Below are 283,632 nucleotides of genomic sequence, written 5' to 3'. Positions count from 1 at the left end.
GTCACCAGTGTCTATAGGGATCTTCAAAGGAGTCCACCCTAATTTGTAGCTGATGGGTAGTTAGTCACAGTGATACAGCCATGTTTATGTCTTTGCTCTCTATGTATTTTTTTAGTTTTATTTATTTGAGAGAGAGCTTGAGTAGGAGTGAGGGGGGAAGAGGCAGAGGGAGAAGCAGGCTCCCCACTGAGTGAGGAGCCCGACGTGGGGCTTGATCCCAGGCCCCTGAGATCATGACCTGAGCTGAAGACAGGCGCCCCTATGTCTTTGCTTCAAAACCATTAAAAAAAATAGACAAGCACCTGAAGTGGACTGATTTGAGTAATTCTCCCAGCCTTCTTGGAGAGAATCCGTTGCAAGACTGAACTCCAGCCTCTGAGAAAAGAGGAAGTAGGATTTAAATCTTAGGTTGAAGTCAGTAGTCAGATGGTCAAGTTTAACTATACAGAGATCTCATTTGATAACTTATAGATACTTTCCAAAAACTGAGTTGAGAAATAACTTCGAACAGGTGGCATTTCAGTGACATTTTCGCTGCAAACTTCTTAAGCTAATATAAAAAATAAGGATGCCTATTGGGAAGGCAGAATTATGGTATGAGAAATTATTATACAATCTTAAGCTATTTTCAGCTATTTCAGAAAACCTAGCTATTCAGAAAACCTAGCTAACTGGAAGTTCTTAGAAGGGGTCGGCTGGCAATACTGTCTTCTGATTGCTCTTTCCTACCTGTTTCAATTCTTGGAACAGTCATCTTGAAAAGTTGGGATTCAGGGCCATTGCCCCCCATGAGTATCCTCTCCTATTTGCTCATGGTGGAAACTTCTAGCTAGATAAGGAAGTGGTCATTTTACAATTGGAACCTTTAACATAGAAATTTGTGGGTAGGGCCTTTGATTCAGGAAAGGGTGCTGTGAATGGAGGCTGGCTTAAGGGAAGCCTGCCCAAGGATGGGGCAGTTTGACTCAGAGTTCCCAGTAGTTCACTGGGCAGGGACAAACCCAAGACTGAGTGACAGCTGCTGGGAGGTGTCATGCACCTTCCCTTGTCCTCAAGAGAAGCAATGAAGAGGGGAGGATAGGGGCGTTGAGCCTCACTGCCTGCTTTAGGATCCCCTACTTTACCACTTACTTACCCTGTGTGGCCTTCAGCCATATACTTAGCTTCTCTGATTCTCATCCTTTTCCTCTGTAAAATGTGGGTGGAATAGTGTCTACCTCATGGGATTTTTGTGGGGAATAAACAAGAAAAACGCATGTCAAGTGCTTAGAAAAGTGGCTGGCACCCAGTAAGTGCTGAGAAATGTTTCTGATGTAATAAGGGGCAAACTCAGATACCTTCTTTAGATCCCAACTTTAGATCAAGATGCTTATTTTTTAAATGTCATAGTAACCATTTCCATTTTAACATGAAACCAGAAAGTCCTGTTGAATATGTAATGCCACCACCCTGAAAATGATTTTCTTAAGTTTCCTTCTAGTGTTTACCTACTTTACACGTTATATTTTTTTCAGTTGTATAAACACATTTAAAAGCCAAGGTTTATTTTTATTGTGTTGGCCAGATGAACAGAGAAAACAGACTTTTCTGTTTTTTTACCCCATTCCCATCTCCTTAGTTTCAAATCTTTCAATAGAAGAAAGTCTTTGCATCAGATAGCCACCATTAGATGCTTGGATGAATCCAAGTGCAGAGTCCTGCTTAACAGCTCTGCAGGATCCTTCGAATCCTGACCTGCCTGTAAGAACTGTTCTAAATGGTGCCTGCAGCAACAAACTTCATAAGTGGGGGATGGTAGAATGTATCCCATGTACCCCCTATGTTGTTAGCTCACCGTTGTGTTGGCTATCATCTGTGGGTACCATTACCCCGTTGTGATCTATTTTTAACAGCTGTCTAATCCTTTCAGAAAAGTCATCTGACTTGGCAGAATGAATATCTGGTCAGTCAGCAACCATCTAAGAGCTTGATGACCAACCCCAATGCTAGTGGGTGTGTGGAGGGTGGGGACTGGGACAGGAGGTCAAAGGCGGATGACTCGACCCAAATGCTGCTCTGGGGACATTTGCCTTCTTTAGGAAGAGCCAGGCGCACGCACGCACACACACACACACACACACACACACACACACACAGGTAAGGTACTGGGTAACTTCTAGAGTCTTTTCACCACTAACAATGAAGTGGAATTCTGGGTTTTTTTTGTTTTTTTGTTTTTGTTTTTTTTTTTGTTTTTTTTACAAAATACCTGTTAATTTTTAAAAGTTGAGCTTTTTACTCTTATGAATTAAATTCAGCTTACAAAAGTAAAGAATATTTCTTTTTCATCTTATGTAAGTGACTTGTGTGAAATTCTTTTATAACGTCAGAATGTCCATTAAGCGTCTGCCTTCGGCTCAGGTCATGATCCCAGGGTCCTGGGATAGAGCCCCACATCTGGCTCCCTGCTCACCGGGAAGCCTGCTTCTCCCTCTGCCACTCCCCCCTGCTTGTGTTCCCTCTCTGGGTGTCTCTTTGTCAAATAAATAAAATCTTAAAATATATATATATATATAACGTCAGAATGTCATCAGGATGCATAGCTGCTTCTGCATGGAATTTCTGCAACAAGAAACTGGATGTGGATTTTAACCACTGTTGTTTTGCGCTTATATTCACATTCATTTGCTTTCTACATCAGTACTGATCACCGAAAGTGGGTATCCATATTAGTAATTCCCAAATAGATTGTTTTGGGAGGCGTGACAAATTTTCTTTAAGGAAGGCTGCTAAAACAAAATGTGTTTATACTTTTTTGGCTGTGTGGCTCTTGGGCAATTAGCGGCTTATTTCTTGCTTAATCAGGTTTTATTTATTTATTTTTTTTTTTAAAGATTTTATTTATTTATTTGAGAGAGAGAGAATGAGAGAGAGCGAGTACATGAGAGGGGGGAGGGTCAGAGGGAGAAGCAGACTCCCTGCCGAGCAGGGAGCCCGATGCGGGACTCGATCCAGGGACTCCAGGATCATGACCTGAGCCGAAGGCAGTCGCTTAACCAACTGAGCCACCCAGGCGCCCCTTAATCAGGTTTTAAAACCTGTGCAAAAAATAGGGTTTCAGATATTAACTCTTCTTGTCCAGATGGTGATTGTAGTGAATTTGTTTATAATTAGTAAGTTCCTGTGGATTCTTAGGAATCTGCAAAAGGGTAATCTCCCATTTCCTCCTGTAATACTCATACGGAGAGAGCATTCCCAGCTCAGAGTGGGCACTTTCCAAGTATTCTGCCTTTAGCCAAAGTTGAAGATTTTCTTTGAAAATATCCCAAAGGGGTGCCTTTTCAGGAATATTGCTCTTAAGGGCTATTGGTGAGATGGCAAGTTCAAGAACACTTCTCTTGAGAGACTGGAGAACCACAGGGCCAGGGCCAAGAGTCATCTGCGTATGCTAGATACTAAGGCTGGCACACAGGAAATGTTCCGTGGACAGCTATGAAAGGAGCAATTTTTGTATTGACTTAGCTCGTGGTTTCTCCCCGCCCCACTTACGTGGGGGGCGTTCTAGGCTGGAATACCATCTTATGCAACTTAAGACATTGGTGGAAGGTACAGATTTAACTCTCTAAACCCCATGAAGAGGGCCTCTCAGTGTCCCTAAATGTCCAAGTAGACTTTGGGCCATATTTTCAGAAACATCCATTTAAAGCACTGGTTAACTTCTTTGGAGTCCATTGGAGATCTTTTGAAGGTATGAATACTCACTGCAGGAATTGCAGAAATGCACAGTTTTGCATATGGTTCCTTAGGGCCATGAAATTGGTTTAAGAAGCCCTGCTTTCAAGAACAGTAAGTCTAATTTTACCTAGATGTTTAAAGTTATTCTCAGCAGCTTTTACTATCCAAGAACTATTGTTTTGTTTTCCCAGTTAACAGCCTGTTACCAAAGAAAGTGGCTCTTCATCCTCTCGAGACAGGTGGGCTACGTCTTAGCCATTGCTCTTGGTCAGTAGCACCGTTTGTGCTGCTGACATAGTTAACGCCGGTGTGTGTACCTGGCTGCCTGCTCTACCTGTGCTCTTAGAGGCCGTCAAGTTGAATAGTCGGTTGCCAGAGTGTTTATTCACACCTAGTATACGCGTATATATAGTATAAAGTCAACTGGAATAATATGGGAGGGAAAGTTAAAACATTTTTACCAACCTGAGCAACTCTCGTATGGTTGGCATTTATAAGTCTGTGATTAGGACAGTAAGTCTGTAAGGAAAGAAATTAAAATATTAACCTCTGGTAACAACACCTTAATTTGATTTACTTACAAATATTTTTTATTGAGGGCGGAGGGGGGATTGGTTAGCCCGGTGGTGGGTATTAAGGAGGGCACGTACTGCATGGAGCACTGGGTGTTATACGAAATCAATGGATCGTGGATCACCACATCAAAACCCAATGATGTATGGTGACTAACATAACAAAATAAAATTTAAAATATATATATTTTTTTATTGAGATATAATTCACATAAAATTCATCCCTTTAAAAGTGTACCATTCAGTGGTTTTCAGTAAATTCACTAAGTCGTACAACCATCACTATTATCTAATTCTAGAATATTTTCATCACCCCATACAGAAACTCTGTACCCATTAGCAGCTTCTCCCATTATCCCCTTTCCCCAGCCCTGGCAAGCATTAATCTACTTTTTGACTCCACGGATTTACCTGTCCTAAACGTTGCACATAAACAGAATCATACTGTATGTGGCCTTTTTTTGTCTGGCTTCTTTCACTTAACGTTTTCAAGGTTTGTGTTATAGCATGTATCAGTATTTTATTCCTTTTTATTGCCAAATAATCCATTGTATGGGTTTACCACATTTTGTATGTTCATCAGTTGATGGGCATACAGGGTGGTTTCCTTTTTTTTTTTTTTTTGCTATTGTGAATAATGCTGCTCTGAGCATTGTGTATAAGTTTTTGTGTGGACATAATTTTTTCAGTTCCTTTTGGTATATATCTAGGCATGGAATTGCTGGGTCGTTGAGTAACCATGCTTAACTTTTTGAGAAACTGCCACTGTTTTTCCATAGCAGCTGCACCATTTTACATTCCCATCAGCAATGCACAAGGGTTCCAGTTCCTCCACGTCCTTGCCAATACTGGTTATTTTCCCTTTTTTCTTTTCTAATAGCCATCCTAGTACACGTGAAGTGGCATCTCACTGTGGTTTTGACTTGCATTTCCTTAATGACTAATATTTTGAACATCCTTCATGTGCTTTTTGGCCATTTGTGGATCTTCTTTGGAGAAAAATGTATTGAAATCTTTTACCTGTTTGTAAATTGGGTTGTTTGTTGTCTTTTTGTTGTTGAATTGTACACGTTCTCTCCCTATTCTGGACAGTAGACCCTTACCAGATACATGATTTTGTAAATATTTTTTCCTGTTCTATAGGTTACCTTTTCACTTTCTTGATAGTCATTTGAAGCACAGAAGTTCCTAAACTTAAAGTCCAACATATCTTTCTTTTGGTTGCTTCTGCTTTTTTAGTGTCCCAGCTGAGAAATATTGCTTAATCTGAGGTCTTGAACTTTTTACACCTGCATTGTCTTCTAAGAGTTTTATAGTTACAACTCTTAAGTTTAGGTCTTTGATACATTTTGAGTTCATTTTTGTATATGGTATGAAGTAAAAGTAAACTTTATTTTTTATTTTTTTAAAGATTTTATTTATTTATTTGAGAGAGAGAGACTGAGAGAGAGCATGAGAGGGGGGAGGGTCGGGAGGGTCAGAGGGAGAAGCAGACTCCCTGCTGAGCAGGGAGCCCGATGCGGGACTCAATCCAGGGACTCCAGGATCATGACCTGAGCCTAAGGCAGTCACTTAACCAACTGAGCCACCCAGGCGCCCGTAAACTTTATTTTTTTAGAACAGTGCGCCTGGGTGGCTCAGATGGTTAAGCGTCTGCCTTCGGCTCAGGTCATGATCCCAGGGTCCTGGGATCGAGTCCCGCATCGGGCTCCCTGCTAGGCGGGGAGCCTGCTTCTCCCTCTGCCTCTGCCTCTCTCTCTCTCTCTGACTTTCATGAATAAATAAATAATTAAACATTAAAAAAAAAAAAAGAACAGTGTGAGATTTGTAGAAAAACTGGGAACATAGAGTTTTCCGTTAATATGTTAGTATGGTGTATTTGTTACAATTAGCAATGTTGATACATTGTTATTAACTAAAATCCATACTTTATTCACCTGTCATTCATTTTTATCTAATGTCCTTCTGTTGAGGATCCCATCTGGGATTCCACATTAAATAGAGTCTTCATTTCCCTTTTTGTAAGATTGTTACCTTTGTGAGAATATTTTTTTGGGGGGGGTCCCCATAAATAGAACATTTGGTCCTCCTGCATGTTTTGTGGGTATGTTAAAATGTTAATCTTTTCCAGTTGACTCCTAAATAAATAAAATCATTAGATTCAGCAAACAGGTGTAGTAGTAATAGAAGACACCTAACACCTGGGCTTCCTATTATCTTTGGCAGTTAAAAGTTTCAAACAAAGCCTTATTACATAGAAATTTGAGTGTATTGAGAGTATACAGATTTAAGTACAAAATATATTGCTTTTGGTTTAATAGTATACTAGGGTTCTTAGTTTAATATTTAGATGAGGGTGGTAGAGTAAGGAAATATGAAATAATCTTTGGGTTGCTTCTAATTGCAGAAAATTGTTTTTGCAATATTTTTTCCTGTAGTATATGTATAAGTATTTCCTATATCATAAGGGCCTTCCTGTTTCTACTGGAATATGTTTTAAGCCTTCCTGTCCTCAAGATTTCTGTATTGTAATGTTCATAACTACTGTTGGTCCATCCACCTTCACCCACCACCTAATTTTGGTACCACCCTGCCGCACTGACACTGTGTTTGCCCTGCAGATGTCACTGGACTCCAGTCTTTACTGGTGATTTCTGGGTTGTAGGTCATTACTTGGACAGTTTTTTGTTTTTTGGTGTTTTTGTTGTTGTTTTTCAGAATTTTGGGCAGTCTCTAGATACTATATTTGGAATTCTGTTTATCTCAGACTTCTGGATTTTTCTAGGTATTTCTTCCCAATTAAAAAGACGTAATTCATAAATCCTAAAAAAAAAATGCAAATGATAGGGGCACCTGGGTGGCTCAGTCAGTTAAGTGTCTGCCTTTGGCTCAGGTCATGATCCCAGCGTCCTGGGGCCCTGCTTCTCCATCTCCCTTCCGCTCCACCTGCTTGTGCTCTTGCACTCGCTTGCTCGCTCTGTCAAATAAAATTTTCTTAAAAATGCACATGATTGATATGCTGGTTATAAAACTAATGTCATCTTAGGGCATTTTGCTCTTGTGAAGAAAATATTTAGATGCTTCAGGTGTCTGAAGACACTGCGTTGTGTGCAATGATTCCTATAGGCTGAGAGAGTAAATCTATTCCTCCATGTTTACCCCAAGATATGGGAAGCAGTGATCAGAGAAGCAGCAAGCATTCTCTTGTGAGGCCTGTGGTGGGGGTATTGCTGAGGTCACGGCATAGTGGTATGTATATACTTCTATGCAAGGCAGTTGTAGCATTTTATGCAGTGAAAGGTTGGGAATTGCCTTTTTTTTACTTTATTATGAAAATGTTGAAATGTAAATAACAAGGAGGCCGTGGTTTTTCGTGTCTGTACACATGTACGAGCAGGTGTGTGTGTGTGTGTTAACGCATATGTACTGAGAGAATTCTAGACCATTGGAAAAACTAGGAATCTGTGAGTCCGTGCCAGTAATAGGTAAATACACGGGGGAAGAGAGAGGGTTTGGGTTTTCCTGGTGAAATGCCAACTGCTGACTTGTAAATTTGGAGAGGCCTAGAGTTGGGAAGTCAGTATTGGTTTGGGCAAGATTCATCAGTAGGTGCTAAGTTCAGGGGGAAATTTTGATAAAGACCAGGATATTTGCAGCCTCCCCACAGATTGCATGCTAATTGCAAGTGGGAAAGTAGTAACTGAAACAGTAGAGAAACTGGAGAATACCTTGACCATGTGGTCAAAATCAGGATCACTACTGAGGGGCAGATGGACATCACGGAGCCCAGAGGTGATGCTCTGAGATGGACACAACATTTCTAAGGTTAGTATTCTCTTCCGTGGATGCTTAGCCTCAGTGTAATCATGAGGAAACATTAGATAAACCTCAAATGAATAATGTTCTCTTGGAGGGGGGAGGGGGAAGTAGGCTGTATTCTTTAGAAATGTCAATGTCCTAAAAGGAGAAATGAAGAGATGTTCCAGTTGTAGAAATGTCTCAAAGAAATATGACAGCCAATATCTGATGCTAGACTGTATCCTGCATTGGAGGCTACAATAATATAAAGGATGTTACTGGGTCAGTTAACAAATTGGAATCTGGGAGGGGTAGGTTAGATAAAAGTATTATTGATAACTGTATAAAACTGGCAGCCATTCTCAACCAGGTTCTGCAGAAGGTAAGCCCTTATGCCCTAAAGCAGCTGTTACATGTAATGGATTTGCTTCTCTTTTATGCATCTACAGTGATACTGGCCATATATAATCCTTGGAAGAATGGAACACTAGTCACTCAAATTATTTTCTGTAGGGTTTAATTCTCTCAAGGAACTGGATAAGAGACTATGAAAGAATATCCTTATTCTTAGGAAATAAGCACTGAAGTATTTGAGGGCAAAGGATCATGACTATGCAATTTACTCTTCTATGGTTTAAAAAAAAAAAAAAAAAAAGGTATAGGGAGCCCAAATGCTAAAGTAAATGGGAGAAAATATCAACAGGCAAATCAGAGAAATGGTAAATAGATGTTTTTGGTGCTTTGTTTTCTTGCAACTTTACATTAAAAAATCTGCTTGTAAATTGGCATCTAATGCATTTAAGAATATTAATTAACTGGAGGTTTTATTTAAGCCTGAAGCTTCCATACCTCGAGCATTCAGTGTTGTGGACTATAACTATATTATTGGATGGCAATTTGTGAGAGAATTGTGTTTTAGCAAGAAACTGATGACTATGAAGTTATTTGTCAATTCTGCTTGAGCTGCTTCTTGTAAGAATCTTGAGCTAACTGCAGTCCTTTTTGGAATAAGTCAAGGTATAAATAAATAAGAACTGTGTGACATCCTTCAGATAGACACTCCAGTCATTACCGAGAACAAATATAAGTTGAAAATACATGGCATGGGAAATATTACTCAAAATCACCATTTGGTTTCTCTTTCTAGGAGGAGCTCTTGGATATAAAAGAACGCCCTCATTCCAAACAAAGGCCATCATGCCTCTCTGAAAAATATGACAGGTATGGGGGCAGGGGGAGGAGCGTGCTCCTTCTAGTCAACTTCTTGTTACACCAAACTTGGTAATTTAAGAATTGTTTTGGAGTTTTTGGGTAGAATGATGAGTGGGGAGATTTCAGGGATAATGACATTGGGCTTCTGCACAAATACATCACAGATAAACTGTGGACTGAGTAGCACCTTACTGCATTGTCTTCATCAGTTTTATTATTAATTAGCTTTAAACTGTTCAAAAAGTTGAGCTTCACGGGACTAAGGACAACTAAACCAGTTCCCTTTCAGTGAACTGACGATGAAACTGAAGTTAGAAAATGCCTTGGTCCGAGGCACATAGTCAGAAAGCAGGATTCAGATTTGAACACAGGCGTCCTCTCGGGGGGGTGTAGTGTCAGCGGTGGCTTTTGCACTGTGCTTTGGGGGTCCTTCAAGGGCCTGCCCTGAGGAGGCTGGTCGGGGGGACTCTGAGCTTGTAGCACTGCTCCACCCCACTCCCTGTCCCCAGCCAGAAAAACCATTCAGCTCTTCAGCTTAGCCCTTTGGCATCTTGGGCTCCTTCATAAGAGGTAGGCTTTGGTCTGAGAAGACTACAGCTACATTATGGTCGGAAAATCTTTACAAATACCCTGCATTGCATTCATTATGGCCACCTTAAGGCTTTAAGGTCACTTCTTAAAATCAAGGTCGGGGGTTCATATGGCCCACATTTTTAACATATAAAGTGTATTATGTTTAATTTCTTGGTTGAATAGGACATACTATTTTTATTTGTATATCTACTCTTTAGAAGGTTGCTAAGTCTCAATTCCTCACCACTTTCCGCTGATGAAGCTGATATTTGAATAATGACTATTCCAGATGATTAGGACTTTTTGATATGTCTCAGATAAGCTGTTTTGTTTTTCATTAAAGCTGTCAATCTTTTTTATGTCTCAAGTTGAATTTTCTTGTTACAACTGTTTCTTGGCATAAAATTGTCAGGGTACACATACTCTTATTCTGAAGTGGAAATGGAGAGAGGAAAAAGCTTCCCATCCTGGTATTTCTCTGCTCAATTAAAATTTGTTTGATTCTTAAACTCTCAAGTAATCATCACAACGACACCAGAAGTTAGGTAATATCTCCTTTATTGTGAGGGGTTTGAGATTGAGAGGTTGACTCACTTATTCGAGAAATGTTTAGTTGGTACCTGCTGCTGTGTGGCAAGTAACTGTCAGGTGCTATCAGATACTGCCTTAATGGAGCATTGGTCTGTGGAAGGATACGGTCAAGTACTCAGGAGTTTATCAGTGCCACCATTACAGGCAGTGAAGGACAAGTGCAGAGTACCCTGCTACTAGTCTTTAGCACAGCCTGGTCTGATCTCAGGGTTGGGAAGTCCTTCAAAAGAATAGTGAAAGGCATAGCTTATTAGCTTGTCCAAGATGTCCCTGATGGTGATGGCAAAACTAGAATTCTGTCCCAGATCATTGGACTCTAGATTCTGCTCTGCACACTCTGCCACCTGCTACCTTATCCTTAGGGAGTAACAAAATAGAGCGAAATCACACATTTTATGTTTTTAAGGGTTTTCTTTCCTGCCAGTAGGGAAAAAATGAGACACACTATGCATAAGAAATTCTGGAAAAGTACATACCGAGCATTCCAGGAACAACTACAAGTGAGAGCTTTTTCTCCATCCCTTATACTAGTTTTCAGTCAACTGGGTTTCTTCCTCCAATAAACTAAACAATGTTTATGGAGCATCTTCTTTGTGTAGGACAAGGATGGTTACTGTCATCCCCACGGTTTGTGTCTGATGTTTCATTTATACACAGACCACTGGTTTTCAAGTGACTGTTGGTGTTCTGTGAAAAAAAAGAAAAAAAAAAATACTACTGAATTAATATAGATCTTCCTCAGCATACAATGGGGTATGTCCCAATAAACCCATCCTAAGTTGAAAATGCATTTAATACACCTGGCCTGCTGAACATCCTAGCTTAGCCTAGCTATCTTAAAAGTGCTCAGAACACTTAGCCTAGCCTACAGTTGGGCAAAATCATCTAACACAAAGCCTATTTTATAATACAGTGTTGAATATCTCGTACCCTGCTGAATGCTGTATTGAAAGTAAAACACAGAATGGTGTGGTTTACCCTTGTGTCCCCGCTGGGCGGCCAGGAGCCGCTGCTCGCTGCCGCTGTGAGGCATCGCAGGAGGGTATCGTGTCACACATCGCTACCCTGGGAAATGCTCCGACTTCCACAGTTCGAGGCAGTTTCTACTGAAGGTGTACTGCTGCGAAGTAGAACCCTCTTGAGTTGAACCTAGTAAGTCAGGGACCATCTGTTGCTGTTTGTTATCATCTTAAAGAGCTAACCATTCTGATGGCAACCATGAAGTTTTATATTGGAAAGGGGTTTTCATAACTTATTACCTGAAAACATTTAGAAATTAGACCATGTGGTCCATGGGTGCAAGTGCTAACTGTCGGTCCCCTTTGACTTGTAGTGATGGCGTCTGGGACCCTGAAAAGTGGCATGCCTCTCTCTACCCAGCTTCAGGGCGGAACTCACCAGTGGAAAGTCTGAAGAAAGAGTTGGATCCAGACCGGCCTTCCCTTGTGCGCAGGATAGTAGGTGAGCGGTAGGAGTCAGGGCGCCCATTTTGGAGCAGCAAATTTGTTTGCCACTGGTTTAATTCTTAGCTGAGAATTTTATGCATTCAGGGAAAATGTCATTATCAGGTAACTGATTTATTAACTGGGTTTTTCCTGATTAGCAGAGAAAAATCAGCTTTCCTATATAGCATTGGCAAGAAGACTGCATTAGACTGTGTGCTTTTGGAATTAAAAGTACTGCGGTCTTTAATTGATAGGGATGATTGAGTAAGATGTGATGGGGAGCATGGTAGTGAGCATAAAGCTGTGCTGGAAATCCAGTTATGCTTTGTCTCATATATGAAACAAGTCCTCGGGTATAAATCAGTTCTGGCAATTCTTAATAGTGGATTATGGTCTGAATACAGGATTTGGATATGGTTTGAGACTGGACTAAAGTTTGGTTTTCCATATCTTTGGTCTTTAAACCCGAAAAGAGATTGAAGAGTGAAGTGAAGGGTTGGCAGTGGAGAAGCTAGTCAAGAAACTTGTTGCAAGAGGGACTTCTTTTGAGAGAAGAGGAAAACCCATCATAAAACAAATTTGGAACTGGGCGAAGAAGATAGGGGTGACTGGTTTGAGATATAAGATCCCTCTACACAATCTTACAGTACACTTAGTGCAGTAATGTCCCTTGAACAGAGAATTTATTTTAGGAGAATTATTAAAGATGTGCACAGAAACCTTATTTAAATGATGAAAACTAGTAAGCAACCTAAATGTTCAGGGGTCAAGCAACCTAAATGTCCAGGGGTAGAAAATGGGTTACATAAACTTTGGTACATCCATATGTAGGACCATTAAATTGTTCAGCTGTAAATTGGAAAACTTGTCCATACTGTGTCTCGTTTTTGGAAAACATGGAGACACCCCCTGGAAATTCTGGAAAAGTACATACATTTTAGGTACTGTTTCTGGTGAGAAGATGAGAGGAACTTTTTCTCACTTGGTCTTCAGTTTTCTGGCTTTTCTAGGAAGAATTTTTGTGTGGTGACATGTTTCACTTTCTCATATCTTTATTGAGATATTATTGACAAAGGATAGACTGCACGTAAAGTGTGCCATTTGATGTTTGGCAGGTGTATATACCTGTGAAACCATTACCATGATCAAATTAATAAACATTTCCATCACCCCCAAAGTCCCCTGGTACCTCTGAGTCCCTCCTCATACTTGCCATCCCCTCCCACTCATCCTGCCCCCAAGCACTGATTTGCTTTCTGTCACTACAGATTAGTTTACATTTTCTAGAATTCAATATAAATGGAATCCTACAGTGTGCACTCTTTGGGTAGCTTTTTCACTCAAAATAGTTGTTCTAAGATTCAGTCGTGATGTTGGGTACATAAATAGCTCCTTTTTATTGCCTAGTAGTATTCTATTGTATGAATTCACAGTTTATCCACTTATCTATTGATGGACATTTGGGTCGTTTCTAGTTTGACTATTAACCAAAAGTATTATGAACATTCATGTACAAGTCTTTATATAGGCATACACTTTCTTTTCTCTTGAGTAAATACCTAAGAGAATGGCTGGGTCCTATAGTAAATGTATGTCTCATGTTTTGAGAAACTGCCAAGCTGTTTTGCAACATGGTTTTACCACTTTACATTTCCACCAGCAATGTATGAGAGTTCCACTTGTTCTGCATCCTTGTCACCGCTTGGAATGGTCAGTCTTTGCGATTTTAGCCAATCTAATAAGTGTGCAGTGGTATCACGTTATGGTTTAATTTGCATTTCCCTAATGACTAATAATGTTGAGTATCTTTTCATATGCCTATTTACCATCCATATATCCTCTTTAGTATCTATTCAAAGCATTTGTCCATTTTTTTTTTTTTTAAAGATTGATTTATTTGAGAGAGAGAGAGACAGAGCATAAGCAGGGGGAGAGGCAGAAGGAGAGGGAGAAGCAGACTCCCCGCTGAGCTGGAGATCATGACCTGAGCCAAAGGCAGATGCTTAACCATCTGAGCCACCCAGGGCGCCCCAGCATTTGTCCATTTTTTAATCAGATTGTGTTTCAATTTTGAAGAGTTTTTATATGTACCTGATACAGGTCCTTCCTTTATCAGATACATACTTTGAAATATTTTCTTCTGGTCTGTGGCTTGTTGTTGCATTCTTAGAACAGTATCTTTCAAAGAGCAGAAGTTTTAAATTGCGATCAAGCCCAATCTGTCCCTTTACCTTTTTTTTTTTTTTAATGGATTGTGCTCATGGTGTCATGCCTAAGAAAACTGCTTAACCCAGTGTCATAAAGATTTCCTCCTGTATTTTCTTCTAGAAGTTTTATATCATTTAGATCTGTGATCCATTTTGCGTTTTGTATGTGGTACGAGGTATCAATTCAAATTCTTTTTTTTGCGTATGGATATTCACCTGTTAAATACTATTTGTTTTTGTTTTAAAGATTTTATTTATTTCACAGACAGCGAGGGAGGGAACACAAGCAGGGGGAGTGGGAGAGGGAGAGGCAGGCTTCCTGTGGAGCAGGGAGCCCGATGCGGGGCTCGATCCCAGGACCCTGGGATCATGACCTGAGCCGAAGGGAGACGCTTAACGACTGAGCCACCCAGGGGCCCCTAAATACTATTTGTTGAAGAAACGCTTCAACTTTTTAAATAGTTACTTTTTCAAATACTAACACCTACTCTAGTTTATTAATGACAAAATATTTTCTAATACATAGATAAGGCCTTTGTCAAAAATAAAGGGATTATGGAGCCTAATTATGGAAAATCATTGATTATGAAGTACATTTATTGCTCCAAGGAGAAAAAGCAAAAGACTCAGTCTTATTTAAATGTGTAATGTACATGTCACGCTGTAGCTGTTTCAGTGTTGACTCTTCCGGTACCCTCACCACCACTAGTCATGGACATAGGGCTGAGAAAGGAAAAATACCCTGCTGGTGTGCTTACCTTTCTCTTTCTGGTGTTTTTCTAGATCCACGAGAGCGTGTGAAAGAAGATGACTTAGATGTTGTTCTCAGCCCACAGAGGCGAAGCTTTGGAGGGGGCTGCCATGTGACGGCTGCTGTTAGTTCCCGGCACTCAGGAAGCCCATTGGAAAAAGACAGCGATGGGCTTCGCCTGCTTGGCGGACGAAGGATTGGCAGTGGGAGGATAATCTCTGCTCGGACCTTTGAGAAGGATCATCGTCTTAGTGATAAGGACCTGCGGGACTTGAGAGACCGAGATCGAGAGAGGGACTATAAGGACAAGCGATTCAGGGTTTGTGTTTTAGATCCTTTGGCCCCTCATGTGCTTAGGGACTTGATATGCACTTCATTTATACCAGGTTATTTTGAGATGCTGGATGAACACAGCCCATTCTTCAGCCAGATACGAACGGAGAGTGTGCTGGGGGCGGGGAGGGCCTTCAAGTTTGCAGCATCGTATCTTCATTGCACTGTTGAGCACTACCTAATTCATCAAGACCTTGACTGAGGTAGAAATGCCTTAACTAGAACCTTATTTTTTATCTTGCATTGTGTACTTTTCCAGAGGGAGTTTGGCGAAAGTAAGCGCGTCTTTGGTGAGCGAAGAAGAAATGATTCCTACACAGAAGAAGAACCAGAATGGTTCTCCGCTGGACCCACAAGTCAGTCTGAGACCATTGAGCTGACTGGCTTTGATGATAAGATACTGGAAGAAGATCACAAGGGGAGAAAAAGAACAAGGCGACGGACAGCCTCTGTGAAGGAAGGTAAGCAAAAACGTGGAGAGGGGGGCGCCTGGGTGGCTCAGTCGTTAAGCGTCTGCCTTCGGCTCAGGTCATGATCCCAGGGTCCTGGGATCGAGCCCCGCATCGGGCTCCCCGCTCCACAGGAAGCCTGCTTCTCCTTCTCCCACTCCCCGTGCTTGTGTTCCCTCTCTCTCTGTGTCTCTCTCTGTCAAATAAATAAATAAAATCTTTAAAAAAAAAAAAAAAAAAGTGGAGAGGGAAGCTACTGTTCTAATATGAGATGTGCTTATAACTGGCTTAATTGTGCATTTAAGAACAACTGCACCTGTTGCTAGTAAGTGGCAAGTTTCTAACATTGCAGCCTGATGTAGAAGCTGCTTCCTAAGTGTGAATTACTGGGTGTATATTCTACTCTCTCCTCAACTTGTTCTGCATGAGGTGCTAAACAGAGAAGTCTCACATTGCCCTGTAAGAGCACTGTGTACACAAAAGGGTTCCCTAGAGATAAGAAACATGGTAGAAATAGTGAAGGAGTCTCATTGAGCAGTAGACACAGCGGTGTTTTGTCTGTATAATCCTTCTAACAACCCTGTGAGGTCGGTATTTTTATGGATGAGCATATGGAGACTCAGGAGGCTTGAGGGACTTGTCTGTGGACACTGAGGAAGTAAGTAGTCAAATTGAGAGTTGAACAAGTCCTTTAGTGCTTCAGAACCCACCTTTGTCACCATGGTGTTAGACCTTCCTAACAGCTGTGAGATGAGGTGAGGTATCTACTTTGCTAAACTGAAGAAGCCAGAGCTAATGTGGGAGAAGTGCCTGGTGCAGAGTTGGGGACCCATTAGTTGTTTTAAGGGTAGTAGCCTGGCTCCAACATGGCCAGTCCTGGGCTGATGATCCTGAGAATTGGTAGTGAAGAGCCAGGCTGGCTAGCCTGGGTTTGAGTATTGGGGCTGCTGCTTACAAAAAGGATAATCTTTGATAAAACTCTTGAGGTGGGCCTGTTTCTTTGTAAGGCGAAGACAGTGCCTACTCCATAACTCTGAGGGTTGCTTTTAGCATTAAAGATCGAGTGTGAACATCAGAGCTCAGCGTCTTGTGGGCACTTTTTTTTTTTTTTCTCCTTCTTGTGGGCACTTCTTCAGTAAGTTCTAGTTCTCTTCAGCTTTCAGGTTTAATTGGAAAACACCTTTTGGCACACAATAGTTAACAAAAGTAGAAAGCTGTTTTAATACATAAGTGTTTAATCAGTGGCACCTTAATATTTGAGGCTAAGATTTATTATTTTTTTTAAAAGATTTTATTTATTTATTTGACAGAGACAGGGAACACAAGCAGGGGGAGTGGGAGAGGGAGAAGCAGGCCACCCGCTGAGCATGGAGCCCCATGCGGGGCTCGATCCCAGGACCCTGGGACCATGACCTGAGCCAAAGGCAGACACTTAACGACTGAGCCACCCAGGCGCCCTGAGGCTAAGATATATTTAAACAGAAAATGAGCTAGTAGAATTTATTTAGGGGAAAGAAAAGGGAGAAATCACTTGCCCTTTTTTTGTAATATCTTTAAAATACAATAGACGTTATCATTATCTTTATAGTGTTACACATTGTTCCCTGCGGTGATACAGGAAATCGATGGGTAACTTGGGAGATATTGCTCTCAAACAGCCTTTGAGACATGCCCTTGTGTTATTCTCCGGCTAAATCAGCACCAGCCAAGTGTGGTCTTTTCACATAATGATAAAAAAAGGCTTCTGGTGGAAAAAAAGCACATGTTTTTCTTAACTGAGGTGTGATCTGAATTTTACCCATTCTTGTATCAACAAGTGGATGAGCCAGATGGAGTGAGTGTCACCTCCTTACCTTATAGATACAAAGAGAGGCCTGGAAAGAAGGGACAACCCAAGACCCTGTCACATAGATTTCATGGCAGAGCCTCGAGTGGAATCCAGGGCTCCTAGCTCACTCACCCCAATAGTTAATTGCAGGGGCACCTGGGTGGCTCAGTCGTTAGGCGTCTGCCTTCAGCTCAGGTCATGATCTTGGGGTTGTGAGATTGAGCCCCGCATCAGGCTCCATGCTCAGCGGGTGGCCTGCTTCTCCCTCTCCCTCTCCCCCTGCTTGTGATCCCTCTCTCGCTGTGTCTCTCTCTGTCAAATAAATAAATAAAACCTTAAAAAAAAAAAAAAGTTAATTGCAGAAGGTCCTCAGGCTGTCCTAGCTACTGTATTTAGGATAAACAGGTACCCTGTAATTTCATCTTGGCTGCAAGAATGAAAGGAGGGGAGGGATGGTGAGTGCCTTTTAATCCATTTTTGTATTTGTATTCTAGCTTTCTACAAAAATTTTTTTTTTTTTTTTAAAGAGAGTGGGGGAAGGGTGGTGAGGGGCAGAGTGAGAGACAGAAACTCGAGCAGACTCCCTGCTGAGCACGGAGCCCAACTCAGGGCTCAGTCTCACAACCCCAAGATCATGACCTGAGCCAAAATCAAAGAGTCGGACACTTAACCTGCTGAGCCACCCAGGCGCCCCTCCACAGAATTTTTTTATATAGCTGTTCTCTTCAAGCCTCCTAGTGCTGGGAACGTGGCAGTTAGCAAGACAAACCTATTCCTTGCCTGTTTGATTTTTAAGATCGATGTATAATGAGCACTCACTCTACACAGGGCCCAGTGCTAGGTGATGTATAAATGGTAATAATTGAAACAATTTGAATATGCATTACACCTGTAACCAGAAAAAAAATGTAGAAGTTAGAAATGGCTAAAACCCTCCATTGATAGAAAAGAACATTTTAGGGGTGCCTGGGTGGCTCAGTCAGTTAAGCGTCCGACTCTTGATTTCGACTTAGGTCACAGTCTCAGGGTTGTGAGATCAAGCTCTGTTTTGGGCTCCATGCTGGGGCATGGAGCCTGCTTAAGATTCTCCCTCTGCCCCTCCGCGCATAGCTCACATGCTCTCTCTCTAAAAAAAAAAAAAAGAACATTTTAATTTGCATCTTCTCTAATGAAGGTATATGGTCCTTCTGAATGTGATGAAACTTCCCCCTAGTTCTCTTTCCTAGGTCTCTGCCTTTTGAGTCTATCATAATAAATTGCCAGTTGTGTCTGTCTGCCAGTGCACATCCCTACCCACTCATACCCACTCTCAGTTGACAGACCCCATCTGCTTCCCAGAGAGCTTGACAATGGCACAGAATTGCATATGGGACACTCCTGCTGCCTGCAAAAGCTATTTATCTGTTAAGAGATGTTCCTGATACAAAATAAAAGGGATAGGAGAAGTATTAAAGCTTCTTTTGTAAATGTATGAGCCAAGTACACACTCTTGTTTCCACCTTTCATCCTTAAGTTGGGACCCAAAACTGCAGCAGAATGTCACTGGTCAGTCCTGAGGGGGCCAGGCAGGTTCTGCTGGGTAAAATGTCAGGGAGAAGCACTGCTCTAGTGGACAAGGATACAGACTTGGCATTGATTAGGCTATTGAGTTGTTCATTTTTCTAGGGCTCCCTTTCTTTGTAAAGTGAGGGCAATACGTCCATCAAAGCAGTCATCTTAATTTAAATGTCAGTCTGTAAGGAACAGTATTGCTTCTGTTGGCAGTAAGCATGTGCCAACCCACTGGAGAGACTGCTGACTGCCTCGTCTGTGGCTCATAAACCTCGTCTTACTGGTTGCCTTAGGCCCTCAGAGGACTCGGTAGTCAGATGGCAGCCACCCTTACGGAGGAGCAGTGCTGCCTCGATAGGGCTTGGTGTGGAACAGTATTGGTGGCCGTCTTAGGGTTGAAGTTTCTGCCACTTGGCTGGTATTGAGACCTTGGGTCAGCAAGCCACTTAACCCTTCAGTTATAGTCCCCTGCTTTGCTATCTAGCATTCCATTACTGGAATGAAAGCAGCTGATAGCGTTTAGAGTCTCTTGGTCTGATTAATAACAAGACTTTTAAGAAGGGATGGGTCCAGGAGACGGCCTTTCCCCCCCCCCCCCCCAGGAGGACTTATGTCTGCTACAGATCTTGAAACTACAGGCAGCTCTTACATAGGTGCTTTTGCAGGGTGGAGCTTTGGGAGTCCTGTTCTTCACATCAAAAAGTTGAATGTCTAGTATCTCTCAGTGCACTTATTTAAAAGAAAAAAAAATTTTTATCCTAAGTATTTTGCCTTTTGCCCGTATTCCAACTAAACCGAAGGTATTAGTTGCTTTAAATGTTAACAGTTGGTAGCTTCACTTAGACCTTACCTTCACATCCTAACAATAGCTGAACAATACTTAGTTTTAAATTTACCAGGCACCACCGAGTACGACAAAACTGAGTAGAGCAGATTACCTGTCTTCAGAGGGCTCAGTCTCACTAGACAACTATTATAATACAGTGTGATAAGTACTCTGAAAGACAACACAAGGGTTATAGAGAAGGCAGTGATTAATTTTTCTGGGCATGGTAAAAATGGGTAGGCAGATCAGGCTTCCCAGAAGAGGTAACATTTGAGCTTCGCCTTGAAGGATGCGCTACCACCAACCTGTAGGCACGTGAAAATTGCCCTCCTGCTAGGTTTCACATGAATACCTTAGATTGCCAAACCCTGGCTTAAAGTGGTGGTGCAGATACGTGGATGAAGGCAGGGCCAAATTAATTTGGTTCCATTTTTAAGCAGTAAGAGACTTGCAAAAACTATCTTTAAAAAAAAAAAAATACCCACTAGAAAAAGAATGTGCTGCATTACAGAAAACTTGAAGAATGGGTGGCAGAGGGACCGCCATCCTTCCTGCACTGGGTTGGTGTTCCGGCTTGGTTATTAAGGCTTTTCTCTCCCCTGGCTCCCATAGGAAAGGAGCGGTTTCACTGTTGCAAATGCTGCATCGGCCCACGAGGTGTGCCCTTACAGTTGTCTGTAGTTCTTCTGCACGTGTGAACGTGGCTGGGGCCACAGAACAAGTCTAGAGCGGTTCAGCTGATCAGACCATTTTTTGTCCTGATTTTGTTTTCAGGCACAGTCGAATGCAATGGAGGAGTGGCCGAGGAGGATGAGGTGGAGGTCATCCTGGCACAGGAGCCCGCTGCTGATCAGGAGGTGCCGAGGGACGCCGTCTTGCCTGAGCAGTCCCCGGGAGAATTTGACTTTAATGAGTTCTTTAACCTTGATAAGGTGCCAGGCTTGGCTTCGGTGAGTGTAGCCGCACGCTGACAAACGAGGTGGAGCAACTGTGTGGTTAAATCTCTCCTGAGGATTTAAGATACTCTTTTTAAAGTATTGTTTTGCTCGATGTGTTTGGGGGCTTGGGACTTTTATTCCTTAATATTATTTGAGTTTTCGTGGCTTTGGTTTTAGAGGCCTCGTGGAAATGACCAAGTGAGAATTCTGTACCGGTTACCTCTTTTTCTAGGCTGGTACGTTGGACTAAGAATTCTTCAGATGTTAAGAACATTGTCTGCTTTTATTTTTAAATAGTTAAGTGTTTGTTATAAAGATTTGCTGGGGAGGTGGATTTTTATAACTGGTGATTAGCATCATGCTGATGTGTATTCCTTGCATAAGGTTGACTTAGTTAGGTGGTAACTTTGTGGTGTGATGGTTCTGAAAACCTTTAGTGAAAAGCACCTTGAAATACTAGCAGTGTTACTGTTAAACTATTGAGGTCCAGTCTTTCTCGACTTTCAAAATAGAAGCAGTAAGACATCCCAAATCTTCACTTGCTGCCTGCCCTTGCTCCTATGCCCTTTGGTCCTTTAGGGATGACTACAGCCTCAACAAGTTGGAGAAAAGATAGAACCCTGACGAGATTGTTCTGTGGTTATTGAAACAGTGCATAGAATCATGAGGAAACAATTTTTTTAAGATTTATTTGAGAGATCGAGAGTGAGCACGAGCAGGGGTGGGGCAGAGGGAGAGAGAAAGGGAGAAGCAGACTTTCCACTGAGCAGGGAGCCCAATACGGGGCTCAGTCCCAGGACCCTGGGATCATGACCTGAGCTGAAGGCAGATGCTTAACCGACTGAGCCACCCAGGTGGCCCATGATGAAACAGAATTTTAAAAAACATTTGGGGCATCTGGGTGGCTCAGTTGATTAAGCGTCTGACTCTTGATTTTGGCTCAGGTCATGATTTCAGGGTAGTGAGATTGAGCCCCACATCGGGCTCCACACTGGGCATGGAGCCTGCTTAAGATTCTCTCTCTCTCCCCCTGCTCCTGTCCCACCTCTCTCCCTTCCCACCTCTCTCCCTTCCCACCTCTCTCCCTTCCCACCTCTCTCCCTTCCCCCCTCCCTCCCTCTCTCTCTCCCTCCCTCCCTCCCTCTCTCCCTCTCTCAAAACAAAAACAAAACCCACATTTGCCCAAAAGCATCTGTGTGTTCTAGATGTCCCATTTACAACACCAAATACAGCAAATACATTTGACCAGTCCTTTAAAATTGGTGGTTCATGGAATTTAAGTGAAATTACTGCTTAACCACAGTGTCTCCTTGTTTGGTTATTGTGTGAGCAGAGAGAACTGGGCATGACAGAAAGACAACATTGGCTTGGCTTCTTTGTCATTTGCGGCCTCGGTCCCCAAAAGATGGCCCCCCGAATAAGTGAGCAGACATTGCATAGGTACAGGGTCGCAGGTGAGTTCTAGGGCAGCACTTCTGAAATTCTCTGTGATGAGGGGCCAAGTTATATTTCCAGTCCATGAGGACCAATGGTTTAGTATAAAGTACAAAGTCATAGCAGTGCCAAATTGGTATAAAAGTGTCTAAGCATTTACTTTGATTCTCTGAACTTCTCGCACGTGGTCCAAGAGCACACTTGTCTAGAGCGCCCTTCAGGAGCTTGTGGAGCGTGGCTCTAAATCATCTGGCAACTGTGTGGTTGGTTCTGTTCCTTAAGTTCTAGCAGCAATTTTAACTGTAAGTCTCCTAGTCAGATACCTCAGTTATAGTCAGCTGGTCAGTAACAGTCCTTTGGCTCACCGTGAGCAGACAGGAGCTTAATTTCCTTGGTGGAAAAGTCTAAGCTTTTGAGGGGGACATTAGTTGCTTTTTCTTCCCCCCCTTCACTCTTAGGCAGAAATCTTACTGTAAAAAGTTTTCATAGCAAAAGGTCAAAATGTATAGGCCTATTCTTGGCTCCAAAAGTGAGCACCTGTGAAACTTAACCCGTGTGCTTACACAGAAGAATTCAAAACTAAACTTTTAATAATAGGTAACATTCATTAGAGTGCTGATTGTTTTAGGCTTTACATACAATAACTCATTTAATGCTCACAAACCCTTTTAAATTAGATTACTATTTCCATTTTACAGATGAGGAAACAGGCACAGAGGCTTAAATAACTTGCCCAAAGTCACATCCAGTGAATGGTAGGCACTGAATTTTGATTCATGGCAGTTTCAGTTAAGGGTCTTTTTTTTAATTCCCCATAACTATACTGCCTTTAAAGCATAAAAGGAGGTATAGCAGCTTCACAGTATTTTATTTTTTGGCCCTCACCCTCAACCAAAATTTGGCTAACGCTGAGCAGTAGATGGTGCTAGGCTAGGAGGTGTCCATGTTTTTCATGAAGGTCCTGCTCATTAAGGTGTATATTCTATAGTAGGTTCACTTAAAAGCAAAACTGGGATCCATTAAAAACAAATGCCCAGATTGTGCCATGTAATTCTAATTTTATGCTCAATAAATGACCATTTAGGAAAAATAAGAACTATATAGGATTTGAGTATCGACTGACAAATGTTATATAAAGTGCTTGAAATAGTATATGGCACTCAGTAAGCCCCACCAGTGTTAGGTATTAATAGATAAAAACAGAATTATGGCTCTGTCTACTAGCATTGCAATACATTAGAAGTTGAAAGTCATAAAAACCTACTCAGACCGACAATTTGGATCACATATGCAAATAATTTCAGTTTAATAATTAAAAATAAGTTTATTTGGGATATGACACAAGTCTTATTACAACACCTGACATAACAGGTGCTTACGTATGTTGAATGAAGAAAAAGAAATCAGGGTGGAAATCATAAACTATTTAGAGTGGATGAAACAAGGACCATGACATAGAAAATCCTTGGTGGCATAATCAAAAGTGTACTCAGAAGAAAATGTGTATCTTTTTTTTTTTTCTTAAGATTTTATTTATTTATTTGACAGAGACACAACAAGAAAGGGAACACAAGCAGGGGGAGTGGGAGAGGGAGAAGCAGGCTTCCCACGGAGCAGGGAGCCCGATGCAGGGCTCGATCCCAGGACCCTGGGATCATGACCTGAGCTGAAGGCAGACGCTTAACGACTGAGCCACCCAGGCGCCCCGAAAATGTGTATCTTTAAGTACATTTGTTACAAATCCCCAAAATCAAACTGGAGTGAAACAAATACAGAACTAAAGAAATTTCCATAAAAGTGGAAAGTACTAGAAGAGCATTGATCAGTAAAACCTAGTAATTGTCAGAGAAAATATTTTACAGTATATTTTTGACAGAATACTATGAATCTTAAGATATGATTTGTCTAAATGACCTTGTTTGAAGGACCAGACTAACAGTCATAAGTTACCTTAAAATGTTATTAAAAATGCAAAAGGAACAGTTTAAACATACCAGATTACAGTTCATAGGCTCCTCATCTTGACCAGCTGATGGCTAACAAGAACGTAGCAGAGGATGTCTTGACCGAGAAGTCAGAGCAGCGGGCCCACCTCTCCATTTCCTGTACCAAGGTTCAGGAAATCTCACTGCTGTTAGATCGTCCTTGCTTGCTGTGTGGTAAAAATGACTGACTAGATAAATCATCTTAGGATTCCTTTGGGGCTTAAAATGGCTTTAGTTTCTTGAAATTGGCATTTCCACTAAATGTGTATAAGAGAAATTTTATTTCTACTTTTTATGTTGTAGCTATAATAAAACAGCTCTAACAGAAACAAAGTTGGTCACTGATCAAAATATGGAAATGACTGTCTTACTGTCCCATCTTTAGAAAATGTCCATATACTTTATATTCATGTCCTTTACTTTTTCATGTTCCTCTTGTGTATCTTCTTTCTTTTTTCGGATACACTATGATCAGAGGAAATAAAAGGATTAAAATGCAAAGAGATTTTTGGCTATTTGTACAATTTCACATTCTTTTCAACTTTAAAACCTTTTTAATGACTATAGCTTTTAGTTTTAAAATAATTCCTATTTATCCCTAAGGTGGTTATATTTTAGATACGATTCTCAATTTTTCACAGTGAAGCGTTTACTGATAAAACTTCTTATATTTTAAATTTGGCAAAATTAGTACAGTTGAAAGTCCGCAAGTCTACAAGTGAGTGATTGAAACTGAATAGGAGTACCACAAGTAATAAATTAGTGTCATGAATTAAAATCTCTCATTCTTGTGTTCAAGAGAAGCAAATATTTGTGGCTTAGTTTGGGTACATTATGAGAAAATTCTTCCAGATGAGAATAAAATAATAAATCTAACCTGTTGTTGCTGAATTTTGACTGGAAATTGTAGGTTCTAGTCTGTAGATAAAACTGTCACTACTTTGCCATCCATGTACCAGTTTGGGGGAAAACCTGTTTTCTCTTTATCATTGGTATAGAAATGAAAGTTTATGCCTTTCAAGGTGTGCCTCATTTTTTGGATTGACATTTGCTTTACCTTGTCTTTTCTAAATATTGATAAGAACACTGCATAAAGATCAGTTTGGATATTTAACTGGATTTATGACAGAATAGAATTGAAATATTCTTTTTAATGCGTCAATCTAGTTTTTAAGGACTGATAATGGAAATTACTATTATGAAATAGTGTTGAGAAATTGTTTCTGATCGTAGCACATTAATTATTCTTACTAAACTGAAAACTATTGAGGTTGGATTTAAAAGAAAACAAACACCTGCAAACTCCCTATTAAGTTCAAACAGATATTAGAGATCAGTTAAAAGTTCATCTTTCACATTCTGACACTTCTAAACTTGGACTGGAAGTATGATTTCTATGAACTCCACTTCTTAGCTTCTGAAATTGTCACCATTGAATTTTATGATGTTCATCACAACCTTGAGAAAGTTGAAGTTTGAAGCGAGGGCTTTCTTTCATCATCTCTCCATACTTGATATTTAGTTGAAGGCCACTCATCAGCTTGGCAATGGAATGCTTTACTGTGGTGCTGATTTTGATTTTGAAACTATGTCCTCTGAGAACATTAACATTAAATAGTTCGTGGATTTTCTAATGAGGCAAAGGATAGAAAACCAAAACATATTCTGTGACACGGAGGTTTTTCATTATATGCTAAGAAAGTACATGGTCAGTAACACCCACCTTTGGGTTACTCAGAAATGACCCTGGAGGGGAAGAAAAATTAAAGATGTTGAAAATCGTAAATTCTGAGGGTGTTTACCTTCAGGTCAGCAGCAGCAAAGGAAGTTTCAAAGTAAGTGACCTTTTTTAAAAATTTGAACCTTGTTATTCTTTTCACCTAGAAACCATTATCTTAGCTCCTTTTGTCTTTCCCTTTAGATGATAGAAGATGTTTTGGGAGAAGGGTCAGTCTCTGCCAGTCGGTTCAGTAGGTGGTTCTCTAACCCCAGCCGATCAGGAAGCCGATCCAGCAGTCTTGGGTCAACACCACATGAAGAACTGGAGAGACTAGCAGGTAAAATGGCTTCAGATTCTGACTTTGAAGGTGGTTTTGAGCCTTCTCTGACATGGTTCGTTCTATCTGTGTTAGGGTCCATTAGGGTTAAAAGGTCTCTGGATACTAAAAAAACAAAAAACCTTCAATTTGTGCCCTTTTAATACTGTTGAAGATCTATTTCTGTGCTTTATTGGGACCAGTTAATTAATGAATATATTTACTTGCAATATTAGGTCTGGAACAAGCAATCCTCTCTCCTGGGCAGAACTCGGGGAATTATTTTGCTCCTATCCCACTGGAAGACCATGCTGAAAATAAAGTGGATATTTTAGAAATGCTACAGAAAGCCAAAGTGGATTTAAAACCTCTCCTTTCCAGTCTTTCTGCAAATAAAGAAAAGCTTAAGGAAAGCTGTAAGTGTTCATTAAGAGTCTGCTTTAAGCATTTGAAAAAGTGTGGATCTCAGTCTTAAGGCAGTTGGTTCTAACATACTGCTGTTTCATCAAAAGTCAAATAGAGAGTGGGTTTTATTTAATGTATTTCAAAATTTTTATCAAACAGTACCACCTCCTTGAGAATCTAGTAGTTAATGGGTCATGGGCTTTTCCTCCAAGTCCTTCTCCTTACCTGGAGCCTGATCATTATACTCCAGTTAATGCTGTAGTCCTCCTGGACATAACTTGGCAGCTTCTCACACCTTTGCCCCAATCTGCCACGTTCTTGCTTAGGTTATGCGCCCTCAACATAAACCTTAGTAATAAAATAACCATAGTGCAGGTAGCAGTCTTGCTGATGTTAGGCTATCTGGGATTCTTGTCCCTGGTAACAAGTCTCCAAAAGACTCATTATGAGAGGTCGTCCTGCAGGATGCACATTAGGATCTTACTAAGTCTTAAAGCATAACATCCCATGGTTGTGGTCCCCCAGCTTCTAGCATCTAAACATTTTAGGTTTATTTTATGCCCTCTCTTCCTAAGTACATAATGACGGCCTTGTTTCCACTGAGCAACCATGATTTTAAGAGTCTTCAGTTTGTCTGTTTTTGGTATCAGCCTTTTCTGACAACCTCAGTTCAACTGTGAAATTATTTTCACTTTAACCATCATGGTAGCCGAAGAGTATTCCTACCACATATTCCCTTGCTTGGCTTGATCTGGATTTTCTCAATCTTTCAGCGCATTCAGGAGTTGTGCTGTCAGTGGAAGAGGTAGAAGCGGGGCTCAAGGGCTTGAAGGTGGACCAGCAGGTGAAGAATTCGACTCCCTTCATGGCAGAACACTTAGAGGAGACCCTGAGTGCTGTAACAAGCAATCGACAGCTCAAGAAAGATGGAGATATGACCGCATTCAACAAACTAGTGAGCACCATGAAGGCAAGTGGGACTTTGCCTTCTCAGCCCAAAGTCAGCGTAAGTATTTGGCACAAACCCCAGCCTTTTCTCCTTTTCCTTTTCTATTCTACTTCCCACTATAATAAATGGACTTAAAAAATGGTATTCTGAGTAAGTTGGAAGTTCTTTAATAGTCATTTGATCCTTGATGCTTTTGTGTGTTCTTTATCACTGTGCTATTTGTTACTAGAAAAAGCAGGCGTGTGGTTAATCTATATGTTTTATGGGTGACAGTGTAACGATTTGAAAGATTTGGATATAACTTTAAGTCATTGCTTAAAAAAAAAAAAAAGGTGTAAAAATATCTTTTTGGATGCGCTCCAGAGAAAGTTTTCAGTTTGTTCAGCTACTTAAGCCAAAATAACTCACCATGTTTTTATAGTAAAGTCTTTCTTTTCACATGTTTTAAGCATCCCTATATACCTGGAATTACCTACTTTCTTGATTAGGCAGTTGGCAGTTGTACGTATCATTTATAAAATATCTAAGATGGATTTTTCAAGACCATTGCATTCTGTCAATTTACTAAATAGAAAAAGCTGTGACTCGTAAAAACATTTTGGGGCACAAATTTGGGTTATGCATGCGGTGACTGCATGTCAGTAAATGCAGGTGCATAGCACATACTGGTCTTTCTCATAACACATTAGCGGTGGCTCCCAGCCACGGCCTATGTGTCAATATTGCTATCCCTTGATGATAAAGGTGATAGAGGATGCCGGGCAAACCTGAATAATAAAAACATAAACATAGGTTTCTTCTTGTTGCTAACTTACAGCAAATTTATTGAATTGAATTTTGCCTCTTGTTTTCTTCTGTCATCATCTTTTCTGGGAGCTACGAGTTGGTCATGATATCAGTAGTTGGTCATGATTCATTTTGCCTCGTACCAAGGGAAGGAAACCGGTGTTTTTTATCTGACCAGCAGTTGGCAATAGATTCCAGCAGAGGTGCCGTTGTTCCTGGCCTTACTGCCAGGACTGACTCTACCTCTGAAAGGAGGCACCTCGGGTAGACTTACGTCTTTGCATCTGACCGCACCATGCCAGTTATAGGGGAAGGTTTCTCTTAAACCGCTGTCGTAATGAATTACTTAAAAGTTATTTCCATACAATGAATTATTAGATACAGATCTTTTCAAATGAGGACCAGATTAAAAGATCGCAAACTGTCCTTTTTTCTCGTTCATCTGGGTCTTGGTGATTAGGTGCTTATAAGTAGCTTGGGTCAAATCCTGGAAGTAGCTTCTTTTAGTGCGAATGAGTAAAGAAGTGGGAGCAGGGGGATTCAGTAGTTTACTTGATGTTTTGAACATTTTGTTTCAGATCGATGCTAGGGTTTGATACTGATACGGTTGACCCTGCGTTGAGAGGGTGACTGGTTTGATGTTGAGGTTTCAGTGCTCTGAAATCTATCTGGCCAAGGGAGTGAGCCTCAAACACCTGTGTAAAGGGATGGAGGATATAATTCAAGTTGCGACACAAAAAGTTAACACAAACCTAACCTAGAAAAGCAACAAGGAAAGTAATGTAATAAGCACACCAGATATTATCCCAAAATTGCTTAATTTGCATGTTGTCGTTAAGTCATGGTCTATTCTAAAATCAAGTCTTCAATTACTATGGCTATATGTGTCATGTATACTACTTCTAATCTGCCTCCATCTTGTAGGTTCAATCCTGTTGTTTTGTCACCAAAATAGGACATACTGGTTCAATCTAAACTCCATTTCAAACTGAATTGTAGAGGCTCTAGCATCCAAATATAGTCAGCCATGTAGTGTAAAGTAGCCCATTTGTGTTAGATGGAATTTAAATGACTCTTGAGGAGATCTCTTATTAAAAGCATCTGCAGTTAGGGGCGCCTGGATGGCTCAGTTGGTTGATCATCCAACTCTTGATTTCAGCTCAGGTATTGATCTCAGAGTCTTGAGTTCAAGCCCCGAGTTGGGCTCCACGCTAGGTGTAGAGCCTACTTAAAAAAAAAAGTCCCAATTCTAAAACCAACAATAAAACACTGGGTTATCTTTGGGCTCTTTGTCATGCCTGAGGACATTGCTGTGGACCTCTGCAGCTTCATCTAGTAGAGGGGAAACTGTAACAGAGAAAGCATTTCAGGCAAAGCTAAACGGGCACAAGGATGTCCTGCAGTGCAGGAGGTGATGTCATTTGGATAACTGCTGCTGCATTAAAAGAACAAAGAGTGGAGGATCTGAATTTTGCCCCATATGTGAGAGCCGTTTTGGAACAGCTTGCTTAAAAATAATAAAATTTCCTAAAACGTGAAACTCTGAAATATAACAATTCTGGCCAAACTTTCATGTTGTTTACTAGGTTTTTAACTACTATCTGTGGTCTATAAATCTTGTTTCAAAGATAATGGGTAGCAAAGGTTGCCTTGAAAATTAAAATCTGTAAATTATCACAATTTCCTACTTGTGGCTTCTTAAGAAGTGCTCCTGTATTTCACCATTTTCTTTCTCCCTTCTTTTGGTCACAGTGTTAGAAACAGTGACATGCACTAGGGTTGCCACAGGGAGGAAAAGACCATCTGAGAGTCTCTGAGTGGACTTTGCATATACATGTGAAGATTCTTTCCCTTTCCAGATCTTTGGGACCTGTGTGATGAGCAAGTGGAACAAGTGGATCTAAGTTAGTTTTCTGTGCCTTGGATATCATTCTGCTTAAGTGCTAACTCCCTGGGGAGTTTTTAATGCTTTCTTGTGGTCCCCAATGAACCTGTAAGTTAAGTATGTAAGAAGGTTAAAACCAGTTTTCCTTTGACTTTTTTAGCGAAACCTTGAAAGCCATTTGATGTCCCCTGCTGAGATTCCAGGCCAGCCAGTCCCTAAGAACATCCTGCAGGTACTTCACCATCTTATACCAAGGCCTCGGAGTCCTGAACACTAGTCCTTTGAACCAGTTTTGTGTACTGGCCCAGCTTTGGGCCTTAGAGAATGATCCATGTGGCCTGGCAATCGAGAATACAGTGTTACTACCTGACATAGTTCTGTGTTGCTGTTAATCTCATTGTGGGGTGGGGAGGTGGCTGAAGATGACAAAGTAAGCCCTTGATTTCCAGCTTACAGGTTTGCAATTTCTATAGAAATTGAAAGTATCTAACCTATATTTGTAGCACTAACTTAAAGCAGATGTTGCTAGCTGAACAATGACAGAAATGTGTTGCATGTACATGTGCCAAAGTCCTTCAGTGGAGCATGAGGGACATTCATCGTTGGCTTCCAAAAGTTAATCCATAATTCACAGCCTCTGACTAGGAGGAAGAAGTAGGTTTGTTCACAAGGATGACTCTTTCTGCCCTTAGGAACTTCTGGGTCCGCCAGTTCAGAGACCTGCTTCTTCCAATCTTCTCAGTGGCCTTATGGGGAGTTTGGAGCCTACAACATCTTTACTGGGCCAAAGAGCACCCTCTCCTCCCTTGTCACAGGTGTTTCAGACACGAGCAGCCTCAGCAGACTACCTTCGTCCTAGAATACCATCACCAATTGGTAAATACTGTTGTGCATAGATGTATGTCCATTCTCCCCCAACCCCACCACAAAGGTTATACTTGTCCCCTGGAACTTGCACAGTCTTTTTCATGGGCATCCCTAAAGAGCTTAAAAAGAAATGTGATTTTATTATGCCTTTTTGGGGGGATGGTGAGGCCCAAAATTAGAAGACAGTTTATCTGGCTGCCCTTCTAGATAAATATACTCATAGTTCTTTCTCCTAAGATTGATCAAAATTGTATAAATTGGATCTAGCTCTTTAGTCTTGTTCCTTATTTTGGGAATTCAGAGAAGTTGATTCGGCTTCCTAGGTTTTTCCTTGATAGAGTAGAAGTCAGGGTGGTGGCTCTCTACCAACTTGATGAAGTTGGTACATAATCCACTCTAAGGTCTTGTGGCTAAAAGCTGTCTTAGCATAAGTGTTATGTAAAATCTCAGTGTTCCTGTCACCCTGGATCACTTTAGGCTGCTGGCCACTCTGGCCCCTGCCAGTCATCATACCTTCAGAGTAAGTTTTTGTACTATCCTTTCCCCAGTTAGCGAGATAGGATGGGAAGAGTGTAATACACCTCAAAGCCCTGTACTCTACTTTGGTTATCAGCTGGCTCGGTGATAATGAGCCATATCATTGACTAGAAAAGCACTTCTCTCTCAGATAGAGGTCTCAGCTCTGAAAGGGACAAAGCTGACGGCTTAGTGGGGTAGATGAATACACCAGTAATTTGGGTCATTAAGTGCTCTGATGAAGGTCCACATAGCCCAGTGTGGGGGTACAGAAGAAGAGGGACATGATCAGCCCAGAAGTCAGTACTTGCCTCAAGGAGATGCTGTTCAACAGGAGGCAGCATGCAGTAGTGCTGATAGCTCTCTCACAGATGTGTGCTCTCTTCACACTCACTGATATGCAACTTTCCCATCAGGTTTCACACCAGGACCACAGCAGCTACTCGGAGATCCATTCCAAGGCATGCGCAAACCCATGAGCCCTGTCACGGCCCAGGTCTGTCTGAGCTTTTTCTCTAAGTTTTTTGCTTACTTTTCATCCTTATTGTTGACTGTGGGATGGAGAATCGTTGCAATGCTTGGAAGTGGTTTTGAACTACAATTTGAGCTCAGTAAAAGCTAGAAGATGGGTGAATAAAGTCATACTTCATTAAAATCCTGTTGAGTGGATGGCAGCTCAATTTAGTCAGGTTTGCAGTGCCTCATTTCTCTCAGTTGCTGCTTGAAACATACCTTTCTAAGGGTGAAGAGAGACCTCTGTAAAAAGTGCATGGACTATCCCCATTTTTCTGCTGACCTTCCTCTGCCGCCTCTGTTCAGCAGATGAGCCAGCTAGAATTGCAACAGGCAGCTTTGGAGGGGCTGGCCCTGCCACATGACCTTGCAGTGCAGGCAGCAAACTTCTACCAGCCTGGTTTTGGCAAACCACAGGTGGACAGAACCAGAGATGGATTCAGAAACAGGTAAGTTACTAACTAATCCTACCCTTGTGGGGATTTGCAAATTAGTTTTCCACAGATAAGCAATTAGTTATCCACAGTAAAACTCTGTGGTACACACTGATAGGTTTGTACAATCTATGGGGAGAAGTCCGTCTCCAGATGTGCTGTAGAGGAAGTGATACGTTTGAATTCTGCAGGAGTGTAGGCTTTTCATTCTACATAATTTTATTTATATTCTTGATTTAAAGCATTCATTTATACAAATGTAGCTAGCTGGCAGAGCTCCGTATTTGTTGTTATGAGATGATGAAAAGTAAAACTCCGCCGAGCTTCCTCCCCTACATATTCCTTGTTGAGTTACCAAACTGTCCTTTAATGCAGGTTTGCTGATCCATTATTTGTTGGTCAGAGCTAATGGGTTTGTTGATCAAAGCTATAAACATATGATTACCGACTTCAGTTTCCTCCTGTTCCTTCCAATAGTTGCAACAAGTAGTAATATGAACTGTAAAGTAGGGGAAAGAGGCAGCAATACCGTTCTTTTTTATTATAAAATAAAACAGAAAACTGCATTAAACAAATGTGTAGCTTATTACAAGACAGACTCCTCTGTTAGCTACTCAGAAGCTCCCTCTGTGCCCTGTCCTGGTAATACCTCTTCCCTCTCTCAGATCCCGTCCAGCCTTTAAAAGTAAAAAGCGGGGCGGGGGGGGGGGGGGGGCCTGGGTGGCTCAGTCGTTAAGTATCTGCCTTTGGCTCAGGTCATGGTCCCGGGGTCCTGGGATCGAGCCCCACATTGGGTTCCCTGCTCAGCAGGGAGCCTGCTTCTCCCTCTCCCACTCCCCCTGCTTGTGTTCCCTCTCGCTGTGTTTCTCTCTGTCAAATAAATAAATAAAAATCTTTAAATAATAAAACTTAAAAAAATAAGTATATAAAAGTAAATACTGGGGTGCCTGGCTGGCTCAGTCAGAAAAGCTTGCAAACTCTTGATCTCAGGGTTATAAGTTTGAGCCCCACGTTGGGTGTACTTTGCTAAACTAAAAATTACTAAAAAAAAAAAAAAAAAAAAAAACTTAAAAAAATAAAAGTAAATACCACTTTCATTTTTTTCAGTTTTATCACCAAAATGTTTATCCCTGAACATTAAGTCCTGCCTAAGCAGTATACTTGGTAATTAAGAAGTACTTATATATTTATATGATTCTTAAAATTGTCATATCAGTGTCTCATTGTCTTCAGCTGGTTTTGTTGACACTTTCAGAAAACACTGAAACCAGTAAGTACCCTATATTCGTGCATAAATGTATTCTATCTATACACAGTAGCCCTCAGCCTAAACAGAGAGCTCAGGACTGGTCTGCTGAGACTCTCACTGGATTTCTCTCTGTAACGTAGTTTCTTAATAATTCATTGACTTGATTTATTGACTTTCAAAGCACTTTTGCTATCCAGAATTTTATTTGCTTTTGGCAACAACCCTGTGAGGTAGATGGTATAAATAACTGCATTTTACAGATATAGAAACTTAGATTTTTTTTAAAATACAAGTTCCTCAAAAACTAAGTAGACCTGAGTCAGTGTCAGCAGAGCCTTCATGCCGTTTGAATCAAATGTCAACCTCTCAGGCCCTCCCTGAACACCCTGTATACACTTGTGTCCTCCGACAGACATGTCTTTTTTTTTTTTTTTTTTAATTGTACTTACCACCTTCTGGGTTACTATTTTTTGTCTTTTTGCCCATAGTAACCCCTCTACCCTGCAACCAAAAGAATGTGATGAGGCCAGAGATTTTTTTGTCTGTTTTGTTTGTTGCTGTATCCCCCGCACTTTAGCCAGTGTCCAGCACATAGAGCATGCTCAAGTATGTTCATCAGAAGGAATAAATGATAGGTGTGCAGAACCACCAGCCTTGGGGTTTTCCTCCTGATCACTCAGAGTACTACTGATCTGTTTCTCCCTCATTGTCATGCTCAGATTTGCAGAATGGCAGTGGTGGGGCTTACCTGGTGTAGATTGGAAAGAAGCCATGGGTTTAGGAGTCTCATCTGCTTATGATTTAGGGACTCCCAGAATCACTAAAGCTTTGGCCCTCGTGGTATAAGGTCTGATAGCTGAAATGCAGTGAAACTCTCATTAACCAGTGAGCTCATATAATTCATTCTTCTCTGAGCCTTTTTACATCTTCAACTGTTTCCTGTTTTCTCCAAGTGAAGGGAAAATAAGTAGAATGGGGAGAAAAGGGAAGTCTATTCTTTTAATCTTCGGGAGTTTGAGAGTTTGGGAGGCCTGGGATCAACCTTGTGTGTGGACCAGGAGTGATGGGGAATGCTGCATGTTACTAGGTCTTGAAATAGCTGAAACTCTTGGTACTCTGATTTGAAACAGTGTCTTACCTAGCAGCAGTTCTTTGCCAGGCCCTGTGCTAGTTAGTATTGCTCCCTACTCTCTGGAGCACAGCCTGGCCCACAGAATGAAGACTCGTAGCCTGACCCCCCGACATAATCTACAAATAAACTATACACCAGCCCTGGATAACCCTACATTCCCAAGGCCTTGAACCTGATCCTTCTACTTGAATCGTTGTTCTCCATCTTACAGCTTTCTCATTGATCACACTCAATTTAATGCAGCTTCTTCCCAGAGAAGCTTTCCTGGAGTCTCTTCAGTTAAGAGTATCGTGTCACTCCTTCTATATATACTTCATTTTCCCTTTCACCTTATTGTTATCTAATATCTACATGCCTTTTTTCTTTTTTTTAAGATTTTATTTATTTGACAGAGACACAGGAAGAGAGGGAACACAAGCAGGGGGAGTGGGAGAGGGAGAAGCAGGCTTCCAGCAGAGCAGGGAGCCTGATGCGGGGCTCCATCCCGGGACCCTGGGATCATGACCTGAGCCGAAGGCAGACGCTTTAACGACTGAGCCACCCAGGCGCCCCTAATATCTACATGCCTTAGTTTGCCCTGGTTAGTGTCCCTCCTCTAGACAAGAGTTCCTGCAAGGCCCAGAACCATGTTTAATCTTTTGTCTTCCCTCAGAACGTAGCATGTGGTTTTGCATACGTTAGGCACTTAATAAATGCTTGGAAAATTGAAATGGATGAGGGAATGGGATATTAAAGTCCTAGGCTGGTCTTGAGTATTCTTTGGTTTTAGGATTTGGAGTTTGAGCAGCTTGGAGCCCATACTGATACTTGGTTTGTTCACAGGCAACAGCGAGTGACCAAGTCACCAGCACCCGTGCACCGAGGGAATTCCTCTTCTCCTGCCCCCGCTGCCTCCATCACAAGCATGGTCAGTGACCTTTGCTTTTGTGAGTGACTTTAAGGCTTCTCCGTTTGGTTGTGCTTATATTGTATCACTGTGTACCCCAAAATGTCCTTAAGTGCCTTCATAGGAATAACTGACTTAATAGTCTTTCATACCTGCTTATTTATTAGATCTTCCCTTTTCAGGATACAGTCTAACTCTTAGGATTCTAGTGAAGCCCCTACATTGGGAAAAGTATGCTCCAGCAGATAGATGAGTAGAGTATGGGCTAAAACATACAAGGTGATATAATATGTTCAAACAAATGAACAATTGGAGTGGGGAGTAGAGGATGATAGGGGTGAAAGGTGAGATGGATGGGGTGAACGGGTTGGATCATGGGGAATCCAGTGAAACATGGTGGGGACTTCATAGATTCAGGTCTGCGATGTGAATTAAAGCTAGGACAAAGGAGTTTGCTTATTTGTGTTGTTAAATCTAGTTTTACAACGGACTCATTCATATTAGCTTTTTTTTAAGTTTTATCCCCCAGAAACCTCTATCGCCTCGTCAAAGCTGATAGACAAGGGGAAAAACTGTTACTCTGCTTCAGGAGCCCAAGTGGGTCTTTGCACCAAGCACTTTGAAGACAGGGTCTAGAAGGGGCTTCTCTGTTCCTAATTCATGCCCTGTCTCCTGCCATCAAGGAGTTAGGATTAATGAGAAAAGTCACATGCACAATAAAATCATCAAAGTAAAAATGGGCAGTGAAGAGATGGGAACAAATGACCCCAAAAGGTGAATTCTAGGGGCTGAGGAGACTGTTAAGATAATTGTGCATTTTCTGGTAGCGAAGTTAAGATGGGATTCATTAAGAATATAGAGAAATTTAGGTTCTGAGGTTGTCTCTGAACTGTCCTTTCCCAGCTGGAAGGGCTCTTGCTCTAGGGTGTACTTCTGGCCATGTTCTTCTGTGTTCTCAGCCTAATCCCAGGCTAGGGAAATGGCTGAAGCAGGGGCTGCATAGGTAGGCCCCTATCACCACAGACACAGATGAGTGGGTAGGTTGAAGCTCTGTGCTTTAACTACCTTTGTGCTAGAGCTAAATCTAGGTTTTGATGAAAATTTGATGTGAGCAAGAGATGATACACTTAGGGCACCACCTGTCTGGCCCATCCTGTTTCTTTTCCTCCAGCAGCCAGACACCAGAACATTGGAGTTGGTCTCTGCCACATGTAGCCAGTAAGGGGACTCGTCAGCTTATTGAGTAGTTTGACCAGTTAAGCCTGGCTTGATTAGGAAAGGCATTTAGAGAACATGCTAATACTGTTTTTCTCTACAGCTTTCTCCTTCCTTCACCCCTACCTCAGTGATTCGTAAGATGTATGAGAGCAAAGAAAAAAGCAAGGAGGAGCCGACATCTGGAAAAGCAGCTCTTGGTGACAGTAAAGAAGACACTCAGAAGGCCAGTGAAGGTAATGCAGAGCTGTTGAGGGTGTACTGCCCAAAAAGTATGTGACAGAGCATGGGCGTGAGTGCTCACCAGCTAACCTTATTCTCTGCAAATCCCTATGGAAAACCCCTGCCTGCTTTGGACCACAGTTCAGTGTCTGACAGTGAGAAAGGCATTGTACCAGTTCACAGCTGCTTGGCCACTTGACATTCTGACCAATCTAATAGTGGTATGAGTGCTAGTATGAAGAAGAGTTTTAGTTTAGAATCCTTTTTTTTTTTTTTAAGATTTTTTTTTTTTATTTGAGTGAGAGAGAGAGAACATGAGCTGGTGGGAGGAGCAGAGGGGGAAGCTGACTCCCCGTTGAGCAGGGAGCTGGATGCAGGGCTCTGTCCTGGGACTCTAGGATCATGACCTGAGCCGAAGGCAGACGCTTAACCAACTGAGCCACCCAGGCGCCCCTAGTTTAGAATCCTTATTGAGGCTTCAAAGTTGAATTATTAGTACATTTATTTGGCAAATTAATGTGGTACAACCAGCTTTACTTCTGAAACGTTCTCTCTAGCCTATGGAGACTAAGTGTCCAACAAAATCCAGCAGTGGGTGAAGCATAAGGTGTGGAGAGCCTTTTAGAAGTATATAGAAGGGGCTCCTGAGTGGCTCAGTCGGTTAAGCATCCAACTCTTGATTTCGGCTCAAGTCATGAGCCCCGGCTGTGTGCTCGGCTCACTATGTGCTCAGCTCGAAGTCTGCTGGAGATTCTCCCTCTCCCTCTGCCCCTCCCCTGATAAATAGATAAAATCTTTTTTAAAAAGTATATAGAAAATGTGAGCAAGGCTTTTAGGAATTGCAGTTGGGACTGTCAAGGATGTGGTGAAATAGATTCTAGTAAGTTAGGTTTACAAAAGTCTACAGTATTGGTCTGAGAGCTTTTTGCCTGTGAGAAAGCTTCTGGCAAAAGAAATCCTATTGGTCCTACTAAAAGGCAGTTCAGATTCCTTCACTAGACTGTAATTTCTGTTGTGATGGACTTGCATAATTTTACTTTCATTTGATTTTCCCCTTAGGCTAAAAAATGCATGTTAATCCCAAACAGTTGACTAGGACAGTACTAGCTCCCACACAGATCTGACCCACAACCATACGGGCAGGCAGAGCAAGGTGCCTAAGTTAGACCACCAGACCTTAAGCCAGGTTCACTTGCCCATAGCTATTCCTGGGTTGGGAGGATTGTAAGAAAAATAAACGTTGTTCCAGCGAGGCATTTGGAGACTAGAAATCTTGGGGTCTAGTTCCAGCTCTGTCCCTAACTACCCCTGTGACCTTGACTAGGCCTGTTCATAAGGCAAATGATGGTTCCTATGATACAAGCCTCTAAATCTGCTGAGGGGATCAAATAAGGACTGTAAACTTTTTTTTTTTTTTTTTTAAGATTTTTTATTTATTTATTTGAGACAGAATGAGAGAGAGAGAGCACATGAGAGGGGGGAGGGTCAGAGGGAGAAGCAGGCTCCCTGCTGAGCAGGGAGCCCGATGCGGGACTCGATCCAGGGACTCCAGGATCATGACCTGAGCCAAAGGCAGTCGCTTAACCAACTGAGCCACCCAGGCGCCCAGGACTGTAAACTTTCTAAGAAATGAGATTTGCTGGATCATTGGGAAGACCATGTTTGGGAGAAGTTTGCCAATACCAAAATATTCTTTGTCTGGTTGCCTTACAGAGAACCTGCTGTCATCCAACTCTGTGCCCAATGCTGATCGAGACTCTTCTCCCACTACAAATCCCAAACTTTCAACATTGCAGCGGTCTTCATGTTCTACCCCACTGTCTCAGACTAACCGTTACACCAAAGAGCAAGATTATCGACCTAAAGCAACTGGGAGAAAAACACCCACTTTGGCATCCCCAGTTCCAGGAACACCTTTTCTCCGCCCTGTCCACCAAGTTCCCCTTGTCCCCCATGTCCCAATCGTTCGGCCTGCTCACCAGCTTCACCCAGGGTTGGTCCAAAGGATGCTGACCCAGGGAGTACATCCACAGCATCTTCCAAGTTTGCTCCAAGCTGGTGAGTTTCTGACCTGGCATGACAATAGTTGCCAGAATTGAAGAAGTACTATACTGTGAGAAGTTATTTATCCCTAGAAAAATGTTGCTAGATTTTCCATCTAACTCGTGGAATAATCCAAACTATCCCTTAGTCCATTAAAAGATGAAGCAGCTAGCTTAAGAGCATTGCTCATTGTTAAAAAACTTGTAGATCAGCAAAGCTTGAAAGTTTCCAGGCAGATTGATTACTTCTCACGTTTTTTTTTTCCTGCCCAACAGGTGTGCTTCCTCCTGGAATGGACCTGACTCATTTACAGGGAATATCTGGCCCAATCCTGGGTCAGCCGTTTTACCCTTTACCTGCAGCTAGTCACCCTCTCCTAAACCCTCGCCCTGGGACACCTCTGCATCTGGCAATGATGCAGCAGCAGCTACAGCGCTCAGGTAGGCTCAGGAATGGGCCAGGGGAGCTGGGGATGGCCTGAATAGGCTTCAGGCTTTTGGACCAGTTTCCAGTAGAGGGGATGAATTACATGATTCATTCTCTAACTTACCCTAGCAAGATCGGGACAAGGGGATAACCAGAGAATAGGATGAAGTAAACCAACCTCTGTGGGATTTTGAATTCCTATCCCTACAAAGACCGTGGGAGAGCTGACTATGCTTTGGCATTTTTTTGTCCTCTGCCTCTTAAGGTGGAGAATCCTGACAGGTTTAGCATAGACACTATCCAGAGTAGGTGCCCTCTCACCATCTAATGTTAGTACTTCTGTGATGTGGCTGCTTGTCGTGGGGAAGTAGTGGTCATGTCATATAGGATGCTTCTGAATAGCTCTGCTTTCCAGGGTACTGTCTTTTGGCATTTTGTGAAGGAGTTAAGGAAGCCCTAGAATAAATCCTCCAGTACAGAATTCTCTTCGGAGTTTCATGGATAGGATTTGAGGGAGGCAAGGCCTGATACAGAACTACTTTTCTGCATGTGCTCTGATCACCTTCTTTCTTATCCCCATAGTTCTTCATCCTCCAGGCTCTGGTTCCCAGGCAGCAGCTGTCAGCGTTCAGACGACCCCTCAGAATGTGCCCACCAGGTCAGGCCTGCCCCATGTACACTCCCAGCTGGAGCATCGCCCCAGCCAGAGGAGCAGCTCCCCAGTGGGCCTCGCCAAATGGTTTGGTTCAGATGTGCTACAGCAGCCCCTGCCCTCCATGCCTGCCAAAGTCATCAGTGTAGATGAACTGGAGTACCGTCAATGAACAGGGCAGGCAGGCTCACCTATGCCTGGACCTGTGGTAGCACCATGATTAGGACTCTGCTTCCTCATCTCGGGTTGGTTTATGGACTTTTACTTTGGAGCACTCACTCTGCAAAGCTATTTAGGGAAGCCCAGGCACCTGGTGTGGTCTGCATTGACGGAAGGATCGTAACCAATTGAATGGAGCCTACATGGCCTGAATACAGGATGCACAGTGTTGTCAATCCTGGAAAGTCTTTTTTTGTAAGATATGTGAATGAAGTGTTGGTGTCTTCACCAAGAGGTGGCACCTAAGGGTTCTGAGGAAATAAATGTATAGACCCTATGTACAGACTTGTGTATAAACAACTTTTGTATATACATATAGGATAGCTTTTTTGAACTTATACAGCTGTACATAAAAGTAGCTGATATTAGTTAAGCCTGTGTCAACAGTTTTTTTTTTTTTTCCACTTGTACATTTGGGACTTTTTCTTTTCGTTGATTAAAGTTGCATATGCTAAGTGTGTGAATGAAGTGAATGGCATTGTTGTGTTTATTTCTTCCTGAATTCATTCCTTCTCATTTACAATCAGCTGACGTGTGAGGTTCAGTAGGTTCCCTGAGGGAAATGATCTGAAGTTTTGTCTTTAAAAATCAGAATTGAGGGGCGCCTGGGTGGCTCAGATGGTTAAGCGTCTGCCTTCAGCTCAGGTCATGATCTCCAGATCCTGGGATCGAGCCCCACGTCGGGCTCCCTGCTCAGCAGGGAGTCTGCTTCTCCCGCTTCCTGTGCCTCTCACCACTGCTCCTGCTCTCTCCCTCTCTGTCTCAAATGAGTAAATAATTCTTAAAAGAAAAAAAAAAAAAAAAAAACCTCAGAATCGCACTCCTTATCTCATTTAGAAGGAAGAAGCACTGGCTGCCTTTTTTGAGTCTTAACAGGCCAGCTTAAGCTGGAATGACCCTATAGGAAGACTTGCAGGTTAACACCAGATTATATAATGTGTACTGTTGAAAACAATTTATTGGGTAATCATGTATATGGTAGCTTCTCCCAAACCATGTTTACTGGGGCAAAAGTCAATAGTCTGTTGGCATCCTGTTCTCCAGCTCAAAGTCCCCTATAAAGAAAAATAGGCCCGGCTCGGCGGGGAGCCTGCTTCTCCCTCTGACCCTATCCCCTCTCATGCTGTTTCTCTCTTTCTCTCTCTCTCAAATAAATAAATAAATAAAATCTTTAAAAAAAAAAAAAAAAATAGGACCTGAGAGTTCTCATTCAATCCATTAATAAGTCCTTTTTCATATGAAACTGCCCTCAAGACTGCATTAGCAGACTCCTTGTGTTTTGTGTCTCATTCCTCGGCTCACAATGATTTCCATTATTCACCTTAACTATATGCACAGCATTCATCAGAGAACAGTATTCTACCAGAATACTATAGCTATGGTCTTGAGTCTCCTTTCCTGACTGAAGGTTTTTCAGTCCTACTCTCTGAGGTGATAACTGATTTCTCAAACTCAATTGGCCCTAGTTCTCAATACTTGTCTATGTAGGGCCATCAAAGCTACTCTGACTTCATGCTAGAGGGTCAAATAATGAGGTTGTTCTTCACCTGTAGGTGAAGGCCAAGGTGGCTGGATTTTGACTGCAAGGGTAAAAAACAGCCTGAGTCTTCAGTGTTAGGAGTGTTGCCTATAAACCTGGAGCTGCCCCCACCGTGACTTATTACTTCAGGAACACAAGAAACCAGGTTGCCTTTCAGCAAAACCTAGCTTTGTGGACTGAGCATGAGGTCCGTGTCTTCCTGGTACTTCTACTTCATTAGTCCTCCCACTCCCCAGGCCCCCATGGGATTTGCTCTTAGGATTCCTTAGCTTTAGACATAAAGCCTGTTTAGAATTCTCGCAAATGCTTTGTTTCCACAGGTGGAAGCTGGAAAGCAGTCTCAAGTAACAATAGAACACAGATGCCTGAATCCACTTCCACCTTTCCTAGGTTTTCTTTCACTTCGTCCCCTTCGTGTTGAACCAAGAGTTGTAGGTGTTCAGTGGGAAGAACTGGGCTGGAGCTGCCAATTTTCAGGCTAGAAGCGGATAGGACCGAAATGAACGATATAGGCACCAAGCAATGGGCAGAACCATTTGCCAGTGGCTGGTCAGACAGAGCCAGAAGGAAGCAAGGCGAAGTTGCTAATACTAGCACAGCCAAAGGTAGAGAGATTTTAAAACTATTTTGGTGTAGGGGAGGGAGAGGAAGCTAATGCAGTCTTCCAGGAGCTAAGAGCCTAGTAAAAGGGTCAGGGCAGGAGGAGTGAGGTCTCTGCTACAGGAGGGGTCACACATGGAACAAACTCTGGGAAGTCTAGCAGGCATGAGAGGAGTTTAGAAGCAATCAGGACTAGAAGGATGTGCAACACAAAGGTCAAGAGAATCATGGGAATAAAAGATGCAGCACAGGGAATACAGGCAATGGTACTGTATGGTGAGAGCTACACTTGTGAGCATAACATGTAGACTTGTTAGATCACTGTTGTATACCTGAAACTAATGTAACATTGTGTGTCAAAAAAAAAAAAAAAGGATGTGGAAGGCAGCCTCAAAGTAAAAGAGGAATGCCACAAAGAACCTCATGGAAGACCTACCTTTAAGGAGGATGGCCAGGTAGGAGGAAAGAATAGTGCCTCCCAAAGGAAGCAGCTGAGCAGCCAGTACTTGGGAAGTCAGTGTAACCAATGAGAAGTGGGGGAAAAATTGGCTAGTACAGCCAACCCTTCTTTCAGGAGATAGCCACTGAGTATCTTTAAACCAGGCTCTACTAAGAAGAGTAGCCAGGTCCACTGGCCCTTCTTTGTAAATGAATGAGATGAACACAAACAAAATCCAGGAATGAAAATAATTTACAGAAGTAAACTCTTCTTCAATAATTCTATTCTCTTTACCAACAGCTGGTTCAAGAATAGGCTTGTGACCCATTTAGGCCATAAGACACAAGGACAAATTGGGCAGTTTCTGGCAAATAGCTTCCCAAAAAGATAAGAATCAGTCCTCATTATTATCCTCTGGATGCTGGATGTGAGGCCTGGGACTACAGCAGACATTCTGTGAGGGGAGCCAGCTGCTCAGCAAAGCCAACAAACTGCAGTGGACAGAGTTGCCTGATGAAAAAATTTGGATCTTCAATGGCATTACAGCTGCCATGAGCCCATCTGAGCTCTGTTACAACTTACAGGAGAGATCAAGTTTCCTTCCACTTCAGCAGGTTGTTAAAATGTTTGCTGTTAAACACAGTTAAAAGCATTCTAACTAACTAATGGCACAGAACAGTGAGTCTGTTAAGCTGTGCTAAAAAAATCAGGAAAGGGGCACATGGCTGGCTCAGTTGGTAGAACATGCAGCTCTCAATCTCAGGGTCATGAGTTGGAGGCCCACACTGGGTGTAGAGATTGCTTAAATAAACAAACTTAAAAAAGGTCAGGAAAGAAATGGAATATGTAACCATACAGGAAATTTGAGTCATGCTGTGACAGCCAAACCACGGTAGTCTTGGAGTCCATGAAGAGAAAGCCTTTACTATAGGAGAATGCCCCTCCTTAGCAGCCCTACCCCAGACAGTATTCCTCTCCCAGAACTCTCAAGTCTGAGCCCAAAAGGGAAAGAAAGGAAAATGGTAGAGTAATGCTCTCCTCAACATCAGGGGGCCACTGATAGGGGAAGAGGATGCTGAATGATGGAAGCTAAGGCCTGTTCAAAGCACATCCTGAGGTTTTTGATGAACTGGATTTCAGCAACCTCTTCTACCCAACATCCTGGCAGTGCTAAATTCTTGCTCAATGATGTGAATTTAAGCATGAGGATTTCCCTGAAACACCCAATATTTGCTCTGGTTGGAAAGCAAACCGTGCTGGAAATCCCATAGCTCAGAAAGCCAATGTTTCTCTAAAGAGCTGGGGTAGGCTCTAGATTTTGGCCTATCATGAATGCACCAGTGATATCAAGGCCTACAGCCTACAAAGCAACTGGGATACCAGGCTTTCTCCTGGGCTGGAGACAGTGCTAAGCCCAAGCTCCAGGAAGACGTTCAGAAAAACGACTATTACTAAGGTAGCATGAATAACAAATACTGGAAAAGGCTGAGTCCTATGTGGATAATCCCACATCCCCATCCCTGACAACCTGCTAGAAGCTCTAGCTCACTTCAGCTAAAATCAAACTCTGTCTTCCTGCAAATCTGTTTCCACTCCTGATTTTCTCAGGGACTACCCTTCTCTATCATCCCTGTAATCCATACTGAAATAATCTTTTACTTCTTTTTCACCAAAGAGGAAGTTAATCAATTACCAAGTTTAGACTTCTGTGTACCTACCTGACCACAGCCTCCCTCTGCCATTATTCCCACTAAACCAGTCTACCGCACAAAGATTATTGCCAATCAATTTCCCAGTATCAGGGTGATTCCCTTTATATTCCTGTATTCCCAGCCCAAGACCTCTAATTATGTCCTCAGTACCCTCTTAAGTAGTCTTGACCCCACCTTTCCTTCTAACATCCCACCTCCATACATATACATGTGTACACACAAACCTGCTCTGCTCAGGTAAATGAAAGGGCCCAGTGATAACAGCCAACATTCACTAAGTACTTCTACGCCAGATACTGTGCTAAGTATTTTACAACTACCACCCCCCCAATACTAACAGTCTCCACTCCAGAAGGTAAGTGCTATTACCATCTCCATGTTACATGAGAAAACAGTTATAGAGGTTGTGTAATTTATGCAGGGTTTCACAGCTCATTAGAAGTGGCCATGCAATTAAAACTCTTGATGTGTCTGGTTAGAGTACTTTACTCAACTGCCACACGACACTATCTCCCATATGGACCAGCCTTGCAGGAAATAATCAGTTAACTTAGATCACGTCCTTCCTCATTCCAGTATCATCTGCGAAAGACCACTTGAGAGGAGTGAGGGCCACATCCAGTTGGAAGTGTTTCCCATGACTAAACATCAAATAAGATGTTGCAGTCACATTTTTATCCATTTCACACTTAAGACCAAGCTCCCAAGTACCCCTTCTGCAGATGTCTCACTGTACATATACCCATCCTCATTCAGTCCAACCCAAAACAAATTCTGACAATGACACATGAACTGCACATAGCTGGATGGCCTACCAGGTCCTTTATGCAGTTGAATTTACAAGATGACACCAAGTTAAGACAAAGTTCTAGCTTGGATGCCTTCATCTCCCTCCCCTGAATCCTGATCCACTGGCTGCCAAAGCTCGAAGGGGTTTGGGGTAGGGTGCTTGGTCATGGGAAAAGCTGCTATGGTTGGCCCAGCACATGGGTAGAGGGGAAGGTTTCATTTCTTCACAATCTGAATGACATCCTCGTCCTCCAATGTATGATCTTTACCCACTTTTTGAGGATTGTGTTTCACAGACAGACCCCAGACCAGAGCGCTGTATGGAAGGGAAAAAAAAATAGTCAGTGTAAATAATCATCTCACTTCTACCTTAGCTACCAGGGTGCCATCTTTCTGCTTAGATTTAGCATTCCAGCTCTTAAGAACCATAGGCTTGCAACATCGCCCCTCCCCAGTCAAGGACCACATTCAAAGCCCACAGGCATTAGCTTCCCCAGCAGTATGGCACAATGGAGCCTTCACATACAAAGTGGCAAAGACTTCTAAAGTTGTGTGGTTCCTCTTGTTCCAGAGCCAATTTAGGAAGGTCAAAGAGAAAAAACAAACGAGAAATGTGACAAGACTAGTTTAAAATTAAAAGGAGAAAGCATGGGTTTGATATAGAAAAATACTCTGAAATAATTCAGATTAGAAATTGGTTCTTACAATGTCAGTTATAGATTGTTACAGAATACCAGTTTTTATTGGGTCTACTAAAACCACCAGTGCGTACTAATAAATATAGGGCCTCCCTCCTTAGCCATGCAAGGAAAATTCTCTCTCCCTCCCAAGACACCATAACTGGTATGTTCTCCTGATTTTTTTGGAATTTACGAAGGTAATTTTTTTTTTTTTTTTAGGATTTTATTTGAGAGGGAGAAAGTGAGCGAGTGCACAAGAGCAGGGGGAGGGAGAAGCAGACTGAGCCAGCTATTTTTTTTATCTATAGGCCTCCAATACTAAAAATATGTTGTGCTAGTGATGGAAATTGGTGAACAAGACACTGAGACCTGCCTCACAAAGGCTAAGAACTATGTACCAAGGGATAGAAAATGACAGCCACATTGTTATTAATATTGCCTTTGCAACAAAACATCTTTAAAAACCTATGTTCCAGGTGCCTGGGTGGCTCAGTTGATTAAGCGACTGCCTACAGCTCAGGTCATGATCCCAGGGCCCTGGGATTGAGTTCTACATCAGGCTCCCCCTGCTCTGCAGGGAGCCTGCTTCTCCCTCTGCCTCTGCCTGCCATTCCCCCTGCTTGTGCACTCTATCAAATAGATAAATAAAATCTTTTAAAAAAAAATAAAAATAAAAACCTATGTTCCAGGGCACCTGGGTGGCACAGTCAGTTAAGTGCCGACTCTTGGTTTCAGCTCAGGTCGTGATCTCAGGGTCGTGGGACAGAGCCCCACATAGGGCTCCCCACCATTTTGGTACTGTTTGCATTTTTTTCTTACACTTAAGTGCTGCTTTTTATTTTCTTAAAGATTTTATTTATTTGACAGAGACAGACACAGCGAGAGAGGGAACACAAGCATGAGGAGGAGAGGGAGAAGCAGGCTTTCCGCGGAGCAGGAAACCCAGATGCGGGGCTTGATCCCAGGACCCTGGGATCATGACCTGAGCTGAAGGCAGACACTTAACGACTGAGCCACCCAGGCGCCCCCTTTTTTTTTTTTTTTATTATTACAAAGATTATTTATTTATTTGAGAGAAAGCAAGCGAGAGAGAGAACATGAGCAGGGGGAGGGGAGAGAGAGAGCAGACTCCCCACTGAGCAGGGAGCCCGACGCGGGACTTAATCCCAGGACCCTGGGATCATGACCCAAGCCAAAGACACAACTAGAAAACTAGTTTTTAGCAATCCTATTCAATGCTTGCAGTAACATCAGTGCCTCCCATTTTGTTGATGGCAATGTAAACAGGTCCAGCCCTTGTGGAGAGCAATGCAGCAAAACATATCAAAGGCCATATTATCATTAATCCTAGATTAAAGAAATTAAAAGGGAAAGGTCTGTGTGTGAAGACAAGAAAACTACGTAAAATAACAATAAATAGGAAAAATGTGGTTAATAAAAATGATGTGAGTCTTGTAACAGAAAACACATAGTGTATGTGCTGCCGAAGCGAGCACTAACAGAAAACACATAGTAAATGATTAAAGGACATGTGCATGTATTCAAGGACACAAACAGAATGCAACAAGGACAAATGTTACAATTAGTAGGTCTAAAGCTGAATTTTTTTCTATTAAGATGGTTAAAATGCTATTTGTTCCATAATTAAAAAAAAAAGGAAAATAGTGACCAAATAAAATTCTATTTGTTTGATGTCTTTTCTCCAAAATATTTTTCTCCCTTCTCATTTAATTCCCTCATTAACTTACAGTTCTAGAGGCTGAGAACAGTGTTCTGCCACCATGTAAGGCAAGACCTATATAGAAATCTATGAAGTTTGAAAAAGGAAAATAATCTAACTTCACAAGATTCTCCTTCACTGATTCAAGTATATGCCAAAATGTAAAGGTCTGAGGATAGTGGAAATTAGCACCTGCACGTGGAATACAGTTATTTTGGATAAAAGGAATGCGAAGTTTAATAAAGGTCTTTACTCTTTCAGTATTCTTAGGATCAGAAACTTTTTAAGTTTTTATCTTAATTCCAGTTAACAGTGTTATATTAGTTTCAGGTGTACAATATAATGATTCAACATATATCATCCAGTGCTCATCACAAGTGCACTATACTCCTTCATCCCCATCACCTATTTCACCCATCCCCCCAACTATCTCCCCTCTGGTAACCATCAGTTTGTTCTCTATAGTTAAGAATCTGTTTCTTATTTTCTTTTTCCCCCCTTTGCTCGTTTGTTTCTTAAATTCCACATATGAATGAGATCATATGGTATTTGTCTTTCTCTGACTTATTTCACTTAACATTATACTCTCTAGCTCCACCCATGTCATTGCAAATGACAAGATTTCATTCTTTTTTATGGCTGAGTAATATCCTATTGTATGTATATACACCACATATTCTCTATCCATCAACCGATGGACAAAAAATTGTTCTTGATAACTATACTACAGTTATGTGAGCTGATAATGTTAGAATAATGGTAAGGGATATAAGGAAACTCTTTGCACTATTTTTTCAACTTTTCTGTAAGTCTAAAATTAGCTCAGGGGTGCCTGGGTGGCTCAGTTGGTTGAGCATCCGACTCTTGGTTTCGGCTCAGGTCATGGTCTCAGGGTCGTGGGATCAAGCCCTGTGTCAGGCTCCGCACTCAGTAAGGAGTCTGCTTGAGATTCTCTCTCTGCCCCTGACCCCACTCATGTGTGCATGCACGCTCTCGCTCACAAATAAATAAATCTTTAGAAAAATAAAATAAGATAAATAAAATTAGCTCAATTAGCTCAAAATAAGATGTCAGAAATTTTCAGCCTGTACCAGCAATGAAAGTATATGAAGGAGATTTAGGGGCATTTACCCATGCTTAAGGTTTAGAGGGGGTCTCAGTACCCACTGGAGGCCAGTATGATGCTGGCAAGAAGAATTAACATTCGTGTTTGCCAAGAGGAAGACCAATTAACAAGAGAAAATCAGAGCCCTGTGTACTGTCAGCCCACCGACCTGACAAGGCTTTTAGAGCACTTCCTGCTCCAACTTGGCATGGTTTTAGGAAGATACTGCAGAGTTCTAACCAAGCGAACTTTTTAGCAGCCCCCCTGATGCCATTTTCTTTAATGGTAGCCTAAGAATTGCTAGTTAGTGGAATCAGGAGCTCACAGGGAAAAGAAGGCACTACATGCCCATGATACTTACTATTTAAATTCTTTGATAAGATTTTTGTGAATCTTCATGCAGAAATCCTCCACCGTAGTCCTAGAGTAAGGCAGCACCACTGGGGATGTATAATCTGGCAACTGGCCTTTGGGTTTGGTGTAACTAGAACAGAGAGGGAGCAGAGGTTGCCTACTTCTTGGAATGTTTCATGGACTGAATGCAAATCAACCCTCCATCACTCCTGAAAAGATCAGACACAGATAACCTCCAATTAAGGAAGAAAGTGTCCTCAATATGGCCTAGCAGATGACAGAAATTAATTTATTTATATCTCCAAAAAGAGATAAATTATGCACTAAGCTCCAGACGGTATCATTTTAGGATAGTCTGGTTTAATTCCTACAGCAATATGACCCTTTCCACTAAGACTTACATCCTCACTAGTTTCAGATAGTCCCAGATCTTTTCCAAGAGGTCATCAAAATTCCAGCGGTGATGGGCAGAGATGGGTACACAGTGAGGCACCTTATAGATGATATCCAATTCCTCAATGGAGATCTGATCAATCTTATTCAACACATAGATACAAGGGATATAAACTCTATAGAAGTAAAAGAAAAACAGGACATTAGTCTGGAGCTGTTGACAAGAATGTCAGTGTGATTATCAGCATCCCCTGGCCCAGGACCCCAAATCAGAGACTGCAAAACATAAGAGGCAGATCAACCCCTCAACCCCGCCTCCAAAAGGCTTCCTACCAAAATAAGGCAGAATATCCAAAAACTGAACTATGAGTTGAGAAGTAACAAAACTCAGGCCCTAGTCTCAGCCATGCAGCTAATTGAGAGGCATCATAAGGAACAAAAGCTTTGGAATCACACAGACTCAATCTACTCCCAGCTCTGTCACTTCCTAAATCTAAATACCTTGGGCAAGTCTCAGAGTCAATTTTCCCACAAAGTTGTTTTACAAACTGTAAATGTAAATATATTTTTAATAATGTATTTCATGATAATTTTTAAAATAAAAAACATAACATCTAACAATATCACAATCCTAATGTCCATATCAATATGGCAGCTAAGGTTACTATTTATAGCAAGCCACAACTTTTCAGGCTTTAACTGCTCACTTATACAGTGTCTAACTCAAAGAAATGGCCTTTGTTTTCAAATGAGAATCAAATAAATCCATCCAATAAAATAGGAACAAATGAACAGGAAAGCAACTAAACAACATTATGCTCAAATGCCAGGAAAAATTTTAACAGTGGCTTAAATTATTATTTTTTTATTATTATTTTTTAAATTTATTTTTATTTTACTTTTATTATTTAATTTAAAATACTAATATATATATAATTTAAAATACTAATAATATAAATTTTCATGGAATAGGGCTTCAGCTACAAACCTTCAGGTTACACTTGGAGAGAACAGATACAGCCCAGCTATATGATATATGATATATGATATGATAGCCTATAGGATTTCTCAGATGGATTAATTCTGAGAGAGCAGATTGGGAACTACTTTCTTCCACCATCATATGACACAGCTTAGGAAATGGCCTAGTTGAATTTGACTAACATAATCAAATTTCAGAGCAAAGAAGAATGTTAGAAATCAAAACCAACCCTTCAATTTACCGCTAACAAAACCAAGGCCCACTACTATTTGAGATAGTAGCACAGCCAGTTAGAATCTATGTCTTCCAGATTCATAATCCAATACTGTTTCCACTATAAGGCTTCAAATTCAAACTCGGGCACCAGACTGTACACTTAGTCATACCTGTTTCCTTCTACCACGTCGATGAGGTCATCCGCTGTGGCATCACTACGCAGTGTCACATCAGCATTGTGAATTTTGTATTCAGCCAGAATGCTCTTCACAGTTTCAGCATCCAGCTCACTCTGAGGGCACTGAATGTGCACAGAAGACAATAATTGGTCACAGAGCAAAAAAAATCTCCCAAAAGTATCTATCGTTATACCTGGATAATCCTAAGGTACAAATTCATTTCTAAAATCTGTTATTCTGGATGAGAAGAATTGACTTTTATTAGAAAATACTTAAAAACTAATAATTTGGGTGCCTGGGTGGCTCAGTTGGTTAAGTGACTGCCCTCGGCTCAGGTCATGTTCCCGGAGTCTCGGGATCGAGTCCCGCATCGGGCTCCCTGCTCAGTGGGGAGTCTGCTTCTCCCTCTCACCCCCCCCCCCCCCCCATGCTCTCTCTCTCAAATAAATAAATAAATCCTAAATAATAATAATAATAATAATAATCTTTCCAAACTCAGATGAAGGTGCTGTGGACTGAATCACTCCCACCCAAATTCATATGTTTATACTCCTAACCCCAGTATCTCAGAATGTGACTGTTATGGTTAAAGATAGGGTCTTGAAAGAGGTAAGTAACTACGTTAAAATGAGGTCATATGGATGAACCCTAATTCAATGTGACTGACATCATTAGAAGAAAGGGAGACTAGGAAACAGACACACAGAGGGAAGACCATGTGAAGACACAGGGAGAAGACAGCCATCTACAAACCCAAGTAGAGGCCTCAGAAGAAACCAACCCTGATCTCAGATATCTAGTGCCTCCAGAATTAAGACAAAATAAACTTCTGTTGTTTAAGCGACCCAATCTATGATACTTTATTATGGCAGCCTTAGCAAACAAATACTAAATGTTCAAATTCAAACATTATGACAGGATAATGAGAAAGATCTTCTGGGCAGGACAGCTTAACTCTGTGTTAGTCATATCATCTGGACCTCTAGAATGTTAAATGTTGTAGGAAATTCTCAGTCCTCAATTCTATTACTTAGAAGCAAGCAGAACTGGACAGAGTTGATCACTCCTCCAACCTGAAAGTTTCTTTACTTGGCTTCCAAGATTCCAAACTCTCCCAGTTTTCCTCCTTCTTCTGTCTAAAAAAGTCTTATTTGCTGATTCTTCCCATCTCCCAACCTATAATCACTGGAGGGGGGCTATAAGGCTCAATCCTTGAACCTCTTTTCTATTTATACTCATTTCCTAGTTATCTCAGCTAAGTTCATGGCTCTAGAGTTGCTATCCACCAAATTTACATCTCCAGCCTAGATAATTCCTCATGTCTATTTGATGGTAATACTTGGGTGTCTAGCATCTCAAACTGAATATCCTAATCTTCCCCTCCCCTCCAATCCTATTCTATTCAAAGTCTTAACATTTTAGTATTGAGAGTCTATTGTTCTAGCTCAGGAAAAAACCTTATAGTCATCTCTCTCACAAACCACATCCAATCTAGGTGTAATTCCTACCAGCTACTTTCAAAATCTTTTGATAATCAACCACTTCTCATCTCCACCACTGTTACAACTCTGGCCTGAGAAACATCACTTTGTGACTGGATTATTGCAATAACCTCTTAAATGGCTTCTTTGCTTCCATTTCTTATATTGTTTTTTTTTTTAAGATTTTATTTATTTATTCATGAGAGACAGAGACAGAGAGAGAGAGGCAGAGGGAGAAGCAGGCTCCCAAGGAGCAGGGAGCCCAATGCGGGACTCGATCCCAGGACCCTGAGATCATGACCTGAGCCGAAGGCAGACACTTAACCATCTGAGCCACCCAGGCGCCCCCATTTCTTATATTCTTAACCCAATCCAATCTATTCTCAACAAATAGCTAGACTGATTCCACCAAAACCTAAATCAAATCATGTTCACTCCATAGACGGGAACCCAACCAATAGTTATCCAACTCCTGCAAAGTAAAAGTACATATGCTATGACTTCATCTCTTACCACCCTCCTACTTGCTCACTCTGCTGTTCCTCAAATATGCAAAGGCATGCTCTACCTCAGGGCTTTGCACTTGGATATTCCCTCTATATGGAATGCTCTTCCCCAGGATATCCCTTTTGTTCACTCCTTCACGTCACCTCAGTGAAGACTTCTCTAATCAACTCTCCCACCAACACTTCCCATCCCTTTTCTCAGTTTATTTTTGTCCTTAGATTTATCATCGTCTAATATACTGTATTAACTCATTAATTTTGTTTACTACGTTTACACATAGAATGTAAGGAAAGAGATTTTTGCCTATTTTGCTCTCTCTTCCAACTTACCCCCCTGCCCAATAAGAGCCTAAAACAATGCCTTGCTCATGGTAAGCGCTCTATATATCTGTGCTGAATGAATGAAAACACAAGATATTAGCAGCCATCTACTTCATGTAAGCATTAAAACTGGTCTATACTCGGGGCGCCTGGGTGGCTCAGTCGTTAAGCATCTGCCTTCGGCTCAGGTCATGATCCTGGGATCGAGCCCCGTGTCAGGCTCCCTGCTCTGTAGGAGGCCTGCTTCTCCTTCTCCCACTCCCCCTGCTTGTGTTCCTTCTCTCGCTGTGTCTCTGTCAAATAAATAAAAATCTTAAAAAAAAAAAAAAAAAACTGGTCTATACTCCCATACCACATCAAATAAATAACCCAAAAGAAGAAATGAAGTTAAGTCTGAGATTGATTCTTGTCCTACTCTGAAAGTCATTACAAGGTCATTGTGTTACCTCTGTAATGCTGGCAGAAGCCAGGTAATTTCCAAAGGTCAACATCCCTGTGCCTCAATCCACTCTCGACCCCAGTCCCTTCAGCAGCCTGCCTCATATCACCTTCACTTACAGTGGCCGTGAGATTAATGCCTCCTTTATCCTTCTTCTTAAAGCCAATGTTGGGGGGTTTGCTGTTCAAGCGAATGCCAAAGCCTTCCAGCTCATTTTCAATTATCTTTTTGTGTCCCAAGGGTTTCAGGACATCCAGAACAATCAGGATCAAGTTACATGTTCGGGCCACTGAAGAATGGAAAAAAATAATTTATATCCAAGCAAAACTCACTAAAGACTTAACTAAGCCAAATACTCAAAAGCTGGGGTGGGGGGCAATGGAGTTCCATTAAGACAAAGGATTTTTTTTATAAATACACAGACACACATGAAGTTCTTAAGGTTACCAAATTCTATGCCAGAAGTCAATTTGCAATGTGTGCCTGGTTTTCCACTGGTACATCTAGATGTGTTAACTTCTAGATACACTAGCAGAAAAACAAGTCAGAATAAAGATAAGAACCAAGGAATAACCTAAATCCCAGAAAAAGTTTAGAAAGATTTAAAACAGTAAGATTCTAAAACCGTAAGACTAGTCTTATGTCTACTTGGCATATTTTTAGTCAACTTTATTATCAGCGTAATTATACATATACACACGTATATATTACATATGTATTACATATATATTATCAGTGTAATTTACAAAAAACAAATTCTGTCCATGTTAAGCATATGGTTTAATGACAAATGTATATACCTGTGTAACCACCACAGGCAAGCAAGAGAGAGAACATTTCCATCACCTCTGAAATCAATCTTCCCCTTGATTCCCATCCAACCACTGATCTGCTTTCTGTCACCATAGGTTTGCATTTTTAAAAATTTCATATAAATGGAGTTATATGGTCTTGTGTGCCTGGCTCTCTTAATTTAGCATAATGTTTCTGATATTCATCCATGAGTAACTCCTAATACATAATTCTATAAATAGCTAAATTAATAATTCAATATAAGAGTAGACTAAAAATACTTTCAGACATGAAAAAACAATTTACCTATCATTCATCCTTTTTCGGGAAGTTTACTAAAGACTGTGCTTCAGCAAAACATGAAAGTGACCCCAAAAAAGACACTGACTCCAGGAAACAGGGGATCCCACACAAAAACACAGAAGAAAGTCTCAGGCTGATAGCCATGCAAAAAGTCTATAGCTGCACTGTCCAATACAGACTCCACTAGCCACCTGGGGCTATTTAAACTAATTAAAATGAAATAAAATTTGAAATTCAGTTCCTCAATTACACTAGGCTCATTTAAAGCACTCAATAACCACACACGCCTAGGGGCTACAATACTGGAGAGCACAAATTCAGACCACTTCCTCTACTGGACAGTGCTGATCTAGAAAGCAACCAATCCAGATTAAAGCAAGAAGACAGGGTACACGAGGGTACTGTCAGGGTTGTGGGGAAAGAACGAAATCACTAAGACTGTATTTGGAGCTATATTTAACTATACAGAAGAATACTGACTGATAGGCATTTGATCTGTTAGAACATCTGAAAATTAGCAAACACAGAAAAGTAAATAAAACAAAACAAAAAAAGAAACATTAACTCCATGAAAAACAAATTTCAAAAAGACTTCAAGAGAAAAGAATTAGCATTGAACAAAAGTTACATATTCGTTACATAATAATGTAAACTATGACTGATAAGTTAACTAAAAACTGTGATATAATTTATTTTAAAGAAAGGAGAGGGCAGCACCTAGCTGGCTCAGTCAGTGGAGCATGTGACTCTTGATCTAGGGGTTATAAGTTGGAGCCCCATGTTGGGTGTAGAGATTACTTAAAAATAAAATAAAGGGCGCCTGGGTGGCTCAGTCGTTAAGTGTCTGCCTTCGGCTCAGGTCATGATCCCAGGGTCCTGGGATCGAGTCCCACGTCGGGCTCCCTGCTCGGCAAGAAGCCTGCTTCTCCCTCTCCCATTCCCCCTGCTTGTGTTCCTGCTCTCGCTCTCTCTCTGTCAAATAAATAAATAAAAATCTTTAAAAATAAAATAAAATAAAATAAAATAAAATAAAATAAAAAAAAAAAAGAATGAAGGTGTAGAGTGTAAGAGAGCTAATTCTCCACCATAACATGAAATCAATAGATGATATCTAAAATTAATTAATCGTGAAATAGCAATATAAGCATAATATTTGAAAATATGAAGGTAAGTAACAGAAGAAACAGTTGAAGAGTTGATAACAGTTGCCAATGGGGAATGACAGTGGAGGTGAGGAAAGGTGGGGAAGCAGATTGTTGCAATTTATGATGAGCCTTTTATAATATTTTACTTCAAGTAAAAGAAGAAAAGAAGGAAAGGCATGGGTGGGAGTCAGGAAACCCAAGTTCTAGTTCTGAATCGGCCACAACCAGTGCAACAATGGACTGAAGCACTTCACTTCTCCCGTCCTTAGTGTTTCTCCTCAAATGGAGATCTGGACTGTTACTCTCTGAGGTCCCTTCAAGTTCTGACATTCTACTCCAGTAAGAAGTCAGATAAGGGCTGCCTGGGTGGCTCAGATGGTTAAGCGTCTGCCTTCAGCTCAGGTCATGATCCCAGGGTCCTGGGATCGAGCCCCACATCGGGCTCCTGGCTCAGCAAGGAGCCTGCTTCTCCCTCTCCCTCTGCCTCTCTCCCTGCTCATGCTTTCTCTCTCTCTCTGTATCTCTGTGTCTCAAATGAATAAATAAAATCTTTAAAAAAAAAAAAAAAAAAAAAGTCAGATAAAACTACGCCCTTCACTGTGTTAAAATCTCTTAAGTCCAACAGTCCCCAACTAAAGGAATAGTGCCCAATAAAGGGATGATATCCCAGGATGGTGGCCCTGGACCACTCACCTGCAATGACTTGACGGCCTCTACCTTTCCCATCCTTGGCACCCTCAATGATACCTGGAAGATCCAGGAGCTGCAAGATTAAGGATAGGGTAAAGGCGAGAAGGGAAAAAGAAGTCATAAATCTGAACCGATCAAACAGAATGATTTATTTTTCAAGTATCCAAAGTATAAAAGATCCAAATCCAACCTTCCTTATAAGTTGAGTGTACATAACTTTTACTATGTTTTTTTTTAAGATTTTATTTATTTGACAGACAGAGACACAGGGAGAAAAGGAACACAAGCAGGGGGGAGTGGGAGAGGGAGAAGCAGGCTTCCCGCTGAGCAGGGAGCCCAATGCAGGGCTCAATCTCAGGACCCTGGGATCATGACCCAAGCTGAAGGCAGACGCTTAACAACTGAGCCACCCAGGCGCCCCTTACTATGCATTTAAATGTCAGTTTTTTATATACTTTTTAAAATGCAAGTTTTTTTTTTTAATATACTTTACCTAGTTTAAAATGCCTAACAGCCCTGAGATAAGGATATTAGCTGAGGTTCACAGAGGTTAAGTGATTTGCCCAAAATCACAATCCTAATAAATCAAATAAGATTATGGCTCACATTTTGAGGGCCAAATCCATTATTCTACATTAATATCTTCTAGGGGCGCCTGGGTGGCTCAGTCGGTTAAGTGTCTGATGCTTGATTTTGGCTCAGGTCATGATCTCAGGGTTGTGAGATCAAACCCCACGCATGGAGCCTACTTAAGATTGTTTCTCTCCCTCTGCTCCCCACCACCTCTCTAAAGTAAATAAGTAAATAATGTATATATAATACATATATATTTTTATATATAATATTAGAACATACATATTATCTTCTAATATTCCTTCTTTTCAGAAGGTTGAGCCTCCACATCAATTCCTTACTGTAGATAATAGTTGAATCTTGATATTCACGTGATACATACTGAGAGCTTTGCAAATCCTCCAAATACCCCAATTCACAAAAATTTCTCCAGTCATTCTTAATTAGGCGAGCACATAATAATCACCTGTAAAACCATCAAAAATGCAGATATCCAAGCCCCATCCTTACAAATTCTAATTTAGAAGGGCAAAGGAGGGTTCAGATATTGATCTATATACTTCAAAAGATTCCACGGGTGACTCTGATGTGTGTCCCTAATTGAAAATGACTGCTTAATTGCCCAGAAAATGCAGTAAAGGGAAAAACTTCACAGAATTCATAGTGTATGTACATAACAATGAGAACATAAAAACCAACTTTTGCACACAAATCAAATGCACATCTCAGCAAAATTACAAACTATTAGTTATACCTTAAAGAGTCCACTGAAAACAGTTAAGAGCATATATAAAATCTGAAAATATCAAGGGTCCTCTGTATGGCCAATATTGAATTATCCACATGAACGGACCAGAACCAGAGTGGCAGCTTATCAAAACATCATTTAAAACCAGTCTTTGCTATAAGCCTATCTGACATTATAAAAATATACTTTACATTAAATAAACCACAATGGGGGCACCTGGCTAGCTCAGTTGGAAGACTCTTGATCTCTGAGTCTTGATGAGCCCCACAATGGATGTAGATTACTTACAATGAATAAATTTTAAAAATAACTAAATAAACCAAAATGAAGAAACTAATTCAGGAGGTGCTTAGACAGTTCAACTTTTCCTTTCAAGAGCCTACTCAAAGTTCCTCCCTATTCTTCACTAAATAAATGTTACATCCTCTAAGACTAATACAACACACCCAACTGAGCTACCCTTTTATAATTTATGTTGAATACATCAGACCTGACTTGGAAACACTAGTTATACTGATTTACAAGGCTACATGGGAAATAATGAGCACACCAGATCTTGATTTCTAAACACCATTTTCCAATAAAAGAAACTAGAGCTCCTTCAGAAGTGGTTGATTTCAGGCCTGGAGCAGGGAAAAATCTAAGATTAGCATGGAACATCATGTCATGCCAAAAAAGAAAGTATTCATAAAAAGATGGGGGCTTATGGAAAGTACACAGGAGCCAACCTGAAGGAGTTCCTAATTATCAAAGCTGGAACAAAACGAGTAACAAAATAATGGTAGTACTGGATTATAACCCATAAAATAAAATAAATATCCACAAGCCCACATTGATACATATTACTGAGTAAATGAGAGAAGGAACAGCTCTTCCAATTAGCAGAATTCTAATTAATAACATGTAGTAAGAAAGAGAAAAATAAAGATTCGGCATTAGGCAAGAAGCAGAGTAATAACTGCTGCAGAGAGGATCCAGATGGATGCTAAAATGAGTGGGCAAGTTTGAGAGAGAGGATTTGTATCTTCTCAAAATACCTCTTCCAAGATATTTAACTACAAAAAAAAGATAATAATTTTTTTAAAAAGAAAGATAATAGCTTTACAGTAGAGAAATCCTGCAGATACCACCAAACTGATGGGACGTCAACATCACCAATTAAGACATATAACATCATGAATCCTGTAAGATGCACTGAGAAGGACACACCATCATTTCATTGTATTCTAGACAAAATACTTAATACCTCAGTCTAATTATGAGAAAACACCTGACAAACCCAAACTAAGGGACATTCTACAAAATAACTAATCAATACTCATTAAGTGTCAAGGTCTTAAAGGACAGGACTGAGAAACTATTACAGATGGCAGGAGAATAAGGAAGAATAACTAAACGCAACACAGGATGATCTCCAATAAATTCTTGGAAAAGGATGCTGGTGGGAAAATTGGTAATATTTGAATAAGATCTGTAGTCTAGGGACTACTGCATCAATGTTAATCTATTCCTGATAATTCTGTGATTATGTAGGATGTTCACATAAGGGGCAGCAACATGAATGATACAAGAGAACCTCAAAATAATTATGTTGAATGAAAGAAGCCACCCAAAAGAAAGTACATTTATATTTACACATGGTCTTATTTATATAAAACTCAAAATATAAACTAATCTGTACTGATAAAATGTAGATAAGTAATTGCTTGGAGATGAAGGGGACCAGGAGGGAAGGGGCATGCAGAAACTTTTGGGGATGCTGCGTTCATGATCTTGATTGTGGTAATGTTTTCACCAGCATATAACTATGTCAAAACTTAGCAAACTGTATACTTTTCTGCAGTTTATTGTATGTGAATTATACCTCAATAAACACGTTTGAAAAAACAAAAAGTTCATCCATCAGTTGTGCCTAGAAATTAAGTCTAGAGTCTACTTCTTCAACTCTCCCGAAGATTCTACAATCTATTTCTAACACTTAGTAAATCCAAGTCTGCTAAAAAATATATTACTTATGCTAAAAATATATATATATATACACACACACATATATTACATCAGCAAAAGGCTTTAATGTATATTGAGCCTAGCTAATGTTCTCAAGAACTCAAAAAGGAAAATCCATCTGGATAATCTAAAACTCTTAAACCTAGAATATGGCTTTAAAAGACTGTCTGAAAGAGAGAATATTACACTAAGAGAAAAGAGCACAGGCTTTCTAACTATCTCAACTGAAAACAAGGAAATTTATTGAAGCCCCTACAAAAGTAAAAAAACCTAAATTTAACTTTTCTTGACAGGGAAATATTTTTAAGGTTACATCAAACTATTTAAATGTGGCAACTAAATTTCAGACAATATCAAGGTGTTATGGCTGTAGACATAGCAACTAAATTTCATTCAATAAAATAACCTATGCTTTACATATCTGAATTTCATATTACAACCAAGAGATAAGAAAAGAACATATATATTTTTTTAAATCATGAAACTGTAGGATTTTAAGAATTCAACGTTAAACTAACACAAACCCAAATGCCTTTAGAGGTTAAAGCAGTTAAATGTGCAAGTCAATTATTTATATAGGACAAGAGGAATCCCAGGGACCCTAGAAAGTTAAAATAAGCCCCATAATTTTTAAAACTGAACATCCATTCTGCAGGCTAATCTCTGCCTATGTGATAAGTGGTGGTTCTAGTCACTACTTAAAACACCTCCAGGGCGCCTGGGTGGCTCAGTTGGTTAAGCGACTGCCTTCGGCTCAGGTCATGATCCTGGAGTCCCGGGATCGAGTCCCGCATCGGGCTCCCTGCTCAGCAGGGAGTCTGCTTCTCCCTCTCCCGCTCCCCCCTCTTGTGCTCTCTCTCTCTCTCTCACTCTCTCTCTCAAATAAATAAATAAAATCTTTAAAAAAAAAAAAAAAAAAAAAAACACCTCCAGACACAGTTATTACCTCAAGAGGTACCATTCCATTTTCAGGCACCTTTACTGTTAAAACCATCATCCTTCCTAACAAAAAACCAGAAATCTCCCTCCTTATAATTCTTTTTTTTTTTTTTTTTTAAAGATTTTTTATTTATTTATTTGAGAGAGAGAGAATGAGAGAGAGCAAGCACATGAGAGGGGGGAGGGTCAGAGGGAGAAGCAGACTCCCTGCCGAGCAGGGAGCCCGATGCGGGACTCGATCCTGGGACTCCAGGATCATGACCTGAGCCGAAGGCAGTCGCTTAACCAACTGAGCCACCCAGGCGCCCCCCTCCTTATAATTCTTATTAAATGGTTCTAATTCTGTATACCTCTCCCTCCATGTCACAGATAATGAGTACTCTGCCACAAAACAGCAATTTAAAAAACATTCAAGGGGGGGCGCCTAGCTCAGTCATTAAGCGTCTGCCTTCAGCTCAGGTCATGGTCCCGGGGTCCTGGGATAGAGCCCCACATCGAGCCCCACATCGAGCCCCACATCGGGCTCTCTGCTCAGCGGGAAGCCTGCTTCTCCCTCTCCCACTCCCCCTGCTTGTGTTCCCTCTCTCGCTGTGTCTCTGTCAAATAAATAAATAAAATCTTTAAAAAATAATAATAAAATAAAAATAAATAAAAAACATTCAAGGTTAGTCATTTTCATCCTGTTATGTACATCTTAACTTGGTTTCTAGAGAAAGTCAGGGGGCGGGGGGGAAGGAGAGTGCACAGGCAGAAAAGAAAACATCATGCAAGAAAGGGGGGAAAAAAACCTAACAGGTCAGGAGACACAAATGAATGCTTTGTAGGAAAGACAAGGAAAGAGAGGGTTAAATAGTTCTTTATTCTGATATACTCAAAAGCTCTGAAAGAGGTGTCAAGAACATCTCATCAGGGAAGAAGTTATTCTCTGAGCTGCCAAAACTGTGATTATCACCAAGACTCTAAAACCAGATGGCATCAAGCAGTGGTCCAGATATGCTCAAGCACCCTCATTCTTGTTACATACATTTGGACATGGAATCCCTGAAAGGTCCATGTCCCAACACAGTCTCTGCATGGGCAGGGAAAAAAGCCATTGAAAATACCACCAGGACACTGGTCCCTTCCTACTTCAGATTAATAAAGAAGCACAAATGCACATCACAACTCACTGTGTAGCTCAGGAGGGAAAACAAATGCTTTTACCAACAATTTCCAAAAAACGAGCCAAGGTACTCTGGGGCACCACACAGAACTTAAGGGTACCATGGGCTATTCTAAGTTTTCAAGAGAAACAACAATTCTTGATATATGTCAGACAATAAAGGAACTACTAGCTCCACAGAGCTCTCAATTTCAACATTACATCCTACTACATTGCTTTCAATTACGTCATATCCAAAACTTTGAGAAGTTAGACTTTTTCATCAGTTGCTATAATAAAAAAGCACCACACAAAAATCAATGTAGAAAAGGAAACAAATGTGGTTGTATCCAATCTGATTCCAAAGTTTGAGAAGTTATGTGGTACCCAACAGTGCACACATCCCACTGGTAAATAAATAACTGTGGCGGTAAGGACATAAATACTTAAGTTGTTTGGACCTAACAAACGGAACCATTACGTATTTCTTTTGGCCTGGGGCGCGATAAAAAAAAATTCCTGGGACAAGAAAAGGTGTCAGGAAATAACTACTGAGACACTAAGGGTGCTGTGAGCCAAGAAAGCCTGGGAACCTCCAGCCTAGATTCAAATGTCATAGAATTCAGAATCTTGCCTTCTTAGCTGTGCAGCCAATAAGAATATGACCCATTAAAGCTTACATTTACATACACTTTCTTTCATACCCAAAGGGACTCTTCATTTGGTAGCCCTAAATCCATCACCTATCTAAGAAAAACTTCTCAGGACACCAACTTCATTAGGCCTCACAGACAAGAATTATCTTCTAAAAAGGATCTCACCAAAGAATACAAAAATAAAAAAGGATCTTACGTTATTTCTTTATTAGAAAGTTTCTGATGGTTCCTAGCTACATATAAGATAAAAATCAACTTCCTTAGCAGGCACACAAGGCCATTCATAATTCAGCCCCAACCTACTTTTCCAGATTCAGTTTCTACCACTCCTGCCCCACGCCTCAGCTTGCACCACAGCAAGCTATTTACCATTATGGCTGCCTGAAATTGCCCTTCACCTTCTCTGGCTGATGAAATTCTACCTGAATTTCAAGACCCACCTGCACTGTCATTTTCTACATGAAGCTTTTTTAGTCTTACCAGACCTTCCCCCAATATCCTCAGGTGAAAAAGTAGTCCCTTCTTTCTCTGTGTTTTCACAAACACTATCCCACTGTGTTATGTACCGTTCTATCTTCCTTGCTAAACAGGAAGGGCCTAGTAGATCAAAGATCAGGTCTAACATACAGAGAGCTTCTTAAATGAATGAAAGAATGGATTTCTTCCCATCTGTGGCCTACCGGCCTGACTCACCTGGATCTTGGCACCTTTGTATCTGATGACACCAGGCACAGTGGTCAGAGTAGTGAACTCATAGGCTGCCACCTCAGAATATACCCCTGCCAGGTTACTAAGCAGTGTTGACTTCCCCACTGATGGAAAACCCACAAACCCAATTCGAGCATCACCTGTCTTGGCCACATCAAAACCTAAAACATCAATAAATATCAAAAAGAAGAGGAAAGTTATCTCTTAAAGTGTTGAGATTCATGAAATTCCTTTCACATTCTGGTAGCCTATCTATCTAGGACATATTTCTCCAACTTCTCCAACTTTCTCTCCAGAACTTAAGCAAACAAAATAGCAATTAACATTGTTTATTTATTTTTAGATTTTATCTATTTATTTGAGACAGAGAGAGAGCACAACCAGGGGGGAGGAGGAGAGGGAGAAGCAGACTCCACGCCAAGCAGGGAGCCGAAGGCAGATGCTTAACTGACTAAACCACCCAGGTGCCCCTAACATTGTTTAATGGAATATTTATTTAGAAACTTTATTCCTCTACCACTTACACTATTATACACCTTTCTGGTACCCATAGTATTCAACACTCAAAGATTATATAATAATTGATCTAAAAATGGGTGGGGCGCCTGGGTGGCTCAGTTAAGCTGCCAGCCAACTCTTGATTTTGGTTCAGGTCATGATCTCAGGGTTAAGAGATCAAGCCCAACGCTGAGCTCTGCGCTCAGGACAGTCTGCTTATCCTTGCCCCCTCCCCCCGCCCCCATTTGTGTGTTTGTGTCTGTGTGTGTGTGCTCTCTTTCTCTCAAATAAATAAAATCTTTTAAAAATGGGTTTCTTCATATGTGGAATATAAGAAACAAAAGCAAAAAGAGAGAAACAAAAAATGAGACTCTTAAACATAGAGAACAGATGGCCACTAGAAGGAAGGTGGGGGGATGGGTGAAAAAGGTGAAGGGGATTAAGAGCCCATGTATTGTGATGAGCACTGAGTAAGTATTGTTGAATCACTATATCGTACACCTGAAACTAATATAAGTTTGTTAATGTTACTAGAATTAAAAACAAATTTAAAGTAAAAAAATAAGTTTTTAAAAAATAAAATAAAGTAAAAATGGGTTTCTTTTTTGTCTTACAAACTTTAGAAACTATGTGACTGACTGGATTTCTTTCTTTCTTTTTTTTTTTATGGCTGCAAACAACTTCAAAGCCAAATTCGTGGCCCTCCTCTAGGAAGTATAGACTTTATGACATTATTTTTGGTCCTAACCTTATCTCTCTTGGGTTCAAATTATCCTTCATACCTTCACTCCCCTTTGCATCAATTTCCTTACTTATTTTTTACCTTGTTGATGTATGTATTTACATATTCCTGTAAGCCAATGAAAACCTATTTTGAATCAATATTAGGATATACACAGGGGTGCCTGGCTGGCTCAGTTGGAAGAGGATGCAACTCTTGATCTCAAGATCTTGAGTTCGGGACACACGTTGGGTGTAGAGATTATTTTAAAAAATAAACTTAAAAAAATACAGGATATACATAAAACTCTAGTTTATCACTTAGACAACATTCATTTGCCTTTGAAACCAGCAGAATAAACACAACTCATGAATTAAGGATTAGAAAATACAAACCTACTATCATAGAAATTTTAAAATTACTTTTAAACCATATACCTATATTATTTCGACAGAAATTACACCAAAAAAAAAAAAAAACCCAATATTGAAGAAAAACACAAACCTTCTCCTGGCCCACCACCACCACCACCTTTTGGGGTAATGAGCTCTCTACGAAGCTTAGCAAGGCGAGCCTTAAGCAGCCCTAAGTGGTGTGCTGTGGCCTTGTTCTTTTGAGTCCGAGCCATCTGTAAGAGAGGAATCACAGCCATAAATGAGAAGCAGTTCCTACAAGGTAAAATATCCAGAATGAACGCTCCCCCATCTGGGAATGATTTTCTTCTAGATCCTACCTGATGTCAATATGTCCATTTTAGTCAGACTTAAAAAAGAGTGAAAAGTCATTCTCTTTATTACCCAGCCCATTCCCCTCATTACAGAGCAAACAACTGAGGCCCAAAGAGAAGAGACATGACCAAGGTCACTGCAATTGGCACCCACAGATCAGACTAAAACTCAACTGCGGAGTCCTTTTCTACTGCTTGAACCTGGTATGCACCATCTGAAATAAGGTCACCACTTTCCGGATTTTAAAGAGCTCTGAGCACTTCAGACAATAGAATCACACAGTAATTCAGGTGGAATCAATAGCTACTGCAGATGTTATCCCACATCCATTCCTGGGAGCAATACTCTGGGAAACGCGGTCTTCAAAGTAGAGATTGGGGAGAGGAGGATGGGTTTTGGGAGATGATGAAAGATACTGAAGTGCGTGAGCGGATCAGGGCTGGAGCAGCCGGGCGGAGAGGACTGTGTTGCTCACAGAAAAGGAAGACTGAGAGGATCGATGTTCGGACAGGAGCCGGACACGGAACGGGATACCGACCAAGGAGCAGGGGTGTGGAACGCGGGCCCCGGCTGAGGGGAGTCGAGGGGCTCCAGCAGAGGCTGAGGGGAGTCGGGGAACGCAGGACCGGGAAGAGGGGAGTCGGGGGACCCGGGCCGGAACTAAGCGGAGTCGGGGGACTCGGGGCCCGGATGAGGGGAGTCGGAGAACGCTGGGCCGGTCCTGACGCGGCTAAAGGGAGTATAGGCAAGAGCAACGCTACCTAAAAAGGAACACTCCGAGGGAGAGTGAAGCGCCAGCTGTGCCTATTACCTCGGCTTCGATCTCCGCAATCTTGGCTAAGGTGCTGCTCATGGTGGCGAGTCACGGGGCGTTGGGGGGAGAGCGTAGCAGCCTCCGCACAGACTACTTCCCCTCACACAACCGCGGGGGTACCTGCCAAGGCCACCAGGCGCTACTGCAACGCGCAAGCGCGGTACTTCCTACTTCTCGCGAGAGAGTTCCGCTCGAGGCTCTCCGCGAGATGTACAGTTTGGAGTGGTCTCCTCCCCCTCAACCAACCCCGCCCCGTCCCGCGAGCCAGCGCGGTGTCATAGAGCCCGCGGGAGTGGGGGCCAGAGAGGCCGCCCGGGTCTGTGCCTCCCCGAGCGCGCGGAGGGTCGCGCGCCGCTCGGCCCCGCCTCGCCGGACCTGCGCCCACGCACTGTTCCGCGCCCGACGTCGGGCGCGTGGTGCGTGAGGAGTATTTTCTCGTTACTGCCGCCTAGGCCCGCAACCCTCCGACCCATGGCGTGAGCGAAAAGCGCACTCAAGCCATCTACTCCTCTTCCTCGCCAGCAGCGACGGGCCCTGAGGTCCCCTTTTCACAGCCAGGGAGAGACCCCGGCGGACTCCTCGGCCTCGTGGATTGAATAGAGACTAATCTTCGGAAGGCCTATCTGGCCCACTTGAAAAAAAAAAAAAAATGCCCCCTTTCAATCACTCAAAACTATATTTAGGTGTCTGTTTTGTTTATCCCCAACCCCGAGTACAGTGCGTAGCACGTGGTGAGCCTGCAGTAAATGGGTGATTGATTGAATAATTGCCAGAGAATCAGTGCTTGCAACATAGCTTGTAATACTGAAAAATTTGAAGCTATGTTAAGGCCCATCAGTAGGGGAATGGATAAATAATGGTACCTCTATGCTGTGAAATACTATTGCAACCATTAAAACGTCGATCTGTGTGGTCTGACTGGAATAATGTCCAGGACATACTGTTTAAAAAAGAATAAACTGCACCTATGTTGTGATCCCATTTATTTTACTTTTAAATGAGTTGTTTATATAGGTGTACTTGTATGAAAGTGCATTGTTTAAAGGTCTGAATAAAAGCATACAGCCTCAAGCTCTTAGTGGGATGCAAGGAAAGAGGGAGAAAGACTTTTCACTTGTTACTCTACGTATCTGTGTCTTTTGAATTTTTTAAAAAGATGAATGTTATCCATGTATTACGTGTGTAATAATAAAATTAAAAATTTCAAAAGACTCCTCTTCCCCCAAGTGTCTTGTGAAGAGGAAGCCAGGACATCCAGGAGCTATGTGCTGGTTTTGAAAGCTGCTTCCTGTGGGATCAATGAATTCTTGTTGATAGATTAATTGATCCACCGGGAGTCCGCAGGCTAGGCTTAACCCACACGGCTGGCCTCCACTCAGCCCTGGGAGGGAAGATTATTTATTTAAATTTGTAAGTAAGAGCAATTCCAACTTGCCAGAAACAGAAAAGGAGGTTGTATCAGGCATAAGGGAGGGAATGGGGAAAAGAAAGCTTTTACAGAAGGTCCCCAAAGGACCCAGGAGTTTCGTTCTTTTCTTTAACCTCAGCCTTTTCATAAATAAATTAAGGGGTGATGAGGTAATTAGATGCTGTAGCATCAGTAATGGAAGAGGAAGAAGAGGAGAGGAAGTCTAGCTGGAATGGGATATGATGATAGATCAATCTTAAAAGACAGATAAAATCAAATCAGCAGGCCCTTCCTAACTCGAAGTACTTAAGGAATTAATTGGCTGACAGTATCCAGGGCATCACTGCTCCATGAGTAGATTCTCCTTAGCAAATCTGTTACAGGAGGCCTGCAGTTAAAAACTTCATTGCTCAAGGACACCCCAGGACCCACCCCGGGGGCCCTGAGCTGTGCCAAAGGGTAATATCTCCCCCAGGGTTCTCTGGGTGACCGTTTTATTCATCCCCAGTCAGAATATTTACTGCGCTCTGACTGCTACCTGGCACTGTACCAGGGCTGGGTACACAGCAGAGTGAATCAGACACTGTCTCTGCACTTAAGTATCTAGGTTAGGAGGCCAAGGCCAGGCCTTGAAGCTCAGCTCCTAAGAGCCATAGCTAGCCCAGGTCTGCTTTGTACTAACTGCAACAGAGAACCTGTTTTGCCATACGGCACTGTACTTCTTTTAAAAAAAAAAAATTTTTTTTTTTTTTAATGAAACGGAAGACAGACAAAAAAGCTTCATCTCTTGCCAGGACACTCCAACCATTCTGAAATAATTGCACTTCTTTGACTGTGCAGGTGTTCTCTGGCACTTGTTTTTTCTGCTCAGTATCCTATTCGCCCACCCTTTTCTTCTTCCACCACCCATGCCTGGCTAACTCACCCTCAAACTTACAGTCTTCTGAGAACTTTAGTCCTTGAGAAACATCCTTGGTCCTTCTCTAGGTTCTCACAGGTTCTCACTCCATCAGAGCGCAATCACTCTGCTGCTTTTTTTGTCTGATTCCCCACTAACCCATGACCTCATGAGAGAGAAGCAGTATATATCTCCAGCACCAGCATGGAGGCAGCTATACAATGCTCTTGAAACATATTTATTAAACTAATGGGAATAAAAACAAAGAGGGGAAAAAATGTTAAGAAGCAGAAGAGGTATTTAAATGGCTTTTTTCCTCCTAAATGAGCACTTACACCTTATTACAGACACCACAGTAATTAAGAGCTAAACACCTCGTTCTCATTCACGGAATGAGAAGTAACAGGGTGACACATGAAAAATCCATGTTACCACGTTTTAAGCCAAGCTTCTAAACAGATCAAAATTCCCAGGATACTGTAGCAGTTGAGAGTAGGAAGCCCTCGATGAAGGACAGTTATTCATATCATTAGTAAGTGATAAATGTTTTGCTTTTAGAAGGGGGTTTCTGGAGAATGTGCTTATTTAGGGCATGATGAAAATAATTCTTATCTACAAACATTTTGTTTCTTAGATGCAAACAATAAAAGTACAAAAAAGTCTTCACTAAATCAAAGTCTGCTTTTTTTTTTTTTCCCAAGTGGGTGATTCCTTGACCCATATAATACATTCTGGGTCATTTAAGTTCATTCAGTATGTATTATGTGCCAGGGACTGTGCTAGGCAGTGGGGATACAAAGGCAGGATACAGTTTTTTTTCCTCCTAGGAAGAGTAGAGAGGAGAGGTGAAGGTTTGTGAATACCCAAACCTCAGTAATACAAGGCCCAGTGAAGGAGGTGTCAGAAGAGATATAAACAAGAAATCTTGTTGGGGGCATCTGGGTGGCTCAATCGGTTAAGCATCTGCCTTCGGCTCAGGTCATGATCCCAGGGTCCTGGGACTGAGTACCGCATCGGGCTCCCTGCTCAGCAAGGAGTCTGCTTCTCCCTCTACCCCTCCCCCCTGCTTGTGATCTCTCTCTCTCTCGGATAAATAAAATCTTAAAAAAAAAAAAAACCCACAGAAAGAAACCTTGTGGGGTTCAGAGGAAGAAGCACCCACATCTGGTTTGGGTCAGAAAAGGGCTCTGAAAGAGAGGAGCCTGGGAAGATAGAAATGGAGGTGGTAGAAAGGAAACATTTCAGGTAGATGAACAAGGGCAGGGCCAAGGGAGGAACGGCACACATCTGTGTTCTCTGTAAATGCCACTGGGCTGGGTCAGAGTGTATATGCTGACTTCCCAAAACAGAAAATTATTATTATTTTTTTTTTTTTTGAGAGAGAGAGAGTGGCATGTGGGGCAGGGAGAGGGAGAGAGAGAATCTTAAGCAGGCTCCTCACTCAGCGTGAAGCCTGATGTGGGGCTCGATCTCACAACCCTGAGGTTGTGACCTGATCTGAAATCAAGAGCCAGTTGCTTAACTGACTGAGCCACCCAGGCACCCCAGAAAATTATTCTTGAACATCAGCACACAACTGGCTCACCTGAGATTGTCAATATGGTCATATAGGCAGTCATTTTTTTTTAAGTATAAAGCAAAATACTACTTTGCCAAAAAAATAATTCACTTTCCTTCCATAGCCACCTTCTGAGAAAGTTGTAAAAATGTCAAAAAACTTGTTTGTTCTTAAGTATGCTCAAAACAGAAGAAATGAACTAAAGATAAAAAACCTGGACTATAAAAAACAAACAAAAAAACTGGACTAGAAATTTTTTTTTAAAGATTTTATTTATTTATTTGACAGAGAGAGACACAGCGAGAGAGGGAACACAAGCAGGGGAAGTGGGAGAGGGAGAAGCAGGCCTTCCGTGGAGCTGGGAGCCTGATGCAGGGCTCGATCCCAGGACCCTGGGACCATGACCTGAGCCGAAGGCAGACGCTTAATGACTGAGCCACCCAGGAGCCCCTGGACTAGAAATGTTAATCTAGTGTAGCAAAATGGAGAGTGGGAAAGGATAGACAAATAAACGTACCCTAAAGTCTTAGTCATTATTTAATTGTGATATGTTATTAAAGAAATACACATTGATTAGCAATGGGAAGGTAACCATGGTAGAATTGAAAAGCATAATAGAGCTTCTAAAATAACAGGGAGGGGGAGCCTGGCCACCCAGGCACCCCTTAAGATTTTATTTTTAAGTAATCTCTACACCCAACATGGGGCTTGAACTTACAACCCTGAGATCAAGAGTCACATGCTCTACCAACTGAGCCACTCAGCCACCCCTAGCTGGATTTTAAATATAGATATATAGATATATAGATATATAGATATATAGATATATAGATATATAGATATATATATAGAGAGAGAACCCACGTAAACAATGTGACAAGGAAAGGTTAAAAATAAATGGGAATGCCTGGCTGGCTCAGTCAGTAGACCATGTGATTCTTGATCTCAAGGTTGTAAGTTCTAGCCCCACGTTGGGTGTAGAAATTACTTTAAAAAAATGAACGAACGAAAATATATATGTGGTCAAATATATGCCAGATAAATGCAAACAAAAAGCAAACAGCATTATTCATAATAGGTAAAAAGTGGAAATAAGTCAAATGTGTATCAACTGATGAATGGATAAACTGTAGTGTATCCATGAATGGATTATTCAGCAATGAAAAAGGAATGAAGTTCTGATACATGCTATAATATGTATTAACCTTAGGGGTGCCTGGGTGGCTCAATTGGTTAAGCGACTGCCTTCGGCTCAGGTCACGATCCCGGAGTCCTGGGATCGAGTTCCACATCGGGCTCCCGGCTCAGCGGGGAGCCTGCTTCTCCCTCTGAACCTCTCCCCTCTCATGCTGTTTCTCTTTCTCTCTCTCTTTCTCTCAAATAAATAAATAAAATCTTTTAAAAAATTTAAAAATATATGATTAACCTTAAAAACATGTTAAATGAAAAAAGCCAACCACAAAAGATCATATATTATATGATTCCATTTGTATGAAATGTTCAGAAGAGGCAAATCTATAGAGACAGAAAGTAGACTAGGAGCTGCATAGGACTTTGGTGAATGAGGGCTGGGGGGAATGATAGCGAAGGGGTATGAGGTTTCTTTTTCAGGTGATGACAATGTTATAAAATTGTGATGATAGCTGCACAAACTTGTAAATATACTAAAAGCCATTGTAGTAAAAAAAATGCAAGAATATTTTTAAAATCTTTCAAATACTCCAAATAGTAGAGATTACCTAGGCTGCTTTCTCTGAACATAATCTAGCAAAACTAAATACCTGCAACAAAGACAGGAGGAAAATGTAAACACTTGGAAATTAAGAAATACTTCCTTAAATAAGTAAAAACAAAAAACAAAATTTCAAATCATCTATAATATTATGAATAAAACACTTCATACCAGGAGTGCCTGGGTAGCTTAAGCATCTGACTCTTGGTTTCAGCTCGGGTCATGATCTCAGAGTTGTGGGATCAAACCCCACGTAGAGGCCCACATAGGGCTCCAGGCTCCGCGTGGAGTCTGCTTGTCCCTTTCCCTCTTCTCCTCCCCCTGCTCTCCCTCTCTCTTTCTCAAATAAATAAATAAATAAATAAATAAAATCTTAAAAATGAAACAAAACAAAACAACAACAAAACACTTCATACCAAACATAGGAATGCTGCTAAAGCTGTATTCAGAGGAAACTGTATAGTCTTAAATGTTTTTATTGTTTAAAAAAGATGAATGAATTAAATATTCAAAATTTAAAGTAGTATAAGAACCATATAAACCAAAATAAAATAAAAAGAAAATTCAAAAATTAAAATCTAAAATTAACAAAATAACAATTTGTCAAAAATATCTTAAAGGATTTGAGGGGCATCTGGGTGGCTCAGTTGGTTAAGCATCTGCCTTCAGCTCAGGTCATGATCCCAGGGTCCTGGAATCAAGCCCCACGTTGGGCTCCTTGCTCAGCGGGTAGCCTGCTTTTCCTTCTCCCTCTGCCTTTCCCCCTGCTTGTGCTCACATGCTCTCTCTCTCTCTGTCGAATAAATAAATAAATAAAATCTTTAAAAAATATATTTTAGGGATGCCTGGGTGGCTCAGTCGTTAAGCGTCTGCCTTTGCCTCAGGTCATGATCCCAGGGTCCTGGGATCGAGCCCCGCATCAGGCTCCCTGCTCCACGGAAGGCCTGCTTCTCCCTCTCCCACTCCCCCTGCTTGTGTTCCCTCTCTCGCTGTGTCTCTCTCTGTCAAATAAATAAATAAAATCTTTAAAACATATATATTTTTTTTTTTAAAGGATTTGAAAGGACCAATAAAATAGAAGAGAAAAATATCTTGGCAAGCCTGAATAAACGGTAAAGTATAGAAAAAATAATAATAAACAGTAATCATGAATAAAAAAGTATAACCACCAATAATAGCAATTAAAAGAGGTTATTATATGTAACTTTCTGCCAAATAATTAGAAAATCAAAGGGAAATAACTTCCTGGCCAAAAAGAAAAACCCAACCTATAATTCCTCTAAGAAGAGAAAGAAGGCCTAAGTAAACGAACTATGAAAGAGCCAGAAAAGATAAATATCAATCATCTTAGAAGGCACCAGGTACAGATGGTTTTACAACTGAGATGTCTTCAATTTTAAAGAACAAGAGGAGGGGCGCCTGGGTGGCTCAGTCGTTAAGCGTCTGCCTTTGGCTCAGGTCATGATCCCAGGGTCCTGGGATCGAGTCCCACATCAGGCTCTCTGCTCAGCTGGAAGCCCGCTTCTCCCTCTCCCTCTCTCACTCCCCCTGCTTATGTTCCCTCGCTCTCTGTGTCTCTCTCTATCAAATAAATAAAATCTTAAAAAAAAAAAAAAAAAAGAACAAGAGGAAACTTGGGGAGATAGGTATGTTCATTATCTTCATTTCTTCATTGTGATGATGGTTCCGTGGGTAGAGGCATAAATCAAAACTCATCAATTGTACACGTTAAATATGTACAATGTATTGTATGTCAATGACACCTCTAAAAAGATGTTTATGGAAAGAGAAAGTAGGACTTCCTATTCCAGTGATGATGAGCTAATCCTCTAATCCTAAACAACTGTAAAACAGGAGATGATTGTTTTCAGGCATTGGAAAACGGGCAGCATACACTGTGATTCTTGAGAAAAGAGCAATATACTAGATGAGTCCCATGTTTGTCCTGGGTTTCTGTCTGGGGACAGTTTCTCAATTACAGTGAATCCCAAGCAAAGAAGTGGTCTTCCTGAGCTTAAGAGGCAGAAATCAGTATTTGGGACTGCTGAAGCAGCAGGCATTTGCAGGTCAGGGTACAGAAAAGCGGGGAATAACACAACAGGAGGTGGGAGGAGGCAGACATCTACACAGGAATTCTTGAGTCTTTGGCCAAAGAAGGCTGGGCTGTGGGTTCTGTATGTACAAAGTGAGACTCTGAGGCTTAGCAGAGAACAACTGCTCACTCAGGGCTGAGAACTGATCAGAGATACCAGAGTTTACTCAATGTTAGAACATGTTAGGGTTCAAGCCCAACCAGAGTAGACATGCTGAACATTTTGGGCATTAAGTTGAGACCCCAAAACGCCAAGCTATAGGAGTAAGGACTACATCCTAGAGTAAGGACCATGCCCCAGAACCAAAGACAAAACCAAGAACTGTCCCAAACAAAACTTAAAACCAAACCTGATAGGTATGAGAAACTCCACCAGTAATTTAACCACTTATCAGAACAAAACTCAAAACCCTTGAAAAGAATGCAATAAAATCCAGACTCCCTAGAATGTGTCATTCATGTCTACCATACAATAAAAAGTTATTACATATGTGAAGATGAAGAAAAATGAGATAAACAATCTAGAGAAAGTCAAAGGAAAAAGATCCCAAGAGGACCTTGATGTTGGAATTAGAAAAGGATTTAACACAACTATAATAAACATGTTCAACGATTTTTTTTTAAAAGATTTTATTTATTTATTTGACAGAGAGAGACACAGCGAGAGAAGGAACACAAGCAGGGGGAGTGGGAGAAGGAGAAGCAGGCTTCCTGCAGAGCAGGGAGCCTGATGCGGGGCTCAATCCCAGGGCCCTGAGATCATGACCCCAGCCGAAGGCAGACGCTTAACAACTGAGCCACCCAGGCGCCCATGTTCAACGATTTAAAGGAAAAAAATGAACATAATGAGGGAACCACTCAGCAGAGAAATGGAAAATTTTAAAAATGGGATCTATAGAACAGGTAAATACAATATCTGAACTGAAAAATTCATCATGAAGTTAATAAAAGACGAAGAGCTGTGAATTGTGCAAGATTGTTGAACCACAGATCTGTACCCCTGAAACAAATAATGCAATATATGTTAAGAAAAAAAAAAAGAAGAAGATAGCAGGAGGGGAAGAATGAAGGGGGGGGGAATCGGAGGGGGGAGACGAACCATGAGAGACTATGGACTCTGAAAAACAAACTGAGGGTTCTAGAGGGGATGGGGGTGGGAGGATGGGTTAGCCTGGTGATAGGTATTAAAGAGGGCACTTTCTGGGGCGCCTGGGTGGCTCAGTCGTTAAGCATCTGCCTTCGGCTCAGGCCACGATCCCAGGGTCCTGGGATGGAGCCCTGCATCGGGCTCCCTGCTCTGCGGGAGGCCTGCTTCTCCTCCTCCTACTCTCCCTGCTTGTGTTCCCTCTCTCGCTGTGTCTCTCTCTGTCAAATAAATAAAATCTTAAAAAAAAAAAAAGAGGGCACGTTCTGCATGGAGCACTGGGTGTTATGTACAAACAATGAATCATGGAACACTACATCAAAAACTAATGATGTAATATATGGTGATTAACATAACAATAAAAAATTTTTTAAAAAAGAAGTGCAAAGCTTCAATAAGCTTGAAGGATCAATAAAAATTATCTAAATTGAAAAACAAAGGGAAAAACATTGAGAAAAAAATGAAGAGAATCTTTGGGTCCCATAGGACAATATCAAACTGTAACCTATCTGTAATAAGAGCCCAAAAGTAAAGGAGAAATAAAGGGGTAGAAAAACCATGTGAAGAAGTAAGGGTCCAAATTTCCCAAATTTGACAGAAAACATCACCCTACAGATCCAAGAAGCCAAGCAAACCTCAAGTAAGATAAATACAAACAAACACACTCTCAGGAACATAATATTCAAAGCACTGAAACTACAAATAAAGAGAAAATCTAAGCAGTATCCAGAGGAGTAAAGACACATTTACATACAGATAGAAAACAATAAATATGGGGCGCCTGGGTGGCTCAGTCGGTTAAGCGACTGCCTTCGGCTCAGGTCGTGATCTCAGGGTCCTGGGATCGAGCCCCGCATCAGGCTCCCTGCTCGGCGGGAAGCCTGCTTCTCTCTTTCCCACTCCCCCTGCTTATGTTCCCTCTCTCGCTGTCTCGCTCTCTGTCAAATAAATAAATAAAATCTTTAAAAAAAAAAAAAGAAAACAATAAATATGACAACACACTTCTATTGAAAACAAATGCCAGAAGATACTGGAGCAAGATCTTTAAAGTGCTGAAATAGGGGAGCACCTGGCTCGCTCAGCCAGGAGAGCATGCAACTCTTGATCTTGGGGTTGTGAGTTCGAGCCCCACACTGGGTAGAGAGATTACTTAAAAATAACATCTTTTTGGGTGCCTGAGTGGCTCAGTTGGTTAGGCGACTGCCTTCGGCTCAGGTCATGATCCTGGAGTCCCAGGATCGAGTCCCGCATCGGGCTCCCTGCTCAGCGAGGAGTCTGCTTCTCCCTCTGACCCTCCCCCCCTCATGCTCTCTCTCTCTCTCATTCTCTCTCTCTCAAATAAATAAATAAAATCTTAAAAAAAAATAACATCTTTTTTTATTATTTATTATTTTTTTTTAAGATTTATTTATTTGACAGAGAGAGAGACAGCGAGAGAGGGAACACAAGCAGGGGGAGTGGGAGAGGGAGAAGCAGGCTTCCCGCCAAGCAGGGAGCCCGATGGGGGGCTCAATCCCAGGACCCTGGGATCATGACCTGAGCCAAAGGCAGATGCTTAACGACTGAGCCACCCAGGCGCCCCTAAAAATAACATCTTTTTAAAAATAGATAGAAATTAATGCTGAAATAAGAAAGTGTCAATCCAGAATTCTATCCAGTAAAAATATCCCTCAAAAATGAGAGTGAAATAAAGATGTGTTCAGATAAACAAAAGTTAAAGAGAGTCCACTGCCAGACACAGAAATGCTAAAGGAAATCCTCCGGGCTGAATGGAAATGATACCAGATAAAACTCAGATCTGCAGTAAGGAATGAAGATCCCTGGAAATGAGAAATATGTAGATAAATATTTTTAAAATTATCTTCTCAATTATAGGTTAACTATATTTCAGTGAAACTGGAAAATTTGTCATTTATGTTTCCTTCTTTTTTTTTTTTATTTTAAGTAGGCTCCACACCCAACATGGGGCTTGAACTCAGGACCCGAAGATCAGGAGTCACAGGCTCTACCAAGGGAGCCAACCAGGTGCCCTCTTTTTTTTTTTTTTTTTAGTAATAGTAATCTCTATACCCAATGTGGGGTTCGAACTCACAACCCCAAGATCAAGAGTCGTTTGCTCTACCGACTGAGCCAAAGAAGTGCTTTCTTATTTTCTTTAAAAGACAACTGTTTAAAACAAAAACAGCACTATCGTATTGCAAGATTTGTATATACACATGAAATATAAGACTAATGGGACAAAAGATAATATTGGGAGTGTAAATGGAATTACAGTTGACCCTTGAGCAACACAGATTTGAATGGAGCAGGTCCACTTATACATGGAATTTTTTCAATAAATACAGTACAATACTGTGAAAATGTATTTCCTCTTTCTTACACCTTCCTTTTTCTTTTTTTTCCCAAGTTTTATTTAAAGATTTTTTTTTTTATTTGAGAGAGAGAGAGAGAATGAGAGAGAGCACATGAGAAGGGGGAGGGTCAGAGGGAGAAGCAGACTCCCTGCCGAGCAGGGAGCCCGATGCGGGACTCGATCCAGGGACTCCAGGATCATGACCTGAGCCGAAGGCAGTCGCTTAACCAACTGAGCCACCCAGGTGCCCCCAAGTTTTATTTAAATTCCAGTTAATTAACATACCATTTAATATTAGTTTCAGGTGTAAAATTTAGTGTCTTATAATTTTCTTTCTTTTTTTTAAGATTTCATTTATTTATTTGACAGACAGAGAGACAGCAAGAGAGGGAACACAAGCAGAGGGAGGGGCAGAGGGAGAGGGAGAAGCAGGCTCCCCACTGAGCCAGGACCCTGGGATCATGACCTGAGCCAAAGGCAGACGCTTAACGACTGAGCCAACCAGGCCCCCCTTACAATTTTCTTAATGACATTTTCTTCTCTCTAGCTTACTTTATTGTAAGAATACAGTATATTATATATATATACAACATACAAATATGTGTTAATCAGCTGTTTATATTTCGGTAAGTCTTCTGATCAAGAATGGGCTAATAGTTAAGTTCTTGGAGAGTCAAAAATTATACATGGATTTTTGCCCGCTCACAGGGTCAGCATCCCTAACCCTTGTGTTGTTCAAGGGTCAATTGTACATTGTTGTAAGAGTCTCACATTTCACATAAAATGGTACAATATTAAATCTTTTAAAAATGACCGTAATTTAAAGTATAAGAAGAAACTGTAGGAAAACATTTACAAAACTGGGTGAGAGAAACCTTCTAAAATAAGGCAAACCCAGGGCCTTTAAGGAAATGACTGGCAAATTTAACTACAAAAAATATGTATTTTTGGACTGCAGAAGACACCAAAACAAAGTAAAAAATAAATGACCAACTGGTAAAAAAAAAGTTCGCAACACATAAGAAAGACAAGAGTTTACAATTCCTACTATACAAAAAAACCTCTAAAAATTGTTGTGAAAAAAAGATAAAACAATCCAACGTAGAAGTGAGCAAAGGATATGAACAGGCGATTCCAAGAACAGGAAACTCAAATGGTCAATAAACATGAAAAACTGCTTACCCCATCTACTGACCAGGGAAATTCCAATTAAAGAAACAACGAGAGAGCATTTTGCTGTTATCGTATCAATAAAAACACAGAAATGACATCCAGGGGCACCTGGCTGACTCAGTTGGTGAAGCATGCAACTCTTGATCTCAGGGTTATGAGTTTAAGCCCACCATTGAGTGCAGAGATTACTTAAAAATATAAAATCTTTAAAAAAAGAGAAAGAGGGCGCCTGGGTGGCTCAGATGGTTAAGCGTCTGCCTTCGGCTCAGGTCATGATCTCAGGGTCCTGGGATCGAGTCCCGCATCGGGTTCCCTGCTCAGTGCAGAGCCTGCTTCTCCCTCTCCCTCTGCCACTCCCTCTGCTTGTGCTCTTCTGTCTATCTCTCTGTCAAATAAATAAATAAAATCTTTAAAAAAAAAAGAGAGAGAAAGAAATGACATCCATTGTTAATAAGAATGAGAAAAAAGGGCACCCTCATTCCTTGCTACTAGAAAGGTGAATTGTTACAATCCTTTTGGGAAATAAAATGATAATATTCACTAAAATATAAAACATACATGCCCTTTGACCCAGCATTCCCACTTTAGGGAATCTATCCTATAATTCCTGAATAAGCACAGGAATGTTTATGGCTGTATTGTTTGTAGTTACAAAAAAAAAAGGAAAAAGCCTGAAACAATCCAATGTCCATCAGTAGGGGAACAGAATCTATGTATATGAACTATATGGTATGTTACATAGCGACTAAAAAAGAATGAGTAAGGTCTTTATTATTTTCCTAGGAGGTATATACATGGTACACAGCATATAAAATCAATTTATAGAGTAATATGTACAGTTTACTTAATTTTTGTAAAAATAAAACAAAAAACCTCACATCAAATCCTTAGATACAAGTTTCCAATGGCCAAAGCTGGAACCAATTGAACAACAAGATAAATAATAGAAGTATTGGATCATAACCCAAACTACAAGTAAAAAGTATCCACAAGTCCATACTGATATAAATGATTGAATAAATATATCCATGGGGGAGAAGAGACAAATCTGAATAGAATTCCAGATGATTTATACAGACACTCCATCAACAAGGAAAAGGAACATAAGTCCCCAGTACTTAGGTGTGGGCTCTACATGGTGACTCTTCTAAAGAGTACAGTGTGTATGGGGGTGGGGATGGTGGGAGTACCTTGGCAGAGAACCCTGACAAACACTGTCTTAGCCAGGTGATCGAGGTCAATATCGTCAGTGGTTAATCATGTAGATAATATGTGCCCTTGATAGGTTGTGATGAAAATGGTACTTTACCTCTGAGGTCTTCCTCCCCCAAACCAATAACCCCAGTCTGATTATGAGGGAAACATCAGACAGATCCCAACAGAGGGATATTCTACAAAATACCTGACAAATACTCCCCCAAAACTGTCAAGGTTATAAAAAATATGGTAAGTCTGAGAAACTGTCACAGCCAAGAGGAGGCTAAGGAGACTTGACGATTAAATGTAACATGGTATCCTGGGTGGGATCTAGGATATTAGGTAAAAAACAAGGAAATCTTAAATAAATTATGGACTTTTGCTAATGTATCAATATTGCTCATTAATTGTAATAAATGTAACATCCTAATGTAAAATGTTAATAATAGGGGAAACTGGGTGTGTAGTATATGGGGACTCTCTATATTATGTCCTCAGATTTTCTGTAAATCTAAAACAGTCCCAGCCAATAAACTCATGAAAACATGCTCAATATCACTAATCATCAGGGAAATGCAAATCAAAACCACAATGAGATATCACCTTACCTCTGTCAGAATGACTAAAATCAAATACACAAAAAACAACGAGTGTTGTCAAGGATGTAGAGAAAAATGAACCCTCGTACACTGTTGGTGGGAATGCAAACTGGTACAGCCAATGTGGAAAACAGTATGGAGATTCCTCAAAAAATGAAAAATAGAATTACCAGGCGCCTGGGTGGCTCAGTCCATTGAGCGTCGGACTCTTGATTTCAGCTAGATCATGGTCTCAGGGTTGTGGGATCAAGCCCCGTGTTGGGCTCCATACTCAGTGGGGAGTCGGCTTGAGATTCTCTCCCTCTCGCTCTCCCTCTGCCCCTCCCCCCACCCTCACTCTCTCTGTCTCTCTCTCTCTCACAAATAAATAAATAAATATTTTTTTAAAAATAGAATTACCATATGACCCAGTAATTCCACTACTTAATATTTACCCAAAGAAAACTAAAACACTAGATTAAAAAGATATATGTACCCCTACATTTATTGCAGCATTTTTTTTAAGATTTTATTTATTTATTTGACAGAGAGAGAGCACAAGCAGGGGGAGTGGCAGGTAGAGGGAGAGGGAGAAGCACTCCCCACTGAGGCAGAGAGCCCAATGTGGGGCTCGATCCCAGGACCCTGGGATCATGACCTGAGCTGAAGGCAGAGGTTTACCCAACCGAGCCACCTAGGAGTCCCTATTGCAGCATTTTTTACAATTATTTACAATAGCCAAGATACGGAAGCAACCCAAGTGTCCATTCCATTCATAGATGAATGGATGAAGAAGATGTGGTGTGTGTAATGGAATATTAGCCATAAAAAAAAAGAATGAGATCTTGCCATTTGCAACGACATGGATGGACCTAAAGGGTATAATGCTAAGGGAAATAAGTCAATCAGCAAAAGACAAATACCATATGATATTTGAAAGAAAAAAGAGATAGAAGAAAACAGATTTTTAAATACAGAGAACAAATTTGTGGATACCAGAGGGGAGATGCTGGGGGAGGGGTGAAGTAGATAGAGTATTGAGTACACTTATCCCGATAAGCACTGAGTAAGGTATAGACTTTTTGAATCATTGTATTGTACACCTGAAACTAATATAACACTATATGTTAATTATACTTCAATTTAAAGAAATAAAAATAAATAGGAGCACCTGGCTGGCTCAGTTGGTAGAGCATGCGACTCTATCTCAAGGTCGTGAGTTCAAGCCCCACGTGGGGTGTAGAGCTCACTTAAAAAAAAGAAATGAAAAAAAATAAAGGGGTCCTAAAAATTAAAGTCTATTTTTCAAAAATCCTGTATGTACACATGTAGTTATATTTATCCATAGATATGTGTATGAGTGTTGAGAAAGAGGTAGATCCTGGTCACATCAAGGGGGTGGAAATAGAGGCAGGTGGGAAGAGATTATTAAGATTTGTTTCACTTGTTTTTTGTTTGCTTGTTTTTAAGATGTATTTATTTATTTTAGAGAGAGAGAGCACACGTGTGGGCAAAGGGAGGGGGAAAAGAGAGGCTTAGACTCCCTGCTGAGCATGGAGCCCAAGGCTGGGCTTGATCTCACGACCCTGAGATCATAATCTGGGCAGAAAACAGGAGTCGGACGCTTAACCGACTGAGCCACCCAGGTGCCCCAGATTTGTTTCACTTGTTAAAACAAGTATGTACAGTAGTGCTTCTGAAATTTAGAAATATATATTTTAAAATAGTAATACAAATACCAATGGAGTATAAAGTGTATACACCTTAAGAAGTCAGTTAAAATGAGAGGGATTTTGTCTCAATGCCTCTATGGATACCCCCATGTTGCCCTTCTGTGACAATTGTGTGAATCACATGATTGTCACCTGACCATTCTCTTTGCAAATTTATCTCGGTAGGAACAGAACACTTCACTGAACCTAGAGTCAGGAAATGAAAGGCATCCCTGATAAAGGTGGGATTCTTCAGTTCTTTGTTTGCTTTTAAAATTTTTGTTTATTTGTACGTGTTAAAATTATACTTACATTATGGCTGGCTCAGTCAGTAGAGTGTGCGACTCTCGATCTCGGGGCTGTGAGTTCAAGCCCCATGTTGGGTGTAGAGATTACTTAAAAAATCTTTTTAAAAATAATAAAATTAAAGTAAAAAATAAAAATGTCTCCTTGTAGACAGTTTGCAACAAAAAACACACAGAAGGAAAATATAAAACACCTACAACCCCACCATCCACTATCATTGTTTTTGTATGTTTCCTTAAAAGCCTTCTTTCAATGCACATGTATTAGTTTATATTTAATTATATAAATATAAAATATATATAAATATATAATACATAAGAATTATATATAATTTTTTCTTATTACAAAAGTAATAAATATTCAGTACAGAAACTTTAGAAAGCAGAGATACACAAAAAGAAGAAAATGAAGATCACATGTACCCTACAGACATTTTTCTCTGCATTTAATTTTTCTCTACACCAAACTGGCGATCATTTGGGTTTTTGGTTTTTTTTTGAACTTTCATTTTTAGTTGAAGTATAGTTTACATACAATATTATATTCATTTCAGATATACAACACAGTAACTCAATGATTCCATACCTTACGAAGTGTAATTACCATCTGTCACCAAAGTTATTACACTATTATTGAGTATATTCCCTATGCTGTACTTATATCTCCCATGACTTAGTTATTTTATAATTGGAAGTTTGTACCTCTTAACCCCCTTTACCTATTTCACCCATCCTCCCACTGCCTTCCCTCTGGCAACCACCAGGGGATCATTCTTCATAACCAATTTTGTACCCCTATTTCTTTAAACTCAGTATTACATCATGAACACTTTTTCTCTTTGTTAACAATTTTTGGTTCATTAGAATCCCTGTGGGGAAATATTTCTGGAGTTCAAGTCTCATTTAAGCAGTGCTATAACCGGAAACTAACCCAACATACTACCTGGCTGGTAGAGTTTACACTCTGGTTGGGGAGGCAGAAAAAACCAAACACACAAATCAATGTATAATCACATGGAGAACATGTTCTGAAGGAAATAAAGAGGGTGTAGTGATAAAAACAATATTGGGGGTAAGATTTGTCTGGATAGTCCGGGGAAGCTTTTGTAAGGTCATGACTTTTAAGCGGAGACCCGAAACCAAGAGGAGGAAGGGGTAGGCTTTGGAGCTAGCAGGGGAATAATCTTCTAGGTATATCTGGAAGCCACTGAACTAAAGATATTTAATCCAAGTTCCTGCCAAAAGCAGCAGCATCTCTGGAACCAGAACACGACTCCTAACTCCCTACCCAAAGCTCTCTGCCTTTGCCTGCGGCCCATGTGGTGTGTGGGCTCCACTGTGCTGAGGAGGGGATAGCCAAGTCTGGCATCATGCATGTGCAACCCGGGCAGTCCCACAGGGCTCCTCATCTAGAAGGGCCTTGAGCTTGAAATGTAATGCCCTGCTGTCACCGTCTTGAAATTCTTAATAATTTTATCTTTGAAATGGCATTTTGTAAGTGAAGTCCCATGGGACAATGGAGGTAAAAGAGGTGAGGACAACATGCATGCACTTATATATAACTATGTATACTTATATATCAAGAATGGTCATAGCATTCTTGATGCCCCATGAGCACAGAATTCCAGGGGACCCCCCACAGCTTGGGAGTTCAGCGAGACTCAAGGCAAGTACAAGGTAGATGGGGTACTCACAGTCTGGGTAAGTGGGGTCACAGCCCTGAGAGGACATGCCCTCCATTTGAATCAGAACTTGTTTGAACACAGAAAGAAGTCACTAATGTTCTTAGAAACACAAATGACTGGGGCGCCTGGGTGGCTCAGTCGGTTAAGCGTCTGCCTTTGGCTCAGGTCATGACCCCGGGGTCCTGGGATCGAGTCCCACATTGGGCTCTCTGCTCGGTGGGGAGCCTGCTTCTCCCTCTCCTGCCCTGCTCGGGCTCTCTCTCGCTATCTCGGTCTCTCTCTCTCAAATAAATAAATGAAATCTTAAAAAAAATTCTCATATTTTTTGCATTTGAAACGGGCATTGCACAGTATAAACACGAACAATAAAATTCATGCTAATAATTCAACCTTTTTTTTTCTTTTCTGAGGACATGAATAGCAAATAAATAGCACATAAGAAATGACAAGAGGCGGAAGACCGCAGAAGAAAGGAAAAAGCTGTACGTGTTACTACTTTTAACAGCACTTTTCTCTGCTTTTTGTACAAGGGGACCCACATTTTCATTTTGCATGGGATCCCACAAATTATATAGCCAGCCCTGGGGGCAGCCAAGACCCAAGAAATCCTAGGATCTCTGCCTTTGAGTGAGGCGCTCAAGGTAAAAACAAACAAACAAACAAAAAACGAGCTGAGACAGCAGCACCGTTTACCTGGCTTGAGTACAAGATGAGATTAGCAGCAATATGTGCCTAGGCGTGTTAAAAGCTGAGATGTAGGGAGCATCTCTCTGCTTGCTACATGGGATGCTGCCCGATTCATGAGAAAACAACAAAAAAGCTGATATGCAACTTTTTTTTTAACTCTGCCTTTGTCTATTTTCCTCTGAGTTTTTAAAATGTGTTTTGAAAATCTCAACAGAAACACTCGCTCTCTGTAGTTAATTCAGACAATATCTGATGAAGTAATATGTGAAAATGTCCTTTTGCTGCTCACTGGAATTCCCACTCCTCCCAGAAGAATCGGCAGCTAATCTGTGGTTCTGTGCCCTTTTCCAGAGAGGGGGTGACTGAGGCTCAGAGAGAGGACATGAGCCATCCACAGTGACCCAGCTGCTACATGGAAGAGTCAGGACTTACATCCAGAGAGGTCTACCTCCTGTATTGTGTGTGTCCCCCTCATGCTTTCAGCCGAACCATTAATACCCCAGCAAGCCAATGCAGACACTGGAGAGCATCACGAGTGTGTCTGGCCTAGATTCTACTCCATAATGACAGGCCTCCGCGGCTGCTTGGGAAGTCCCAACCGGATATTAATTTCACCACTGTCAATGGCCTTCATAATATTTTTGTTTTAAAAAATGATGATTCGGAGTACGGAGATCAAGTACATTATTAGTTCCTGTGATCTTGACTCTCAGATGAATTCGTGCAATTCAGTGCCTCCTAATGCAGTCAGATGGAAGTTCCAAAGCAGCTGTGTCGGAAATAACAGATTTCTAAAGGAGCTTGACTGATATAAACACTGTAATGGGGGCAGGGGGATGGATCTACTGAGCAGAGATGATCTTTGATCGTCTTTGGATGGTCAGGGCATGGCACAGCGCCTAGCTCAAGGTAGGTGCTCAATATGCTGGCCAAATTGAATTAGTTGCGGTGCACAAAGATTTCTAATCCTGGTGCCTTTGAAATGAAAAGACGCCCTAGTTTTTCTGGGGCTTCAAGAGAAGATAATGAGGGACGCCTGGGTGGCTCAGTTGGTTAAGCGACTGCCTTCGGCTCAGGTCATGATCCTGGAGTCCCGGGATCGAGTCCCACATCGGGCTCCCTGCTCGGCAGGGAGTCTGCTTCTCCCTCTGACCCTCCTCCCTCTCATGCTCTCTGTCTCTCATTCTCTCTCTCTCAAATAAATAAATAAAATCTTTAAAAAAAAAAAAAAAAAAGAGAAGATAATGAAGCGAACGCCTCATTTATGAAGATGCTTTCAAGCTTAGCAGCACAACATGATGTAATTGCACCAGGAAGAACCATCATCTTGTGAGGTATCTGACCAGTTCATAACAATCCACTTTTTCTGAGAACTGCCCTCTCCCCATGTGTGGGCCAGGGCAGCCATTTGGTAGGGCAAGACCCCTCCCTTTTCTCCTAGCCACAGACTGACACCAGGGTGGATGAGGGATCTGAGTTGGACCCATCCAATTCTCTGTCCAAGGGATTCAGCATTGGGCTCAGCAGTTCTAGTCAGTTTCTAGTGTGGCTGGGATGAGGAACATAACAAAATCTGGAAAAACTTTGAGAAACCGATCTCTAGAAGGCAAATATGCTCAGGGGAAAGAAGAAACGAGAACCAGCTCCTGGCAGCTTTGTTTGTACCATCCTGCCTTTGACCCTAGCTGACTGGACCCACGTGGCAGCAGGTCCAAGTCTGGCCAGTTAGTCTTTCCCCTAGGAATTTGGTGAGAGGTCCAGTCTCTCTGTGTGCTAGAACTACACGTGCGACACTGGGGAGCCGGGGGGCAAACGTGTTCTCTTCCCCAAAGAAACCAGAGAAGCAGAGAAGTGGGTCTGCAGCCTGAGAAAAGCATGTTGGAGAGAAATGATGGAGAGAAAGGACTACCTTGGTCCCCAGAGTGCTCTTGTCCCTCCTTCTGGACCTTCTGGAATTCCTGTTTTGTTCTAGGAAACACCCTGGTGTCTTTCAAATAAAGTCCTTTTTTATTTACCGTGTTTGAGTTGACTTTGTTACTTGCACCCAAAAGAGCTCCAACTGATTCTCAGGACTCCTGACTCCTTCCCCTGTCTCGATTCCAGGCCTCTGAGGCCCCATTACTTTGGGGTTCAGTAAGATGTCACAGTGCCCTTCCAGTAAATTCCTATTCTGTTCACTTAAGCTAGTTTAAATAGATCCTTGCTGTTTGCTTCCAAAAGCGCTTTGACTAAAACAATACATTTATATCAATGTAGGTATCGAAATATGCCCATATGTTTGTGGAAGTCAACTTTGGACAAAACTCCCCTGGTGCTATTACAAGATGTTGCTTCATGTCTGTTTTCACTGGCTTCTCTGCCCCTTGCACAATCTTTAGATGCCACATGTGCACAGCTAGGGGGATGCAGGAAGTGACTGGGGGTTTTTCCTTAAGAAAGCAAAGAACAGGACTTAGGAGGATCTGGGTTTCAGTCGTGGCTCTGCATCTTAGCTTTAGGCTTTGGGCAAGCCCTAGGTCCCCTTCTAATCTCAGTCTGTGCATCTGTAAAATGGGAATAACAGTCCTCACCTTACTCATCACCAGAGTTGTTGGGTGATCACAGAGTATAAGAGATTCAATGGTGTAAAGAAGTTATTTTATAATGACTACAAAGTGAATGTAGAAAATTCTGAAAATAAAGAATAACATGAAAAGGGAAGTAGAGGGGTGCCTGGGTGGCTCAGTCAGTTAAGCATCTGCCTTCGGCTCAGGTCATGATCCCAGGGTCCTGGGATGGAGTCCTGCGTGGGGCTCCCTGCTCAGCGGGGAGTCTGCTTTTCCTTCTGCCCCTGCCCATCCCACTCGTACTCTCTCTCTCTCAAATAAATAAAATCTTAAAAAAAAAAAAAAAAAAGAGGAAGGGGTAGCCTACTCTTTCAACTCAGCAACAATCTGTAAATATTTTCCACAATTCTTCCACTTCATTTTTAACGGCTGCATAGGATTTCCTCCCACAGCTGAATCTTATTTTCACAACCATTCCCCCTTCATTGCAAGGCCCCATCCTGGACACTGAGGCAGCTTAATGGTGGGAGAAGTCAAAGCTACTGGAATAGAGGATAGAGATCAAGAAGGATTTCACCGCATTTGAATTTTGAGTGTGTTTGTGAATATATTACCTATTCAAATGAATAGATGGATGAATGTCTTCAGAGAGGAGTTGAAATCTGAGCCAACTGTTGAAAAACAAGAAGGATGTTTTTTTAGAAGCGAAAAATGGAGGGAAAGGGGGAATTCCTGTAGGAATTCAAGCAAGGCAAAGGTGTAAAGGTGAGAAACAGAAGTGGACATGGGTCAGATTTATTTATCTTGAAAAAGGGCTAACATCAGGAGCTGGCGAGTGACAAAGCCAGGATTTGAACCAGGCCTGTCTGACTCCTCTAAGTGCTCACCAGTAACCACTACCCCTTTACAGAACACTCTGGGTCTGTAAAATGGTGGCATCGAATTAGATGATACCTAAGGCTCAGTCCAGACTTACTTCCTGTGAATCCAAGTTCTGACTTACAATTTGTCTGCTACCCTGGGTCTAATGGATTAGATGAGTCCTCCAAAGCTGGGAGACTCTGCTGGAGTTTCTAGGAATTTCTAAGAAAGATCTGAGTTTGTGAGAGGCTACCAGGGACTTATCTGAAGGCCCAAGCCCCATCTCAGAGTGCTTCTGTGGTGGGGGGTACAGCCTGCAGGCTCAAAGCACTTGACCTCGCTGCCCAAGGTCATGTATTACACACTATTGTCAGAGAAAGGCCCACCCGGGAATCCTGGGAGCAAATTCCAGGCACACAAAATGGCAAACTGTGAGTCAGAGGACTCTGAGAAGAGCCATCCCAGGGATGATAAATTGGGGCCAGAGGCCTGTTTCATTTGGCCAGCACAATGTTTACTGAAAAGCTTGGGGGGCACCTGGGTGGCTCAGTCGTTAAGCGTCTGCCTTCGGCTCAGGTCATGATCCCAGGGTCCTGGGATCGAGCCCTGCATCGGGCTCCCTGCTCTGCGGGAAGCCTGCTTCTCCCTCTCCCACTCCCACTGCTTGTGTTCCCTCTCTCTGTCAAGTGAATAAATAAAATCTTAAAAAAAAAAAAAAAAAAAAAAAGAAAAGAAAAAAAGGAAAGAAAAGCTTGGACTAGTTACCAAACATTTAAAAACAAGAGATTTTCAGATTTCTAGATTTTCATGAAAAACAGGAAGACTTCACAACAGTGGGTCCACATTCCCACAGTTGGCTAGACTCTGGCTGCCCCTTTCTGTGGTACCTTCCTCAGCCCTGGAGTCCCCAGTGGGCCTACACATCACCAGGTTACCTTGGGGCCTGGAGGAATGTGAGTTTGACCACCATGTTTTACGAGATGAGGAAACTGAATCCTAGAGAGAAGGGACTTAGCTGGGGTCACAAAGACTGGAGACTCCAGCTAGTTCCCAGGGTATGATTCCTGGTACTGTGTTTCTTTTGGAGAACAAGTCATGGACCAGAAAACAAGGAATCCTCAGGCTTGAGGTGAAGGTCGAAAGCCTACTGTATGCCAGGGGCCTCACGGAGAATGGAATAACATTTCCTGTTGTAACCCGCCACCCCAACCCCTCCACCTCCTCACTCCTACCCCAGGCAGGTTTGGGAATCACCTGGCATTGGAATATGCTACATTCTTACTCAGAATGGTCTAGAAAAGAAATATCCTAGGCTTTTCTCCTTTACCATTTGGAATGTGTTGGTGGCATCCCGTAGGAAACTTGCCCTGCTCCCCCAGACTGGGTTTTATCACCCCGAGATGAGTCTTAATCCTGGGCTTCCCTCATCAAAGCGTAGAACACTGAATCGCAAACAATAACAACAAAATGGCTACCATTTGCTTACGCATTTACAACGTGCATAATAATATTCTCGTTAATTTCCCATAAGAACCCCCTAGGTTTGGGGAAGTAAAGTAAATTTACCCCAAATTCCACAGCTGGAAGTGGGTTCAGACCTCTGTCTGACAAGAAACTGATGCTCTTCCTATTTTCTGTCCCTCAGTTGCTAGAAATGGAGTTTCAGAACCAAGTAAGACCCGAAGTCCTGAAGATGTGGGTCCACTCCACCACCTTGGATTTCCAGGTTCTCCATGTGCATCTTGAAATGTCAGGTCTGCACAGATGGGGGCTGGGGAGTCACCCCAGGAAGAAACCTCAAAGAGCTTGGTGATGGTTTTGTAAATGTGAACCATGAATCACAAACTTCTGCTTGTATCCCCACCTATCCTTGCCCCAGCGTGGGATTGAGGTGGATGACCATTAACCAATTTGGATTGACACCCCAAATTCCTGAGCCAAAGTCTATCCCAGGGACCATTCTGCTTTCTCACAGTGTGGTTACACTGACACAAAGTGCTCAGAAGGAGCCACTGGTTGGATCACACAGCACCCCAAATCTTCAGCTAAAAGATTAACTCAATCCGAGCACCATTACCTTTGTTCATGCAAATGGCCTCCACTGTTGGACATTTAGATGGTTTCCGGTTTTCATTAATAGAAACAGTGCTCCAGCGAACACTCTTGAATGAACATCGTGAAGCACAGTTGTGCTTATTTCATCAGATTCCTACAAGTGAAATTGCTGGGTCAAAAGGTAAGTGTATTTCTTAGGCTTTTAAAATGTCTCCAGACCACTTTCCAGAAAGTTGCCCCAGTGTACCCTCCCAGCAGTGTGATATGAAAACACTGGGTCCTTCCTTCTAGGCCATTGCCAGCCAGAGTGGCAGGTCGCAAAATATTTGATAACTTGATAGCCAAAAATGATTTTTCGTGTGGTCATTCAACAAATATTTATGAGAGCCATGCACCGCGCTGAGCAATGGAGATGCTATCGGGTCAAGATAGTAGGAGACCCTGCCTTTGGAGACTGTCTAGTGGGAGAGAACACAACTTAGGGGGTAATTCTTGGGGAAGCTCAGGGTGCTGTTGGAAACGTAACAGGACTTAACTAGGAGGGTGTCTGGGGCAGCCTCTTTGAGGAAGCGGCATTTAAGCAGAGACCAATTAGTCCGTTGGAAATAGTACTTAGTTTTTGTAGGCCATTTGTATTTCCTCTTTTGTGAGTCGCCTACTGGTGTCCTTTGCACATTTTTTTTTTCCCTTTAGGGCATTCTTTTTTTTTCCTTTTTAAAAGGATTTTATTTATTTCTTTGACAGAGAGAGAGCACAAGCAGGGGGAGCAGGAGAGGGAGAAGCAGGCTCCCCACTGAGCAGGGAGCCCGATGAGGGGCTCGATCCCAGGACCCTGGGATCATGACCTGAGCCGAAGGCAGACGCTTAACTGACTGAGCCACCCAGGCCCTCCTTTTTTTTTTTTTAAGATTTTATTTATTTGTCAGAAAGAGAGAGAGAAAGAGCACACACAAGCAGGGGGAGCAGCAGGCAGAGGGAGAGGTGGGCTCCCCACTGAGCAAGGAGCTCGATATGGGACTCGATCCCAGGACCCTGGGATCATGACCTGAGCCGAAAGCAGACGCTTAACCGACTGAGCCACCCAGGCGCCCCATTTTTTTTTTTTAAGGTTTTATTTATTTATTTGAGAGAGAGAGAGAGAGCACGCCCACACACAAGTCGGGGGAGGGGAAGAGGGCAAGGAAAAGCGGACTCTCCCCTGAGCAGGCGTCCCAAAGGGCATTCTTTTTTTTTTTAAAGAAATTTTAAATTGAGCTAAAATGCACATATAAAGGTCACCACTGTAACCATTTTAAAGTGTGCAATTCAGGATGCCTGGGTGGCTCAGTCCGTTAAGCATCTGCCTTCGGCTCAGGTCATGGTCCCAGGGTCCTGGGATTGAGCCCCGCATTGGGCTGCCTGCTCAGCAGGGAGCCTGCTTCTCCCTCTCCCTCTGCCGGCACTCCCCCTGCTTGCGCGTGCTCTCTGACAAATAAATAAATAAAATCTTAAAAAAATAATAAAGTGTACAATTCAGTGACATTTAAGTTCAGTCACAATTTTCAAAATTAATTTATTTCGAAAAATGCCTAAAAAGCAGTAAAACAAATATCTTGATTTTTTTTTTTTATCCATCTTTAAGGACTCTGTTGACCTTTAGCATATGAACTCTCTCTGTCATCTGTAGTCCGTTTTCTTCAGCTGGCCATTTGTCTTTCGTGTGTTTGTGTGTGCGTGTGTGTGAGTTAAGGTCCTGCTGATGACACAGAGGCAGGAAATACTGTTGATGATAAACCATGGCCCACAAGAGCACTGTCACCCCCGAAGACCACAGCACAGAGGGCCCTAGATAACCCTGGTGGGGGCAGGAGCAGGAGCCTCTGAGCCTGTGCCTCTTGCAGGGTCTTTGGTGAAGCTCAAAGAGAACAGGAAGAACAGAACAGGCAGATGATGTGCCCACTCCTTCCAGTCACGAAGGAAACCCAATTGTCAAGACAAAGAAAAGAGGCCCAGGGTTCAGTGGAAAGAGCCTGGCTGTTGGAGTTAGGGAGGCCTGCACTCAATTTGGACCGCACCCCTCACTGGTGCAGGCTTGGAGGAACCACCTTACTTCCCAGTTACCTCTAAAAAGGGGGCAATCATCCTACCCTCAGAGGGAGGCTGGCGGGGCTAAATACACTGGCACAGGCCACCCAGAGCTACACCCAGAGCTACACCCAGAGCTACACCCAGAGCTACACTGTCAGCAAGAGGCAGAACTGGAATTCGAACTCCTGTCTGTTTGGCTCCAAACCCAGAGCTCTGCTCCTGCTTGAGGTACTGTGACTGTACCATGAATAATCTTGTCGCTATTGTCATTAGAGAGCCAGACACAGGGGCACTTGGGTGGCTCAGTTGGTTAAGAGTCCGACTCTTGATTTTGGCTCAGGTCGTGATCTCGGGGTCATGGCATGGAGCCCCTCATTGGGCTCTGTGCTCAGCGCAGAGTCTGCTTGTCCCTCTCACTATGCTCCTCCTCCTCTCTCTCTCTAAAAAAAAAAAGAGAGAGAGAGAGAGAGAGAGAGAGATCGCGCCAGACACAGCCCAGCATTGAAGAGAGTCCTCGAAGGAGGTGGGTTAGCCTCACATGCCTTCTAAGCAAGTCCAATAAAGGCAAGTTGGGGGGACGGGTGCCTGAGTGGCCCAGTTGGAGAAGCGTGGGACTCTTGATGTCAGGGTTGTGAGTTTGAGTCCCACCTTGGGTGTGGAGAGATTACTAAAATTTGAGAACCTTAAAAAAATAAAGGTGAGTGTGGTGGTTTCTTGTTATCCTGCGGAAACGACAGTGCCTCTCTCCTATGCTTTACTCTATCATCTCCTCCTGTTGTTGGGTCCCTGGCTCATGGCCAATCATTCAACAAAGCCTGGCAGCAGGGTACATGGTCCCAGAAGCAAACCAAGGTCCAGGGGCCACTCTGTCTCATGCACACTTTTGGCCATTCCTTTCCCTTCCTTACCTGGCCAGTCCTCTGTTTCTTCATCCGTAAAATGAGAATCCCAGGGTAGGCACCTCATAAGGGTGTTTTGAGAATTACAGAGGGTCAACTCAGTAATGCACTCAGAACCATGGCACAATGAATATTCTCTGCTTATTATCAACACCCTATCTCTGTCCTCAGGGAACTTCAAAACCTGTTGGGAAGAAAATATATTATTATGAGACAAGATTATAAAGCAATATATAATATAGGACCCAATTATATTTTTAAAAACCCCCAAATATTATACATATGTAGAAAGGGGAAAAGACCAGAAGGAAATGTTGACAGTGCTTAACTGTTGGTGGTAAAATTACAGGAGATCTTTATTTTTCTTTGTGTTTTCATGTCTTTTCTACATTTTTCTGCAATGCACATATCATTTGCAATCAGGAAAAAAAAATGCTCTGTGAGAGCTGAGAGGAGTGAGCTATCACTTGGATCTGAGCTTGTGAGGAGGATGCCCCAGGGGAAGTGGGATTTGAGCCAGGCTTGAAAAGATGGGAGAATTTGAAGAACTGGGGAGGGGAGCCAGAAAAAAACCCTTTTTTATTTCTCTGTGTTTTGTCTGTTTCCTCCCCTAGGCTGTGGGCTCCCGGGGGCACCATCCATGGTCTAGCTTGTTCACTGCTGTATCCCTAGCATCTAAAACAAAGAACCCCCAAACCTGGTGCTTAGTAGGTGCTCAATAAATACAGATCTGGTGAGTGAATAACCTTGACAGCTCCGCTTAGCCTGGGAGACAAGGATGCTCTCAGTTCCCTGTCCAGCTGGTGCACTGCCAAAACCGAGGTGCGTGGTTTCCATGGCAACAGAAGAGGGGCCTCGGCCAGCAGCAGGAGGCAGATGCAGGGATTGTGAGCTCTGCATCTTTTCAAGGTGCAGCCTGGAAATTGGGAACATGGCGGTGGGCTCTTTCAACAAATGTAGAGGGAAGGGAAGGAGCTTCATAAATATGGTTAACTCAGTTCTTCACTGTACAGGTCTGTCAAATATACCAATGAATGGCAGTTTGGGTCTTTGAAGGAGGGTGGGAGGCTCTTAGTGGGTGGAAGGCTAGGGACTCAGGAAAGATTTGTTCTAGTCTGGACCCTGCTGTGTGACCTTGGACAGGTTACTTAACCTCTCTGAGCCTCGTGTTCATTTAGAAAATAGGAGGTTTGATCAACTTTAGAATTACTTATAAAAAGATGTGTGTGGTAAGAATGTAAAATGCTACAACAGTTGTGAAACAGTTTGGTTTCTCAAAAAGTTAAACATAGAATTATCATATGACCCAGCACTTCTATTGGTAGGTAAATATCCAAGAGAATTCAAAAGAGGTACTAAAACAAATACTTGTACATGAATGTTCATACCAATACTATTCACAATAGCCAAAAGACCATCAATGGATGAATGGATAAAGATGGTATATCCATACAATGGAATTAAGCCATTATAAGTTATGAAGTACTGATTTGTGCTACAACATGGATGAACCTCAAGAAACATGCTAAGTGAAAGAAGCCCAACTCAAAAGATCAGATATTGTATGATTCTATTTGTATTAAATATCTACAACAGGTAAATCCGTAGAGACATAAGGCAGCTTGGTGGTTGACAGGGGCTGGAAGTGGGGAGGGACTGCCTAATGGATACAGAATTTTCTTTTGGAGTAAGGAAAATGTTTTGGAACTTGATAGAGGTATTGTTGTACAACACTGTGAATGTAGTATGTGCTACTGAATTACACACCTTAAAATGGTTGATTTTTGTTAGGTGAATTTCACCTCAATTACAAAAAAAAAAAGAAAAGAAAAGGAAAAAAAAAGTGTGTCCTGCAAGCACACCTTGTAGCCTGAAGTTACAGAATGGAATCTGGGGTGCCTAAGAGATGAACAAAACTGAAGGATGAGTTAGAGATGAATTTGAGAGATCATCACAGCAGCCCTGCCCCCACCCCAATTATACTGCCAAGGTGACATGCAGCTGGGGCCAGAACTGAGATCTGGATCTGTCTCTGGCCACTTCTCCACGATGGGATCCTCGGTCACTCACTCAAGCTCCCTGAGTCTCAGGCTTCCTATCTGCAGCTGATGCATCTTCTGTTATCCTCACTGCACTGTGGATGAGGGTCCTGAGAGCACTCTGTGAATCCATCTTCATTGGGTGAACCCTCTGGGATGAACGCAATCACTGGACTGTCTTCTAAGCACCCTACAATGAGAGCCAGTTCCTGGTTCATGAGGTACTCGTATGGAAAGAGCACACTCAGGTTAACTGGTTGGATTTGTGTGGCCCTGGGCGAGTCACTCATCTTCCTGTTTCTTCAGCGGTAGAATGTATTTACATCTATCTTAGAGAGAGGATGTGTGTATACTATAAGCCCTCAATAATCAGATCCCTTTCCTCTTTCTTTATGGTTCTTGAACACAAATATTGCCGGTTCCTGGGATCTGCCCAAGAATCTCTGAGCTGTGGCTCAGAGAGAGGATAAGGCAACTAGCCCGAAGTCACACAACTAATTTGGGCTTAGAACATAGATCGCCTGCCTCCAGATAAAGGGAACTTGCCCAAGCCTCTAAGTTGATGTATTCTCTCCAACAGGCGTTTGGCACCTACTACGCCCTAAGAAGGGCGGAGGTGTGTAAGGAGAGAGACCCAGCACAGAATTAAATGCTGTGTAGACGTGACCTTCGAATCCTCATCACTTCGTGAGACAGGTGCTGCTGTCCCGGGTGTATGTATTAGGAAACGGACTGTTTAACAGAGGCTTCAGAGCAGCCAAGTGACACCAAAACACACAACCAGAAAGCCGAGGTCTCGAATTCGAACTCCGGTCCCGCCACGGCGCCTCGCCTGGAAGCCCCCCACTGCGTGCGTGGCTCGGTGCAGTCCAGGCGCGCGGCTGTGGGAATCCCGAGCGGAGTTGGAAGCTGGGACAGTTCATTTGCATGCTAATACCCAGAATGCTTTTCCCCGCACACGGCTTCTCTTAATGGAAGCGCTCAGTTTGGAACCGTGGAAAGTTTGGAACACATACTTTGCTCCCTCTTTGCAACTGTGGGAACTTCCTTCCCGCACACGCGGTGCCTGCAGCCCCGGGCTCCAAGTGGCGGCCGCCCGCGCTTCCCCGGCAGGCGAACCTCGGTACCTAACCCGCGCGCGGCAGCATCCCCACGCCCGCCGGGGACAAAGCGCCCTGGCCTGCCGGTGGGGCCCGTGGCTTGAGCGCTCGGCGACTCGCTGGGCTGCGGCTGCTGGGGATGCTCCCGGCCCCAGGAGGCTTTACGGCGCTCCCCGGACCCGCCAGTATCCCCGGTTCCCTGGGGGTTGCTGGGGTGCGCGGAGACCCCCCGTTCCTGTCCATCGCCCTTGCCTCTATGTTGTCGCCTCCCTGAGCTAGTGACTTCCCGCTCCCCGGGGCACAAAGCTCAGCGTGTGGTGGTCTGGGAGAAAGGCTGGACGATGGCCTTATCTCCCCAGCTCTCCCAGGCACGCAGCCCGTTCGGTTCGGTCAGTGAGCGGGGTGCAGAAGCAGCTCCGGAGGTTCGGCCTGCCCCCAGCCAGGACCCCGGGCCCTCGCCGGGGTTGCGAGCGGGGAGGCGGTCGCAGGCGACTTCTGGGGATTTCGCGCATCAAAGTGGGGCCCGAAGGGTAACCGACGCCCGCTCGACTTACGGGTGCACACCACAGGCTGGGGGGCCCAGGTCTGCACCCCTCGGTCCCTCGCCCCTCCCTCCCGTCCGCTCGCCGCCACTCTCGGCGGGGAGGGAGGGACAGTGGGAGCTGGTTTGCTGGCTTGGCGCTTCGTTTGCATTGGTCCGGGGGGGCTGAGACTGTAGCCCCCGGCCCCGCGGGCGGGGTGGGGAGGCGGGGGCCGGACGGGGGCTCAGTCTGCGCCAGCATTGGCGGAGCTGGGGAATGGGGAGGGGGGGCAGGAAGCGGGGGGAGCGGAGCTGCGGGGGGGGGGGGTAAAAAGGGGGGGGGGGGCGTGCATCCTCGGCTGGGGGGGGGGGGGGCGCTCGGCACAAAGAAAGTGGAAAGTTTGCAGCGCCGGGCGGCCCGGGCCAGGGATCTGGGTGCGCACGTGCAGGGCCGGGGGCGCCGGGGGCCCCCCACGCCGAGCTCGCCGTTTCTTTTTTTTTTTCCCTGCAAGCGAGAGGGGGGGGTGTTGTTGGTATCGCCCCCTCCTTCTCCTCCCCCCAGGGGTGAAAGTGCAAGAGGAAGTGCAGCCGCTGCCATCTTTCCTCCGCTCCGAACACACGGAGGCCGGGGCCGCAGCGCCGCCGCTCCGCCGCTCCGCCGCCGCCTTCGCCCGGCCCGGGGAAGGGCCCACCCTGCCGCCGCCACCGCCCGCTCGCTCCAGCGTTCGCCGTCGCCACCGCCCGCCAGGCTCCGGGACCAGGCCCGCGCTGCCGCCCCCGTGCGCGCCCCGCCGCCGCCGCCTTCGCCTTTTGTTTCCTCCGCTCCGGCGCCCCCGCCCCGGCTCGCGCTTTGCAGGGGACGCAGCGCGCGCCCCCAGCGGGCCCGGGAAAAGCAGCGGCGCGCGCGCGCACGCCTGCGCGGCAGACCCCTCCGCCTCCTCCCCGCGCGCGCGCGCCCCTTTTGGCTGCGCGCCGGCGCCGCCTGGCGGGCGGGAGGGGAGGTGGCAGGCGCGTTTGCAGGAGGGGCGCACCTCTTTGCTCGCGTACCCCCCGGAGGTAGACCTAGGAGGGGAGGCGGGCCGGCGGAGAGGAGAGAGGAGCGCTCAGTCCAGCAGGGGTGGGGGCAGCTATGTGGGAGGTGGTGCGCCCTGCGGTCTAGACAGACCGATCCGGGCAGGGGGCGTGTGCGCTCGGCGCACCTGCGAGACTACAGAGCCCCGGGCCGGCACGTGTGGGGAGTGTAGATACGTCCGCTGCGCCCCGCTTCTCGCTGCCTAGGGGAAGGGAGGGGGGGCGGGCAAGTGCCGCGGCCCGGTTTGTGGGGAGGGGGCGGCGGCCATGGAGCGGGTGAACGACGCTTCCTGCGGCCCATCGGGCTGCTACACCTACCAGGTGAGCAGGCACAGCACAGAGATGCTGCACAACCTCAACCAGCAGCGCAAAAACGGCGGGCGCTTCTGCGACGTGCTCCTGCGGGTGGGCGACGAGAGCTTCCCAGCGCACCGCGCCGTGCTGGCCGCCTGCAGCGAGTACTTTGAGTCGGTGTTCAGCGCCCAGTTGGGCGACGGCGGAGCTGCAGACGGGGGTCCCGCTGACGTGGGGGGCGCAGCGGCGGCCCCAGGCGGCGGGGCTGGGGGCAGCCGGGAGCTGGAGATGCACACCATCAGCTCCAAGGTGTTCGGGGACATCCTGGACTTCGCTTACACTTCCCGCATCGTGGTTCGCCTGGAGAGCTTCCCCGAGCTCATGACGGCTGCCAAGTTCCTACTGATGAGGTCGGTCATTGAGATCTGCCAGGAAGTCATCAAACAATCTAATGTGCAGATCCTGGTGCCCCCTGCCCGGGCAGACATCATGCTCTTTCGTCCCCCTGGGACCTCGGACTTGGGTTTCCCTTTGGACATGACCAACGGGGCAGCCTTGGCAGCCAACAGCAATGGCATCGCAGGCAGCATGCAGCCCGAGGAGGAGGCAGCCCGGGCCGCTGGTGCAGCGATTGCGAGCCAGGCCTCCCTGCCTGTGTTACCTGGGGTGGACCGCTTGCCCATGGTGGCCGGACCCCTATCCCCCCAACTGCTGACTTCCCCATTCCCCAATGTGGCATCCAGTGCCCCTCCCCTGACTGGCAAGCGAGGCCGGGGCCGCCCAAGGAAGGCCAACCTGCTGGACTCAATGTTCGGGTCCCCAGGGGGCCTGAGGGAGGCGGGCATCCTTCCATGTGGCCTGTGTGGGAAGGTGTTCACTGATGCCAACCGGCTCCGGCAGCATGAGGCCCAGCATGGTGTCACCAGCCTCCAGCTGGGCTATATCGACCTTCCTCCACCAAGGCTGGGTGAGAATGGGCTACCCATCTCTGAGGACCCCGATGGCCCCCGAAAGAGGAGCCGGACCAGGAAGCAGGTGGCATGTGAGATCTGCGGCAAGATCTTCCGTGATGTGTACCATCTCAATCGACACAAGCTTTCCCACTCGGGGGAGAAGCCCTATTCCTGCCCAGTGTGTGGGCTGCGTTTCAAGAGAAAAGATCGCATGTCCTACCATGTGCGGTCCCACGATGGGTCGGTGGGCAAGCCCTACATCTGCCAGAGCTGTGGGAAAGGCTTCTCCAGGTGAGGAATGGTGCCCTCTACCCCATGACCTGTCCTATTCCTGGCTCATGGGACAGTTTCTTGCTTAGATCTGGGGGTGTGGGATTTGTGGGAGTCACTTGACCCTCTAGGGCCACATCAGGTTTGGGGAGAGTATTTTAACGGCCCTGGTTTTGTGGCCAAGAGCTGCTTTCTCTTCCCACAGGGAAGTTCTGTGGCACTAGGCGTGCCCTACTGTCTGTCTTCCTTTGGGCCTTTTGGGAAGGGGCTGGATTCCTCAGGCCACAGCCACGGGGCCTCACCATTCTTCTCCCTGGGCTCCCTTTGTGTTTCCGGCACCAGGCGTGGGGCCCCCTCTGGGGGCGGGAGGCTTTTCCTCCAGCGACTTTCCCTGCATGAATGGCTGCCCAGGGAGGGACTGAAACAAGTGCATCTGGGACTCCTTACACTCCATGCCACCAGATTCCACCCCCCCCCCCCCCCCCCCCCACAGAGCACTAGCCATCCTGGATGGGCAGACTCAAGATTCGTCCCTCACACCCTCCTGGGATCGTGGGGCACAGAGTTCTGCACCCAGAGTCTCTTAGCACCAAAATCTTTGATCTGCTCTGACCTGGTGGCTCCAGAGCCTAACTGAACCCATAGATCTCCTTTATGTTTTCAGGACAGAGAGGAGTTGGGCAGGATATCTTTCTAGATTCACTTTTTAGTGAGCCTGATAGGGAACTGAGGACTTGTTTGGGAGCAGAGGGTTGTTTTGTTTTTCCTCTTAAGAGAGTATTCAGAATAAAAGGCTGGTTTTAACTTGCCTGGATACTGAGGACCTTGTGTGTATGTGAACCTACGGATGGAGAACTCCCTTGGAGGGGCCCCAACCAGGAACCAGTCTTACCGGTCAGGCAGCCCCTGCCCACCTGCTCTGGCGGGCATCTGGTTTACCAGCCCAGCTGGGGACTTACGGCTCTATCCCTTGGCCTCTGGGGACTGAATTCCATCCGGGTGGCATTCATTGGCTGCCCTGGTGGGAGAGGCTGGGGGAGGGGAATACTGAGTTTCTAAGGGGCTTTAGTCTGGACAATGAATCACACATACCCCCTCCCAGAAAGGCTGCAGTAAGGCAGTCTTGTCTCATTCTAAAGCCACCTCCTCTGGTCCTAGAAATCGGTTGAGCCTGGTGGGGGGCGGGGTGAACGGGTAGGCAAGGTCAGAGACAAACACTCACTTCCCTTCCCCCTCTAGAAAAAACCAGGGTAGAGAGGCCTGGGCCTATGGAGCTGGGTGGTGACTTTGTCTTTGTCATGCTGGGATGGGAAAGAGGGAGTCCCCTCCATCCGTGTGTGTGCAGGTACGGGTGGGGAGTCTGGCCAAGTTTGCGGCCCCATCTTTTGAGGTCTTGTTTTAAAGTCTCTCTTGGTTCTCTTTTCCAGGCCTGATCACTTGAATGGACATATCAAGCAGGTGCACACCTCTGAGCGGCCTCACAAGTGTCAGGTAGGGGTCGGGGCCAGGGCAGAGATGGGCTGAAAGACAACACTGCTGTTCTCACAGCCCGGCCACAAGCCAGCTGATGTGTGTGCTGGGCTGGCTGACTGACCACCACCGCTTTGCACACCTCCCCCTCTGTCCGTCCACCCTTGTCTGCTTTCCTCCTTTGTTCTTCCCCCTGGCCCCCTCCCCCCCACCGCTGGTGTCCCCTCCTTCCTGGTTGCTGGGTCCTGATTCCCACCCTGTCTCTGTCTTTTGCTTGGCTTTTCCTCTCCTGGCATTTGCCAGCTCCTTGGATGGTGGGCCACATTGCACACATGTCGTCCTGGGGGCACTAGCTCCCCATTGGGCCTGGCTTCTGGTTCCTAGCAGTTTGCAGGAGCCACCGTGGAGAGGCAAGGGTTTGTAAAGAGCTCCTGGTGGTCCAGCTAACAACACTTCCCCTTGTCTGCCAGGCAGCCTGACCTTCTGGGTCCCCCTGAGCTTAGGGCACGAGGGGTGGCAGTGGGAACGACAGTGAAGGAGGATAAGAGTGGATGGTCTGATTCTGATTCAGGTGCACTGGCACCTGTTTTACCCACCCTGAACCATGTGTGCAAACAGTCAGGGCTTCTAAGGACTGGAGAGCAAGGTGGTTTCCTCTCCCCATGAGCTCTTTGTGTAGCAGTAGGTTTAGGGAAGGCTGGGCAAGATTCTCACTCTTGGTGTGTCTGCTTCAACAAGATCTGGGGGCCCTGTGTTACCCAGAAAATTGAATTTCCTCTCCTGGCCACTGAGCATTCCTGTGTGGATGGAAAACACCGGTTTCTTCTCCTTGGCTGTCCCCCTTCCTATGCCAAGTTCCCGCCATCTGAGGGAGAGACAGAGTGGTGGGGTGCTTGTTACAGTCTCTGGTAGGATAACCTGCTTCTCTTATTCTGTTGGTGGCAAGGAGGGAGGGTTCAGGGAGACCTGCAGGGAGGAATGGACGTGCTGTAGGTCAGGCAGTGAGCCCCCAGGGGCCAGGTGTGGACGGTGTTCACAGCCAGCCAGGCTAGGTGGCCTCCCCCGAGGACGACGACCCAGGGTGGGCATGCTGGGATCCGTCTGTGCCTCGCTGCCTTCTCTCTGTCTCTGATTTTCTAATCACAGAGCACATTCTGACTCTCCCAGGTAGCGTGCTGAGCAGCCTGGCAGAGTAGGAGGAGCCCAGAGGGCAGTGGGGGCGTGCCCGATGGCCTGGGGGGGTAACCTGCACTCTCTGCCCTTTTTCCAGGTGTGGGTTGGGAGCAGCAGCGGCCTGCCGCCCCTGGAATCTCTTCCTAGCGACCTGCCATCATGGGACTTTGCCCAGCCTGCTTTGTGGAGGTCGTCCCATTCGGTTCCTGACACCGCCTTTTCCCTTTCTCTAAAAAAATCATTCCCAGCCCTCGAAAACCTGGGCCCAGCACACTCCAGCAGCGCTCTCTTCTGCCCAGCCCCGCCGGGATATCTGAGGCAGGGCTGGACTGCCTCAGAAGGCAGCCGGGCCTTTACCCAGTGGCCTGTAGGCTAGCCTGGGCCTCCCCAGAGAGGGTTTTTCTGTGGAGGGGAATGGGAACGGCGGTTGCTCTGAGACCCCTGCTTTTGGGAGAGGCCAGCAAAATGGTTCCTGCCCACCATGCCCAGCTCCTTCCTGTATGATTTGGAGTCTTTCCCAGCTCAGGGACCCCAGGGGTAGTAAGGAGCTCCTTTCTGGGTCCCCCCATGGCCTCCAGGTTTCTTTCTGGGTTCTCTTGTCTTTTTCTCCCCCTTTAACAGATGGCACCCCCGGGTATCTGTCCTTGCCTGGGTGATTTTAGGGGTTGGTGCTTTCCCAAGAACCAAGTCACGGACTTATGTGCTTCCCCTCTCCTAGCATCACCTCCTGCAAGGTGTGGGGTTTCTAGAATGGGGCTTGGCCACCCCTCCCCCCACTGTAGGGGTGAATCCCCCTCCAGAGGAGAATGGAGCAACTCCAACTGGGTCAACCCATGCTGCCCTCTTCCCTTCCCACTCAGACAGGTCCTGCTTTCATTTCTGGCTAATGAATTAGACTTCTGTGTTTTTGAGGTTTACTAGCAGGTCTACTCAGGAACTAGACTAACCAGTAGCTTTAACCAATATACGGCTTTGGGGGCTGATAAAGCAGATGTAGACCCCTCCCCCCCGCCCGGATCCCAGTGATATGCCCTTTAGCCCCCGCAGCCTCCGCGGGGATAACAGGAGTGATGATAAAAGTTTTCATTCTAACATTTGAGGCTTTGTGTGTTTTGTCCTTGGTCTCTGTCATAACACTGACATCATTGTCCCTCGGTGTACGGTGTACGTAAGGAGCCCACTCCTGCCCTGCCCCGCGCCTCCAACACACAGACCTGCTGGCCCAACCTCCAGCCCCATTAGCCAGAACTCCCCTAATGATGACCCAGCAGGTGAAGACATGCTGGCTCTCATGCTCTGGGCTGGCTGGCCGGTGTGCCTGGGCTTGGTTAAACAGCAGGGGCATCTGTTTTGCATGGTGTGTATTCTGAAAGCATCAGAGGTGAAAAGATGGCTCTTTGGGAGTTGGTTCCCTGGGCAAGAGCTGGGCACGGGCTTATACCTCTCCACCCTTCCTGATGCCACAGACGACAAAAGGGGCCAGTTACAGAGGCTGGTGCCACAGCTTGAGTGAAAAGACCATCTGAATGTTGGGGTATGAAGCCTCAGGCTTGTCAGTGACACACAGATCTCCTCAGGGCTTGGCCTGAGTGTCCTTAACTGGCTCAGATGCCCTCAGGCGCTGCTGGCTTAATGACCACAGTGGGGCTGGGACATTTCCCCCACATGGAGTTCAGCCTGAAGCCAAGAGACTAGAGCAACTCAAGACCTCTCCCATTACTTGCAGTGGCCCCACTTCTCAGGGGCTAGTTGGGGTGGTTTGGGCTGGAGGATAGCTCACTAGAGAAGGAGTGAACTGAAGTGGGAACAAGGGAGCTGACACCCCAAGAAGGAAGGGGCCAGCGAGGCCAATGGCAGTGGGCCTCCATGTATTGCCGTTAGACTTTTCCAGGGCTATAATAAAAAAGACTGCTTGAGACCACACCCCCTTTCCCCCCACCTCCAGGCTGCCAGACTTCAAAGGCCACCAAAGGTTGGGTGTGTGCTAGTGTCCCTGATACCATTTGGGCCCCATTCCTGAGCTGCTCAGCCCTTGGGGAAAAAAGCTTTAGGCATTCTGGGATGGGGAGAAACTATTTGGGGAGTGAAGGGAGCATGACTGGGACTCAGTATTGAGTGGGGAAGACCAGAGGAGACCTAAGCTCAGGGTGGCTGGGCTGGGACCTGGCAGGTGTGCTCTTGACAGCAACAGGCTGCCTGTGCACAGGGTGGAGGGCAAAGTGGCGGCCATTCCGAACATCAGGGGTGATCAGAACATGCTATGCTGGCTCGCTCTTGTCCCGTCAGGGTTGCTCTGTCTTCTCTCTGTCTCCAGGATGAGAAGTGCCTTTCTCCTGAGTGGCCCCAGTATACAGATTCTAGGTGTCCCCTTCTTTGAGATCTGCCTCTCCTTTGGCCACTCTTCTGTGTCATGTAACCAGGCTCTTTATGTTCTGTGTTGTCTAACTTCTGACAGGCCTAGACTCGGGCTTGTACACTTTGACAATTCCCCCACAAAAAACCTTGGGGACTGCAGCCATGAAGGGTCAATTTTGACTCAGAGAAGCCAACTCCAGCTTGGCTTTGTAATACAGTGAAAGTTTTTGTTGTGTTTGTGGGTTTTTTTTTCCCCCCAGCAGCAGATTTACATTCCTAATTATGTTTGCTCAGGCTAAAGTTAGCTTTCATGCCTTGAAAGATAATCAATGGGGGGGGGGGGGGGGAGTCAGCTTGGTCTGGGATTTTAATTTTGCCTAGCTAATCCCTCAAATGGATAATCCACTTGTGGATAATTGAGGTTTGGCTGTCTATTATCTTTAGGTAGCACAGTATGACAGGCAGTGCTTTAAAGGACAGACCCCAAAAGGAGGTTGGCAGGAGAAACAAGGCGTCGCTTTCACGTCCCTCTAGTGGCGCCTCTCCCGGGGACTGCAGAAGATGAAATTCTGAATGTGTGCTTTCACCGCATTTTCTTACACCTGGTCCATGTTTGGCTCCTTCGAGTTCTTAGGCATAGACCACACTGCCTCTCATTGTTGGAGGGCTGGTCCTCAGGTCACTGGTTGGCATAGCTGGTGAATGACCCCCAGATAATTTGTCAGGTGCACCCCTCTCCCCCCCAGGGTGTTTTTGGCAGCCTTTGCTCTGGTTTGCAGGGCCACTGGGCTGGGTGGAAGATGGAATTTTCCCCCCACTGTTGTCTGTGATTGGGTCAAGAGGTCCCTGACTGAGGAGGGGCCCACCAGTGGCCATGAGACCAAGCGCCCAGGATGCTTCCTGAGTCACCTAAGTGCTCGAGAGTTTCTCTGCACAAATGCTGTCACCCCTCCCTTTCAGGGGAGTCCTGGCCACCGCGCACACTGTTAAAAAGTATCCGTACCTTTCCCACCAGAAGCTCTCCCTGCTGAGTCTGGAAATGGGAAAAGCGCAGGCTCAGGGGCTGGTTCACATCCCAGCCGGCCTGGATCCCCTCCAGGCCTCTGTCTGCCCAGCTGTGGGGTGGGGAAGGGAGGCAGACCTCAGGGAAGCCGGGAGGGTAGGGAGGGTGCTGGCCTGGCAGTGACAAGGTTTTGACTGCTGCTTCCTCTAGTACCTGAGTCGTGTGCTTCGGGCCAGCCATTCTCCAAACTCGACTTCCTCATTTGTCAAATGAATCAACTCAATGCATGAAACAGATAAAGACAGTATTTCATTAGCATAAGGTATGCTGTTCAGATGTGTAGCAGTCACTTAGAGACAATGACTGAGAGCAGCAGAGCCGGCCCTGATGCTCACAAACATTTGGGATTGGAGCAGGAACAGCAGAATCTTTGGCCTCCACAGTATCGCATACACTGGTTTCTTGCTTTGACCGTATACAGTAAGGAGATAAACATTTATACGTGGTGATGGTGTTCAGACATTTACCTTGAGGGCCTGGTCTCAGGAGGTGCTTCTGTTAAACAGAGACGGCAGGAGCAGCTCCATTCTAGTGAGTTAATGGGGTGGCGGGTCTTCTCCAATGGGTTAATATTCGCTCTGTAATGCACTTAGAGGGGAATGTTGCTTTCTCGTGGGAGTTCTAAATAGTAAACACACATAGAAAAATTAGTCAGACTTGACATGAACCTCTGAAACACCTCCATGGAACCAAAATAGTTTTGAAAGTCTCTAGGCTGAACTCCCCCAATGACTTCCCTGACATTCTGTGACCTCCAAGGCTGGGGTGCCTGGGCAAGGCCCTAGATGAGGAAGGGCCATTGGAGGTCAGGGACTGAGACTGAGTCAAGGCCTCAGGGGTGGGAAATGCCTGGGGACCTGGGGCTGCCTCCCAGAGTGCTGGTGCTGACCCTCAGCTCCTGGGAACTGGCTAGGAGTTGGTGCTCACACCACAGTTTTCTATGGCCACATTCTCTCGGAGGGTAATAACACAGCCTGCCTCAGAGGGCTCCTGTAAGGATGGATTGCATGAGATCAGTGCCTCTGACAGGCTTATCATGGCACCTGCCTGGCATAGAATGCATGCTCGATCGATGTGGGGTGGTATCATTCTTGTTATTGCCAGCACTTCCGCAGCTTAACGTCCCACAAATGCTCTGAATCATGTGGCCTTCCTTCGCTCTGCTAATTCTCACATTAGCAGAGTCGATGCTATCGTTTTAGGGGCTGCTTTCTCAATACAAACTCACAAGAATATTATAAGGAGTAATCTCTGTGCTTTGTCTATCCTTTCCTTTCCATTTCCCTGTGGCCAAGACTAAGGTCACTTTTTAATAAAGTGGATAAACTGAATTCTTTGTATAAAGCAAGTAGGGAAAACCCAGGATGGAGGACAGGAAGACGGATCTGTTCATATGCCAGCTTACTTCTATACATTCACTTACAGTCAGTGCAACTAAAGTCAACTCTTCATGTTTAAGAACAAACAAATGCCTCATCTTTATTTTGTAAAAGAGTGTGACAGTGTACCATGTCTGGGCATGCTGCGGTGGCCATTTGGAACCAATAATCCCAACTCAGGTGTCTCATGAGGAGGCATCATGGGAAATAAGAGCAGCTTGCTTGCCTTCTGGGGAAGAAGCATGGGCCACATGTAAAGCTCTCTTTATACAGGGATTCCAGGTGTTGGCCTTGTGAAACAGTTTTTGTTTCCTGGTGTGCTTGGTGGGGAGTCAGGAGTGTAATGCCAGTTTTCACCTCATCCTCTTTTCCTTTCTGCCCTCAGACCTGCAATGCTTCTTTCGCCACTCGAGACCGTCTGCGCTCCCACCTGGCCTGTCATGAAGATAAGGTGCCCTGCCAGGTGTGTGGGAAGTACTTGCGGGCAGCTTACATGGCAGACCACCTGAAGAAGCACAGTGAGGGGCCCAGCAACTTCTGCAGTATCTGTAACCGAGGTAATCTCCCTGCTATTTCCTCACTTCCAGGGGCTGGGCCTGAGCTTGTGTGGGAGGCCAGGGGTGTCTTGATCACCTTGCCTCAGACTCCACTCCTTGCACGGCTGGCCCTCCCTTCCCACTGAACAATAAACACCTTCATCACCCAGCTAGCTACACCTCTTCCTTCCCATCCTTGGGATGCTTGGAATAGGAGTTCCCAGGAGATCAGCAAATGGGAACGGAAGGAGAGAGTGCTGTTTCCAAGCCTGGGCTCATTAACACATGTGCTGTGCGGATGGCACGATTGGATACATTTCGTAGACACCACTGAACTACTGAGGTCAGTGGGAGAGTCATTAGGCCCCAAGAGGTGGGAAAAAAGGGGTCCTGCTTGAGAGCTTTTGCTGGCTGATTCACTGGCGTGTGAAATTCAACAACCAGGGAAGGAGGTTGAGTCTGGAGATGGACAAGGGGCAGAAAGTTTCTAACAAATGGTCGGAAAAGAGCCCAAACCCAGGTAGGCTGTGGTCTTGATGAGACAGGAAAGTGGAAGGTGCTCTGCGCAGGACAGCGTGCTTGAGGCTGAGGTTGGCCTAGGTAGAGTCTGGCTCTGTGGCCCCAGTGCTGTGTTGATGGAGTCAGGCCTGCCCCTGAGCTTCCGCCAGGGCTTGTTGGTGGTTGGAGGGCTAAGGTTTGTGCTGTGCAAGCACAGTGTCAGCGGAGGAGGCTTGCGCCGGATCTGTGCGGAAGGAGGTCGGGGCAGCCGTCTGTGGTGGGTGTGAAGATGCTTCTGCACGATGCGCTTGCTTTGGCCAGGTGCGGACGTTGCTGGGAAGTCTTTTCTCCTGGGACAGTCTTGTCCCAATGCCTCTGTAAGTCTTGGGTATGGCTTAGTGGATTGAGTACTGAACTGGAGTCAGGGGACCCAGGGTTTAGTCCACACCCCTCCTACCTTGCCCTACTCTGTGACCTTGAGCTCTCCCTTCCCCTTTCTAAGCCTCAGTTTCTTCATCACTTAAAAGGGGTTAAGAACACCCCACCTTGCCCACTTCACAGGGTTGTCATGATGATCCCAGGAGACAAGGTAGGTGAAAGTTCTCTGAACTCCCCATAAGGAGCTGCACACTGGGAGGTCCCGTCCTTACACTTTGTAACCGTGTTAGGAAAGACACAGCTCACTGACTCTCTGGTTTGGACCAGGCACAACACCCCTGCAGTCCTTGGCTGGAATCTTTGGGTGCCTGTGCTGTCTCCATGTGCCCTGAGGTCGCTGGTGGAGGGAGACTGCGGAGTAGCTGGGTGTTCTTGGTGCCCTGGAGCTGGGTCCCTCCCTGGGATTGCATACCTGGGGTTTGCCATGAAACCCACTGGATATGGATGTTTGTACCACCAGGAAACCTGCTGTGAAAGCGGGGAGGTGGTCATAAAAACTGCTGAAGCGTCTGTCCTATTTTCTGACACGTCAGTCGAACCCTTCCTGGCAGGAGCTTCCCCTGAGTAGTGAGCTGTGGGGTTGTGCGTGTAGGGAGTTATCAGGCTGTGGCTGACCATCCTGACTGTGGCTGCCCCAGCTCTAGAAAAAGATGGTTTCTTATCTTACTTCATCCTAACCCGGCTTCCTGACAGCATCCCCTTCCCCCTCACCAACGCCTCACAAATAACTAAACCGGCAACATGCTGTCAGCAGGTGCTTGGTCAAATTTTCAAGCCTGAGGTTCTCCATCTGAGAACTGAGGTCAGAGACCAGAGGCAGGAAACCAGTGAGAGTGGAGAAGGATGTTAATGATGAAACTCAGAGCCTAGCTCAGATTGCAGAGTGGGGCAAGAACTGGACGGGAGACCCAGGGCCACAGCCCCTGGGGGCCCAGCTCAGGAGGAGAGAAGAGCTGAGAGCAGCAGGGAACAGCAGGGAAAGTCGACCCAGTTCAGAGACAGCTGATGTGGCAAAGCCAACTACTGTTGTACGTCATGACTTGGGCCGCAGCCACAGGCCCTGTGACTGGGCTCGGGGAGCCAGAAGAGTTAAACCAGAGCCCATCTTTTCTCAGTAAAGCCAAGCCTAGATCTGGATCATAGGCTGAATACCTCTGGGTCCCAGAGTCAGAATGGGAAGTCCCATTCCTCCAAGAAGACAAAAGAGGGCTCTGGTCCAGCCCTCCCTAGGCATACAAAGGGAAGAGCAAACAATTTTGGTCTTTATCAGAAGAGAAGGAACAGGATTCTACCTCAAGACTCATTTATTGGGCAGAAATAGGAGGAGACGACTCCTGAGGGAAAAAAAGAAAAAGAAAAAGAAGAGGAAGGTAGTTTGTCCAGAAGAGAAGGATACCAAAGACATCAAGCCCCTGGAATCAGAATGCAGCAAACTCTGGGTCATCCTTCACTCTGCCCACCACCAAGGCTGTGATATAGGAGGAGGTGCACAAATAAAGGAATGTACTTACCGGAGCGCCTGGGTGGCTCAGTCGTTAAGCGTCTGCCTTCAGCTCAGGTCATGATCCCAGGGTCCTGGGATCGAGCCCCCATCAGGCTCCCTGCTCGGGGGGGAAGCCTGCTTCTACCTCTCCTACTCCCCCGCTTGTGTTCCCTCTCTCACTAGGTCTCTATCTGTCAAAGAAATAAAATCTTAAAAAAAAAAAAAAAAAAAGGAATGTACTTATCTCCGTAAGGGTTCAAGCAAAGGCTGATGTCAGCTAGATGGTCAGATGGTTGAGGCTGGATCCGGTGCCCTTTGAACCCCTTCAATCCCAACAGTTCTCAAGCAGTCAACTTAACTGCTATAGATCTGCCAGTCTTTGCCATACAAATGACTCTTCCCCATGAAGCATGAGAAAGAACGGAGGCAGCCTGGCTGCTCTCACCACACACTTGAGACAGATGACCTTGTCTTTGTCCTAGAGACATACCAGGATGTGGGGCATACCATCTGTAGAGGAAGATTATTTGCAGTGGAAGGAGTTATGATGGCTAGAAAAGGTTGTTTCCTCATTTGCGAATCCAGGAAATGAGTTGAGTTGAATGGTGGGAAGGAGAGAAGGACCTGGTAGATCACCATGATTTTCTTCCTTACTTTTTAAATTTCTGTAGCAGGGCCTTTGTATATTCACATGTACTGGTATGAGAAAGAGGAATAGCTTATTGGAAGTCTGCCTTTGACAGAGACAACATCTGAACTCAAACATCATTGCTTAAAGGTAGAAGAAGCCTTCTCCCCGGTCAGAGGTGAGCACACAAGTTATCACCAGTGCCAGTCATGGACACAGACAGCCTGCCATACCCCTGGACTGAGCTGATACAGACCTACTTAGTGCCTCCCTCCAACACAGCTCTGTTGGGCATGACCCCGTCAGGGTTTGGACAAGAAGAAGGCAGTCCCTGACCCCTGTGTGGATGTGAAACTTGCAAAAGGAGATTTACTTCTGGAGTGTGAATTGCAGTGTACGTACCAAGCAAGAAAATGCAGTGGAGGAACAGTAGCCTTTGGTTGTAAATTCTTCATCTTTGGAGTGCGAGGGAGGGTGACTGACCTGTTGGCTGTAGTGAAGTCACATGTGTGCTCACTGTCTTCATCGTTCTGGTGCCTGGATCAAGCTGCCTCTTTGGTTCTTGGTTAATCAGTGGTGAATGGGCAGGTGAGTTCAGAATTCCGGCTAAACATTTCTGGCTTCAAAGATATGTTCTTTTCAGAAACTCGACTTCTGTTTTATCCCAACACTTGGCTGCTGAGTTGCTCTGTGTTTAAGTTCTGGGCTGTAAGTGGCAGCTGTGGATCCACTCCTACCACCCTGCCATGTGGTTTCGCTATAGATAGTACAGTCTGCAGCTGGGGTAAAGTCAAGTGTTCCTCAGACTGTTTTTCAGGAAAACAGAGCAAATTTTCATTGAGCGTCTGCTGTATTCCCCTACTAGAGCTCTCCCCACAAGGAGTAAATATAATAATTCCTGGTGCTCCTTTCCTCCTTTCCTGTTCCCTTTAATCTCAGTGGACCTGCCCTGGTACACCATGGAGAGGGCTTCACACCACTTCAGAGGCTCCACCGGGATTAAAAAGCAAAAGAAAATCCCTTCCAAAGTGGAGTCACGGTGTCATTGGAAAGTCCTGATATCTTATGCTGGTTGCCAGGGGCCACAGCACCAATCCCAGGGGCAGGGCTAAGGTCCTCTTTCCTGTTAGCCTTGTCTCCTCATTCCTGACTGCAGCCTCCCTCTTAGGGATGTTTATATGGGATCCTCTTAAACCAGCCAGGTCTATAAAGTAGCTGCATCAGGAAAGAAAGGAAAATTCACTCAGTCCCCCTTTCCTCCAAAACCACCAACTGCCATTGCCCGGGGAGTGTCTGTTAAATAAGCTTGCCACAGGTTAGCTCCTGTCTACTAGCGGCTTCCAGTCTAACCCACCAATATGGCAGAGAAACACAGAAGTGTGAATGGTGATAACGAACCTACTGCCGAAATCCAAGGGATGGTTCCAGGGCCAGGGCCCATTGAAGAGTCTGCTCAGTGTTTAAGGACCACATGGTGGCACAGGGTCCTGGGGTTGGAGGCCAGGCTCTGCCATCTAGTAACCCCACATGTGACTGCAAGTTACTTAACCTCACCAACCCTCTTTGTTTCTTCATCTACGAAACAGGTATACTCATAATTCCCAGCTCATAGGGTGGCTGGGGGAATTCTACAGAAGAACGCATGCAGCGTGCTGGGCCCTGGCACACCATTATCACTTGCTAAAAGTGAACCTTTATTACTGTTCCAGCAGCATTTGAAAGACCATGCCAAATCAGATTTTTTAAAAACAAGTCTTGTGCAGACATTACACAGTACTCCGCAGCCTCTGACCTGTTAAGCGTGGATCCCACTGTTATCCTAGGACTAATTTTCAAGGGGAATAAAAGCACTTGAGAATGTGTCAACCACATCTGGAGTAGATTAAAGGGCACTAGCGCTCCAAGTGGACCTTATGCTAAAACGCTTCAGATCCTGCTGAAGGCATGTTCTGATCCTTGACCACGGTAGAGTTGGATGACACAACTTCCTGCAAAACCCAAGTCAGTATCCTTTGACTGGCCTACCTGGTTTTATGTCCTCAGACTTGTGGCTGGTGTGGAAATTGACCCAAGATCTACTCTTCCCAGCCTGAGATACCACCTGGCTCAAACTGACCAGAGCATCTGGGTTGGGCTGCTGCAGTTTCAAGATCGCTGGATTGCCCCTCCTCCAAAATAAAGACAAAGATTATCTGTTTCTTCCTTAATTGAACCTGATGGATGCTCCAAAACCAAACCAAAAAGATGACCATGAATAAGATCCGACTGAGCCTCTTTAACATAAGTTGCTATTTCTTTTGTTCCTCAAAAGGTCTGAAGAGTTATTAAATCCAGTTATTCTGAAAGTGAGAAAGTAGCAAAATAGAACATGTCCTGCTAGATAAAAGAAGGGAGACTCCCAGAGGCATTCCTTTGGGATTTCATCTTGCCTCCATCCGGTTTGTTGTGCAGTTTACCTTTACACGTGTTAAGCAGGCATTCTGTTGGCTGGAGTCCTGCGGCTGCCCTTGAGCCTCATGACTTTTCTGACGACATTTTTAGCCATGGTCTCTGCAGCTGACCTGGGGCTGTGGGACACCTTCTCCAACCGCTCACTACTGAGGCACCAAGCAAGCCTAGAGGCATTTGGCCTCTGGTCCTGGCAGGAGCAGGATCTCAGGCCACCCTTCCAGGCCGCCGGCCTCGGTTCTCCACCGCAGCCTTGCAGAGCGGGCTCTGCAGAGAAGCCGATTCGAGGACAGTGCCGCCCATCCTGAGCCAGGTGGCTCCTGTGGTTGCAACCGTTCTTGAGCCAACAAGGGGGCCCCTTCTAGGTGCAGCTGACCTGGGAATGCTAGCCAGAGCGGCCAGAGGAGAGGCGTGGGGGAAGCAGAGAGGTATCTCTGTGCTGGCCGCGGGATCTCATCTCCTTTTGTCTTGTTTAGGTTTCTCCTCTGCCTCCTACTTAAAGGTCCATGTTAAAACCCACCACGGTGTTCCCCTTCCCCAGGTCTCCAGGCACCAGGAGCCCATCCCGAATGGGGGAGCAGCGTTCCACTGCGCCAGGACCTATGGCAACAAAGGCAAGCGACCCCTTGCTCTGCACTTTGCTTCTCTGCGCAGACTGTGTTGTGGGGGCGCTGGGCTGGGCGTGGGGAGGCGGGAAGGCTGCCGGCTTGCTGGCCGCCTCAAGGAGGCTCTGAGATCTGAGTGGCAGTGGCCTCCAGGACAAAAGTCACAGTGGGTATCTCACTCCAGGGCAGTGAGTGAGGCTTTAGGGCACTGCCAAGATCCAGCCCCCGCCTCCTCTTCCCCAGCCCTCCTCCCTTGCTCCTGGCCTGCCCCCACTGTCTGGAGCCCTGCAGGGATGCCCCGGGCCCAAGGCTGGAAGAGGAGCCCTGCATGATGAGTCACTCTGGGCCTGTCCATTGCCTGTGGCCCTTTAAGGATGGTGTGGAGCTGTGGCTGAATGCTTTCTTTTCCTTCCACCCTGTGGGCAAGGGGGAGCCAAGGGCTGGCTTCCCCCTCTATAGGGATGACTGGTTGCTGTGAGCGGTCCTTTCTGGAGGGCCTCTGGCTGCATTTGTGAGATGCATGGCGATAAATGAGCTACGTGACTGCCTCTGACTTGGAGTTGGTCTGCAGAGAGCTCCCTAGGCCCCACCTTCACTTGTTGATTCAGGGTGTTCTGTGGTATTTCACGTTGTTGCCTTGGGGATGATGCCAGGGGCTTGGCAGATGGCAGAGATGGCATGCTCCACGCTCCCATCACAGACCTCCCTTCCCGGCATGGCTCTTTGAACCCAGGCAGGAAGCTGCTGATTGGTGGAGGACTGCAGTGTGGGCAGGGCAAGGCAGAGCAATGAGGATTGCCTCAAGGCCCAGCTTGTCCTGAGTCCTGTGTGGGGACAGTCAGCTGACTGAGTTGTTCCAAGTTGCTTTTTAATCTCTATGCTTTGGCCACTTGGCCCTGGATAGGTTTTGGCAGAAGGAAGGCGGTAAGGGCAGGGCTTGTGTTGGCAGCATTGGGCAAAGGATTGGCTTCTGTCTCAGCCATCAGTGGGGTCTGCTGGGTTGAGGACCTCTCGGCTCTGGTTCTGCCTTGCTAGGGTGCAGCTAGTCTGGTGTGGAGGTGAGGCCATTGATATACCTGCTCAGCATCATCAGAACAGCCGTCTTACCCCCAGGGGCAGCCAACAGAGCGCCTAGGAGCTGGGGGTCTCTATGTTGTTCTGGGTGGAAGCAGTGGAGGTCCCCTCTCCATACCCTCTTCCTCGAAGCAGGCTGAGATGGTGGTGAGCCATACACGTGCACCTGCATGAAGAGTCCGCGGCGAGGGAGGCTGGCAGCCCCAGGGCCCTGCTGTCTCACCCCCATAGGCACACCAGGCTCCCAGACCGACCAGCTGAACCTCCGGGGGTTCTGCCAGGGCGGTGGCTGGCCATCCGCTGCCCTCCACAGGCCTGTGAGCTGGCCCTTCCCGACCCCTCCAGGAGGGGGCATCTCCAAAGCCTGGCCTCATCTGTCCTGTGTGTTTTGTTTTTTCCTAGAAGGCCAGAAATGCTCACATCAGGATCCGATTGAGAGCTCCGACTCCTACGGTGACCTCTCGGACGCCAGTGACCTGAAGACGCCCGAGAAGCAGAGCGCCAACGGCTCCTTCTCCTGCGACATGGCAGGCCCCAAAAACAAAATGGAGTCTGATGGGGAGAAGAAGTACCCCTGCCCTGAATGCGGGAGCTTCTTCCGCTCTAAGTCCTACTTGAACAAACACATCCAGAAGGTGCATGTCCGGGCCCTCGGGGGCCCCCTGGGGGACCTGGGTCCTGCCCTCGGCTCACCTTTCTCTCCCCAGCAGAACATGTCTCTCCTCGAGTCCTTTGGGTTTCAGATTGTTCAGTCGGCGTTTGCATCATCTTTAGTAGATCCTGAGGTTGACCAGCAACCCATGGGGCCTGAGGGGAAGTGAGGCAGATGCGGTGTCCCCACGGAAATGGCCACCGGGGACTGCTGAGAAATGCTGTGAATGCGGAGGAAAGTAATGTCTTTGGGTTCTGTAGCTGAGAGATTTTTATTCGTTTTTAACTCCCCCTTCCCCCCACCCTATCACCCCACCCACCCCCACTCTACCACCCATCCCCTCAGTGGTCTTTAGAAATAGATTCTCATCTGATACTCTGCAGGAATATCTGCGAGACCTGGTATGGGATAAGGGGAGAAAACACTACATAGGCCTCCAAGGCAACACCAGTCCCGGTTTCTTTAATGGGCAGAAGCTGGAATTCCTGGTGCTCAGTTCTTAGTGACCCCAATCCCAAACCCACACCTGATGGCATTCTGGGACCTCAGTGATTTGGGTCCCCTCCCCCTTCTCATATCCTTCAAGAGAAACCACATTAGGGTCTCCACACACTTACACAATGCTGATGCCCAACTGTTTTCAAGGAAGCTGGAAGCCTACAGCATCCCATGGACCATGGGGTGAGTGCCCTCTGAGAGCCCCTGAGCTTGACCCTTGACCTGGAGGGCCCCAGACCTTTCTGAGCCCTACCTGGAGGCTGGCATTTTGCTACTAGGACAAGCTCAGCTATTGAGGACACCCCCACCCCAAATTCCAGTTCTTATGTGATTTTAACCATTCAACTTGCTGTTGGGTTTTAATTCTCTAATTATTATTATTATTGTTATTATTTTTTAGGACCAGTTGTAGTGAATTGCTACTGAAAGCTATCCCAGGTGATACAGAGCTCTTTGTAAACCGCAGTCACACATTAGGGTTAGTATTAAACTTTGTTTAGATGTACCATAATTAACTTGGCTAGTTGATTGTTTGAAGTCTATGGAAGAAATAGTTTTATGCAAAATTTTAAAAATGCCAGTCTGGTCAGGGAGGTGTAGGGGGTTTCAGTGTTGTTGGTAGCCAGGAAGGCAGGAGAGCTGGTAGGTGGGGACACTGTGTGCCTCGGCTGTGTCACGTGAGCAGGCCCAGGTTGACCTGGTGATGTGAACTGATCTGATCAGACTGTATTAAAAACGTTAGTACATTAATCTACCTGCTCCCCTGAGTCCGGTTTTTCAGCCATAGGTGGGGGGCCCTTTAGGACCCAGAGGGTGGGCACCTGGGGTGGGGGGTGGGATCCCAGGAGACTTCTCTTCCTCCTCATTGTACCAGCTGCACTGGGACCACCCTGATAGCTGGGTGTTCCCACTGAGGACCCAGCTGCCAGCATTCACCCATTTGTTCAACAAATATTCACTCCTGTTGTCTTCACTGCTGTGTGCCAGCCCAGCCTCAGACAACCCTGGTGAGCAGGACACCCTTGTGGAGCTTATCGGGAAAGAGACAGTTAACAAGTAAGCAGATTTAACCATGAGTTCAGGTAACTAGAAGGCCAGGGAGAAAAACCAGGCAAGGTGGGGACAGTGACAGAGAGAGGGTAGGTAGGGTGGTCCAGGATGGTGAGGGGCAGGGACTGGGGCTCTGGAAGAGAAGACCTGGAGTTAGAGAGGACCCAGTGTAGCGACCAGCTAAGACCTAAGGAGGGACATGGGCAGGGAGAGAATTCTCATGGCCAAGGGGCTGGGCTCTAAGAAGTTCAGCAACGTGAATCCCCCTCAACCCCCATTACCTACAGGGTTAAGTAAAAGGTTGTTGCACCCTTTGTGGTGAATGTATGAAGAGAAGGGGGAAAGAGGACAGCAAACAAGAGGCAAGAAATGAACACAAGGAAGAATTAATGGGAGCAAGAATTACAGGGAGAGGGGACTGGCCAACTTAAAGCAGCCTGGTCATCTTGAGAAACCTCAAGGAGAAGGAAACCCTTCAACTAAGCAAAACAGCATGTAACCTCCAAACAAGTAGGAAAAGAAGTGATAGAGGAGGGAAAAATAAACACAGACCAGGAGGAATAAACAAAGCATAAAATGATTTAGACCCACATTAATACCATTAATTACATTGCTCTGGTTTAAGGCAAAGACTCTGAGCTGGATTAAAAAAAAGAAAACCTCTAAGCCATCTACATGAAATCTTGGGTAAGTTGCCGGGTTCTGTGGAGTGTGTGGGATAGAGGCTCAGGCCCCTTGGTATCAGTAGCAGAGGAAAGGGTAACCCTAAACTGCTGAGGCCCTGTGAATGTGGCCTTGTGACCACCACAAGATCTGCCAGCTGATAGCACCCATCAAGCGTTACAGCAGAGAACCTGGCCCTGAACTGGAAACATTATTAGTCCTGCCCTCCTCCAAGCCCCTGATCATGTCCATGGACAGGCAGGGGCCGCAGTCAGGAAGCAGTATCTGTGCATGGCAGGAGGGGAACAACAAAGCAAGCAGGCTGCTCCTTACAAAGCACTACTCACCTGGAGGCCTGAGCAGCAAGAGGAGGTCCCCTGCATGCCCCCCAACCTCGATCTCCTCTGTATACCTGTGCCTGTCAGGCCACAGGGAAGAAAGCTGTGCAGAACATGAGTGCATAAAAGTGGAATGACTTTGCCATGGTCAAGGGTAAAGAGCCTGAGCTCCAGCTCTACCATCTGCTGTCAACCCTGGGCAAATCTTTGAGCCTTAGTTTCCTCATCAGTACAAAAGGCATGAAGATTAAGGGAGACCATCATGAGCTAACATTTTCTGTGCCCAATTCTCAGCACAACCTGTGAAGTTGGTTCCATTACAATTCTCCTCCTGCAGATCAGCAAACACCTCCCACCTCTGCCCCAGGTCACATAGTGCCAGAGCCAGGGTACAAACTCAGGTCTGTCCTCTGACTCCAGAACCTTTACTCCCAAGCTCCAGTGACCGTGCCTTTACACACATGTAAATGCCCACTACCACACTTGGCACAGAGCAGGCCCTTACCCTGCCAGGCCCCCAGAACAAGGGTTTACACAGTGCAGCAGAAGAAAGCCATGGAGGAAGTCAGGGTCAGTGCCAGAAGGAGTGCCCAGAGACCCTTTGTGAGTAAGCACTCTTCATGCTTAGGTGACCCTCTGGGGTGACTTGCACCCCACTTCAAGTCACTTGCTCCAGGCAGAGCTGTCATACCAGGAACCCATCCAGCCACTACCTGATAGGCTGGGCAAAGACTGGGCACTGGTCTCACTTCCCCACAGCATTGATCACCCATCTCTGCCCCTGGCAGAGATTAATGAAGTCCTGTGGCACCAAGGAACCCTGGTGCACAGGGCTACCCGAGAAATCTGACCACTGATAGGCAGAAGTGGGTGGGACCTGGGGGCCTGGCAGGTCTGGGGCTGTGGCCAGTCTTAGGATATATTTTGTGAGATACTTTTTACAATTCTGGCAGTTCTCCAAGCCTTGGCTTCCTTGTCTGTAAAGTGGGGATGATGGGGGACTGACTTGGAAGGGTTGTAGTGAGGACTAATAACGTATACCAGGTGCTGGGCACAAAGCCAGGCTCCCCATGAGTGAGAATGAACTTCAGCCCCTTCCCTGGCCTCCTCTGTTCCTGCTCTCTGCCTCTGTCCCTCTAGAGCCTTTGGGGACCCCCAAAACTGACTCTCCACAGCAACTTGCCTCCTCTGTATTTCCCTGGCTCCAATCCCACTTTTCCTACTTGGTATGCCCCAAGCACAAGTCCCCACTTGTGCTTTCATTTTTCATGTATCAGGCCTTTACTTATGCCAACCTTCAAATCACATCCAGTTTCTGACAATAATAACCTTAATAATAACAACATATGTTGTGTTTACTAAGTGCCAGATGCCCTTCTAAACACTTCACATATATTAAATTCAGTCTGTCCTTAACTGCCCAAAGAGTTAGGGACTATTTTTACAGTTAAGCAACTCACCCCAAACACACAGCTTTAAGTGGTGCACCGAGGACCTGAACCCAGGCCCAGAGTCTGTTTCTTAGTTGCTGCCCTGCACTCAGGAGTGCCACGGCTTGACCCCAGCTGTCCTGGGAGCTCCCACGCAGCTCCTTCCATTCTCCGTGCACACCATTCATTCCCAGGGCCAGGCCTTTACCCACAGAATGCCCTCTGCCTGGAAAGCTCTTCCTCTGCAGCTCTGGGCATCTGAATCTTACCCTTTCCACAGCTTCATTGCTGCTGCTCTCCTGGGTCGTCACCACTGTGCCTTGGTTCACGGGGATCTCCAGGGACAGCCAGCTGGGTGCAGATCCCAGTGCCACCACTTTCCAACTGGGTGACCTTTGGCAGGTGTGTCTCCTTTTCCTGGTGTGGAAAACAAGGGTAACAGTTTCTCATTCACACGGCTGCTGTGAGGATTACATGGACTGGTATCTATGAGCACATTAGGAAATACTCAAAAACCTGTACTATCTCCCTCACCAGACTACACCCTCCTAAAAATGAACATAGGCAAACTTTTTCTGTAAAGAGCCGGAGGGTAAACATTTTCAGCTTTGTGGGCCTATGGTCTCTGTCACAGCTACTCAGCTCTGCCCCTTGTGTAAGAGCAGTCTGGCACAGATAATACATAGATGGATGGGCATGGCTTGTGCCAATAAAACTTCACTGATGGATGCTGAAATCTGAATTTCATATAATTTTTACATGTTACAAAATATTATTCTTTTGATTTTCCCACAACCATTAAAAAATGTAAAAACCATTCATAGCTCACAGGCTGTACAAAAACAGGTTGGCAGGCCTGATTTGGCCCCCCGGCTAGAGTTTGCTGACCACTGTCCAAGGGCATTTCTCCAGGCCCTCCCCGGATTTCAAATCTTGGATTTCACCCAGACGGGGGTCCCAGCCTACCATGGGCTCACGGTTTGTGTGAGTTAAGCTGCTCTGACACCCAGAGCTTGTGATTTCTTGGTCTGCGGATCAATCCATCGATCCCTGCAGAGTGCAATGCCACATCCCCCAACCAAGGTCGTTCCAAGAACTCCAGAGCCTATGCAAAGACGGGCCTAATGTGCTCAGAACAAGAATGGCCTGCCCAGGTCACCTATCCTGTTTTCTGGTCCTTTTGTTTGTAGAAGTAGAGGAGGGTAGAAGTAAAGGAGGAAGGTCAAGGGGAAAGGGTAGTCAGGGAGCTGGCAAAAGGAAGGCGTTGTAGGGAGTGGTGAATGAATCCTGTTACTGCTTGCTCCAGTTCTTCCTTAGGGCTGATTTATCTCTGCTTTCTGACTTTTCTGAAAGGTCTGGACTCTGAAGCACCAGGGATGAAGCACCAGGCTGCTAGCTTGGGCAGTGAATTCAGAATTTCACAGTTCTCTTGAGTGCCCCTTGCAGGAGGAAATTCCACGGTCATGCCCCCTCTTACATTTGAATGATAGTAGTCAGCACTCATCCTGAAGTTACCTAAAACTTGCCCTAAAGTTATCACCAGCATCTCTAAAATCCATTCTGGGCCTTGGAGAAAGCAGGCTGGTGGGATTTCCTCCAATTTACATAATCGTGCCTGGCCACTGAGTGCCTGGCAGCAGAGCCTCCAGAATTCTAGTCCTTACACACTCCCCTCCCCCCTCTCATGGCTACCTCTGACCGTCCTCTGAACCTCTCCAAGAGTGCAGGATGCCTTTAGACCCCGTGAAGCATTCTCCCTGTGGGTGGAGAGGAGGAGGGCAGAGCAATAAATGTCTGGATGTGCATCTCTTGCTAAACTGCTGTGAAGGGAAATACCAAATATTTATCTAAGAGAAGAAATCTGTCCTAACAAAACATGTTTCCTTTGAGAACAGGGCAGTGTGGAGGTAGGTGCCTCTGAATAAAGCTTCTTTGTATCACTGTGGATGGGTACAACAGGAAAATAACTTATTTTTGCTTCAGGGAAAATCTGCTGCCCTCCCTAAATCTGGTGCCCTACCCCATGGCCAGTCCATACCAGGCAGAGGTCGAAGCCTGTGGCAACACTGGAGAGGAAACTGCGTGATTATTGACATCTCCCTCTCTCCTTCAAGGGCATTCTCTTCTGATTTTCTCTTCTGAGTCAAAATCTGTGCCCTGAGCCTGCTGAATGTTTTGGCGTCATGTTAAGGAGCACAAGCTCCACGAGTGGCAGGGCTTGTGGGTTTTTTTGTTTTTTTGTTTTTGGATGATGATAAACTATTTGCTCATTCATGTAGTTTCCTCTGCCTGTTAAGTCCTTATCTCTTGCATACCTGAGGAATTTTTATTCAAAAGCTCAGTTCACATAGCCCCTTGTCTGTACAGCTTTCTCTGTTCCTCCAGAAGAGAGTTTTCATTTATTACATCACTACCATGTACCATGCACTGCGCCAGAGGGGTAGCTACTATTTTATTCTCACTGAGGCCCAGAGATATTAAGTAACTGCCATTGTCACATAGCTGTGAAGTTGGTAGAGCTGACCAATCCTGAACTGCTCAGGCTGTGGAGCCCAGGGCTCCATCGCTGTGTTTCCCTCTGTGCCATCTCCCTGTTCTGTGCATATTTCTACTCTTGCATCATCTTTTTATGAATCTATCTCCTCATATGAGATCAGGTTTCTTTGCAAATGGGATTCATGCAAAGATAATTCATTTCTGTATTCCCAATACCTAGAATAGTGCTTGGCACTGAGCAACCACTAATTCATCCAACAGATATTCTGAGTGGCTACTGTGTGCTAAGAAAGACTGAATTCCTGTTCTCAAGGAGCTTAAGCATACAGAGTTGAACAGGACATGGGACATATACCTAAACAGATGTTGGTACCACAAGAGAGAATATAACATGGGAGGTAAGGGAAAATAAATTCTCTGATGATTTGGAGAAGGATGATGTGCCAGCCAGGTCAGAGAAGATGCCATTAGAGTAGGACCCTGGAACACCCTTAGGACTTGAAGATGTAGGATGGGTGGGGGAGGAGCAAGAGGGCTCAGAGAAGGAAGGACATGGGCAGATACCAGTCCAGAAATATCTGAAGTCCAGATACCAGCTGACGATCAAAGTGACAAATCCCTTCATGCCACTGAGGGAGAAAAGGGCCATTTCAGACTGTGTAGGAGCTGCTGGGAAAAGTCAGCCAGCCGTCAGACTGAGAAGAACTAGTTAGGGCAGACTGTGCTCCAATGTGGGGGCTAGTGTGGGTGACTGAACAAAGACAATTTCCTAGGGGAATTCTGCAAATCTTCTTTCATTATAACAAGAACTACTGCTATTTATTGAGGACACAGTTCTGATTCTTGTGATCATGACACATACACTTGTCTCCATTTCACAAGAAGAAAACCAGCACAGAAAAAAAAAAAAAAAAGCCTGAGATTTAGAATCAGAAGATCTTGATTCCAAGGCTCACTCTTACTTTTCTATACCAATGGCAGAACTTTTCTGGAAAATTACTAGAATTTACCAAAAGCCTAAAAATGTTTATATCTTTTAAACCAGTAATTCTACTTTTTGGAAGATATCTAACAAAGTAAGCCTCAGCAGCTTAATGCAAAAAGATGTATATAAATTGTGGAAGCAGCCTAAATGGCTGGTTAATAAACAATCATTTGAAAATGATGATTACAAAAAATGGTTAGTACCATGGGGGGAAATGTTTGTATCAAAAGTAGTGATGAGAAAACAGCAGGTTATGGAAAAACAAAATTGCCTATGTGATAAGATCTGAACAATGTTAGAAAGATACATGGGGAAAAAGACTGGAAAGAAATGCAATTGCCACTAGTTTATCCCAGCATCTTATCCTGGATAAACTTGAAGGTTTCTGATCTTTTTCAATAGCTGCCCTCAGTGACACAATGCCAGACCCCCTTTTCTCACTGGGTAGCTTAATGATGGATGCCATGATTCTCAGCTACTTTCAGGAATTCAAATAGTCAGTCTCCTTCTGGTATTTAAGATTAATTTTAAATGTTTATACAATAAAAATATTCATTTTTGAAATGTCCATCTCAAGTTCCTCTTCAAAGCTCCGCTCTGCCCCTTCCCAGGGAAGCTAGACCTGGCCATGGCTCCGGGGGTTTGAGGTGAGGGTAGGGGAACACAGCCTGTCCTCCACTTCCCCGCTGGTTCCTCTCTGTGGGAGGGCTGGGGGCAGAGCTAGGGAGGCCCAGGTCTTCCTACCTGACAACTAAGGGAAAGCCAGGGTCTCTCTGATGGTTGGTTGCTGCTCTTCAAGGCTAAATGGCTGCTGGTTGCCATCTTCCTCTGTGTGGCAACATCAAAACACTGGCTCTCTTGTGCAGAACTTTCTGAATCTCAGCTTCCTTACCTGTAAAATAGGAAACAAACTACCTTATGTGGGTGATGTGGAAACAGAACAAGATAATGTATGTGGGAGCACTATTAACTATAAAGCACTATGTAAACAATATTCCCTATTATTATTACTTTGAGGAGCCTATTATTTGGAATGTCTACTATTATTTGATTTTTTTAAAGATTTTATTTATTTATTTGACACAGAGACACAGCAAGAGAGGGAACACAATCATGGGGAGTGGGAGAGGGAGAAGCAGACTTCCCGCTGAGCAGGGAGCCCGATACGGGGCTTGATCCCAGGACCCTGGGATCATGACCTGAGCTGAAGGCAGACGCTTAACGACTGAGCCACCCAGGTGCCTCAAGAATGTCTACTATTATTTGAAATGGATACCTCCACTTAGAGATCAAATAGATATTTCACTTAATAGGTAGAAACAGAACTGGTGAATATCGCCCCCCCAACCCAGCTCTTCTCCCAGTCTTCTCCATCTCAGTTAAACAGCAACTCCATTCTTCCAGTGATGCAAGCCAAAACCTTTGCAGGTAGCTGTGGCCCTCTCCTCCTCTCACACCCCACCCACATCCAATCCCTCAGCAGACCCTGCTGACTTTTAAACCAAACCTACTAGTCAATATCTTCTTCCCACTTCTGCTACTACCCCGTCCAAGCCACATCACCTCTCTCTGGCAACCATCCTCCAATTGGTCTTCCTCCTCTACCCTTGCTTCCCTGTGATCGACTCCACACTGCAGCCAGAGTAAGCCTTGTCAAACCTAAGTTGGTTCACATCATTTTTGTTTTCAAACCCTTCAGTGGTTTTCCATCTCACTTAAAGCAAACCCCAAATCCCCTGCCAAGGTGTACAAGGCCCCATATGATCTGGCCACTGGTTTCCTCTCTGACCTTGCTCTTACCACTCTCTCTTTCAGTCACTTAGCCCCAGCCACACCATCTTCTCACTGTTCCTCCCACAAGCCAAGCATGCTCCTGCTTCAGGGCCTTTGCACTCTCTAGTTCCTTTGCCATGAATATTCTTTCTCCAGATGATCACAGGACTTGCTCCCTCACCTCAACAGAGTTGTTTTCCCTGATCACCAAATTTAAAACAACACACTCTTGCCCTATCCTTCTTTCCTGCTTTTTCTCCTTTCTTAGCAGTTAGCACCCCTGACATGTTACATATTTATCTGGTTATGGTCTACCTTCTCCCACTAAAATGCTGGACTTTGCCCACTGCTACATCCCCAATACCCAGTAAAGAAGTGAATTCTTTCCAAACATTTCTTTATAATGACCATTTCATAAATATACCTGCCCAAGTCTGGTGGCAATTTTCATGCCCTTGGGTTCTTCTGGATTGGGTTCCCTTCCTTGTGTATTGGGGAAAATCACATGCTTCCTTCTAGGAAGGAAGGGTAACAAAAGCCTATTTCCATGTTCAACTTTAAGTGTAATTGCCCTGGCACTTGGGGTTTGGGGTTGGAGAGAAGAGGAGGGGATTTGCCCTTAGTGTCTGACCATCTTTAACGCTCTTCCTGATGTCTGTAGTTTGGAGTCTGGCAAGATGCATTCTGCCACAGCCCACTTTCTGGGAAGTTGCATTGTGGTAAAGACAAATACATGTAAATAACCAAGAAATGTGATCTAGGAAGTGGGTAGGTATGGGGCATTTATTGTATTTATGGAGGGTGGAGGGAGGAGGACCTAGTAGAGCATACACCCAGAGCTCCACAGAGTTGTTACTGGTCTTAAGAGTTGGGAGATGGGGTCACATAAGACCATGAACTCTAGGGACGCTCCTGTCTACATTCACCACCCCACTTGGTTCAACTTTCACAGGAGGCCAAAATAAAACTCGGTAGCCACTCAACCTGCGTGGTGACTATGTCTGATCTCAGGGTGCTTTGTCTTAAGGGGAGAAGGAGCACATCTCTATTCTCAATATAGAGGCTGATTCCCACATAACGACCAGCTCATTTATGGGTCCATGCAGTCATGATACTCATGGTCTTCAGGTGCTGCAGCCTCCAACCCTGCTCTTCTGACCTTAGCTGGCATTGGGCTACCTTCTCTGCCCCTTATACAGAAAGCTGCACTTCCCTGAACTGTTTTCAACAAGCTGCTCTCTTCCTTCTCAGACCTGCCTGGACTGGCTAGGGCACTCCACAACAATGTTCTATTTTCCCTTGGCAGAACCCGCCTCTGGCTCCAACCCTTTGCCACCAGCGGCACCTGTATGCAACTACCCCGGAGAGACCAGTAGGGGGAGCCAGGAAAATTCAGATTCTTCAGCTAGACAAAAGGGGTCAAGGATAAAAGCTATTTCTAAAGAGGTTCAGCTAATTTTCTCCTCATTTAAGATACACAGAACCAAGTGCCCTGTTAAAACAGCTGGTTGTGAGGTTCAGGTGAGTGGAAAGCCAAAGGGAATTCATCCATTCAGTCATCAACAACTATTTACTAAGCACCTACTACATGCCAGACTAGGCATTGCATATAGAGTAATTAATGACAAAGACTGCTGAAGTCCCTAACCTCATACATTAAAGTTGGTGAACTAGGAGGGAGAATAGGTAAGTGAGGTCTAGGCACTTGGATCAAAGTGCATGCATGACAGGTTCACAGAACTCTGGGAGTGGGAGAGACAAAAGAACAGAGTTTGAGGCCAGAAAACACCTATGATTCTACCAATGCAAAAAACTGCCAGAGAAAGAATGTCAGGCCCAATAAAGCTGCTAAAAGCAATCTAAATGAGAGCACACATCCCACTATCTAAGGGAAATAGCTTCAAGAACAAGTAGAAACTGAAAACTTGATCAATATACTGACTTTGTTTCAAAATAATCCAGTGGGGATAAGGAGTAAATGGAAGTAGAGATAAAACAAGATTGGCCACATGTTGATGATTCCAATAGCTGGGTGGCAGGTACCTGCTAATTCATTATATTATTCTCTCTACTTTTGCATATCTTTGAAAATTCCCATAGGAAAATTTCATATATACCAACAATTTGATCAATAACCACTACAGACAAGTTTCACAGGAGACATCCTATTTGTTATGGGGGAAAACTGAGCATCTCTGCTCATCCAAAATTCCTAAAGAGTTCAGAACACACTGAGGCTGTGAACATTTTCTCACCTGTCCCCACTTCTCTCATAGATCTGTTGCCAGAGCCCATGATCTTGATCCTTCAAAGAATGGTACAATGAATGCAAATTATTCACTGAGGCTTCTTACCTGTGTTATTTACCAAAGCGGGGAAGAAACTCAAAACCTCCCTTGGGGAAAATACTGAGAAGTAAATTCTATCTTCTGTTGCCCAATAAGGAAGGAGTGTGTGGTAATGATGATGAGAAGGGGATCAATGGGAGTCGGGGATTAATTCTGTTCCCAGTAGCACTGTAAGGTCACTGGACAACCTTGAACAAATCCCATAATCTCTGGAAGCTCCTCCTTTCTAAAGGCAGGGACATATTACATATGGAAACAGCACTTGTAAATGCTTGTTTTGGCAGCATAAGAAAAGTCCAAAAGACAGGTTCTTTCCCATGTATCTCATCAGTGTGACATCTCAGGAATGGTTATTCACAAATAAGCATACAGCAGATTGTAAGGTTGGAGCCACTCTTGATCTCTGCACAGCTGTGGTTCAAGAAAGAGGTTTTCTTAGAGGCCTTCTACCCCAGAAACTCAACTCACAACTGGCAGGAAGTATTGGATCTGAGCTGAGGCAGATCGGAGTAGTCTGTGTTTCTGTGAGGATGACCTAAAAAAGCAGCCAGCATTCTCTGACATCGAGGCGGGGAGGCTTGATAGCTAATGAGTCTGGGTCCAGAAGAAACAGTGCAAACAAGGCGATCTAGAAAAGTTAAAAGCAACCCAGAAAACAGGTAAAATAAAAACTTAACAAAAATAGCACAGCAGAGCAAGGCAAAATAAAACAAACACTTCATAATTATTTTAAATGACAAGGGTACTGATTATACAAATGATCCACACAGAAGTGTGTGTTCCCCAAAAAGTGAAAAGAAAAATACAAAATACTGTTCACAATACACAAATGTACTCAGGAGCAGGCTTGCAATAATAAAAGTAGAGAATTCACAAAGCTACAGTAATCAAAACAACATGGTACCAGCATAAGGATAATAAGTATATATATCAATGGAATAGAACTGAGAGTCCAGAAATAAATCCATACATCTATGAATAATTGATTTTCTACAAGGTACCAAGACCATTCAATGGGGAAAAGATAGTCTTTCAACAAATGGTGCTGGGACAGCTGGATAGACATATGCAAAATATGACACCAACAGGACAAGCAACCAAAGGAAAAAAAAAACTAGATTTCATCAAAATTAAAAACTTTTATGCGTCAAAGGACTATCAAGAAAGTGAAAACAGGGGTGCCTGGCTGTCTCAGTTGATGGATAGAGCTTGGGACTCTTGATCTTGGGGTTATGAATTCGAGTCCCATGTTGGGTACAGAGATTACTTAAAATCTTTTTTAAAAAGGGGGGGCAGAGTGCCTGGATGGCTCAGTCGGTTGGGCATCTGCTTTTGGCTTTGGTCATGACCCCAAGATCCTGGGATCAAGCCTGCATTGGGCTCCCTGTTCAGCAGGGAGCCTGCTTCTCCCTCTCCCTCTGCCCTTCCCCCTGTTTGTGCTCTCTCTCTCTCTCTCTCAAATAAATAAATCTTTTTTAAAAATAGATTTTTGGGGCGCCTGGGTGGCTCAGTCGTTAGGCGTCTGCTTCGGCTCAAGTCATGATCCCAGGGTCCTGGGATCGGGCCCCGCATCGGGCTCCCTGCTGGGGGAGGGAAGCCTACTTCTCCCTCTCCCACTCCCCCTGCTTGTGTTCTCTCTCTCGCTGTATCTCTGTCAAATAAATAAATAAATAAATAATCTTAAAAAAAATTGTTTTTAAAAATAAATAAAACTTAAAAGGGGCGCCTGGGTGGCTCAGTTGGTTGAGCATCCAATTCTTGATTTTGGCTCAGGTCATGATCTCAGGGTCCCAGTATCGAGTTCTGTGTTGAGCTCTTCACTCAGTGGGGAGTCTGCTTGAGATTCTCTCTCTCCCTCTCCCTCTCCCCCTGCTCACACACTCTCTCTCTCCCTCTCTCTCAAATAAATAAATAAATAAATAAATCTTTATAAAAAAATTTTTTAAGTGAAAGCATAACCCATAGATTGGGAGAAAATATCTCATATATTTGATAAAAATCTATCCAGAATATATAAAGAACTCTTACAACTCAAAAACAAAGAAGACAGGGCGCCTGGGTGGCTCAGTTGGTTGAGCGACTGCCTTCGGCTCAGGTCATGATCCTGGAGTCCCGGGACTGAGTCCCACATCGGGCTCCCTGCTCAGCAGGGCGTCTGCTTCTCCCTCTGACCCTCCCCCCTCTCATGTGCTCTCTCTCTCTCTCATTCTCTCTCTCAAATGAATAAATAAAATCTTTAAAAAAAAACATTAAAAAAAAAAAAAGCAAAGAAGACAAACAACCCAATTTAAAGACAGGCAAACGACTGTAATAAACATTTCTTCAAAGAAGATAAATGGCCAGCAAGACATGGAAAGATGCTCAACATCTTGTTATTAGTTATTAGGAAAACGCAAATCAGCACCTTTACCAGGCCGGGAAGGCAGGGGTTTGGCTCTGGCAACCGGGCTGCGATGTGGTTCGAGATCCTGCCCGGGATCGGCGTCATGGCCGTGTGCTTGGTCATCCCCGGCATAGCCACAGCGCACATCCACAGGTTCAGTAACAGCGGCAAGGAAAAAAGGGTTGCCTATTATCCATTATCAGTGGAGTTTCATGCAAAGAGATAGGCGGGTCTCTGGGGTTAATTGTTACTCTTGTCAAAGGGTTGGGAGAATATCAATTAAGGAAGCATTTTCCTGATTGATGAAAAATAACTCAGTCATACTCATCTACCCCTTCTAGAAGGTTATGCAGTGTATTAATGTAGTGCATAATAAAAACAACAAAAAAGTAAAAAAAAAAAAAACGCACATCAAAACCACAATAAGATACCATTTTACCCCACTAGGATGACAATAATAAAATAAGGGGGGGCGGTGAATGGGAATAACAAGTGTTAGCAAGGATATGGAGAAATTTTAACACTCCCACATTGCTGGTGAGAACATAAAGGTGCAGTCACGGTGGACTGGCAGTTCCTCAAAAAGTTAAACACAGAATTACCCAGCAATTCCACTCCTGGGTATATACCCCAAAGAACTTAAAACAACTATTGAACAAGAACCTGTACATGAATGTTCATAGCAGCATTATTCATAATAGCCAAATGTGGAAAAAACCACCAACTGATGAATGGATAAACAAAATGTGGTGTACCCATACAAGGGATATTATTCAGCCATAAAAAGGAATGAAATACTGATACATGTTGCAACACAAATGAATCTCAAAAACATTACTTCTAGTAAAAGAAGCCAGACACAAAAGGTCAAATGTAGTATGATTCCATTGATATGAAATGTCCAGAATAGGCAAATCCCTAGAAACAGAAAGTAGATCAAGGCTGGGGAGAGGAGAGGATAGAGAGTGATTGCTAACAGATAGTAGGTTTCTTTTTGGAGTGATGAAAATGTTCTGGAATTAAGATGGTGATGAGGGTTGCACGACCTTGTTAATATACTAAAAACTGCTCAAATGTAGCTGTAAATTGAATTTTAGAGTATGTGAATTATAGCTCAATTTTAACAAGTGGAGCATTCATAAGTTTTTTTGTTAAATTTTCTTAAGTTCATTACATTTTTTAAAAGAGATTTTATTTATTTATTTGAGAGTGAGAATGAGCTGGGGCGGGGAAGAGCTAAGGGAGAGGCACAGGGAGAAGCAGACTCCCCGCTGAGCAGGGAGCCCGACGATCATGACTTTAGCTGAAAGCAGACACTTAACTGACTGAGCCACCCAGGTGCCCCTAAATGTGTTTTAAACGTGTCTTTGGTCTTAATGATGCAGGGACATACTGAAATCTGAAGGCTTGGGTCCCTCTCTCTTTGCAACTCATTTGTCATCCTCATTTCCCATCTCATCCCTGATCCACAGCTGCATACCAAACCCCTAGACATTACCAGAACACAGACCGCCAAGGTCTTTCATTCTCCAGCACCTGTGCTCATGCTTCTCCTTCTGCCTGGACACTCATGCCCACGGTCTACCTCATTCAATCCTATCTTGTCTTTCAATACCTAACACAAATGTCACTGGTGCCTTGAAGCTCCTCCAACTTTGCCCTACCCCAGCTCAGAAAATGTACTTTCTCTGTACCTCTCTCTGTATGTTCCTCTACGGTGGCATTTCTTATACTCTATTGTAATGGTTTAGTGCCATGTTGGTCTCTTTTCCTCCCTCTTCCCTCTTCACCTCAGACAAGGACCCTAAGGAGGTGCAACTTTCCTATTCCATTTCTACCACCAGTGCAGTGCTTAGAACAGAATAGGAAGAGAAGAAACCAACACTGAATGCCTAATAAGTGCAGAGTATATAAACATTAATCTTCACAACCATCCTGTAAAGTATATATTACCATCCCCATTTTACAGATGAGTAGACAGGTTCAGAAAGGTTGAGTATCTTTCCCAAGATCATTCAATTTATTTAAAAAGGTTTTATTTATTTATTTGACAGAGAGAGACACAGCGAGAGAGGGAACATAAGCAGGGGGAGTGGGGGAGGGAGAAGCAGGCTTCCCACTGTGCAGGGAGCCCGATGCGGGGCTCGATCCCAGAACCCTGGGACCATGACCTGAGCCGAAGGCAGATGCCTAAAGACTGAGCCACCCAGGTGCCCCAAGATCATTCAATTTAAGTGATGGAGTAGAGGGGCTGAGATCAGAACTGGACTTCTGTGCAAATCAAGGGTTCTCCCCGTCAGTACAGTGAGGCAGTTTTTATTTTTTATTTTTTTTTAAGATTTTATTTATTTATTTGAGAGAGAGAGAGAGAGCACAAGAGGGGGGAGCGGGACAGGGAGAAGCAGACTCCCTGCTGAGCAGGGAGCCCGATGCGGGACTCGATCCCGAGACTCCAGGATCATGACCTGAGCTGAAGGCAGTTGCTTAACCCACTGAGCCACCCAGGCACCCTGGTGAGGCAGTTTTTAGCACAGGCTCTGGGACCAGACTGCCTGGGTACATGTCCTTGGCTCTTCCACTTACTATCCTTTGCTTTAGGCAAACTATTTAGCCTATGATCATTTCTTCATTTACAAAATGAGGATTATAATTGTGCCTGCACATACGGTTTTTATGAAGAATAGATGAGATAGTATATATATAAAAATACTCATGGGGCATCTGCGTGGCTCAGGTGGTTACGCATCTGCCTTCAGCTCAGGTAATGATGCCAGGGTTCTGTGATTGAGCCCACAGTGGGATCCCTGCTCAGTGGGGAGTCTGCTTCTCCCTCTCCCTCTGCCTCTCCCCCCACTTGTGCTCTCTCTTGCTCACTCTCAAATAAATAAATAAAATCTTAATAAAAAACAGAGCAGTATCTGGCACATACTAAATGTTCAATAAATGTTAGTTACGATGCTTTTGTTACTGTCCCGTGTTGAGCTACTGTTTGGTAAATATTGGATGGCTGGATAAAATGTACATCATTCTAGGCAGAGATTACTGGATTGTCCAATTCACTGGCAAGTGAGGACTATAGTCTCTTAGGAATCCAGAGAGGAGGGACACCTGGGTGGCTCAGGCCATTGGGCATCTGCCTTCAGCTCAGGTTGTGATCCCAAGGTCCTGGGATCAAGTCCCACGCTGGGCGGGGGAGTCTGCTTCTCCCTCTCCCTCTCCCTCTGTGCTTCCCCGCCCACTCAAATATATAGAATCTTAAAAAGAAAGGAATCCAGAGATGAGATGTTAAATCTCTAATAAGTAAAAATACTAATGTGATAACACTTTGACCTTTTTAAGACTCTTTGAGCTGATAATGGCTATAAAAGAGAGGAAACCAAGTATTTTCAACTCCATTTCCAGATAATTTGAACTTGCTTAAACTATCCAGCATAAAGGAGCAAAATCAGAGATTCAGCTAGGCTCTAGCTTCTGATCCTACATGGTGGCAGTAACAACAAGAACAACAACATTAACAATAATAGCAGAAGTTCTTAATATGTGAGGTATTTAATTTAATGTTTATTGGAGCAGATTTCCCTACTATATCCAAGAGAGCAGAAGCTCAGAGCAAAAAGCATGTTACTGGCCTGATGGCAGAGCTATTCTAGGAATGGGAGGCTTTCTCATAAATCTGATGACTTATGAAGGTGACAAAAGGTTAGACCACTCAGTGTTGGAGAGGACAAGATCCTAGAAAGTGGAAATGTTCCACCACTGCCTGGGTATCAACAGCCTGGCTGCAACTGGGCAGCATTTCTATTTCTAATGTCAGGATAATAAGGAAGTTGCTGCCAATACTGCATAAAACTCAAGACACTTAGCAGTGATGGCTGACTTCCAACTGAGCCATTAAGGTAAATGTAAAAGAAAGCTCCAGGTAGAAATATCATTAGGAACTCAGAGAACACACTGAGTGTTTGAAGCTGGTACTTAACCTTCTATTATTGAACTCAGGCTCTTGCCATGCTGGGACCAATCTGAGTCCACTTATGACACCCCCTCGTGCCTATAATACTGCTCATTTCTGTTATCTGGGCTTCACAGAGGTAATTAGGGCAGCAATCTCTTACGGCTGGGCCTCAAAGTACTAAGATGTGATTTCTCCTGTCCTTGCATTTCCTTCCAGCCACAATCGTTCTATGATCTTGTTTGGGATTCCTTTTTTTCTTTTCTCCATTTCACTGTAACAAAGTCTGAAGAATACATAACATATATTAGTATTCCCTGACATACAAATCCTTTAAAGGATCTCTCTTAAGAGGAGATGGGATGGAGCCAACCATGAGAAAAGACAGGTCAAGAAAGTTTTGAAGAGAATAGTTCATGTGACAGTGCAAAATGACAGACACACCCAGAAGGGAACTGAGATAGATAATAAAAGGAAAAGCAATGCCTGACACAGAAGATACTCAAGAGCTGTTTGGGGACTGAGAGAATAAATAGTAACAGGAGAATGAAATACCAGGATTCTAAAGGTGGAACAGACGTATTTTCCCAGCTACCTTGTTATTCCCAGACCCAGCATATATTCAATAGATAAACATCTTATTTACATATTGTTTATGTAAATACAAATGCTAACTACAACCCTGAATGATAAATTAAAAGTAATTCATGGCAAACACCACAGTCCAGGGCTTGGCACAGCTGAAATACACAGATGAACTTTTTTTTTTACATTTTGAAGACAGAGCAAAGATCAGGACAAAAGTGTTGCCTTCCTAAAGTTAACCCATAGAGCCTATGCCACATGACTGCCTAGACTAGGCCTAGTATTCAGCCAAGGTTGATCGCTCCAACTCCAAACTCAGGACTTTCCTGCTCCCTCTCCCTGACAGCTTAGAACTCCTGGGCTCCATCTCTGAGCAACTCTGTTTATTGCAAATGCTCTTGATAAGCAATGAAGTCAGGATATGAGGCTTGGCTTCTCACTTCCGCTTTGAGACCCATTTCCCACCCACAAGCACCTGCCTTCATGGAGGTCACACATTTTCATTATGCTCATGAATTCTAAGGCTAGATCCAGAGCTCCTTTGTGCATTCTTCCCAGCCTGCTTTTGTTCTGGTACCTGCTTAGTTCATCCCCACTCACCTGCGTCTTACTCTGATTTTTCTGTCCATTAGTCCCATATCAAATTGCTTGCTGGTCATTTCTACATGCATATGTCAAATTCAAAACCACTGAGGCCAAATCCATTATTTATCCCCAAATCAGCTCCCCTTCTCAACCTCCCTGGCATGGCTATGGATCAAATAGAATGGATGCACAACCACTAAGAAATCTACCTGCCAGTAGGCCAAATCAGTGTATTGGGTCCCATGTCAGCCTTGCCCATAATCCCTCCAGCCACTTCCAGTCCTACTCAGCTAAACTTCTTTAGGCAGTTGTCCATTCTCACATTCTCCCTTCATCATCTCCTTTTCCTTTCATAATCCATACATTTAGCTCCCCTGAACTACCCCCCTCAACCAAAATTCCTCCTGATAAAGTCACTAATGGCTTTCTTGTTGCTAAAAGCAATTGATTCTTTTTAGCTCTTATCTTAAGTGACCCTCTACTAGCATTTAACAATGTTGACCACTCCCTCCTTCCTACAACACTCTTCCTTTAGTTTCTCTAACACCACACTCTCCTGATTGCAATCTACCCATCTTTGACTGCTTTTTCTCAGCCTCCCCCAAACCTGCTTTTCCTCTTATTCCTTATCTCAGTGAATGGCACCACCATCTTCTAAGCTTCCAAACCAGAAACCAATTTCCTTGGCTTCTCCTCCTTGCTCCTGACATCCCTTGGTCATGGAGTCTTACTTATTCTTCTTCCTAGTTTGCCTCTCTTCAGCCTCATTACCTATATTTGTAGAGCACTTACTATGTGCCGGGCAGGAGTGTTCTAAGTGCTTTAATCCTCACAGCAAACCTCTAAGGTAAATTTTATTATCATCTCCAAATTTCAGATTAGGAAGAGACCTAGGATGGTTAAGTAACTTGCATAATGTCACATAGCTATTAAGCAGCAGAGCAGGATTCAAACCCAGGTGGCCTGACTTAATTCTGGGTCCAGGTCCACTATTCTCTTTTACCTACATTAGTCCAACAGCCTCCTTGCTGGTCTTCCATCTTTCTGTCTTGGCTTCTTCTAATCCTCTACCCTGCAGCCTGAGTGATGTTGCTAAAACATGTCACTCTCTTGCTTAAAACTTTTACTGATTCCTCACTGCCTTCAGGATAAAGTCTACACTCAGGAACCTCCATAATCTGGTCAGCAAGTATATACCTCTTTGGCTGCATGTTTTTTGGCCTCATTTTAATCACCACCTTGAATGCCCCACTAGCATAGTGATAGCCTACGTTTCCAGACTTCTGCACATTGTCTGACCTGCCAAGAACACTAACTCCTTCCCTATTCAGATTTTACTTTTTCTGATAAGCCTTTTCTAACCTCCTAAAACTAGGCCATAAGCACCCCCTGTGCATTCCCACGGCCCCCAGTACTAATCTCCACTGTGGCATTTATTTCACTGTTGTTTTGCCTACTACTATCTGCTCTATCACAAAATTATGAGCTTCTTGAGAACAAGGACCTTGCAGAGTTCACTGTTGTATCCTCAGAACTCAGCTTAGTGCCTGCCTGGTATGCAGTGGATGTTTAATAATCACTGAATCAATAAGCCTTTATTGTCTGCATCACACTGTTTAACATCTACTTATAAATGCTGTATAATATTTTCATTTTCATATGTGTTAGCCTGATCTTTATAACCAGATTCTAGGTTCCTGGAAGATAGCAAATATACTCAGTACTTCAAAGTTAGAGGTTGCTGACACAAAGACTGATACAGTTAATATTTATTCAGGGCTGAGTGAACATCAACAATCCAATGGTGTAGGTACTATTTTTATCTCTCTCAACCTCCATTTGAGGAAACTGAGTCATAGAGAATTTAGTAGCTTCCCTAAGATGATATAGCTAGTAAATGAGAGCTGGGATTTGAGTTCTGATACTGGTACCTGTACTCTTAACCACAGTGAGAACAGGCTGAGGAAACTGAGAATTACAGATGCTAAGTAACTTACCCAAGACCATACTGTAGTGCTAAGACTGGAACCCAGGTCTTTCCAAAGCCTACACTCTTAATTATTTGGCATACAGCTCCTCTTGCTTTAAATGTCAGCACTAAAGCTCATACTGGGTGTTGATAAATTTTAAAAGCTTCAGCTCCGGTTTACTGAGATTGAAGAATATTACATTCCTTTCCCAAAGAGGCATCCTTGTAGCTTATTGGGTTAATTTACCTTAAATGTCAACAGCCTAGCCTTACAAGCCAATTAAGTTTATATAGTCTCTAGTGTTATCCCTGCAACACTGAAGACTGTGTTTTCCTCAGTGTGAAAACCCATGTTTTCTAAGACTGGCCTCTAAGTAAAAATCTACTCTCATTCAGAAATTTATTCTTCCCCTTATTTCTCAAAACCAGTTATGTGATATTCCCAAGTTCTCTGCTTTTGTGGATCCTCAGTTCCTCAGTGTAGAATGTCTTGTTTCTGAAAGTCACCTCTTGGCTGTTTTATTGTTTACCCTTAACAATGATCCACAAGCCCTCTTGGCTGTTTTATTGTTTACCCTTAAAAAATTACTATTCTCTGTAGGCTTATTAGACTCTTTGTCTTTATGTGGTACTCTGCTTTTCCCTTTTTATCTCAAACATTTACTAAACACTTAACTGTGTATCAAAATGCAAATAACCGGGCGCCTGGGTGGCTCAGTCGTTAAGCGTCTGCCTTCGGCTCAGGTCATGATCCCAGGGTCCTGGGATCGAGTGCACATTGGGCTCCCTCCTTGAGGGGAAGCCTGCTTCTCCCTCTCCCACTCCCGCTGCTTGTGTTCCTGCTCTCGCTATCTCTGTCTCTGTCAAATAAATAAATAAAATCTTAAAAAAAAAATGCAAATAACCTAACTCATTGAAGGCCATACTTTCAAAGAAAATGGTCTTGGGGTTTAGATATTGGAATATTATTTCCTTAACAATCTTCATAAAGTCATCCTCTGCTCAGTTTGCAATTATACACCCAAATATCTTTCAGCAAAATCTCAGCAGCTACTTCTACAACACATTATATGGAGAGAATAGCTGGAGCCAACTCATTAGATATGACTCCAAAGATTTTTACCAACATGTTAGACCTCTTTTGCTGACAAAAAAGATTCTTAAGTCTTTTAACAGCTTTATGGCTTCCTTATTAGAGCTCTTCCACTAACATTCCCTATTATCAAAATGAACTGCCCATCTTTCTTGGGAAATGTTCTGGAGGTTATTTCCTGAGGTAACAGTATGGCTTTGTCTCTCTGGATCAGTAATGATTTAATATAAAATTGAGAGTCAAACATCCCTGAAATATTTAGTAAAATATGAGTTATTATATTTCACAACGTTGTCTTCAGGGATATATACAATCCAAAATGAGTATATGAGTAGTGCTGTATCATATTACTATTGTAGTAATATTTCCAGAAGAAATATGGAATTTGGAGTTAACTGTAGGCCATGAAATATGGCCATATTACACCAATACATGAAGCAAAGTTCAAAACTAGATTATAAGAAAAAGACCAAAACATCATCAATGATGATGAAAGGCACATCTCTGAACTAAATCCAATTTCCTTGAGGAAGGAAGGTACTGAACTTATTATAATAGAATACGCCTTTGAAGGACTGAGAAACAAGCCTGTCATTCTAGAAAAAATCAAATCATGCAGATAAATGTCTTACAGGCAAGAAAAAGCAGAGATGACTAAGCTGAAAAAAATCTTCTCTAGCCTGTCTTATATCTTTTCTAGGTAGTGCTGTTCCTGATAAGACACATGGCACAAAATATGGTTTCCCTGTACATCAAGGTAAGTTACAGAAGATAGCAGTTTTCTGAATAGAAAACTTAGATAATAGCAACAGGTAACGAAGTTTGGGATTCTGAGGAAGAAATACTGGCACCCCTACATGGGCACAGTAAATAATCTGAAAATGGTACAAGTGCTGGCCTATGTATAGCCTGTCTCTATTATAATCAGAGGGGAAAGTATTATAATCTGGCAGAAGTAGCCCTTCAGAGTCTGAGGAGCATTTCATCAGATAATAACTGAACACTCACTGCATACAAAGGCAATAGATTAGATGCTGAGGAAGCAATCCAAAAGAACTCCCTGCTACTCTGAAATTAAAAACTGCATTCTCATTTTCTCAAGCCTATATATTTTATGTAATGAAACAAAATGTACATCATATTTCTCTTGCAGTGGTGTAAGAGTATTTAGGATCCTCAAGGAAAATTGTGCAAAGAACCCTTCCCCTTCAGCCTTCTGCCTGTATAAATATCCTAATTCCCTGAAAATAATGTAAGCTTTCTTTAACAAATGGAGTATACCCCATTACTCTCTCCCTGACCATTTCACTTTGTTTTTCGTAACACTTAAGACCACCTGACACTTTACATATTTATCATTTATCTTTCCCAACTAGAATATAAGCTTCATAAGGGCAGAGATTTCAAGTATTTTTTTTTTTTAAGATTTTTAAATTTATTTGACACAGAGAGAGAGCGCGCACAAGCAAGGGGAGTGGCAGGCAGAGACAGAGGGAGAAGCAGACTCCCCACTGAGCAGGGAGCATGATGCCGGACTCGATCCCAGGACCCTGGGATCATGACTTTAGCCGAAGGCAGATGCTTAACGGACTGAGCCACTGAGGCATCCCTCAAGATGCCATCCTTCTTCACAGATACATTCTCAGTATCTGGAACTATATCTAGTATGTGGTAAGTTCTCAAAAAAATTGTAAAATTAATAAAAGTGTTTTAAAAAGACCCCTGAATACTATATTAGAATTATTAAATTACTAAATTTTGGCATATCTGTGTATATGTATATGTGAGTAAATTTACAGATTCTGTGTAATATCCAGCATAGGTCAAGTCCAGGAGTCAGAGGATCAGAAGCTTTTGTGGGGAGACAGAAGCATGATCGCATAAACAAAGCAACACGTCTTATTAAATGGACTGAAGGAATCAAACACAGTCAGCAAACTTCTGTAAAAGTAAACTAAATTTATCTCTGTCCTTTCCATGTCTGAAATCTGACTGTAGTAAATTCAAATTCACTTCAGATTGGTTGGATTGACATTAGCTTTCTTCCTTGATAAAGCTTTTGAAACTTAGTGAAGTTTTTTTCTTCTCCCTAAATTACTGCCTAAAGATACAAGCCCTCAGATCGAAACAGTTTCCTATTTCTATTTTGAGATTTGCCTGAGTCACAAGGTAGTGTTGGAGAATCACTCTGTTCTGTCTCTCCATTTACTGAGGCTGCCTGGGAACTCAAACTGTCAGCCAAACAGGAAGAGGACCCTTCTGCCTAACTCCAAAAGGCCTAAGTCATATGAATGTGGTGAGGTTTAATGATGGATATAAATCACTGCGAATGGATTTCTCCACAGGGTGGAGAAAAAAAGCAAACATTTGACTTTACTTCCTCTGTATGAATTCAGGGCTGGTAGAAAGGGTAGACTATTAAATATAGCTGAGCAAATGTCCCAATGTTTGCATAACATGTGTTTTCAACTAAAGAGACCCCTTCTGTATTCCTACTATATATGATACCCCCAAAACCCAAATATAAACAAAGTAAAGTGACTGATCTGATCCTGGCAAAGTTATACTGTTTTAAAAAAAAAAAAAAAAAGCCAGTGTTCATAAAAACGTATAAACCACAAAGGCCCTTTTTCTTTTTCAGAAATGGATATAAAGTGTTCCTTCCACCTGGATACTCTTATTTGAGCCCCCTATGTGGTCTTGAGTTCCTCCTGTTTGTGTAATTAGCATGTCCTAAGCTGTTCTGCCTTTGGGACTATAATTTCAAACCTTCCTCCCCACAATGATGCCTCCTGACAGAGTTACTCTTTCTGTACTCACACAAATGGAAACAGAAGAGATGAAAGCCCTGGGGATGCAGTCAGTGTAGGTCTCAAACTGATCCTCTGCTAAGCACAACCTGAACTCAGCCTCTCTCTTCTCTGGGCGGAGATCCTCTCTTGGCTTAGTGATCTCGCGTGGCATAGGAGGCTTAGGACCCAGGGGGCGCCTTTCAGCCGAAAAACACCTCGCTGCAGCAAGCTAGCTGGGAAGCTCCCAGCTCTAAAGAGAGGCTGTTTACCAGAAGAGCATAACAAGGGCAGGTCTGACTGCAAGGCTGGGACTGGGTGGCAGAGCCGACGCTAAGGGGACCCCGGTTGGACACTGGTTGGTCAATCACCTGCAAGATGAAGGAGGTGAGGATGCTCTTAGCCTGGGTGCAAACATTCCTCATCAGCAACATGCTCCTAGCAGAAGCCTATGGATCTGGAGGTGAGATTACAATCTTTCCTTCCTGCAGCAACTTAATGAAGTAGAAAGGGTAAAGCTGTTTCCCAAGCATGGCCAGGCTAGACAGGAAGATCACTGGAAATGAAGCTTTTAGCTGGTTTCTCTTGTCCCATGAAGGCTTTTTTTTCTTTTCCCTTTTTTTTTCATTCTTCTTCTTCCTCCTTTCCCTGTCAGGGGCTTGCAGCTCCATATTTGCCATTAAGAACAAAGGCAAGTAGCCACTTTCTCTGTCCTTTTCCTTGCCTGTGGCTCATGAGTGGATGGAATTTGGGATTCATCTCCCCTACTCCCTAAGTCCTGTTCTTTTCAGGGGCTTTGCATGGTGTGGTTAGGGCACAGGCCCTCCTTCCCCAGGCTCTCCTGCTGAGGGGAGTGGGAGATTGGAGTCACATCCAAGCAGCGATGAGGCAGGTTCCCTCCGTTTGAGGCTCTCTTTTGCCTGACTGAATCAAGGCTTTTGTAGAATTCTCTTGGGTGGGAGTGTTGCCAGTGCAAATGTGGCCATATCCGTGAAAGGAATACCCCGGCTTATGTAACATGGAATTACAAGACAAGGATGACCGAACCAAAACTCCCAACATCTCCAAAAAGGTACCCGAACCCAGGCGTCCCCCACACACTCCTCCGAAGTGGCCACAAGTTCCAGAGTAAAAACCCCTTGCACTTGTGCAGTGCTTTCCGTCTTACAAAAAGAACAGCAAAGCTTATTCTCTGAGCGCTGAGGGCCGGGCACCAGAAGGGCTTTAGACGCGCTTTCTCTTCCTTCTTTTTCCGGGCCTCACAACAACCCTTTCAAGGAAGCAGGGGTTTTCCACATGAGGTCAGGGAGGCCCAGCCGGGCCCAGGGTCGCCCAAGCAGGGTAGGCCCGGCTCCCCTGCCGGCCACTCAGTATCGGGGGGGCTCCTCTTCCTCACAGACTGCTTCTGGGACAACGGCCACCTGTACCGGGCGGACCAGCCCTCCCCAGCCCCGGGCCTGCGCTGCCTCAACTGGCTGGAGGCGCAGAGCGGCCTGGCGTCTGCCCCCGAGTCGGGTGAGTGTCTGCCCCGGGCGGCGGGCGGGCGGCGGCCGCGGTCTGGGTCCTGGCCCCGTCCCATGGCGCCTTCTCTCCCCTCCCAGATGCCGGCAACCATAGCTACTGCCGGAACCCGGACCAGGACCCACGGGGGCCCTGGTGCTACGTCATTGGCGACGCCGGCGCTCCCGAGAAGTGGCCTTGCGAGGACGTGCGCTGCCCAGGTACCCTCCCGGACTCCGAGGACCTGAGGACCCCCGAAACGCCCACGCCCAGGGAGGCCTGGGAGCGGCCGCGACACCCGCAGCGCACGTGCGTCCGCGCGTCGCCGGCCGGCCCCGCCCCGCCCCCGCGCCGTCCGATTGGCCAGGGCTGTCTCCAGGCCTCAGGGCCCAAGGCCCATTGGCTGCTGCCGCCTCTCCGAGTGAGCTCATCCTCCGCGAGCGCCTTGTAAACAACTGTGGGAGGCGAGGCCACACCTCTTGGCCGCGCGCTCCCTGAGTGGTGCGCAGCCTCTGGGAGCTCACGGGGCTCGAAGCCCGGCCCCACGCCCTTAGCGAGTCCCTTAGCGTCTAGTGGCCATTTGTGGAGCGTCTGCTGTGTGTTAGGCACTCTACTCACGGCGACCCTGGAAAGAAGCTATTTGGGAGATCTGAACCTCAGAGAAGTTCAGCGACATATTGAAGGCAATGGCAGGGTCCAGATTTGAATCTAAGTTTCTTAGGATCCAGAGCAAAGGCTAGTTGCTCCCGAGGCGGCGAGACCTTTCTCTGAAATTAGATTAAATGGGATGTGTAACGCATATAACATAGGGATTGGCAAACTGTGGATTCATGGATTGTTTCCTAGCGCAGAGGGGGCCTCTTCCCTTGGAGAAGAGGGCAACTGAGCCGGGCCTTGGAAGATGGCAAGAATTTGAACAGATAAAGACATGGGAGGCAGGAGAGGCTCTTTCTTACGTTCTTCCTCTCACATTTGCCTTGTCCCAGCTGTAGCATGGCCCCCTCAGACCTGGTCTTGCCCCTGGGGCAAGGATGGATTTTAGTGTGTATAGGCATCCTAAGGTGAACTCCCTTCCCTTTACCTCCTCCAACACTCCAGGCCAGTTTCAGCTGTGGAATTTACTCTAATGAGACATATTTTACACTTCACCTCCAGAGACCACTTCCCTGTCCCCTCCAACCTCCACAACAGAAACTGAGGAGGCGTCTGAAGTGCCAAGTGGAGATGAGGTGCAGGTGTTCGCTCCTGCCAATGCCCTGCCCGCCCGGAGTGAGGCAGCAGCCGTGCAGCCAGTGATTGGGATCAGCCAGCGGGTGCGGGTGAACTCCAAGGAGAAAAAAGACCTGGGAACCCTCGGTATGATTGCCGCAACCCCTCCTTGTGCAAATCATCAAGAAATATTTTCTGATCATCTGGGGTGAGGCTAATGGGACCTTGTGTCCTTTCCTTGGCAGGCTATGTGCTGGGCATTACCATGATGGTCATCATCATCGCCATCGGAGCTGGCATCGTCTTGGGCTATACCTACAAGAGGTCAGTAGCTTCTCTTCTGGGCTCTCTGAGAGGAGGGGAAGAAGGTACATAAAGTCGAATCCGACTTCTTTGTGGCATACATACCCAAAAAGGAAGTGAAGTATTGAAAGAGGAGAACTAGCTTAACATGTACAGACTTGGTTCTAGTGTTTACCAGGTGACCTTGACACACCCTTTCCTTTGGTGCCTTTACTCCTCACCCAAAAGCCTTGTGAGGTAGAAGTTCTTGTTTCACACTTTACAGATGAGGATGCTTTCATCAGAGAGGTGAAGTGACTTGCCCAAGGTCACAGTGCCTGGGAGTGGCAAAACTTAGATTCAAACCCAGCTCTTTTGATGCCAGATTCTGTGCTGTCTAATCCAACATGCCTGGTATGGAAGTGAGTGGTGCTGCAGAAATCAGGCTGGACACTCATTGCAGGGTCCCAGAGATTGCATTCTTTCTGTGAGTGATAAAATTCTACTAGAGGGGCACCTGGGTGGCTCAGTTGGTTAAGCATCCAACTTGATTTCAGCTCAGGTCATGATCTCAGGGTTGTGAGATTGAGCCTCACATTGGGCTCCGTCCTCACTGGGTGTGGAGCCTGCTTAAGATTCTTTCTCTCCCTCCGCCCCTCCCCCTTTTATAAAATACATAAAAATAAAATAAAATCCTACTAGAAAAGGTTCCTAGTCACTCCTTTTACATTTGGGGCTTGAATTCCCTGGACCATAAGCAGTGGGATCTCCTTCAGAACAGGAGGAAAAAATGAGTTGGAGGACTTGGAACCTGTTTGCTACTCATCACCACATATGAGAAAGCCAAAGAAGCTCCTGGGAAACTCAGGGACCTGACCTGTGGCTGGAACAACAGGAGGAGAAATGCTTATTTTGAGAGGCCCCCTGAAATATCATATGGAAAAAGCTCTCAAAGTCCATGATGGGTGCATGATGATAAGCCAGAGTTGCATTCATTTGTACAGCATTGGCTGGTTCTGGGAAAATTATTTGCCATTCTGGGCAATATCAGGGGATTTGACTTCTAGCCCTGAGTGCTTGTGATATTTCTCTTCTATGGTCTGAGAAGGTTTTCTGAAAGGGAAGTGAAAAGGTGGCTTGCATTTTCTAGTGGTAAGGGCTATGTCTGAGCTCACAGCCTCGGTGGGTCACCCAGCATTAAATAAACCTAGCATGTCCTTAGAGACTGTGTAGTTAGCCTCCTCATTTTACAGATGAAAAAGGGGAAGTGTTGGCTAAGAATAACAACAGCAGCAGCAAAAGTGAACATTTACCATATACCAGACCCTGCTTCAAGCAATTTGCATGCTTCAACTCAGTTCTTACAATCACCCTTATGAGGTAAATGTTGTTATTATCCCCAGTTTACACATTAGGAAACAGACAAGAGAGGATTTGTACCTTGCTTAAGGTCACACACCTAGCATTTTGGTGGAGCCAAGTCTTAAGTCTTCCCATGAACTAGCTATCTGTGTGATTTTGGGCAAGTTGCTTCTGTTTCCTACTGCAGAGCTTAGCTCAGTGTGTAGCACATAGTAAGTGGTCAGTAAATGATAGCTGTTTTTTTTTTTTTTTTCTGTAAAATGTGAGTCCTGTACTAGCACTCTCTGAGCCCTTGTTCCCTATGTGATTTTCTGTGATTCAGGAAGCAGAGGTTCAGAGAGAGCCAAGTATTGACCCAAGAGGGTCTCCTGTCTTCCATTCCGAGGCTGTTACCCTCAGTGGGATGGTTAACATGGCAGGTCCAGGGATACCTGCTTGTTCATTTCCGTGAGTTAAAGGAAATGATGTGGTAGCCCTGGCCTACAATTCATAATCAGACCCAAACCTGTTGGCTGAGTTGAGCCCTTGAAATATTTCCTCCTTCCTCAGCCACTGGATAGCAGTTGGCTCTTCTCCAATCTTGTGACAGTTTCCAGGCCTCCAGGTGCTTGAACTGACTAAACGTTCTTAATTCTAAGCTCAGTTCTTGTGCCCAATAAGGAATCCAGGCCTTTTTTTCTTCTAAATTTGCTTCTCTAGGCTGTCATAGGACTGCCCTGAGGCCTAGAATTTACTGTCCTGTGAACTCAGGGCAAGGCACCAAGTCACCAGACTACCTGTCACAAACCACCGGACCACCCCTTTTCTCAGCAAAAGTGCTCTGAGAACGACTATAACAGGAAACCACATGTGGGCTAGAGGCAAGCTCTCAGCTCCCATCTCTCTCCAAAGTCAGAGAACAGAGTGTCCTGGAAAGAGCTCTTGAGTGTAGGTTCTGCCGTTCCTCTGCACTTCAGTTTCTTGACTGTTGAATGGGGATATATCCCCCTCCATACACCCATACCCACCCACCCAAGATTATCATAAGTATTAAGTATAAGCAGAACACCAATCAGGTTAGATAATCATAATAGCAGCCAACATTTATTGCATGCTTTTTAAATAAATAGGGCCTTACTGAATGCTCTTCCTGATGATCTGGCCCAAGCCTCATGACCACACTTACAAGGTTCACTTTTTACACCGTTTTACAGTAAGCTGCTGAGACCTAGAAGAATTAAGTGCCATGTCTAAGCTACACAGCCAGTAAGATGTGTCCAAGGATTATCAGTATCTCCCAAAAGCCCAGCGAGGCTCAGCAGCATCATGCAAATTTGCTTTGAATTGCAAAGGACAGTAGGAAACATGGAAACTTTGAAAATAAAATAGCTGGGTCTGGAAGTCAAAGAACCAGGATATAATTTTGCAACTGCTGCCAATTCTGGGTGTGACACTAGACAAGTAATTTACCTTCTCTGGTTTCCTCAGTTTCCTCATCTGTAAAAAGTGTAAAGGCAGGAGGTTAGATGTGATGATCCTTTCAGCTCTAATGTTTCCTGAAAAGGCAATATTACCTGCTGGTGGCTGTAGACGGTACTGGGTTCAAATCCCAGCTCTGCTATTTGCTTAAATAAATGATTTAACCTCTCTGCATCTGCCTTCCCATCTCTGAAACAGGGATCCTAATAGACACCATATAGGTTTGTTGTGAGGATGAAATTAGACAGTGTAGTTGGGCATAGGGTTTGTGTTCATAGTCTTAGCTGCCTTGAGGAACTTTTCCTGAGCAGCAGTATGGCATAGCACTACTTCCAACTGGGAAAATCATGAGAGAATAATTGGAAGTAATCTTTGTTGCCTGAAGGAAGTCTGGGGTGTTTCCATCACTCCAAAGAGGATGTCAGAGGCAGGCAGCAGCTCCATTCACACCTGCTGATCTGGCCAGCCCAGCTCTGGATCATGGCTCTGGAGCAGTCATGGATAGAATTACTGTAACCCTTGAACTCTGCAAAGGACCACGAGGCTAATTGGATGGAGCTTTCCCCTGGCTGGGAAGGGCGAGCAGGAATCAGGCTTCCGCTCAGGGGAGTAGGGCCGCAGGTGGGGATGGGTGAGGGCGGGTGAGAGCTCAGCCTGTCGGGTCTTTGTCATGGTTGTCTAGGCTACGGGGTTCAGCCAGCCAGTCTGCAGCTCCCCGTCCCTGCCCCAAGCACAGTGTCTGTGCTATCCGGAGGGAGCATTTATTTTCTGATAAAAAGGCAAGGGAGGGGCACCTGGGTGGCTCAGTCGTTAAGCGTCTGCCTTCGGCTCAGGTCATGATCCCAGCGTCCTGGGATCGAGCCCCGCATCAGGCTCCCTGCTCCGCAGGAAGCCTGCTTCTCTCTCTCCCGCTCCCCCTGCTTGTGTTTCCTCTCTCGCTGTGTCTCTCCCTGTCAAATAAATAAATAAAATCTTTAAAAAAAAAAAAAAAAAAAAAAAAAAAAAGGCAAGGGAAAAACTGTAAGTCAACACTACTCCACCCCCTTAGGAGAGGAGCTGAGTCAGTGAATAAGCCTTTTGTTCCTTCTTGGCTGCCAGACAACAGTCTGCCCCCCCCCCCCCCACAAAGGCAGTAGGAAGGGGCTGAGCTGCGTGATGGTCAATGCGGCAGGCCTGGTGGCCTCTCTCAGATCTTGAAAGGAGCTGGGGACAGCCTCTGCATCTCCAGCACTCCTAGGCACCAATAACAGGAGGCCCATGGGGTTGGGTGTGTTTTGAGGTTTCTAAATGGATGAGACTATAATCCAGATGAATCCCAGCACCTCCTTCCTTTACCCTTGGCTGTTCTTCCAGTCCTGTTCTGCTCCATTAATATGAATTGATTTTTTTTCCCCTAAAGACTTGTTTACGATGTAGCCTGACCATTATCAACAGCTGGCCACAGCCAGACGTTCGGTAAAGAAGGTAGCTGAGGAAAGCAGGACAACTCCAAAGCCTCAGTTTCTTCATCTATAAAAAAGTGGATAATATTATCTTGCAGAATTGGCGTGGAAGTGGTACATATATAAAGGGTGTGGTATCCAGTAGGTGCATGGGTAGCTCTTTTCATCATGGATAATGGGAAGGTCATTTCCTGGCGTCTTAGTACATACTCAGGATCTATGAATTCTCGCTTTCCTTCTTCCTCCAGCCCCTTAGATTTTGAAATTCAGGCCTTGGCAAAGGACACTTGCATACTCCACCTCTTTTGTTAATCGCCTTTTGGCCTTCTGCTGGCTTGGGGCTCCCTTAATAAAATTAAATCCAGACCTTCCAAGTTTTTCCTTACATGGGCAACCTTGAAGAATCTGGCTTTTTGTTTTATTATGGAAGGAGGTGTTTCCTTCTGTGGTGGCAGCTGTAACTGATGAGCAGTGCCCAAGGGCAAAATGAATCTTAGGCTGAGTGGGCCAGACAGCCATCTTCCCATGTCCCTCCATTTCCTTTTGGGGTGCTCTGGGAGTTATTCTGCTGCAGGAGTTGGCGGTATCCAGTACAGAGGCTAATGATAAGGATGGGGCAAGCGCCTTAGGCTTGCACATGTAGAAACTCAGGCACCCAGGGTGACTCAGGGAGATGAGCTCACAAATTTGCCTTCTGTGACCTTACAGTGAAAAATAGGGAATCAGAGCACATCTCATGTGAGGAATCTTACAGCATGTCAGGGGCCCTGGAGGTTATCAAGCCCAAGTCCTTGTTTTACAAATGGTAAAATTAAGGTCCAGAAAGGAGGGGAGCTGCTGAGGTCACATAAACAATAATTGCCTTGGCAGGTCAGTAGGAGTTTCCTTGGGAAACCAGATTAAGAAAACATTGCTTGGTGAGTCAAGTCATATTCAGGGCAAATCATAATAATCTCCTCTGTGAGTTTTACAGCAGTTCTGCTGTTTTCAAAATGCATTCACATTCATTATCTTATTTTGAGGCAGATATTATCCCCATTTCACAGATGAGGAAACCAAGGCTCAGCAAGGCTAAGTGTTTCGCCAGGTGTCACTCAGCCAAGGCTGAGCTGGTACTAGAATGCAATAGAACTGGTTGATTTAAAGATAGTTCTGAGGCACCTGTGCAGACTCCATCCCCTCCAGGCCCTGCTGTTTTCTCAATATCCTTCAGTCTCTGGAAATTTGTCATTGTACCTCATATGATGGATATGTAATCCATCTGATCTCAGCTATCTCCCTGCGGTCTAAAGTAGGCCTGTGTTGTTTCACCAAGTCATCGATCAGCTGCTGGTTTCAAGGCCTCTTTGGGGTGGGCTCCTTCTAGGAAGATTTCCTCTGACAGTTGAGCCCATGTGTCTAGTTGTGACTTCAGAGTATGCTGATTTGGGTCCTGGGTTTTGGTTCTGGTGTGCAGTATGCTAGGCACTCACCAAACTCTGGCCTGCAACAGGCGTGGTCCAGGCCAGTAAGAAGGGCCCTACATGTGCAGCCAGAAGACTGGGTTTGAGTCCCTGTACCACCATTTCTTTGGGGTGACACTGATCAGGTCAGAACTTCTCTAAGTATCAGCTGGAGTCCAACAGACTTGGGTTTGAGCCCATTATGTTATTGGACAGTTCCTTCGCTTCTCTGAGCTATTTCTTCATCTGTAAAATGAATGATAAGACCTAATACCTAGGGTTCAGCCAAGAATGAAGTGAGATAATGTACACAAAGTTCTTAGCATGGAGTGAGCACTCCATTTGAGTAAAATGGGGCAACACCAGGGCCTGATTGGGTCACCGACCACCATGAGAATTCGAAGGATGTTTGAACATGGAGGGATCTGATGGTCATTGTCTCATTGTTTCCATTGACCAGAGCAGCCCTCAGTCCCTTTTGCCCCCTGCATGGGCTGGGGACAGTCCTTGTTTCCAGCCAGCGCTCACACCTTCCAAGGACTTTAGAATAAGACAGCTGTCTTAGAATAGGTAAGTTTTCTGCAGAACTTTATGGGTTAGGACTGAGATGGTTCTCTGGGTCTCTTGGAGCCCTTGGCTGAAAGAACAAAACCATATCTTGCTTTCAGTCACACTGTCTTCACTGAGCCTGTCTGCAGCTGTGGTGAGGTTCATGCTACTATACACTAGTTTAACAGATGAGGAAGCAGAGACCAGAGGTGTAGGAGCTTCTTGTTAAGGCAGTCTGGCAGAATGGAAATCTCATACATCAGCCACTGATTCGCTCTGACCATGCTTAGCCCTCGCCCCTGCCTGGGTGCAGCAATGCTATTTAATGAGCAAAGCCATGCAGGAGGCACAGCCTGAATGCTTCCTTCTTTTCTTGCCAGGGGGAAGGACCTGAAAGAGCAGCATGACCAGCAAGTGTGTGAGAGGGAGATGCAGCGAATTACCCTGCCCTTGTCTGCTTTCACCAACCCTACCTGTGAGATCGTGGATGAGAAGACTATTGTGGTCCACACCAACCAGACTCCAGTGGACCTTCAGGAGGGCAGCGCCCCCCTCATGGGTCAGGCGGGCACTCCTGGGGCATGAGCCACCAATAATGGGCAGGAGCCCATGCAGATACTGGTGCAGGACAGCCTACCCTCCTACAGTTGGGAGGACCTACACTTTTTGTTGTGGTTAAAACCCTCCCTCAACTTTTTTTTTTTTATGAATTCTAAAACAGAAACAGGTGTTGTGCTGAGGGCGAGGCTGGGTAGGGTCCTACCAATGCTCCTCCTCCATCCCCTGGAGCAGGATTTTGCCTGTGGATGGAGACAGCGGCAGCCCCCACAGCAGTGCTGCTGACAAGGGCTTCCAAACATTGCCTGTGCCCTGGAACTGAACCAGGGACAGACAAGGAGCTCCCCCAGGCTCCTCTGTGCTTTATTATCTAAGATGGCCTCGGTCTCCGCCCTTCCGTTTGTTCTCTGTGGGCTTGAGTGGCGCATACTGTTATCCATAGTTCAGGTCAAGCGGTCGAGAGGCAGTATTTAAAAAATACAGTTTTTAAAATAGTTGGGATGGAACTCCCTACTGACCTCTGAGAACCAGAAATGAGTTCGTACAAAAGTCAAAACTGTGGGTTGAGAATGGGATCTAGGCTAGGGGCTCCTGGGGGTGCTCCAGCTTGCTGGCGGTGATGTGCCTTGATAACCATGGGCTGGCCCAGGGCCCAGGGACTCTTCCTATTTCAAAAGGAAAGGAAGAATCGCACTGAACATTCCACTTGGGAAGAGGGTAGAGAAGGATCCGCGGCCGCTTTAGGCCACAGGACTTGAGGGAGGCCTGGGGTACCCTAGACAGTCTCTGTTCAGGGTGGACAATGACCTCTTTTTGTTTTTCAGGGGTAAGACAAGAGCCAACTAACCTACGGGAATTACACTGTGGGGCCTTGTGAGCTGCTTCTGAGAGGTTAACTCAGAAACTAAGCTCAGAGTCAAGGTAATAAAGTGCTTCAGGGCTTGAGTTTGCAGGTGGCTCTGTGGCCTCCAGGCCAGTGCACCCCTAACTTGTAAAACAATCAACCATTGGAAGGGACCTTAGGGTTCCTCAAGCCTTTTGGACACAGGGGCCCACAGGGGGAAAGTGATGCCCAAGGTCATACAGCAAGCTACTGGCATGGCCAAGAGGAGAGTAACATTTCTCCACAGCACTGTGCCACACTGAGCCAATGGCTCAGCAGGGCCTCCAAGCCCTGATGTCACACTTGGAGGCCTTAGCAGTGCTCCCTATCCAGAGCTTCCTTCCCAAAGCCCTTCCACTGTCCCACATGGGAGAGGGGGGTCAGTAGGGCCCATTCTCTTCGGCAGACTATTCCTGGGAGTGGTTTGCTGAGGGGACCTAGGCCTCATGGGTCCCCTGGTGTTAGTGATACTGAAGAACAGTACATTACTGGTTTCTACTTTTCTATAAAACCATTTCTCTGTGTACATGTTTTATATACCTCATTCTGATACCTGCATATAAAGTGCAGGAAATTGCTCTGCATTTGACTTGTATAAATTAAAAAAACAAAAAACAAAAAACCCAAAACTCTGTATTGCCAAGTTTTTATGGGGTGCCAGGACACTCCTCCCCTAAGTTGATTGGTTTTTGGTTACCTTGCCCACACCTGTGTGGCAAGCGCTGGCTTTCTGTCATGAACCCTGGCCCTGTAACTGGGAGGCGGCAACAACTGGTGGGTAGCTGCTGCCCCTGCCTTCTGTCTTCACTAGGAATCATTCAGGTTGACGCTGTAGGAAAGGTGGGTATGCTGGCCTCCCCACAGGCAGTTTGATCACTGCAAATCTTCTCCCCCCTCAGCATTCTTCCCGAGGTGGAGGTAGTTAGAATGAACATCCAGGCAGCCCTTCGCAGGTGCTGGAGACAGAAGTGATGGGTGGTGGTGCTGCTGCAGCCGCCAAAGGGAGGGATGGGTGTGCAGAGGGGGATGGGTCCTTGGGCTGCAGGGAGCAGCTCTGGGTAGAGGAAGGCCCCTGTGGGGGTGACCCCTAGGGCTCTAGAAGAAGCTACCAACGGGAAGTTGTTGGACTTTTTCAGCATGAGATTTCAGCAACATGTTCTCTGCCTCTAGGAACACCCAGGGTGATCTCTGCCCATGCCTAGACATTGCTCTGTAGTTCTACAAACAAGGGGTGCCCTGGCTTACCAGTTTTGCCAAGAACCAGATTCTGTCCTTAAATTGAACTCCCCAAGCTTTGGGCAAAATCACCTTCGGGTATATGGATTTATACTGTGCCCAGGATCCCACTAGCCAGATACCATCCTGTCCAGTGCCCCACATCTCCCATGTGTAGAAGCAAGGCCAGGTCTTCTCTCAAGCACTTGAAGGAAAACACAAGGGGTGGAGGTGACTTGCATTCATTTCTTTCCTTTATGAAAGTGGCACCCGGCTCTGCAGGGAAGATATCCAGGCTTACAGGAATGTACGTGTATCAGAGGGTGGAAGTGTATGGCCCCAAAGGAAGGACTGGGCCCACAGGTCAGTCAGACCTGCTTCAAGGATTGGGTTGCCTCAGGTGGGAAGCGCTTGTTCCCTGGAGCAGACTGGTGTCTATATAAGAGGGAATTAGAGTTGGGGGTGGGGCGGGGCATGAGTAGTCCCCTGCTGTGGGGAGTCACAGAGCAGGCGCCTGAAAGTTGGCCAGCAGACCCCCCATGTATCCTCCTCCTGCTGAGTCAGGCCCCAAGTCAATTTTTTATTCTCAGTAACATCACTTATGTTAACTGCTTAATTTATTTGGTCTGCTCAATGGCCCACCATGGGCCCACCACTCCCATGCTTGCTGAGGACAGCTGAGGCACAACCAGCCACAAAATTCTGACTTAGGGTTACTCGGAGCCAGGGCTCAACCCTACAGCAAGCTTGCACACTCCACATGTAAGTATGGTCTATATAGCAGGTAAACTCTGTCCAGAGAGGACATCTAATCCCACAACTTATCAGGCCTATGTACTATTTCACATATCACCCAACAGATACAGCAACAAAACAGTATTAACATCAACCACTCTCCTGGATCACTCCTCCTCTACTACCTCCCCCCACCCCCCCAAAAAAACACAACCACCACACATTGCAGTAATATCCCAAACCCATTCCCAATTTGTTAAATACGGTGCAAGCTCACAGACACATAGGAGGAGGCAAATTTTGTTGTGTTGAAGGGTCCCTGGAGTTCTGGGAGCCAATGTAGAGGGTGCCTCCAGCGCTTTTCAGTGCCCATAGCTGTCAGGAAGCTGCAGCCAGAAGCTACAAGGAGCTACTGAGCTGGGCCAACCAACAAGGGAGGTAGAAGCCAGAAAGCCCAGCTCAGGGAGCAGTCTTCCCCAGCATCCCAGCTCCGGGACTCTGCCACCACCTCATGCTGCCCAAGTTGCTACTTGGACCAGGCATGGTGAAGGGTGAGCAATGGCTGCCACAAGGGAAGGGCCAAGAGACTGCTGAGATTCCCACTCTCTTGGCTCATACGCTGGGCCTGCAGCAAGCCACACAATCCTCCAGAACCTACCTAGCACTAAGCTAAATGTCTTGGGCTTCTGACTGAGGTGCCCACCAGGGTATGCATGACAGCAGCCAGGATACAGGCTTTCTAGAGGGCAGGGCCCCTTTCTTTCCAGGCCCCAGCCTCTTGCTGCATTTGTGGGTGAGTGCTTGTTGCAGGTAGAGAGGCCCAGGAGCTCTCAGCAAGCCTCTAGCAGTACAGTTTGAGAACATGAGGTGGAAGCTCCCCCTCACACTGATGTGGCCCCTAGGCCTGGTAGATGAGCAAACTAGCCCTTCCCCTGACTCCTGGCCAGTTCCACCACAAACTAAGGGACTCTTCAAAACTTGCTCCCTCAACCCCTGCCCCAGAGGAGGGTGGGACACAGAGTGGAGGGGGGGAGGTAGCACCACTGTCACTTCACATCCTTGGATAGCCGCCTGGCCACCAGTCTTTCGTCCACACTGCCACTTGGAAGTCCTCCTGTACCCAGCTGGACTACAGACTTCAGAGCCCACAGGCAGGTTCACCCTGGAATCCTGCCCAGCAGGTCCAGGTCATGCTCATTAGTAAAAGCAAGAGCCTCCTGGAATCCCAATGCCAGGGAGGTCCCAAGTGGTCACGAGTAACAGATTCTTCCTGGCCCATGGGCCAGGCTTTTTTTTTTTTTCTTTTTTTCTTTTTTTTTCTTCACAGCTTTCAGGCGAGTGTTGGATCTACAGACAGTAACCAGACCCCCAAACCTTGATGTGTTTCCCTGGTGCTGCGCCCGCTCACCTCCTGGGGAGGTAGTAGGGATGGCTTGTTCTGTTTCTAAACAAGCTGCCAATCCACAGGAAGCCCGGACGGCCCTGCCCACAGCAGGGATGGGGCGCAGAGGGGGCAATGGTGGATGCAGAACGCCCCCCCGCAGGGGGCTGGGCCAGGGCTAGGGGGGTGAGTCCCGGGTCAGGCCGTACTGCATGCTCACATTGTGGTCCAGCTCTTCCAGCTCTGCAGGCAGCGGGATGCCCAGTTCCCCCAGGTACAGGGAGAGAGCCTCAAAGGAGTCCTCCAGTTTTGAGAATGCTGGTCTAGAAAAAAAAAGGGGGGGGGGTGAGTTGAAGGCATGTTGAGACAAGGGCAGGGCCACAGGGTGCTGTGTAAGGCACCCGCCTGTAGCTCAACCACTTCCTAGTTGTGTGACCTTGGGCAAGCCCCTTAACCTTGTGCCTCTGCAGGAAATGGGGATGTTACATAATGTTACAGCTACTGTGTAGGGTTGCTGTGACGATGAGAGATAGCACTGTGACAAGGCTGGCCTTGCTTGAAGGGGTAGCTTAAAAAAAACAAGTTCAGGGGAAAAAAGGCTCCTCTCATGTCTTGGAGAAAATGCAATCATCAAAGGTGGAATTGGACTAAGTGCCTTTTTAAAGATTCTTTCCAGTCCTCAGACTATTTCCACATCAATGGATCTGCTCAGGAAGGGACATTTCATAGGCTCAGCAGCTCTTCCCAAGGGGAAAACAAACAGCAGGCTCCCAGTGCTGTGGAAACAGCTTAGCTGCCCTGGAAGCCTGAGCCAGCTCAGGCTTACTCCTCCATCTCCTCCATGTTTTTGTTTAACCATCCTGTCACCTTCTCGGCAAGGCCCACTCTCACCACATTTAAAATTACAACTTGCACCCTACACATCCTCTTTCTTCAGCTCTGTCTGGAGAGCTGGAAAGTCTTTTTTCCATATCACTTGTCACTTCCTAATATTCAATGAAGGGTATTCTATCTATTGTTTATCATCTCTCCTTGTGAGAATGTGAGTTCCAGGAGGGCAGGCAGCTTTGCTTTGCTCAGCCAAGTGCTCAGGACAGTGTCGAGCACAGGACAGACACTCAGTCTGTATTTTTTGAGTGAATTAAACACAGACATTTAAAATGACTAGGAAGGGATATTAGCAAACAAATACTGTGTAGCTTCACATTTTCTCCTCATGCTCTTACTCTGGTGTTATTGAAGGACTGCAGTCCTCTGGCCCATGAAGGAACAAAATGTAGAGCCTCCCAACTCTAATGTGGACCTCTGGAAACCATTCTGAAATAAAGGCTATGTGCCAACTGGTTATCTTGAGGGGATGGAGCAGGAGAGTGAGAAGAGCTGAGGGGTACAATGGTTAGATGATTATAGAAAACATGCACTTTCTGTGCTATATATTTTAGTCATATATGATTTTTTTTAAAGATTTACTTATTTAAATAATCTCTATGCCCAATGTGGGGCTCGAACTCACAACCCTGAGATCAAGAGTTGGACGCTCCACTGACTGAGCCAGCCGGGTGCCCCTTGAATTTGTTTAAAAGAAACAGGATTTTTGAGAGCAGAAAAACAAACACAGATTCTAGTTCTCTAATGCACAAACCTGGAAAAAACTGGGGTAACGTTGACAATAATGAAAACCATAGTTTGAGATGAATAAAGGCCACTTAAAAATTTTTTCTTTAAAGGAGATGATTAGCTAAATGCATAAAGATGCTCACTGTAGTAATACCTGTAAGGAGAAACTGAAAAAACCTGAGTATCTACATTATGTATATTTTTTATTTATTTATTTTTTTAAAGATTTTATTTATTTATTTGACACATAGAGACATAACGAGAGAGGGAACACAAGCAGGGGAGCGGGAGAGGGAGAAGCAGGCTTCCCGCCGAGCAGGGAGCCCAATGTGGGGCTTGATCCCAGGACCCTGGGACCATGACCTGAGCTGAAGGCAGACGCTTAACGACTGAGCCACCCAGGCGCCCCTACATTATGTATATTATATATGTTCGGACAGTCTCTTGAACTGAATTTCACATAGTCAACAAAAATGATAAACAGGAAGACTGGGTAGTAACAAGGAAAATGCGGGCAAAATATAAAACTTTTCTTTATCTGAGATTATAACTATATTTGTTTGGACATAGATAGGTGAACATGAGGAACACTTATTCTGTTAGAATGGCATAGGTTTGGGTGAATTTTCTTCTGTTACAATTTGTTTTCATGGCTGTGTCTGTGTTATATCCGGGTCACTCACGGCTATGCCCTTGTCCCCCCAACCACCCCACCAGGCATATCAGAGTTGGTAGGGTGGCTTCAGTGGTGGACAGCCGCATCCTTGAGCTCAAGGCTTTTGCCGCCTCTGTACCTGGGAAGGGCTTGGGGACGGCGGAAGGCTGGGGCAAGCATCCCAGGCCTGTGGGAGCTGGGGGAAAGGGGCGGGATACCAACCTGCTCTCGGGCTCCAGTTTGCAGCAGATAGCTGCCAGGGGGAAGAAGGCTGGGGGGCAGTCTGTGGGGACAAACTTTTCCCAGAAAAGCTTCACGTTGAGGCCAAAGTCCAGTGTTCGGGGCAGGCAGTCAGGATCTGCATACACCTGCCCGATGATCTGCAGATGAAAAGATGGCTGGTCAGGAATGGACTGTGGTGGGTTCGGTCACAGGGCAGTGGGATACTGGTGTATGGACAGGAAGGATGGGCAGAAGAGGGAGGTAAAAACCAAGGTTAGAGAGCTGTCCCCCATGCCCAAATCTCACGAATCCAGACTTTTCTCTCAACTGAGAGTCTGGTTACTGAGGAGGGTTTAGAAGAGGCTTCACTGCAGCAGAAGCAAGATGTTCCAAATCTGGAGAGGCAGCTCCACACATCCCACTCTGCCCTGCTGTGTCCCCTCGTGTCTATGTCCCTTGCCAGAGTTCATAGGGTCTGATTCATGTCTGAAACCTTTCGGTGCCAGCTTAGTGCTTTGCACACAGTAAATGCTCAACTGACTTTTATTAAAGAAAACAATTTTTAAAAAACCCTCCTTCATTATTCCAACTGTCCCTTGTCTCTCCTCTACCACTCACCATTTGTAGGAGTTACAAAAGACTTTGAACATATGTGTTTGACTGAGTGCTTCCAGACACACTGAGCTAAGCTCCTAATGGCAGAAATCTTTCTAAGACTCACTCTACCCACCCCACCGTGCTCAGCCCTGTGCTAGACAGACTGACACTTGCTACAGTGGCTACTTCCACTTGTAGGGCTGACGGCCACGGGACTACTAGGGCCTGGGGACGGGGGACCAGAGGGAAAGGTTGCATCTGGACCAAGAGCTAGACGGACAACCGTAAGGACACTCATCTGCCCCTTCCTGGCTGTGGGACTAAGAGCAAGTCGCTGCCCCTTTCTGAGACTCAGTTTTCTCACCTGAAAAAACCCTGCCCAATCCTTCTCATGGGACCCATGAGACTCAAATGTGTCTCGCATTGATTTTATGGTGAACTGCCCATCATTAGGAGGAGCAGTCCCAGTTCTGGGGCAGGGCAGAACTACTAGGCCCGCTGCCTCAGGCCTGGCCTCTGTGCTGGCTGGAGCTCACCTCGCAGAGAACGATCCCAAAAGAGAAGACATCCACCGTCTCATCGTAGCTCTTTCCTTGGGGAACACAGGAGAGTAGGCTGTTAGGTTTGGTCTCTTATCTGCTCTGTACTGAGTCTGGGGCCAAACCAGGCCACAGCCAAGAACCAGGGCTAGAACAGGCTCTGCAGGGATGCCGTAAAGGCTGCCCAGGAGAGGCACCCTCTGAATATCATCTTTCCTCAGCCCTGGGTGGGCTGCCTCAGAGAGATCTTATAAAACACACTGCCCAAAATGAAACTGCATGGGACAGTGAAAGAGAACTGGATCAAGGTTCACCTGGACTCTGTCGTTAGCTAGTTTTATGTTCCTGGGCAAACCACTGAACTTCTCTGGGCCTCAGACTCCAAAAAAGGGTTGAATCAGGCCATTTCTGAGGCCTCACAACCCTGTTCATTTCAAGAATCCTAGCCAGTATCTCTGGTTGGTTTGAGTATTATCCACAAGGGGGCACCATACTTCAGTTCTCAGCAGGGAGAAAGAAAAGGCGAAATCTCTGGCAATAAACAGCCTGAGTTCTCAGCTATCCTTGGGGCACAAAAGCCGCAGTCAGACCTCACCCTAGGCCCAGGAGCTCAGGGAGGAAGGAATTTATGAGGTCCAGTGTGGCAAGGGATAAAAATCATCTAGCCATCAGCTATGGGTACCTGGCCTTACTTCACAGGCCTCCCCTGAACACCCAGGACTCTGCTCCAAGATGTGGCCCCCAAACTCCGCTCTTGGGGCATGTCCCCTCCATTGTCCAATGTCAGGACTCACCGTTCAGCATCTCAGGGGCCATCCAGTAGGGGTTTCCCACCACTGTATAGCGCTTCTTGCGGTCATTCTTACGCAAGGTGCGTTTCTTGGTGGTAGCCTTCTCCACTGGGGGCTTTTTCCTCTCCTCAACTATAAGCCGTGACAGCCCAAAGTCTGCCACCACCACAGTCTTGTCCTGGTAGGACAAGGGCCAGGTCAGGACTTGGTGAGGACATTCCCAAGAGAAGTCATTGAGAAGGGGAGAAAAGGTAAGTAGCAAAGGGGAGTCACAGCTAAAGTGCTCTCTGGCAGACAAGGCTTGGTTATTTGTTTTCTAACAGTCTGGTATCTGCACAGCAGAGTCCCCAGACCTGGGGGTGTTCACAGCAGAGCCCCTGGAGCCTGGAGGGATAAGGCTCTGGGACCTAGAGAGTGGAACTCAGAGGCAGAAAAAGGGATTTCTTTTTTTTTTTTTAAATCCCATTCTGCCTTGTTCCCCAAAAGATTTAAGGCATGGCTAGAACCAGGATAAGACAGAAAAAGATAAGGTAGAGGTAGTTAGTGGGGGGACTTGGGGGAGATAAGCTCTTCAAATAGCTACAGGGCAGTCATGTGGAAAAGGGTTAAGATTATTTAGTATGGACTCAGAGGGAAGAGCCAGGGCCAGTTAGTGGACACCCAGGGAGCTAGACTGCAAGCTAGCAGGATAAATGACATGCTAACAACCAGAGCTGATGGGTGGTGGGAAAAATGCTGACCCCAAACTGGCCACTATACATTTACTAGCTCTGTGGCCTCAGAGTGAGGCCTCAAGGTGCCACAGTTGTAGAATAGGGTCTGTAGTGAGCTGCATTACAGAACTACCATGGGGTGAAACCAGGAAAAACACCAGGGCTCTATATATAGTTAAGGAACTTCTGGAGCTCTCTCTAACCAAAGGATTTCAAAGGCTGCTACTGGGAGTTGGTGTAATTGTGTTTACATGTGTTTGAGAGCCCCCAGAAGACAGAGGAGGGCATCAGGTATGGCAGGAAAGGCAAGACAGGAGCCTTAGGTGGGGAACAGTCAGTCTCCTTTGTGACAAGGCAAGAGGGCTGGCCCTAGGGAGACCCAGGGTGGTGGGACATACCAGCTTGATAAGGCAGTTGTGTGAGTTCAGATCCCGGTGGATGATGCACATGGAGTGCAAATAGGCCTGGAACAGAAGTACGAGCTGAGGCCAATGGCCAGTAATTTAAGCAGATGCAGACTCCACAACTGGGGGCCTGCTCTTCTCCCAGGCCATCCCTATTCAGCTTCAGAACCCAATCTGGACCCTAGGGCTAGGGCCGCCTGCTGTCACTCCCTTGTCCCAACACCAACAGAAAGCCAAAGGCTGCTTGGGCTTCCTCTCTCTCCCTGCTACCACCTTCTGACCATCCTTTGTTCACTGACCCCAACCCAGTGGCTGCTCTAGACACTCACTGCTCCCTCCTAAAGTCCCCAACTCTATGGGCCCAGGTCCTTGCATGCCCCCAGCCCCTCGACCCACTTTACATAGATCCAGGCCACCTGAAGTGAGTGCCCTCAGATGCACTGCTCCTAGCCCCCTTCACTGCCATCCTCACCCCAATCTCTGGCTTCAGCCACCCTGGATCCTTCCTGCCTGTGATAGGGGAAGAAGTGACCTCCTCCTGGCCAGCTGGTTCCATATTCCTGACATTCTCCTTCTCTGAGACTTAGCATACTCCTTGCTCTTCCCTGTCCACACTTTAACTTCTTCCTCTTCCTACCCCAGTGTTTTCATGCAAGTCTCTGTTTACTATTCTGCTTCCGGCCCCCCTAACATCCAGGCCTCTACTCCTGGCTCTTGTCACTCTGCAGCCACTTCCTTTTCTTTCTCTTCCCTTCCCCAGCCAATGTGGAAGGAGCTCCCTACGTGCCCCCCTCCAGTCCTTTCTAATACTGCTTCCATCCCCAAGGCTCCTGGCTCTGCTCACATACCCAGGGAGCTCTTCCTGAATGCTGTAGCTCTTGTGACCTGCCTGCCTGTCCTTTCTCCCAAGACTGCCCGCACCTCTCCCATGCTACCTGTTCCTGAGACTCTTGTGTGCCTGCATTTTCCTTCCAGCCTCCTCAAAGCCACCTTCTCTACACATGCTGACCCCCACACATCAGCCTCAGGCAACACTAGTTCTTCCCAGACCTGTTTCCCCAACACTGCTGCCCCTCCAAACATCTGGTAAATGACACCACCATTCTTCTAGGTACCTCAAGCCACCCCTACTCTTTCTCCTCCTACCTCTGCTCCCTTGCTGCCAACCAGTCTCTCTGCACCCCGCCTCCCAGTCTCCCGTCCCCACAGTCATACCTTAATTCCATACCTTAATTCAGAAACCTGAAATGTTTCACTAGCCCCACCCCTGGTCTCCCTGCCTTCAGTTCTCCTAACTCGACCGCCATCTACTGACCGCACCGGACCCATCTTCAAAAAAACAGCTCTGTTCACAAAACTTTCTTGCTTAAGTATCTTTTACACCTGTCTTTTTGGCTTCCTAAGTAAAGTCCAGACTCAGACTCTGTCCGAAACACAGAGATCTTAATGTACCTCCAGACTAACACAGTCTTCATGGGCCCCACATGAAGGCAGTGATTAAAATCTCAGGTTTGGGGGTCAGACTGACTAGCCTAAGCTCCTTGCCCTGTCCCTTTCTAGATCAGCTTCTCATCTGGAAACCGGGGTTGTCGTGAGGAACACATACATACATGTTAGTCCCTCAGCTCAGTGCCTGGCATATAGAAAGCACTCAGCAACGGTCACTGGTATTACAACTATAATTGGTCTCATTCTTTCCCAGGTGAAACAGACCTCAACCTTGGGGTCTCTCTGCCAAGAGGAACTTTTATCTAATTCTGACCCATCCTTCAGGCTTAACTAGAACACATCTCTCCCTTCTCTGATTTCATAGGCAGTGAGGTTCTCTACTTGCACCAAGTTCCCACAGCAGCTGGACACTACTAGTTTGCCTTACCCACGCCCTGTTTGCCCTTGAAGATTTAGAACCCATTGAGAGTAGGTTGTGAGCTAAGAAAAGGCAACTGGGGGCAATTTCACAGGCACCGAAAGCAGCTCAATAAGCAGCTGCTGACCGACCCAGCCCACACAAGCTGCCCAGGCTGGGGTCTCTGCCTTCCAGTACCTGCCAGCAATCCCCACACCTATCCTGACTCCCCACCCCCACCTTGCCACCACTCCCACCGTTGGCAGAACTCACCATTCCAGAGGCGATGCCTTTGGCAAATCTGACCTTCTGCTGCCAGGGAAACGGGTCCTATGGGATGGGGGAATGCCCATCAGAGGCTGTGGGGCCCTGTCCCATTTGGGATCCAGGCTCATGGGTCAACATGGTCTGCCAGTGAACCCTCCCTGCCTATGCCCAATTCTGCTCAGCATGACCCTTTGCAGGCAAAGCAGCAAGGGTGGTATGCTCACCACACTGCGCAGAAAGTCCTTCAGCGTGCCCCCCTCAATGTACTCTGTCAACAGGTTCAGCTTCTTGTCCTTGTATAGCACACCAATGAACTTGAGCACATTGGGGTGGTCCAGGCTGCGCATCACCTTCACCTGGGGTGGTAGAGGCCAAGGAGGGTGGATGGTTACTTCCCACTGTGTCTTCCTCACCCCCTTTCCTCCAGGGAGTCAGTCTGACAAGTGTTACCTGCATCTCCTACCTCCAGTCTTACATGATGGGGATGCCTCACAGGCCTCACCCTTGGGATCCTGCCTTTCTGGGAATTTTATTGGGGGGAACTGGAATGGGAGGGTCTGAGAGTGAAACAAAGGCCTGGAGGGCAATACCCAGACCATGGGAGTACCAACTGAAGGAATGGAACAACTTGGGAGGTGTGGTAAAAACTGTGTAAATGCTCCACAGGGGTGAGAGTTCTCTGGGAGGCCCCACTCCAGGCTCCCTTAGCAGGGTGTTCAGGTGGTGAGTGTAACTAGTTGTCCTAAACTGGTCTGTTTTCATGTCCATTACCCCCATTAGCTGTAAGCTCCTCTGAACCACATCCAATTTGTTACTGTATCCCTTGTACCCAGATCATGCTGTCTTTAGTAAATGTTCATTGAACAGATAATTAGGCATTCCTCTAGAGCTCTTTTCTGCTCAGCTTTTAAGAAAGCAATTCTAAAATAAGTTTCCTCCTGAAACTGTTTAGTAAAATCTTCCCTCTTCCAACAGTGAAACCAAACTCCTAGCTCCCACCACCCCATCTTCTTACCTCAGTCAGAAAAGTCTTCTGTGTTTCCTCATCACACCGAATTAACTCCTTCATGACCATCACTTTGCCAGTGGCTTTGTGTGTTACCTAGTTACAAAGAAGGGCAACTATTACTGGTGCAGAGTTCTGGGGAACTGTGTGGAAATATATGCAACTGGCCATCCCATCCCCTGGAAGACATACTGAGCCAGATCAGACTGACAAGAGTTCATGTGTAGAAGACACAGCCATGAGGCAACAGGGGCCTCAGAGGGGAGCATACCCTCTTCCTTGGAGAGCTGGGCATGCACAGAGGGGAGGCGAGAATGCAGAAAAGGGAAGTATAGGAGGCAGGAGGGGACACTGGCAAGCCAAGCAGGGGCTCTGGTCATCTGACACAGGAATGAGTCCCTTGGGTGAACAGAAGTCTGGGGACAGGAGGGTCAGTGCCACAGACATGCACCAGGAGCTGGGTGGGTCAGGGTGAGCTCTCCAGCCCCAATGCCCTGAAAGCTGAGACACATGGCTTACCTGACCCCCCCTCCCAGCTCTCAGCAGAGGAGGAGGAGGAGAGAAAGAGAGAGAGGTTAGTCCCCAAGACTGTTTGTCAGGGAGGCAGGGGCAACTCCCCCGTGTGCTCCCTGCAATATGCCCAGCACTGAGGCCTCAGGGGACCTAAAAGCCTCCGCTGACTGGAGGTAGCAGGGCTGTGGGCACAACTCATCCCAACCTAGGTCTCTAGGTCCACCAAGCTCACTGCGACAGCAACGCTGCCCTTAGGTGGCCTAGGAGGGCAGGAGTGTAGCCCTCACACCATCACCTGCAGCCAGGAAGGGGGCCTGGTGTCCTGTAGGGTGTGGAGTGAGATCATGTCATGAGAACTCCCCGAAAGAAGGTGAGAGAGGGGTTGGGGGCAAGGAGCAGAGCAGCTGCTGCCTGTGCTCACCTTGATGGCCTGCCCAAAGAAGCCCTTCCCCAGGACCTCCCCGTGGATCAGGTCACATGGCCGGAAGATCTGCTGTGAATTGCTGCTGGAACAGCGGAGCGATTCTGAGCGGCTGATGTCACGACTAAAGAGCAGGGGCTCCTTTGGGGAGCTGGGGCCAGGGGACTTGGAGATGCTGTTACTGCGCCTGAAGATGAGGAAAGACGAGGGTAGGGCTAGGGTAGTCCTCAGAGACCTGCCAGTAAAACCCTGGAGGTAGAGACCTCAAGGCCACCCTACTACCCTATCCACCCCAATGTCTGTAGTTCAGGTGCTATGATGAGGGGAGGGAGCTCTTACGTCAGACAGATGTGCCATTCTGGGGCTGCAAACATCAGTAGTTTATTTAAGAATCAGAGCAGGAAGCCTGAGCACTCACCTGGAATGACTACTAGCCTATAGTGCTCAATATATAACAGCACTGGAAGATGGTCATCCCACCACCTCCCAGGTCTGCTGGAGTGACAGCCTACCACCATCCAAAAAATGACCAAATAGGATTCTGGCTATTTTGCTCACCTTTCTACCTGTCTACATTTCCCGAATTTTAAAATAATAAGCATGTACGATTTTTACAGCAATAACGCCAGTGTACTTACATTTTTAAAAGCAGCCAGTAATAGTAATGGTTGATAACTGTTACTGACCTCCTGAAGAAGGGACAAGAAGGCTGAAGTCCACAGCACTGCAGGTGAATTGCAACCCTGCAAACTTCTCTCCGGCACATCCTATTTCACTTGGGCTACCCAGAAAGGACCGCCCACAAGCTTCTTAGCCCTTGCTCTTTTGCTTTGCCTCTCACCAACCGTGCCCACAGAAGCACACAAGGTGAGCTGCCGTCTCTCCTGCATGATGGCCTTCCAGATATCTAAGCAGCTCTCTGGCCAACCGCCCCCCCCCCCCCCCCCGCCATGTTCTCAGGCCTTCCCTGCCCTACCTCTACCAGCTCACTTGTGCCGAGGCCAAGAGGGCAGCCAGAAGTTCATGCCAGCAACCTGTGGGGAGGGCCCTGTTTCCAAAAGATGCCAGGCAAGGGCCCTGAGTGATTTAGTCTGTTTGATCAGGAGGGCAGATAGAGAACTTGACTCCTAGAGATATTAACAACACCTCACTTAGTGCTGACCCTTTGCTGGCACTGTGCTACTTTGCATCCCTTTCCATACTGAATCCTTAGATAACTGGTGAGACAGCCACCTTTGTCTTACAACCCCACTTCACAGATGCAGAAACAGAAGCTCAGAGAGATGATGTGATATGTGAAGGGAGAGAGCTCAGCTCAAAGGCATGGTATAGGTGTGTCCATCTAGAGAGCCACTGCTTCAGACTCCTTTCAGTCTCCCCACTTGGCACCTGCATCCAGGGCAACCGCTCCCTCCTGTTGGACCCGGACAACCCTGAGGTTTTGACCACTGGGCCCTCAAATCTAAAACAGCTTGCATTCATCTCTTGCTTTATAGTTTTCAGTGTTCTTATTTATACTTATTAATCCTCCCTGTGCCCCTACTCCAGCCTCTGAGCCCTGCACCTCCCTTTGCTGGTCCTTTAGGGGCCGGCATTGCTGCCTTCTGTCTAGCTCAGGAGTTCAGTGGACAGGGGCTGATTCTCTGGTTTCTAAGGAAACCTGGCAGACAGCTGGGTCAGATCACGCACAGGCCCTGGCTATGAACTGTGATTCCTATGGGGGTAGCTGGGTCAGCACAATCCTCATGGCCCGTCCCTGGCTGGCGGGTTCCCTTTCTGCTGGCCTCCCAAAGCCAGTTCAACCTCATCTGAGGGATAGGCATGGGTCAGCATGGAATCAGGATAGGAGGTAGCACCTCAGGGAGCGTCTCCTTAGTGTCCCTTCCAGATTCTCCTTGGTGTCCAGGGTGCTGAGGGTATGGGAGTGTCCGGCATTCTGCATGTGGGGGGAGAGTCGTGCATCCAGCCGCAGCTGGTCCAGGCGCTGAGAGACAGGATCATGTTCAATCAAGAGCTGAAGCGTCTGGCTTGTCTGGTTAATTGCATCCTCTACCTGTAGCCAAGAGCAGTGTAAGGCTGGCTCCCACAGGCTGTCCCAACCCAGGCCACCCGTCAGCCCAGATGATCCAAGCACAGTATGGCCAATGTTCAACTTGGCTAATGGTGGCCTCCAGCTGCCAGCAGCCCCATAGTGCCCTCTCCCTGGCATCCTGTCAGATATCCCATCTGTCAGGCCATCCCTGCTGTCCTGGGAATGTGCCAGGCTGATACAGGAGGTCACCAGTGGTCACAGGCTCAGTGGCAAGACAGAGATAGACTGGGGGTGGAGAAAGGCAAAGGCCACAGCCTGATGTCCCAGAGGGTCTGTTCCATGTCCCACACCCACGACAGACTGGACACACATTGTACCTCTTCCACTCGGAGTGTGCGGACGGGGATCCCATTGATCTCCAGGATGCGATCCCCAGGGTGGATGGCGTTGCGGTTGCTGGGACTGATGTGCATCCGGTTGACCCTGGGCCAGACAAGAGTTGAGTCAGGATGAAGACATCCTAAAAATGCACCTGACCAATTTCACTTGTGCAGGAAGGCTCACCAGGCGCCAGGCTCCTACCAGCCCCCAAGACCCAGACCACTCACAGGGGAAACGCAATGCTCTTTACAGGGTGTCCTGTCTCAGTGAAGGGCACCCCCTCTCACCCAGTGGCCTACGCCAGAGACTTGGATGACATCTTCCCTATCTGGAGTTCTCTCATGCATCCCAACCCTCACTGTCTTCGAAAATCCTGCCTTCACTTCATCACCATAGTTACCAACACCTCTCATCTGATCTTTCAATAGCCTCCTAAATGGTCTCTACACTACCAGGCTTGCTCCTCTCCCATCCAACACCCATCCCAGCAATCCTTCTAGAATGCTAACCTGGTTGCATCACCTTGTTGCTTATCCCTCAAAAGACCTGCTCAGTCTTCATAATTCCTACATGACTTAATAGCCCCCTTTCTGGCTACTCCCAACCACCCAATCTATACCAGACACAACCACAGACTCCCACCCCTGCACTGAACACAATGCCCTCCCCTCTTCATCTAATGAGGTTTTAGTGCAGATCTCACCTCTTGTTGACTTCCCCAACCCTCGTACCTCTCACCTATACTGCAAGTACCTAGTGCTCAGCACACAGTAAATGCACAGTCACTATTTACGGGGCTGGCAACCACAGGTGCCTCATTAATGGTATTAGACAAATACAGACTCTTTCCCCATCTGGTCTCTGGCCTGGACAGAGGATGAAGTCTTAACTTCTTTCTCTTCCTTCCTCCATTCATTTACTCAACCAACAAAACAATAATCAATGAACATGTACTACATGCCAGGCACTGTTCTAGGCCCTGGGCATGCAGTACTGAACAAGATTAAGTTCCAGAAGGAACTCGTCAGGAAGACAGATGATAAACTAATATACATAATCAAGCCAGATAATTTCAAAGAACACACGATCTGAAACTTCATGCATGAAAGGTGAGCCGTTCTGGCATTAAATATCTGGCGGGAAGCAAGCTAGGCAAAGGGAAGAGTAAGTGCCGAGGCCCAGGTGGGGTTAGAGCACAGTGAGCTCCAGGAGAAAGATAGGAGATGAGGGTGAAGGGAGCTCTGCAACCCCTGAGGCCCATCCAAGGACTCTATGTTAACAACTCCTACTCTAGGGGTCCTCAAAATACTCACTCTTTTACTTGCACAGTGGTGGCATAGTTGGAGCAGACACTTTCCACGGACACGGAGAAGCCCCGTCTGCCCTCGGTGGTGGCTGGCATGGAGATGTGTGTGACGGAGTAGGGCAGCTGGTCCTGAACAGACTCCGTGGAGAGCCTCTCAAACATGGGTGCCAACACCACCTCATTATGGCACTTCCCACTGGGAAGACGAACATAAAGGGGGCTAAGATCCTGGAGCCCCACCTGGAAGCCCCAGCAACCACTGCACCACGTGGCTTCAGGCAATAGTACCCACATTCCCACTATTACCATCCTTGCCATGATTCCAGTTGGCTGCTCAGAATGAGGAGCCCAGGGTCCCTGGGGTAGGCTGGGAGTGTGGGTGCGATGGCCTGGGTTCTCTTCGCTCTGCTTTTGACTCTCAGTAAGAACCAAGTCCCCTTCCCCTCTTTGGGCCTCAGCCTTCTTTGTCAACTGAGGCAACTGGACTTCATCACTGGACTTCATTAATGAGCTTTAAGGGGCTTTTGCCTTTAATTTTCTGGGATCCTTCTCCGAGAGCACCTTCCCAGCCATTCTCTCCCTCTGGGAGGACTGCAGGGCAGAGTGTCATTATTCTCACAGTAGAATAGAGGACAGAGGGCAGAGAGATGTTAACTGTCTGCTTACAGATTACCGAGGTGGTTACGGGCATTGCGATGATAGGAATCCAGTGCTGATACCTTCGTACTGTTTCTGCCCAACTCACACTGCCATGCCATCTGTTTCTCTCTCTTGGCCACTCTTAGGGGGAGGATGGACACCACCTTACCAGTAGAGGGTGGAGTGCTGCACCAGGGCATATGCATCCCCATCTTCAATGATCACCTTGCAGCTCATACAGGCAAAGCACTCTGGGTGGTACTTGAACTCCCCGGCCACCTGTGAGCAGATAGGGAGAAGGGTAGACAGACGACAGACAGAGGAAGTGAGCTGTCACTGCTGGAGGGTAGGGGTAGGTGAGTGACCTCCAATCAAGGATCTACAGGTCCCAGTCACAATCCACCTTTGCACTCCCTGCCCTAGAGCTTCCAGAGGACGAGTCAGATTGGTGCCTCCCTGTCATTTCTGAGATTACAAAAAACTGTTTTGGTCTCAGCCATGACAGCAAGTCGCCAGAAGTCATCATCCCCACTAGAAAGGCACAGTTCCTCCAACGCAGGGTTGGCAAATCTGTGACTAGGCTTAAAGCCCATTTCTGGAGCAGGTAGGTGGAACCACTCTCTAGCAGCCCATTCCAGGGTCATCTTTTCTGATTCTCTGCACACAACTTGGGTGTATCCTCCTCAACCTGTAATGCTCTCCTCTGAGGCCTTAATCCCATTGTACTGTGTCTCCTCCCTGCCCACCCACCCACCCACCCACTCCCAACATCGGACTGTTAAGTTTTTAAGGGAAGGATCTTACCTGGCACTTAACTGGTACTCAACAAACATCTATTAAATGACTGAAGAAATAAAAGGGGAGGCCTTGGCTGATGGAAGACTAGAAGATGAAAGGCAATGGGGAATCAGAGGGGCCGTCAATGGACTCTGATGACCAAGAGGGTCTCACTCACCATGACAGGCCCTGTCATCAGCAGAGAGCACCCATGGCAGAACTCTCCAAACTTCCCCCAGTAGTCCTTGTGGCAGTAAAGCTTCCCATCCTTCTCATAGTACCAGTTGGTGAGGGAATCCTGGCATTCTGAACACCTGAAAGACAGGAGACAAGAAATTCTTCTGGATCCTTGGAACCAGGATACACAGGCTGTCTCTGGCTCCCAGGTTTAACAAAATGGACAGACCTCTCTTTGATCCAAAGCCAGGATGAGGGAAAGTTACAGTTTACTGCCATCCCCCCAAAGGAAGTTGATTCAGCGTCAAGAAGATCCCAGAAACCAGTTCTGTATTGCCTGCCTCACCTAGCAGACCTTAACCTTTTTGGGTCTTGAAGCCCTTAGAGAATCTAGTAAGGGTCAAGAAGCCTCTCTCAGGGACACCTGGGTGGCCCAGTCGGTTAAGCGTCTGCCTTCGGCTCAGGTCATGATCCCAGGGTCCTGGGATCGAGTCCTGCATCAGGCTCCCTACTTCTCCCTCTGCCACTCCCCCTGCTTGTGCTCTCTTTCTGACAAATAAATAAAAATCTTAAAAAAAAAAAAAAAAAAAAAAAAAAAGAAGCTGCCCCTCTCAGAAAAAGGCATATACAAGGAAAATGTGCTTATTATTTAGGTATGGTGTGTGTGTGTGTCAAGGACTGAAACCTAGTCATGGCCCCAGTTAAGAACCTCTGGTCTAGACAGGTATCTTGATGAACCAAAGAAGCTCAATCTCACCTCTGTTCAAAAACCTACCCATCACCATCACCACTGCTGATGTAACATTCTTGTGAAAAAATTATGTTAAGCATTAAGAAACAATCAGGCAAATCCAGAATGTGGGTCATTCTGTAAGACTACTGGTCTTGACTCTTCCAAAAAGTTCATGTCATGAGGGGGAAAAAAGTACAGGGATTAAAAAAGCCCAGAGACACAGCAACCAAATGTAACACTTAACCTAGGATTCAATTCTGGATTGAAAAACAGCCATGAGTGACATTTTTGGAACAACTGAGGAAATCTGAATTTGGGCTATACACTTGATTATATTGTGAAATTACTATCCATTTTCTTAGGTGCAGTAACGATACTTTGGTTATACAGAATTTTTAGAAGAAACATATTAGAATAAGGGTGAAAGTCAAAACATCTACAACCTACTTTTTCATAGTTCAGCAAAAATAAAGTACATTGTGTGTGTTGTGTGTAAATACTTAAAGAGAAACTGGCTCAAAGTTAACAAATCTAGGTGAAAGATACATGGGTATTCTTTGAACTATTCTTTCAACTCTTCTATATATTTGAAAATTTTCAAAATAAAATAATGGGGGGGGCAAAATTCCATTAGCACTGTGGGAGATACATGTTAGACCCACAACTCCTTTCTCCTCCAAGTTATCTGGTTGTAAAGCTCCACCCCTCAGGTTAGGTGTGTTCTCAAGCCAAGTCTATACAAGATAAGCTCCTCCTCCTTTCTGAGCTTCCCAGCATCCAGAGCTAAGGGCTTCCTGGCCTGCAGAGCCCATGCCATCTTTCCAGTGAAGACTCTCTTCTTCTTGTCAACACTTTGTACCACCCATCCTGGCCACATCCTTGCTTCTGAGAGGCAGGATGGAGTGGCCTCTTAGTGTGAATCCTGACCCTGCCAACTCATGTCATCTTGGGGAAGTTACCTCACTTTTTTGCCCCAGTTTCCTCATCTGTAAAATGGACTACTGTGAAAATGAAATAACATGTATCAAACCAAATAGATATTTATATAAAAGGCTAAGTACAGTAGGAACTCAGTGTTGATTGCTCTTAAAGATGATAATGCTAGCTGTTCACATTATCTGCCACTTCCTCCACTAGCTGGATAGCTTTGGACAACTTCTCTCAGTCACTTTTCCTCCTTGACAAAATGTGACTAATAGCATCTTACTACAAAGAGCACTGTGAAGACTAAGTGAGCTACTATATGAGGAAAGCCTTTTGCAAACTGTGAAGAGCAAAGCAAGCGTATTATTATAGTAGCTTGCTAGGCACTGCAGATATAAAAGATATACAAATTTAATGAGTTGGGGAAGAGAAAGTCTAAACAAAACTTAAAGGTGAGAGGTCACAATGGGCGCCACTACTTCTGGGCACTGCAAGAGGTAGAGGAGGGAGACAGGAAGGAGTTGAAGCAGCTGTGGAAAGCAACTGAGCTAGGGAGGTCTAGAGAAGCAGGGCCCTGAGAATCTCTTTATGGAGTATCCAGATCCCCCTGGGTGTTCAACACTGATGGCTTCTGCCACCAGTCATTCCTATCCTATAGCATTTCCTCGTTCTTTGGATGCTGAACTTCAGGGACTTGAAGAGTATGGATATGAAGTATCTAGAATGGCGCAACTGGAACCATGAATTATAGGAGGTGGCGGGGAAGACCCTGTTCTGGGCATGCAGTTCAAATTCCTTTCAATGTAAAAGGCATGCTAGGTGAGCTCCGAATTGGGACGAGGCCTGGTTCAAGTTCTTGGGAGCTATATGCCCTTGCACAAGGCCCTTTCTCTCTCTGCGTATAGTTTCCCCATCTGTAAAATGAGGTAATTAGACTATACCCCATATCCCCTTAATTCTGTGCATATCTAGGTCTCTCCCTACATGATCCAAGGTTCAAATCTCAGAATCACCACTTACCACCTAACTGATCTTGGGCTGGCTACTTCACTTCTCATTTGTGCAATGGCAACATTACCGCCTACTTTCTGGGTAGCAGTGAGGACATTAAATCCAGTTCTGAATGACTGTGGAGCCTAGCAAAGGATAGAACTAGAAGCAGGGGCTTCCTTCTTGCCTCCCAGCTTCTGACTTGAAGCTCTTAGGTACCTGTCTTTCTCCTTCACTAGACTGTGAACTCCTTGAGGACAAGAGCAGTGTCCCATTTACTGTTGGTAGATTCAGCACCTAACAAAGGGCCCAGCAGAGTAAGCCCTTTGCCAAGGTTTCCAAACTGAAAATGGTGGGAGTAGCAAGAACCAGCAGTCCAGATGGGAGCATAAGCGTTCTGTGGCTCACGGTCACCAGGTCCTGCCCTTCTGCTATCTGCAGTGGAGAAAAGCTGGTGCACATGTATTTGCACCTAACTGCAGGCCTGGGCCCTGTTACACCCTCTCAATGGTATGTGTGCTGCAGGGCACAGGAGTACCAGAACACGTCCTCCTTTCCACTGCCAATATCCTGCTTTTGTTTGTTGCAAGTAGCCCTGGCCAGGCCCAGGAGAGTGGGGAGAGAAACGAGTGCAGACATGCAGGAGAGCCACGCCAGGCTTCTGGGAAGAACACCTGCCTGGAGAACGACATCACCAATGCACACATCTGTGTCAAGGAATGCCTTTGAAGGGTACGGCCAGCTACACAGTTGAAGTCAGCTGCCGCAGGTGTCTGAAGAACAGGAAGGTGAACAGCTGATAGGAGGGCTGGCTGTGGGTCCCTAAGCTGTTTTGTCACAGAACACAACTGGTTCTCAGGTCACTGGAGTGGTAGACTTAGAGTCCTAGTTTAGATATTAAGGAGAGTTAGTTACCTAACTCTTGAATGCCAACCATATTCTGGGCACTATATGAGGTGCCTTACTTCCATGATTTCTAATCTTGACCACATCCTGCAAGGTGATAGGATTATCCCTGTTCTATAGACCAGAGACTGAAAAGCAGAGTCAAGTCACTTCTGCAAAGTCGCCCAATACATACACGATGGAGCTGGGGATTTAACTTGTGTGTACTTGGCTATGAAGCCATTTCCACTAGACTGCATCACCTGAGTAATGCAGCACATCCACTAAGCTGGGCCTCAGGATTTGCATCTGTGAAAATGAGGCTGGAGCCCTGAGAGCTGAAGTCCCTTTAGTGTTAACATGTAATGAGGTTTCTCCTTAAATCCAAGTACTGAATATTAACTGGCACAATGATTCTCCTTCCTTTAGTCCATAGCGTTGTGTTCCCCAGCTGTCTCTGCCTTTTTAAGAATCCAAAACACACTCTGAAAATTTAAGGTGCTACCCCAAAAAACTCCCCCTTCAGATTCTTGGAGGCCATGGCCACAATATGTTTCTTCCAAAGCCAAGGCCTTGTTCCAGCTTTCAATCAATCTTTTTATGTTTCAAGTTTAAGTCAAAATCTGCCCTAGCTGTGGGCTGCCCAAGGGCATCCAGCTTAGAAGTCGTGGAGCCACGGGCGGAGCCATGCACCGAGGTCTGAGGCATCAGTCACCACCCTCTCCCAAGCAACCAGAGTGAATAGAGCTGAAATGCCCCAGCCAGGAGAGATCAGAGAGAGGTCCACATGCACTGAGGACAACCTCCAAAATTCCTCTCCCAAAGCACTGTAGAGGGCCTGGGGAGCCGCAAAGTGAACTGAAACTTGCTGGTCACTTCAGTGGGCAGCTCAGATCCAAACTAAGGACTTTTTTTTTTTTTTTAAGATTTTTATTTTTTAAAAAAGATTTTATTTACTTATTTTAGACAGAGAGATAGAGAGCAAGTACGTAAGCGGGTTGCAGGGTGTGTGTGTGGGGCGGGGGGAACAGAGGGAGAAGGAGAGAATCTGAAGCAGATTACCCGCTGAGCATGGAGCCTGACCCAGGGCTCAACCCCAGGACCTTGAGATCATGACCTGAGCCAAAATCAAGAGTCAGATGCTTAACCCACTGAGCCACCCAGGTGTCCCTAACGATTTTATTTTTAAGTAATCCCTACACCCAATGTGGGGCTTGAACCCACAACCTCAAGATCAAGAGTCACATGCTCCACTGACCAATCCAGCCAGAGACCCCAAACTCAGGACTTTTGAGTTAGCAGGGAACACAGTTTAAAAAAAAAAAAGAAGATAATCAGGTTGAGATTCTCACAAATAACTTTTCAAGACCTGGGTCCACATTTCTTCTTTGCCATTTACTATCTATGTCACCTCAAGCCAGTTATTTCATGACTCTGGGCCTTAGTTTCCTCATTTGTGCATTGGTGATAAAACCTCATGAGTTTATGAGAATTACGTACAAATGCCTAGAATGACCCCAGGCTCAGAGCAGGTACCCAGTAAATGTTCATTTCCCTCCCTCCCCTCTTTAATTTGAGAACACCAAGGGCAAAAGTAGGCAGACTCCTTTCCCTCCATGCCTAAGCAATATGGATCTGTATCTTGGCCCAGAACCAAACAGATTTCTGTGAGTAGAGAAGGTCCTAAAATGAATTACTTATTGAATCAATTAGAAGCCAATCGATTATTATCAATTCCTATCAATTGGGAAATAGTTACTGTGCATCTAGGATCTGCAAGACCAAACAGGCAAGGTGCTGTGCTGGGAAAAGCCAAGTGATATAAGACACTGGCCCAGCCCTCATTCACATGCACATTCTTCAGATCAAATGTTTACAGGTTAAGTTTTCAACCTTATGTGGTTGAAGTAGCCACTATTACAGTGGATTTACAAAGGTTAAAGAACAAGCCCTCCCATGTCCTGGTAAAGGCCTGGTTGGATGCTCATCCTTAGCCCCTGAATGAGCAGACAGACTGTTGGGGAGAAGCTGCTTCCAGCCCCTTGCCTCTGAGCTCTGACTGGGCTAAAAAGGGGAAAATGGGCAGGTCTCTCTGTCACAGCTTGAGGGTACTGTGACCAGGGATGCCAACTCTCCCCCAGGCACAGAAGGGCAGATATAACAGGGGCCTAGAGACACTGGCCCATCAGAACCCAGTCTCCTACCACTGAAAATCCCTTTATTACTCCTCTTTCCTGCAGACCTTGTAGATTGAAACAGGCTGTCAATGAAGCTGTAATTATTATGGACACCTTGGTATCCTGTTTTAAAAAAATTAACAAAAAACACATAATAAGCTTCCCATCAGCAAGAAGTGTTACCAGAGTGTGTTGATTCAGTTCCAACCAAAAGCCAGGAAACCTGTAGATTCAAGTAATGTGTGCAGTCATACTGAAGTTAAGGGTAAAGCCTTCATGATTAGGAAAAAGTGGAAAAGAGCTTATATGTCTCTGAGGAGCCACATGAGTTGGGGAGTTATAGGAATCACTCACCTGATCTGAGTCCTTCACTTTTCAGATAAAGAGTCCTAGAGGACCTAAGGCAGCTGCCAATGTTACTGCTAAGCTGGGCAGAGTTAAGAATAATTTTTCCCTTTAAACATGGGTTGCTTTAGAATACAAAGATACACTTGTTTTCTTCAAGAGACAATGTGTAAATCAAACCCATTAAATCAATGTTGGACATTAAGGGAAATTCTATAAAAAAAAAAATCCTTTAAAGATGTCAGACAAAGGGCACCTGGGTGGCTCAGTTGGTTAAGCGACTGCCTTCGGCTCAGGTCATGATCCTGGAGTCCCGGGATCGAGTCCCGCATCAGGCTCCCTGCTCAGCAGGGAGTCTGCTTCTCCCTCTCCCGCTCCCCCTTCTTGTGCGCTCTCTCTCTCTCAAATAAATAAAATCTTAAAAAAAAAAAAGATAACAAGCACTCTATTAAAAAAAAAAAGATATCAGACAAAAGTCACTCCTTAATTGACCTCTTCTGTAAATTCCAATTGGAGGCATTTTCTTACTTGGAAGCACACCTATAATTGTATCTCCCCCCTTTCACTAGTGGCATTGGCGGACAAGACCGCGCACTCGGCAGAGGTGTACAGGGTACAGAAATTACATTCTTCATTCCCTGCTCCCTCGTCCCTCCCTTGTGCATTGTCACGCCTGATCATGTCCCCGTGGAATTTGGTTGCGTCACTTTCCTTCAACCACAGCCCTAGAACTCCTGTGGACTTTGTACTCCCCCAGACACTTGGGGTCAAGGACTTAATTTGTTTCACAGAATCTGGCAAGGGTTGTGTTCAGGAGCCCAGAAAGTCCAACCCCTATGCTCTGCAGAAGAGCAAACTGAGGCCTAAGGAGGGGACTGGCATCTGGTCAGGATGCCCTGTAATAAGGGAGGGGGCTGATGGTGGGAGCAGTTTTCTGACCAGTGACAGTGGTGATTGATCAGACTGATACCTGGGAGAGCAGAAGGTCTGGGTGGTCCCTCCTGTGGGGCACAGAGCCCTGCATGCTATCTCTTCAGAAGTGGCTCCAGGAATGTGGCCTCTCATTTGAGGGAGGCGGGAGGGGCTAAACTGAGTCAGTACCCCCCTGACTCCAGCTGGGCAAACCAGAACTGGGGCAGAGAGAAGGTAGTCAGTTCCCCAGAGGCACTGAGACAGCAAGACAAGGAACAGGCAGACCTGGGCAGCACTGGTGGCATGAACCTCAAAAGGTCCAGGTTGAGAGTTCATTATCTGCTCCAGCTCCTGAGTTGTCCTCAGAGATTAAAAGGGGCACGGCATTCCTCGCTCCTAAGGGAACAACCCCTCCCCCATGCTGCCTTTCCAGGATTAAGAGTAAGAGGGATTAATGAGGCCCTGGTCTAAACTAGTGGCTACTTCAAACACTTGGCATCTTGATTCCACATGGTAAAACCTACTCCTAAACTCAAGATCAATTCCCACTGGCTCTTCAGAAAAGAATTTTTGCCATCCTTTCAATGTGCCAGGCAAACTATGGGGGCCCTTTTTGGACTCTCTGCTGGGAAAGAAAAGCAAACCTGAGACTTACCCTTGGTGGGTGTGTGAGCAGAGGAAGGTGCAGCCTCCTGAAGGATGAAACAAACCCAGGAAGACGGGAAAGGCTGACCAGAGAGACCCCACATGTTAATTCTGTTGAAAGTGGTTGCTTCTTCCATAAAATGGGGATACATAATGCCATCAGGCTTTGAGAGAATCAAAGGATAAAGTGCCTAACAGGATGCCTGGAAGAGTTAGCACTGAGAACCAGTTCCCTCCCCCCTCCCCCAAATCCAAAGGCTTCCCACCACTCTACCAGGGTCCAGTAATTCCGGGAAACCACATGGTGTTGTGCTTTTCTGCTCAGGGCATGGCCACCTGACTAGTATCCTGGCAGCGAGGTCTGGGCATGGAGCTGGGTTGGGGAAGCCAAAAGGGAGAGGTCGACTAGGACCACTGATGAGGGGGAGGCAGCCCTTGGAACAACAGGCTGCTCCCAAAGAATGAAAACAAGCCCCACCCTGGCCAGGAATGGCTCCATTCAGGAGGGACCCTGAGGGCCAGAAACCCCCTGGGGAGTTTCTGTTGGAGGTAGGGTGGGGCAGAGAGCAAAGAAAGGCAGGTCAGAAGTAGAAAGTTTCCACATCTCCCTCTGAGAAGCCCTGCAGTAAAAGGCCCGCAGAGGTCTCAGGCCTGGGGACCTGGTCTGCGCAGGGCGGGAGTGGGGAGGTGGGGGGTGGGCGGAAGCTCAGGACACTCCAAAGCCAATTGCCCCAGTCTCGGAAGCACCTGCCCAGGCCTTTCCCTAGCAACTGTAGTCACCTGGGAGCTCAAAAGCCCTTAGAGCCAGAGGCAAATGTGCTTGCCATTAATAGAAAAAACGTTTATAGAGCACCTACTGTGTACCAGGCTGCCCACACCCAGGCCTTGCCAGCTTCTATGCTGTTTGACAAAACCTGCCCATCCTGCTTGTTGGGACAAATTCCTGGCAGACAGTACGGCCTGCAGGTAAGACATGTGAAAGCTGGAAGAAAGCACCCTATTTGTGCCCTTCCCCCGGAAGCAGTAACACCAAGAACAGGCAGGGTCACCGGCATCTTTTGGAGGCTCTTCCAGGTGTGCCTGGGAAGGAGAGCCGGAGTTCCCCAGGAGCTTCCGTCTGGGCATATCCCTCACCTCACCATTCCTAGAACATGGTGGAAGCCTTCACCAGGCCTATTCTGCTTGGGAAGAGCTTCTGCTAGCTTCTTTCTGACAGTACCGATGGTCAAGGGACAAGTGAAATCTGAGAAGCAGGTTCAGGGAGGCCTTTGCCCTCCCCTCAGGACCAGGGGCCAGAAGAGAAGATGGAGAGGGGGACTCAGAGCCCAACTCACCGAAAGGGGTCTCTGGAGGTGAAGTAAGCCGGGACGGACAAGTAACTCCCCATCTTCTTCCCACACCAGATAAACAAGCTCAGCTGCAAACCTGTCTGGGAGTGCCTCAGGCTGGCTGCGGACGGCCACCATGACAGGCCCAGGGCTCCCGGCACCTCTGGCTGTGGGCGGGCTGCCCAGGGCTCACCTCTCCCTCCGGAGAAGCCGGAGGGGCGTGAGGACTCCGGGCCACTTGCCCCCCGGCAGATTCCCGCAGGGGGTCATGGCTGGGATGGCTCCTCCCCAGTTCTCGGAAGCTCCGATGGACCCTCGGGATTCCGGGAGAAACACCTCTCTGCAGAGGCCACACACACACAGGGATTCTTAGGCCGGGGCCGGTGACTAGCTAAGAAAGAAGCGCTGCTGTCAAGTTAGCCTTCTTCTTCAGTCCCTCCCCTGATGAGGGAGGGAGGGAGGGAGGGAGGAAGAGGAGGGGCTCTTCGCGGAACCGAGGTGTGTGGTTGGAGCAGCTATTAGGAAATAGACCTTGCAGGCAAGGGGTGGAGCTGGGCTGGAGGGAGGCTGCAGGCTAGCGCCACAGACAATAACCAGGACTGGCTGAGCGTCCATCCCTGAGCTCGGGAAGGGCAGGGCAGAGAGAGAGGGCGAGCCCATCTGCCTCCAAGTGTCCCCAGCCTGAGGAGCTGCCCAAAGGATAGTTAACTCTGCTCGGAGGTGAAGGAAAGCACAGGATAGCAATTCCAGGCCAAGCCACGCCCCCCCCAAAGAGGGGGAGGTCTCTTGGGCTGGGGAGGCAGGTCTAGACACTAGAGACCCAGGTCCAGAGAGCTGCCCTCTCTCTACTCCGGCTGGTATCTCCTGGGTCCTGGCGCTAGGGTCCCCATTCATCCCTTTCCTCTGCCTGGCCTGGGGACAGCCCCCAGAGCTAGCCAATGGGGGTTGCCACTCCACTTCTGGGCAGAGTTGTACTGAGCATGAGGAAAAGATGCCTAGAGTGTCAACTGACACCTGATGTTTCTCCACGTAGCAAGCCCTGTATAGCACTCTCTTATTTCTCCAAGATGGGAATTAGCTCCATAAACAAGGAAAGCGAGGTTCAGAGAGATTAGCTAACTAACCCAAGGGCAAAATACTGTTCAGGGGCAGGGCTGGGATTTAAAGATTTTTTTTTTTTAATTTTCGATAGAGAGTGAGAGAGCACGAGTGGGGGGGACAAAGGGAGATGGAGAAGCAGGCTCCCCACTAAGCAGGGAGCCTGACGCGGGGCTCGATCCCAGGACCCCAGGATCATGACCTGAGCCAAAGGCAGATGCCCAACCGACCAGCCACCCAGGCACCCCAGGGCTGGGATTTAAATGTAGCCCCTGTGAGAGCTCCACAGCAAGAGCTCTCAGCCCAGAGCTCATTCTGACTCTTTAAGGGGAAATATCTCCCTCAAAGCCTTTCTGCAAGTTGGAGACAGCCCAGGAACTGGAGCCCAGGTCACCTGTTAACTCTCATTTTTCCTTTCATTGCCAGAACGCTATCCATTGGCCTCAGCGGGCAGTGGTGCTTCTTCTGCTGTGTCCATGGCAACCAGGCTTCTCAAACTGAAAAATGGGGCACGATGGAGGACAAGGCTGGGAGTGCCTGTGGGGATGCTGGGCCTAAGTATCTGGAGTGGCGGCCTGGCTGAGGAGTACCAGCTGAGATGGGATGACCAAACCAGAGCCCACCACTGGGAAAGCCCCTATCCCTTTGCCTGCAGGACTGTGAGAGGAAAAGCTAGGTTGCTGAAGTGGGACATGTCCAGACCTCACTGTTGGACTTGAGGGAGTAACAGCAGCTCTCTCCCACCAGGCACACATTCCTCTCCACTGAAGTCACCCTGTCACCGTGACAGGAAAGTCTGTGGCAAAGGTGGTGGCTGGGATACAAGGGAACCTTTTCCCATTCCTCTATTGATTGGAAACATGGGTAACAATGAATGTGATAAGAGAGACTGTGTTTGCACCCTGTTATAAGATACCATTTATTAAACACTTAGTATGTTCCCGGCTCTGTGGTAAGTGCTCTCCATTTGTTATCTATCATACTTAAATTGCTAATATATGGGGGTAGATGTTATCATCCCCATTTAACAGATGAGGAAACTGAGGTTCAGAAGGGTTATGTCAATAACCTGAAGACAAACAGCTAGTAAGTGGTGCAGCGGGGTTTCAAACCCAGTCAGTGTGAGTGTAGATCAGGGATCACGACACTTTTTCCCTAAAGGGCCAGGGAACAAATATTTTAGGCTTTGCAAGTGCTCGCTTCGGCAGCATATATACTAAAAATTTTAGGCTTTGCAGGCCTACACAAATACAGAATCTGTCACTGCAGTGTGTAAGTGTCCATATATAAAATATAAACAAATGGACATGGCTGTTTTCCCATAAGCCTTTATTTGTGGACAGTGAAAATTGAATTTCATGTAATTTTCATGTGCCATGAAACATTCTTTTGCTTCCCCATGCCCAATCATTAAAAAATGTAAAAATCATAGGCCATACAAAAACAGGCAATGGGCTATAGTTTGCCAACCTCTACTCTGCAGCCAAGGCCCTCAACCACTCTGTTTACTGCCCCTAATAGTGAAGACTAGCTTTTGGCATATGTGCAGAACTCAGCCACATCTATCTACTGGCACACAGACACCACGCTCAGCCCCAGAGGCAGCCAGCAGGGAGTAAGCACTGGATGGGCGCTCATTCTACACCAAGCACTGCTCACAGCATTCACTCATATGAATGAATTTTAACCCACAGTAGTCAGTAGTGCTATGCTTTCTCCCTTTTTACAGAGGGAGGAACTGAAGTACAGAGTCTAAATTGCTTGTATGAGGTTACCCAGTTGTATAAGTGAGAGGAGAAGCCAGGGTTCGAACCCAGGCTTTCTATACTGAGGTCCACCATCGCTATGCTGGAGCTCAGTCTGGGCCAGGAGCCAGACTGTCTGGGTTTGAATGCGACAATTCACTGCGTGTAAGCCCTTGGCACAGAGTCTGGAACACATTAAGGGTTGATAAATGTTAGCTGCTAATATCATTAAGACTATTGTTACTACCACTATGGGCTAGCTATGTGGCCTTCAGCAAGTCGCTGCCTCTGTCTGGGCCTTGGTTAGGTCTCTAAATAGCTTCCAGCTTCAACATTTGTCAACCCTATGAGGTTGCAGAGGGCTTCCTGTTTTCCTTGGGTCTCAAATTGAGTTTAAACCTCTTGAGCCAGCTCTGAGGTGATTGGGATCCCAACCTGGGGGCCACACAGGAGCAACAGAGGAGGTCGGGCAGGGTGGAAAGGAGAAACAACACACAGGATACCAAAACGCCCATCCAGCTGGAAAGCTGGGAGCTCTCTTTCTCCCAGCGATAGAGCCAACTATTTCTCACCAAAAATCTATTATGTTCCCTTGTAATTCGATCAGGCAAGAAGGGGGCCCCCAATTAAGTCTGGAACTAGCAAATTATCTTCTAATTGCACCCTCTGATTTCCATCTGATGAACAGAGTGCAGATGGAAGAAAATGCAAGCCACAAAGAGACTGGGGCCAGGGAGCCCATGAGCATAACTCCTCTTGACATTTCACACAGCTCTGCTGTTCCAGCGGCGGCGGGCGCAGTGAGTCGGTGTCTAGGAATGTGAGCAGGAGGCTGCAGGCTTTCTTGATTCCCCCCACTCTGCTTACAAAGGACTCAGTGGGTGGGTGGGTGGGTGGGTGTGTGGGGAACTAGTGTGAGGGCTTCTCATTGCCATGAAAACTGCTTCTCCCTCAAAGAGGGGCAGCCGTCTCCCCATGTCATGAGTGGAAGCCCCTCCTAGGTGGAATCCATCTGACCTCCATAAATCCAGACTTCGGGAGGAATCACTGAAGGACTGATCACCAGATGCGATAAGCTGTTGGCTGCTCAGACCCAAGTGTGTGGTTCCTCAAGGCCAACTTCAAAGGGCCTAAACCACCCAGAACTGGGAGGTGAAAGGTCACACTGGAGACTGTACTTCCCCCTCCTGCCTTTGGATACTGGCCCTGGGTGGAAAGCTGCTCTTCTAGGTCCCTAGAGCAGCTGGCAGAGGATTCAGCAGTTATGGCTGCCAGAGGCAACTGCAAGGATCCTTGGACTGGCAGTTATGGACAGGATAAGGTGGCAGGAGAGGTACTAATCTGCATATTTCACAAGTTGGAAACCTGAAGAGGAGCCAAGCAAACTGATTCTTCAGAACCAGATGAGATGCGAGAGGCTGAAGGCAACAGCCTTCAAGGCTGGCAGACCCAAGTGAGCACTCGGGTGAGAAGTGGTGAATGAATGAATCACTCGGACCTCTCCTCAGAAGGCAGCTCTGCTCAGATGATCTGAAGCCCAAGGAACTGTGTTCTTGTGGGGCCCTCTATTGGCTGGGATGACTCCAACCAAGGAAGGGAGCTCCTGGAGACTCCATAGCTTCCGAATCTTGAAAGGTGAGCACTGCTGCCCCCATCTACTGACCATTTCTCCAGTCTCTGCTCCTCCTCTCTTTCAACATGACTATAGCAGTCATCTTCCTAAAACAGGAGTCCTGGAAATTCCATTGATAGAAATTTTGCCCAGAGGCAGCGCTGGGTGGCTCAGTTAAGCATCTGCCTTCGGCTCAAGTCATGATCCTGGGGTCCTGGGACTGAGCCTCCTGGTCGGGGTCCCTGCTCAGCGGGGAGCCTGCTTCTCCCTCTGCCTGCTCCTCCCCCTGCTTATGTGTGCTCTCTCTCTCAAATAAATAAATAAAATATTTTAAAAAAAAAGAAATTTTGCCCAGAGAAATATTAGTACGAATGAGCTAGAACACATATCCAGCCCTGTTTAATACTAAAAGATTAGGAACAGTCATGTGTCTATTAAGGGAGTGGGCTCGGGGCACCTAGGTGACTCAGTCAGTTAAGCGTCTGCCTTCAGCTCAGGTCATGATCTCTGGGTCCTGGGATCGAGCCCTGCGTTGGGCTCCCTGCTCAGCAGGGAGCCTGCTTCTCTCTCTCCCACTCTCCCTGCTTGTGCTCTCTGTGTCAAAGAAAAAAAATCTTAAAAAAAAATAGGAGTGGGCTAAATACAATTACACATGCATACTATAGAATATTATGCAGCTGTGAAAAATAATGAGGTAAGGCGTTACATAAAAAAATCCAAGTATCAGAAAGAGTGTACACTATAATTCTATTATTTAAAAACTCTATGTGCATAATCCTCAAAGAACATCTGGAAGACTCCACTACTTGGTTATCAGTTTCTCCTTTTAAGTAGTGAGACATCTGGAAGCAGGGATTAAAAACAGCATTGATTTTCTACCATTTTGGTACTGTCTGCATTTTTTTCTTACACTTAAGTGCTGCTTTTTATTTTTTAATTTTTTTAAAGATTTTTATTTATTTATTTGACAGAGAGAGACACAGCAAGAGAGGGAACACAAGCGGGGGTGGGGTGGGGGAAGGAGAGGCAGGCCCCCCGCAGAGCAGGGAGCCCGATGTGGGGCTTGATCCCAGGACCCTGGAACCATGACCTGAGCCGAAGGCAGACGCTTAACGACTGAGCCACCCAGGCGCCCCTTAAGTGCTGCTTTTTAAAATGATAAATGGATAACAACAAAAAGAAGTCCCAAGATTTGGAACAAACACCTCCTTACACTTTTTTCCTAGTGCTCTTGTCCAAAGACAAAGCCTGCCTGGGTGCACTGCATTCAAGACTCCTGGGGCTATTTCTTTTTCTTTCTTTCTTTTTAAAAAAGATTTATTTATTTATTTGAGAGACAGAGGGAGTGCATGCCCGAGAGTGGGGGGAGGAGGAGAGGGAGAAGGAGAGGGAGAGAAGCAGACTCCCCACTGATGCGAGGCTAGATCCTACAACCCTGAGATCATGACCTGAGCTGAAATCAAGAGTCAGATGCTTAACTGACTGAGCCACCCAGGCACCCCTCCTGGGGCTCTTCCTTCAGCTTCCCCACCAGGGTCATGGCTCTGGCCACCTCCTGCCCCATTCCACTTCCTGATCCAGCCATGTAGGCTTTCCCAAGCCTTTGCTGTCTTAGCTCCTCCTCTAGCCTCCTCCATCTTCAGGCTGGTGGCTGTCTCCTCTTTTTTCCAGGTCCAGCTCCAACAGAGCACTCAATCTCCTCTGGGAAGAGTTCTCTTGATGTGTCCCTAAGCACCACACACAGGAATGGCTCTGAGCCTGTACCTATCTAGTGCCAGATCAAACTACATGAGGCCCATACCAGGCTCACCCTGCATCCAAAGATGCCCAGTACATAAGCGTATGACTCAGGAACCTCCTTATCAGCAACTACAGTACTAGAATGATGATGGTAACTAATGTTTATAAAGCATTTTCAGTTTACAGAGGGCTTTTATACTCATCATCTAGTTTAGTCCCTGTAACAACCTCATGAGGAATACCTATAGCACAGACCGGGCAAGGGAAGCCCAGAGATGTTAGGTGATTCATCCAAGGTTACTGCTGGGAAGTGCAAGACTGAGATTAAAAGCCACCTTGCTGACATCAAATCCCATGCCTTTCTTCAACGTGAGCCCCAGCAAGGTGTTTAGGAATCCCAACTCTCCAGTATAGGGCCCCAACCTCCTGGGTGCGTTGAATTCCTAAATCTGATTTTTCTAGGTTTCCTGTCCACATTCTTACTGTCAGGATATCATGAAAAAGCTTACCAAATGCCTTGTGGAAATCAAGAGAGGGTCTCATGACTTGCAACCCAGTGAAAACATGAAGTCATGACTAATTCACTACTGCTGAATCCTAGTGATGGGCTCTTTTCTAAGTGCTCATTGTCCTATCATCTGCAAAATTCCACAGAATTCCATTAGGATTTGATGAAGGAGTCAAGTCAAAGGGATTATGAGTTTACTTTTCCCAGGAGCTCTTTCTCCTCCTTTTTGAAAACTGAGCCAGTTAGCCATTTCCACCTTTATTTTGCTAATAGATCCCTGGTACATGGCAGGTGTGGATCAAATAATCATACTTGGGCACTGCTCCCCTTCTACAAGGTCTCTCAAAAGTTTCTAATAGTGGTTCTGCCACTATGCCACAAAGATTTTTCATTTTTTTTTCTTTTTCAGTATACTGGGCAATAATTTTCTGTCTAAAAACTAAACACATTTCATGTGATTGGGTACCCTCATGCATCTTGGGCTTCCCATCCTCCCTTCTTAGTTTCAAGTTCATGAGCTGTAAATCAAAGGATTGGACTAAATCTCTAAGGTTCTATCCAGATTTCCATGACACTTAAGACGGATGCCAAGGATTATCTTTTGCTGGGTGTTTGTTAACATGACACCACATTCCAGAAGTCGTGGACACTTAGTTCCCACTCTGCAAAACACTGACTAAGTTCCATGAGTTAGGCACTGAGGTAGGCTTGCTCACATATGCTTTCATTTAATTCTCAAAACTTTGTGAGGTTGAGGTTGCTATCTCCTTTTTACATATGAGGAACTAAGGTTCACAGAGAAGGTTGTGAATTGAGGTCATGGATCTAGGAATTGGCAGAGCTGGGATTTAGCCCAAGTCTTTGGATTCCAGGTCCAAGACAGTAAAGTTGCCTCAAATAACTATTTTACACTTGCTATTTGATTTGCAGTGGTTGGTATTTCTGAAACGTGGTTGAGAGAACAGCAGCATCAGACTCCCGGGGGCAGCTTGTTGAAAATGAAGACTCCAGGGCCTTACCAGAAGCCTATATAGTAAGAATTGCTTAGACTGAGCCCAAGAATCTGCATTTTAAACAAGCCCCAGTGTTTCTGATGCATACTGAAGACTGAATCCACTACTTTACTCTTTCCTAGGGACTCTTCCACTTGATTTCATTCTTCTCTCACACTAACCTTGAGAGGCAAGCAGGATAGGTCATTATTACCCCCTGGCTACAAATGAGGAAATGATTCAAAGATAGGTTGTTCACCTTCTTATTCTGGATTGAGCTTAAAAAATAAATGTTTGGTGGCTGACATTTTGTAAAGCTTTGGCTCACTGAGGACTTTCACCTTCCTGGTATTGTTCTTACTCATTTGTAACCCCACGGTAGCTGCCTCTCTTTTTTCTTCAGTGACATTATAGTGGTACTCAGGGTATAGTGGGAAAAGAGGACGCCAGCATATAGGGTCATCTCATGAAAAGGCCACGTTTGGAACTGAAACAAAACACGAGGGCTGACATCAGCCAATTTCAGAAACAGCTGATGCCACTGTAAGAGTCAGTGCTATTGATGGGAGCCCAGTAGAGCACCCTCTGATCTAAGCAGGATCACTACAGAGCAGCCTCAGAAAGGTATGACCAGAAGATGACTGACAGAGAGAAGAAAACTATCCTCAAATCTGGTTTGAGGTACTTGGGAGGTTTTTCCTGGTAATAGTGATGGATGTGGAGAAAGAGAATTTGTTAGCACCCCTCCAGTACTGCCCAAGGGAAGGGGGATTCTAGCCCTTGGGGGAAAAATACAAGGCAAATTAGCTGCCACAGTGCAAAAGGCATGCCATCCCTTGAGCTTTGATGGTTTTAGGCTTTGTAATGACATTTATAGACATAGGTCTTATTCCATGCTCCCACTTCAGAAGGAAAGCTCTTGCTTAGGAGAAAACTGCAGAGCAAAGAGATGGTGATGATGCATACTGAAAGGGCTTCATCCACATGTCCAAAGAGAAAGGCCGTCATTTGACAAAAACATCATTTGCCTAACAAACACTGAGCACCCACTGCGCTCTGGGCACTCTGCTAAGCTCTGGGATACAAAGACGAACTAGATATGGCTCCAGACTTGGGAGAATTTCATACTCTAAGAGCGATGTTAGATGTGTAAACAAATACCAATAGAACTTTGAGGTATGAGAATAACAAAGAGGAAGAAAGTCTCCTCTGTTTGGTGGGGAAGGTTCAGGGTGGGTTTGGTGAGGCTCCTCCACAGGAGACAAGATGTATCAGTTGAATCTAAAGGCTGATTACCAGGCAGACAAGAGGCATTCCAGCCTGAAGGAACAACATGTGCAAATGCACTGAGGCATAACAGACTATGGTCTGTAAGCTGCAGAGCAGGGCACATGTGAAAGGTGATCAGAGAGGAGGCTGGGATGGTGGGAGAGGGCAAGGGCAGATTACCAAGAGGCAGGTCTGTCAGGTGAAAGAGTCACCCATGGGCAGTGAAGAGTTATCAGAGGTGTTTAAGCAAGCAGAGGTTCCTAATGAATGGAACATAAAGCCTAAAACACCAAAGAGAGTGCTGGTCTTTAGTTGTCAATTTGTCTCCTTGAATGGGCATTTATGTCTCAAGTCTACACTGGCTGCAGATATGTCCACATGAAGTTTGTTGGCCAACTAGTTTCACTAACAGCAAACTATGGCTTCATCCTCAGGCAACATCGCTACTGAGCTGGTCATTTTAACAGCTGAGATTTGCATATGGGCTATAAGCACTTAAGTAAGAATGAGGTTGTGACCCCTTATAGATAATCATCTACTGTTGCTCTGTGATACAACTTAATGTCCAACATTTGGTGTCCAAAACTGTGTTTACATAGACACTCTTCTCCTGGCTGTACTGGAAAAAAAAAAATGCTTTGGATACCTTAATCTCCAGGTAATGCCAGGAAAAGAACCCTGGCCTGAAAGAGAAGACCTGATAATTTGACCTGGCTAAAAATAGACTTGCTATGTGATCTGAGGCAAGCCATTAAACCTTTCTGGGCTTCAATTTCTTCCTCTGTAAAAGGAAGGATTTAGGCTAAAAAATAAAAAAAAATCCACACCAGTAAGCCAATACTGAAGAGAGACACAAGGAAGGGTTGTGGTCAGAAAAAAGTTGACTGGCTGTCCACCCAGAGACCTCTCCAAGGCTAGCATTACCTTGGTGAATGACCCTAATTCAGGCCTCGTTTTTGGCCTCTGAGGTCCAGAAACAGGACTTCATGGTACCCAGAGAGGTGAAGACATTCTAGGATGGCTCTAACCATTTATTAATCCCACGGTCCATTTATGAATTCACACTTGAAATTACAACACCTACATCCTCTATACAGGTACCACCTCCAGACCCTTCCAGTTATCAAGAAGTCCAAGAAGCTGAATTAGGCATCACAAGGTTGTTCTGGGAGCATGGACTTAAAGGGAGATGGCACTAGTGAGCCAGCCAAACCAGCTCTGTCTACACCAAAGAACCCCCTTCTGGCGACCAAATCCAGATTCAATATGTTTATCTGGACACATACGTGACTAGTTTTGCCTCACTGATTTTCACTTTCTGTTTCACTGCTGGCCACTCATTACTCCACTGGCTTTTAAACTAATTTTTTTCTAAAGATTTTTATTTATTTATTTGAGACAGAGAGAGCGTGAGAGAGAGCATGAGCAGTGGGAGGCACAGAGGGAGAGGGAGAAGCAGGCTCCCTGCTGAGCAGGGAGCCCGATGCGGAACTCAATCCTAGGACCCTGGGACCATGGCCTGAGCCAAAGGCAGAGGCTTAACCAACTGAGCCACTCAGACGCTCTAAATTAAAATTTTTAATTGAAAAAAGAGCATTACTTCTTCAGATATTTGACAATCACCAATTCACATATTATTCAGCTCTGAGAGACATGTGGCTCCCTAGTAGCTAATAACAGATGGCTAACACTCATGAGTGCTCACTCCATGTGAGGCCCTGTTCCTACCCAGTACTACACAGGACTTCCCTCATTTACCCCTCCATGATAACATTAGGAACTAGGCAGAAGGTTAGTATCTCCATTTTATAGATGAAGAAATGAAGCACAGAAAGGGTAAGTAACTTGCCCAACGTGCACAACTAATAAATGACAGAATCAGGATCTGAACACAAGCAATCTGGTTCTAGAGTCTGTGCTCTTAATGACCACATGATACTGCTCTTATTAGATGTAGATCTGAGTAGTTTAACCCCCAGAGGACAAACTTCATTTCCAACTTCTTGGAGAATCACCAACCTATTCACCCACTCCCTGCCAAAAATCACCCATAAGTAAAAGGAAGTATTCCATTTTTTCCACACTATACTTAAGGTATACCTTTAGCTAATGCTATCCTTCAAAGATTTCTAAAATATAAAAAACAGGGGTGTCTGGGTGGCTCAGTCAGTTAAGTGTCTGCCTCCAGCTCAGGTCATGATCTTGGGGTCCTGGGATGAGCCCCACATTGGGCTCCCTGCTCAGTGGGGAGTCTGCTTCTCCCTCTCCCTCTGCTCCTCCCCCTTGCTCATGTTCTCTCTCTCAAATAAATAATCTTAAAAAAAAATAAAATATAAAAAACCGAATAAATAGGAGCACCTGGATGACTCAGTCAGTTAAGTGTCCGACTCTGGCTCAGGTCATGGTATTGGGATCCTGAGATCGAGCCCCATATTGGGCTCCCTACTCAGCATGGAGTCTGCTTAAGACTCCCTCTCCCTCTGCCGCTCCTCCCTGTGCACTTTGCTCTCTCTCTCTCTCTCTAATAAATTAAAAAATAGGGGCACCTGGGTGGCTCAGTCAGTTAAGCATCCAACTCTTGATTTTGGCTCAGGTCATAATCTCAGGGTTGTGGGATCAAGCCCCATGTCAGCTCCGTGCTGGGTATAGTGCCTGCGTAAGATTCTCTCCCTCTATTCCTCTCTCCCCCTCTACACAAACAAACTGATGATTAGAATTGAAATTTGTCAGATTTCAATTCATAATTAGTTTGGTCTAGAGTAGCTGGACTCATTCTTCCCTCTACTGCTTTTCTCTCCAGGGTTTGTTCCTGTCTGGCTGGTACCTACAGAGAAGTACAGCTCTGGGTCATCCTTTCTGTTTCCTTTGGAGGAAGAAGACAAAGCTTTAACTTCTCACCTTGACACTTCCAGACAATTTTCCAAAACAACTCAATCTCTGCCACTTACAGTAACTGCAGCCACAGTGGCTGCTAAGGGAAGGATATGGGGAAGGGCAGGGAAAAGCCTCGCTTACATCCTATCTCTTGGCCCCCCTGGCAATTCATTCAACAAATATCTCCCCCATACCAACGATATGCTCAGTGGTGACACAATGGGGAGGCAAAATGTCCCATGGTCCATGACTAGGTTATACTTACAGAATATTAGAGGTCTCAGGATGTCACTAAGGAGATGACCAAATGAATAAAGGTAAAGTTAAAACCACAAAAAAAAAGCTTCAAAGGGAAGGTCTGTGAAAGCATAAAACAGGGGCCATGACCTATTCTCTAACTATTTCCCTGAGACATCCAAGTAAAGATCTGAAGGATGAGCAGGAGTTAATTAGGCCAAAAGGGAGTGAGGGGGCATTCCAGGCAGAGAGAACAGCAGGAACAAGGGCCTGTCAGAGGAAGCAGGGTGTGTTTTGGACCCCGTGAAGCAGAGCAGTGAGACTGAAGTAGAGAGAGCAGAAGGTTGTGGGGAGAGGCCACACCACAAGGGGTTTTGCCGGCCACATTAAGGACTGGTCTTTATCCAAGAGTGCCACAAAGTCGTGGAGATATATAAAGATGGAGAGACGGCAGTGCCATGTGGTCAGATTTTTTTTTTTTAAGGTCAGTCACTCTGGCCACTTTGTGGAGATTGGATTGGGTGGTGTGAGTGACTATCCACAGTTAGAAGGCTACTGTAATTATCCAGGTGAGACACAATGGTAGCCTGAACAGGGTGGTGGTAGGAGAAATGGAAAGACATGGACGTATTCAAAATATAATCTGGAGATAAAACTGACAGGTGTGGATATGGGATAAGAGAGAAGAGGTATCAAGAAGCACTTCCAGGTTCTGACTTAGGGAGTGGGGTGGATGGTCGTGCCATTCAACAGGACAGGTTATATTGAAGAGAAGCTGGTTTTGGGAGGAAGATCGAAAGTCCAGCTGGGCCTGAGATGCCTGGAAGACACTCAAATGGACAGGAGAAGTTGACAGCAAGATAGACAGGACTAGAGCCCAGTGGAAAGGTTTGTTGATATGGATTTCGGGGTCATCAGTGAGTGGAGGACAACAGAAGCCATAGGTGTGGGTGAGATTGCTTAGGGAGAAACAGAATGTGCCTGGAGAAACAGCAATATTCCAGAGCTGGATAGAGGATAAGCAAACTAGAATGACCAGAAAGAGGGGGGTGGTGGAAACCAGGACAGTATGGAATGCCATGGAATTCAAGGGTTTCAAGAGTGACAAAGACACTAATAATAAATGATAACATCTATTAAATCCTAATTATGGCCAGGTACTGAGCGAAGGGCTTTGAATACATGATCAAATTTAATCAGCATCACAACCTTTTGAAGTGGGAAGCATTTCACTTCCCCTTTTCTAGATGAAGAAACTGTGGCAAAGAAACTCAAGGTCAGCTGACTCAAGATAAACTGGGATGAAAACCCAAGCAGTCTGACTCCAAACTCATTCACTTGTCTCTACTACCTCTAGTGCAATTTGAGAGGTCATAAAAGATGAAGCCTGAAGAATGGCCAGTGGATGGACCGATGTGGCTGTCCCCGGGAAACTTACTAAGGGAACGCTGTTTCAGGGGAATGAGAATGGAAGCCAGACTAGAGCCCATTATTAGACATGCTCCACATTATTACCTGTTTTTCAGCTGTCTGAGGGAGCCAGTTAGGAGACCAGGCCACTAGGTTAAATCCGTATCCCCAACAGCATCTAATTCGGTGCCTTTAATATAGCAAATGATGCTCAAAATTGTATGTAAGAAGCACAAAGTTGCCATGTGCTGCTTGCTGCTAACCCTTTACATCATACCATCCTCAAGTTTTCAGTGTGTGTTCTTATCCATCACCTTTTTTATTTTAATTAATTAATTAATTTGACAGAGAGACACAGTGAGAGAGGGAACACAAGCAGGGGGAGTGGGAGAGATTTCTTTCTTTCTTTCTTTCTTTCTTTCTTTCTTCTTTCTTTGACAGAGAGACACAGCAAGAGAGGGAACACAAGCAGGGGGAGTGGGAGAGAGAGAAGCAGGCTCCCCGCTGAGCAGGGAGCCCGATGAGGGGCTCGATCCCAGAACCCTGGGATCATGACCTGAGCCGAAGGCAGACACTTAACGACTGAGCCACCCAGGCGCCCCTCCATCACCTCTTTGATCCTCACAACTACTTCGTGAGGTGGATTACTTTTACCACATCTTTTTTTTTTAATTTTTTTAAATTTATTTTATTTATTTATTTATTTGTCAGAGAGAGAGAGAGAGCACAAGCAGGGGGAGCAGCAGAGGGAGAGGGAGAAGCAGGCTCCTCACTGAGCAAGGAGCCCGATGCGGGACTTGATCCCAGGACCTTGGGATCATGACCTGAGCTGAAGGCAGACGCTTAACGATTGAGCCACCCAGGCATCCCACATCTTTTTTTTTTTAACTTAAAAAATATATATTTTATTTATTTATTTGACAGAGACAGAGAGCACAAGCAGGGGGAGCAGCAGAGGGAGAGGGAGAAGCAGGTTCCCCGCTGAGCAGAGAGCCCGCCATGGGGCTCAATCACAGGACCCTGGGAGTGTGACCTATGCTGAAGGCAGACACTTAACCGACTGAGCCATTCAGGTGCACCTACTTTTACTACATCTTATAGATGAGAAACTGAAGCTCATGATGAGAAAGGAAATTGCCCACAGTTACACAGCCAGACTGGCTCAGCTAAGACTCAAATCCAGCTCTTCTGACTCCAAGTCTATTATTCTTTCTGGGGAGTCCCAGTGGAAAGAGGACCCTCTTCAGAGCCAGGGAGACTTGAGTTCAAATGTATGTGACCCTAAGCAAGTTCTTCTACCTTTCTGGACCTTGCTGTTTTCATGTAAAATGGGGTTGTAGGGTTATTGTAAGGGTTGAATCAGATAATCTAAGCAAAACTCCCAATACAATGCTTAATAAATATCTGTTGTCTATACCTGGCCCCACCCTACCCCCCTTCATCTCTGCACCAAACAGCGGCTGTGGGGCTTCTCTGGGATCTTCGTTCTCTCTTCCCAAGGAACAGAGCAGTATTAAGGCATGTTGAAGGTCACATAATGTTGCTATATACTAGAAGTCCCACTCTGTGTTCATGCTGGACTCCCTTGTGCGGGCAGAGGAAGGCCCAGGTGTTTGTCCTCTGTCAGGCACGCCCCAGCCCCGTTTAACTGCCAGCCTTAATGAGTTGCTGGCTGGCTGTTTCCTTAGAGATAAACTAGACAAATAAGCAAACTAAAATCAAAGGCTTGGGTCCATAAATGCAGCAGCAACATCAACGTTATAACAGCAGAGGGCAGGGTTGCTCCACAGACTCCCATGCCAGCAGCCAGCGACCCAGGAGAAATGTAACAGCACTTTTGACACCTGAGAGTTCATAAAGCCTTTAAACCAATACCCTTCAGTGTTATCTGACACCACCAGTGTGTGGCAGGCGGGATGAGTGTTCTTACTCTGAAGCTACAGAAGAGGAAACTGAGCTTCAGGGAGGTTAAATGACATGACCATGTTCAGGAATGCAAAGAGACTCTTGTAAGCAAGGAGTCACGATTTGGGTTCAAATCTCAGCTATGCTACTTACCAGCTCTGTGACTGTGAGCAAGTAAACTTCATTTCTATATGTGTAAAATAGGTATGACCAGTACTATAGTTATTATATTGTTATAAGAATTAAGTTAGATGGAGCTCCTGGGTGGCTCAGTCAGTTAAGTATCTGACTCTTGCTTGGTTTTGGCTCAGGTCATGATCTCATGGGTTGTGAGATGGAGCCCCACATCAGGCTCCCCGCTGAGCTTCTCCCTCTCCCTCTCCTTCTGCCCCGCTGTCTCTTTCTCTCTCTGAAATAAATAAATCAGTCTTTAAAAAAAAAGAATTAAGTTAGATGATACAAATATGAAATGCTTAGGATGGTGTCTGGTACATAGTAAACACTCAATAAACGGTAGCTCTTACTATAATTATGATGCGCTGCACTTGTTAAGGTGGGGGTGTGGGTGAGAAAACGAGCATGGCTTTTAGCATCACAGAAGCTATCCTGTTGTCATCCAGCCCATTACACCACAGTCTCTGGCTGCTATGTGTACAATTTCTTCACTCGCCTATCCTGAAGGCACAAATTTAGCAGAAATGGTCTGTTACCTGATAGAGTGACAACAGCTTTATATTTGTATTATTTCTTTTCCAGAGCATAGGCATTAGAAATCACTTCTCAAAAGAGAAAGCTCAAAGAGTCTATGTTCGTGATCCCGGGAAAAGAGGCCCTGAAGAGTTCCCAGGAGCCTTAAGTATGGTGATTTTTTCCCCCTCTGATAATGCCCTTAGGAACCAGGTCAAGCAAGAGAGTCCCAGGTAAGGGCGAAAAAGACGAACTAATAGAGGCAGTTTTCCCTCTTTCCACAACCCCTCCTCCTTGGCTAAGCACTTCTGATGAGGGCGAAAGGACAATCATCAGAAAACTTGTCAAGGTTCTTTGGTTTTCCAACATGCCAAGTCACCATAAAACATGCCAGCTCCATACTTTAACCTCAGCTACAAGCAACATGCAGTCTGGCTGCTTTCCTGGCCTCCTCCATGGAGAGGGAAGCCAGTTCCAGAGAGCTTCAGAGAGAATGGCCCTAATTCTAGAACCAGTGGCACTGCTAGAGACCAAATAGGCCTGTTGGGAAGTCTGAGGAGAGGAAGCAGGAGGGCTACTCAGACAAGTGTCCAGGATCAGAAGGATCCTGGCCAGGCGCCCAATTGCACCAAACTAAGCTACTTCCAGGAGGTTTGTCAGCTGGCCTCTGCTATACAGTCCCAGGTTCCAGCCTTCAGTGACTTCCTATTGTCCCAGGCACTTGAGAATCTGGCAGAAGTCTATCAGAGGCAGGATTACGGATGTGGCTGCAGATGGGGGGATGGGGTAATGTAAGGAGAAGGCAAAGGGAGGAGAGTTTGGGCCAAACCCCAGCAATTTCTCCATTGAATATCCAGCTCCACCCTGTGACTAGGAAAACAAAGGTGTGGGGGAAGGGGAAAAGAAAAGTCATTTCCTTTATTGTAACTAACTCAACTGAGTAAGAGCAAGGCTGGAAGGGAGTCATGAAGAATGAATTTCTTTGGGTAGCATGAGAGAGGGTCCTGCTTTCAGCAGGCCTGTGCCTAGACACCTGAATTCATCAGAGAATTTAAAAGACCATTCAGGCTGATGCCCCATGCTCCTTATAACCAGGTTACTTCTGTACTTCTGGGGTCAGATACAGTTGTTCCCAGCCCTGAAGATCTTCCTTCAACCTGGGCAAAAGTCAGCTGGCTCCAAAGCAGCCAGTCTCCCCAGGGCAAATTACTAGGCTCCATCTGAGGACTTCATGTCATCCAGCTTTCGTGGGAAAGCTCAGGAGTCAGGAAATGTGCTCCTTCAATAGAGCTGGATCAGAGAGACTATGTCCTTGAGACAAGGCTGTAAATAGGAGACATACCCCAGATGCTCTACTTCCCCCACAGGCGTGATCTTTGGTGTAACTGTGCCAGGGTAGTTCAAGGTTAACCTTAATCTCTGAGGCTCCACATTAGAACACCAATGGGTGTGTATTAAGAGAAAGAAATGCATGCACGTAGGTGTATAGAGACATACAATATAATATAAAGTGACAGCTACTGAATATTAGGGGTATTCTATGTGTCAGATGCTATACTGAGCACTTTATATAGGTTATCACATTTAATCCTCCCCGACAACCTGTGGGATGAGTACTTATCCCCATTTTACAGATGAGGTGCCTAAAGCTCAGGGCAGTCACCCAAGAACAGTTAATAAATTGCAAAGCCAGGATTTGAAACCAGACAGTCTCATTCCAGAGTCTGCACTCATCCACCATGATAACGTGCCTTACTTCTTTCTGAGCATGTATATATGTGTATGTTTTCCTCTCTACCACCCCAATCTGACACACGCACACGCACACACAAATATGTTCCCTAACAAGCTAACATCTGATCGGACCCACAAATGACCTAAGACTTCAGTTCTAAGGTCAGCTCTGGTCATCCATGACCTGTCTTTGTAACTCTTTTTGTCTTTTTGGTTTCAGGCCTCTCAACAGTGATATGAAGGGTTATATCACACAATAGGTGGTCCCTTCTGGTTCTGAACTTCTTTAGTGTTAGGAGAATCCAGAAATTCCAAAAATTAGCTTGTTCTACTCTATCCTGCTTATTTTGGATAGAAAATATTAACACAAATAGGAAAACAGCAGGAATAAATATGACCATATGGGTTAGGTGCCAAGGCGAGCCTTGGTCTAGCAACTCATTAGGATTCACTTCACCTCTAAATGAAAGGGCTAGCCAAAGGCTTTGTCTGTAGGTCCCTTATAGCTCTGACACTCTGTTCCAATCCTTAATAAGAATCAACTTCCCTTGGGACACCTGGGGTGCTCAGTTGGTTAAGCCTCTCCCTTAGGCTCAGGTCATGATCCCAGGGTCCTGGGATTGAGGCATCGGGCTCCTTGCTCAGCTGGGAGCCCGTTTCTCCCTCTGCCTGGTGCTCCCCCTGCTTGTGCACGCTCTCTCTCTCTCTCTGACAAATAAAATCTTAAAAAAAAAAAAAAAGAATCAACTTCCCTGAGGGTAAAAGGAAGAGCTAAGGCAATTAGATCCACAGAGAAGACTGGAGAGCTCTGAGTTAGAGCTCAAAGGGCAGAAAAATGCTAGTTCCTCTCCAGCTCTTCCAGAGGCCAGAGCTCTCCAGGACAACCCCCCACATGGTTCCCGGGTGGAGGCAAGTGCTTAAAGGTCAATTAAATTACTTGATATCAGCACGGGGGATGCTTTGCAACACGAGCTGTGTGTGGGAGCTGGAATCTAGAGCACATGGTGCCTGTCTACAGTCTGTCTCATTCTCAAGATGTGAGCACCAGCCCTACCACTTCAGACCACGGGGGCACACATGCCCACCCAGCCTGCAATGTGGAATGACTGTAGGCCAGGCACTGTTTTATGTTCTGGAGAATGCAGACAAGCTCCCACTCTTGAAGATTCCAATCTCACAGGGGAAAGAAATAACCCTTCAGTGGGTGCCTATCATGAGCTGGGCCCTTGGCATATATGATTTCATTTGATCTTAACGAGTCTATGAGATAAATTTTTAACATCTGTGTTTTCCTGATGAGGAAACTGAGTCTCAGACAACAGGAACAAATCCAACTTTAAAGTCTCTGTTGTTATTTTTAAGAAACTGAGCTGCCTTCAAACAATCTAAGAGCTAAAATAAAATTAGATAACAAAAAGCAAGAAACTAGGGAAGCATCCTGTGGTGAAGGGCTGGCTCTGCCAACTGCACTAAAAACAACCCTTAAGGCACCTGCATAATCAGTAGTGTAGCTGCGGGAAAGTCATTCTTTCTGGGTCTCAGTTTCCTCATCTGTAAAATGAGGGTGGTGCTGAGACACCCCAGAAAGGGCTGCTCCCATCCCTTCACCCTACTTCTAGCTGTACCTGGCCCATTTGTGGCTCTTTCACTTTCACACCAGATATTGGCTCATGTGCTCTTCCTTGGCACATCCCTCCCCCTCCCCTCAACCCACACCAAAATGGGAACTGTCAAGTCAGAAACTTCTGTATTTTCCAGAACATGAAGGAGTGGCTGGCCTGTAGGACACTGACAAAGACAGGAGGACAAACCCACTTACCGGAAGCAAGAGCTGTGCCAGGCTTCGTTGACAGTCCTGTACCGCCTCTGGCTTGGAGCGACATGGTCCCCACAGCCCCGACACTTCCAGGTATCTTCCCCTGCACACGAAACCAGGGAGTTTAGAGGCCCAAAGTAGCAGGATGTACAGGGACGGGACTCCTACCGTGCAGAATTAGACTGAGTTAACGGACCTATAATGAAAGGGCTGGCCAGTGCTCTGATAAATGCACAATTCCCTCCTCCACAAGATCTCTGGTAAGCACTTATCCAGCTTGCTCATCTCCCCAGGGACAGGGAATTCATGGCCTCAAAAGTTGAGTCTCATTCCATTTTTTAGAAATGGTTCTGATTGTTCCTTTTTCCAATGAAACAAAACCTGCCTTTCCCTAGAATTTCAGCCCTTGCTTATTATAGCTCTGAGTAGATGAAATGAACAAGGTCTCTTTCTTTTCAGGGTCAGCCCTTCCTATGACTATTCCCAGGAAGCACCCAGAAAAACTTCTCTGGGTTGAACGTGTTATTGCCTTTTCCTATTCCTCAAAAGCCCTCGTTGTATAGATATTCCATCACTGAGTGCAAGAGCTCATTCATTCAACCAACATCATGGCCCATGGGACCTCTCCAAGCTCTATGTTGGAGACTGCTGGATAACATCATCTCTGCTCTTGGGGCGCCTGGGTGGCTCAGTCATTGGGCGTCTGCCTTCGGCTCAGGCCATGATCCCAGGGTCCTGGGATTGAACCCCATATGGGGCTCCCTGCTCAGCGGGAAGCCTGCTTCTCCCTCTCCCACTCCCCCTGCTTGTGTTTCCTCTCTCGCTGTCTCTCTGTCAAAAAATAAATAAAATCTTTAAAAAAACAAAAACATCATCTCTGCTCTTCAAGGAGCAAATCCACTGAAAAAGAATCCTTCTTCCATGTTGTAATTTTTCCCTTAGATGTTATTTCAGAGTTAGAAGCAAAATGCTATTTTGGTTCGGAGAAAGAAGTTATGGGTATAGAAGGGAAAGAACATTTAATGAACACCTCCTATATACCAAGGCTTGTGCTAGTGCTTTCAGAGACCCAATCGCATGTAATTCTCAAAACAATCATGTGAAACAGGTATTAAATTCATTTAAGGGGTGGGAGAACTGAAACCCGGGGCTAGGGGGTGTCAGGCCAAGCAGCAGATTCAGCATTCCAACTCAGGCCCAACTCATCCTGAAGTCCATGCTCTCTCCACTCACTCCACCACGTTGATTCCTGCTCATTCCACTTAGGGAAGTCAGGAAAGTCTTTGTAAGGGAAGCTAATACTTGAGCTAAACCTTGAAGGATGGGGAAGATTTGCCAGAGGCTGAGAAAGGATGGGGAAGGGCTGTGTAGGCTGAGAGATTAGCATAGGCAATAACACAGAGTGAATCCATGTCCCTCCAAAAGGGACAAAACACAACACTCCTGCTGTGGCTTAGATGCCAACTTCTTGAAATAAAGAAGGCAGCTGAGATCAAGCTGTGGTACCTGACTCAGCCCTAGAAAGCAGGACAAGGTTGTTACAAGACTCCCTTGTACGCTCCGTGTATGCAGCTTTGTTCTCTCTGGGTAACTCCAGACTGCCACAGGCACAGTGACAGTCACTGAACCCTGTTTCACAGGCACAGGGGTCATGAATAGACAATGCACAGCTCCGGACACTTCAAGATTGCTTAGCAGCATTCTGGGGCAGCCAGGACACAGGCAGCTGTCCTCATACCCCAGAGGAGAGTTAAACAAGAAGGCTTTAAAACCTTGACCCACCTGCTCCTCTCCTCCAGTTCCACAGTGATAGGAGAGATCACCACATGAATCTAAAAATTCTCGGACTCTCAAGAGGGGCCTTTTTGATTTTTTAGGTGGTAGTGACCCAGAGAATGCGCTATTATCCTCACAAACCCCAAGGCACAAAGTCTGAGAAACTTATTCAAATTGGGTTATGGATAGTGGGCAAGCAATGAATTAGTAAGGTTTTCTTTTCTTTTTAAAGATTATTTATTGGGTGCCTGGGTGGCTCAGTCGTTAAGCGTCTGCCTTTGGCTCAGGTCATGATCCCAGAGTCCTGGGATCGAGTCCCACATTGGGCTCCCTGCTTGGCAGGAAGCCTGCTTCTCCCTCTCCCACTCCCCCTGCTTGTGTTCCTGCTCTCACTACCTCTCTCTCTGTCAAATAAATAAATAAAATCTTAAAAAAAAAAAAAAAGATATTTATTTGAGAGAGAGAGCAGAGTGATAGAGAGAGAACACAAGTGGTATGGGGAGGGACAGAGAGAGAGGGAGAAGCAGACTCCCCTGCTGAGCAGGGAGCCCGATGCAGGGCTCAATCCCAGGACCCTGGGATCATGACCTGAGCCAAAGGCAGACACTTAACCGACTGAGTCACCCAGGCGCCCCCATAAGGTTTTCAATGAAGACAGACATCCAAGTGAATCTGCCAGGTTTGAAACATTTTTGGAACTCTTAAAGGGAAGGGCTTTTAGGTCAGTTTTTGAACTGCTGTGTCCTATCCCCAGCAAATCTCATTATTTTAAGCCACATCTTGTTTCTTATTTTTACTTTTTAACCCAAAGGAATGGTCTCTAAATTGACCACCCACTTACTCAACAATTCAGCATCTTGGCCCTCAATAACTTCTGGCTGTTTACAAAATTCAAAAATAATCAGGACTTTCCACTATGAGGATACTCAAGATGACTTGTTATTGACACACCCTCCAGAGCCTGCCCTTTCTCCAGTCTTGATAAACCCAAAGCCATCCGATCAACACTTATTTAGCACCTGCTCTGTGCTAGGCTCTAGAGGTACAAAATCAAGAGCCCTACTCCCTTCTCTCATATCCACCTGGTTCCACCTTCCAAATGTCTCTCCAATCCTTCCCTGTCCTTCACCACAGCCTGAGTTCAGATCTTTGGCTTCTTTTCCCAGTCTTAACTGGCTTCCCCAGACTCCCCAGTGTCTACAGAAGCAAGGCTCAACTGTTTAGCATGGCACTCCTAGATTCTATCCTATCCCATCTCTCAGAAGATGTGCACTTTCCGTTATCTCTACCACTACTCCCTTCTCCACTGGCTCCTTCCAATTACCATTTACATTAGTTCAAGTCTTTCCCATTAAAAAAAAAACCTGGACCCTGTTTTCTGCTCCAGCTACCACCCTTCTTCCCTTCACAGCCACACATATTAAAAAGTTATCTACACATCACTGCCCTCATTTCCTCACTTCCTTGACCTCCACCCCCACCATTTCTCTGAAACTGTCTCACCAAGGGCCAAAGTGACCGCTTATTGCTAAATTCAACGGACACACCTTAGTCATTCTTGCAGCAAATATTAATTCCATGCCAACTATGTGTCTAACACGGTTCTGGGGAAAGAGCAGCAAATGAGAAAGAGATTTAACCTAGATATATTTTTTAAAGATTTTATTTATTTTTTTTTGACAGAGAGAGAGAGAGAACATAAGGAGGGGAAATGGCAGGCAGAGGGAGAGGGAGAAGCAGGCTCCCCACTGAGCAGAGAGCCCGACGTAGGGCTCAATTCCAGGACCCTGGGATCATGGCCTGAGCCGAAGGCAGATGCTTAGACCGACTGAGCCACCCAGGTGCCCCAGATTTAACATAGATATGAAACAATAATATAATGGGGGCAAGTGGTATGAAGGAGAAATCAAGTTCATAACTAGGAAAATGGGGGTGGGGAAGGGCAAACAAGTATTCCTTAAGGAAATAATTTTCAAGCTTAGCTCTGAAGGACAAATATGAATTAACCAGGCAAAGAGGAGGAGGGAAGGATAACACTGGAGACTGGGGTGGGGTGAGGGGGAAGACATGTGCAAAGGTCCGGAGGTAGGAATGCAAACTCCTCACACATCATTAAAGTCGGCTATTGTCAGCTCCAAAGGACTAGGGGAACCAAGACAGGTCCCTGGTCTACTGTAGTCCTTCAGCAAACATTTATTAAAGGAATGAATGGCCCTCTACAAGGTGGCCCCAAAGAACTTTATTTCTCATCATCTGTTACAAAGAGATGCTTTAATCACATCTTGATCTATTTTCTGTTTCTGCTGCACACATTCATCTTCTTGCATCCTGACATTCACGTCTCAAGCTATTCTGTGTATAAGATACTTTACCACCTTTTTTTTTAACATAATTTTTAAAAAAGATTTTATTTATTTATTTGATAAAGAGAGACAGCGAGAGAGGGAACACAAGCAGGGGGAGTGGGAGAGGGAGAAGCAGGCTTCCCGCCGAGCAGGGAGCCCGATTCGGGGCTCGATTCCAGGACCCTGGGATCATGACCTGAGCCGAAGGCAGACGCTTAATGACTGAGCCACCCAGGCACCCCTACCACCTTTTTCCTTAATCGAACTTCTATCCTTCTTTGATGGTCCCCCAGAGGGGGACTTTTTTCACTTTGTCTATACCTGCTTTACATCATTAGTTTTGTAATTATAGTTCATTATGTTTCTATTTCCTTCAGTCCCTCCCTCTCTGTGTCCCCCATCCCCACTCCTAGATCTAAAGGACAAAGACTGCATCTTGATCATCTTCAAATCTCCAGAGCCTAGCATGAAACCTGATGCAGAAGAGACACTCCTTTGTGTGGCAAATCCAACTGAAAAGTTGGATCCAACTGTCAACTATGAAGGTAATCTCCAAAGATAAGCTCCAACGGTCAGCAGGAATGATTCCATTGAATAAGGGTTCAGGCTCTCAGGATGACTACCTATGGGTAAAGTCACATGTAGATGCACAGGCCTCAGTTTATCTGTTGAGCATTCACACTGTTTTTCAGTTAAGTACCTGAGCAAGAATATTCATCCAAAGCTTTCAGCTTCTCAAGCCCAGATACTCTTCAAAAGAAAACTCTTGGCTTCTTCAGCTCCCTACAGCCCTGAAAGTTGATGATCCTAACTCTCTTACAACTTTTTTTTTTTTTTTAAAGTAGGCTCTGCACCCAACGTGGGACTCAAACTCACAACCCCAAGATCAAGAGTCGCATGTTTCCCCAGCTGAGCCAGCCAGGGGCCCCAACTCTTTTACAACCTTTATTCTAAGGAATGCAAGAGAAATATAATAATACAAAGTCCTGGAGATTTCTGTGAGGCCCAATGAAAGACCAATCCAGAGTCCAGTCTGCCTGGGAAATATTTCATCTAGGAAAATACCTCATTGTACCAGGACCTTCACCCTCTACCTCTGTAGTGTTTACTTCTCATATTTGCAGACTTATCAACAGTGCCTACTAATTGTCAGAGGCCAGAAAGGGAGTTTGATTAAGTAAATGTCCCCAGCGGCCTCAAAACAATAAGTGGTCCTTATTAAGTGTTTAATAATCAGAAAACTGCTTTTACAGTTATTACCGGAATCTGTTGCTTTAAAGAAGTTGTAAATGTGCAATGCAAAGAGGGGAGAATTACAACAAATGGCTCATTACAAAGATTCTCACCTTCAGGATCTTTTGAATCCTGGCATAAGATATATTTAGTTAAAATATATATATATTCAGTTTATACACACTTCTGTCTCCCAACTTAATAATTGGTGACATGGCCCTCAAATAATCCCTGAATCCACTGGGGTAGGGAGTAGGATGACAGGATGGTAAGGCTGGAAGGGCTTTTAAAAATCATCTACTCTAGGGGCACCTGGGTGGCTCAGTCGTTAAGCGTCTGCCTTCGGCTCAGGTCATGATCCCAGGGTCCTGGGATCGAGCCCCGCATCGGGCTCCCTGCTCTGCGGGAAGCCTGCTTCTCCCTCTCCCACTACCCCTGCTTGTGTTCCTGCTCTCGCTGTGTCTGTCTCTGTCAAATAAATAAATAAAATCTTAAAAAAAAAAAAACTTAAAAAAAAAAATCATCTACTCTAGTCCAGTCCTTTTATTTTTCTTAAAGAAAAATGGGCCTGAAGAAGGAGACTCAGGTTGCCTAACCATCAGAAAGCTAGTCCAGGAGGGGCTCAAACCCAAGTTCTGAAACTACCAGACCAGTTGCATTTTTATTATCATATGCAGCCTCAGACAAGTTAGGACTTGCTTAAGACTACACAGTTATTCAGTGGAAGGGCTCAGCCTGGTACCGCAGCTCTGCCTGTGCATTTCTCACAAGACACTAATGTTCACCTTAATCTTGGTCTAAGAGCTGGGTTTCTGTAAACCAGTCCTTTTCAGACTTCAAAGTGGTGAGAAATTTCCAGGCACTGAAAGCTCAGGAGACCATAAAGCCTAGCCTGAACCAACATGCACAGATCCTTTCATTTGAGAAAAATCTTTGATGCTTCTCATGTTCCACTAGACAATGAGAACCAGGAACAAAACCCAGCCAATTCAGTGCAGCACAAAACAACTAGTACGGTAACTGCTGTGCACCCTGGGAACTGGCGGGTCAGGTGTATAAATCCCACTTGTCCCAGGATAAAGCAGGAAGCAGAGGGGCAGGGCAGCAACTGGTAGGGAACAGCCAAGAGAGAAAAGATCACACCTTAATGAAGTGAGTACCAATAAGACTTAACAGTATGATTAACATTCCTCTAGATACTCTCCCTTGTATCCCAAAGGGTTTTCCTCCTCACTAGCTTACCAAATACTACCAAGGGGAGTGTAAAAAAAGATTAGATGATTTTTAAAGGAGCTTCTGGACTTCTGTGAACCTTATATTCTTCCTTCCTAAGAGGAGGGATCAAATTATTCCTTCTAGCTCTGCATCGGCGACACCAAACCAGGGGCCTCTCATTTTTCAGGTTAAGGCACATACACAGACATCTCAGAAGGTTTCATTCTTGATGTTGTTCCCATCTGCCTTTTATTTTATTAGGAAAACTTTGTAAGGGTCAAGCAGAAGAGCTGGAGCTAGACCTAGGTTTGAAACCTGTTTCTGCGTCCATGGGCAAATTATTTAATCTCTCTGAACTTGTCCCTTAATCTTTAAAAAGAGGATAACCACCTACCTTACAGGATTACCAAGAAGATTAAGAGAAATAACTTAATGTATGTGAAAATACCTCCTGCAGTGCCTGGCACTTAGTTGGCAACTGAAAGCTTTTCTTTTTTCTTTCACGTATATCTAGAGGGTTGGCTAGGGAAAAGGTTGAGTTGAATTACACTAACCTCTAAAATCTGAAGGGAATGTTTTCAAAACAAATTCAGCGAATGTTTTCTATATGCCCATGTGCAAGACAAAGACTAGGTCATGAACTTCTGGGGCCCTTGGTGAGTAGTCATGAAGTGTAAGAGACAAGGATGTGTATAGAAATAACACATGTCAGAGAGGGACAAACCAGGTGCTGAGAGCAGGGCAAACTTGGTAAAGTAATAAGATACTTGGTAGAGAAACAAATGAGACAGATGGTTCCTGTGGCTTTCGAGCGTTCAGGTTCTCCCTTCCAACCATAAGTCTACTTAACTGTGAATGAATAGGCATTTTCTTATCTGGGGGAAGGCATTTTCTTATCAGAGAACTGGTTAACCAGTTAATATATTCCCAAACCGCATTTCTCTACCCATTGTCAATGATACGGGAAAAAAACCCAACTACTTTGATCCTTATAATATGACAGTGGTGTCCTAAGCACCATGCGAGCATGAATTAATAGAATATAAAGATCCTGTAAGACGAAGACAGACTATTACTGTTCCCATTTTATGAAGACGAAGCTGAAATGCTCAACTAACAAGTGTTAGAGCTGGGTTTAGACCACAGGTCTGCTAACTCCAAAGTTTATGTCTTTAACTATATTTTAGATTTTCTTTCCTAGAAAAAAGAAATTACAGGCAGAAAGACTTGACAATAAAATGCCAGGGTGGATGCTCAAGGTATACTCTAATAGAACTAGGCAATGGTTTCATGTTCTAGCTCCCGCTGGGTACAGATTAATAGGTAAAAGAGTCTAATTCTTGTTCCTATATAAACAAAGGTCAAGAGTGAGAAGGATGATAGGCTTGTAAAAGAATGCTAGAGCTCCAGGTCCTCTCACTGAAATGCCAAAGTGATGCTGCACCCCTTCTAACATGCCCCTGAACCCTAGCCCTTTCCAGATTTGCACTGATCAAAAGCCAGCCCTGCAATGGGAATAAGCTCAGCCTCCAGAAGACACAGAAAACCCACCAGGAATGTGGAAAGCCTAATACAGCCCCTTGAACATGATAGATTTCTTTTCAGCTCTAAAACTTTGTGGTCCTTAAAAAAAAAACACACACACACAAAAAAAAACTGTGGTCCTCTCGGACCCTATGTCGCTCCCTCCATCCCATATCCACGGCCATCCAAGTTACCCTGCCCTGCCCAACGTGAGGTAATTCCTGTGGTCCGTGCCTTCTTCCCCATTCCTATCATTAACACTTCAGCTCAGGGCCCACTGTACCCACCCCCAAATTAGTGCCTTCCTCACCCTTGCCCAATCCATCATGCCCACAAAGGCCAGATTGATAGTCAAAAATAAAATACATCATGACTCTCCCTGCCTCTAAACCTATGGTCTCTACTGTAGACTGAAAAATTCCACAAGTCTAGCATTAAACCCTACACGGTCTGGCTTTACCTACCATCTCAGCTTTATCTTTCACTTCCTATAATTCCCCTATTTGTGCATTCTTGCCTCTACCACACATATCAATTCACCATCCTTTGTGAAAACCTTGAAACTTGCCCAGCTATGCATCCTACTTCCAGTTTCTTCCCTACCAGGATATCATACCCCACCCCACCCCCCATACCACTTTTAATCCACCTAAGACTTCTCAAATTTTACCTCAAATTTTGGTCAGCATTTCCTGACCAAATCTGGTAGCCACCCTGGACAACTTGCTGTTCTTCAGAATGCCAAGCACATTCCTGGCTCAGGGCCTTTGCTCATTCCCTTTTATTCCCTCTGCCTAAAATGTTATTTCCCCAGATATCCAAATGGCTCACTCCCTTGCTTCATTTCTCTGTTTAGATGTCATTAATCAGGGAGGCTTCCTTGACCTCCCACTGTCCCTATGACTTTATCCTATTTTATTTCTCTTCAGGGCACTTATCCCTGATGTTTGATATTCATATATTTACATATTGTCTATCTCTCCTACCATACACTCCATTAGGGAAGGGATTTGGTCTGTTTTGTTTCCTGTTGTATCCGCCAGGGCATAGAAGTGCTTGGCACATAGTATGAACTCAATATATATTTGTTGGAATGGATGTATGAAGAGAGCTCTCCCCTACCTTTGAAATTCTATAATGTTATCACATACAGGCCTTCTAATAGTTTGTTTTGATTTGCCCTTTTTTTCCCCTTAATTCCTCTCAATAGACAGTGAATCTCTCAAAGGGACAAACCACGTATTATTCATTTCCACAAATATTTACTAAGGACTTTTTGTGTGCCAGACTCTATATCTCAAGCAGCCTGGAATATCAGAAAGAGCACTGGAGGAGAAATCCTAGGTTAGTCCTGGCTCTACCATTAGTTGAATGACCCTTGACGAATCCATTTTTCTCCCTAGGTTTCTTCATATGTAAAATAAGGAGAGTTACATTATCTCAAGCTCTCTTCTGGCTCTAGCATCTGTTAAAATTTTTAAGAGGTAGAACTTGGCCCAGCCCAGTGCCTTAGACATCACAGGTACTCAGTAAATATTTGCTTTCTTTGTTGTTGATTCTCCTGTTACACAGGAATCTGAGTTGTCTTGGAACAGTTTGGACAGAACAAGTAAAAGTTTAAGCCCCACTTCCTTCTCTGACTCCAAGGGACAACTTCATTCTGGTGTTTGTGATAATAAAGGATTCTGGTGTTTGTGAGAGGGTAAAGCACTGAATTTGAAGTTGGAAAATACGAACTCTGACCACTGCCATTTACTTGGCTACAGAACCTTGAACAAGTCATTTCTGAGTCCGAGTCTCCCCAGACATAAAAAAAGCCATATTGGCCTACTCTCAACTCTTCAAAGTCACCTTTTTATGCTGTTCCATCTACTTGGAATGTTCTTTGCCCTTTCTTTGATGCACTAATTTCTACTTATCCTCAAGGACCTAAATACATTTGCTTTTTTAAGGAAAAGTATCCTCTATTCACTCTCCCCCCCCCCACACACACTCTTACAGCACTTACCTCCATTGTTTATCTCAATTATTATAGCATTTATCTCCATTGTTACCTCAATTATTTACTCTCTGTCTCTAGAACTGTAACCACCACAAAGGCAAGGACTGTGTCCATTTTGTTCATCATTATACTACTCAGTGCTTGGTTAAGTTTGTGGCACAGAAGTATCCAACAAATATTTTTATGGACAAATGTCTAAACTAATGCACCTAGACACTTTAATACCTCTAGAAAGCTTTTTGGTTCATTCAGAGAATCTAATAAACACTACTACACTCTAAGATCTTTTACAAGTTTCTGTGAATCAAGGTTCAAAACAGGGAATTTATGTACACAAAGGTTAGAAAAAGTCACTGGAAATCATTTGAGCTGAAGAACTCTGGAAGCTAAAAAAAATCAGAGAAAGGGACAGGGAACATTTATACCCCTAGCCCTCCTTCTCCAGAAGCCTATTATCAAGAATGGGGAGAAAAATCCCATGCTTCCATGGTGAGGAAGTGACCCATGTGTGGCCTGGTCCTTGTATTCAGGATGGAGGAAGTGACTGTCCACAGGCTGAAATCCAGGAAGTTGGGGCAGATATCCAAGACAGCCTCCCTCCTCCACCAATCCCTCCTGCCACCTCTAGAAAGCTTCTGGACGTTGACCCTGGTCGACCTAGAGGCCGGGCCACCCACACAGGTGGCCGGGAAACATAGTCAACAGATAGTCCTGGTGCAGGGAGGACAGGCCAGGAAGGCAGGAAGCTGCAGGGTGGTGTGTGAAGTGACTGGGAAGAGACTGCAGGTCTGGCTAACCTAACCCTAAAACTACCCTTCACCTCTGGACATTTCTCTCTTGTCTCAGAGAAGCCAAGGGAGGACCTAGCTCCCATGGAGGGCCCAGAACCCCGCGGGGCCTACCTTCCCCAGGAAGAATGCTCCAATCTCTCCCTAACCCCTAATCCGTGTCCTAAACTCCAAGGGAGCCCACACTCCGGGTTCCTGCAAAGAGCCCTAAGACCAGGGCATCACAGGCACCAAGATATCCGCGAGAAGCCTTGGATCCGGTCAGAGAAGTCATACTATCCCCCACTTTCCACAGAAAACCGAGAACCCAGGGTAACTCTCTATCCCTTTATTTTTGCCCCGAACCCTGAGGATCCCGCTCTCCCCATATTCCACATATCCCTCATTCCAAGGGAACCCAGGCCCCCAGCTTTCTTAAAATGAGTTTTAATTTGAGGGCCTGTGGTCACCAGATCCACAAAAAAAGCTGGCCCCCTGACAGAGCCTGCATCCCTTCCTCCAGGGACCTCAACTCTCAGAAAACTGCCCAAACCGCCTGCTCCTCGGAGCCTTCTGTCTCCGGTCCCCCAATTCCCGAAGCTCCACAACCTCCTCGAGGAGCGTTGTGCTCCCCCCCCCGCCAATTCTCCTGCTAAGGAGCGGGAACCCACGGGAGTCCACTCAGCCCGAAACCCCCGAGGCTGCCAGGTCCCCTCAGGCGTCTTGGGCCGGGCTTCCGAGATAACGGCGGGACAGGACGGGGAGGCCCTTCCTTACCCGCCTGCGCGGCCATGGTCCCGGGGACGCGGAAATAGGGAGGTGGCGGGGACCGCAGCAGCTCCTCTCAGGTCCCGCTGCCAGCCGCCTCAGGCGCGGGAGGACCTCAGCCCCGGGCGCAAGCGGGATGTACCGCCTACGGCGCCCGGAGAGGACCAAATCGCACCTGGCACCGGGGCCCGCCCGCCGACGCCCCGCCCCGCCGACGCCCCGCCCCCGGGCCAGGCCCCGCCCCTTGGCTCGGGCTCTGTGGGGGCCCTGGCGCCTCCTACTGCGAGCGGCGCGGAGCTGGTAAAGGTGGTTGTGCGCAGCCGTGAGGTGGCTTGTCAGGAGAGTCCTCGGGACAACCTGGAGGTCTCAACAGAGGACCCTCAGCCCATTTTACAGATGCGGGCAGCTGAGGACCCGAGGGAACAAGTTTGACTACCTCGAAATGGCTCAGCTCATTAGAAGCAGAAGTGAGATGGGAACCCAGGTCTCCTAACTCCCAGGCAAAAGCTCTTTCCAGTAGAGTGTTTGGGATCAAGAATATGAATATGAAGGGGTGCCTGACTGGCTCAGTCAGTAGAGCATGTGACTCTTGATCTCAGGGTTGTAAATTCGTTGGGTGTAGAGATTGCTTAAAAATAAAAATCTTAAAAAAAATGAATATGGAGAAGCTACCCCACAAAACTTTGGGGATTGAGGGTGGACTCTTCTTAGAAGCTTCCAGCTCAGAGAAGCCACTTATCTGCACCACTGAGTAAGCTGGCACTCAGTAGATAATCTCTAGGTCAAAAATGGTATGAAGGTGGTGCAACCACATTCCAGAGGCAGATCCTTCTTGAAGCCAAATAGGTATATAAATGAATCCCAGCACACCAGATCTTCCAATTTTTCAAGACAAGCCAAAACTCCAGGTATTTAGGTGAATTTTCCTACTTTTTAAATGTTGGTAACATTCAGAAATTTTAAAAATGCCATGTAGACCAAAGGAAACACTTGTGGAGTGAGTTTGCCCTGCTGGCTCCTCTTTGTGGAGGAGAAAGCACTGGACAAGGAGTTAGAATAGCTGACTGGCTCCTGGCAGCTGTTAGTTGGCTGAGGGGCCTTGAAAACCACTTCGCTTCACTGGGCTTGGGAGGGAATTGGGGCCCTCCACGTGACAAAGGGTGGGCTACATCAGCTGGACCTGCGGTCCCTCCCGTTTGATTCTCTGGTGCTGGGTATTTGGCAACTGTCATTTCCTTAGACTGGATTTAGGTCATGGGAAAAGTGTCCAAATGACCAGGAAGAGGCAGGGATGGGGCCCAAGGAAATGGGTCATGATGCCCCCACCAAGGACAAAGTTCAATCCTGCTGCATCTGGTTCCAGTAAGCAAAGGTGAGCACAATTCTTTCTTCCGGCCCTCTGTAATCCAAACCGGATGCAGGTCAGTTGGTTCTCCTCTGGTTGTGTCAGGTGGCTCCTGAAGTCCTGAGTGTGGAGAAAGTGCTGAGGGGGTGGGGGAGGGGATGTGCCCGACTTCCTTTAATTCCTGGGAACCCTCCAGTGGTTGGTTTTACAGTTTGAGGAAGTCTCTGGTCTGATTATAGTAACCACAGGATTGTGTGTTGAATTAAAGTGACAGGGATCCAGGGAACTCTGACAAGCCACCTTGTGGCTAGCAAAAAGGAAGCAGGGATTTTATTCACCCTGCACATGCAAAGAAGGAAGCAGGGATTTTATTCACCCTGCACATGCAAAGAAGTTATGCTGTATTTTCCCAGGTTCATGGGCACTGGCAGCCTTGGAACCAAGACCCCTGTTTGTCTTCCCTTTCCTCTGCCCCACAGCAAGGCACCCAGGTCTGTCTCTTCTCCGTCTTCTCTCTCATTCCACTTCCTTCCCACCTCCAGCCTCCTGGTGTTCACTAGCAGTGAGTGGGGGGATAACCAATTCCCCCAAGTTCCCTCCAGAGGGGAAGTTTAGGTATTCCTTGAGAAATACAAATTGAAATGTAAAGAAAGAAAATAGCAATCTACAGAAATGGTATAACGAAGAGATACTATTCCAATATAGATCCAAAGAATAGTGTAAGATCACTTGTGAATGCGAGGGGGACTTCTGGAGGACAGAAAAGTCCTGGGTAAGATGTGGGTTTCTAGTGTCCAAGTCACCTGTTCACAGTTTGATTACCTGACCATAATTTGGTCAGTCTCTGAGGCCAGATCCTGCTGACTGACTCACAATCAACTCTTTGGACCTATAGAAATGAGAACCTGGACATTGAAAACCACCTTAAGGTTCAGACTCTGCCTCTCAAAAATCTTCAACAGTTCCTGGTTGCCAACAAAATAATAAAGGCCAAACCAGGCCCTCATGAGCGAACTACATCTCATTTTGCAGCCTTCTCTCCCTATTCCCTTCACTCCAGGACTCTTTTTCCTGAATACATTCTGCCCTTGTACCACTCTGCTATTCCTATAACCCCTCCATGTTCTCTGTAATTTTGTTGTCCTATTCTACCCAGAAATGCACTCGTTTCTAAATGCTTAACACATCATTTTTAATCATATCATTTTGCAAACCCTGTAAATTAATTGAAATCCGCACTGATAGGATAGCCATTAGCCACATGTGGCTATTTAAGTTAAAATGAAACAGAACTGAAAATTAAGTTCCTCAGTCCAGGGGCCATGTTTCATGTGCTTGCTAGCTACATGTGCCTAGTGGTTACTATGTTGGAGAGTGCAGATAGAGAACATCTCCATCATGACAGAAAATTCTGTTGGACGGTGCTGTTTTAGACAATGATTAGTAAGGGCTGTTAACATCACAAAGAGGGACTACCAGGCATTATGTGCCTCCTGAAATGATACAACAAGAAGTATACACTACCATTTATGACATAGTTATACCAAAAAACCAAGCCTGAATCTGGTCACGCTTCTGGATCTAACAACCAATTTACGGGAAATACAAGAGTAGGAGGAGCTTATTAACACCACAGTGATGCATACAGCAAAACTGAAGCTGTGGGAAACTCAACAGGACAAATGAACTGGTTTCTTTAACAGATAAAGTGCAAGAGAAAGAAAAGAGGAACCTATGGATGTAACAGACTTAAGAGAAATCCAATAGCAAGGTATGGATCTGATTTGGATCTCAGTGCAAGTAAACTGAACAAAAAAGTTGAGAGAACTAGGAAGATTTGAGCAATGATTGGATATATGATGACGTTAAGGAATTATTAATTTTTTAAGGTACATTAAATACCATTTGGATATGTTTTAAAAAATCCTTACCATTGAGATGCATATTTAAAATACTTAATAGAGGGGCGCCAGGGTGACTCAGTCGTTAAGGATTTCCTTCTAAATAGTCCAGGCAGGAGAGAGGAAGCAGTGTGAGGGTGGGGATGAAACAGGATTGGACACAAGTTGATTGTTGGGGTTGGGTCATTGGTACATAGAGGCTTTACTGTCCTATTCTACTTCAGTGTATGTTTTGTTTTCCATTCCTTATTGGGCTCAGTTCTGGGAAATCCCTCACCTTTGCATTTCCTACCAAATCTTGGTCCTATTCAACTTCATAACTCCTAGGTCAAAGTGGAAGAGAGGGAGAAAAGAGACCTTTTCAGAGGGATGACCTGTAGCTCTGGTGTGCTGGGGAGCCTGAGGCTGGGCAAGGTTTGTAACCTCACTATCTTCTATCTCATATTGTGCTACTGAGGAACCTCAAGGAACTGCACAGCCCCTGCTCCAGGTAGAGGGCTTGGCCGGGGGCCCACCTGCCCGACTGCAGAACATGTGAAGAGATGCAGACACTGAATAACCTGTCATTGTCCTCAAGGTTCTGACTGTCCACAAGCTAAGCTCCATCTTGGTTGCCTGCAAGCTTAGGGACTCCATACACTTTGTCAGGACCAGGGCTGTCAGATGGGTCACACCTTGGGCAGGGCTGTGTATGAAGCGCTTCTCATCTCTAACTATCAATGGCTGCCTGAAGCCTTTGCTCCTCAATGTGACATTCCCATGTATGCAGAGGTGTTTCCCAGAGGCCAGACCAGTGTGACTACTCCCCGACCCATTCATGCCCTGCCCAACCCCCTTACACAGACAAGTCCACAGCTCACAGTAATGTAAAACCATTTGTTTAATTCTAAATCAAATCACTTTCACAACAGTGAAAATTAGTGACTGGTCAAGGTGTGCCACTGTACATGGTGTCATTTTCTGACTGTGGGTGGGACCTGGTCCTAATCCACAAAGGTGGCAGGAGTGGGTGGAGGCCAAGAACATAGACAACACACAAAAGAAAGGAAAACTGCCTTGGCAGAGGGGCAAGGTGGTGAACCTGCAGAGGGGTGGTGGGAAGGGGGTTTCCTGTTGGGGCTGGGCCAGCAGTCCCAAGTTGGCTCTCCTGCCCCAGCTCCTAGTAGAGGGTGAGTGGGGACCTAGAAGGTTCAAAATCAAAGGGCACATGACCAGCCTGGCTCTGCTTACAGGGTCCTGGGATGCTCTTGCTGGTGGAGTTCTCTTGGGCTTACTACTTTGTTAGAGAGTCCAAGTGATTTGTCTTCCTATCCCACAACCCTTTTTTAACCTTTCTTCTGGAAACCCATTTCTGTTGGGCCCATCTAACTGTCCTCTCTCTCACCACTAGGTGGGGCTACTACACTGAGCGATCCCACCAATTCACCTATGCTGAGAATTCAGACAGCCCCCCCCCCCCCTTCCCCAACTCTGGGGACTTCCAGGAGGTGATAAAAAGAGCACTCTTGAGTGGGTGTCCCAAGAATGTTTAAAATCCATCAGGGACCCGTAAAGCTGGTGGCTTAGTCCTACCAAATGGATTTGGCAAACAAAACCACCTATTCAATACTTACATTTTGTCTGATTAAACACTGAACTCTGGCACTGACAGGCACAGAGGGGAAGGGGTGGGGCCTGTGGAGAGGAGAGGAGGAAGACTTCCCTCATCTTCCTCAAAGTCTTGGTTTCCACATGCTATGCAGAGCCACATCTGGAAAAAAGCACTAGGTGGGGCTTTCTACCACTTGTTGGCTATGGCTGGGGGTGAGCCAGGAGCAGTGCGGACTGGTAGTGACAGAGAGGCCCCCAGAGGAAGTCCATCTCCTTCGATCCCTGGAATCTGCTGGAAGGGGCTGGATTTCTAGGAAGAGGCCTGACCAGCACAGTGAGAACCATTCCACAAGTGAACTGTCCTGCTGCCTGGAATCACTCCCTTAATCAGATTCTGAGGAAAAAGTTTGTGAAGTGGAAACACAAGTCAAGGGCTTAGGAAGATGATTTCCCCTGGAAATTTCCTGGGGAAGACCACACCATATCACCATGATGAGGGTCTCTAGGCCCTGCTGCCTGGCTTTAAAAATCATCAAGAGTTGCTTGCTCTGCAGTTTCATGCTTCTCTCTGGTTTTAGCATAGATGTAAGTTTTCAGGGGTATCCACTCAAGCCATACCAAAACCAGGGTCACATGTGGGTCTCCCCACTCCTGCCTCTTCATAAAGGACAATTTGGCTTCTGGGGAAGATGGTCTTCAACATGCAACTGAGCTGACATGACAAGGCGGCCAGTTTCCATTGTGTGGGTCTGAGAGAATGCACCCAGAGCTTTTGTAGCCTTGGGGACAGGGCTGCTTGTTCAGTTGTTCCTGCATCAGAGCTCCAAATCCCACCAGAGCCCCACTGGCAGGTCTTTCCTAATGAGTAGTAGTCAGTTCCAGCTTCAGCAGTAGTCTCCACTATGCGTCCTCTGGCAGATGCGCCTATATTTGGGGAGGAAAGATGATGGGAAATCTGTGACTGAAGCCACATGTCTCTGGGGATAATCTACTCCAGGAAACCAGGAGGTCATTCAAGCCACTCTCTGGAGCCAAAGAGACTGAGCACGTCCCAGAGCCAATAAAAGATCTTTGGATCTCTGGTGAATTCATGAAGTGACTCCAGCTTTAGCTGCTGCAATTATGATCTTTATAGGACAGCAATTTCTTGCATTTCTGCTGAGGAGGAGGAGGAGATAGGGCAGAGCAGCACTGGGATACAGAGCGGGGAACCTCTCTATATGAGGAGTCCACTGATTTTGGAGGCCACTCACCAAGGGGTATTTAAAGAGATGAAAAAAAGTTTCTATTTGGTTCATCCCTTTGTTTTTATAATATTAAACGCAGGTGAAATTGTACTGACAGTTTCTCTCTTCCTGCCTCTTTCTTGTGCAGAGTCAGGACTTGCTGAGCTGGCTGGAACAGGATTTCATGGTGTAACTCATGAGAGATGACTCAATGCCAAGGACTGAGTAGTTATAAGCAGGGTGTTTACAGCAGTGGCCATACTCCAAAGTCCTTGACAACTGGTCTTGAGTCCTTAAGCTCTGATGGAGAGGCAAAACTCCTTGATGTGTTACTGACCCCACCGATTCCAGGGATCAGGATTAGCCAGGAAGCCAAACATCAAGAGTAGGTGTGGCATGTCACCAATCCAGAGGCCCTGCCATGGATATAGGCTGGGAGCCCAGCACTAGGCAATCAGGAGCCAGAACATGATCACTAGGGCCACAAACAGGAAGAGGCGTGACAGGAACTGCTCATCCACGTACTGGGGTGTTCCAGGGACAGCTGGAGAGACAGGAGGGAGAAGAGAGGGTGTCAGAACACTGCAGCTGTGCACACTGCTGCCCATTTGGGCCAGAAGTCAAGAGCATTAGTCTTCATCTCTTTACATCAGAACTCTGCACGCTAAAAAGATTTCCAAACCCCAAATAACATTAGGCAAAACAAAACTGAAATTATGAAGATATGCGGAATAATATAACAATGAGGACAAGGTCTCCAGTTCATCCTAAGACAGTTTGGTCTGCAGGTGTAAATTAAATAGGAAACTCTCTTAGAGGAAATAATAAAAGAAAAGCTGTTGTTAAGCATCTTCTGTGTGCTAAGAGTTTTGTACATACATTACGGCTTGGGTGGGTATTAGTATTCCCATTTTGTGTAAGAAGAAATTGAAGTACAGGTATGAGGTGACCTGCCCCAAATCAAAAGGTTCACGCGTTAGTGGCAGAGCCCCACAGTCATGCTCTCAGCCTCTCTGCATGCTCCCTTGTGAGTCATGGAGTCTCTAGATTCTGGCACTTTGAGCTGGGGGATGGGGGGCATGCAGAGAGCCCCACATACAGTGCCTTCCTTTTCCAGAGGACAGAAGTAGAGCCCAGACAAGCAAAGTGACTTGTCTCATCCATCACACAGCAAGCTAGGGGCAGAGCTAGGCTTCCACTCGTCCCTGCTTTGAGAAAAGCTACTATGTAGAGCTCCCTGTCCAGACCTGGGGGGAAGGAGAGTAAGAAATCTATATCCAGGATGGGCAAATTTTATCAAATATGGCAAAGGAAAACTGTGATTGTGGCAGGGGGAAAAAGTGATCCAGAGTCCAGCCTGGCTGTAGAACTCTTTACCTAAGGAACCCAGGGTGAGCCCTGAAGCAAGAAGGGAAGCAAGCTGCCAAGTGGGTTCTTGCTGCCGCCATACTGTCCTGTCCCTCCTTCGGGGCAGAGCACACCCCGCCCTGTGGGTCTCCTTCCTTTGAGAAAATGCATAAACGAAGGGGAAACCTTTGAGGTGGAGGAGGTAAGGAAGGGCATTCCAAGATCTCTTGGGGCTGTACTATTCCCCAGGTGGGTGCTCTGATGATTCATGCAGGCGGTCAGTCAACAAAGACTTACTGATTGCCTGCAATGTGCCAAGCATCAGGGTAGGGGCTGAGGAAAACTGGGATGACCCAGGAGTAGGTTTCTGTCCCTAAGAGCATAAACTCCTGGCCAGGAACCACACACTGCTCCCTTATGTACCACACACTGTGCCCAGCACTCATTGGACCATGAGGTTCCAATGAGTGCAAGCAGAGCTCAAATGACCTTAGCACCTCTGCAGACTCCATGGTAAGGATCTTGGCCCAGGTGTCAGATTGGGATAAAGTACAGGGCACCCACCTTGCTGCCCTGATCTACATGGAATGCAGCTGGCCCCTTAAGCTGGCTGGAGAGAGAAAGGTAGTGGCAGGTAACAGACCTAGAAAGGGAGAAAGGGTTCCCAAAGGGGTGGGGCTTGGAACCAGCCCCACATGTATCCTGAGGGAAGCTGGACAGAGATGCCAGAGAATAGAAAGGCCCTGAATCCTGGTGGGTTGCCTCTCTCCTCTCTGCCCCTAAATGGTACATGCACAGGATTAGGCTTTTCTTCAGCTAGGTATCCTGGATATCATTTTATTCTTTTTCATTTTATAGGCACAGAGTAGGTCTTGGAAACATACTGAGCATTTTCTAATTTGTAAAACGGAGCTAAATGCACACCCATCCCACAGGCTTGTGGTGAGGATCCCCTGCATTTGTGATGACAAGCACTTTGAACATGCGTAATATTTAGTAAGTGGGCAATATACATTATCATGACTACCAGTAATCTGAAAAGAATTCACATTTTTGAAAAGGCTGATTGACCAAGCAGTGACAGTTATCTGTAACCTGCATACTAATAAATTCCAAGGAGCCTTCAAACAGAATTACCAAGGAAGTAGGGTCTTACCTGGAGGAGGCCGCCCATCATTTATGTTAAATGCTGTGGCAAATATCCCAAAAGGAAATGCCCCAATTCCAAAAGACATCTGGAAGCCACCATCCCCAAATCCAAATCCTTGAAATCCCTGTGTGGAAGAAATGCAGTTCAGAAGAACAAGCATGTTTCTCCTGCACCTGTCAAACATGTCACCTGCAGGTGGCACCTGCCTCTCCTCCCTACCCTCTGCCACCTGTTTCTAAAGGGGAACATTTTTTCCTCCCATTTAGACTGCAAGGCCCGGTGGCCCCTCTGCCCTTCTGGCCTGCAAGGGGTTCCAGCTAAGGAGTTGTGAATGCCAGAAAGGACTGGTTCTGGCCCAAGTAAAACAATCTGCTGATGCAAGTCAGGCTTCTTAGAGCACCAGGTTTTTCCCCAGAATTCCACCCTACATGCTTTTCTACATGCTCTGTAACAGCAAAATTGGCAACCACCCCCACACCTAATTACAAGGGAACACTGGAACAAGCTGCACATTATTGGTAATAGCAAAAAAGTGGAACCCTAATTAACCAACAATTGAGGTCATGATCAAAATCTTGATAAACACTCTCTAAAGACCATCATGCTGACTATGCAGCAACACAGAAAAACTCCTGTGACCAAGCTACCAGACAAAACTGAACACTATGTTCACAAGTACATGCCAACATGCAGGTATGGAAACAAGATATAAACAGATAAGTATTTTCCCTCAAAGTTTTAATATTTCTACAAAGAATTTAAAAAACATAAAACACTAATTTTTTTCTGATTATTTTTGTATACATACTTGTTATAAGAAACTTACACATTAGAGGAATAATTGACACAGAAAGTCAGAGGTCTCCTTATTCACCATTTCATGGCCATGCTCTCCCCAATAACCACTATCAGCAGTTTGGTGTATCATCCCCATAACATGTTCTGTACTGTGTCATCTTTCATATGAAAAGACTTAGCAGGAACTGTAACACTGTGATTAAGTAACCCATTTTCTATCTTGACCAAAGTTGCACAGAGTAGAAGGGTAGAGTTTAGATTAGAAACTAGGTCAATATGATCTGAAAACACATGCTCTTAATTATTGTGCACATCTTACAAAATTTTTCTCTCCTCCCCCACATCCCTAGGTAGATCTTTAGAACAAATGATTAAAAAATAAGAAGAAAATGTATTGGGTCAACTGCTCTCCACAAAGAGCTGATTGGCCTTCATTTGTGAGTCTTTTGCAAGTGATGGAAGCAGCTGTTCCCTATCCCATATCAAGCAGCCTGGCATCCAGCTCCAAAGGTCTTGCTAGGCGGCACTATCTAGAAAGCCCAACAGCAGATATAACAAGAGGAAAAGGCTACAGAGAAGAAAAACCACCAGTTTTCCATCTTCTCAGTGCAGAGATGCCTCCTACTCAAACCCAGCATGGTTGAATTTGAGGGCTCCTGGGACCGAGGCTGTCTTACCCAGGAAGGTGCAACTGTTTCATCAGGAACTACCACTTCATTGAGTGCAATCCCAAGGATGGACCCTCTGGACTCCCTTTTAGCAACCTCTACACAATTCCACAAGTCCTCACATTTGCTGGGTTTATGTTCCTGGGGCAATGTAGGCAAAAAGCATCACTGGGGGCTGCAGGCACTTGTATATGCTAGAGCTACACACAAGAGTCATTAAGGCCAGGGCCTCTGGCTTCCTGAGGTTAGGAGCCGATGCTCTCTGTTGAGAAACAGAGCCTGAGAAAGTTAAAGTGATGTCACCTGGTAGTCAAGGGGGGAGAGTTTAGATTAAAAACTAGGTCAATATGATCCAAAAACCCATGCTCTTTTTTTTTTTTTTTTTTTTTTTTTTTTTAAAGATTTTTTATTTATTTATTTGAGAGAGAGAGAATGAGAGAGAGCACATGAGACGGGGGAGGGTCAGAGGGAGAAGCAGACTCCCCGCCGAGCAGGGAGCCCGATGCGGGACTCGATCCCGGGACTCCAGGATCATGACCTGAGCCGAAGGCAGTCGCTTAACCAACTGAGCCACCCAGGCGCCCCCAAAAAAACCCATGCTCTTAATTCTTGTGGGGAAATGAAAAACTCTTGTGACCAAATTATCAGATAAAACTGAACACTATGGTCACAAGTATGCTCAGGAAAATATGTAGAGATGTGGACAAGAAACAGACAGGTATTTCCCCTCAAAATTTTTAATATTTTACTCTGGAGAAATGAAAATATACTCATTTGGGGATTCTGGTAGTGTGGATAAATATTTCGCTTTTACAATTTCTTCAGTATTTTAACAAGAAAATTTTAACACTAACATCTGATTTAAATGAGCAAATTTTTTGACCTAGTGATTTTTCCTAAGAATTTATCCTAGTAAAATAACCATGAACCTGCTCAAAAATGTATCTATAAGTTCACCAGGGTATTTTTTAAATAAAAAAAAGAAAAGGACACAGTTAAATGTCCAACAAAGGATCAAATAATGTTAAGCTCATACAACTGAACACTAAACAGCCTTTAAATAAAATATTACTGGCATATAAAATCTCAAGATATGTCATTAAAAGTCTCCCTCTCTCTGATATAAACTTCATAAGGGCAGGAATCTTTGCTATGTTCACTGATCTATCACCAGTGCCTAGAATAATGCCCAGCATACCGAAAGCAAATATAGAATGAATGAAATTTTAAAAAAGAGCTACAAAACAGGAGCCAAGTACTGTAAAAAATAAACAAAAATATATGTATACACAATACATCTATAAAATACATGCACATAAATAGATCTATAAAATTTATATATGTGTGTATATATAATTATAGAACAATATGAAAGAAAATAGACCAAAATATTTCCAGTAGTTATCTCTGGATGGTGTGATTATAAGTGATTTTTTTCCCCCTCTTTTCCTTTGTGTATTTCACAATTTTTCCTTTACTTTCATAATCAGGGAGAAAAAGTGTAGGGCCAAGATGGAAACTTTTAAAGCCATCAGCTCATTTCTAGAAGCTTCTCCTAGGATGTTCCTCACCCCTCTGTTCTCTGGCTCTGGCCTCTGTCCTTGAGGACGGGGAGGGGTCTTCTCTCTGAAACAGAAACACCGTAAAATAAATAATTATAAAATGCTTTCAGCTATTCCGAGTGTGATGGGAGCTCTTCACCAACAGGGTCAGGCCCACCTTGCCCAGCACACGAAGTTACACCAAATTAAACCAAATCTTAACCTTCATTCTACTTGCAACTATATAGAAAAACAGGGAGAAAAATCTGCTTATTCTAAGATGTTCATCATGTTGCACTACAGCCTACTCCTCTCACAGGAGCCTGGCCCAGACTGGTTATGAATGCTAGCCAGACACCCTCCCTGGACCTGTGTAATATGGGGGTCACCAATGTTAAAAATCCCAAATCCGAACTGAAACAGGAATGGCCTGTCAGGATAGAGGGCTGAGATTCAGGATCTCTCTGATCTGCCCCTATTAACTTCAGCTTTACCTCCCACTATCCCTTGGTAAGTACTCTACACTTTGCTTTTTGCCTCTGGGTCTTAGCCCCTTCTATCACTCATCCCCAAAATACTGGACTGAGGGCTTGTTAGCCATTACACACTGGCAGGACACTACCAATACTAAGACTGTGATGGACCCTACTCTTGAGGTGTTTATTCTTTAAAGGGGCTACAACCAATCACAATACAGCATGGGAAGGGACTTCTTGAATAGCGGTATCAACTACATAGGGTGGAAGCAAGGGTGAGAGCAACTAATGTGGGGAAGAAGGGCCACTTCAAGGAGGAGGTAACTACAGGGCTGCTCATTAAAGATGGACAGAAATTAGTGGAGGAGGAGGGTGTGGAGTAGGACTGCGGAGGGCAGAAGAGGCAGGGGGAAAACAAATACAAAGGCTCATGAATGTGAAAGGGTAAGTTCCTTTAAGAGAAGTCCAGTATGTATGGATACAAGGTATGCTGGGGTGGGGTCAGAGAAGGTATGAAACACTGCTGGGAGAGTCTAGGGGTGTGTGAGCGTGTGCATGTGTGTGACCAGACTATGAAGGGCTCTCAGAACCTGTGTTTGTAGAATGACAGACCCATCCACACCTCAAACTCCACAAAGCCTCCCAGACCTCCTGTCCCCTCCTCCCTCTGTACTTTATATATCACTGCTACAGCAACTCCCCTCCGTGCAGAGTCTCCTGCTAGACATCCTGCTTCCCAAGCTGCTCCTTCATAGCACTTTGTGTACTTACAATTGTGGTATCTTGTGCACTGCCTAGCACATTGCCTGCTCCCTGGCAGACACTCAGTGGATATACGTATTACAGACTGATGAAGAGCAACTTGGCTTCCCTCCCTTCCTGACCGACTCCCATCTGGATCCCAATTGCCTCAAAAATGAGGGTCTATAAGCACTAAGTAAAAGGTGGAGTGAGAAGGTGCTGAATGGAAGTGAATTCATGTCCAAAGGGAGGAGTGAGTGTGAGAGGTGCCCCAAGGCCTCACCTGGGGTCCTGCTGCCCAGTGCTGCCCCTGCCATAGAGCGGGATGACCTTATCTCGGCTGATGCCGGCTTTGCAAACTGGACACACTTGTCTGTTAGGTCTGGTCTCCAGCCACTGCAAACAGGAGAGAAAAATGCGTGAATGGTGCAAGCCCACAACAGAGCAGTCATAGCCAGCAGAACAACATGGACCAGAGGCCTCAAATTGGAAACACCAGCACCAGCAGGGAACACTTCAAGGAACCCAACTCTCTGATTCCTGTTCCTGGCACTCAATAAATATTTACTAGTGGTGAAATCAAAATTCCTTTTAAACAACTCATAATTAAACAGGACTCCTCATGCTTCATTACTTCTAGGGGCTCCCTGCAACACAGCAGGAAGGAACTGCAAGCCTGGAGCTATGTCAAGGGGTCTGACAGACCCAGCCTCAGTTTAGGTTGTGGGTGCTGGTATAATGAACTTTAAATCTCTGCCTTCCCCAACAGATCAACTGTATTACCCTGACAGCCAAATTTTGCTTTCGGTGACTTCTCATTTTTACAGCGTTTCCTCAACAACTTTGTATCCCAGACATCAGCATCTGGACATAACCTCACCATTTTATGGTGATCTACTATGTGCTAAAAGATAGGTTTTGCTTATTACCTAAATTTGCTTAGTGTTTTTTATGTACTTTCATTGATTTTCGCATTCAACTGTTTCTTTTGATATTAAAAACACCAGAATTCTGTTTTGGGCTTCCCAAGCTCTTTCACTGGTTAAAAACATTCTGCTTAACTTCCTCTAAAATAAAATAAAAATGATAAAAACATGTTATCTGCAGTCTCTTAGAATAATTTAATTCATATATATTTTCTCAACATTTATCTTAGAACATAAATTGCATCTTTAGACCAAATAATATAAAGTTTATTATATAAATGTGAATCTAGGATTTCAGGGCCAAGGAGAAAGCAGCATTTAATGATTTTATATCCCACTTCCTTTATCCTACTGTTGAAAGCTTCAAAACTTAAGTTATGTGCTCTTTAAAAATTTCCAGCAGATAAATTTATAAATTTACTAGGTTCTGCTAGAGTCAGAATGAACAGCCCTTAACGTAGTGGGAACCCCTCTCTTATTTCCCTTGCTTCTTTCTCCCACCTAGATTCTGAGGCTCTAGATCTCTGGAACTTCTGTCCTCCCCCTACATTCCTAAGCCACCTACTAGTGTGGGGCTCTTTTGCTAACAACCGTGGAGACAGTCAGCTCACAGTGATTATTCACAGCCAGTTGTGGATGCCAGGCCCCGCTGTCTCACTAAGCACGTGCCTGGGTCTTGGTGAATACTTAACTGACTGGTTTTCATAATAATCTAAAGCTGGGAAAACAGACTTTTGCCCTCTCACAAAAGCGCTCTGTTGAGACCAAAAAAACCTCTCCCTTCCTAACATTTTCAAGACCTTTATGGGTAGGGGGAATAGTTGATATGCTAGGAGGTTCTTTTTGTAAAGGCAGAATCTCAAAAGTAAAAACTTAACATACTATCAAATCCTATTCTACAGATGGGAAACTGTGAGCCAGAGAGGTGGTGGCCTGTTAAGGCCACAAAGACCATCAGTAACAGAGTGAGGACCATCCCAGGTACTACATGGATCCCTTATTTTCAGCAAATACCTGTCAGTGGGCAGGTGTATAAAGACAGTTGGGGGGGAGGGTGGTAAAACAAGCAAATGAGCCCACAAACAGGGGAGATTGCAGCTTCTGACAGTAGTCTCCTGAGACTAGGGGTGTCTTGTGCAACCATAGCTGATGAAAGACAAAGTAAAATGAAATGCATCTTACCTGATGTAAACACGGCCAACTGTCAGAGTCCCCAGGGCAACCAGTCATCAAGGAGAAAGAGAATGGGGGTAAAGGAAGAAAAATACTTTCATTAGCAGAACACCGAGGGTGGGAGCAGAAAAATGGGAACATAGGGTGGAACTCTGGAGCCCTGCAACCCCACTGAGTGTCTGCGGGGAATCACTAGTATCAGAAATTAGAGAAGACTGGGCTAAAATCACAGGAAAAATTAGGCAATAGAGACAAGACCCCAGTCTCTACCCCTGGGATCTTACTTGTAAAGGACCCCCAGGTCCCAGACCCAGCTTCTCTACAAGTCAACCTTTGAGGGATTGTGGCCTCTGAAGGAATCCAATATAGGCTAAAGACCTTCTGTGCAGAAAAATTCATGGGGGCATTCTCATACACACATGCACACACACATACACATACTATTTCAGACTCCATTTCAGTGGGTTCATAACCTCCTAAGGCTCACAAGGTGTGACTCTATATCTGGTTTAAGAAAAATCTTCAGGCTGTCCTCAACTTTGAGTGCTCTGCTGGCAGGAAGTAGTTTAAAAGGTCAAGTTTAGTATAAAAAAACATCTTTAAGTAATGAAAAGAATGGAGATGCTGCTCGGCAGAAAGGGCTACCTTCACAGCTTAACGAAGTTGTACTACAATGAATTGCTGCTCAGTCCCTCATTTTTCAAACTCAGAAACAAGAAACAACTAGCCTGTGGTACCAGGACTAAAAAGTAAGTCTCCTGACTTCCAGTTTATTGTCCCTTCTTTCTATCACCCAGCATTGGGTGCAAAAAATGACATTTACAGAATTGAAGGAAAAGTTACTCTAACTCTAAATTTTTCACTTTTACTCTCTTGATTTATTCATCCAACTGACAGATATCCACTGCACACCTCCTGTGTGCCAGGACAGTGGAAAATGTGGACATGGTTTCTGTCCCTCATAAAACAAGACTCCTCTAGCTGAGTAAAATTTGTTGGACTCAGAGGCTAATCCCTTTCTCAGTTCCTGAACCACAGTTTAGCCCCAGCATCCAGACATGCAAACTCCCTGGATGTAACAGACACACCTGACATTTGACTCCTACATTAACCTTGCAATGTCATTCCAAACTGAGTCCAACATACCCCAAATCACAGATCTCCACTGGTAACCTCCCTTGAAGGCTGTGGGGGGGAGAAGTGGAGGTGACTTCCTTTAGGAGAAAGTTCAAAATTATAACAAAGATGGTGATCACTTCAATTTATTAAGCAACTACTGTGTGCCAGGCCATGGTTGACTAGCTTTTCATTTGTTAATGTCACTGGAGGGTCATATTAACCTATGACGAAGTGTAATTATCTCCCTTGTACAGATAAGGAAACTCAGGTACAGAGAAGCTTGCAGATTTGCCCAGGGACAAACCACTCTGATAGGAAGCATCTGTTTCATTTTATAGTCTGTGTTTTTATTAATGGTACCTTGATTTATTCTTAATTTTGTCACTTGTTTCAGGTCCTGGTTTTATAATGCCCCAGAGAATCTCCAATTTCTAGAAAACAACAGTTTCTGCGTACAACTTAATGATTAGGGCAAGAGCTGCCAGAACAAAATCTGCCCGACCAGGGACGCCTGGGTGGCTCAGTCGGTTTAGCCTCTGCCTTCGGCTCAGGTCATGATCCCAGAGTCCTGGGATCGAGTCCCACATCGGGCTCCTTGCTCAGCAAGGAGCCTGCTTCTCCCTCTGCCTGCCTCTGTCTCTCTCTCTCTCTGATAAATACATAAAATCTTAAAAAAATATATTTAAAAAAAAAAAAACTGCCCAAACAAAATCTGCCCCATCCTATTTATTCAATAAATTTATCTCTTTATCTTAAACTCCCTTAAATACTACTTAAATGACCCCTTCTTCACACTAGTTCCCTGCTCAAAAATATTCCACAGATTTATGTCCTACTCAATCAAATCTGGGTTTGATAATCTGGCCCAACCCTCTCTTAACCAGTCTTGTTCCCTAACACTTCCCAGCCCCCCATCCAGGGCGCTATCTGAGGTTCACAGCAGTCTCAGGGTCTCAGTCTCATATCCAAGAGCGCATATGTCTATCCCTAGAAAATGCCTGCCTTGTGGGGCACATATTCTTTGCCTTATCTGCCATTCTTACCCCTCCACTTAGCCCAATTCACCCTTCAAGGTCCAGCTCAAAATCAAGGGAGAATAAAATCTCAACATTTACCCAGAATCTCAGATCCAGGAGGGACTTCTATAATGATGGAGGCCAGAATGAAACTAACCCTGCCACTTCATTTTGATATACATAAAATACAGCAACAATTATTAGGATCATTGCTAACACACAGTATTCCGTGTGTGCTATGTGCTCTTCTAAGCTTTTTATGTATTTTGAGTCATTTGATTGCTCACATACAACCCTGTAAAATGAGACAGAGTGTGTGTAAGCACCTTGCCCAAGGTGATCCAGTAGGGAGGTGGCAGAGTCAGGATTCAGAACAGGAAGTCTGGCTCCACTGTCCTTGCTCAACAGTGTACCACAGTATAACCACTGTACACACGGCCTCTTCGTTCAGCACAGCAAGTGGTACATAGCAACTGCTCACTAACTGGTGAGTATTTTCACTTTAGAGGTGGAGGTACAGAGTCCAGAGTGGGGACAGGATTTGCCCAAGGCCACTCAGCTCATCAGCAGTAGAACTGGGACAAGAACGCAGGGCTCCTGCTTCTTGGACCTGATTGTATCATGAGACCCAAAGTGGGTGGGAAACCTCCTGTTCCAAAGCTGCCCGGGCCACAGGCTTTCTAAACTTGGCAGTGTGTCTTCTGGGGGTGGTGGCAGGGGTACTGACCAGAAGAGGTGGCCACACAGGCTGATGACGGCGTCCTTGGCTGTGTCCAGACAGATGTTGCACTCGAAGGTGCTGTCCTGCCCTCCACTCTCGCCAGCACCATTGCTGCTACCGCTGGGCCCCCCTGCACTGGAGTTCTCTGGGGATGCAGAGGCCGAGGGCCCCTTGCTCGCCATCCTTGGCTGTCAGACTCTGACTGAAGATTCTCCCCAGGAAAATCCTGAAAGGCAGAGAGCCCTTGATTGCCCATTTCTGCAGCCCACTCTCCCCAGCTTCCATGGCAATACCCCCATCTTCTCTCAGCTCCAGAAGTTCTCATTATGACTGAACCCCTACACAGACTTTGCAGAGGCTGCAGAGGATGATACTCATGGGGCACTACCCAGAGAACAATGACTCAAAAACTTTCATGAACACAGCCTAGAAAGTACCACACAAAACACACTGCACAAATATAGAACATCCTCCATCCAGATGGCTCTCCAAAGGAACTGAGACCTTTTCTCATATGTCTTTACCTTCTCCCAGGAGAACCAATCTAGGTATATGTGCTCAATAAAACTAAATGTTCACAGGCTGTCCTCTAACTTTGGACTGCCTCTATATTGGCGGGTGAAGCTGCTTAGACCAGAAGGCTTTTGTCACTACTGTACATAGAAAACCAGTATTAGTTACCGTAAGTGAAAAATAATTACAAATATGTGACAGAAAAGCTGTTTATCCTCATACCAAAATCTGGCACATTCATATAATGCTTTGGGTAAACCTGATCTGGTCCAATCTCTTCAGGAAACTGAAGCCCAAGACCTGTCCTCTAATTGATTAATGTGGAGCTGAGACCGGGACTCATGACATCCAGTCTGTATTCAAACCACTGTACCACCACAGATCAAGTTGGCCACCAAATGCTGGGAGAAACAGACCGTTGTTCAATATTGCCTCCAAATCAAAGAACCTACCAGGAGCTGAACAAGAAAGAGGACAAGACCAACACCAAGGATACCCAGAAATTCTGGGTGCAGATTAAGAATCTGTGAAGAGCTTGGTCTGGCCACCCCCACCATCTTAGAAATTCCAAGCAGGAGATGCTGGCTGGTTATCATAGCCAGAGAACCAGCAGCTTCGATGCTGGCTTCAGTTGAGCCTACAGCTTGCTAGGTGTTTTGAGAAACTCCCTTCTCCTCTGTGGGCCACAGTTTTCTCATCTGTAAACTAAGGCACTGGACTACATGGTCTCTTAGTTGTCCCCTTCCAGCTCTGAGACTGTGAGGCTCCAGGTCATCTCATCCATTCTTTCAAAGCAGGCGGCCCTACCATAAGTGTGGGACTCACCACTGGAACACCAAAAGACTGCTCTGATTCCAGCTTCCAAAGTTTGAAGACGTTAAGGACCAAAAAGCCAGAAGTCTTCTCAGACCAAGAAGCCTTCCTACACACCACCAACTTAGAACTCTGGACTCACAAGCATCCCTCACCACCACAGCAGCTCAGTGACTTGAGCAGGGAGAGAAGACCGGCTCACTGCCACTTTTTCACTTAGTTACATCATTTTACATAATGTCCCAGAAGGGCAGCTGGCTCCTGGCAGCACCAGTGCCTTACTGGCCTCAGCTCCAAGACATTCCCCCTGACCCAGTGCTTCTTCCTCTCCACATACAACTGTTCTCTTCTTCTTAGGATGGAGCCTGCTTCTGAGGGCCATGTTATGGCCTTCAAATGTCATTCCAGCTCAAGTACCTGACCTATGTGAGTTTCTTTAGAATATGTTTATCTTTTAAAATTAAGGACTGTGTGGGCACCTGGGTGGCTCAGTCAGTTAAGCGTCTGCCTTCAGCTCAGGTCATGATCCCAGGGTCCCTGGATCAAGTCCTGCATCAGGCTCTCTGCTCAGTGGGGAGTCTACTTCTCCTTCTACCTTTCCCCGCTGCTCATAATCTCTCTCACTCTCTCTCAAATAAATAAAATCTTTAACATTAAGGACCGTGTGTACAGAAGTGGAAAGACAATCATAAAGTCAGGTTCACCGATCAATCTTAATGATAGTCTCCTGATGTGATGCAATAGGAAGTACATATCACCAACAATGAAGCACTCTTAAAACATAGACTCTAATCATGTCTCCAAAATAAATTACCCATTTACAGAAAATATGGGGCATAGAAGCACATGTTTAACAACTCCAGGAGGCAATCAGCCAATCCAGAATGTGGGATCTTTTACAGGACAAATAATCCAAGTTCTTAAAAAATAAATAGTCTCTAAATTGAGACTTGAGACATACCAACCACTGAAAGTGTGTAGATCTCACTGGAACCAGGTTCAAACAAACCACCTGTAAAAAGACACTTGTAAGATGACTGTCAAAAATTAGATTTAGCCTAGGTATTAGTTGATATTGAGGAATTATTGTTAATTTTATTGAGTATAATGGTATTGCATAATTTAAAAAATACTCATCTGCTAGAAATACTTATTTTTTAAAAGATTTTATTTGAGAGAGAGAGAGCATGAGCAGAGGGAAGAGGCAGAGGGAGAGGGAGAAGCAGGCTCCCTACTGAGCAGGGCTGGATCCCAGGACCCCAGGATCATGATCTGAGCCAAAGGCAGACACTTAGCCAACTGAGCCACCGGGCGCCCCTAGAAATATATACTTAAATATTTATGAAGGAATGATGCTTGGGATTTGCTTTAAAAACTCCAGGGGGAGAAGTGAAAATGGAGAGAAAAGACTAAGAACAGGGAAGGTGATGGTTGCTGGAGCTGGATGATGAATGAGGGTTTATTCCATTAGCTTATTTTTGTGTGTGCTTGTACATTTCCATAATAAAAGGAATTTTTAAAAAAGGTTAGGTTGCAGAAGAGTATGTGCCTGAACTTATTTGGGTAAAAACAAAATATTTAAAAGAATACACATACACACACACACAAAGAAAATGTCTAGAAGGCACACCTATCAACAATTATTTCTGGGATTAGGGGCTGTGGAACTTCGAATTTTATACTCTTATCCTGTTTTATTTTATGATAAGCAGGTATTACTTTTACAATAACATTTTAAAAAATTGTAAAATGTATGTATAATATTCCATTTGTTACAATAATGAAATATAAATATTAGAAAATGTCTTTTACAATGTGGAAAAACATACCAAACTGTCAATGGTGACTATCTGTATTGGTGGGGACTTAGAGGTAGTGACATATTTTCTAAGTCCTCCCCATTGACAAAACTGACATTTTTACATGTATTAATTTTGAAATCAGACAAAAGAGGAATAGTACATCTTAAAAAAAAAACAAAAAACAACTGCCGGGGCGTCTGGGTGGCTCAGTCAGTTAAGCATCTGCCTTCAGCTCAGGTCATGATCCCAGGGTCCTGGAATGGAGCCCCAGGTCTCAACGGGCTCTCTGCTCATCGGGGAGTCTGCTTCTCCCTCTCCCTCTGCTCCTCCCTCTTCTCATGCGCACGCGCACCTGTGCGCACACTCTTCCTCTCAATAAAATCTTAAATAAAATAAAATAAGTAAAAAAACTTCCCAGCGTTCCGGTTTTCCCCAATCCTGAAAAGCTCAGAGTTCAAGTCCTGACTCCACCACTCTGAAGATACCTTGATGGCTACAATCTCTTTTTTCACCTGAAAAGTAAGGGTGTTGTGCCTTCTACAGGACTGCAAAGGTGGCCCTATGAGATAATACAGTGACCCGGAAGGTCCACCAAGGTGAGGGGGCCGCTGCTACTGGGGAGACATACATAGACACCCCTTATCCTGGTTCATTACCCTCTCTACTCTCTGGACCCAACAAGGTTCTGCATGGCTCATACTCCTAAGGGACAGAAGGCTTAAGGGGACAGTCAGCATCAAGGCAGGTGTTAGGGTGGGAACGGTCAGAGTACAGTAACAGAACAGCTCAGTTTGCAGACAGCAGCAGGCTTACAGCAGGTTAGGCACTGGGACAGGCCTGCACATCCCAATTCCAAGCAGACCATGTAACTCTCATTCTAATTCTTGGTAGACTGACCACGTGGTCCCTACTCAGGCTCTAAAGCCTCCTCCTAGTAGGCACTCAAATATTTGCTGAGTGAATGGGTGTGGGCATGTGTGACTGGTTTTGGTCAACAGGCCAGCTGCTCACAAACCTCTCTGCAACACATCCTGGGCCCCAGAACCACGCAGCTATCCCTGGAGCCTTCTCTCCTCACCTTCTCCCTACCCTCATGAACAGGAACCTCACCACACCAAGGCAGCATGGCAGAGATGAGCATCATTCCCTGGGACTGTCTACTGAACACCTGCAGAACAACAGAATGTGGCTACAGCCTTCTGGGCCCAGCAGGAGTGGGACAATGGTCAGAGGACAGAGGGCCCTGGTTGGCTCAGGAAGTGGACAAAATAAAAGGGAAGCAGGCCCTGAGCATGCCTGAACTGCCATCCTACTAAAACTTTCTCCTGGTCCTGGTAGGGATTATGAACTTCAACCTGACCACATTAGCAGTCTTGTTGTAGCTGGTTCTGAGCCCCTGTCCCTACTCTGACAATTCTTCACTCCTGATCTGAATCTACTTTATGTTTTTTAAGCACATTCACATTTATTACCACTCTGATCCTCACTCCACTTCATAGATGAGGATACAGGCCAGGGAGGTTAGAGGACCTACCCAAGGCCAGGCAATCATACAGCACCAAATTCAGACTTTCCAACACAACACTGGCACTCTTTTCACTCTTACATATTACCCTCTGACATGTAGCTTTACAAAATTAAATACCTGGTCTTTTTTCCCCTCAAGTTTATTGTACAATGCTGTAACTTTTGTGTTCTTTGAAGTGAGTGTGAAGCATGCATTTATGCTTTCAATCAACAGATCTCTAGTACCAACTACATTTAAGGCTTGGGGCTACCAGCTGTGTGTGTGGAGAGACGTCTCAAAGAGCATGGCCAAGTTGAGGCTCTGGAATCTGGAATAGGAGCTAAGGAAGACACATGGGTAATTACAAGAATTCTTAACAAGGGGCTCCATCAAACTTGCCTGTTTTTCCTAAACAAGGCACCCTCCCAGAAATCTGGTTCCTAGACCCCCTCAGTGATTTAAATAGGATTTGGATCTGGACAGTGCCCAAGAATCTGTATTTTCAAATAAATGCCCCTACCTTCCACACCAAGTGATTCTTTGATGAAGTTTTGGAAACTCAGCTCTCAAACAGGGAAGAACTCTACCAAAAGCACAAAGCAGTATGACACAGCACAGAGTTTGGGAGGGACAGTGACCTCAGGGTCTGTCCTTCAGAATGCACAGCCCCCAGCTCCAGTACACAGAGACTACGAAGAGGTCAGATAAACTTGGGGGATGGGGGACAAGTCTGCGGAGATCTCAGACCAGCCGGCACCTGGTCCATCCAAGACAGAGCTGACCATTAAAGAAACAAATTCATACCTAGTTTCAAAAAACATTCCTAAATGAGATGTCCAGGTTGGCACATGTGATGCTGGGACTAAAGCAGATTTGCAGTACTTAATGATCCCTTAGGAATGCAGAGCCTGGAAGCTGAAACCGACCCAACATCCTCACTCCTATTACTTTCCCAGAGCTGGCCTGGTCTACCTCACAGGAACTGAGCAAGGAAGAGAACATAAAAGCTGCATATCCCTTCAGGAAACACTGGGGAACTTGACTTCATGAAGAAATCTCTTTGTAGCATTCTTGTATTCAGATCTCAGGTTCTAGAGAACTGCAGTTTTCAAAATCTGCCTTCTTTCTGCCTTTAAACTCTAAGAATTCCTGGACCAGGGTATGCCGAGGCATCTAAGAATGTTAATCCTAGTGATGACGATTACAAATTTGGGTGATAAATGATTGCCACGATCCCAGAGGATACCCAGCAGAGTTCTTGTTTCTGTGGGCACATGCTTGTTCACATGGAAGCTTTCTGCCAGGAACTGTAGCTTGCCTGAGCCTGTCTGTGCTGTTCATTAGGCTGCTGCTGGACCACATGTAGGCAGAGATGAGAGGTGCATTCTGAAAATGTCTACATCACACTCACAGAAGGCTGGAGTAGGAAAAAATCTAACTAAGTTGATTGGAACTTGGAACACATAGAAACCAAGCTCTAAAATTTTAGAGTCTAAATGTTGTTTAGGTAGGTCTCTAGGTTAGCTCACAGAAGCTTGGCCCTAAAATATAGGACCATGGGCATGAATGACCTTCCACATCCAAAAGGAGAGAGGAAGCCGAGACTAGCCTCTTCTTTGGGGCAGCACTGGTCCTTTTTTACGGCATCCTTTAACCTCCCTATCTGTTCAAGCAATCCCTCTCTTATCTTCAAAGATTTATTTTTTTAAGAATTTTTATTTGAGATAGAGAGAGAAAGCACAAGCTGCAGGGAGGAGCAGAGGGAGAGGGAGAAGCAAGCTCCCTGCTGAGCGGGGAGCCCGACCAAGACCCTGAAATCACAACCTGAGCCAAAGGCAGACAGACGCTTAACTGAATGAGCCACCCAGGCATACCATCTTCAAAAATTTATTAAAGATCTTATTTGTCAAGCATTCAGGATACAGAGATAAAGGGTTTCAGTCTAAAGGGGGACATAGTCAAGTAAACAAGGCAGCCTAGCTTGCTGAGTGCTGACAGAAGTACGTACAGAGTGCATGACTGCAGGGCATGCTGGGGAGACACAGAACACAGGGTACATATGGGTGCGGTAAGGCAGTAAGGGCTAGGACTGAGGCAGGAAGAAAGGCCTTAGAGTCCTTGTGCCCTTCATATTTGAGTGGGGACTCTGGGATCAGCTGTTCCTACTTTTTCACGTTTTCTTCCGGTATTTCTGAATCAAAAGGGTTTTCTTTGTTTTGGTTTAAACTTCAGTGCTTTTCCTTTTTTTTTTTTTTTTTTTTTTGAGATTTTATTTGTAAGAGAGAGAGTGAGAGAGAGAGAACGAGTTGGGGGGAGAGGTAGAGGGAGAGGGAGAAGTAGACTCCCTGTTGAGCAGGGAGCCCTATGTGGGACTCGATCCCAGGACCCTGGGATCATGACCTGAGCTGAAGGCAGACACTTAACTAACTGAGCCACCCAGGCGCCCCTTCAATGCTTTTCTTTAAAGCTTACCAGGTTTCAAAAGAAAAGGTAAAGCAAGATTTGGATGATCACTGGCACATACTTTTAAGGGTCACCCAAGAGCTGCCTTTTATCATCCTTTATATCACTGTCTTACAATGTTCTTTTAACTTTTTATGGACTTTTGTCCTTAAAAACTAGCATGGCAGGGGCACCTGGGTGGCTCAGTTGGTTAAGTGTCTGCCTTCAGCTCAGGTCATGATCCCAAGGTTCTGGGATGGAGCCCTGAGCTAGGCTCCCTGCTCAGCAGGGAGTCTGCTTCTTCCTCTCCCTCTACCCCACCCCCTACTTGTGCGTGAGAACTCGTGCTCTCTCTCTCAAATAAATAAATAAAATCTTTAAAGAACAAAAGCCAAAAAACAAAACTAGCATAGCAGAGGAATTTGATGGCTTTGGGTTCAAATCTCAGCTCTGCCACTTACTCAGTAACTTTATACATTATTTTCTCTCTGAGCCTTTGTTTTACTCCTATGTGTAAAAGGGGCTATTACCTTCCTCACAGGATAGTTTATAAGAATTAAAGAGATAAAACAATAAGGGACTAGCACAGTGCCAACAGAGTTAAGTGCTTGAAAAATGTTAATCTCACCTTCACTGTCAGGTCTCACAAAGTACACTTAAGGTGTACTACAGAGCTATGTAGTCAGCAGGTACTTCGTTAATCTGCTTAATGAATAAGTCACAACTTCCCTTTCTGAATGACCATCATTCTTTGAAGGCATAGTAAGTGAAACATCAGAACTGTGTATGAGAAAATCCAGAATGGGATACACTTAGTTTGATCCAGGCAAAATCAGATTTTCACCAAAAGTTTTAAAATCAGGAGCCATTTTTAATAATTACTATCACCATTAATAATGTCAGCTAACACTCAGCACCCTTTACATGAATTATCTCATTTAATCTTCATAACCTGCCTTTGCGGTAAACACTACTATGCCATTGTTAGCATCCCCTGCGGTGTCAGATTAAGGCTTAGAGTAGTTGGGTCATTTGACCAGAGCCAGTCAGAGGCAAAGCTTCCCAACTCCCAAGCCAATGTGCTTAACAGACAGCACCTCAGTGATCTGTTTGTGTGTGTTTGTCCTTGGGCCCAGCTTCCAGGTGCCTTACTCAGAACAGGGCCAGGCACCTGAAGAACACCTCATACATGTGCGTGGGTTGATAGATCTGATAGCCAGACTTAGAACTATACAACTCGATATGAGTCAATTTAGCCAACTGAAGTTGTGGAAATCAGTATCCTAAAAGAACAAAATTTCTTCAGGGATGTTTTTCAGAACTGGAAATATCACATAACCGTTTTAGAGTAATTTTTTAAAAAGTAAGTATTGGGCGCCTGGGTGGCTCAGTTGGTTAAGCGACTGCCTTCGGCTCAGGTCATGATCCTGGAGTCCCAGGATCGAGTCCCGCATCGGGCTCCCTGCTCGGCGGGGAGTCTGCTCCTCCCTCTGACCCTCCTGCCTCTCCTGCTCTCTGTCTCTCATTCTCTCTCTCTCAAATAAATAAATAAAATCTTAAAAAAAAAAATAAAAAAATAAAAAGTAAGTATTGCTCAAAACTCTGAAACAAATGAAAAAAAAAATTTTTTTTTAAAGATTAGGGATCTGCAACCAGAAAAAGGTTTGGGTTTTCCCAAATTGGTACCACCTCTATTAGAGATAACTACTGATACAGAGCATTAACTATTCATTTATCTGTCTATTGCTTACTCTAAGTTAGACACCTCCTAGAGCCACAAGCACAGTGCCTGACACAAAGTAAATGTTCGATAAATGCATGTGAATGAACAATGGGGATCTACTAATTTCAAATTCAAACCAATATAACTGCATAAAATATTATAATAAAGAAAACATTTTCAGATTGGACAGACCTCAGTTAAGGGGGGGTGGATTTCTAGTATAATACAGTGGAGGAAGAATCTGGAACCAGAACACCTAGTCTGACACTCAGCTCTACCACTCACTAAGCCAGGGTCCTCACCTGCAAATGGAATAACTGTGTCTGCCCTTCCTTTGTTATCAGAAAAGTTTTCAAAATGAGAGTTTTGCTTTTGTTTTCATGTTATCATCCTTTATATCACTGTCTTACAATGTTCTTTTAACTTTTTATGGACTTTTGTCCATAAATAAAAAAATAAAAAGTAAGTATTGCTCAAAACTCTGAAACAAATGAAAAAAAAAATTTTTTTTTTAAAGATTAGGGATCTGCAACCAGAAAAAGGTTTGGGTTTTCCCAAATTGGTACCACCTCTATTAGAGATAACTACTGATACAGAGCATTAACTATTCAGTAAATCCTTATTAATACAGAATCTATAAAATCTCATTAATTCAGATTTTACCTGTGGTTGAGCTAAAGAGCTCTAAAATAGTCTGAAGGTAGAGTATAAAAAGAAAATAAATGAGATTTAACTTAATTAAGGAGAAAATTTTCTAAGAGTTTAATAACACCCAGCTCATACTTGACAAAACAATGATCTCACTTCTCCTTTGAATAGGAGGTCCTAAGGAGGACCATCAGGAGAACATATGTAAGATAAACCAACTATGGTTTAAAATAATAAAACCAGGAGCGCCTGGGTGGCTCAGTCGGTTAAGCGTCTGCCTTCGGCTCAGGTCGTGATCCCGGGGTCCTGGGATCGAGCCCCGCATTGGGCTCCCTGCTCAGCGGGGAACCTGCTTCTCCCTCTTCCTCTGCCTACTGCCCTTCCTGCTTATGCTCTCTCTGTCAAATAAATAAATAAAATAATAAAACCAAAATGACACCATTTTGAATAATATGTAATATTGACTTTTACAAATCAGGTTTGTGTCCTGAGCCACCTGATGCTAATTGTCAGAGCAGTTTGGGAAACATTTGGAGAATACCAAGAACTATGCTCAATGATAAATCAAAGTTCTGGTTCCTGCCCTCAAGAAGTCTATGGTCTAGTCATAACTGTCATTTTTTAAAAAAGAATCTCATTGAAAAATGCCTCTGCAGAGATGGTAGTGCTAAGAGAAGACAAGTAATTTTCCTGGGCTTTTGCCTAGGACCCACTCCCATATTCAGAGAACTGTCCCTCTTTAAAAACTGCCCCCATGCCTGTACCACATGGCACTTCTGAGGAGCAACTGGGAGCATGGATATCAAATAATCAGGTGCTATAGAGACTACCAGGGAAGTCAACTTGGTGACTGATCCAAGAGTGGAATGGCCAGCCAGACCCCTAGGCCATTTCCACAAACAGTCACACAGCCTGCTGCTTCTGACCTCTGTGTGTCCTTAGACCACCATTTAGTCGTGCTTTGCTCCCACTGCTTAATGAGATGTACCCATGACAATCCAGCTGATGTGAAGAGTAGAAAAGTAGGGGCCATGGTAGCTATGTGGCAATTCAGGCAACTTTTGAGACTCTTTTTTTTTTTTTTTTTTTTAAGATTTTATTTATTTATTTGACAGAGACAGCGAGAGCAGGAACACAAGCAGGGGGAGTGGGAGAGGGAGAAGCAGGCTTCCCGCTGAGCAGGGAGCCTGATGTGGGACTCAATCCTAGGACTCTGGGATCATGACCTGAGCCGAAGGCAGCCGCTTAACGACTGAGCCGCCCAGGCGCCCAACTTTTGAGACTCTTAAGCCAAAACCCACTTGGTAGCTTCTTCCCTACTTTATTTTTTTTTTTTTAAGATTTATTTATTTATTTATTTGAGAGAGAGAATGCGAGAGAGAGAGAGAGAGAGAGAGAGAGCACGTGCGTGCACGCACAAGACGGGGGAGGGTCAGAGGGAGAAGCAGATTCACAGGGGAGCCTGATGCGGGACTTGATCCTGGGACTCCAGGATCATGACCTGAGCCGAAGGCAGTCGCTCAACCAGCTGAGCCACAGAGGCACCCCGTTTTTTCTCTACTTTAAATACTACATTTCTGGCAATGATTTCTTAGATAAAACATCAAAGGCAAAGGCAACAAAAAATAGACAAATTAGACTTCATGAAAATTTTAAAATTTTGTGCATCAGAAGACATTAAACAGAATAAAAAGGCAATTCACAGAATGGGAGAAAATATTTGCAAATCATGTATCTGAGGGATCAATATCCAGAATATATGGAAGGGCGCCTGGGTGGCTCAGTTGGTTAAGCGACTGCCTTCGGCTCAGGTCATGATCCTGGAGTCCCTGGATCGAGTCCCGCATCGGGCTCCCCGCCCAGTGGGGAGTCTGCTTCTCCCTATGACCCTCACCCCTCTCATGTGCTCTCTCTCTCTCATTCTCTCTGTCTCAAATAAATAAATAAAATTAAAAAAAAAAAAAAAAGAATATATGGAAAACTCCTAAAACTTGGGGCACCTGGGCGATTCAATCAGTTAAGTGTCTGCCTTCGGCTCGGGTCATGATCCAGGGTCCTGGGATTGAGCCCCACATTGTGCTCCCTGCTCAATGGGGAGCCTGCTTCTCCCTCTCCCTCTGCCCCTCCCCCTGCTTGTGCTCTGTCTCTCTGTCAAATAAATAAATAAAATCCTTAAAAAAAAAAAAAACCCTCTTAAAACTCAACAACAATGAAACAACAATCCATTTCAAAAATGGGCAAAGGAGGGGCACTTGGGTGGCTCAGTCTGTTAAGCATCTGCCTTTGGCTCATGATCCCAGGGTCTTGGGGTCAAGCCCCGCATCGGGCTCCCTGCTCAGGGGAGAGCCTGCTTCTCCCTCTCCCTCTGCCCACCGCTCCCTTTGCTTATGCTGTCAAATAAATAAATAAAATCTTAAAAAAAAAATGGGCAAAGAACCTGAATAGACATTTCTCCGAAGATATACAAGTGGCCAAAAACAACATGAAAAAATGCTCAATATTACTATTTACAAAAATCCAAAACCAAACTACAAAATACCACCTTATACCCATTAGGATGGCTACTATAAAAACAAAACAAACAAACAAAAAACAGAAAATAACAAGTGTTGTTGAGGAGGTGAAGAAATTGGAAGCTTCGTGCACTTTTGGTAGGAAAGCAAATGGCACAGCTGCTGTGGAAAACACTATGGCAATTCCTCAAAAAATTAAAAATAGAATTACCATATGATCCAGCAATTCTGCTTCTGGGTATATATCCATAAGAACTGAAAGCAGGGTCTTAAAGAAATATCTGTACACCCATGTTAATATCTGCATTATTCACAATAGCTAAAACATGGAAGCAACCCAAGTGTCCATCCACACATAAATAAATGGATAAACAAAATGTGATAATATGCATACCATGGACTATTATTGAGTCTTAAAAAGGAAGAAAATTTTGACACATACCACAACATGGATGAACCTTGAGGACATTATGCTAAGCGAAATAAACCAGTTGCAAAAAAGACAAATACTGTAGTATTCCACTCAATATGAGGTACGTAGAATAGTCAAAATCATGGAGACAGAAAGTAGAATTGCGGTTGCTAGGGGTAGGGGAGAGGAGGGAACAGTGAGTTACCGTTTAATGGGCATACACTTTCAGTTTTGCAAAATGAAAAGAGTTCTGGAGATGTATGGTGGTAATGGTTGCACAACAATATGAATGTACTTAATACCACTGAACTATTCACTTAAAAATGGTTAAGATGATAAATTTTATGTTATGTGATTTAAATCCAATAAAAAAAATTGGAGAAAAGATCCCTATATTTCCACAAAATGTCATTTATCACATGATTCCCTTAATAGAAAATATCTACAACAGGGGTGCCTGGCTGGCTCAGCTGGTAGGGTGACTCTTGATCTCAGAGTCATGAGTTCAAACCCCACGATGGGTGTGTAGGCTACTTAAAAATAAATAAAAATAAAATAAAAATGGGTGATTACGGTCTTAATAAAAAAAAGAAAAGAAAATATCTAAAATAGAAAATTCATAGAGATAGAAAGTGGATTAGAGGTTACCAGGAACTAGGATGAGGGGGGAATGGGAAGTTATTGTTTAATGGGTATAGAGCTTCTGTTTGGGGTAATGATAAAGCTTTGGAAACACACAGTGGTGATGGTTGCACAACATCGTGAATGTACTTAATGCTACTGAATTGTACACTTAAAAACGTTTAAAATGGTAAATTCTGTTGTGTATATTTTACCACAATAAAGTTCTTTTTAAAAAGAATGTGCTCCTTATTAGAAAGAAAACCAGATTTCCACTCACTAAGAACATGCTGAGTAATTGTTATATATATCTATACAATACTTACTAACTTATCGAGTAAGTGAATGGCTAAGTAAATGTATCAGAGGTAATGCTTACAAAAAAAAAGGCTGGCAAAAGTGCAGAGACATCAACATTAAAATGCTAACAGGAGGGGCCTCTGTGTGGTTCAGTCCATAGTAGAGTATGCGACTCCTGATCTCAGGGTTGTGGGCTGGAACCCCATGTTGGGTGTAGAGATTAGTTAAAAATAAAAATCTTAAAAAAAAAAATGCTAACAGGAAAAAGCAAGCTATAGAACTATGTGAAGTGAATGGTTCTAACCATTAAAAATGTACACACTGGGGGAGAAACAAGAAGGAAATAAAGCAACTTAATAAAGGCTCTCTTCGGATACTAGAGTTAGAAACAACGTGGGTGGGGGCGCCTGGGTGGCTCAGTTGGTTAAGCAACTGCCTTCGGCTCAGGTCATGATTCTGGAGTCCCGGGATCGAGTCCCACATCAGGTTCCCTGCTCAGCGGGGGGTCTGCTTCTCCCTCTGACCCTTCCCCTCTCATGCTCTCTGTCTCCCATTCTCTCTCTCAGATAAATAAATAAAATCTTTAAAAAAAGAAAAAAAAAAAAGAAACAACATGGGTGGGAAGAGAGGGAAGCTTTTCTGTATTTCCCAAAATAAGCATATATTACTTTCACAATTAAAATTATTGTTTTGTGCCCCTCACCCAAAATATTTTCAACCTAGAACTTCCTGTTTCAAAAAACAAGTCCCGAAGTTATGTGTCCTTTTTAATTTTAAGGTACTGTGATACCAATTAATAGGGGAAATAGGGCTTATTAAAAACCAAAAACTAATTGTGGAAAATTTATTTAGGTTGAAAGAAACCTTTGGGGGGCACCTGGGTGGCTCAGTCATTAAGCGTCTGCCTTTGGCTCAGGTCATGATCCCAGGGTCCTGGGATTGAGCCCTGCATCAGGCTCCCTGCTCCGCAGGAAGCCTGCTTCTCCCTTTCCCACTCCCCCTGTTTGTGTTCCTTCTCTCACTGTGTCTCTCTCTGTCAAATAAATAAATAAAATCTTAAAAAAAAAAAAAAAAAAAGAAAGAAAGAAACCTTTGTATTTCATTTAGCCCCAATTCCTTGTTAAATAGATCTGACTTCTTTGCAACATAGTTCCAATCCTAGGTTGATCAGTGAACAAAGAGAAATGTAATGATGGTCAGCACACCCCCACTTACGCCTGCAAAGACACCTCTCTACAACCTCCTGACACAACACTGCATAATTTACTGTACAGAGACACAAAAAGATCACTTCAAAGAAGAAAGTATTAAATAGAACTTACTATCAATAGATTATGAGTGTAGCTGATTAACAAGTCTAATCTAATCAATGCACATATTTCCTTTGACTGAGCTGGTCATGTCCTTTAATTTCTCTATTTTAGCATCTGCCTAACTGCACTTCTCTCCACCACATTTCCGTTATTTTTAAGAGTATGTTCAATATCTCCAGAGATAACCTGTCTGGAACCTGCTCCAGCCACTTGCTTCTTTAAGCTTTTCCCTAAAGATCTTGTTTTCTACTCAACTTCACCAACCCACTTCTGTGGCCATGCTCTAAAATTTGTCATTAACTATTACTAGACTATTAAAACATGTATTTCAGTAGTCTCATCATCTTACCACCACTTCTTAAATTCTAGCAAATTTCTTCTTAATACTATTTAGTTTGATAAGACTTCAAGTAACTGGGATGGCTAGTTCACTAACTTTACCCCCTTTCTACTGCATATAAAGACTCTTCAAGTCCTTACTTCCTTTTTATCTTATTTAGATCTCATGGTCCATCCTTTTATCCAAATGCATACCTCCATAATTTCCTTCCCCTCCTTAGTTTCCATAAAGGACTTACTTTAAAAAATGTAAAACAGTAAAATAATGCCTTCCTATTTATTGATATATTAAAAGAACTGAACACGCCTAGACAGGGAAGAAGGAGAAGGAGATTTTCTGCAAATCAATTTACCTTGAATTTATGACCTCAGAAGACCCCTTGCAATTTTCAGCAATCCTTCCACCATATTTTGAGTCAATCTAATTTATCAGTCTGTGAGGGCTGTTTCATAACTTTTTACTCCTTCAGTTACAAACAGCTCCTACTTTCTCTTCACCTTCACTAATGACCATCCTTATTATTTCCCTGAAAAAAGTAAAAACGAGAACTTCCTTATCTTCCTACTTCCAAATAGGACAACTTGGCTCTGTCTGTAGTCTTATATTCTTTTTTCTCTCTTTATTACCATGCATGAACTATCTCTGCTCTTAACTAAGGCTAAACTTTCCACTCATACCATGGATTACATTTCCTCTCACCTGTTCAAGGTATTTGCTCCCCAAAATATACCTTTTCCCTTGCATCTTTAAAGTTTGGCACTTGGCTAAATCTTTTCTTATTTCTAAATCAGTAAGAAAAATCGGTGTTATCTATACTGCAGTGTCTCCCATCTTAATTTCTACATACTGTATCAAAATACTTGTTAAATGAGTGAATTACTCAATTAATGGTTCTCAGGAATATGCCTCTTTCTGGTTCCTAATTATGGGGATTATCATATTTCATTCCTCATCCCCCCAGTCCTTCTCATCTTTGGAAAAGGAAACATATATATATATATTTTAAGATTTTATTTGTCAGAGAGAGAAGGAAACATATTTTTTAAAGAGTTTATTTATTTATTTGACAGAGAGAGACACAGCAAGAGAGGGAACACAAGCAGGGGGAGTGGGAGAGGGAGAAGCAGGCTTCCCGCTGAGCAGGGAGCCCGATGCGGGGCTCCATCCCAGGACCCTGGGATCATGACCTGAGCCAAAGGCAGACGCTCAACGACTGAGCCACCCAGGCGCCCTGGAAACGTATTTTCTAAAGTTTCAGGCCCCTAATGCTAGAAATGCTCTTAATACGGTATTAAGTCTGAAGTAAAAAGGGTGCATATGTCTTCCTGAATGATTCCTCTTAGTTGAATGTGAAGATTTTGCATTTTGGACTACACTTTTATTATGGACATGAATTCTACCAACAAATAAAATGCTGGAGGAAAATGCAGACAATCCTTGCTTGGCACAGTAAAGCAGGACAATAAAAATGCAAGCTGATACTATAAAAAATGACAGTAATAATCAATGGGAAAATCACAATTGTCTGTGAATTTTAAAAAATTTTATCACATTAAAAACACTCTTACTATTGGTACACATGCTTAGTGAAGTGAAAAAATAAAATTAATACTCATTCAGTTTACTGTAACTTAAAATATTAAAAGCATTGAAAATTAAAGTGTCTTTTTTCTTTGTAAAAACTTTTTTTTAAGAGGGGGGAGGGGATGAGGGAGAGAATCTTTTTTTTTTTTTTTTAAGATTTTTATTTATTTGAGATAGCAGAGAGCACAAGCGGGGAAGGGGGTGGAGAGGGGCAAAGGGAGAGGAAGAAGCAGACTCCCCGCTGAACAGGGAGTGATGTGGGACTTGATCCCAGGACCCCGAGATCATGACCTGAGCTGAAGGTAGATGCTTAACCAACTGAGCCACCCTGGAGCCCCAAGGGAGAGAGAGAGAATCTTTTTTTTTTTTTTTTTTAAGATTTTATTTATTTGAGAGAGAGAGGGGAGAGAGAGAGAGAGCACATGAGAGGGGGGAGGGTCAGAGGGAGAAGGAGACTCCCTGCTGAGCAGGGAGCCTGACTCAGGACTCGATCCAGGGACTCCAGGATCACGACCTGAGCTGAAGGCAGTCATTTAACCAACTGAGCCACCCAGGTGCCCCGAGAGAGAGAATCTTAAGCAGGCTCCCACACCCACTGCAGAGCCCAATGCAGGGCTTGATCTCACAACCCTGAGATCACAACCTGAGCCAAAATCAAGAGTTGGATGCTTACCCAACTGAGCCATCGAGGCGCCCCTGTTTTATTTTTTAATTATATGTTCAGAATGGTCTGGTTATAGCCAAATGCTCTGGGGTCAAAAGAGGCATGGGTGCACCGGTAGCTTTGCCACCCCACACAGCTGTCCCAATATCACAAGTCCGGAGTAATCCAGACCACCACTGACTCCTCTACTCCTTGCTTGTGACCAGACAACCACGAGAGTAGCTCTCAGATGGCAGGATCTCTTAGTGGTCTTATCACATTTCAAATAATACCATAGTACCCCTTTTACTTGATTATGGCCATCCCAGCTCTGCATGATCAGCAGTGGTTGGGGTTGAGAGAAGCTCTGAATGGTCAGCAGTTTCAAAGGGACAATTACTCTGCACTTCAGCATGTCCAAATCCAACTCCATTCAGATCAGGGAGTTACTGGCATTGCCTCAGATTTTGCAGTTCAGCTCACTCTGAGTTACTTCAAGGGGCTTCAGGGAATCTGCAAACTCTCTGAATATTTACATGCAAAACTGCATGATAACAAATAACTCAATTATAAAATGGACAAAGGATTTGAATAGACATTTCTCCAAAGACACACAGATGGCCAATATGCACATGAAAAGATGTTCAACATCATCACTGATTAGGGAAATGAAAATAAAAACTACAATTAGATGCTACTTTGCAGCCACTAGAGTGGATATAATAATAACAACAACAAAAAGGGACAATAACAAGTGTCGAAGAGGATGTGGAGAAAATGGAACCCTCACATATTGCTAATGGGAATGTAAAATGGTGCAGCTGCTGTGGAAAACAGTTTGGCAGTTCTTCAAAAAGTTAAACATTGAGCTGCCATATGACCCAGCAATTCCACTCCTAAGGAGACACATCTAGGAGGACTGAAAATATGTTCAAACAAAAACGTGTACATGAATGTTCACAGCAGCATTAGTCATAATAACCAAAGGGCAGAAACAACCTAAATGTCAATCAACTGATGAATGGATAAACAAAATGTGGTGTAACCATACAATGAAATATTATTCATCAATAAATGTAATGAAATACCGATATAGGTCACAACATGGATGAACCTTATGAAAACATATGCTTAATGAAAGAAGCCAGACACAAAAGCCACATACTGTAAAAAGGGCACATACTATATGAATCCATATTAGTGGTTGCCAGGGGATGGAAGAGGGGAGAATAAGGAGTGCCTGCTAACATGTACAGGTTTTCTTTTGGGGGACATGAAAATGTTCTGGGATTAAAATAGTGGTGATGATTACACAACCTTGTGAACATACTAAAAACTACTAAATTGTACTCTTTAAAATGGTGAATTTTATGATATGTGAATTCCATTTCAAAAAAAAATTGACAGATATTCTACAAAATTGGCCAGTCCTCTTCAAAAGTTTACAGTCGGGTTGCCTGGGTGACTCAGTCAGTTAAGCCTCTGCCTTTAGCTCATGTCATGATCCCAGGGTCCTGGGATTGAGCCCCCCATGGGGCTCCCTGCTCAGTGGGAAGCCTGCTTCTCCCTCTGCCCCTCCTCCTGCTTGTGCCTTCTCTCTCTCTCTCAAATAAATAAAATCTTTAAAAAAAAAAATAAAGTTTACAGTCACAAAAGACAAAAAAGACAGGAACTGTCTCAGATCACTAGAGACTCGGGAGACTTGAAAACTAAACGCAATGTGGAAACTGGGCTGGATCCAGGAACAGAAAAAGGACATTAGTAGACAAATGGCTAAATTTGAATAAAGTCTATAGATTAGTCAGTAGTACTGTATTAATGTTAAATTTCTTATTTAGTTAATTTTAACATGGTTATGTAAAATGTTAACATTAGGGAAAGTTGGGTGAAAAGTATACAGGAAGTTTGTGCATTATTTTTGCAAGTCTAAAATTATTTCAAAATAAATTATACAAAAGTTTAAAAATATTAAAAAATGTTCAAAAAGTTAAAAATGTAAAAAAGTTAAAGAGTTAAAAAATGTACATGAAAAAACCAGGAGCTGGCAAGTTCTGTAAAATGCCATACAGTAAATACTTTAGACTTTGTGAACCATATGGTCTTTGGGGCAACTACTCAACTCTTCTGCCGAAGATTACAATTGTAAATTAATGGGTGTGGCTGTGTTCCAATAAAACCTTATTTATAGTTTTAAATTTCCTATAATTTTCACAGATCACAAAACATTATTCTTTTTTGGATTTATTCCCCACCATTTAAAAATGTAAAATCCATCCCTAGCTCACATGCCCTGCAAAAACAGGCAATGGAGCCAGATTTGGCCCACATGCCATAAACTGCAGACTCTCTAGATGAGAATCTGCCAATGTGAGGGACACCAGGGTGGCTCAGTCCAAAAGAGCATGCGACTCTTGATCTCAGGGTTATGAGTTCACGCCCCAGATTGGGTGTAGAGATTACTTAAATAAAAAATAAATAAATAAATAAAAGAATTTGCCAATGTGTGCTTCAGTTAAAAAAAAAAAGTACTGCACATCAATTAAGTTTGGCAACACTAGATTAAACAAGGTTAGGTATGTTTCTTTATTATAGGACATCCCAGTACATTGGAACTGAGAAGTTCCAAGAAAAGATAATGATATACAGCATTTTCCAAACTTATTTTTACTATGGAATTCTTTTTTCAGAGGCATCTCTTCAGAGTAGTGGCCTGAAGAACACACTTTGGAAATGCCGATTCAGGTACTTTTTTAAAAGGAAAATTTCAGATTAAAAAGTATTAAAGACATCACCAAATTACAATCATTTTACCCAGCACCTGGATAATATCTGCATAAGTATTTCACAATGGTTTTTTTTTGTTTGTTTTTGTCCTAGGAAACACAAACAAAGCAGGAAGGTAAACACAAGCGGGAAGTCTTGGCTCAACAAAATCTATTTTTCGGGAGGGGGATAGGATGTGAGCAGAATTGGGTCATAATATGGAATCTTTGCTCCATAGGGCAATGTAAGCATTCTTACAGGTTTTTTTGTTGTTGTTGTTAAAGATTTTATTTATTTGACAGAGAGAGACACAGCGAGAGAGGTAACACAAGCAGGGGGGAGTGGGAGAGGGAGAAGCAGGCCTCCTGCCGAGCAGGGAGCCCAATGTGGGACTCGATCCCAGGACCCTGGGACCATGGACTGAGCTGAAGGCAGACGCTTAACGACTGAGCCACCCAGGCGCCCACATTCTTACAGGTTTTGAAAAAGCAACCTTTTAGGAACTTCAACGTTTGATTGGAAAACTAAAGATAAGCTAGGGGTGCATGGATGGCTCAGTCAGCTCAGGTCATGAGCTCAGGGTCCTAGGATGAGCCCCAGGGCTCTGTGCTCAGGGGGAAGTCTGCTTGTCCCTCTGTGCCCCGCCCCCACTCCTGCTCTCGCTCTCTCAAATAAATAAAATCTAAAAAGAAAAGAAAAGAAAACTAAAGATAATGCTAGAAGCATTACCTGTAGATTGTATGTTAGGGAGGATGAACTGGCAGTCCCTAAGAGGACTGGTTTTTAAATACTAGATGAAAAGTTAGCTGACAGATTGCAAAAATTCTCTCATTAGACACAAGAGCTATACAACGCATTGCTGGAGAGAGGATTAAAGAGGAATTTATGTCCCAGGGAGGAAAGGCTGGCCTAAACAACCCTGAGGGGCCCTTCTGACCGAGGCTCCTCAATTCTGTGATCCAAAGAGTTCACTGGCTTCTCCTGATCAAACACAAAGTCTTCAGCAGCATTTCCAAGTTACTCTAAAAACATAAGCTACAAACCAATGGGGTGGGGTACCTCCTTAGTTATTCAACAAACATTTAAGGAGCCCTTATCAGATGGGCCATTCCAAAGTCCCTGAAAAAAAGGATGGTGCACAGGACAACCAGGAACAGATTACACTATTTCATACCCACTGGCCTTACTTCTAGAAAATGTAGGCTGGGGGGGGGGGGGGGGGATGGAGGTGTTAAGAAAAGAGGACAGAAAAAAGAAGTCAATCAGCACCAGACAGATTGAAAATAGTTACTCAAAATCAGACATTTCAAGTTGGAAAGGACTTCCATCTAATACCAGGGAGTTCATTACTTTTGGAGGCAATCCACTCCATTGCTGGTCACCTCTGACCAGCATTAAGTTCTTCTATTAAGTCAATAGAATCCGCCTATTGGTCCTAGTTCTGCCACTTTCAACCCCAAAGATAAAAGTGAAGCACTCTTCACCATAACAATTTTTTTTTCCGTTTTTAAGGCCAGTTTCCTTCTACTGTTCTCTTTTCTGGTCTAAACATCCCAATTCTTTCAAAGATCCGGAACTGGCTCCAGCTGCCGCAAAGCAAAGAATGTATATCTAGTACTCACAGCAGGAAAGCACTTCAAATCAGTGGGCTTCAAACATCAGTATGTAGAGGACCCCCGAGGTATATGTTCAAAACGTTCCCAGGTTCCGACCCAGATTCTAAATCAGAGGTCTTGAGTCCTGCACTGTAAAGCATGCATCCCGGGACATTTCAAAACAGACCAGTGTAAGAACCGTATTTTGAGGGGCGCCTGGGTGGCTCAGTCGTTAAGCGTCTGCCTTCGGCTCAGGTCGTGATTTCGGGGTCTTGGGATCGAGCCCCGCATTGGGCTCCCTGCTCGGCGGGAAGCCTGCTTCTCCCTCTCCCACTCCCCCTGCTTGTGTTCCCTCTCTCGCTGTGTCTCTCTCTGTCAAGTAAATAAAATCTTAAAAAAAAAAAAAAAAAAAGACCGTATTTTGAGGAACGCTGCCCTGTTTTACAAACGAGGAAACTGAGGCTCAACAAAGGGAATGGACTGGGCCAATAACGCACAACTGGCTGTAAGCCGCGAAGTCTCTCGGCTCTCTCACTCCCAAGCCCCACTCTGTTGACCACGCTTTCTGACCCCGGCCTCTCCACCCGAGGCAAAATCATTTAAAGCACATCCACCTGAGAGAGGCGGTCTCGAGCCGGGGACAGAAACAAGAGTTAGAGTGAGTCCCTGCCCGGAAAGGAGAGCTCGTGGGAGCCTTTTCCCTTCTCGGGGCCTCAGTTTCCCAAAACTGTAATCACATGACAGAAGACCACAACGCCAGGGGGACCTCTATTCTGGGGCGGAGGGTCCCGGGCAGAGCCGGGGTTGTTGTCTCTGCGCCGCCGGGCCAGGTGTCTCAGCCTGTGGGCCCGGTTAAAGCAGAAGCCCTGCCCGCCTCCCTCAACCTTGATAAACCCCTAAGCTACCACCCGAGCCCATCATGTACCTGCCTCTGTTCAGCTAACGCCGCTGAAGCCACCCCAGCTTATCCATCCATCCGGCGCCCTGCCACTCCGTCCCCTCAGGCTGTCCGGTAAAACCGGCAATCCCTCCTACGCAGACTCCGGTCACCTGACACAAAGCCGCCCCTCTCGGAGGACTTCCGGCCACAACCGGAAAAGGTTGGTCCTCTGCGCCGTTCTTCCGCCCAGGTGAAGGGCTGTAAGGTTCCTCCTGAGGGCAGGAAGCGGAGAGACGGACTTTCTGGCAGCTTTTCAAAAGAGCCTGGGTCCGCGCAGGGAAAGTACCAGATAAGCCGGGGCGTCTGGGTGGCTCAGTCGTTGGGCGTCTGCCTTCGGCTCAGGTCATGATCCAGGGGTTCTGGGATCGAGCCCCGCATCGGGCTCCCTGCTCAGCGGGAAGCCTGCTTCGCCCTCTCCCCCTCCCCCTGCTTGTGTTCCTGCTCTCGCTGTCTCTCTCTCTGTCAAATAAATAAATAAAATCTTAAAAAAAAAAAAAAAAAGCTTGGACTATCTTGTTGCATCAGAATGTAAGGATGATGGGAATCAGAATGATGAGAACATGTTAATAAAGGAGCTAACTTGAAGGCGATACCACTGGCCAAATCGGGGCAGTTTGAGCGTCAAAATATATGATAGTGACAGAATGTAACTAATGGAATAAAACGGCAACCCATGAGTCTTTGCTGATATAAATAAGGAAGTAAATAGATAGGGAGAAGGGAAAACCCCTCCTTTTAGTAGAATGCCAACTAACAAAATTCATGGAGTTAGAAAATCAATAATGAATGGTAAAACTAGAGGAACAGGGTAATTACACATTAAAAGTGTCTCCCATAAATTACTTATTGATTACAAAAGGAAAATGGTAATTTTACAGAGGTATAACCTCGAAGAACAAGTGAATCAAAGTTATCAAAGTTAACGTTACCAATTATAGGTCAAGTCAAGATCATGTTCCTTCCAATAAGATGCACTGAGGAGGACACGACATCTCTTCTGTGATTATTTCTGTCAAAAATGTATAACCCAAATCTCACAAGGAAGCATGAAATAAAACCAAATCAAGGGCACTCTACAAAATAACTTTCGGTATTATGAAAGACAGAGAAAGGCTGAGGAACTATTCTGGTTTAAAAGAGATTAGAGGCATGACAACAAAATGTGGTGTGTGATTCTAAATTGGATTCAGGAGGGGAGGATAGGAAGCAGAATAGGTATAATGTACAATATTGGGACAAGTGACTAATTTGAATATTGATTGTGAACTAGCTCTTAATGCCTATTGTATCAATGTTAAATTTTCTAAATTTGATCACTATATTGTGGCCACGTTAAGAGAATGTCCTTGTTCTTAGGAAATATTCACTGAAGTATTTAGGGGTAAAAGGGCACAACGTCTCCAACTTAATTTCGGATTACTCAGAGAAAAATGCGTGTGTGTGTGTGTGTGTGTGTGTATGAGGGGGCATGATTAAGCAAATGAGGCAAAATATAAAAAAGTAGTGAATCTAGGTAAAGGGTACATGGGAGTTCCTTATATAGTTTTTGCAACTGTTACTTAAGCTACTAAAATTTATCCCCCAAATGGGGGGAGTTCCTGGGTTTTAGCCAATTTACTTATTTATCTATCAAATACTTGTTTGTGCTAGGGACTGGTGATAAGAGACAAGACAAGATCTTTGCTTTCACGCCTAGTAGGAAAAATATTGAACATGTGATCACAAAACTAACAGACTACTTATCCTGAAAATTGTAATAGCTAACATTTGCTGAGCTCAACTAAGCACGCTCCTCACAATAGTTCATTTGACCCTCACAGCAGTCCTATGAATGGTTTTGGTGGTTATCTCCATTTTACAAATGGGTAAGGGAAAACTTTTTTGAAGTTTACACAATTTTATCATTTAATTAAAAATTTCCAGGGACGCCTGGGTGGCTCAGTTGGTTAAGCATCTGCCTTCGGCTTGGGTGGTGATCCCAGGGTGCTGGGATCGAGTCCCACATCGGCTCCTTGTTCATTGGGGAGTCTGCTTCTCCCTCTGCTTGCTGGTCCCCCTGCTTGTGCTCTCTCTCTCTCTGACAAATAAATAATAAATAAAATCTTTTTAAAAATGTCCAAATCACATACTGATAGGTGGTGGAGATGCAATTTGCACCCATGCAGTTGCTCTCTGGAGTTTTTGACATTTTCATGATTTTATTCATTCAACAAATATTTATTAACTGTCTACATTTATCCCAGAGACTGTAGTAGAGGTTGAGTCTGAGTAGGTGGTGAGAATAGTAGATGAAATAAACTCATAGATGAAATTCCTCATCTGCTTGTCTTCTTTTCAGGTTTCTATGAACAGGGAGTAACATGGGAAATGTTTCCAGCCACACAAACCTGGATCTGGGTTCAGGCTCTGAGAAAAATAAAAGCAGTCCCTGGTATCCAGGAGCTGTCCTGGCACTCACAGGTAGGCCTTGGTGTTCTCCTGTTGAACATACGCCCTCCTCCAAATTATTTAACACAAGCCCAAATCCTAAATGTCCTTTCTAACCCTCTGTACCGAGATGCTCCATCATTCCTCATGGTTTGCATCCCCCGCTTTGTGATAAGTAATAAACCCAACCTGTCCAACCACAGAACTGTTCCTGGTGGTCTTTGACTAGAGGGCATTGAAAGTTTCCATGCTCACTAGCTCACTAGCTCACTAGCTATTGAATTTAGACAAGCAGTTTCACTTACAAAAGACTCAATTTCCTCATTTATTTAATGGGGAAATTCATTTCTTCAGAAGATTATTGTGAGGATGTAGAACAGACTTAGCACTGGATGAACTCTCAGTATACTTTAAAAAATTCCTGCTTGGGCTAACTCCTTTGAAAAAGTCACAGAGTACCATCATTATGAAACAACATGGGAGCATCAGCTTCAATTAAGACAAAGTTGTCAATTATATTCTCCTTTGCTGTTTTTGTTGGGTTCATCAGGCAGACTAAAGGCAGGAGTTCAACTTTTCCTTTGTCAGAAATGAAGTCATTCTCATGGTCTCTTCTAGAAAGCAATAACCACATTCCTGAAACTTCAATGTTAGGGAACCAGCACTGTTTATTTCTTCATGTTCTTGCTATTAAAACATTCTCAAGAAATAACAGAATTGGAATTACCAAACTTGGAAGCACTTCAGCTTAAAAAAATATATCGAGTGGGGCGCCTGGGTGGCTCAGTCGTTAAGCGTCTGCCTTCGGCTCAGGTCATGATCCCAGGTCCTGGGATCGAGCCCCGCATCGGGCTCCCTGCTCGGCAGGAAGCCTGCTTCTCCCTCTCCCACTCCCCCTGCTTGTATTCCCTCTCTCGCTGTGTCTCTCTCTGTCAAATAAATAAATAAAATCTTTAAAAAAATATATATATATATATCAAGTAATATCTTCTCTATTTTAGCACACTAAGACACTTATGGGCCACAAAAGCACACTGTTGGTGATGTTTGCATGTATCCTGCTATGACCCAGCCTGGATTTAATATTATTTAATGCTTACAACAAATTATGACAAATAAAAAATATTCATTCCAGTGGGAAAGAATAAAATAAATAGAAATGTTCTGATTTCTTCCTCTGCTTGCTCTGAGCATCCCAAGGGCTCTCATTTTAACAGCTCTAACCTTCCTCCTGCCCCCTTCCTTCCTCTCCCCTTCCTCTTCTGATACTAATATTAATACTGGCAGCTAATATTTATTGAATGTTTATTAATGTGCTACACACTGTGCTAAGGGTTTTATGCAATTTAATCCTCACCCCCGAATCATGAAGCAAGTATTACTACATATGAGGAGCTAGAGGCCCAGAGAAGTTAAGCAACATACCCAATGCCACACAGCTGGTAAAACTCACACTCAAGATTGGAATCTGCCTACAAAACCAGCACCTGTTGAAATGCTGCCTCACCATCTGGGCCAGAGAGGAGGTGCTGTGAAGGGATGGAGGGAGGGATGGGGCTGGAAAGGAAGGAAAAGTCTGCGGCAGGGGGTAGTGGGAATCCATGCAGAGGCATTCAGATCTTCTCCAGAGTACAGAGGAGAGGGGTGGAGATTAGGAGCACAAGACAAGTAGGAGGCCACTGCAGAGCCTCAGAGGGATCAGGAATATCAGTCAAGGAGTTTGAAGGGCCAGGAAGGTTGAATAGTAGGAAAAGGCAAGTAATTGAGTAGAAGAAAGCTATGATTAAGGACTTGAGGCCTCAGATGTGTATCTGCCAGGTGAGGAGAGGCAAGAAGTCTGGTAGACCTTCTGGCTTCTTGGATCTGTTGAGGGTCACAGGTCCCTGCCCTTCTCTGAGCCTCAGTTCTTTCTTCTATTCAATGAAGGGAAAAAAGATTCCTAGGAACCAGCCCAGCTCTGGTAGGTGGCATCACTTTTTCCTCCAGTCTCCTCATCTGACTTGGGGGAGAATATTCCCTGGGCCTGGCCCATCCCCCCCCTCACCCTAGGCTGGGGTCAACCTCTCCTCATGGGTACAGGAAGCTCAGAGAGAAGACCATGTGTGCAGAGAGAAGGGAGAAAAAGCCAGAGAAAGCGTCCCCTAATCCTCTTCAACTCCAACCCTTCCACAGAGGAGGTGGAATCCAAATTGAGACACACATTAAGTATAAAATACACACCAGATTTCAAAGACTTAGTATGAGGAAAAGAATGTAAAATAGATCATTGATAATTTTAAAATATTGATTACATGTTGAAATAATATTTTATGCATGGATTACATAAAAATGGATCATGAAAATTAATTTCCCCTGTTTCTTCTACTTTCTAAACTGTGGCTAGAAAATTCTAGATTATGTTTGTGGCTCACGTTAGAGTTCTATTGTCCAGCACTGGTGGACAGAGTGTGACTTATTCACCTGTAAGAAAGGAACTCGGAGGGGCGCCTGGGTGGCTCAGTCGTTAAGCGTCTGCCTTCGGCTCAGGTCATGATCCCAGGGTCCTGGGATCGAGCCCCGCATCGGGCTCCCTGCTCTGCGGGAAGCCTGCTTCTCCCTCTGCCACTCCCCCTGCTTGTGTTCCCTCTCTTGCTGTGACTCTCTCTGTCAAATAAATAAATAAAATCTTTAAAAAAAAAAAAAAAAGAAAGGAACTCGGAGAGGTGGAGCTGATGTTCACACTGCCCAACGGTGGCAGAGTGGGATGGGAAATCAGGTTAGTTTGAACCCTGAGCCCACGGATGGGCTGAATGGACTGAATGGACAACTATTTGATCTCTTCCAGGGTCATATCTTATTTGAGACCTAAATCAATCTTCTGTGGGGACCTAAAGTACACTTGCCCATCCTGGGTTGAAGGTGTCAAGAAAGAGAGCTTCCTGGAGGGGGTAATTAAACTGACACTAGGAATAAGCTAGGTAAAAGAGAGTGTTTTAGGCAAAGGAAATGGCCATATACAAAGGCCTTAAGAGGAACTGGTGATTAAGGAAATAAAAATAGCTCTATGTCACTAGAGCAGAGAAGTGGGGATCTGGTAGGCTTAGATCCTGCAGGGTATGACAGACTTCAACCTGAAGGCCAGGGTGGGTCAGGGGATAGACCTGGCCAGGGCTGTGTTTTAGAAAGATCAGGCCGGCTGCGATTTGGAGAATCTTTATTCCAAGAGAGAAAACTGAGAGCCAGAGAGGCAAAGGGCTTGTCAGGGTTCTACAGTGAGTCAGAGGGCAGAGCCCAGACAAGAAGGACCAGAAAGGTGCAAAAAGGGACCAGAAACTTGGAAAGACAGTCTTCTTTGTTCAGTTTCTCTAGGAGGTGCTGGCTTTGAGTGCCCACTAGATGGCCGCAGAGGCTGGACCAAACATTGTGGGCTCCGGAAAGGCCTACCCTGTTGTCCCCACAGGCCTTCCTGCTCCCATCTCCCTAGTCTGGGCATGAGGGGGCTCCTCCCTGGAACCTCTTGTCCAGACCCAAGAGCAGCAGGAAGAGCGCTGGGTGTCAAGAGGCCCAAAGTCTGGTTCTAGCTCTAACTCCCATCTGCTATTGACTTCGGGCAAATTCACAGATAAAACTGTGCTTGAGGGGTGCCTGGGTGGCTCAGTCGGTTAAGTGTCTGCCTTCAGCTCAGGTCATGATCCCAGGGTCCTGGGATCAAGCCCCATGCCGGACTCTCTGCTCAGTGGGGAGCCTGCTTCTCCCTCTCCCTCTGCCTGCCATTCTGCCTGCTTGTGCGTGCACGCTCTCTCTGTCAAATGAATAAATAAAATCTTTAAAACAACAACAACAATTGTGCTTGAGAACTTGAGTCCTTGGCTGTAGAAATAACTAAATTTATTATTTAGTCTACTAGGGCCTGAGTTCTGCAGTCAGATCCCCCTCTGGCCTCCTGATCCTTCTTTTATGCTCCACCCCACCCTCTCAGTCCTGTTGAGTGAGTTAGACTCCCAGGGCTTTTCTAGGGGCTCAAAGGCCAGTCCAACCCCAAGAGGGAAGGGCGTGTTGTGAGCTAAGGTCTCTGAGTTAGAGCCAACAAACAACCCAGGTTTCAACCTCAGCCAAAGAGCCCTGTGTAGATTGAAAAGGTGGATAAGCAGCAGAGCTTTGGGCAAGTCCTATCTCCTCCTTGTGCCTCCACTGTGAAGTAGGATGAAGAGTTACTGCCCTGCTTATCCTCATCTCACTGCCGGGTAGGGTGGTCAGATGTAGCAAATAAAAAACACAAGACAACCAGTTAAATTAGAATTTCAGATAACCAAAAAATAATTGCAATGTTCGGAGCATACACTTAAACTAAAAATTATTCACTGATTTCTGAAATTCAAATATAACTGGGCATCTCTGTTTTATCTGGCAGCCCTACCACTTGGGCTTGGTGAGAATATAAATGTCAAGTGCCATCTGAATAGGTGGGTTGTGATTCTTGCCCTCAGCGTCATTCTGTCCCATACCCCGAGGCCCCCAATGTGGTGGCCACCACATTGAGCTGGACAGAGCTCTCAGGACCCATTCTGCCCCCTGTTTCCCAACAGTTCTGGGGGTGGGATCTCATGCCACATGAACGACTCGTGAGCTATTCATGATATAATGTCGGTGAGCTCCTTTTTTATTCTCTGATCCTTACCATTGTCCCTGGGAAGTAAAAAAAGAAAGAAAGAAAGAAAGAAAGAAAGAAAGAAAGAAAGAAAGAAAGAAAGAAAGAAAAGAAAAAGGTAGGTGTGAGCATACCAATCAATAGATTATATCATGGGGATCCAGCCAAGATAAGGGACTTACCCTAAGCTGCCTAGGGAGGGGAAGTGGAACCCAAGATTGAACTCAGGGTGTGGATAAGATCTACTGAACATCTTAGGACCTTACTAGCAGGCTGGAGTCAGTTGGGAGAATGGAAGGAGCCCACATTCTACAACCTGGGGAACTGAGCATTAAATTAGTCATGCTGTGATCCTGCCTGGCTCCTGCCCTCAAATCCCATTCTACCCATCAAAGCCTGCTGTATGTCAGCCACTGAGGTACCCTATATACACTCACATTAATCCTCATGGTATAGGCACTATTCTCATCTCCATTTTACAAATGAGGCACAAAGAGACAAAAGGACTTGCCTAAGATCACACAGAAAGTAAGGGAGAAGCGAGTACTCAAATATGGGTCTGTCCTGGGCTTATTCTATTCCATTACACTGCTTTTCCCATCCCAGGTATTGGATACACCTGCAGTTTCTAGGGAGATAAATCAATCTACAAACAATGACAGTTTTGTTTCTTCCATTTCAAACATGACAATTTGTGGGGTTTTTTTTTTTAATTTTTGAGAAAGAGGGAGAGAGAGCGCGCACCAGTAGGGGAGAGAGGCAGAGGGAGAGTGAGAAGCAGACTCCCTGCTGAGCAGGGACTGTGATGCAGGGCTCGATCCCACCACCCTAAGATCATGACCTGAGCCAAAGGCAGATGCTTAACAGACTAAACCACCCAGGTGCCCCTGTATTTCTTTTTCTTATGTTATTACATTGGCTGGGACTTCCAGGAACATTAATAGTAGGTACCCATGACATATACCTGAATCCTTCTGTGTTACTTATGTATTGCTGTGTAATAAATATCTCAAACCGCAGTATCTCAAAACAACAAACATTTATCATCTCACACCATTTCTGAAAATGAGGGATTAAGGAGAAGTGGTTCTGGTTCAGGGTCTCACAAGGTTACAGTAAAGATATCTGCCAGATTTCTTCAAAGAAAATATGCAAATAGTCAGTAAGCATGAAAAGATGATCAACACCGTTAACTGTCATAAAAATGCAAGCAAAACCTGTAATAAGATGCCACTTTACACCCACTAAGGATGGCTATAAGATAGACAATAACAAATGTTGGCAAGGATGTGGAGAAATCAGAATTCTCAAATACCGTTGGTGAGAATGTAAAATGGTGTAGCCACTTTGGAAACAGTCTGGCAATTCTTCAAGTGGTTAAAGACAGAGTTACCACATAATCTAACAATTCTACTCCTAGGTATGTGCCCAAGAGAAACTAAAACATATGTTCACACAAAAATTTTTACATGAGTGTTTGTGGAAACATTATTCATAATAACCAAAAAGTGGAAACAATCCAAGGGCCCAGCAGCTAATGAATGAATAAACAAAGTGGGGCATATGTATACAATGGAATATTATCCAGTCATAAAAAGGAATGAAGTACTAATATATGTTACAACAGAAATGAACCTTGAAAACATTATGCTAAGTGGAAGAAGCTAGTCACAAAAGACCATCTATTGTATGATTCCATTTATATGAGATGTATAGAATAGACAACTCTATAGAGACATGAAGTAGATTAGTGGCTAAGTAGGGGAAGGGAGGAAGGCAGAGTGATTGTTACTTGTTACAGGATTTCTTTTTGGAATGATGAAAATGTTCTGGAATTAGGTAGTGGTGATGGCTGCACAACTTTGAACATACTTAAAACCATTAAGTTGTATACCTTAAATGAGTGAATTGTATGGTATGTGAATGATATCTCAATAAAGCTATCACCAAAGGCAGAGGGCAGGGGAGGTCACATGGTGCTGTATTCATCTGAAGGCTTGATTGGGCCTTAAGGATCTGCTTCCAAGTGGCTCACTCCTACAGCTGTTGAGTGAACCCTCAGTTCCTCACCTTGTGGGCCTTTTCATAGGGCTGCTTGAGTGTCCTTGAGTGTCCTCATGACATGTCCACTGGCTTCCCCAGAGCGAGTGATACAAGAGAGAGCAAGAAGGAAGGCACAATGCCTTTTATGACTTAGTCTCAGAAGTTACGTCATGTCTACCACATTTTATATATTAGAAACAAATGACTAAGTACAGCTCACACTGAAGGGGAGAGGAAGTAGGCTCCACCATTTGAAGGAAGGAGTATCAGAGAATTTGTGCACATCTTTAAAACACCACAGCTTCTAATGTTGTTCAATTAGAATAGTTTCCATGGTCCCTCTGACTCCCCATCTCTCTTTCTCTTTTTTCTACGCATAGTTTAATAATCTGTTAAATTGAATCTAATGTGTTTCTTCCTATCTACTGCGATGTCTAGTTTTTTTTTTTTAAGACTTTATTTATTTATTTGAGAGAGAGAGAGTGAGAGAGAGAGAGAGAGAGAGAGAGCCGCACAAGTTGGGGGAAGAGCAGAGGAAAAGGGAGAAGCAGACTCCTGGCTGAGTGGGGAACCCCATGCAGGGCTCGATTCCAAGACCCTGAGGTCATGACCTGAGCCGAAGTCAGATGCTTAACGAACTGAGCCACCAACTCCCCCTGAGATATCTAGTTTGAAACACTGTTGTTTCTCAGTATTTATTCCCTCAGACCTGGGGCTGGGCTTCGTTATGCCATGGATGCTTGGGTCTGAACTCCTACCTGGAAATCTTATGAGGGATAGTCTTGTACTCAGATTCCTATTCCTTAGCCCTGGGATCTCCTGGAAGAAGACTGCCTTCTGGGCTTCCTCCCAGCTGTCAGACCTACCATCTGCCCATGGAGTTTCTTCTTCTGATCTGGGCAGGGGCTGCCCCAGCCCCAAGTGGGTGGCTGAATTCTCAGGTGTGACAGCATCAGCTTCAGCACCTTCAGCATCTGCAGCAGCATTGGGGTGGATGCCACTGTCCTCCTGGGCAGCCCCCACCCAATGACTGGGCACAGCCAGGGCATTAGGGCCTGCCTGTTTCTGACCAGCTGGGGCTCTTCTATGGGCAATCTGCACCAGAGCTCCCCGTTGGCTGGCTGAGATCTGCTCAGAGTGGGACCGCGGGGTGATGCTCTTACCCAGCTCTCCGTCCCTTCTACTCTCTCCCCATAGATGTCACTTGCGACAGACTGAAGGCTTTCCCTGCCCAATCCTGTTTCCACCCTAACCCCTTTATCTTTCACAGGCATTTCCTCCACTACATCTCTTGCACTTCCAACTCCATCTTGGTGGTGGCGCCCCAGAGGACCAAGCTGACACTCAGGCCCTAGCTCCCATGGGCTGCCAGACCCTGTCCCGGCAGGGAATGCATTCCTCTCCATCTCCTGACTTAAGCATGCTCTGTCTCTCCTCCCCTTCTCTCTCTGTTCAGCATCCCCCCCCCCCCCGCCCCGGGGCCTGGCAGTAGTAGACGCTCGATAGCTATTTGTTTTCAAATGAACGCAGAATGTTCTGGAGCTAGGCACTGCCTGCACCATTCTCCTGGCACAGAGAGCTGCAGAGAGACCTCCAGATGGGCTAGGGAATGCAAGCTCCAAGGGCTCCAGGCAGTGGGGAGGAAATCCCTGAGATGAGGAGGTGGTAGGGGAGCCAAGAGCCTCCCAGGGCCATGGGAGGTCCTCCCCACAGGCCAAGAAAAATCTGACCTGTCTTCTCACCTGGTCAACTATGCGACTCCTGGCAAGTTACTTCTCTTCTGGAACCTCACTCCATCCATCTCAACAATGGGATGAGAAGCCCTGCCCTGCCTGTCTCCCTAGGGAGGGGCAGGGGTTGTGAGCATCAGATGAGGTCATGGCCTGGAAAGGGCAGGATACACTGGGTCCTGGGCCTGGGGTCAGGGTGCGGAGGGGGAGAACAGACAGAAAAGGCAGGAAGAGAGAAGAATGAAGGGAAAGAAACAGACACACACACACACACACACAAACGAGGAAACTATGAGACATAACAAGGGAAGGAATGAGAAAGAGAAGAGGAAGGGAGGAGAGAAACAAGAAGACATTAAGAAACAAAAAGAGATGGGCGCCTAGGTGGCTCAGTTGGTTAAGCGACTGCCTTCGGCTCAGGTCATGATCCCGGAGTTCCGGGATCGAGTCCCGCATCGGGCTCCCTGCTCAGTGGGGAGTCTGCTTCTCCCTCTGACCTTCCCCCCTCTCATGCTCTCTCTCTATCTCATTCTCTCTCTCAAATAAATAAATAAAATCTTTAAAAAAAAATATTAAAAAAAAAAAAGAGAGGAAAACAAAGAGAGGGGAAAAAATTAAGAGAGAAACAGGAGAAAGAGGGAAAGAGAGTTTGGGGAGAGGACAGGGATACTTAGAGCCAGAAGAGCCCAAGAAATGAGATAGAAAGGGAGGGAGGGAGGAGAGAGAGAGAAATAAATGAGGAGAATCAGAGCCAGAGAGGGAAAGAGACCAAGAGACAGAAGGATGAGAGAGAAGACCGAGGAGACAGAGCGATGAGGACTGCTGGGCAGAGAGAGGGATAAATGATCAGATTCCATGGACCCCTGCCTCTCAACCTCCCTGGCACCCACTGTGAACCCTGCCCCACCCCAGACAGGTGGGGATCCAGAGGAAAGCCTCGGCTCCCCTTTTGTCTGTAGGGCCGGGCCTGTCCCGTCCTGCTGGTTTGGCTCCTGGGATCCTCTGTGCCAAGGCCTCTGAGGGGCACTCCAGTGGGAAGCAGGGCTCCAGAGTCTATCCTGTAGGTTGACTGACGTGACCACAGGGTGGAATCTGAAGAGAAAACCCAGTGACACCTTCCCTCGAGGCCTAGGCAGGCCCCTACCTGCCTTCCTTTGGGGCTGAGACAGGAAGAGACCTCAAAGATCACTTCCATTGTTTTCTTCACTGTACAGAGGAAACCAAGGTCCAGATAGGGGCAGGGACTGGCCTGAAGTCATACAACCAGGTCATGGCCTAGCTGGGACTAGCTCTCGTGGGTGCTGTGGTCTGAAAATCTGGGGACTTGCTTTCTCCTGGCCAAATTGTTTCCTGCCCAGGGATGTCCTGAGGCTTTAGTGACAGGGTCTTGGAGGCCAATCACTGTGCAGAGAGTCTTCCCCAACATCCCATGAACTGACTACTGTGATTATGCCCATCATACAGATAAGGAGACTGAGGCTCTGAGAAGTTAAGACTTCAAAGCCTGAGGCGACACAGTGCCAGGACCCAAGTTAGGTATGTCTGACCTTGAAAGTTCAGTTCCTGCCATGGGACCTCCCAGGCTTCCTGGGTGATGGGCTCTGTAATACAGAAAAGGGGGCAGAGACGGGTGGCCATTCCTACAACTGGGGAAAATGACCAGAACATGGTAAGCGCTGTGAATTGTGCAAGACTGTTGAATCTCAGATCTGTACCTCTGAAACAAATAATGCAATATATGTTAAGAAAGAAAAAAAGAAGAAGAATGTAGCAGGAGGGGAAGAATGAAGGGGGGGAAATCGGAGGGGGAGAAGAACCATGAGAGATGATGGACTCTGAAAAACAAACTGAGGGTTCTAGAGGGGAGGGGGGTGGGAGGATGGGTTAGCCTGGTGATGGGTATTGAGGAGGGCACGTTCTGCATGGAGCACTGGGTGTTATGCACAAACAATGAATCATGGAACACTATATCTAAAACTAATGATGTAATGTATGGGGATTAACATAACAATAAAAAAATTTAAAAAAGAAAATGACCAGAACATGGTTTCCAAACAGTAGAGTTCTTTCCAGAGGGACCCACCTTTGTTCAGTGGTGTCCCTACCTTTGGGAACCCCAGGTCTCCCTACCCTTCCTGCCACCACTCTCTCTATTCCACACCCCCTTTCCCAGCTTCTTGAGAGAAGGAGTTTGGCTCCTGGGCTACTCCCACCCTCTTTCCCTTTTCATTGTCCCCAGCCACGACCTTCTGAGCCGCAGGCCCAGGCTGGTTCTGAAGCACAGAGATGGGCCTGCACTCCCGGCCACCCCCCTTCTCCCTGCTATGTACAGTGAGCTTCCCTTCCCCAGCTCTGCCCGTGGCTCTGCCTCACTGGGACTCGCCCTCCTGGAAGATTCTGGGATGGAGATTGAGAGGGATGTTGGGGGAGCGGGAGGCTGATGTGCAAATGGACAGACAGACAGACAGAGAAATCACTGTCCCTGGCAGCCCTGACTTCCCAGCAAAGCTTTCCAAGAGCTGTGCTGCCAGCTTCGAAGCCCTCCCTCCCTGGAGCCTGTCACCTGAAGTTTCCTCACCCTCAGTGATCTTCAGTTTCTTCATCTGCACTGTGGGTGTAAGCGTCCCAGCTTTCCTGGACGGTTGGGAGCTGGATGATACGTTAGCTTTGGGATACAGAGGGCTGGCGGTAGCCCTTCCCTGATGGAGAGACCATTCCTGTCCCTTGGGGAACACATGATGGCCTGCTGTGTCCCACTGGTGGCAACAGTCCAAGCATGGAGATGGCTGCAGACTCAGCCCTCTACCCAGCCCTCCACTCCTCTGGGGCCTATAGTCCCTTCAAGCCCAGAACATTAGCCCTGCCCCGTGCCCTGCTCTCAAGGCCTGCTCTGGCTGTGTCTCCACCATATATCAGACCAGGAGGGTTGCTGCTCGGCCAGGCCTGTGTCTGGGAGTCCCAGGAAGTGGGGAGCCCCAGGGCGCTATCCCCTGATTATGCCGAGAGGCTTTCTTAGAACCAGTCCTGGGCGGTGGTGTACCCCAGGTGGCCAGGGGATGGACTCCCCCTTTCCCAGAAGCCTCAGGAGCTCCCAGGGGGGTGGCCACAGGGCCCCAGCCCTGCGCTGAGCTCCTTCACATAGGTCTGGCAGAGGCCATGGCCCCCTGCCAACTTCGTGGAGGTGGGTGTGGCAGTCTCCCTGGGGCAAGGGGCTGAGGACGAGTTCTGGGAGCCTCCTCTGAGCCCCTGAACCCCCTTCCCTCCCAGGAAGATAGAGATCCTCTCCTGGCCCTCTGTCCCACAGCCCAAGGCTTTGGCTCTCACAGTCACCATCCAGGCGGGCTGGCAGCAGGTGACTGGATGAGAAAGGCATGGTGAATGGGGGCGTGGGCCCTGGCAAGTACACTCCTTGGCCAATCAGCAGCCTGCCCAGCCGGTGGATTCAGTTACAAGCCCGAGATCACCCCATACTCCAGCCTCCTTCCTACTCCTCCCAAAGCTCCATTCATTGGCCCCGCTGCACCGGGTCTGCAGGGCACTGCTTCCGCTCAGTTGCTAAAGCTGCTGCCTCGTGGGCTGCCGGGGGTTGGTGTCCTGGGGGCTTTGTCTGACTGGGCTGGTCTAGGACGGAATGGGGGTTCCGGTAGTGCTGTTAGGGATGCTGAGCTTCCTGGGAGTGGCTGGGGGGGTCTCCTCTGCCCTCCGCTGGGACAGCACCTCCTGCCACTTGGTCAGGCCCACCCCCGGCAGCCCCTTGGGGACACTGAGCTTCCTGGGAAAGGATGCCCAAGGACTGGCCCTGTTCCAGGCCCACTGGGACCGGCACGGGAGGCTGCAAGCGTGTAGCTGGCGAGACGAGCCAGAGCTCACCGCGGCCTTCAGTGCCCTCTGTGCTGGTGAGATCACCCGGGGCTCCTTCATCCACACCCCTGGACCCGAGCTGCAGAGAGCCCTGGCCACACTTCAGAGTCAGGGGGGCGCCTGCCGAGGGCCTGAAGAGGGTCCAGCAGGGGCTAGGGAGAAGCGAGCAGCAGGGACCAGGGAGGAGCAAGCAGGACACAGCAGAGCACCTGGCAACAGAAGACCCCAGCGGGTGAAGAGAGGCTGGACCATGCCTGGCACGCTGTGGTGTGGAGTAGGGGATTCTGCTGGGAACTCCTCGGAGCTGGGTGAGCCATGGGGGTGTGGACTGGGGGGCAGGGGAGGGAAGTGCTGGTTTTCGCCCTGGCCCCAACTCTCCCAGGCTGTGTGTCCGTGGGGGATTTCAATGTCCTTATCTGTAAAATGGGGGTGACCCTAAGTCTCATCATGGGTTGCTTAATTTAGGTCATAGATGGCAAATGTCCTAGTCAAACCTCGGAGTCCTCATTAATCACCATCCCTGGGAGGGGTTGGACTGGGGTGGGTCCAAGGTTGGCTGAGCCAAAAAGCCATTACCCAAGAGGAGGCTTTATGAGGCAGGATGCCCAGGGGAGGGGACGCCGAGACCCAAAGGCCTGGGTTAGCAAATTCAGGCTGAACAAGTCACTTCCCATCTCTGAACTTTGGCTTCCTCACAGGTACATGGAGATGACATTTCCCTCACAGAGCTGCTGTGAGTTTGGGAGTGGGGAGTGTCAGGCACTTGGGAAATGCTCAGTAATGGTAACAAACTTGGATGACTTTTTTGCACTCGGTACAGCTGTCTTTGTGCACGCATGGTGGGTTGGGGGAAGGCTTTGGCACCTGAGTTGGAGCAGACTGGCATCCTGGAAATGCCTCATCATGCCAGCGAGAAAGGACGCACTCTGCCTCTTTGCCATTCCATTCCGCACACATTCATAACTTTGGAGTTTTATTTGGGGCATGAGCTTGGGAGCTCTGGAGGCAGACTTCACTTCCCTTGAGGAAGTCCCTTTCCCGAACAAGGGCTCCTGGGTGGGTTGCCCAGCATTTGGAGCCGCCCAATAAAGGCTGTGCCTGGTTGCTCTCGTCAAGCTTTGAAACTGAGAGTCCCACAGAGGGAGAGTGGCCTGAGGCCACCCAGGGTATCTGTGTCAGGGCTGGGGCAAGACAAGGTCCCTGCTCCCTGCACCAGCGAGGCATAAGCCAGCATGGGGTGCCCAGGACCCTGCTCAGCTGGTGCCCCCTTTGCCTCCTGCAGGGGTCTTCCGAGGCCCTGATCTCTGCTGCCGGGAACACGACCATTGCCCACAGAACATCTCACCCTTCCAGTACAACTATGGCATCCGAAACTACCGATTCCACACCATCTCCCACTGTGACTGTGATGCCAGGTTGGCAGTGGGCAGAGAGGGCCGGGGGCTCAGGGGTGGGATAGTTCCTGGGTGCAGAGACTGGGATTCCAAAGAATCCTAAAGGATCAGCCCGCCAGACCCCACCGTGCAGGTGGGAAAGCTGAGCCCTAGGAGAAAAGACCCTTGGATCCCAAACCACCTGCATGGTAGCGACTGGGTGGTCTCGGAGGAAGGGAGGGGTGGCCCACTTTGGTCCAGGGACCTGAGTGCCAGCTCTCGGGCAGGTTCCAGCGATGCCTGCAGAACCAGCAGGACTCCATCTCGGACATCATGGGTGTGGCCTTCTTCAATGTGCTGGAGATCCCCTGCTTCGAGCTGGAGGAGCAGGAGGCCTGTGTGGCGTGGTACTGGTGGGGAGGGTATGTGGCTGCCCCCTTCAATCCCCTTCCCAGCCAGAGGGGGAGCCTGGGCTCCAAGCCCTGGGAGGGAGGCTTTGTCTGTCCATCCTCCAGCGAATGATACCTCATCCTCCCTGTGCTCTCCTCAGGACAGGGCCCAGGCTGCAGACCTTCCTCGGGTGCTCCACATAGGCCAGTGGGACAAGGGATGGCACTGACAGAGCCTTGGTCTCCATGGAGATGAACCTGGGGTTTCCGTGTGTGGTGGGGGGGGTTGTGAGTTACCAATTGCCACCTTCCAGGTGTAGAACATATGGCTCCATACCCCTTGCCCGCCTCCAGTCCAGGAGGACCTTCTACAATGCCTCCTGGAGCTCCCTGGCCACCCCCGTGACTCCCAGCCTCCAGAGCCCAGCCCCCAGCAGGCCTCCGCAGAAGCAACGTTCTCAGAAGCGGCCGCCACAATGGAAAGGGTCTAAGCACCCCCACAAAACCAACACCACAGCCATCCATGTCCCCGTGGCCTCCACCAAACCGGATATGTCCCCCACAGCCTGGCTGGAGGTCACCCATCCAGGCCTCCAGGGGCCACAGAATGGCCTAAAACCTCAGGGTGAGCTCAGAACTTAACTTTGGGGGTTCCTGATGTGGGAAGGTGTCCCTGCCTCTGTGCGGGGTTGAGGGGCCCTGTGTTGCTTCCTTCCCTTTTCCAAACTCTTCCTGGGGTGTCCCAACCTCTCCCATCATGTGAGTGTGCGTGTGCATGTGTGTGTGAGACGTGTGTAGCATTCTGAAGGCAGGAAGGACATGAGACGGGGGACACTGTCTTTGTGTGACTGAGCACGTGTGCCTACATTGCAGCTAGAAGGATTTTCGTAAGCCCTAAACTTGCCCATATCACTCCTCACTGAGCCCCCACCATGGCTCCTCTTAACTCATGATGTCCCAATACCCAGGGGCCCTCAGGTGCTGGTCCTGCAGACTCTACTCCCCAGTTGAAACTCCAGTCTTGAAAACCTCATTTGGTTCCTCAAAAGCAGCTTGCTCTGTCCCACCTCTGGGCCTTTGCGCATGCAGTTCCTTCTGCCTGGAGCACTCTTGCCGAGTCTTCTTGTCTCTGCTTAGCAGTCTCTTCCTCCAAAAAGCCTTTCCTGACCAACATTCTGGGCTCTATGGTGGCACTGCTGTGTGTGCATGTGAGTGTGCGTGTGCATGTGTGTGTGAGACGTGTGTAGCATTCTGAAGGCAGGAAGGACATGAGACGGGGGACACTGTCTTTGTGTGACTGAGCACGTGTGCCTATGCTTCCCCTAAATGGCAGTGGGCATTGGTGGGGCTTTGCTGGGGGACCGGGCTCCCCTCACCACCATGCCCCCTCCCCCCAGATGCCCGCCGGGCCTGCCGCGCCTTGCGCCGTCTGGATCAATGCAAGCAGCAGATCGGGCCTCAGGAAACCAAGTTCCAACTGCTCAATAGCGCCCATGAGCCCCTCTTCCACTGCAACTGCACACGTCGGTGAGGCCTGCTTGGGCCGTTGGGGGTGGGCAGCCTGCTGCCAGTCACGGAGAGGGGGCTCCTGGGTGGCCAGGCCCTGCCCTAGCCTAAGCCTGCCTCTGCCCTCAGTCTGGCACGCTTCCTGAGGCTGCACAGCCCAGCTGCGGGCACCAACATGCTTTGGGAGCTGCTAGGCATGAGCTGCTTCAAGCTGGCCCCTCCACTGGACTGTGCTGAGGGCAAAAGGTAAGTGGCGGCAAGGCCAGGATGGAGGGGGCATTTTCCCAAGGGGGGGTTACCTATCCTCCCTTTGTGTGCCAGGGCCAAAGGGATGGGGAAAGGGGCTAAGGCACCTCTGAGTTCCATCGTCATCATCCTCCTACTCCCTGGTGCTCCAGGTGCAGCTCTGCATTGGCTTGTACGGGTCCATGTTGACTCTGTCACTTCCTATGCGACCTAGCAAGTTCAGTCACCGCTCCATGCCTCCATTTTCTTATTTGTAAAAAGCTTGTAGAAACCAAGGAAATGGTATGTGTGACACTGTGACACACAGAGCCCAAGGCCTGCCTGGCACATAGTAAAATGTTTGCTTAACTCTTACTCCTAACCTAAAACCATGACCACCTGCCCCATTTTTCTCCACCCACAGCTGTTCCAGAGACCCTAGGGCCATCAAGGTGACAGCCCGGCACTTGCGGCGACTTCAAAAGAGCCGACGCCGGCTCTGGGGTGTGGGCACAGGTGAGGGGCAGGTGTGGCCTTCAGATCACCCAAGAGCCGCCATGTCATTCTATGACCACTGCCTGCAGCTGACCCAGGCAGCCCGGAGACCCATAGGGCAGCAGAAATCCTAGAACGGAATGATCTCAGTTCCGGCTCTCCTGGGCACCAGACTGGACCCTGCCTCTAGCTCTGCTAGGCCCCAGGGGGTCTTGGCTTCCTCTCCATGTGTTAGACTGAAGCATGGCTTGGGCCCCTGTGGACAGCCAGGCGGCAACGAGAGTCAAGGGTAAAATGCTGGACCACGTCTCCTGCTGTGCTGAGTGATCTCGAGCTGGTGACACAACCCCTCTGTGCTTGGATGTGGTGTTCAGGAGGCACATTCTGATGCCCTGGGCTTGGGCCTTGCCAGATGGGAATGGGGAAAGGGTAACTTATTACAACAGCCTCAGGAGGTACCAGGAGGAGGTACACGTATCTCCAGGTTGCAAAATGAACACATATCTCAAAAGCCTGTCCAAGGAGCCCCAAGCACCTACTTGCTGAGGCCTGAGGCAGCAGGTGGGGAATGGGATGTCACAGAAGTGCCTGTATCTGAATCCAGGAAAGGGGAGGGTGCTAGGGGGTGCTTCCCAATTCTTCCCTGGGGGATCCCTTCTCAACAGCTGCTGTGCCCTTTCTGGCCCAGCCCTGGCCCATTTTTTACTACCCTAAACCCAAATTCAAATCTCCTCTGTGTCCTTGAACAAGGGACCTCCCCCACTCTGAGCCTTAGTAACTCCTCTGAAAAGGGGCAGTGTGACCAGGACCTACCTCATAGGATTGTTGAGGATTAAGTAAACCAATACATGGAGAATGCTTAGCACCTAGTAAATGTTCCCTCCCTCTAACATATAGCCAGACTGTGGTTAGGCATCTGATTCTGAGAGGTTCACCTCCTGGAGGCCTCAGTTTGCCCACCTGTGAAATAGGTCTAAGAATTGCACTGAACACACCGCAACTCAGGGTTGTGGTGCAGATTAAAAGAGATGGCATGTGTAATGTATACGGCTGGTTCCTGGTAATTGTCAGATCTATCATCCTCTTGCCTCTTTAGTCCCTTCCTCTGACTACCCCCACCCCCAGACTGCTAACAAGTTAGGAAGGAGTCAGGAGTGATGCTGGAGAATTTAATTTCTAATTGATGACCTCCAGGATTGCAACCCCCCCCCCATCTCAGATGGGGGCCGATAGGGCTTTGCTGATTGTCACAGTTGAGGTGCCAGGACTGAGTTTGGGGGACCCCACTTGGCCACCCCTGGCCAAGACAGAGTGGCAGGTGCGGATGAAGCCGGAGCAGCAGCAAAAGGAACACAGGTGGGTTTGCAGGAGATCAGGGCACAGTGGTGGCCACCTGGGCCCATCCACCCACCCACCCTCAGGGCCCCAGACCCCCTTCCTCCAGCCCCTGCCGGCCCTGGCTACTGGGGGCTGGGGCCTCCCGATTAGGTCCCCAGAAACCCCCACCACCAGGGTCGACGGTCTCCAGGCGCAGGGCAGGCAGCAAGCCGAGACTTCGAGGCACAGACGGTGGGAAGGCCCAGGGACCGGGCAGCCCAGAGGGCCCCTCCTCACTACTGCCCCGGCTGCCACTGTCATTGCTCCTGTCAGGGGCCACCCGGGGCAGGCGGCGGCTCTGGGGTGAGGGGCTTCGGTTGGCACCACGGCGTTCACGGGATGAAGGCCGCAGGACAAGGCCAGGGAAGCGGGCCAGGCCTGGGCTGCGGCTACGGTGTCTCTTGGACTTGCCAGGGCTGGGGCTACGGGACTTGGATGCAAGCAGCTCCAGGGTACTGTCATCCTCATCCTCTGAACTGGCACTTGAGCTGTCCGTGCTGCTGCTGGCCGGCTCCGAGGTGGGCAGCGAGATCTGGGGGGGGAGGCCGGTTACTGGGCTGCCCCGTGCCCCAACCAGTCGCGGAAGGCGTCTCGGAGCCACTCCCACCCTGCCCGTTAGCAGAGCCGGGAAGGTCAGGTTACTTGCAGGAGATCATGGAGCAGAAGGCAGAGGCTGTGGTGTTTGAACAGGGTCTTTTAGCACCCCCGATCCCGCAGTCTGACCTACTCACCTGGAAGGGCTCAGTGACGCCAATGAGGATGCTGTGCGTGTGGCTGTAATAGCCCAGGATGAAATCTCCATGGCCCTTGGGCAGTGACTCCTCACTGAAGGTCACCTGGTGGGCCCAGGACATAGGCCCAGGTTGGGGTCAGGGAGGCAGCCTCAAGGACTGCCCAAGCCAAGTCCGGAGCCCCAAGGGCAATGGGGACTTCCTCCCACCCTCCCCCTCTCTTTCAGTACCTGGTAGACGTTCCCATCCACATCCTCGTGTTTGGCCCAGACGTAAGCCACGTAGTCCTTGCAGTGGCGGAAACCCACCTGGGGTGAGAGGATTCAGGGTGGTGTCTCCTCTCGCCTGACTCCAGCAGCCTCCCGGGGTAGCAACAAACTCTGGAGAAGCCAGTGATCCCCCTGGGCCCCTGGCTGCTTTCCCCAGGCCCTCCCTTCCCTGAGGCCCTGACCGTCCCTGCCCTTCTCACCCGGTACAAGCCGATCCAGTCCCAGGAGCTGCGGGCGAACACGGTTTCCATGCGGTACCTCACCACAGCCTGCTCTGGTCGCACCCACTCGTCTGCCACCTCCAGCCGCACTAGCGGCACGTCGTCCCTGTAGGCAAACTGCCCAGGGGCGGGGGCCACATCAGGGGAGACCCTCCAAGTGTCCTTGGGCCTGAGTCCGCACAAATCAGCTGAGAGAAAGAGCCTTTGAAGCCACCTTACGGGTTGGGAAGCGAAGGCAGAACAGGTCTAGGATAAACGCCAGGCTTCCCACCTCCCAGCCCAGGGCTCTTTATGCCCACAGCCTCCTTAGGGAGTAAGAATACAGCTTTGAAGTGAATAGGGTAGCCCTCGTTCTGCCCTTGCTCCCACCTCAGGGAAGGACTGAGGATGGTGTGTCAGCCTCAGGCTTTTGTCTACTACCCCCCCCCCCCCCCACCATTTATCAGGTTTCGGGTTTCCCTCCCTCCTCAGCTTTTGAGCCAGGCTGTTCCAGAAGAAACCAGAACATCCTCTCCCTGTTCCTAGGTTCCTAACAGCAGGTTTGCCCGGGGTGGCCTCTTAGAAATGCTCTCCGGGGCCTCGCAAGATCAAAATGCTTTGGTCAAGAGACTTAAGTTCTCTGAGCCTCTTGGGAGGAGAATTTGCATGTCTCAGGGCCTACAAAGGCATTCAGAGGATGACAGAGCCCCAGGGCCTGGCACGCAGTAGGTGCTCAACAGGTAACGTTCTGCAAGGGTCAGAGACCTTGATGAGGAGGGAGGTCAGGGTAGGGCACCCAAAAGGAGTGGTTCTCAAGGTGAGGCCCCTGACTGAGGGTGAAACCTCACACCCAAGTCTTTTACCAAAGGTCATGGGAGGCCCGACTTGGGCAGATTTCCATTCCCAGTTGAGAATACTGGCCAATGTCCCACTGACGGACCACATGACAAAGTTACCAGGGAAAACATTCTCTGGCCTGCAGACTCCCTCTTATCAGATCAAGGAAAGGAATCGGAGAGTCCAGAGTTGGGTTTCAGGACTGGAAAGATGGGATCTACCTTTCTCCCCTGCTGAGCCGCTGTGCAGCTTGGGGGTACATGCCTACCCTACTGGGGGGGCCTCAGTTCCCCATAGAAAAACAGAGTGTTGGACTACATGGTCTCTCAGGTCCAGCTCTGACATCTAGCATTTCTCCTTTTTACTTTGGCAACCAGAGACCTCAACCCTGAACACAACGCCCTTCTCACCCGGTACAAGCCGATAACTATACTATACTAACTAAAATATAAAATTCTTTGTATTTTCATCTCTCTACTCCTCCTCCCCATTACTACCTCACTCATGGTGCCTGGCACATGGTAAAATGGTAAATGAATAATGAATAAATATGAACGAAGGCTATATGGAGTTTGAATAAACATTTTGATTTTTCTGGTCTTACTATGTGACTATATAATGTGAATTTTAATAAAAGTGGTCCTAATCCTTTATCAGAAGAACAGAGTTAGGGATTAGTGAAGAAGGCATGGACTCTGAAAACAGACTAGCTTGGGTTCAAATCCTAATTCTTCTGTTTACCAGCTTTGTGACCCTGATGTGATGCCGTGTCTCTAAGCCTCAGTTTCCTCATCTAAAAATGGAGATCATAACCCACTCCCACTCCGCTGCAGTGAATGGATGCTGCTGAGGGCAGGTGCAAGGGCTTACTGGTGGGCCATGGGATGCTGAGCTGGACCTGGGGATGTCATGACGGGAGGATGGGGCCAGGACTCACCTGCAGGACGAACTGGGCAGCCACGGGCTTGTGGTCACTGACTGTGTATTCCATGTGGCTGCGGTAGCTGTGCTGGGTCACCTGGAGGCGGTGGCTTTCCCGTCCTGAAGGGCTGGGACCCACACACGGAGCCTTGACCTTCCACAGGATACGGTCTGTCCAGGCTGGCTTCCGCTTCTTGGCACTGAAGTAGGCAGGGGTGACCCAAGTTTCAGGGGCTGGGGTTTGAGGCACAGCCCCCAGCCTTGCTTCTTGCCAATCCTCTTCCCTTTCTTCCCTCTCCAGAAGACCTCAGCCCATGTCTCCACCTCATCCCAGTGCTGAGCTCACCTGGTATCATATTTGTTAGTACCCACATCAAATTTGAAGGTGGGTGCAAAGTTGAGGGGCCCCTCCTGGAAGCCCTTCAGGATGGGCCAGGTGTTCTTGGCCATGTTGAGCTGTGAAGGTCCAAAAGGGCAGAATTGGACAACAGCTTGGACAGGACAGGTGAAGGCAAGAGCCAGAGCCTAGGAGTATGCAAAAGTGTGCTGGGTCATGCTCTGTGTGTTTGGCATTTAGGGTGCGGGCTGGGATTCTGCACCTGGTCCTTCTCCCAGAGCTGGTGGAGCTGGTCGCTGTCAATGGCAAACTTGACGAAGTGCAGGTCATAGCTCTCGATGCGGAAGTTGAGGTCCCCAAACCAGAACACGAGGCTGTTCGGGGGTGGGGGTCAGCAGGGTCCACGGGGTGAAAGAGCCCAACCCAGATCCTTCTCCACCCCCATCCGACCCACAGCACTGGATGCCCCTTGCGATGATGCAGTGGGTGGGGTGGGTGGCTGCAGACCCTCCAGCCCGCCAAGGAGAGGCAGGGGGATGCAGATCTAGAACAAAGTTTGATTGGACCCTCAGCAAGGCCCTGCCCCTCAGCAAAGCTCCACCCTGCAGTTTCTGTCCTCCATCAAACTTACCAGCATTCGTGTTCCTAGATGTAGTTTAGGGGGGCCACCCCCCCCGCCATAGGCTCTGCCTCTCCCCGCAAGGCCCACCCAGGCTGGTACTCAGGTTCCTGTGGCCAAATTTTTGAGACTCTCGCCTCTGAGGCCCACCTCCTCCTTCACTAGCCCCGCCCAAGCTCCACTTGGTCCCGCCCAGAGCCCATACTCGTGATCCAGGATGCCATGCGCCCCGGGCCCCGGGAACTGCTGGAGGCTAAGGATGGTCTGGAAGTTGTCCTTGCGCTGCTCTGCCTTGTCCATGTGCGCTGGCAAGTGGCAGTTCAAGAAGCAGAGCATGTGCCCGAAGGCCGCCAGTCGCACGCTCACTCCACCCTTGTTGCCCTTGGGAGACATGGTTGATCGAGTCATGGGCGGGGCCTAGGCAAGTAGATGAGGCACTGGGCGGGGCATAGAGAGGGGCGAGGCCAGCCAGCCGGGTGGAAGAGGCTTAGAGAGGGGGGGGTTCTACGGCAAGGGGGGGAACCTGGGGATGGGGCGGGGGCAGGAGGGGGGCGGGGTCTAGAAAATAGTATGGGGTGTTGGGCGGGGTTGGGGAGAGACAGGCGACAGAGTAAGGGGTGGAGCATGGGGAGGGGACCTTGCCAGTGCGTGGAGGACCCGGAGGACTAATCTATAGACCCGTTAGGGCCCTGTCCCGTCCCGGGCTGCTCCCATGCTCACCCAATAGCCACCCAGGCCAGTGCGCGTGCAATCAGTCTGCACGTCCCTCAGGAAGGGCAGGTGGTAGTACTTGGCGAACAGCAGCAGGATGACGCCCTGCATCCGCACAGTACTCACCTGCGGCGGGAGGCGACGAGGTTGAGGGACCGCACACACCCCCCGCCCTGCTGTGCGCTTTCCCCCAGTCTCCTCCATCCTCCTATTTCGCGGACCCAGCAACAGAGGTCCAGCAGGCCCCACAGTGAATCAACGCAGAGCTGGGGCCGGGAATCCAGGGGGCTCCACCCCTCCAGGGGCTGAGGGAGACGTTACCAGCACGAAGTTGAAGGGTGCCAGCGCGTCCATGAAGAGCTCGCTCCACTGGTCTGTGAAGAGCGCGTCCTTGAGCCGCTTGTTGATCATGGAGTTCACTTCCTGCAACCTGGGGGTGGGGGAGAGGCGGCTGCCGGGTTGGGGGTGTCCTAGAAGCCCTTCCCATGGGCAAGGGTCTGGGAGGCACGAGGGATCCAGAGTGGGGTCCACCCGCCCGGCCCCCTCACCCTATGGCAATCATGTCTGCCCCATCACTGTCATCACCACTGCTGCCCAGGTGGAGGAGGGATGTGACGTCGTCAGGGGGCATGGCCGTGCCCACATTCCACGTGACCACAGTGATCCTGGGGGTGGGGGTATAGGAGGGGTTACCACTGGGCACCACTCCCTCCTCCTCCCTCCCTCCCACAGGGCTCTTTCTGGGGAAATAAACTGAGGCAGGTGTGGGTGTAAGCTCTCGGAAGGAGGACAGTGGGCCCAGGATCCCTCCTACCAGACTCTCCCAGAGGAGATCGATTGAGGCAGGGGTGGGCAAGTCCCTTAGGAGAAGATGCTGTCTCCTGAGGGTCCCAGAGTAGGCCCAGTACCCCCAAAGAATCTTCCTCAGGGAAGTAAACTGGGGTAGTGTAGGGTAAGCCACCCTGGAAAGATGGCTAGTTTCAGAGTTCGAGCCCCACCAATCTTTCTTGGGAGAAGGCCCCCTCACCAGAAGCCAGGGTCGCTCTTGCAGGTAGGCTGAGCTGACCAACAGGATGATGAGGTGGAGGTAGAAGGGGAGGTGGTGACCGGAGCTGGAGTTTCTCGGGGCTGAAGACTGGGGCTCAAGTGCCCACTAGGCCCTGCACCCTGGGTGCCAGGCCTGGAGAGGGCCGTCTCAGGGGCTGGTGGCACACAGGGGGAGCGGTTGGGGGAGCGGCTGGGGGAACGGCTGGGAGACCGGGGTGGCTTGGGCAGAGGTGGGGGCACAGTCTGGGCCGAGGAGGCCCCTGGCCGGAAGGTGGGGGACAGAAGTCCTGGGGAACGGGAAGCAGGCTCTGGAGGGCCCTGGCCCACATCCAGGGGCAGGGTCTGGGGTGGCCGGGGCAGGACAGGATCCTCGGGGCTGCTGCGGGGGGCCTCAGGCCGGGCTCTGAAGGAGGGGGAGATCCAGGGGTCTGGGGGGGTTTGGATTAAGGATGTGGAGCCCGCAGGACCAGATGCCTGAGCTGAAGGCTGGAGATGCTCTTCGGAAGAGGGGAGAGGTTTAGGGGCTGGGGCATCCCTCTCTTTAGCTGGTGTCCATCCGACAGAGGCCGAGGCTGACGTCACAGAAGCTGGAGCCAGGGCCTGGTCCTGAGAGGACGACAAAACTGGACTGGGCGCTAGGGAAGAGTTGGAAGGGGGTTGTGGGGGCTGCTCCTCAGATGCCAGGGCCAGGCTCAGGCCTGAGGCAGCCAGTGCTGGCTTGGGTCCCACGGAGGCAGGTGGCACCTGCTTTTGGTCCCTGGACGTTGGAGACAGCCTCGGCCTCAGGGTGGCTGGGGGAGGCCTCGGCCTTGCCGAGGCGGACATCACCACCTGCCCCAGGGGTGCTGGAGCCAGGACTGAGCCTGAGGTCACCGGAGGCGGCTTCGGCCCAGCTGAGGCAGACATGACTAACTGGCCCACGGGTGTTGGAGCCAGGCTGGAACTGCGGCAGCCAAGAGCTGTCTTCTGCCCTCCAGGGGTAGACAGTGGAGCCAGGGTGGGTCGAGGAGACGCCAGAGCCAACCTCGGCCCCTCTGTGGAAGGTGCCATAGCTGCTCGTGGCCCCGCAGCTGCTAGAGCCAACCTTGGTTCCGAGGGCACTGGGGCCGCATTCTCCTTCACTGGGAGCTGAAAACTTGAGTCCACCTTGCAGAAGACAAGTCAAAGACTCAGGGTAACCCTAACCAGGGGCTTGGGCCCCAACTTCCAAAGAGACCCCAGCAGACTCCATCTAGCTAAGAAAGGCATATCTTTGCAAGGAAGTTCTTCCTAATTTCTCACTGCAATCCATTCTGTTGCAAATCAGCTTCTCTTTTGGAGGAAAGAGGATGCAGAACCTTATCCCCTCCCTCAAGTCTGACACCTCTCATAGATGGGGAACCTAAGACCCCACCTCAAATGAGGCAGGGTGTGAGCCTGAACCCGAGGGTTCTCTCCTTGCCTTCCTGGTTGACACCAACTCCCTGGCCATGCTGGAGTTTGGGCGCCTGGAGCCAGCTTCCCTGGGCAGCCCTCCCTGCATTTCCTCCTGCTCCCCTGGCTAAGGGCTAACACCCCAGATCTGCCCTCTCTGGACACCCTGGGTCTAGCCTATTCCTCTCCTTTCCTCCACAGTTCCTCCAGGAACCGTCAGCTTCTTCCCTGCCCAGCATCGTGAACTCCTTGGTCACGGTCCTCTCTGTCCTCCTCACCCACTCCCAGGGTTCCATATAGGAGCAAGAGCAGGGCTAAGACTAGCCATGACAATTCCAAGCCCAGCTCCATGTCCCCTTAGGCAAGCACCCCTCTGCCCAGGGCCTCAGTTTTTGTCTGTAAAATGAAGAAATCTGGTAAAGGGTCCCTAGCCACACCTTGCTCCTGAGAAGCCTGGGTCTCCCATTCTCTGCATTTATGAGCCAAACATTTGCTAGGATTCCATTCGAGCCCCATGGAATAGTCTGTCCTCATCAAGTGTGATTCTAACATTCAGAGCAAGTGCAGGATTCTGTTGATCCTGGCATTCACTTCTCTGTGCCCAATTGCACTGTCTCCCCTGTCTCCCCCACTTTTGAGGACAAGCAAGCAGGTATCCTCCTTTTGTCTGGTAGGCGGAGTGGGGGGACATGAGGCCCTGTGGGGACCTCCTCTCTCTTTCCCATCTGTCCTCTGTTTCTGATGCCCCTGTCTCCAGAAGACAGGATAAAACGTCCTCCGCCAGGGAGGGCAGAAGGTTTACACCCGCCCTGAGGTGGCCCCATCCCTGCCTCCAGACGTGCAGCTCTGTCTGTGTCCCGTGTCCTTCTCGTTTCAGAGAACCTGAAACTCTGCCTCCACCTTCCTCCTCAAACTTAGCTCTTTGAGGCTGCATTTTGGGCATCCTCCTTGGCTCCAAGTGTCCCCCCAACCACCACACCGCCTCCAGCACTAACAACTTAGACATCCCAGATGTCACCATTTTAGTCTTCAGGGACAAGCCTCCTCATTTTGCATTGGTTCAGAGAGGACAAGCAACTTGCCCAAGGTCACACAGCAAACCTGGAGCACAGCTGGATCCCCTGACACCCAGTCCAGGGCTCTCCTGGGGGCTCCTGGAGATGGCTAACTCCATCTCTCTCTGGGTGTCCCATCACTGCCCCCTCAGCCCCCAGAGTGCCCTGTTTGCCTAGCCCCTGCTAGTGGGCAGAGGAGAGTGCCCGCCCCTCAGCCAGGGGCACCAGAGTGCCTGCGGTGCGTGGGGCTGTGTGGGACCAAGGATCAGGGATGGGGGTTTAGGTTTCAGGGGTCTTACCTTGGAGGGTGCCCCAGTTTGGGAAACCCCATGGGGCCCGGGCACGGGCAGGGGTCCCAGGCCAGCCCGGGTGCCTGGCCTCCTGCTACTGCTGCTGCTCTGGCCCTCCATGTCTGCAGCCCCGAGCAGCCCGGGCTCCCTGGGCTCCGGCTCCTGCTCCTCCGCTCCCGGGAACCAGTGATGTCATCAGCCGTTTCAACCTGCTGAGAATTTAAAGACACAGGCACCTACTTCCCAACCTAGAGGTGGCCAAGGCAAGGTGGCCTACACTCTGGGAACCCTTCAAGCTGACTGCTGAGGCTGAAATGGCCATGGGGCGGGGTGGAGAATGTGCCCGTTGGCCTGGCTTGGGTCCCAACTGGCGACATGGAGGAGGCTGCCTGTCTGCCCCCGCCCTCCTGCCGTAGGCCTGGCTGGTCCTTACTCAAAGGTGGGGTATTGACACACCTGAGGGACAACGTAGAGACAGGTAGCTCGGAGGTCAGCACCCTCTCCAGGGCCGCAGAGACAACCGAGAGGGAGACCCTGCCATGATCCTGTGAGCTTCCTGACTCTCTGCCAGCCCAGGGCTTGCTTTGGCCCCCACCTTTGCCCCATTTTCGGTCCTTGGTGCCCGCCCCCTGCCTGGCTCTATCCTTCCCATCCCAGAGCCATACACTCAGGCTCCAGCCACTGGAATCCCCTCCCATCCCAGCCTCACCACCGTCCCCTGCTATTCTGCAGACACCTGGCCACCTGTCCTGGATGTCTTCACAGCCCAGCCCCTCTCAGCTTTTCTCTCTCCAGTATTCACTGGGTGTGGTTCGGGTGAGGGACTAGCTCAAGTTCACCGGGTGAGCTGGGGAGGTCTCAAGAGTTTCAGTGAGGAAAGGGAGGTTTCTCAGTGACCCAAGACCCATAGGAGCCAATTGGGGTGTCTGAGGGGAGGGAACTAAGGTGGAGAAAGTCCCAGCAGTTGGGGAACAGACTGGCAGGAAGGTGAAAAACAGGCCCGGGAAACTTCGATGGCCAGGACCCAGCACAGGGTCCAGGGAAATATTTGCTGAATGAACCGATGACTCAGTGAGTGAGTGAGGAGAGTGAATGAGTGACAGGGCTCAGATGTGGCCAGGGATGACTGTGGGCCCTCTGATTCTGCCTCCTTCCCTCTCTCACTCTTACCTGCTAAGTAGTCCCTGAGATCCTGATTTCTCCAGAATTGCTGGATTGCTTCGAGAGGAATGATCACACTCAGTGTAGCCAGAAAATGTCCAGAGTTTTGTACCCAGAGCTCTCTGGTGGTCCACGGTCACCACTGTAGCCTCATGGGCCTGTGTGGTCCCCTGCATGAAAGCTGCATGGACAGATACCTCGTCTCCTTCTCCTGGATGGGATTCCCCCCTCTGCTAGACTGTCTCGGGGTCTAGTCTGTGTTTCCCAGCCAGCAGTTCTGTGAGGCTGGAATTTGCAGGGGCGGAGCCCCAGACCATGTTAGGGCCCTGGAGTAGAAAGGATTTGGGGTGATGAAGGATGGTGGAAGTGATGAGTGGCTACAGGGGAGGTGACTGTGGTGGAGATAATGATGTACGGAATTCTGATAATGGAAGTGGAGGACCGACACTGATGATGGAGGTGCTGGTGATGTTTCGGGTAAATGGAGGTCGTGGAGGTGATAACAAAGGTACAGCCGTTGGTGATGGTCGAGGTAGTAGAGTGAAGCGATGGTGGTCACTGGGATGAGGGTGACAGTAACGGTGGAGGAGAGATGGGGGCAGGGAGGCACCTGGGCTGTTCCGTTGATAGAAGAGGTGGTGGTGGAACGGGACATGGTGGTGGGACTCAGGCCACCAGAGAGGGAAGGAAAATTTGGACTTACCCTGCCCAGTCGTCTGACTCCTATTGTATAGATGAGAAAATGGAGGAAGGAGCCCCCCCCCCTCCCGCCTCGTGAGTACTGGCCTCCAGTGCAACCCTGGAAGTGGGGGAGGGGGCAGATCCCAGTCCCTGGGGCCTGTCGCAGAGCTCAGCCATCCACAGCTCAGACAGGGACATCAGTGTCCTTTGGAAGCCAGGCAAATGTCATGCAAATGAGCATGCAGAGGGTTGCTGCACCCTGCAGGGCAGCCCAGGATTTCCCGTCATCGTCCCTCCCTGAAGTCAGATCCCACAGGGGACTTTGTTTCTCGCCTTGCCACTGGCTTACCTGGGGAGGTCGCTCAGATTCCTGATTTGTGTAGGGAGATAAAAACAGTAGATACCTCCTAAGGTTGCTGTGAAGATTCAACAAGAGGATATATCTGAAGTGTTTAGCACAGAGCGGGGCACAAGCGAGCTCTCGGCGAGGGCAACAGCTCTGCAGTTGGCATCACCACCATCATCATCTGCTCCAACCTGCCCATTTAGTGGATGCTGAAACTGAGGCCAGTGTCAGTTGCATTCCTGGGGGGAAGGGACAGGGGCTCTGAGACCCAGACTTGGCTTCACCAGGAGAAGGGGGCGGGGGGGGGCGGACCCTGGTTGAGAAGGGAGCAGGGTAAGAGCTATATTTGAGCTCCTGGTGTGATGACTAAGGAGGTTGATAACAGGCTCTCGGGCTCTGGGCGGCAGGCTGGGGGCAGCTGCCAGGGAGAACCGCCCCCCCTGGAGACGGCTGTCTCCAAAGGCCCCTCCTGGCTCCCTCCCTGTCCTCACTCCAGGGAGTAGGGGGGTGGTGTGCTGAGGCAAAGGGTACATCTTGTCCAATCCCCCCCCCCTTGGAAACTCTTAGTGCTACCCTTCAGGCTGTTTAGGTCAGGAATAGGAAAGGAGGGAGCTGGTGATTGACAAATTATCTCACTCTCCATAGTAACCCTGGGAGGCTGGTAATAAGATCCCCATTCGACAGAGGAAGAAACTGAGCTCTAGGGATTACACAGCCATTAGGCGACAGAGCATGGGGTTCCCAGGGAGAGAGTGGATAATTCTCCCCCATAGAAGTGACTGTTGAACTCCTCCTTTGAAGGAGAGTCAGTGTTGCCAAATTGAAAAAAAGGAGAAATGCCCTGGGAAGCAGAGGGAGGAGCAGGGGCAAAAGAATGGAGCATGAAAGGTCCAGGCTATGTATGACAGGATGCAAAATCTGGATATGTGCCCTCGTGGTCCTTTGGCTCAGAGTAAACCCATCATAAGCAGGGAAGGGAGAGAGACTTTCTCTTTCCTCCTCCTCTTCCTTGAGCCACCTGAGGATGGTAATGATACAGAAGGGCCTGTCCTCCTTCCTTTTGCTCCCTGGTCACCATGACCCAGGCCCACAGAGAGGGAGGTCACACTGTGGCCACTAGCCGATAAATAAATCTCTTGAGATTGTAGAGTGTGCCATAGGGTCCTGTAGGAAGGTAGAAGAGGGAAGCATTAAGGAGGGCTTCTGTGAGGAGGAAGCATACAGGGCACGGAGGAACACTTCTCCCTTCGCTCCAGGGTTCTTTATTGCTCCGAGTACATGTTACGTCATTGTCTCCTCATTCTCCCTCTCTGGGGCAGGTGTCATCCTCAGCTCCCATTCTGCCCCATAGGAAATGGGTTCAAGCAGGAGTGACTTTCCCAAGGTCACACAGCTGGGGCTGCGCTCAGGCATCCCTCCTCCCTCTCCTCAGCTCCCCCTCCTCCCAGGCAGCCCAGCACCCGCTGTCAGCTGCTCTGAAGTGAGTGGCTATTTTTATTCTGGTGCGAGGGGATCTTGGGCAGCAGAGCCATGTAGGTTAGAAGACTCTAGGACACCGGCTTCGGCAGGAAAGGCGAGGCTTACTGCAAGAACATAAGCTTGCCGGGGGGTTCTCATTTCCTGCATGCCAACCTGCCCTGGGCGCTCATGTACCAGAAATTGCTTTTCAGGAGCTCAGAACAGAGCATAGAACCAAACTAAACCCTGGCCCTGATCCCAGATCCAATTTGAGCCCCAATTTTGGTGTTAACTGAGGCCTTATCCCATGCCAAGACTGACCCTATACCCTACCCTGACCGTAGTCTGAGATCAAGCCCTCACTCTACCCATGTACAGAGCCTGATCCAAGTCTGACTAAGGCTGATCCCAACTGAGACCTTGATTCTGGACCCAGATTGAGCCCTGATTCTCTGTCTAAGCCTGAGCCATAGTCATTGACCGAATTCTAACCCCAGTCCAGATTTTAGACTGAGCCCCAACCCCAGGTCTAGACTGAGCTCAGAGTCTAGTCATTAACTAAATCCTGAACATGATGTCAGATTGAGCAATGATTTTGGTCACAGACCGAGCCCTGAGCCAAATCACTGATAGAATCCTGTCTTCAAAATGAGCTCTAACCCTGGGTCACACAACACTGGTCCCACACTGAGCCCTCGTTTCAGACTGTGCACTGACCGAATCTGGTCAAAGCCTGAGCCTTGAATGTAGTCATAGACTGAGCCTTGATCTTGGTCACAGACTGAGGTCCAAGCCCAATTATTGACTGAGCCCTGAACTGACTCCGGCCCGAGACTCAGTTCTAAATCTGGCTTTAGGCCAAGGGCTAACCCTGACCCCAATCCCATTACAGACTAAACCCCAAACCCAGCCCCACCCGAGGAAGGCTGCTAGCCTAGATTACAAAATGCCACATAAGGGCATGGATTAAAAGTAGAGATCTGTTCAGGGACAACCTGGGCCTCCCATGAGTGCTGATGCCAGAATGTTCCTGGTACTCTTGTGGCTAGTGTCTCTACCACTGGTTCCACTCACTGGCTAGTCAACCCCCAGCAGCCCAGGCTATGGCCCCTCTAGGCCACAGCATCTAGGTTAATGCAATGAGAGTGGTTTGGTGGCATCTGTCCAGTGAACAATGTGGGTCCATGAGGCACTGAGGTTTGGCTCTGTCAGCAGAAAGGCCACAGGCTCCATGGGGCCTCTGGCTTCCGCCACTCTGAGGCTCTTGCCTTGCTGGGGTATGGGCTAGGGTTGAGGGAATCCATGGCATTTGACCCATTATTTCTGTAAACAAAGTTTACTGTTTGTATTTAGATAATACATAATTATTATAGAAAATACAGAAAAAAAGTATAAAGGAGAAAAGCTTCACCCTATAACTTCATCTACCAAGAGATGACTATTTTGACTTCTTGGGTTGTTTCCATCTAGATTTTGTGATTTGGGCTAGGCATATATGTCTATATATACATATTTTATAAAATTGGTTGGCTACTCTGTTGATGCTACAACATCTGTTGAAGCCCATATCCTAGACGGGCTCCTGGAATGGGTCTCAGCTGGTTAAGCCAATGAGCTATTTCCATTCCCTTAGCCACATGATCGGATCATGGATGGACTAGTGAGATATAAAGAGATTTTTTGA

General features: G+C 46.0%; 8 protein-coding genes, 1 long non-coding RNA gene and 1 pseudogene across 28 annotated transcripts in view; 5 read left to right on the top strand and 5 right to left on the bottom strand.

Moving 5' to 3' along the window:
* Positions 1-41,110, top strand: part of EIF4ENIF1 (eukaryotic translation initiation factor 4E nuclear import factor 1) — a 46,144-nt gene extending 5,034 nt beyond the window's left edge. For 5 of the 7 annotated variants that reach the window (XM_032395188.1, XM_032395185.1, XM_032395186.1 and 2 more), the window contains exons 3-19: positions 9,232-9,305; positions 11,794-11,921; positions 14,896-15,182; positions 15,456-15,657; positions 20,625-20,800; positions 26,129-26,264; positions 26,480-26,659; positions 27,422-27,654; positions 30,429-30,500; positions 30,961-31,144; positions 32,068-32,147; positions 32,471-32,613; positions 35,802-35,886; positions 37,184-37,316; positions 39,016-39,360; positions 39,621-39,785; positions 40,354-41,110. In XM_032395188.1, the coding sequence (XP_032251079.1) occupies positions 9,232-9,305; positions 11,794-11,921; positions 14,896-15,182; positions 15,456-15,657; positions 20,625-20,800; positions 26,129-26,264; positions 26,480-26,659; positions 27,422-27,654; positions 30,429-30,500; positions 30,961-31,144; positions 32,068-32,147; positions 32,471-32,613; positions 35,802-35,886; positions 37,184-37,316; positions 39,016-39,360; positions 39,621-39,785; positions 40,354-40,595 (2,865 nt within the window). In that variant the 3' untranslated portion in view covers positions 40,596-41,110. The remainder of the gene's footprint in view (positions 1-9,231; positions 9,306-11,793; positions 11,922-14,895; positions 15,183-15,455; positions 15,658-20,624; positions 20,801-26,128; positions 26,265-26,479; positions 26,660-27,421; positions 27,655-30,428; positions 30,501-30,960; positions 31,145-32,067; positions 32,148-32,470; positions 32,614-35,801; positions 35,887-37,183; positions 37,317-39,015; positions 39,361-39,620; positions 39,786-40,353) is intronic. The other 2 variants (XM_032395184.1, XM_032395189.1) reach the window with 2 other exon arrangements.
* Positions 41,111-45,555: 4,445 nt separating this feature from the next.
* DRG1 (developmentally regulated GTP binding protein 1) lies at positions 45,556-66,734 on the bottom strand. Of its 3 annotated transcripts, none has more exons than XM_032395068.1 (9): positions 66,559-66,730; positions 65,524-65,647; positions 63,786-63,961; positions 57,032-57,101; positions 54,218-54,387; positions 51,343-51,473; positions 49,983-50,150; positions 49,589-49,711; positions 45,556-46,038 (listed from the first exon to the last, which is right to left on the bottom strand). In XM_032395068.1, the coding sequence occupies exons 1-9, from the start codon at positions 66,598-66,600 to the stop codon at positions 45,939-45,941; spliced, it is 1,104 nt and encodes a 367-aa protein (XP_032250959.1). In that variant the 5' UTR covers positions 66,601-66,730; the 3' UTR covers positions 45,556-45,938. The 3 variants fall into 3 exon arrangements, with proteins under 3 accessions (XP_032250959.1, XP_032250960.1, XP_032250961.1); XM_032395069.1 differs by having other exon boundaries at positions 66,509-66,596; XM_032395070.1 differs by lacking the exon at positions 45,556-46,038 and having other exon boundaries at positions 49,701-49,790; positions 66,559-66,734.
* Positions 66,735-98,098: 31,364 nt separating this feature from the next.
* PATZ1 (POZ/BTB and AT hook containing zinc finger 1) lies at positions 98,099-116,807 on the top strand. 4 transcript variants are annotated; one of them, XM_032394999.1, is made up of 5 exons: positions 98,099-99,779; positions 101,186-101,249; positions 107,584-107,755; positions 113,706-113,843; positions 115,311-116,807. In XM_032394999.1, exons 1-5 carry the CDS (start codon positions 98,509-98,511, stop codon positions 115,727-115,729), a joined length of 2,064 nt encoding a protein of 687 aa, XP_032250890.1. In that variant the 5' UTR covers positions 98,099-98,508; the 3' UTR covers positions 115,730-116,807. The 4 variants fall into 4 exon arrangements, with proteins under 4 accessions (XP_032250890.1, XP_032250892.1, XP_032250891.1 ...); XM_032395001.1 differs by having other exon boundaries at positions 113,771-113,843; positions 115,311-115,574; XM_032395000.1 differs by lacking the exon at positions 113,706-113,843.
* LOC116625988 lies at positions 115,712-140,866 on the bottom strand. The gene is made up of 4 exons (XR_004298148.1): positions 140,526-140,866; positions 123,765-123,912; positions 119,809-119,956; positions 115,712-115,780 (listed from the first exon to the last, which is right to left on the bottom strand). It is a non-coding gene; the product is annotated as an uncharacterized LOC116625988 (long non-coding RNA).
* On the top strand, positions 129,595-129,807 carry LOC116625987 (annotated as a pseudogene).
* A 6-nt stretch (positions 140,867-140,872) lies between the features above and the next one.
* PIK3IP1 (phosphoinositide-3-kinase interacting protein 1) lies at positions 140,873-151,789 on the top strand. The gene is made up of 6 exons (XM_032395010.1): positions 140,873-140,957; positions 141,893-142,009; positions 142,096-142,215; positions 143,150-143,350; positions 143,449-143,527; positions 150,119-151,789. Exons 1-6 carry the CDS (start codon positions 140,873-140,875, stop codon positions 150,321-150,323), a joined length of 807 nt encoding a protein of 268 aa, XP_032250901.1. The 3' UTR covers positions 150,324-151,789.
* Positions 151,790-151,875: 86 nt separating this feature from the next.
* On the bottom strand, positions 151,876-209,776 carry LIMK2 (LIM domain kinase 2). Of its 6 annotated transcripts, XM_032395004.1 has the most exons (16): positions 209,619-209,776; positions 197,983-198,082; positions 169,415-169,550; positions 168,629-168,738; positions 167,828-168,016; positions 166,511-166,616; positions 165,958-166,154; positions 164,102-164,288; positions 163,177-163,263; positions 162,386-162,517; positions 162,168-162,224; positions 160,043-160,108; positions 158,935-159,109; positions 158,138-158,193; positions 157,005-157,162; positions 151,876-154,833 (listed from the first exon to the last, which is right to left on the bottom strand). In XM_032395004.1, exons 1-16 carry the CDS (start codon positions 209,632-209,634, stop codon positions 154,689-154,691), a joined length of 1,917 nt encoding a protein of 638 aa, XP_032250895.1. In that variant the 5' UTR covers positions 209,635-209,776; the 3' UTR covers positions 151,876-154,688. The 6 variants fall into 6 exon arrangements, with proteins under 6 accessions (XP_032250895.1, XP_032250897.1, XP_032250894.1 ...); XM_032395006.1 differs by lacking the exons at positions 197,983-198,082; positions 209,619-209,776 and adding an exon at positions 178,359-178,809; XM_032395003.1 differs by lacking the exon at positions 151,876-154,833 and having other exon boundaries at positions 156,630-157,162.
* Positions 209,777-213,519: 3,743 nt separating this feature from the next.
* On the bottom strand, positions 213,520-250,114 carry RNF185 (ring finger protein 185). 2 transcript variants are annotated; one of them, XM_032395054.1, is made up of 8 exons: positions 249,805-250,114; positions 229,635-229,685; positions 227,354-227,573; positions 224,501-224,519; positions 222,676-222,788; positions 221,206-221,260; positions 218,175-218,292; positions 213,520-216,215 (listed from the first exon to the last, which is right to left on the bottom strand). In XM_032395054.1, exons 3-8 carry the CDS (start codon positions 227,527-227,529, stop codon positions 216,118-216,120), a joined length of 579 nt encoding a protein of 192 aa, XP_032250945.1. In that variant the 5' UTR covers positions 227,530-227,573; positions 229,635-229,685; positions 249,805-250,114; the 3' UTR covers positions 213,520-216,117. The 2 variants fall into 2 exon arrangements, with proteins under 2 accessions (XP_032250945.1, XP_032250946.1); XM_032395055.1 differs by lacking the exon at positions 229,635-229,685.
* Positions 250,115-264,248: 14,134 nt separating this feature from the next.
* Positions 264,249-268,673, top strand: PLA2G3 (phospholipase A2 group III). The gene is made up of 7 exons (XM_032395210.1): positions 264,249-264,815; positions 265,790-265,922; positions 266,168-266,302; positions 266,584-266,894; positions 267,667-267,796; positions 267,905-268,021; positions 268,425-268,673. Exons 1-7 carry the CDS (start codon positions 264,278-264,280, stop codon positions 268,627-268,629), a joined length of 1,569 nt encoding a protein of 522 aa, XP_032251101.1. The 5' UTR covers positions 264,249-264,277; the 3' UTR covers positions 268,630-268,673.
* Positions 268,674-269,663: 990 nt separating this feature from the next.
* Positions 269,664-278,851, bottom strand: INPP5J (inositol polyphosphate-5-phosphatase J). Of its 3 annotated transcripts, none has more exons than XM_032395168.1 (14): positions 278,759-278,851; positions 278,312-278,514; positions 275,525-276,690; positions 275,046-275,162; positions 274,819-274,927; positions 274,507-274,623; positions 273,992-274,167; positions 273,430-273,541; positions 273,177-273,286; positions 272,847-273,030; positions 271,073-271,210; positions 270,834-270,911; positions 270,604-270,708; positions 269,664-270,404 (listed from the first exon to the last, which is right to left on the bottom strand). In XM_032395168.1, exons 2-14 carry the CDS (start codon positions 278,420-278,422, stop codon positions 269,913-269,915), a joined length of 3,015 nt encoding a protein of 1,004 aa, XP_032251059.1. In that variant the 5' UTR covers positions 278,423-278,514; positions 278,759-278,851; the 3' UTR covers positions 269,664-269,912. The 3 variants fall into 3 exon arrangements, with proteins under 3 accessions (XP_032251059.1, XP_032251061.1, XP_032251060.1); XM_032395170.1 differs by having other exon boundaries at positions 275,525-276,150; XM_032395169.1 differs by lacking the exon at positions 274,507-274,623.
* Between the last annotated feature and the right edge of the window lie 4,781 nt (positions 278,852-283,632).

Source organism: Phoca vitulina, unplaced genomic scaffold (assembly GCF_004348235.1).
Source record: "Phoca vitulina isolate PV1807 unplaced genomic scaffold, GSC_HSeal_1.0 scaffold82, whole genome shotgun sequence".
NCBI lineage: Eukaryota > Metazoa > Chordata > Mammalia > Carnivora > Phocidae > Phoca > Phoca vitulina.
Note: the sequence above shows the minus strand (reverse complement) of the source record. Positions and strands in the feature narration are given on the sequence as shown.

Excerpts from the sequence above, each read along its gene's own strand:
- DRG1 (XM_032395068.1), bottom strand. The coding sequence starts at position 66,600 with ATGAGCAGCACCTTAGCCAAGATTGCGGAGATCGAAGCCGAG. Across the intron at positions 63,962-65,523 it reads TGGTGGTGGGCCAGGAGAAG|GTTTTGATGTGGCCAAGACA; the intron begins GTTTGTGTTTTT and ends TTGATGTTTTAG. Across the intron at positions 49,712-49,982 it reads TATCTGAAACTAGTGAGGAT|TTACACCAAACCCAAAGGCC; the intron begins GTAAGTCTTAGT and ends TCTCTGTTCTAG.
- PATZ1 (XM_032394999.1), top strand. The coding sequence starts at position 98,509 with ATGGAGCGGGTGAACGACGCTTCCTGCGGCCCATCGGGCTGCTACACC. Across the intron at positions 99,780-101,185 it reads TGTGGGAAAGGCTTCTCCAG|GCCTGATCACTTGAATGGAC; the intron begins GTGAGGAATGGT and ends TCTCTTTTCCAG. Across the intron at positions 101,250-107,583 it reads AGCGGCCTCACAAGTGTCAG|ACCTGCAATGCTTCTTTCGC; the intron begins GTAGGGGTCGGG and ends TTCTGCCCTCAG.
- PIK3IP1 (XM_032395010.1), top strand. The coding sequence starts at position 140,873 with ATGAAGGAGGTGAGGATGCTCTTAGCCTGGGTGCAAACATTCCTCATC. Across the intron at positions 140,958-141,892 it reads AGAAGCCTATGGATCTGGAG|ACTGCTTCTGGGACAACGGC; the intron begins GTGAGATTACAA and ends TCTTCCTCACAG. Across the intron at positions 142,216-143,149 it reads CGAGGACGTGCGCTGCCCAG|AGACCACTTCCCTGTCCCCT; the intron begins GTACCCTCCCGG and ends CTTCACCTCCAG.
- LIMK2 (XM_032395003.1), bottom strand. Across the intron at positions 163,264-164,101 it reads TCTTTGGGCAGGCCATCAAG|GTAACACACAAAGCCACTGG; the intron begins GTGAGCACAGGC and ends CTTTGTAACTAG. Across the intron at positions 162,225-162,385 it reads AGGACTTTCTGCGCAGTGTG|GACCCGTTTCCCTGGCAGCA; the intron begins GTGAGCATACCA and ends CCCATCCCATAG.
- RNF185 (XM_032395054.1), bottom strand. The coding sequence starts at position 227,529 with ATGGCGAGCAAGGGGCCCTCGGCCTCTGCATCCCCAGAGAACTCCAGT. Across the intron at positions 221,261-222,675 it reads ACTGGGCAGCAGGACCCCAG|AGAGAAGACCCCTCCCCGTC; the intron begins GTGAGGCCTTGG and ends TTTCTGTTTCAG. Across the intron at positions 216,216-218,174 it reads TGATGGGCGGCCTCCTCCAG|CTGTCCCTGGAACACCCCAG; the intron begins GTAAGACCCTAC and ends CTGTCTCTCCAG.
- PLA2G3 (XM_032395210.1), top strand. The coding sequence starts at position 264,278 with ATGGGGGTTCCGGTAGTGCTGTTAGGGATGCTGAGCTTCCTGGGAGTG. Across the intron at positions 266,303-266,583 it reads GCGTGGTACTGGTGGGGAGG|GTGTAGAACATATGGCTCCA; the intron begins GTATGTGGCTGC and ends GCCACCTTCCAG. Across the intron at positions 266,895-267,666 it reads GAATGGCCTAAAACCTCAGG|ATGCCCGCCGGGCCTGCCGC; the intron begins GTGAGCTCAGAA and ends CCCTCCCCCCAG.
- INPP5J (XM_032395168.1), bottom strand. The coding sequence starts at position 278,422 with ATGGAGGGCCAGAGCAGCAGCAGTAGCAGGAGGCCAGGCACCCGGGCT. Across the intron at positions 274,168-274,506 it reads CTGGCCTGGGTGGCTATTGG|GGCAACAAGGGTGGAGTGAG; the intron begins GTGAGCATGGGA and ends ATGTCTCCCAAG. Across the intron at positions 273,031-273,176 it reads ACTAACAAATATGATACCAG|TGCCAAGAAGCGGAAGCCAG; the intron begins GTGAGCTCAGCA and ends TGCCTACTTCAG.